The sequence below is a fragment of the Lynx rufus genome, unplaced genomic scaffold, assembly GCF_022079265.1.
Source record: "Lynx rufus isolate CCGP_SWC_20201006 ecotype Redwood Valley unplaced genomic scaffold, mLynRuf1.p SCAF_1, whole genome shotgun sequence".
Taxonomy (NCBI): Eukaryota; Metazoa; Chordata; class Mammalia; order Carnivora; family Felidae; genus Lynx; species Lynx rufus.
Window position 1 is genome coordinate 82119709 of NW_025814823.1, and position 259155 is coordinate 82378863.

The 259155-nt window shown below is 55.3% G+C and overlaps 5 protein-coding genes across 20 annotated transcripts; 4 read left to right on the top strand and 1 right to left on the bottom strand.

Moving 5' to 3' along the window:
- Window positions 1-15653: 15653 nt before the first annotated feature.
- On the top strand, window positions 15654-144191 carry MCF2L (MCF.2 cell line derived transforming sequence like). 10 transcript variants are annotated; one of them, XM_047081896.1, is made up of 32 exons: window positions 57648-58430; window positions 88394-88477; window positions 91054-91168; window positions 107551-107641; window positions 117522-117641; window positions 119228-119344; window positions 119853-120002; window positions 120709-120833; window positions 121783-121897; window positions 125275-125394; window positions 125643-125834; window positions 126254-126445; window positions 126972-127131; window positions 127816-127886; window positions 128092-128168; window positions 128622-128688; window positions 129333-129448; window positions 130570-130639; window positions 131963-132055; window positions 132157-132249; window positions 132880-133005; window positions 134045-134266; window positions 134486-134578; window positions 135543-135621; window positions 135758-135824; window positions 136538-136656; window positions 136804-136896; window positions 138155-138229; window positions 140632-140750; window positions 141997-142109; window positions 142197-142300; window positions 142411-144191. In XM_047081896.1, exons 1-32 carry the CDS (start codon window positions 58286-58288, stop codon window positions 142494-142496), a joined length of 3609 nt encoding a protein of 1202 aa, XP_046937852.1. In that variant the 5' UTR covers window positions 57648-58285; the 3' UTR covers window positions 142497-144191. The 10 variants fall into 10 exon arrangements, 8 of the variants coding, with proteins under 8 accessions (XP_046937796.1, XP_046937852.1, XP_046937805.1 ...); XM_047081840.1 differs by lacking the exons at window positions 57648-58430; window positions 136804-136896 and adding an exon at window positions 15654-15784; XM_047081849.1 differs by lacking the exon at window positions 136804-136896 and having other exon boundaries at window positions 57649-58430.
- A 2419-nt stretch (window positions 144192-146610) lies between these two features.
- F7 (coagulation factor VII) lies at window positions 146611-155320 on the top strand. The gene is made up of 8 exons (XM_047086569.1): window positions 146611-146680; window positions 147982-148142; window positions 149415-149439; window positions 149694-149807; window positions 151422-151562; window positions 152552-152661; window positions 154130-154253; window positions 154725-155320. Exons 1-8 carry the CDS (start codon window positions 146611-146613, stop codon window positions 155318-155320), a joined length of 1341 nt encoding a protein of 446 aa, XP_046942525.1.
- A 3618-nt stretch (window positions 155321-158938) lies between these two features.
- F10 (coagulation factor X) lies at window positions 158939-171320 on the top strand. The gene is made up of 8 exons (XM_047086687.1): window positions 158939-159008; window positions 160564-160724; window positions 163853-163877; window positions 164771-164884; window positions 166462-166593; window positions 167317-167570; window positions 169389-169506; window positions 170388-171320. The coding sequence occupies exons 1-8, from the start codon at window positions 158939-158941 to the stop codon at window positions 170945-170947; spliced, it is 1434 nt and encodes a 477-aa protein (XP_046942643.1). The 3' UTR covers window positions 170948-171320.
- A 6392-nt stretch (window positions 171321-177712) lies between these two features.
- On the bottom strand, window positions 177713-203326 carry PCID2 (PCI domain containing 2). Of its 7 annotated transcripts, none has more exons than XM_047081933.1 (14): window positions 203078-203318; window positions 196179-196268; window positions 192824-192897; window positions 191346-191411; window positions 190435-190476; window positions 189427-189481; window positions 185668-185771; window positions 182680-182755; window positions 181895-182012; window positions 180787-180887; window positions 179556-179629; window positions 179278-179403; window positions 178633-178756; window positions 177713-178315 (listed from the first exon to the last, which is right to left on the bottom strand). In XM_047081933.1, exons 1-14 carry the CDS (start codon window positions 203111-203113, stop codon window positions 178226-178228), a joined length of 1176 nt encoding a protein of 391 aa, XP_046937889.1. In that variant the 5' UTR covers window positions 203114-203318; the 3' UTR covers window positions 177713-178225. The 7 variants fall into 7 exon arrangements, with proteins under 7 accessions (XP_046937889.1, XP_046937879.1, XP_046937914.1 ...); XM_047081923.1 differs by having other exon boundaries at window positions 181895-182036; window positions 203078-203317; XM_047081958.1 differs by lacking the exon at window positions 203078-203318 and adding an exon at window positions 202899-202964 and having other exon boundaries at window positions 181895-182036.
- A 238-nt stretch (window positions 203327-203564) lies between these two features.
- Window positions 203565-249846, top strand: CUL4A (cullin 4A). Its single transcript, XM_047081908.1, has 20 exons — window positions 203565-203781; window positions 204116-204231; window positions 212616-212719; window positions 218569-218638; window positions 219791-219864; window positions 222365-222527; window positions 223262-223351; window positions 224681-224763; window positions 227755-227822; window positions 229317-229435; window positions 231805-231997; window positions 233254-233358; window positions 233668-233778; window positions 233862-233947; window positions 234368-234475; window positions 240915-241028; window positions 242055-242160; window positions 242320-242492; window positions 246549-246701; window positions 248240-249846. Exons 1-20 carry the CDS (start codon window positions 203628-203630, stop codon window positions 248333-248335), a joined length of 2286 nt encoding a protein of 761 aa, XP_046937864.1. The 5' UTR covers window positions 203565-203627; the 3' UTR covers window positions 248336-249846.
- Window positions 249847-259155: the final 9309 nt, after the last annotated feature.

Below are 259155 nucleotides of genomic sequence, written 5' to 3' on the forward strand. Positions count from 1 at the left end.
ACCTCCGGAGAAGGACACCTGTGTGGACGTGCACCGTGGACGTGGAGCGCAAGTGGCCACCCCACTGGCCGTGCTGAGCACGGGGGGCCTGTCCTCACCATGGGACAGGCTGGCCTTGCCTCTGTGCCTCCTTGTCCACAACCCTCTGGTCCTCATGCTTCTAGAACTGGCTGGACCAGCCCCTCGAGCCACATGTTCCCACGGCCTGTCAGCGTCATGGCCTGTGCCCTGCTTCTGTCCAAACCCACCACAGGGTGGGGCTGGCCTTCAGGGTCCTGTCTGGTGTGGAGTTTGTTTCTTCGAGGGGGTGCTAGCGTCCCCCGTGTGTTGCAGGGTGTCTTTGAGTCTTTCCTGTCTGCTTGCTGCCCCATGGAGAAAACAGAGTATCGCGTGTGAAGAATGAGTAATACCGTCCGTGTGAGCCTTCCCAGTACAAGCTCTGAGATAGTTATCCTCACGCCCCCAAGAATAGAGCCTCCCCATGTTCTCTTGTTGGGAGAAGTCTCCCCCACTTGTTCTAGGGGCAGACCACAGGCTGTGATGGTCAGACCCCTCCATATCCTCACTCAGAGGTGCCCTCCGGGGGCCGCATCCATCTTCCAAGATCCATTTCTGGCCCACACTGGTCTGATGGTGAGTCAGCCTCTGAACCCCGAAAAGCAATATTGCCATCCCAGACTGCTGCCCACACTCAAGACCTTGACCAAACATTGTGTTTTCTGTTAGATGCCCGCTTTGTTGTCGTCTGTGCTGCCCAGGGCATTAGTTGGGGTGGCAGAGCCATCAGAAGGCTGGTGTGCTGACAGTCCCTGGCACTTCTCTGCACCAGTAATTGTTTCTAGAAATAACCTCTTTGACATAGCCTTAATGGTCCGGAAGGAAACTGAGATTTCAGTCTGAGATTCAAGTTCACATGTTGAAACTGATGCCTTTTAAGAAAAGCATCACCCAGAAGCTAAAGTACAAGCAGGCACCTTGCCCACTGCGGATCCCGTGCTGTGGAACCGGGGACGTCGGTGTGAGCCCGGCGTCTACTTCGGAGATGCGGGATTTCAGGTGTTTTTGGAAGTTCAGGTTTCATAATTTGATTGTATAATGTTTCGCCTATAAAATATTTATTTGAACTAGGGGGTTAATTCAATGCGTACACACAGTGGTTGGGATAAGTTCAAGTGAAGTGGAAACACCATACCAAAGACCAGGAGACAGAACAAAGAGTAAGAGAGGGTCTCCGCCATGAGAGTCCTCGCCACGCCCTCCGCTCCGCCCTCCCCACGCCCTCTCCGCTCTGACCTCTCACGCCCTCCCTGCACCGCTGTCCCTGGTCACGCCCTCTGCCCTCGTCACGCCCTCCCCCCCTCCCTCCCTCCCTGGCTACGCCTTCCGGTAATGCCTCGGTCACGCCCTCTGGCCCCGGCCGTCAGGTCCGCGCCGGACCTTGCGAACGGTGGTGTGTGCATTTTTACAGCCGTTTTTAAGAACCTACTATGGGTATAAATGTCCCCCCCCACCTGTAGGGGGACAGATTCTCTGTATGTTTAGTTAACAAATTCTTTGTAACGTATTTTTTTAGAAATCTTAAAATTGCCTTTGCACTGAAGTATTTTCATAGCTGTTTCTATCTCTTTTATTCATTTATTTGTTAACATACCGCACCTAATTTTTAAAGTATGTTTTTAAAGCTTTTATTTTTTAAGTTGGTGAACTTTTGGCCACTTTACATTTAAATTCTGGTGAGAGTTTTGGCTGAATGTCTCAATACCCGATGAATGTGAATTTTCAGATTTGATTTTATTCTCTACACCTGTTTGTTTTTGGTGTTTCCGGTGGCAGTGATTAGTTGAAGGCATATTTAGAGCACAATGTTTTGCTTGCTTTTTCTTCACAGTTGTTGTGATTGTCATCTGCTCTTTGTTTTGTTTTCGATTTCCATCCTTCGGCCTTAAGATAGAAGTTTCTCGAGGGATGGTTCAGTGTCCTCTTTCCACCTGTATTGAGACGGTCACCGTTTACCTCTGATGATGCAAGTCTCCTTATGAAAGTCCCTAACCCCTTACATGCTCCAAAATGTCTTTTACAAAATTGGGAAATATTAAGTGACTGTGCCTGATCATTGGAAACAGGGGCGGGAGACAGAGCCTCAGAGGTAAGGAAGAACCCGCTGAAAGGCCGCACGTGGGACTCCGTGCGATCTTTCACCAACAGTAGTTAATAATTACTGGCCTTAAACTGACCTTAAAGCAAGACATGTCAACTTTTAGCATTTTTCTTAGTTTTGAAAACCTTGTTCAGGACTGCACATGTTAATGAATGAATTCATAATTTCCCACACTGGTCCCAGCATCTGGTTCTGGACCCGCACACCATCCCCTAAGAACAGGCCACCAATAAAGCACGGGTGGTCCTGACCCAGTCACCGTCTCTCTCCTGCTTTCAACTCCGAATCTACTCAGGGCCACAGGCGTGCACGTGTCTCAGCATGCACGCACACACACAGTGCACACACGTACGCACTCCCTGGGCCCTGTGCATCCTGCCTCCCTCCTAAGGGGACCCTGCCAGGAGCTCCGGCAAGGCCAGGCTCCTTAGACCTCAAACCTTGTGCCCTGGCTGGACGCCGGAGGCAAGCGTGGACGGACAACGCTGCGGTGCTCTGGCCTGATAAGTGTCTCCTGTTCGGGGGTTCCCCCCCCCCCCCGCCACTGACACCTGCCTGCAGCTCTCCCCTCAGGACGGTGGCAGAGAGGCTCCTCTGTGACCCGGGCATCCCTGGGCTCTGGCTGGCACCCTGCCTTGGGCAGCTGGGGAAACACACCCTCTTCTCCCAGACCAGCCTGTGCATTTGACTCCATAGGGTGAACGCAGAGCACAGAAGCCTGGGGGGGGGGGGGGGGGGAGGGGCGGTTCCTGAGCCTGGGAAGGAGGCCGGAAATGCTTCTGCAGGTACAGGTTGATAGAATTGTCCTTTGGCCTGGTGAGATTTTGCAGCTTTAACTACAAAAATGTCTCCCACATGCTGTTCTCATTAGTCTCGAATAGTTGCACATCAACCAAGTGTTGAGTGCAGCCTAAGGGAGTTCTCCGCCTTTTTTTTTTAAAACCACTAAGTGCATCTGTTTTGCACTGACTGGTGAAACCTAATGCAACAGCTTTACTTCACCTTGAAAATCACATTATTTATTTAACAGCTGCGTGTCACGTTTCGTTGTTCAGTGTCTTGCCTTCTCCATTTCTTTTGGAAGTTTCCCATTTAAAAACAGGAAAAATGTCAGTTGGCAAATGCAATTTTTTTTTAAGTTAGCGGGTGGGTGAGCGGGAATGAGAATCATTCTGATATTGTCTAGAAACAAAGCTTTAATGGAGATGTGTTGGAAGTATTATTAAAGGGTGATTCTACTTTTGCAGAAAAAATCTAAAGATCAGTTTATATAGCTTTATTTTTTACCTTATGAAAATATACAGAATTTTAATATGCATATATTGTCTCTGACTTAAAATTATGACGTGTCTGCATTGCCATTGAAAATGTCCATTCATTATGTAACGTAGTAAAAGAGAACCTTCAAAATGCATTTAACATGAACGGTATCTATAGTTGTCATCATCATAAATACTGGAATTTATTTTTAAATTATTGAATATAGTAGGTGCATTTAAGATGGCCGATCAGCCTCCAGATAGTAATGTTAACCTGCTTTGAAAAATTAAATTGTGATTAAACCAAATCTTACATTTCTGTAAACTTTATTTTGTATGCTACTGTTTTTAACTTTTATTTCTGTAGATAAAGTATGACTTGATAATATTAATTATATTGGACTTTTCTGCAGATTATCTAAGCAGGAGACTTGAATCTGCTTGCAATAAAGAAGAAAAAAATGTCTGGTTTGGTTTCTTTATTAATAAAAAAAGCAGCAGTTGGGCTTAAATCTCTGGGGACAGAAGCTGCAGGGTGAACCTCTCAACCTGAGTGTGTGTCTGGGCTGAAGGTGGGGTGTCCTCCCAGAAATGGGGGGCAGCGCCTGCATTCACCGATCGCGGGATCGCTGGCTGCCCTCGCACCATCCTGCCTGCGCCTGTACTCATCCCGCGCCCTCAGGCCCCTGCGCCCTCCGCTCACACCCAGCTAGGCCAGGATGGGCTGCGGGCTGATTTTGCGCATCCGGCTCCCCACCCACTCGGGTCCCAGCGCTGCCCCTTCCTCCTCTGGGGCCGTTTGCCCCCACACTGCCCAATGGCCACTCCAGTTCCTTGTCTGAGGACTGGCCTCGGACCCACAAAACCTGACTCCAGGCCCCAGATCCTGGGATTCTGTCCCAATTAGGGCGGCAAGGATAGAGCCCTAAGGTTGGGGATGCTCGGTTCTGGGGTTGCCACCTCACGGGCCTCCCCAAGCCCCTGGGAGGAACCAGGTCAGGCCTAGGGTTCCATCGTGTGCAATTCTAAATTTGGGGCTTTTCCCGGCCTTGTGCACCACAAGCACCACACAGCAAGTGTATCACACGCTGAGCGGGTGTTGGTCACAATCACCAACCAAACGCTAGTGGCCAACACCAGACTCTAGGAAACACAACAGGAAGTAAATGCCTCCAGTGATTCTGGGGCCCCGGGGCCTCCGGTGCCTGTTGTTGGTTGTCCGGTTTTCACACCTGTCTCAGGTGGCCCGAACCTGGGGCCACGCTACCCCTGGCGGCTGATGAGTACACTTGCCTGGCTTGAAGCTCGAAGATGTAACGGCAAACCCACTCACCTGTGCCCACGTGAACACAACCGTGCACATCACCTGGTCCTATCCTAGCTTAACAACACCCTCTTTCATGGGAAAGTCTTGAGAACATATACTTTCTCAATTTCTTTCCTGCGTTAAGGGGATACCACTAGCATTTTTTTTTAATGTTTATTTTCGAGAGAGAGAGAGAGAACGTGTGGGGGGGCGGGGCAGAGAAAGAAGGAGACAGAGGATCCGAAGCAGGCTCCAGGCCCTGAGCTGTCAGCACAGAGCCCGACGCAGGGCTCAAACTCATGAACCCAAGATCATGACTTGAGCCAAAGTCGGACGCTTAACCTACTGAGCCACCCAGGCACCCCTAAAACTTAATATATTAATTCCCCTAGGAAAAATACTCACCTTTGTACATTTTGTACATTTTTATGATTTCAGGACTCATTGGAATAATTCAGGAACATTGAAATAGCAAATGTCTAACTTATCACCGAGATGCATTCACTTGTCCTAATCCGAGAACCTGTCAACTATTAACCAGATGAAGAATTTCTCAGATACTGAAGACACCAACCCCATAGTTAGTGGACGGGTGTCATGGCTAAAACCAGCCAATCTGGAGTAAATACTTGCTGCTCAACGTCCAGAGAAATTTACACTTAAGGCCCCACAGCACATTACTGGAGGCGACCTATCGTGTCTCCTTACAGCATTTTCTTTGCAGACCCATCAGCAAGACACTAGAAATCACAACATCCGGAAACCACAGTGCTGCTGTGCCTGGCACCCTCGGGGCCCACTGACAGGCGCTGTCCTAATTTATTGCTTTTTAATGTTTATTTATTTTTTTTTTTAGAAAGAGAAATCCAGGGAGGGACAGAGAGAGGTGGGAGAGAAATCTCAAGCAGATTCTATGCTTCCAGCACAGAACCTGATGTGGGGCTCGAACTCACAAACTGAGATCATGAGCTGAGCCAAAACCGAGACTCAGACGCTTAACCTACCGAACCACCCAGGTGCCCCCTAATTTATTTGTTTAAACTTTAATAAGAAATACGGATTCCTTGGTGCATTGCTTATGAAGAGTATATTAGCCTTTAAAACTCCTTGCACAAAATCATAATTTGAAAAAAATCCACATCAATGTTCTTACTCACTTGGTTTTTACAAGATTCAAAGAGAGAGAAAGGGTTTTGAGATCATGAAGGATGAACAGATCCTCTTGAGAATCTCAGATAGTTTTAGTATCTTTAGAATTTTATCTTTTAATTTTTTAACGTTTATTATTGAGAAACAGAGAGAGACAGAGCATGAGCAGGGGAGGGGCAGAGAGAGGAGGAGACAGAATCCCAAGCAGGCTCCAGGCTCCGAGCTGTCGGCACACAGCCTGACGTGGGGCTCAAATCCACAGACCGTGAGATCATGACCTGAGCCAAAGTCGAATGCTTAACTGACTGAGCCACCCAGGCACCCCAGTGTCTTTAGAATTTTTGAAGACCTACTAGAAAGTCTCAAAATATGACTTAAATATCAAAATAAATGTTTTTAAAAAATATTTATTTTGAGTGAGAGAGAGGGAGCACAAGGGGGGAGGGGCAGAGAGAGAGGGAGAGAGAGAATACCAAGCAGGCTCCAAGCTGTCAGCACAAAGCCCAACGTGGGGCTTGATCTCATGAACTGTGAGATCATGACCTGAACTGAGATAAAAAATCAGACACTAAACTGACTGAGCCACCCAGGTGCCCCTCAAAATAAATGTTTTAATTAGCTTAGACTTTGTTTTGTTTGTAAATGATTACACTTCCTCAATCTTTATAAGCCAGTGGAGTAAGAAGTGTCTATGTCCTGGGAGGGCAAACAGACGCTAAAATACTGACCGGTGACGTCCCGCATGTCACACTGAGACCCTGCTACCGCTGTCAGCGTTTGTGGGCCATCCCACGATGGTAAGTACTACCTGGGCCGGACAGCAGAAAGGATGATCAGGCAGGGGCACAGAGACTTTTTTCCAAGAGCAGTACATTTACGTAAAGGATTTAATCTCAAATGGTAGTTTCAAACACAAGGAGAAACGGGGACCATCTGGAAGGCAGAGGGGCCTCCCTAGGCTGGCCACCGGGCACAGTGACCGACGGGGACAGCTCTGTAGGACTCCAAGGGGAGGGCACAGATGCCACCATCACAGCCTCGCGGGTGCGGGCAGAAATCTCAACAACTGATTTGGAACCCGCAGGCAGACTTCAACTCACACCTGTCGGGACCAACCTCAGAACTCACTGCAGCTGAGGCCTGGGGCATGTGCTGGGAGTGTGCACTGGGGTTGTGTGCTGGGAGCATGTGCTCACATGCTGGAGGCCTGTGCTCGTGTGCTGGGGGCCTGTGCTTGTGCGCTCGGAGTGTGTGCTGGGGTTGTGTGCTAGGGGTGTGCGCTCCCATGTTGGAGGCCTGTGCTCGTGTGCTGGGAGCGTGTCTCGTGCACCGGGAGTGTGTCTTGTGCACTGGGAGTGTGTGCTGGGGGAATGTGCTCGTGCCCTGGGGACCGAGGGCCGGCTGGCAGGGAGAAGCCCAGCCTCTCCCCTGCAGTCTCCCCTCTCATACTGATTCCTTCACGGTAAGCAGATGATGCTACCTGCGAATTCTCCCTCGTATTTCTGCTCGGCCGTGCACCCCTAGAGCCCCATTTGTGGTGGTAACTTCCTCGTGCCTCACCACGGGCCTCACCATGGGCCTGGGGGGCTGTGAGAGCCACAAAGTCTCACAAAGGGCTCGTGGCGCCATAATGAGCAGGACGCCAGCAGGGTGCTGCTCGGGCCAGCTTTGCACTTGGGGGAATTCATTTCCTCTCGAATTACCTCAGCTTTGGAATCAGCCCTCACGTTTTCCAAGCAGCACAGACGTCTCATTTTGTCCTCTGTACATCCACCGCGTCGGTGACCCTGCACCAAAGCAGAAAGCTTTCGTGGAGAAGGAACAATGTTCTGGGCTGCAGGTTCCGTGGCCGCGCAGGTGTGGGTGACTGAGCTGCGGGTCCCGGATCCTGGGCGGGAATCCTGCCTGTGGCAGCCGCACTCGGGTTTGGAGCCCTGGCCTGGCTGGCCCCTGGGATTGGAGCCTGCAGCCCGCACATTCTCACCGGGGTCACAGCACGGGTCCCAGCCATCTCCCCTGGTCTTCTCCACCAGCGGCGCTGTTTGCACATCCTGCGGAGCCGCCCTCCTGCGCCACCTCGCTTTGGCCGTGGTATTTCCTGCAGCCTCCTGAGAGCATCTCTTACCCGAGGGCCTTTGATGCTGTCCTGGGGACCAGGGCACTGATCTCAAAGACACAGGCAAAGCGCACCACACTGGAGCCCCCCGGCCTCACTGGGGCCCCTCCGAGAAGAGGAACCTGTCTGGGTCTTGGGGCCGCTGCCGGCCACCAACCCTCTGCCAGGCAGAAGGGTTTCTCCTTCCTCTGATTTCCTGTTCCCCTCAAGCCACCTGCTCCTTCCTGAGCCAGCCTGCCCCCTTCCTGGCGAAGCCTGCCTGCTCTGTCCACGCACTCAGGGACCCATCCCGCGCTGTGCCCACCGCCTGCCCCAGGACCTCCCAGGAGAGCGTGGCACCCGCGGGTCCCGCGTTCCAGGCCGCCAGAGCCTGGACCCTCCGCAGAGCCGCCCCAGCCCGTGCCCTGGCCACCAGGGTGCCCACTGGGTGCATACAGATCTCCCACAGGTGATGTACAGAGCCACACCCGGGGGAGGAAAGTCCTCCTGCAGGGTCAGTGCCAGGCACCCTCCTCCAGGTCAGGGTCACCGTCCCCTGCGTGGGGCTTAGGTGTCCTGGGCTTAGAGCTGCCTTGGGTTTACATTTATTTTCCTATTGGCAGAAGCCCGTTGTTTGATTTCAACAAGCCACCCACCTTTACCCACTCCATGTGGGCGCTTTAAAGGCTCAACCAAGATGAAGCTTCTGTGCGGGTCAACACTTACGATGTTCTGGATGCTGCACCACGTTCACATTCCAGCTCTACTCCAGAGGCTCCCCTCCCTGAACCTGGGAAATCACAAGAATAAAAGGTTTAGTTCCCCTCCCTGGAAACAGGGGTTGCAAGGCTGGGTACTCAAGCCAGCCTGAGGGACACGGGGGCCCTGCCACCTTGGCTCTCTGGGCTGCCCTCCCGGGGCATAAATACGGAGGGGTGCAGGGAGCCCCTGCCCACTGGTGACCTGGGTCGTGAGAACAGGCAGCTGCAGTGTTTCCAACAGTGCGGTCTGGTTCTGACCCCCGTCCTGGCCCGGGGAACCGCTTCCCCCAGGAGCCTCCCCCCCACACACACAGCTGGCCTGGTGCACCACAGCAGGCTTTGTGGCGACCCAGCACCCGGCCGGCCACCCCCCCTTCTCCTGACAAGGTCGTGGGGAGCTGGGGGATCCGAGCCCGGTCCAGGGCTTCCGAGCAGACGCACAGCTCCTTCCGGGTGGCTCTGCGCAGGTCCCCCGAGGCAGGGTGAGACCCCGGGGAACTGGGGTCAGGCCGGGGTCAGCCCCAGGGCAGAACTCCAAGCCCAGCCCGTGTCCCCTTTGGGTGTGCGATGTGAACCCGGTCCGGGGCGACCCTGGGCGGAGGGGCACGACCCCGGCCCCCTGACACTCGAGGGAGGGAAGGGCGGGCTGGGGCATCTCCTTCCCCTCCTGCCGCCCCCCTCCGCCTCCGCGGCCGCCCCTGCCCCAGACCTTTACCCCTCTCTCTCCTCCCCCGCCCCCTGCCTGGAGCCCCTCCTCTCCCTCAGCTCTTCCCGCGGCCTTCACCCTCCCCTCCGCCCTCCACCACGGCCCCGCCCCCACCTTTCTCCGCCTCCCTCGTGCGCCCTCCTCCCCAGCACCCCTCCCCCTCCGCCGCCTTTCCCCCCGCGGTCGGGCCTAGAGCCGCACCTGTGGCGGAGTCCGAGGACGCGTGAGGACGGTCCAGGCCGGGCAGGTGCGCGGGGGCAGGGGCGGCGGAAGGGGCGGGGGGGGGGGGGACGCGGAGGGGCCGTCCCACGTGGGGGACCCGACCGGAGTCCCAGCTGTCACAGGTTGGAGGGCAGCGGGCTCCAAGGACACAGACGCCCCTCCCCATCGTGATGGGGTCCTCTCGGACGCGACAGGTGTCACCCATGCCCCCACCTTGAAGAGCCACATCCTGGGCTCTTCCGAAACACGTCCGCTGATTGGTCGGGTGTCAGGACAGGTGTGGGGACAGGTGAGGGGCAGGTGGGCATGGGGGCACAGGAGGGGTCCACCCACGTGCATCTTTCGGAACCTGGTCGCCTGAAGCCGGCAACGGGAAAGGCGGTGGCCCAGCGGCCCCCCTCTAGTCGCTGAGCTTTTCAAAAGAGAAGACTCTCAGACTCAAAATAACAAGGCTTTTGTCCTCCGACTTCAAAGGCCGTTCTACCACTTTTTAAAGGAAGTCTGGCTTCTCTGGGCAGCACCGACACTTGAATAAGAGTGAGCTGGGGGAGGAGCAGACTTCTGTCCCCAGCAAGCACAGCTCCTATCCTTGCTGGAAACATCCCATCCAGGGGTAGCCCCTGGACCAGGAAGGGGTCAAGGCACCTGGAGCAGGCCCAGGAGGATGTGCAGGGGATGCTGTGAGATGCCCCAGGATGTGTGTCCACGGGGAGCTGCAGGGGCGCCACCAAAATAGAAGTGCATCCCCAGGGGCCACTGGTGCCCGAGTCCTGGAGTCCTGGGCAGGCGGAGGACCCCACCTGGCAGGTAGGCGGGCGGGGTGGGTTGGAGGGGGCCTAGGGAAGGAGCCTGTGCATTGGAGGGCCTTGTGCCCTGCAAATCGGTGGGGTGACTGGCCCAAAGCTGGTTCTGAGAGCTGCGTTCTGCCCCAGCCTCCTCAGGTCAGCTGTAGCAGGTGGGAAAAACACCCTGTGAGGTGGGGACAGGGGACACTCCTGCCATGGACCTGGGTGGGTGGGAAGGACGGTGCTCTCTGGGGTGAGTCGGCTCTATCTCAGGACTCCCATAGAGTTTCCGGACCTGCCTGCCTCGTCCCACCCCGTGGGCTGGCTGCGCCCTCCCGGGCCCTGACGCCACAGTCTGGGCCTGGCTGCCACTCCCGGGTTGTGGTGCCTCTGCGTGCCTGTGTCTGCATCAGTTTTGCCTTCTGTGAAATGGGAGTGTCGCCTCGCTGCCTCACACAATTATGCGAAGAAGTGGTTTGTGCACAGAGCTGCTGGAAAGCACGGGCCCACAGCCCACGGGGTGGGCTTGTGCCCCGGAGGCTTCGGGCTTGGGGCTCCGAGTTGCATGTCCCCAATTTCCAGGGTGAGTCTTTTTTAGAGCATGGTAGAGGCAAGGCTTTCTTAAGGAAAAACTTGCAGGAACGGTTAGAAGGAGGCCATAATTCAGGGGCAGGAGCGATGGAGCCGCAGAACGGCCAAGAACATCTAACAGGCGGAAGGACTGCATGTAGCCAGAAACCCACCTCGGCCTCCAGCAGAGTCCCTCCCCTGCACCTGCTTCTCCCCCCTCCCATCCTCACTGCTGCAGCTTGCTGGTGATTCTCTCTCTTTCTGAGTGTCCGGCTCCGTGGTGCGGTCTTTAGCTAAAACCTCAACTTTTCTCTGGGAAAGTGGCATCTTGGCGAGTGGAATGAGGACACGGTCACGGCAGAAGGAGAGGTCTCTGACTTCTGTGACGTGGGGGGATCCCTGTGGTTGAGCCAGGGCCCCTGCAGTGTCTGTGTGACACACAGGTGGCCTGGAATGTTACCGACAGACACACGGCACGTGGCCCCAGACTCAGTTGATGCAGAAGTTGTTACAAGCGTTCAGTGCATTTCTCCTCTCGTATTTGCTTGTGAGAACATCGGTGAAGCTGTTTCCTGGCAGGTGGGGACTCTGGGCTGCAGACACGCGGGCACAGGTGACACTGGGCCCGGAGCCACCTCTGAAGCAGCCCCCATGATGCTCAGAGGCCCCCGTCCTTGACAGAGGGCAGAAGATGAGGGTCGGTCTTCACCAAAACACCTGCAGAAGCGGCTTTGGGCTGGGCGCCCGCACAGGAAGGCAGAGTCTGGCAGTGCAGTCGGCTCGGGGTGGCCGCTGATAGAGGCTGGGGAGGGGGCACCCAGTTGCCCGTAGAGTCTCAGTGGGCTCCGGGTGGGCATAGCTTGCCTATGGTATTTTCCTCTTTGAGATGGGACATAACCCTCCTGGCCTCCTGGCTTCCTCGAGTGAAACTTCCAGAACTTTGAGTCCACAGTAGGATGTCTGACACTCCAGGGTTACCAGGAAACTAGGACATGTCAACTTTGGGGTCGGGCAGGGGAGGAGGTGAGAGGTGACGACCCCCCCACCCCCACCCTCACCTTCTCTCTCCTAGAACCGTCTTCTTTGTTCATGAATGATAACACCACTTTTTGAGTATGACGATTTGTAACCGATAACGCGATTGTCGCGAAGGGCAGTGACAAAGCCAGTGGTGACTCTCCTCTCCAAACGCGCTTCTCTAGTGTTCCAGCTCTGGTGAGAAGCGGCGGGGACGCAGAGTCTGATTTCCCATCCTGGTGCAGCTGTCTGTTCAGTGAGAGTGTGTGGTGGCCTGGGCGCCTCCCTCGTGCCACCCCACCCGGTGACGTCACAGAGCATGAGCGCCACTGAGCCAGGGTGGTGGCACGTCTGATGCCTGGAACCCGTGTACACAGGCCGGCTCCCCCGGGAACTCCGTGAGGGCAGGGGCTGCCTGATGCAGGAGCGAGTGCGCAGGGAGGCGGCCAAGCCAAGGGAAAAGCCGGCGAAGCTGGTTGGCTTGGGTCTTATGCTGTGCTTGGCCACGTCCCCATCACCCAGCCCCCGGCTCCCTTGGGTGCTGTGTGGGGGACACCTGGACTCCAAAGAGGGACAGAACCAGACACGGGTGCCATTGTCTCTCCGGGTTCGAGCTGCTTATAGGGGCTTTTTCAGGGGCAGATAGGACAGCCAAAGGGCCCCGACACGGTTTGGTGCTCAGTGGGGACGCCAGCCTGGAGGTTGTTACAGTGAACAGGCCTGACATCGGGGTTTCTCTGTGCCCTTGGGGCTACACTAGCTGTGGGAAACTCTGCGATGGAGAAGGCTCTCTCTCTCCTGCCTGTGCCTCTCTGCCTGGGGACACTGGGGGCACTGTCCTGAGCTTCTGGAGAGGTGCAGTCCTGGGGGAAGGAGGGAGGCCACCTCCCAGGCCCCTGATGCCAGCTGTCCTTGGGCCGGAGGCTGACCCACCAGGGGGAGAGGGAGGCTGGGACCTTGCAGAGGAAGCAGGGGTCGGGGGAGCCTCAACGGTCCTTCGCCCAAGTTGGGTGGGCGGCACGCTTTTGAGAACGAACTAATTAAAGCAGCTCTTGGGTCATCTTGCTTATGTCTTGAGACCAAGTGACTGATGACACGTGTGCACTGCGGCAGGGAGGGCTGGACAGAGGGGCTGGGTGGAGGGGCTGGATGGTGGGGAGAGCTGGGTGGAGGGAAGGGCTGGACGGAGGGGCTGGATGGTGGGCCTGGGCAGGGAGGGCTGGACAGAGGGGCTGGGTGGAGGGGCTGGATGGTGGGGAGGGCTGGGTGGAGGGGAGGGCTGGACGGAGGGGCTGGGTGGAGGGGCTGGATGGTGGGCCTGGGCAGGGAGGGCTGGACGGAGGGGCTGGGTGGAGGGGCTGGATGGTGGGGAGGGCTGGGTGGAGGGGAGGGCTGGACGGAGGGGCTGGATGGTGGGCCTGGGCAGGGAGGGCTAGACGGAGGGGCTGGGTGGAGGGGCTGGATGGTGGGGAGAGCTGGGTGGAGGGAAGGGCTGGACGGAGGGGCTGGATGGTGGGCCTGGGCAGGGAGGGCTGGACAGAGGGGCTGGGTGGAGGGGCTGGATGGTGGGGAGGGCTGGGTGGAGGGGAGGGCTGGACGGAGGGGCTGGATGGTGGGCCTGGGCAGGGAGGGCTGGACGGAGGGGCTGGGTGGAGGGGCTGGATGGTGGGGAGGGCTGGGTGGAGGGGAGGGCTGGACGGAGGGGCTGGATGGTGGGCCTGGGCAGGGAGGGCTGGACGGAGGGGCTGGATGGAGGGTAGGGCTGTGTGGAGGGGCTGGGCGACAGGAGCTCTCCTGGTCCTGGCAGTACTGAAACAAAGGTGGACTCACACACTCGGCCTTTTCTTTCTAGTCCGGAAGTTTAAGATTACAATCAGCCTGCTGGTTTGAAATTCTCTGAGCAGAATTTGGAAGAAAAGAGGAAAAAACGGGTTGTTTAGTTTTAACCCAGAAAATCATTCCTCCTAGTTTTTAGTATCAACACCAGACTCAGGCAGTCAGAAATCCTTAGCCTCTGTGTGACTGTGGCCGCCGTGTGTGCCCTTCCTGGAGCACTGCACACGGTGTGATCGTCTTGGAAACGTGGGTGTGGGATCCGGAAGGCCCCAGCTGCTGCCCAGGGAGAGGGGCTCGCCGTCCCTGGCGTTCGGTGTGAAAGCTCCTCACCCTGGCCTTGTGTGAGGAGGTTAAGAAAACGTCATAGGGACCCAAGCACATGTCCAGAGAAGTTACGTGCAGGACGCGTACGGGTAACCAGCAGCAGTGTTTGTAAAAATGAGGAACGGGTGCGTTTTGTGGGACAGGCAGGGAAGCCGGCTGGAGCTGTGTGTTTGGGCAGGGAGAGAGGGAGGAAACGGGGTGCCTTCCCGGGCAGGGGTGCGGAGTTGTTGGTGCCCGATGCACTTGGGAACTGGCTTTGTCTGCCAGCTAGCGCCACCCCCCAGTCCAGTGGCAGCTCCTTCCTCCCTGCGAAGACCCGCAAGGCTCTGTGCCAAGGGTCCTATGTAGGCAGCAAGTGGGAACCCCTCCCCAGGGCCGGCCGGCAGTGGTGGGCTTTCAAAGCTGCCTGGGGGTCTAAGAGGTGGTCAGGCCTGGGAGCGGCTCCAAGGGCAGACTGGCCATCGGGTAGCTGGGCCATCGGGGAGGGCCTGGAGGACAGGATCGGCGGGGCCGGCCCCCAGCAACCAGGGGCTTCCGGGGAAGGACTGACAGCTGGTGACCTGGTGGCCGGAGCGAGGGCACGGTGCCTGCGCCCTGCAGCAGCCGCCTCCGGGGCGTGGCTTCAGTCAGAGACAGAAGCAGAGGTGATGTTCGTGGAGCCACAAGTAAGGGTTGTTAAGTTATGTCATTTACATTTGTACTCTTGAAGATGGGGCCCTGCGGGTGTGAAGTCGACAGAGGGAAATAAGAACGAACCGGAAACAGGCTCAAAGACCAGGCACAGAAAAGCACGGTCGGTAGTGACCTGCTGAGGTGACCCTTGCACCCCATGCATGATTCCGGTGCTGTTTGAGATGCAGCTACCAGCTGTCTCTTTAAATTCAACCCTGCTTCCAAAAACTTGACTGAAGTTTCTTTGCCAAATTTTCACTGGAGGGATAATACCTTGATGTTTGTTCTGGAACTCAAGAGGACATTCTTTGCTCAGAGGATTTAACGTGTTTTTAAGTAATCTGAATAAGCAACCAGCAAGGGTTCTGAAGTTTGCCAGTTTGGTGAATGAGACTGTGACCTTGAAACCGGGGACCCAGGGATTTTTGTATCCTTGAAACAAGAGCCTAAATGTCAAGGGGGAAAGATCTAGGCCTTTGTTTTTCTTAAGCAGCAGAAGTAAATGATATTTTTGTTTATGCAACCTTTACTCCACTTGAGTACTGGGACAGCAGGCTGGTTGCTAACTGAGCCTTGACACGATGGAAGGCAGTTGGAGAACGAGTGTCCTCATGGGCGCACTCTGGCCATTTCTGAATAAGCGCCGCGGAAGGCTGCGTCTGGTTATTTGGGCTTTATTCGCAGACACAACGCCAATGTCTTTGGGCAGGGTGACCTCATTTTTGTGTTAAAATCTGTTTCCGCACTGCAGACTTATGTTTGACTGCTGGAGATGTGTCCCATGCCAGAGGGCTGCACGTGACCATCGCTCCTCCCTGAGACGATCCGATGAGGCTGAGGAGGAAGAAGGTGACCATCAGATCGATGTCCCTGACGTCATCGGGCTTGTTCAAGACCAACCCGGGGGGTCAGACACACCCACAGGTGGGGATCGCGCCTTATTTCTGTCCAGAAGCTCGGGCTGGTGATCGGACTCGCACGTCCTCCTCGTAGCTACTGTGGTCCTGGGAGCAGGTTGATTTCTTTTGGATCACTGTCGCCTGCTGTCGCCTATTGTCACCTGCCCACGGCTGGCAGGCAGTCTCCCAGGATGGTCCTCACCGGGCCACCTGGCGGTTCTTCAGATGAGCGGTTTAAGACAAGGTCGGCTCCGGTGAGAGGGGAATAGTTCATTCGGGTCTGCAGTGAAACACCTGCGCCTGAAGGAGACCGTCACCAGGCTTTGCTTCAGTTCTCAAAAACACGTGATCCGTGGTTTGAATCAGTGGGTCGAGCTCCTGCCGGTCAGCAATCCGTGGCCAGTACCCGGAGGACAGCTGAGCAGGACCCAAGGGGTGAGACCCCACTGTCCTCAGCGCCCAGCCTGACCCCCATCCAGGCCCGGGGCCCTCCCTCGCTCCCCTGGCCAGGGTCTTAACGGGAGGGAGAGGCTGTCCCCACTCTGAGTTTCACCTGCACGGAGTCATTGCCGATCCTTCCTGTCCCGCTCCGAAGTAGTTTTCACCGGACAGGGTGAGCCCTGCACCCACCACCAAGGGACAACATGACAGGGATGGCGAGTGTCCACCTGGGGCTGGACCAGAGCCAGGCAGGCCTCTAGGAATGCGGGGAACACTCCTCCTTGCTCTTCATCTGGAGCTTTCTCGGCCTTGCCCTAGCTGGGCTCCGCCACAAATGGCCCTCTGAGTGGAGGCATCCCTGGCCTCCCCCTGGAGCTGTGTCACGGGCGTCCCTAGGCGAGCAGCTCGTGAGCATTTCCCTTCAGACGGGGTGGGGGTGGAGGGTCTCATAAACACCCCAGACCCGGTGGGCCTGAACCACGGCCCCAGTGACGGACACTTGCGTGTGTGAACACCGTTGGCCATTTGAACCTGGCTGGTGGGTAGTTGCATCCTCGGGTGGTGGCCTTGCCAGCATCTCTGTTTAGTAGGTTTCGAAACTTGATTTTTGTCACTTGCCTTGTTGGTGACTGTTGGCAAGTGACAGGCCGCAGCCAGAACCCCCAGGGCGGTCTCCCCGAGATGGCATGGCCCCGGGCTCTGGGAACTTGGGATGGTGCTGGCTATCAGCAGGTGTGTCCACCCCTGGAAGGGCACTTGGGGTGGAAGTGGCTCCCTCCTGGAGCAAGAGCACAGTTACGGGCGCAGACATGAACACTGACTTTCGCGGCTGGAAGGTTATCTAGCTCTCCGTGCTCAGTGGGGCTGCAGTGAGCCTCCGTGACGGCTCAGACTCCTGTGGTGGTTGTGCCCCCAGCTCTGGGGACCCTGCTGGGGACCGAGACTAAGGGCGGGGAGGAAGCGGGGCGTATGGGTGACAGGCTGACCGCTTCCTAATGTAACCACATGTCCTGGGCTGAGGCTCCAGAGTGGACTTGGAGGCTGGACCGTGGCTGTCGCGCACTGGCCCGGACTGTTCACGGCCGCACCAAGCAAGCAGTGTGTCAGGCAGGGAAACACGTGGCTGTGAAGGGTTCGTGAGTTTGTGTGTTGGTTTGAATGCCCTTGTCTGAAGCGCAGGAGCACGCACTTGTCACGGCCAGTGGTTCCGTGTCGCCGCCGCGGTGCCGCGTCGGGGAGACCGGTCCACTGGCAGGGGCGAGCTGTCCCGGTTTGGGAATGTTGTTGCCACGGCGTTTACTTTTCAAAAAGTTCTGTCTCTCCTGATCGGTTAGTAGCGTCTTTAATGATACCACACCTGAACAGGTACCGGGCAGAGACAACTAAGTGCAGTCGCTGACGTGGGCGTGAAGTGGACTGTTACCGCCTGCAACATGAGGTTGAATCGTGGCGTTGCTGATGTGTTGCAAAACCCTTCGGATATCGATGCTTTCACGCGGCTCACCTGATGCCTTAGTGCATTTAGGACGCCGGCTTGTGCGGGTGGCACGGGCGGCCCGTGGGAGGCGGGGGCCCAGCTGCGGGGAAAATGTACTGGGAAGGAAGGAAGCTCCAGGATTTCTGGTGTGGCCACTGGGCCTCAGCTCTGCAGAGAGCAGAATGGCCACTAGTGACCGCGGGTGGCGTTGTGTGCGGTCTCACAGGCGCTGTCCTGTGGTTTGTCTCCCGGAGCTCACACCGTGTTCCCGCAGAGGCCCCCTCCCCACGCACACTGCCCACCCCCAGCAGCCGCTCTCCTGCTGTCCGTCAGCACAGGAGTGATTTTGTTGTGTTTCCGCAGACAGTTGGTGGCTTTCCTATTTCCCTCTGTGCTTGATGGAGTGTGCTGTACGATTACGGTGATCCAGGGGCCAAAGTGCTCTGGAGGAAGTGTGTCTGTGGGCCGTAACCAGCGCAGACGAGGGCCGTCAGGGAGGAGGTCTTTCTCCCTGTTGCCTTGCCCATGTCCGGACTAAAGTCCTGCCCATCTGTCCGTCCTGCCCACCTGTCCAGACCCACAAAAGTTCTACCTGTTCCACAAAGCGCTGCTCTGTGACACGGCCGCTCAGTGTCGGGGGTGTGGGGCCTCCCCGACCGAGCACGACTGTGTTGTCCCCGGCAGGGCAGGTTCCCCTGCCTCCGAGACACGGCAGCGTGAGGACAGGGACTATTTCCTTCCCCATGTCCCGTGCCACTGTTTTCATCTTCAGTGTGCGAGGCCTGGCGGTATTTGGGAATTACCGCACCGGCCCGCAGGGTGGGCGGTCCGCGGACGGGCCAGGTCAAGCGGCCAGTAGTGCTAGGCCGCGTGGAGGCCGCGAGAATGTGTCCTGAAGCGCCTGACCCACGTGGACAAGAGGCCCGGAAGAAGTGGCTGCAGGATGTTGTGTGTATGGGCAGCAGGCAGCCCGCGGGGGGCGGGGGGGGGGGGGACGGACAGAGCCCCTTGGGGCAGGCAGAGAAGGCCCTGAGCAGCCGTCCCAGGATAGGTGGGAAGGAACCTTCAGTCTGTGTCCTCGCGGACAAAATCGGAGAAGCTGGCCGGCGCCACCCCTGGAGGCTATACTGAAAACAAATCGAGGCGTGGATAAAAGTCTTCACATGGTTTGGTTTCAATCAGCAGGTTCCACCTGCAGGGGTTTAACCTAAGGAATCAATCAAAAACTGTAACCAAGGTTCATGAACAAAGCTGTTCCCGACAGTCATTATTTATGCCAGTGAGTGTTTGGGGAAAAGCGAGGTCACGTGTTAGGAGTTTGGTGATGCTGTCTGGTCGCTCAGACGACACAGTCACCATGTCTTGTGCCCTACGTGAAGCCCGGCTACAAAACATCGCACCACAAGGACGACTTTGTAAACAGAGCATGTGCACTTTTGATCAGAGATTTGCAGCTGTGTTTTTTTATCACCCGTTGGTAATCTGTTTTCCTCTGTCTTTCTGTGTCAAGAGGCTGTGTTATCTCTGTGAGAAGAGGGTTTCCTGAGTCAGGACGTGAGGTTGGACGCAGGCAGGCATCAGGACCCAGCCCTGTCCTGCGCTGACCCCTGTTCCTGGACGTGTCCCCCACACAGGCTGCTTCTGCAGGAACCATCCTGCCTGGTCTCCCTGGGTCTGTGGCCCTTCTGCCAGGCCGAGCTCACCCTGCGGTTTGGAAGGGAAATGTCTCCTGGGAGAACGTTCCTGGCACTTTGCCGGTGGCCCTCGGAGAAAGGCCCGAGTGTGCACAAAGCCATGGGAAGTGGGGACAGGGGTCCTGGCGCGGCCAGACTGGCGTCCCCTGGAGCTGAGGGTCAGGCCTGGTGGCTCTGCCCGGTGTTGGCCCTGGAGGCCGTGGCCCTCCCACACCCCAGCCTACCCCCATACCCTTGCACCACACTGTGGCACCTCAGAGCAGCACTGACATGTCTGTCCCAGATTTTTCTTCGAAACTGTAGCTCCTGAGAACCTGAACCACCTCCTGGAGGGCACTTTCATTAAAGACGAGTCGCAGTGGCCCTTCCTAGAGGTATGTGATGTCTGCTCATCCGTCCTGGGGTTGGAGGCGGTCGCCGTGAGCGTTGCTTGGATTCACTGATTCTTCAGACTTCCTGTGTCCTGGTCTGCTTGCTCCTTTCGCCCTTGTTAGCTGGCACCCCCTGCACACACACGGTCCTTTCCCTCGTGTTTACCGGTTTGTAGGATGGTACATTTCTTGCTGGCATCTCCCCGGGGGAAGTGGGGAGGGTGTAAAAATACCGCCTTAAACCCTTAAAAAGTAAAATTGAACCAAGTATGGTTAAAAGACCTCGTCAGCTTTGCTGGCTGGCTGCGTGCCCGGGCAGCGGCCCATCCACAGAGGAAAGGGGCTCCAGGTGTAGAAGGCGAGGACCTCGCTTATGAGCAGGAGGACGAGGAACTTTACTCTGGAAGAAAAGCGGGGGGCCCTTGCGGGGTCATCACTTAGGGGTCCGGCCGACAGGCCACCGACTGGCTGGTGCTGCTCAGGACACTCCGTGGCTGGGGAGTCAGAGCTGTGATTAAGTCTGTTTGGTGACGGGCCAGCGCCTGCTCCGTTTGGGGCCTGTGTCGTGTTTTTAACAGAACTAAGAAACTTTGATATTCTATGTACGTTCAGCCGTTCGTATTGGTCAAATCGTCCCTGTTGGGGCCTTGGGAGCCCCCCGGGTCCGCCGGGCCTGCTGCCGCATCCTGGGCGTGTCCTCGCAGAGAGGAGTGGTGTCAAGCGCCTGGCACAGGGCTGCCCACCGCCGCTTGGCCATGCCACTCCTTTGCACTTCAAGTGTGCCACACGCACATGCTCGTGCGCCCGAGTTCTTAGCCGCAGAAGCTAATGAGCTGCGTGGACAACACACACATACTGCCTGCCGCGTGGCCTCAGGGGAGGAGGGTCTAGAAAGGGCAGGGCTGGCCTCTCAGCCACAGGAGGCAGTGCGGAGGGTGGGATCCCCGTGCACACATGTGCCACAGCACATCCACGGCTGGCATGGACCAGAGCCTCTCCCCTCTCATAGCTGGAACACACTGATTCCTTCTGATGCTCTCAGTTCAACTTCGGGACCACGTGGGGCCCAGATCTCTGTCTTCCTGACCCCATGCCCCAGTCCCACTTTCCAGTGACAGCAGCAGCCGGTGTGAACGGCAGAAGCCACTCCGTCCCGGACTCGGATCACAATGGCTGAGGGGGGAGGGGGGCTTGATTTTCGGCTGTGGGCTGGGGTGTGCCCCACGAGGGACGTATAGTCGAATCACCAGGTCCTGAAGTCCCTGGGAGTCATTTCCGCGGGGTGGTGCCAGTAAGCAGGTAAGTAAATCCCCTCTTTCATTTGTAGTGATCGCCGCTCACACTTCCACTCTGCTTTGTAACCGTGTAAGGTAACCGTGCATTTCCGAGCCCAGTGACGTACATCCAGAGCCGTCTAGGGTCTGTCCCTACCTGCTCCTCCTGTCCCACCTTCCCCCAGAATCGCCTTTCTCCTCTTCAGTTTTTGGCTTATGCCTGTGTGTGTGTGTGTGTGTGTGTGTGTGTGTGTGTGTGTAAGCACGTGTGTACACGTACTCATATCTCCTCTTGTTTGTGTACACACACTTCCCTTCACTGTGCTTCCTTCTAACCTGGTACATTTTGGACAGGCTCCCCCACAGGGTGGTGGCCATGCCGCCCGCCCCCCCGGGGTCTGTCTCCTGGGCCATCCTGCCTCCTCTGACCTGCATTCCGGGTTACCAGATGCTTGGCCTCCAACACTGACACTGTCCCCAGGGTCCCGGCCAGTGTGAGAAAGTGAATCCTGATTTGTCCTTGAGGGAGAGGCGGCCATCGGTCCCACTGGCCACTCACTGCCTGTCAGGGCCCTTAAGGCTGTGGTCGTTGGGGTCCCTGCTTCCTGGGAGAGTGAAACATGTCTGCATGTGTCTGTGTGAGTGCGTCTGTGTGTGTGTGTGTGTGTGTGTGTGTGTGTGTGTCTGGGGTGTGTGTGAGTGCGTCTGTGTGTGTGTGTGTGTGTGTGTGTGTGTATGTCTGTGTGAGTGCATCTGTGTGTGTGTCTGTGAGTGTGTGTGTATACGAGTGTGTGTGGGGGTGTGTGTGAATACGTCTGTGTGTAAGTGTGCATGTCTGTGTGTGTGTCTGTATGTGTCTGTGTGTGTGTCTGTGTGTGGGGGAGGTATGTGTGAGTGCATCTGTGTGTGAGTACGTCTGTGTATGTGTGAGTGTGTCTGTATGTGTCTGTGTGTGTGTGTATATGAGTGTGTGTTAGTGTGTCTGGGGTGTGTGTGAATACGTCTGTGTGTGAGTATGCATGTCTGTGTGTGTGTCTGTATGTGTCTGTGTGTGTGTCTGGGTGTGTGTGGGGGGGTATGTGTGAGTGCATCTGTGTGTGAGTGCGTCTGTGTATGTGTGAGTGTGTCTGTATATGTCTGTGTGTGTGTGTCTGGGGTGTGTCTGTATGTGTCTGTGGTGAATGTGTGAGTGCATCTGTGTGTGTGTCTGTGTGTGTGTCTGGGGTGTGTGTGAGTGCATCTGTGTGTGTGAGTGTATCTGTATGTGTCTGTGTGTGTGTGTCTGGGGTGTGTCTCCGTGGCTTTGATGACCTTACTTTCCTGCTGCTCACAGACCTCCAGGACTCCCTGTTCAGTGCTCACACCAGGTGCAAGCTTTCCTGAAGCCCCCGCTTGTCTCGTCTTTTCTCCGAGGAACAGCCTGGGCCCTCTCCTTTTCCCACCCTCCTTGCTTTCCTTTTTTCTTTCTTTCTTTTTTGGGTTTGTGAATAATAGTATCTGTCTTCGTGGCTCAAAATCAAAATGAGGTAAAAGCTATCCCCTGAGAGTTCGCTCTCGGACCCGGTGCACCTGCAAGGCCACACCCATGGGTGCTCTCCCCTACGGGGCCCCGCGCCTGCTGGTCTCAGCAAACACAGCTCCTGCTGGCCAGGATAAGACGCAGCGGGCCACACGTGCCACTGTGCATGCTTTTCCCGCTCACCGTGTTCTGGAAGTTGCGCATCAATGAGGAGTGAGCCCTCAGTCTCTGTTGGCGGATGCTGGGGCTCGTCCCTCTTTGTCACGGTTGCAAACTCTGCTGCAGTTAGTGCCACTTTGTACGTGTGCTGGCGCGTTCCAGATCCCCGGAGGCTGAGCAAGCAGCAGACGCTTCTGACGGCTTTGCTAGAATCGCGGCTGCCTGTGGGCTCCTCGTGCCCAGTGCTGTCATGACAGCGCTGTCTGCAGAGGCTCCGGGGAGCGGCTGTGGTCCCATCTCAGCATCTGTCCCCGCTCAGCGTGTGGTGTGACCCGTACGTGGCTTACAAGAGACCTTTAACCCCCCTCGTTTGTTTCAGGGTTGTTTCCTCTTCCCTTTGCCCATTTTCTTATTGGGCTGCTAATCTTTTAATGGTTTCTAGGAGCTCTTTACAAGTGAGAGAGATTGGCCCTTGTGATTGGAATTGGAAGAACTTTTTTCTCAGGTTACCGTTGGCCTGACTTCCTTTTTTACCAGTTTTAAAATGTAGTCGGGGGGCCCCTGGGGGGCTCAGTCGGTTCAGCGTCGGACTTCGGCTCAGGTCATGATCTCACAGTTCCTGGGTTTGAGCCCCACTTCGGGATCTGTGCTGACAGCTCGGAGCCTGGATCCTGCTTCAGATTCTGTGTCTCCCTCTCTCTCTGCCCCTCCCCCGCTCATGCTCTGTCTCTCTCTCTCTCTCTCTCTCTCTAAAATTAATAGTAAACATTTAAAATAATAATAATAGGGGCGCCTGGGTGGCTCAGTCGGTTAAGCGTCCAACTTCAGCTCAGGTCACGATCTCATGGTCCGTGAGTTCGAGCCCGGCGTCGGGCTCTGGGCTGATGGCTCAGAGCCTGGAGCCTGCTTCCAATTCTGTGTCTCCCTCTCTCTCTGCCCCTCCCCCATTCATGCTCTGTCTCTCTCTGTCTCAAAAATAAAAAAAAAGAAATAAAATAAAATAATAATAAAAATAAAATGTAGTTGAGTTTCAGTATCTTACGGATTTTGGATGTTGAGTTACTGTTCAAAAGGCCTTGTTATTCTAAGGTTTTAAAGGAATTCACCCAATTTTTACCCCTGGTACTTTTACTCACGCTTAAACCTTTAACCCATTTGGGTTTATTTTGTTGCATGGTTTCAAGTATGGGTCCACCTTCGTTTTTCTGTGGTCCTGACGCCTTTTATTGGTTTTCTATCTTCACGGCATGTACTGGAGACACCACCATGAAAATCTGTCAAATTTTATTCCGTGTTTGAGTCAGTGTCTGAGATTTCTGTTCTGCATCATCAGTCTGTTTGTCTTTCAGTTTCTGGCACCACTCACTTTAATTACTGGGGCTCTGGGGCATGTTTTAACATTTTATACGGTCCTGTCATTTCACTGCTGCGTTCAGGGTTTACCTGGCCATTCTTGATAGCTTTATTTTTCCATATGAAATCCAAAATTCATTCTAATTACATAGTTACATAAACAAGTCAGCAAGTAATTATGGCTCTATTTCTTCTTTGAGTTTTTCATTCTTCTGATTTCTTCCTTGTCGAGTGGCATCGTCCAGCGTTTCTAGGACATTGTTATACAGCAGGTGTCCTGTCAGGAACACGTACTGCCCGGCATGCGTGTGGAGACGTGTGTCCGGGTTTCGTGGTAGATCCACTGTGGGGGCGGCAGTTGAACCCAGTCCGGGCGTGTGTGGCCGTGTGTGTGTGAGGCTGCAGCCTCCCATGTGCTCGTGTCTGTGTCTTCAGTGTTAGCCGGAGAAGCTCTGTGCGTTCTGGGTACGGGTCCGTGGCCCCCTCCGCACCCCTTAGCTTCTAGCCCCGGGTCCCTCACCTCCAAGTGTGACGGGCAGGCATCCGGTGGAATCGGGGAGTGGGTTGGAGCCGAGTGCCCTCACCAACCCAGCCTGCAGGGTAGGTCCCGGAAGGGCCACAGGGCTAGGCCGAGAGAGCCTGAGTGCACCTTCTGGAAGTTTCCACAGCCTCTGAGAGACGCACTGGTGGGACGCCATGGGGGGTGAGGAACCGAGCGGGGCCCGCCTTCCAGAGCAGGGTCTAGGAGACCCTGGGGCTATGCCAGCCACTAAGGGCCAGGCTCTGGGAGCAGATCCCTCCGGAGGTGGGAGGCAGTGGCACAGAAAGCCCTCCTCCCTCCCCCGGACTCCACCTGGTGAGGAGCAGGGAGGGGAGAGGGAGAGGGCGGATGGAGTCACCCCAGAGTGCTGCTGACGCTGCGGCCCACCTGGGCAGGTCTCGGGGGGCATGTTCCGTCCACATCCACGGCCCACGTCGGCCTTGGGTGTCAGGGGCAGTTTGGTCAGTGAGTGCCCCACACACGCATTCAAGATGTGGGGCTGCTCGGACACTTAAAGGTTAGAGCAGGAATATCACGACCGGATAGAGGAAGCTTCCTGCTTCATACTCTTTCTTCTGTGGAAACAGTGTCCCTTCTGAGTGATGAGGCATTAGCACACGGCCAGCGCGGCCTGGACCCCACGATCGGCCCCCCTCAGAAGGCTCTAGGGAGGCCTCGCCCGCCTCAGTGCCTCCGTGTGCCCCCCACCCCCGTCCCCGAGCACAGGTGTGAGACTCGGAGACCCGTCTGCTGTGCTGGCCCCAGGACACGTCAGTGCAGCCAGCCCCCCCCACCCGCCCCCGCTGGATGGAGCCCCAGACCCCCACGTGGGACTGAACGGGCATGGATCTGGCCCCTGAGGACGCAGCCACGGGTGAACTGCTCTGCATGGAGCCGGGGTCAGCGTTGCGGCGTCCTCGGGGGTACCTGGAGGTCACTCGATGAGAAGTGGCCCCGGGAAGGTGGGTTGGATGCTGCTTAGCTCACACTCACAATCAGTTCCTGTGCAGGGTCTGGAGGGCGCCTGGTGCCCTGCCCGGCACGGGCTGTGGCAGTGCTGAGGCCCCGGGGGGAGACCCTCGACCTGGGAGGGAGGCGGGGGAGGGGTGAGGGCCCGTGGCTGCGGGCTCGTGACCACGAGGCTGAGCTGTGCACAGAAGCAGGACCTGGGGGTGCCAGCTGGGGTAGAGCAAGGCGGACGCCCAGCTGGCACCGACACCGACAGCGAAGCAAACAGCTGATGCAAGAGCCCCCTCCCCGGGCCCCGGCGTGCCTGCTGCCCTGGCAGCTGCTGGGCCTGCAGGTGAAGGGAGGGCGTGCGCCGGTGGGCTGCGCTTCCTGTGCCCGGGCCAGCGTGCACCTGCACCCACGGGGTGTGACGGGTGACAGTGAGAACATCATCGGAGGTCAGAGACACCACAGCTGTTTCCTAAGCTGAGCGCCACTGCACAAAGAGGTGGCGAGCGTCCGGAGCACAGCCCACACGTGGCCTGCGACCCCACAGAGGCCGAGGGCTTGCTCAGCGCTTACTGCCATCGCTTCCCTCCGAATGGCCCGTCCCTGGACGCGTTCCACTAACTCTTCAAGTCAGCGGTCCTATGTCAGGCATGCCGATTATTTCAACTTTTTTTTTTTAAACCTTAGTGAATAGTCTTCATTCAAATCTTTGCACGTTGGTCTGTTGGAGTTATTTTCAAGGCTCTGTTTCCTGTAGCAGCTACCATCCAAAAGACAGTGGTATCGTTGTTTGCAGATCGCCATCTGAGAGGCCAGATGAGGCCTCCTGAAAACGTGGGCTCCACAGCAGGTAGAGGTGAAGGGTGAAGGGACGCTGGTGACAGCCAATATTTAGGAAGCACCAGCTATGTGCCAGGAGCCGCCAAGTGCAGGGATGCACAGGGGGCCCTTTACAAACTAGTGCGGAGGGGGCGTGGCCATCGTGGGGGAGCAAGATCGGAGCCCGAGAGCTGGGGGCACATCCCGGGGTCTCCGGGACCATCCCTGGAGTGGCTGCCTGGACACGGAGGAGCTCCCACTGGGGGTGCTGACGAGGGCACCCCGCGAACAGAGTCCACCGCCACAGCTCAGACAACGTTCACGAAGGAGACACATGAGCTAGCATGGCTGGCCACCTGCACTGCCCCCGAGGGTGCTGTGAGCACAGGAGCGATCCCTGCCTGAGGTGTCTGGTCAGACTTCGCTTCTCTGCACCAGAGACCGTGAGGTGCACTCAGGATGCCCACTTGTCATATAGCGACTGGCTTCATCACTCCCTGTTTGCAGGTCGACACCTGTCTTTAAAATTCTCAGGCGTCAGGATTTATCTTACACTCAGTCCTGCTTCTCCTGAGAGGGGTGCAACCCATTGCTTGCTGTTTGCTTTTTAATGAACAAATTTGATCTTTAGAGCAGTTTCAGGTTCACAGAAAAATTGTGCAGAAAGTACCGAGTTCTTCTTTGCCTCTGCCCCCCCCCCAGCCTCCCCCGTCATCACGTCCCCCAGCAGGTGGGACGTTTGTCATAATCTGTGAGCCTACACGTCCCTGTTACTCGACATCCACGGCTTATGTCACGGCCCTTCCTGGTGCCGTGCATTCCATGGGTGCGAACGAATGTATGGTGATGGGTCCCCCAGTAGCATCAAGGAGAACACCCATGGCTATTTTGCTTCTAAAACGCGCTTGCCACGTTTTAGTGAGATTTACAGCAGTGACTTCTGTGGGATACTGTCAGGGTGGATGTGCGACACCACATATTTGTCAGAACTCGGTAGCATGACCTCGAATGTAAACCAGGGCCTTTAGCTGACTATGTCACGGTGGCATTCGGGGACGGTCACGCATGCGCCACATCAGGCACGGGACTGGAGCAGCACGTGTGTGAACCCTGCACTTTGTATTCTGCTTTCCTGTAAACCACTTCTCTGTAGAGGGCTTATCACAGAAGGAAGTGAGGCTGCTTCACCATCTTTGGGACCTTTTCCGTGAGATCTGTTCAAAGCCGTGGTGACGGGTTGGCCACGACGGACCACGGGGCTGCCGTGGGCACCATGTCCCAACCCGGGGCACAGTTGTCACCTTGTGAGCAGGAAGAGTGGGTGATCGTGGAGACGGCCGGAGAGCAGCTGACGGAAGGAGCAATACTGGCTGTAAGAGTCTGGTGTCACCAAGTGGTGGACGCTCGTGGGGCATGCCCAAACTGCGCGGCTGGGTTGGCACTGACAGCCACTTAGCTTTCAAGGCCGTGCTGCAGTGGGGAGCATCCACGCAGCGTGGCTCTCGGGCACCACAGTGGCTTCCCTGTGGCCACACGTGGGAAAGTTTGGGCTGTTTCCCAGGAAACCCTGAGCCCGTCGATGGGTGAGCCCCGTGTCTTCTGGGGTCTCCTGTCTCAAGGGGATTTCTCCTTGAAACTTTAAACCCTTTTCTGTGTGTACTTGTTGAAATTCTAGAGCTTTTGACAACTCACGCTAGAATTCAGTCACCTTTTTATTGTCAGTTTTTCACTTGAAATGTCAAAAATTTTAAGACATCATTCTGTTACATAGCCTAATTGTTCTAACTAAAACTCGCCAAGACCTTCCAATAGGTACCCCCAAAGGTCAGTTTTCTTCCCTTCTGGGTAAAAACTACAGTAACCAAAATTTCAAAGTACAAAAAGATGCAGCCATGGCCCCGTGAGTGTCATTGCCAGCGAGGTGTCTTGTGACCCGAGTGCTGCCTGACTCAGAGGCCTGTGGCCACGTGCTGCGCAAATTGAGTTCGGCGAGAACGGGCCACACGGGGGAGGCCAGAGCTCCGTGTCCCCAGTGCTGCTGACGTTTGCTGGCTGTCCTCTCAGGTGCACGTCCCACCCTGGGCTGCCTCGGGGACTCTTTCTGAATGGATTCGGCCACAGCAAGGTGTGTGGGCAGCAGCTCCGACCGGCAGAGCCACAGAGGAGATGCCGGTGCCCTGACCTGACTTGAGCCTAGGAAAGACCAGTTCTGGGAAGATTTTCCCCGATCTTCCCTCTAAGTAAAGCGGGGAACCCTGGGCCCAATGTGTGAGAAAACCCTGCAAGATGAAGAGAAGGAGGTGGTGACCAGGATGTTGGGGTCTGGGGCACAGGGCTGGGTGCCTGGGCTTCCTTTAGCCTGGAATATTCCAGACCAGGCGCTGGAGAAACCAGCAGCCTAGAAACACCAAAGGGCATAAACAAACAAAAAAGAGCTGAAACCACAGCCTGTTCTCAGAGACTTGGGGAGCCCGGCCTCCCACCCCACGGCTGCCCGAGGCCCCCACACCCACAAGAAAGCCATGCTGGGAGCTCATCCCCACTCCCTGCTGGGGTGACGTCGGAGGAGGCCTCTCAGAGTCTGGGCATCACTGCCACCAAAGGGCAATGCAGTCACCCCACCACGGTGACGGTGGAGATACGTGGGGAGCAGAACACGGCACCCCACAGCCTCCCAGCCAGGGGGCCTAGCGGGGGGGGGGGTTGGCTAGCAGGAGGCCTAGCGGGGGGCCTAGCAGGGGTCGGGGCAGGGGTCCACCCCTCCCAGGACTGACAAGGACCGTTGTCCCCCTCAGATGTCAGCAGAGTCCTCGAGTGTCACGTGCAGGGTCTGGACTTGGACACACGCCTACAGTGAAGAAGTGGTGTCCTTCCCTCGCTGTCTGTGCGCCCGAGGAAGCCAGCTGACGCAGAAGGTTTCTGTGAGATCCGGAACCTCCTAATGTAATACAGAAATGTCCATGTTTCCATAAAAAAGGAATCGTCCTGTCAGGACCCAGGAGAATCTCGACCTGACTAAGAAAGGACAGTAGGTGCCAGCACTGAGTGACAGAAGTGAGCGAGGCTGTCACAACGATGCTGCATGGAGTTATCACAGGTGCGATTTCCAAAAGCAAACACAGAGGTTCTCAGCAACGATGAAGAAAATGGGAATTGGAAATGAAAGAATATGGTAACTGGGGGCACCTGGGGTCTCAGTCGGTTAAGCATCCGGCTTTGGCTCAGCTCACGATCTCACGGTCCTGAGATTGAGCCCCACGTCGGGCTCTGTGCTGACAGCTTGGAGCCTGGAGCCTGTTTCAGATCCTGTGTCTCCCTCTCTCTTTGCCCCTCCCCGCTTGCACTCTCTCTCTCTCTTTCTCTCTCTCAAAAATAAATAAAACATTAAAAAAAGAAAAATACGATAACTGAAGTCAAACCCTGAATCAGTGGGCCCAACACCCCAAGAACCTGCAAACTTGAGGATAAAGCAGTGGAATTTGGCCCATCTGAACAGGGAGACAATAGACTGGAAGAAAAATGAGCCTCAGGGGCACGTGGACTCTCACAGCTGACCTGACCCCGCTGGGGCTGCACAAGGAGACAAGACTCAGAACTACCCAAATTTGGCAAAAAACACAAACCCAAATATTTGAGAAGTTGATAGAACCCCAGTTAGAAAAATCCTGCTGAACCATACCAGGACATCTTGTGGTCAAACTTCTGAAAATTGAAGACAAAGAAAAACAGACCACGTGAAGCACCCAACGGCGATTCGGGACATTGAGTTAGTAGTTTTAGGGGCGCCTGGGTGGCTCAGTCGGTTGAGTGTCCGACTTCAGCTCAGGTCATGATCTCACGGTTCATGGGCTCGGGCCCCACGTCGGGCTCTGTGCTGACAGCTCGGAGCCTGGAGCCTGCTTTGGATTCTGTGTCTCCCTCTCTCTCTGCCCCTCCCCCATTCATGCTCCGTCTCTCTGTCAAAAATAAATAAACATTAAAAAAAAATTTTTTTAAGCTCTCCACAGACCTCCAGACCTGAGTGGTTTCACTCAAGAATTCTAACACACATTTAAAGAACCAACATCAATTCTACGCTGTCTCTTCCAGAAGATAAAATGGAGGCACTTCCTGGTTTGTCTTATGAGGCTAGGATTACATTGATGCCAAACCCGACAAAGACAGAAAAGGAATCTGCAGACCAGTATTGCTGGTGAATGTGGACACAAAAGTCCGTAACAAAATATTCGCAAGTAGAGGTCAGCAATGATATAAAGAATTGTTCAGTATGACCGGGGTGAGTTTGTTGCAGGTGCGAAGGGCTGGTTCAGTATTTCAAGATTTATCAGTAGAATCCACCATAATGGGCCAAAGAAGAAAGCTCAGACCATCATTTCAATCAATATGGAAGTATTTGACAAAATTCAACACCCGTTCAGAAAAACAGGAATACAGGGGAACTTCCTTAACTTGTTAATAAATATCTACAGAGACGCCGACAGCCAGCGTCACGTTAAAAGGCAAGAACCGCAGTGGCCATGTGGTCCGGACACAGTGTCGTGTCTGCTCATGGCTCTTAACCTGTGGTGCAGGTCAGGAAAAGGAAGTACGCAGCGTGGAGATTGGGGAGGAACCAACAGTCCCTGTTTACAGTGATTACCTAATTATAAAATCCCGAGGACTCTACAGAAATTCTCCTAGAATTAGATGAGTGAGTGTAGCAAGGCTGCAGGATAGAAGATGAACATTCACAGTCAACGGACATATGGACACCAAAAGGAAAAAAAATGCGACACCACTTGTAATTACTCAAAAGGGACACTAGGGGGCACCTGGGTGACTAAGTTGGTTAAGTGACTGGAATTTGGCTCAGGTCACGTGATCCCATGGTCATGAGGCTCTGCTTGGGATTCTGTCTCTCCCTCTGCCACTCTCCCCTGCGCATGCACTTTCTCTCCCTCTCTCTCTCAAAGTGAAAAAACAAAACCCTTCTGGGCAGGTAACAAAATCTGCGCAGGGCTGTGTGCCAGCCCCTGAAGATGCGGATGTGGGGACTCAGAGACCTCGGTGAAGGGAGAGCCGTGCTGTGTTCACAAGTCCGAGGCTGAGCCTAGCACGTCTGTTCTCGCTACAGTGATTAATGCATTCCTAGCAAAATCCCAGAAAGGTTGTTTTGTGGACGTAGGCGACGTGATCCTAAAATTTGTATGGAAAGTCGGAGGAGCTAAAATTCTTACAACAATCTCGAGGAGGAAAGAAAAGGAGGAACCAGTGCACTTGCTGTCAAGACATGATTTGCTTCGTGTGCTGGGACAGTGTGGTGCTGGTGCAGGAGCAGGTGCCAGAGCAGGAGGAACTCGGACCTGCACAAATGAGACCAGCGCGCTTTTGGCAAAGATGGGAAATCAATCAATGGAGGCAAGATTGCCTTTGTAACACATTTGGCTATCAGAGCAATTGGGGACCCGGGGCAAAAACAAAGACTGATCTGAATTTCATACCTCTTACGTAAAGTTAACTCAAAATGTGTTACGGATTTAAAAAATTTTTTTGGATGTTTATTTATTTTTGAGAGAGAGAGAGAGAGAGAGAGAGAGAGAGAGAGGGAAACAGACAGAGCATGAATGGGGAAGGGCCAGAGAGAGGGAGACACAGAATCTGAAGCAGGCTCCAGGCTCCGGGCTGTCAGCACAGAGCCCAACGCGGGGCTCGAACTCATGAATTGTGAGATCATGATCTGAGCCGAAGCTGGACGCTCAACCGACTGAGCCACCCAGGCGTCCCAAAATGGGTTATAGTTTTAAACAAAGTGTGCAACTATAATACTGTTAGAAGAAACGTAGTAGACAATATTTGGGGTCTAGGAGTACACAAAGAGTTCTCAGACTTGACGCCAAAAACATGATCCATAAAAAGAGAAATTGGTAAATTAGACTTTGTCAAAATTAGAAACTTATGCTCTGCAAAGGACGCTGTTCAGAGGGCGGACAGACTAACTGCAGGCTGTGAGAAAGTCTTTGCAGATCACAGAGCTGGTAAAGGACTAGCGGGTCTCCAAGCTTGCCACACACAGCTATGAATGCAGCTAGGACAGGGGCAGCAGGCCTGAGCAGATACTGGGGTGGGGGAGACAGGCGTCAGGCCCCAAGCGGAAGGATGCTCAACGCCATCAGCCTGTACAGAAGTGTGAATAGAACCACGAGACACCAGTAGCACCTTCCAGAATGGCTGAAATCATAAGTGACAACCTCACACGCGGGGGAGGATACGGCGAGGCAGAGTCGCCCCTTCACAGCTGGTGGGGCCACAGCAAGGAACAGCCCCTCTGGAAAGCCTTGCCGGTGTCTGTTAAACCACGCAGCTGTGCGCTCCTGGGACTTTATCCCCAGAGAGGAAAACATTTACACAGATTCATGCACGTGAATGTTGATGTTAGTTTTATTTGTAATAGCCCCAAACTGGAAAGAACCCTGATGTCCTTCGATGGGTGAACAGTTAGGAAAAACTGTGGTCTGTCCGCACAGACGTGGTCTGTGAGCATTAGCTGCGGCAACACAAAGGATCTCCAGAGAATCAGGCTGAGTGAGGAGAGCCCGTCCCCAGCATCACGGACAGACTTGCCTCAGACACACGGTTCCGGCTCACGCCGTCCCGGTGAGGCGGATGCCACAGCAAAGTGACTCAAGTGAACTTCGCCAGTGGATATAAACGTGCTATTTACACTACCTGTTAAGCGTGCAGGAGTGTTACATCTAAAAAACGTATCTTAATTAAATACTTAACTGCTAAAAGATGCTAACCGTCATCTGAGCTGTGATCCCTAATCACACATCACCATAACCAACAGGATGAAAAAGCTCAAAATGTGGAGAGAATGACCAAATGCGACACAGGTACAAAGGGAGCCCATTCTGGTTGGAAAAGTGGCTCAGACCTTCCACCTGTAAACAGGCAGCATCTGCGACCACGCCTGTCTGCGCGACTGCGTTTCTAGAACACAGTTATGGAAGTGGGGAACAAAGCAGTGGCTGCCAGGGGTTCAGAGCGGAGTGGGAAGGAGGCGGGTGTGTGTGTCAAGGGACTCCGAGTCCGCGCGGGGATGGGACGTTGTCTGTTGACCGTATCTGTGTTGGCATCTGCGCTGTGACTTCTACCTGGTTTTGCACGTTGTAACCATCAGGAGCGAAGAGCATGTGGGATCTCTCTGGATTATTTCTTACAACTGCACGGGAAGCTACGATCACCTAAAAATAATAATAATAACCCTCAGCCCTACTCATGCACCGCCGACTAGCGCACGCGCAGATGCCACATTGGGAGGCTCTCGACAGTTCGTAGAATCAGGTCTGAAGTGGGAGGACTGTAGCTGGCTCTGACCTTGACTGGCTAAAAATAAATTATTTGCCACAGATTTGCAGGTCCAGATGGAAACGCGTAAAGAGCTGTCCAGGTGGTTAACTCAATTTGACCTTGCCGTTGAGCCCTGGAAAATACTGACTCTAAGTTAAGGCTTGAGTAAATGGCATTTCTACAGTTAAATCATGCATGTTTAAACGTTCAGCACCAAGGGAAGGAAGGCAGAAGGTGACTGACCGACCCCGCGGTGAGAGCTGGGCTGCCGTTGCCTTCCTGTCCTCCCTGTGGAGCGTCAGCTGGAGGGGTGGAGTAAGCCCACACCAGGCCCGCCTCTCCCCTGCCCTGGCGGCCCGCGCCCCTGCCTGTGGTGGCAGCTGCTGCATACACATGCCCAGCCCCCTGGTTGTCTTCTGGGGACGTCCACAATGACGCAGGAACCCTGCTGACCATGTCCCTGTAAGGGAACAAGGAGGGGGTCCCCACTTTGTCTAAAATGCTCAAGTGCCCAGCATGCCGGCTCCAGGTCCTTGGGGCGCAGGACAGCCCCCCACTCTGCAGGGCCTGAACCACTGTGACTCCCTCTGACCGTTTTAGGTATTTTGTAGATTGTGTGGGGCACATCTGAGGGCAAGAATCTAAAAAGGTAAGATTAAATCAAATTTAAGTTCATTACTATTAATTTTCTAAACTAAGTAATAAACCAACTTCCTAATTATAAATTGGCGTGTTCTAGTGTTTACTGTTTTGGGCGGAAGTCACACAAAGTGAGAACATAAACAGTTGCCTGCGTCAGAGCTGGGGCGGCGCGGTGCTACGGCTCCCCAGAGGCCGCGTTATCGTCCCATCAGCAGCTCTATTGTTAGCAGTTTCCCTTCCGATAAATGTCAGATCCACCGGCCAGAGACCAGAACGGGCACTGGGTGTGGGACGACAGCTACGTGCCTGTTTGGGGAATAGACGCTGTTTTCACCAAGACCAGCTGGTACTTCGGGGGTCCGGGTGACCTGGGCTACCCTGGGCTGACGCCCCATGCACACGTCTTGGCGAGAGCGGACAGCACCCGGGCTTCGCTGCAAGCCCCTTTTGGAACATTTCTGGTGAGCCGGAAGGTACATTTCAGCTCTGATTTCCTGTAGGAACATGGTGGACGGTTGCCTTCGGACCCTGGAAGTTACAGGCGTTCTGGCCACGGGTCTGTCTCCTTCAGAGAATATGACCACCGTGTGCAGGGGGCGGGGAGCTCTGACCACAGGGTTCTGCCTCTGCAGAGCCATGAACAAAGTTCAAAATCAGGTCTCACCTGCCGTGGCCCCTGGATGCCCTGCCCTGGTCCAGCCACGGGGGACTGATGTGATCCCTGCCCCCGTGTCAGCCCCATGCATCCGACCCGGTGTCCCCAGGGCCCAGCAGGGCTGGGTGAGCTGGGCCAGAGGCTTCAGGTGCTCTCCCCTGACACTCTCCAGCTCTGAACGGTGCCCTGTTTGGCATAAGCAAGGGCCCCACTTAAGTTTGCGTCCATCCTGAACTTTCCCGCATTTGTCTCCCCGCCCAGGGGGAAGGTGAGGGCCCCGAAGGAGGGGCCACCCCCCCACCATCCTGCACACATTTCCCAGGCCTCAAACCTCAAAGTGCACAGCTGGCCAGGCCTTGTTGCCAGATCTCGGGGGGCCGCCCCACGCAGCCCCCGCTAACACCTCCCAGAGGTGGGAAGGTGGCCAGGCCACTGCTCCATGAAGAGGCGGCCCTTCCCCCATCCCGCAGACGTCCAGGCACCCACACCAGTCGCGTTCTCACGAGGGTGCTTGGCGCTCCATGCCTCACCAAGGTGTCCAGCCCCAGAACAGAAGGAAGTCCTGCCACTCAAGGCCACCCTGATGAACCTGGAGGACCTCTTGCTGGGACAAGACAGAGAAGGACCAGTGGCCACCCAGCCCGGCTGGGAGCTGCACCCAACAGTCACCGTCGGGGAAGCGGGTGGTGACAGGGGCTGCCGGGAGGGGAGGGCACGATCAACAGGCGTATGGAATGTTCTAGAGGTCCACTCTACAGCACTGCCTGACTCAAGCACGTCGTTCTGTGTGCCTGGAGGCCTCTGTCCCTGGGAACTTTTCCCGGCACACACAAGGCCCAGGAGGCTCCCGGAGGCAAGTGTGCATCTGTGACCTTGGTAGAGGGGCGCCTCACGGTGTTTGCCAAGTCCAGACTCACCGCAGTGAATGGGTGCGGATCTCTGTGTATCGATTATACCTCAATAAAGTACTTAAACCTTGAAACCAAAGGAAAAACGTGGGCCCGCCCTTACTGTGTATCCTCTGTGTTCTGCCTCATTTTCCTGCTGTCTCGGGCGTCCTCGGGGCCAAACGGAGGGTAATTCCCCCAAATGACTGCTCTCCGTGGGCTGAGCCTGGGAGTGCCCCTCGGGGTGACTGGCCCAGAGTCTCATTCTTGGAGGGTGGGCTGCGCTTTGGGAGAAGGGGCTGGCGGCCTCTCCTGTGCTCTGTGTGGTCCTTGAAGGGTGGGCATGCTGTTCACGCTATCTGCAGACAGCAGGGGCTTGTATTTGCTGGTTTGCTGTGTGGGGAGGAAAGCGGTCCTGTGCTGTCACAGCTTCCCGCTGTCACCTGCGTGGGGACCCAGGCCAGCGCCTGGCTCAGGGCCTCAGAATGGGGATGTGGCCAGGACCTGGGCCTCTCAGGACAGATGCTGGGGGCCCCACATTAAAGCTGCCCGAGGTGGAAGGAGAGGTGGGGACGGGGAACCCTGTTGGGAGCACATAGGCAGTCTGGCCTTCCTTGGAAGCAAAGCGCCACAGAGATGAGGGTCTTGTGTGTTGTCAGTGTTGTGTCCCCGGCACGTGGCCTGTGACACGTGGTAAGGGCTCCCTTACGAATCGGATAAGGGGATAAATATGTGAGAACAGCAAACCTCGAGTCTGTCGCGGTCCCACTGGCCAGGGTGGGGGGAGTCACAAACAGGGGCTGAGACACGGGGACACAGAGTTAGTGGGATGGGCTCTTTCTGGGGTCCTTCCTGGATTTTACAGTCTGACTCTCCGAGTGTACTGGCTAATAATCGTCGAGCGTTTGCTGCTTGTCAGGCACCATTCTAACCATTGATGCGCTACCAGTGACGTAGGCAGTGTGTGACCCCTGTTTTATGGATGGGGAAACTGAGTCACTTCTCAAGGTCACCACCTAGTCAGGGGCAGGCTGAACCCACCAACTGACCCCGGAACTCAAGCCCTGTGCTGCACTGCTGGACAGAGTCTCCGGGAGGCGTCACCATCACCAAAACCAGTGCTCACCGAATGTGACTGTCACCCTGCAGGCCCAGAGTCCTCCCTGCTGGCGTGTGGCTATGCACACACATCCCGACTCGGTGGGCCTCTTACATCTATATATCCAGGACGTCCCCAGACACTTTGGAGAATAAAACCAGCGCAGTTGCCAGAATTGAGTCCATATGTTGCGTCGTGACCCAGAGGGAGTGAAGCCAGGTCCCCTTAAGGCCAACGGTATTTTTTCTCTGGTTTCATTTGGTTTCTTAGAAAGTATTTGTAGGAGCAGAGTCCAGATGCCAGAGTATATTGATTTATTTTTCCTACTTCCCGGGAGGCATGATTACCAAGGAACCCAAATTGGCAAATCCAAGCAGTGAGTGGCGCTGGTGCTGTGAGGCCTGGGCCCAGGTGGGTCCCGGGAGGCCCCCGGGTGAGGCCCGGCACAGCCCCTGCTTTAGAGGCACACGCTGGGCTGATTGTCTCCAGGCCACTGCTGCCGTTTTACTTCCTACCCATGAGGCAGAAATGGCTCATGCCTGTGCTGTCCCTTCTCGTGCCCTCGAGGTGCAGAAGCAGCCAGCACTGGTGGCCGGGTCTCCCGCTCAGGGAGGGGGGCGGCTCTGCGCCCTATCCTGTGCCTGCGTTCCTGCTTGGCTCTGCCTTGCCCGGGGCCTCGTCCCAGGGGCTGGTCCTCCCTGAGGACAGCCGGTGGCTCCCACGGGGTGGGTATGCGGCCCGGCAGCCAGAGGCTGCCAGAACTCCCGGGGCGGCTCACGGAACAACGGAAGGAGACAGAAGAAGGAAACCGGCCGCTGCTTCCTCAACTCACAGCTGTTAAACACATTCTCCTCATTTCGGTCGGTTCACCCCCTTGGTTCTGTTTCCTCACGGTGAGAGCGGAAACGTTCTCCAGGCGCGGACGCGGGCAGGTGGGGCGTCAGCAGCCAACAAGTGAACATGCAGTGTCGGCACACACCTCGCCGTGCAGGACGACGTCACACTGCGGCCACCTGGTTATTCACGACACTCCCCGTCAAGGCTGTAAAATCAAACTTCAGATGTCAGGAACAGACAGGCAGACTACGGGGTTTTCTGAATAATCACGAGGGTCTCCACGCTGCCAGGTGAAGGTTGAATGTTCAGCCCGTGGGGCAATCGGGGCAGCAGACGCATTTGTGGGCACGAGGAAGGGGCTTCCCCCTGACCCTCGGGGTTTGTAGGAGGCCTGTGCGTGCTCGCCAGTCTGGGGCCCCACGTCTGCTGTCGGCCTTTTGTGGGGGCCCCAAGACCTCACACTGGGTGGCTTCCTCTCTGCAGCAAGGGCTTCTGGGCTGGCGCACGTGGCCCCATTACTTTCCTCTTGCCGCCGTAACAGATGACCACAGAGCCTTAGAGGGCACACACGTATCATTCTCCAGCTCCGGAGACCAGGAGTCCCAGACCAAGGTGGGGGCAGGGCTGGTTCCTCCTGAGGCCCCGTGAGAGGCCACTTTTGGGCCTTGTCTGCGTTCCTTGGAGGTGGCGCCACATCGCCCCACCCTCTGGGGCTGTGGCATGTCCCTTCCCTGCCGTGGGGACCCTGGGATACGTCCAGCCCCCCCCCCCAGTGACCCAGGACAGTCTCCCGGTCTAAAATCCTCAGCCGGTCTCACCTCCAAAGTCCCCTTGTCCACTCAGGGTAACTCATCCGTGGGTTCTGAGGACGAGGACAAGGATGTCCCTCATCCTGCTCTCTGTGGTGCTTTCTCGGTCACCTCGGGCTTGAGTTTGCTGGCTCTTCTGTGCACACTGTGGTGACAGCTGGGGTGGGGACCCCATTTACATGTGGACCCCACATTTACAGAGGAGCCCACTGCTGTTTGGGGTAACGTGGCGAGGGCCCGTGGGCTGCTTCTGCAGAGCCCCAGCGATGGTCCAGTTCTCTCTGCTCCCCTTCTTCTCCTCACGGGGAGCCTGAGTCTCCCAGCCTCCCTGCCCTCCACATGTGCCCCGGTGACACATGTGACAGTACTTCTGAAGGAGTTTCAGGTAGTTTCATTGTCATCGGAACAAAATGTCTGTAGGCGCTGATGTGTTCTCAACGTCGTGTTCCCCAAGTCCACATGCGGAAATCCAAACCCCCAAGGAGATGGTGTCTGGAGATGTGTAGGGCGAGGGTAGAGCCCCCCAGTGACCCCAGTGTCCACGTGATGGAGACCCCGGAGCACTCCCTTGTCTGCCCCCATGTGAGCACACAGCGGGATGGCCCCAGAAAGCGGACCTCACCGGAACCGTGTAGGCACCTTGATCCTGGATTTGCAGGCTCCGGGGCCGTGAGACATCAGCGTCTGCGGTGCTCGCTCCCAGCAGCCTCAGTGGAGAAAGGCAGCAAGTGACAGTATAAAGTTGTTCCTTGACACTGTTCACTGCTTTCCACCTGAATGCCTGTTTCCCACGTGAATCTTTCTGACTTAGAGGCTGGCTTGGCCCTTGAGATGATGCACAGGCTGATGCCCCCAAGAGATTTGTCCAGAGCTCAGCTGGGGGGGGGGGGGCGGGGAGCAGGGCTGGACCCAAGTCTGTTGACATAGACAGGACATGAGGAAGCCAGCGCCCGGGGTCCCCCGAGTGGCTCTGCCCTGTGTGTCTGCAGTGGGACCGTGGCCCCTCCTGTTCTCAGAACCGGCTGAATAGGGGTTTCGAGGGCTCACCCCTTCCTCAGGAAGGCTCCCACGGTGACCCCCCTCCCGGCCACTCAGACTCCAGAAGTTTTATTTTCCAGGTAGGATCCTTCCAGAAGGTCACTCCTTCTGGTCACAGGGTCCTGGTCCAGTGGGTTAGTGGTCCTTTATGGCCTGCTGCGTGATTGCAGTGAATTTCCCCCGGAAGTTACAACACGCGTGTCCCATCCTGCCTCCGGCATGAACTGGTGCCCTGACTGGCGCACACACTGAGTTTTGTGTTTCCTCTCAGGATTCACAACAGTTTTACAAGGTGACCATTGCCAAGTCCGCCGCTCACGCCCAGGGAGCTGGGCTTTCCTCCTGAGCCCCCCTGCCCCCTCCTGCTCCCGCTCCCTGGACCCTTGCTGGACGGAGCGGAGGATGCCTTGGTGACACTTTATTCTGACCCCGAAATTGTCGTGTTTGGTCATTTTGTTTCCTGGGCCCAGTCCTGTCCGCGCACACACTCAGCCTCCCTCTCCTCCTGCCCCACCCAGGGCCACAGGGAAGGGGGCCCGGTCCCGGCTCATTGCCCTCCCTCCCGCTTCTTCCCTGTGGGAGCAGGGCGGGGAGGCCCGTAGGCACACACACCTGCACACATGCGTGCACTCACCTGCTGGGCCACATCCCGGGTCTTATCGGTGCTGCCTTGTGGGGCCCCCACGTACTGGTGGTCCGGCCCTGACCCTCTGGTGCCAGCTCGCTGGTGTAGACCTGTCTTCTCCAGACCTTGGCAATAGGGGCTCCTAGCTCCTTTCAGAGGTTTGCCTTTGTCACCATCTCCCATGGCTGCCCTCTCCCCCATGCTGTACTGAGACACAGTGGACACACGGCCACTGAATGAGGGGAAAGTGCACGTGGTGATGGTTCGACAGAGGCATGTGCCGGGAGTGGTCACAGTGAGGTTAGTTACCACACATCATGTCACGTAGTTACCAGTTCTGTCTCGTGGTGAGAACCAGTCTTCCAATGTGTAACGCAGGGTCGTGTCTGTGGCTGTCTCTCTGCACCTTAGGGCCCCAGAACTTCGCTTTCTCACTGGAAGTTCGTACCCTTGAACAACAGCCCCCACCCCACCCCCCGGAAGCCGCCATTCTGCTCCGTCTCTGAGCTCAGCGCTTTTAGATTCCACATACAAGTGACCAAATGCAGTACTTGTCTTCCTCCGACATATTTCACTGAGCCTGGTGCCCCTCGGGCTCCACCCCCTGGTTGCAGGTGGCGGGGTTCCTCCATTTTCATGAGCGACAGCCCGCCGTGTGTCCACCCACCTTTACCCACTCCCCCATCTCCTCCGTCAGTGGACACTTGGGCTGTTCCAGGTCTTGGCTGTTGTGAACGACGCCCCTGTGAGCGTGGGGCACACAGATCTCTTTGAGTTGCTGTTCTTTCTTTAGGTCCATTCACAGGAGTAGCATAGCTGGATTCTAGGCTAGTTTCCTTTTTGGTTCTTTGAGGACGCTCCACACTGATGTCCACAGTGGCTGCACCGGTGGGCATTCCCACCGTGCACAGAGGTCCCCCTTCTCCACGGCCAGCCAACACCTGTTATCTCTTGTCTCCTTGGTAAAAGCCATTCTGACAGGTGTGAGGTGGCTTCCCCAATGGTCCGACCAGTGGTGTTGGGCACACGGTCGGTCACAGCTGTCCCCTCTCACGGTGCCCCCCGGGGAATCCTGCCTGGCATATTATGCCTGTTCTGTACTGTGTTTGGTCCAGGGTTGGAAGAAAGGTAGCTGGTGTGGGTATCATCCTGAGCGCTGGTGGGGATGTTGCTGGGCTCAGAGGGCTGGAGACCCAGGTCATGGGTCTGCAACCCATGGTCGTGAGGTGCTTGGGCCAGACTGAGAACCCTGAGGACCTCAGGCCCCTCCCCTCCCTCCAGGCCCCACCCGTCCTCTGGTCACAGGACCCTACAGGGCCCTTCAGCTCCTCCTTCAGGGAAGCCTGTTGCCACCCCGCTGACACTGGGCTCGAGCTGTGTGTCTCTGCTGCTAGAAGCTTAGTTTCACCTGTCTCTGAATTTGGTGTAAATGGAGTCCCATTTTGTGTATTTGCAACTTGCTGTTGTAGTTAGGTTACTGAGTGGTTTCCCGTTGTGACCGGGGAAGCCCTCGGTTCTCCATTTGCTGTAGTGGTGTGCTGCTCTCAGACTCCCACCCCTTCCTGGCGCCCCCCCTCCTCTCCCCCCGCCAATACCCCTCCCCCTGCACTCCCTCCCTTCTCCTCCCCCTTTCTTTATCCCTCCCCTCTCCCCCTCCCCCTACACGCCCTCCCTCCCCTCCTCCCTTCTTTATCCCCTCCCCTCCCTTCCTCTCCCCCATGCTCCCTCTCCCTTCACTTCTCCCCCCACCCCTGTCTCTGCCCCCTCCCTCCCCTCCCCTCCCCTCTGCGCTGCTGTAAGCTGCCTACCACAGACATGGGTGTGCATGTACCAGAGCACACAGCTGGAACAGGGCTTACCCGTATCCTGGACACTGTCCTGTGGCCTCACAGCAGTTCCCCAGGGGATCCGTTGTTCCCCAGCCGCCATAAGGATGTGTGTCCTTGTTAGTGGCTGGCCCTACACAGAGTGTAAGCCCCTCAGGGGCAGGGAGCCCCCCTGCCTAGCTCAGCCCCACCCTGCCCAGGGAGTAGTTGTTCAGAAGCAGCTGGTGGCCCTGCTCCAGGAGGCTGCACCTGCCCCACACCCCAGCTCCAGAGCCAGGCTGTGCTGTTAGCGATTGTGGATTTCTTCAGAACCTTCTTTCCAAGTCCCCCCTCTCCCCATGCTGCCCCCTTGACGTGGGGCAAGGCAGCACGGGACGTATGTGCGTCCTCAGTCTCCAGGGCTGTGCTCACTTCCAGCCATGCTCCCCCCTCCCCCCAGAGCTCCCCCCTCCTCAGGAGGGCGGGCTCCCCAGGGCTCCTGTTTCGGGCTAACTTTCCGGAACGGTTGCTAAGCGGATGTGTTCTGTATCCAGGTGTAACATTACCTCTGCCTTCCCACCTGGGCACCGTGTGGCCTCATGGGGCTGGGAACAGCCCTGTCCTGTTTCTCCTTTCTGGGAGGGGGCAAGACAGTGATAGAAAGCAGGCCCGTGCCCTTGGGACACAGGGGCGAAGGATCTTCTGCAGTGTTGGGCTTGGGACCCTCCCTCCCTAATTGTCCCTTATTTACTCTAAGGGACTTTGGGGATGGCATTCTAGTTGGGATGTGACAGGGTTTCCATAAAGCAAACACTCATTTGTGCATCTGCCACTTCACAGCTGTGTGACCCTAGCCAGGTTACTGAGCCTTTCTGTGCCTCGTCCTATAAAACAGGGTGAAGACAGTGCCACCTGTCTGTGATGCCTAAAGGGGTTCACGTCCTTAAAGAGATTGGAGAGTCCCTGGAGCTGGGTTTGGGGACAGTGTCACTATTGTTATTCTTCAATCAGATATGAAGTGATTTTTATAGAAAGCACCATTTATGCTATAGTTTAAGGAGAGAGTAAAGGTTTGGTGGAAATTGAGAGAGAGGAGGGAGGAGAGATCTATAAATGACTGGCTCAGCTGGCTGTGGGGCTGGAAAATCTGAAATCTGCAGGTGCAGGTGTGGGCTGGCCACCAGGGAAGAGCTGGCATTGTGGGTCGTGTCCCAAGTCTTCCCTCTTCCTCAGGGCAACCCGTCCTTGTCCGTAAAGCCTTCACCTGATTTAATGAGGCCCACCCACAGCAGGGAGACCGATCTGCCTTACTCGGTCTGCTGACTTAACATGTTAATCACATCTGTGAAATACCCTCAAAAAGAGATCCAGCCTGGTGTTTGAACCAACATCGGGGCACCAAGGCCTGGCCAACTGACACATAAAAAGCACCCGTCACAGAGGTCAGCGGACTCCACCTAAGCAGCACCCGGTCTGGGGATGGGCACCAGCCAGAGGCGTTTCAGGGGACAGGGTGGAGGCCTCAGGGCTCAGGAAAGAAACTGTGTGTGAGTGGAGATGTCCCGCCCTGATGGGCAGGGAGTCAGCGAGAGCAGGGGGCAGGCATCTGCCTTGTCCTCTTTCGCAGCGGCTCTCAGCTTGTGGACCAGCAGCCTCAGCGTCACCTGGGGTCCTGTTGGAAATGCCCATCGCCCCCGCTCCTGACCTACCGGGTGTGGTGGGGTCAACCAGCCCTCCAGGCTTCCACGGGACCTCAAGTTTGAGCACTGCAGTGCCCAAAAGGGGTTAAACCCTGTGAGGGAGGAGGTGGAGACGCCTCTGAGGAGGGATGTGACCCCCAAATGTGCAATGCAGGTGTGAGAGAGTGTGGCCAGGGAGAAACGTGTGTGGGTCAAGGACAAGTGTGGGGGTTGTTGCCTTTGGGGCAGTGGGATGGGCGCCGCCCTCTGCACTGGGCAGGGCAGGGCAGGGCAGGGCCTGCCTTGGACATTTCAGGATCTGCCCTGAAGTCAGGCAGGTGTGTGATGGGGGTCAAAGGGGTGTGTGATGGGGGGCGAAGGGGAGTGGGAGGTGGGGCAGGTGTGTGATGGGGGGCGAAGGGGTGTGTGATGGGCGGTGAAGGGGAGTGTGTCTGGCACAGCTTCGGGCAGGACAGCCCAGGACCAGGGCCCACAAGGGAAAGAAAGGCTCGCTGCCTGCTCTTCGGGACACCTTGCTGCCTCCGCCCTCACTGGTGGCAGGTGGCTCCGATGTAAACAAGAAAAGCAAAGCACAAGGGCAGCATTCTTCATCCCGCTCGGCAGCACTTTCCAGATGTCTCTTGCCCCCCAGGCCCACAACCTCTCCCAGAGCAAGTGCTGGGTCACCTCCAACCATTTGCCCCTGGGACCCAGCTTGGAGCCTGACCGTGTGACCGAGTGTTGACAGGAGCCACGGCCGGAGCCTCAGCGGCTCCTCGCTGGAACATACCAAACCAGTCACGCAAACGGGCGCTTCTTCCTGAAACCCCGCTTCTGTAGGGAGGGGCGAGCCACCTGGCATGCCAACCACAGAGGGCTGGCAGACCCCGGGCGAGGAGAGGGTTAGCGTACACCCCTGTTCCCTCGCAGCCGCAGCCGCCCACACGGCGACTCCGATATGCAGGGCGCTGAGGTGTAAAATGCACGCAGTGGCTTGGTGCCAAGCATGGCGAGGTCGGAAGGCCTGTGCGAGCTGCCGAGCGCTTCCCTCCCCGCGCCCTGCGTCCTCAGACCGGCGGCGCGACTTGGGGGGTGGCTGTTCCACCCTGGCCACCCGCGGACACATCGTGGACCCAGGGACCCGGGGTGGCTGGGAGGCATGCGGCGGCGCGGGGAGCGCAGGGAGCACGCGCTGGGCTGCTGCGGCCTCTGCACCTGCCCCAGGGCAGCCGGAGGTAAAGTGGGGGAAGCAGGTTCCCGGTGACGCCCTGGAGGCCACTTCACCTTCTGCTCGCCTGGCAGCTCCTCCTTCCTCTCCGGGGAAGGAGCAGAGACCCAGGGCTGCGAGGGATGGGGGCGGGCTGCGCCTTTGCGCGGGGAGCACACGCGGTACTGTGGGGGGTGCCGCCAGGTATCCGTAGGGGGTCCACACATGGGTTCCAGGTGGCCGCGGGGGTGCACACGCAGGGCTGCCAGGTGGCCGCGGGGGCGCACACGCAGGGCTCCCAGGTGGCCGCGGAGGCGCACACGCAAGGCTCCCAGGTGACCGCGGGGCGCACACGCAGGGCTCCCAGGTGGCCGCGGGGGCGCACACGCGGGGCTCCCAGGTGAAGGCGGGGGCGCACACGCAGGGCTCCCTGGTGGCCGTGGGGACACGCGAGTCAAGCGCGCCGCTTCCGCTTCCGCCCCGCAGCCCCCCTGCCGCAGGGCGCGCCCCCTTGGCGGGGCTCGGGGACCAATCCCGGGAAGGGAGGCGCGGCCGTGCCCCCTCCCCATCGCACGACCCCACCCATAAGGCGCCTTCTGCAGCAGAGGGTCACTGGTGTTGGAGGATGAGGTTTTGGCTGAGAAATGAAGAGATGGCTCTGGAAGAAATGGTGCGGAGGCTCGATGCGGTTTCCAAGCACACTGGTAGGAGGAGCTGCTGAATCCTGTGTTCTTAAGCCTGACATCATGCGCCTGAGTTTTGCATGACAGCCTTCGTTTTCTTCCCCAGCAGCGAGAACAGGAAGGAGCAGAGGTGCTGGGCATCTTGCTGGCGGCTGCTAGGTTTCCGTGGACAGGCAGCGTGATTTGGTTCCGCCCGGGAGAGTGAGCATATAGCTGCAGGTTGCAGACCCGGGTTCGTACCCTCGTCTGAGATCTGCTTCTTCAGTCCGGGTGGCAGCTGCCTTTCGAGAAAGCATACGTATCTGTGGGTTGAAAATAATCTGAGCCAAGGGCTTCCAGAGCGGGGCGTAGGCATGGTGAGGCTATCAGAAGCTTGTTTTTAGGAGGAAAAATCTGGATTAACGGGATGCTTCTTTTCCTCACCAAATATAATTTACAGCTGAGACAAGCGCTTGGGAATGGTGTAGGTAAGGGTAGAGGACGGCATGTGTGGGCTTCCATTGCCTGTATTGATTAGGAGGTTATTTAAGACGAGCTTTGAGGAGCCGTTCGAATGGATCTCTTTAGGGTTAGAAAACGCTGAGCTGGCAGTGTCTCAGTCAGTCACCTCCGAGTTTCGATGCCGCACTGTGCAGGAAGAGAGCGGTCTGCATTAACTAGTTTCCTTGAATGAAGAGGAAATAATCGTGTGTCGTTAAAAGTAAGTTGCCACATTTTTGCCTGATATTGCCCAAACGTTACGTTGTGTATCATTCCTTCATTGTCTAAATGGTGCCTTTCTGGGAGATTAGATTTTGTCACTTAAGTGGTTTAGGGGTGGTATCCTTCCTCTCTGTCACAAGTGGGAGACCTCACTGGGTTTGGAGGGCAAAGCAGTGATTGAATCAGCATACATGTCATTGTGTGCGGTGGTCTAGCCTCGATTTTTGGAGACATTCAGTTTTTAATGGTGATTTTGTGATTAAAGCTACTAGACTTACCGGATATGGGTCAAAAGAAAAGGAAGCCGTTGTGTGCCATCTGGCCCCTCGTTCCTAGGGAGATGGCTCCCCTTTTCTGGAACTCGGTTGCGTTTTGCTTGGGTGCGGGGTCTGGTCTGTGTCCTGAGGTGAAGGGCGCTGGGTCAGAGACTCACGGAACGCCCCACCCACCCTGCGGGGGAGGGGGGGGACAGCTCCTCAGGCCCTCCCCTCCCCTCTGCTCAGGCCCTGCAGTGAGGACAGGAGCGGTGGGAAGACTTCCCAGAGTGACGTCATGCCCTGGGTTCTCGGGGACGGAGGTTTCATCTCCAGCTCGGAAGACGCGTGTGCGTTTTGAATTGTGAAAAGCCTTCTCTGAGGAGCAGGCAGGACCCCAGCCACTTCCCGAATTGTGCTGCAAGCCAGGCTGTATTTGACCCCCTCAGCAGCAAGTCACAGATGTGTGTCCTTTGTCACATCCGTGCTGCCAACAGCCACAGATTTCAGATCTCTTTTCAATCCAGGTCAACAGTCAGCTTCACGAGGATGTAGTGTTTTCAGCAGGGGGAGAGGACGGCGTCCCTGCCTGTGTCCCGTTAATGCTGTCGGCTCCCTCTGCACAAACTCATTTTCCATCAGGCTGCGAGCGAGGCTCCGCTGAACACAGTCTGTGTGATGCGGTGCGGGTGTGTGTCCCGAGGCATTGACGCAGCGCTGTCGACCCACCTTGGGGCACACGCACAGCTCCACTCACGGGGATGGGAATATAGGTCGATGTCGACCTGCTCGCCAGCCCAGGTCCTCAGAGGAGCTCCCCATCTGTGACAGAACAGGGTCAGGTGATCTTAGTGGCAGACGTGGGCAGGATGTCGGTCTGTGCACTGACCCGGTGCCTTGGGGCTGGGGGCCTGAGCCCTGGGGAGCAGGTCAGAGCTGAGTGCACTCAGCGACCTTTCAAAGGCTCCGTGTCTGTTTCCCTCTGCGGCTCCGCCCTGAACTGACAAGCATGTTCCTTTGTCCTTCCCCTGACTTCCCATGGTGCTGGCATCATCTAGGTTAGCCTGCGTGGGAGGGAGGGTGCGCGTGCTGGCATGTGGGCTGTGAACCTGTGTCTGTTGTCCGTGGACTCTTGAACCCAATATCCCATCACAAGGCCAGGAGCGGCTTCCAGCGGCAGGAGCGCCCTGCTCTGTGAGGCCCCCTCGCCAGCATGTTCATCTCGCTTAGAGTCTCAGTAACTGTGACAAAGCCAGAAGCAGGAGGGAGAGACACTGACGGACCTGTAGTCGGCCCGCGCGTGTGCAGAAAGCGGAAGAACAGAGGTCCTCTGGCCGGGCCCCCGAGGCCGCCCGAGCTAATGCTCACAGCCTCTGGCCCCCACCCCACACCCCTGATTCGGGAAGTCTGTGGCAGACCCTGAGAATCTGTGCTTTTCATTCTCGGGTGATGCCAGTGGTGTTGGGCCAGGAGCAGCTGCAGAGAGGAATCGGGGTCGAGTGCCCCCTTCTCCACTCCCTGACCTTGAGCAAAATACTAGCTCTTGTCATGGGTGCACGATGACAACGGTGGGTGGGTAGGTGGATGAGGATGGGTGGAGGGATAAATGGACAAGGTTGCACAGCAGACAGTGAAGGTAAAGATACAAGTGCTGTCATATTTCAAAGTTGAATGGCCCCCGGTGAGCACCAGAAAGTCCTGGTTGAGCACTGCACCTGCCCCTCTCCCCTGGGCCCTCTGTCTCTGGCCCCCGCGTCTCCCTCCCCACCACTGTCCTGTCCCTTGTCCTGCACTGAGCTCACCACTGGCCAAGGAGCCAAATGTCAACTCATATCTCAGCTAGGAACTCAGCCGTGCTGGGGGCGGAGGGGGTGTATCACCCAGCAGCACACATTCATCGGGGTTCATCCTTCTGAGACCCTGGCCCACAGCGGCGTCCCCCACGTGCTCGGTCAGTTCAAGCAGAGGGCCTCTGGAGAGCTCTCAAGTAGGAATGAACATAGTTTTGTGACACACCTGATCTGGCAAACGTAGAAGCTTCTGGAAAGTAAGAGAACAAAGAGCGGCAAGTCCAAATATATGGAAAGTGCCCCGTGCCCCCATCAGTCCTGGAGGAGGACCCCACCCCCGTCCCCGTGATCAGTCCTCGGGGGAAGGCCCCACCCCCATCCCCCAGTCAGTCCAGGAGGAGGACCCCACCCCCATCCCCCAGTCAGTCCAGGAGGAGGACCCCACCCCCGTCCCCCAGTCAGTCCAGGAGGAGGACCCCACCCCCGTCCCCCCGTCAGTCCAGGGGGGAGGACCCCACCACCGTCTCCCTGTCAGTTCTGGGGGGAGGACCCCACCCCCATCCCCCAGTCAGTCCAGGGGGAGGACCCCACCCCCATACCCCCGGTCAGTCCTGGAGGAGGACCCCACCCCCGTCCCCCAGTCAGCCCTGGATGAGGACCCCACACCCCCATCAGCCTTGTAGTAGTTGGTGACTGTCACAGGCCCAGTAACCATAAAAGGATGCCTCACCAGGGTCTCATCCTGGGGAAGTTGCAATTTTTCTTGATTACTTTGGAGAAAAATTTTAGAGACAAAGAGGTGTGAGGGAAGGGGTGGGTTCCAGGTGATGACACCTGCTTCTCTCTGCTTCAGGGGGTGGGGTGGGAAACTCTTAAAATTCACTTCCCTCTTTCTTGTTAGGTGTACTTTTCTAGTTTTGATGTTTGCTTGGTATGAATATGTAAATAGACCAAATATGGGCAGTTAATGAGTCACAGAAATCACGTACTCTTCTACAGAACGTAACATTTGAAAAAATTATTTTTAAAATATTGTTTTTAACGAAAAGGAGAATTGTGTCTTACCACATAAAATCAACACATAGTTGTGAGGGTTTTTTTTGTTTTGTTTTGTTTTGTTTTTTTATCTCTTTAGTTTTTGTCCTCTGCCTAATACAGAGCTAGTGCTTGTAGCATGTTTCAATCCGGACAGCCAGTCTGAGGTTTGGCCGTTAGGCCCATTCTATAGGTATGGAAACTGAGGTCCAGCTAGATTGCAGGACTGGTCAGTGGCAGATCTGGTAGTTGACATTCTCTGTTCTGCCCAAACCCCGAAATACCCATCATGCCACAAAGCCACAGAGTCTCCAAGTTGTGTCAAGCTTGTGAAAAGCTGCCCTGGAGGCCACACCGAGGTGAGTGGTTTACCCAGCAGATCCCGGCTGGCCTGTCCCATCTGCGAGCCTGCGGGCGCTCCTCTACCCCGCCGCTGTCGCTCCCGGGCTGTCCTGGAGGGCCCTCTGTTTGCTGCCCCCCTCTCCGTGGGTCACGCCCGGATCCGAGGCTGGGAATGAGCCCTGCCTTGCCTCTCCTCTGTAGGGGCTACTTGGTGGGCAGCAGTTCCCCGGCTGGGCATCACCCCGGGGCTGTGTCACCAGAATGCTTTTGGAAGCCAGACCCAGGTGCTGCAGTCCTCGAGAATCCTCCAGGCGGAAGGCTGAGGGTTTGGTCCCCCGACGCTGCTGATGGCACATCTATGTCCCAAGGGACCTTGAGCCAATGTGAATTGTCTGAACAAAGCCAGCCTGTGACAAGACAGCAACACCCCCCAGATCTCAGAGAGAAGCTCTGTCCTGCAACTCCTTAGCCGGCTTCCCTCTGCACAAAATTATACGGATGTGGCGTCTGCTTGGGTCAATATGTAAAAGTAGGTAGTTAACCCAGAAATGCTGAAACATACCCTAAGAATTTGGTGTGTAATATGTAGTTTGGGAAGAGCCTTCTGTGCACAATGAGGCTATTTGTGTTTGCACCGTGGGGTCTGGAAGCCCTTGGTGTGTGGGGCTGGAATGGCCGGGGGGCGGGGGGAGCCAGTGGAGGCGGGGGGGGGCAGGGAGCGGGGGTCTGGGCCCCTGCATTAGGCAGCCCGGCCGCTGTAGGGAAACAGATGTGCATTTCTCAGTGTGGAGGCTGGAGGTCTGAGGCCAAGGTTCCGCAGGGCTAGTCTGTCCTCAGGCCTCTTTTCTTGGCGTGTGGATGGCAGTCTTCTCCCGGTGTCCTCACGTGGTCGTCTTTCTGCGTGACTGGGTCTGATCTCTTCTTACACGGACCCCGGTCATATGGAGTAGGGCCACCCGGCGACCTCATTTTATCTTAATTATATCTTTAAAGTCCCCGTGTCCAAGCAAAGTCACATTCTGAGGTCCTGGGGCGGAACTTCAACACACAGAATTGAGGGGCCCACTGTTCAGCCTCGTGTAAAGCCGGCCCACGGCTCCAACCCTGGCTCAGACTCTGGGAAATCAGAGCCTCTGAGACACACAAGCAGGGCTCATCCAGAGGCTTGTGGGGAACGTGGACTTACTGTGTGACTGGGGGCCACTGCTGGTCCAGGAGAGGGTGGATGGCCACTGGGGCCTGGGTGGCGCTCAGTGTGGGCAGTGGGGTCTTGCACATGTCTGAAAGTGGGGCTGACTGAGTCGGATGTGGCCATGAGAGGAAAGGACGAGCCAGTGTGGCCCACCTGCCATCATTTATGTCCTCCAGGCCACCGACCCTCCTTGGGAAGGTAGTGTGTGGCTGTTATGGGGCTTAGTGGGGCAGCGGGCCAGGAGAAGTTTCCCAGGATGTCCTCGGAGCAGAGTGGCCTGACGCCCCCCCATGCACCTGTCGGAGGAAAGACTCCTTCCAGGGAGACCCAGCTGGGTGCAGGGTGGGCGCATCCCTGCACAGAACGCTGTATGTAGGGGCTTTCGACACGGTGGCCAGAGCGTCCCTGCAGCACTGAGGTCTGTCCAGCATGGTTATGGCCCCCCCATGCCTGCAGGCGTCTGCCTCGGTCATGAAGCCTCAGGAGTTGTTTCTTCAGATCCACTTTTAAGGTGTGTTGAGGCATTTTGGGAAGAACACCATGGAGGCAGGTTAGATGGATATCGGAGGACGTGTGAAATGCGATGGAACGTAGTGCAGATTTGCGGTGGGTGGGTGTGGCTGTTGTCAACCGTTGACAAAGGGCATCCGCAGGAAGTTCCTGGGCTCCCGCAGCAGGGATTCAGGAGTGGGTCTTAGGGATTCGAAAGAGAAGCCCTGGAGATGAAACCAGAGGTCTTTTCTCTTGGAGTCGCATGCCTGAGGTGTTGCTGATTTCCTGCCAACAGGGTTCTCAGGCTGCAGTCTCCGAGCAGGCATTGCCCAGGTGTTAGAAATGCAGGTCCCCGGGCCCACCCCGGCCAAGTGAGTCTGTGCCCGATCAGATGCAGCTCAGTGGGGAGGTGGAAGCATCTGACCCCCTCAGTGGACTCCAGAGACGGAAGCGGATGGAAAACCAGGGGCTCCTTACACCTGTGCGGCCCGCTTGCCCGTCAGCTGATTCAGGGCCCCTCTGGGGCCACTTCTGTGAGCTGCGCCCACGTCCCCACTATGCCTCCTGCCCATGGCTCCTCTGTCGTGTCTGTGGCTCACTCAAGTCCTGTGTGACCTCTCGTCCACATGCCGCAGAAACAGGTGTTGTGTGGATGCAGGAACCGTGGCAGGTGGAGGAGACACCCAAGCATCGGATATCTGTGAATACCTCCCTGAGTTTCGAAAAGAGAATGTGTGATTGAGAAACTATAAATTGGTACCTGGACCTTCATGAACGAAGTGACTGAATGAATTGAGAGTTCACGGAGGAAAGCATCCTTGCCGGCCTCCCACACACATACACTAACTTCATCACAAACGATGTCCATGAAAGTCAGAGGGACTCAGACTTCGTGTCTGGGGCAACTGCTGCCCCTCCAGCCTGGGTCCAGAGGGAGGCCCGTGGAACAAAGCCAACCCCATAGAGCTGAGTGGGGTGGCACTGAATCAGGGGTGCATTGTTACCCAGCATTAGCGTGGCACTTGCTGACTAATACAGTGGGAGATTGCAGTGCTCTCTCTGGCCATCACTGGAAAGCAGAAGACCCAGCAGGAACACAGCCATGCCCTTCGAGCGTGCGCGCCCACCATGTGGCAGGACTGGAGCTGTTGTCTTGGCCTCTGGGCGGTGGGGCTGAGAGCCGGGGAATTGATGAGAAATTACAGAATGCAGATCTCAACTGAAAAGGAACGTTTATCCCAAGGACGCCTCATGGGCGCAGCCCCGGGCTGATTGGTGAGAGCCTGTGGACGGGGCAAGCTGGAGACCTGAGGTGGCCCCAGCAGCTCTCAGATCCAGGGGCTTTAAAGTTGCTTCCCCTGCTCGAAATACTTTGCAAACGTCTCGGAGGTGTCCACGTTCAGTGGACACAGTTACAAGAAAGGAAGGTCAGCTGTTTGGAGACACTGCAAGTGTGGCTGAAAGGGTGGGTGTCGAGTACCCTTTAAAGCATGAAGGGGACCCAGGAGGCAATTCTGAAGGATGCTCTGAGCATCGGAAGAGGACCAACCAGTCATATCCATGCTTCTGCACTTGTCCACTAGTTGTCCCTTTGTTCAAGCAAAGCAGATGACAGACAGGAAGCTGGTTCCACGTAAGTGTGTTTGTGGGGGCGGTTCCGGGTCCAGACACTCCACCTGCTTCCTGTCATTGGGCACCCTTCCTGGCCTGTGTCCAACGTCTCTAGGTGACGGTCACACTGCTGCCGTCCTCCGTCCTCTGGGAAGCAGTTCCTGGGAGCAGCCAGCTCTCCGGGCCATGCAGCCCCCTTGCAGCATTTCATTGTGTGCTGTTCATGTGGTTTGCCGACTGCTTCACAGGTCGGCTCCGATCCCGACTATGTCAGGGGCTCCCGCAGAGTAATGGCCATGCTCCAGACTCCTGTGAACCTCCCCGAGGGGCCCCCACAGTGCCCATCCTACAGAGGCCACTCAGGGTGGGGGTGGCTTCAGTCTGTGCTTGGGTCTCAGGTTTGCTGCGGCTTCTGTGGACAGCTGGCCTCCTGGGGGCGCAAGTGGGTGATCCTATATTCTCCACGGTGCACCAGGCACATACTCCTGGGGAGAGAACCTTCATGTGGGTGGTCCACACCAGCCAAGTAAGAGGGTTCCCTCCAGCGTCACTCTCAGGGGCTAGTAAATGTAACAAGACATGACCCGAGAGACCCTTCTGTTGTCACAACCAGTAACAATTCAGAAATCGCAGTGAAGGGTTTCTGACCTCAACTGCTTGTCGAGAGGGTACCGTGGCCGAAAAAAACCACATTTTCACTGGAGAAGAGTAGTTCAGACAGTTGTTTGGGGCCCACAGATTCACAGCTTAGCAGAAGGTAGAGTCCAGAGCGGGACATGCTTGCTCCGGTGGCCGGAGTTCATGAGTCCTCATGGTGGGAGGCCCTCCTCTCTGCCCAAACCCACTTCTTCGCCAGAATTATCATCTCCACATGAGTGCAAATCGTGAATCCTTGCCGCTGGGTTTGTGCGGTCATAAATAGAATTTCGAGCTTTATTTCTGGTCAGCTAAGAACTTATCTGATCCATTCATTTTATACCTGTGACTTTGGAAGAAGAAACCTTTGTTGTGTCTTTCAAAATGTAAACAAGCTCATTGCAGCTGTGTGATGTACACACAAACGTTCTAGAATCAGAGTCCTCGGTGCTCTTTGGATACAGTGTGGAAGAGGTTTCCTGCCTTGGGGATAACACTAGCACCACCTCAGAGAGGCGGGTGAGCGCTGGGGAGGAGGGGGTCCCTGACCGGAACCCAGCCTTGCCACCTGTGGCCGGGTGGCGCCTGGGTGTCCTCATAAAGTGGATCCGTGAGAACACCTGCCTCGCAGGGCTGCCGCGAACAGCAAGGGACGTAAGTCCGCGTGAAAAGCGCTCAGGCCGCCTGTGGGCAGGAGGCCCACAGGAGGGAGAAGAAGGGGGAGTGAGCGTCTGAGCGGCGGGTGTGGGCTCTCCAGGGTGTGGCTGGCTCGGGAGCTTTCTGAACTTGACAGATTAAGTGGCATTTGCGTGTCTAAATTGGGTTTCAAGCAAATTTTCTGGCTTTTTGTTATTCCCTTGTTGTAGCGTGCAAAAAGTGAGTCCAGGCCCCAAAGCGTGAAAACCGATTTCTTACCTCTACAGAAGGAGGAACTAGCGTTAAGTCGCATTGGTGATATTTTTAGCAAGACTTCAGGTGGACAAATGCCCCAGATGAGACTTCACTTTTGTCAGGTTACTTTATCTTCAAAGACAGTTTTCTGAGTGTTTTGATTTCTGAATCCTTGTGAAGGGAGGACATGTCCTTTGATGTTTAAATAGTAACAAAACGTGGAAAGTTGTTGAGTAGACGTGCACGTTTGGTTTGGGCTCCATGGTTTATCAGTTTTATAATTTTATCCATTTGAGAATTTATCAAGTCTCAAAGGGATTTTCAGCCCTTTTATACTGTTTTCTCTTCTGAAACCCAGTCCTTAGTGCTGGCAGCGTCCCTCGTCCGCACGGACACATTCACGTGCAGGGAGCGTCTGCTGTGAGCTGACCGAGACTGGGAGACGCCGCACGTCCGCCCTGGTGCCGCAAGACCCCAGATGCTTCGCTGCCGACAGTCTCCAGGCACAGACCCTCGGGCGACGCAGAAAGTGTCAGAATTTCACGTGGAAGGTTCAGGCAAATTTTCACATGCCACACAATATTCACAATCAATGCGAGGAGAACATTTATTTAAAATTGTTGCAAACACAGCATAGAAAAGACCTAAGTCACCATGTTGCCTGTTTTCTGTTAGTAGGTTTCTAATTTCGTATGACTAGGGCACCATCTCTTGATTTTGTCATGATTGGTCAGGTGTGATGTGTCCTTTATTTAAGACAATGAAGCGTGTTACTCAAAAAGCTCATTACGAGTGAGCAGCTCCAGGGTCTCTCCACCGAAGATTTCGCTGCTGGTGCTCAGAGACCGCAGCATGTCAGACCTGTGGCGTGTCTTACGGGCTATCTTGACGGAGGCTCCCAGAGCTTCCTGTCTTTGTTTGAGGGAAGACGTTGTCATTGAAAAGGGCCGAAAGGCCCTGTTACACGGTGAACAATTAGTCGTGACCAGCAGCGGGACTCCGCAGGGAATCATCGTCCAGTGGGGCGGCCCGGCTGTGGCCGAGGGCAGTGCCGGGCGGTGGGACTGGGACCCAGCGCTGCACAAGAGGCGAGCTTGTGGGGCGTGTGGTGCCTGTGGGCCCCAGTGCTGGCCCGACCCCGGGGAGTCGTCTGTGCACAGCAGGCAGGGGCGCCAGGCACCAGGAGAGAGGAGGAGAGGCAGGTGTGTCACCTGGCCCACAGGCCCTGCCAGCTTGCACCCGCGTGTGCTGGCCATGTGGAAATGCACTGACGCACACGTGCACACCCGTGTCATTCTTACGAAGAAAAAGAGTCCTCCCGCCTAGTGGCTGCACGTGATAATGAGCCGGCTGTCAGCCTGGAAGGACTTTCCAAGTACCTGGCATCTCGTTGAAGAGCTGTGCTAAGTGACTCCCTGCCCTCGCCCCCGCCATGATTAATTTAAGACTTTTTACTGCCAAAAGTCTTGGATGCCATTTATGGATACGAATTCCTCGACAGTAGCTTGAGCTCATGTTGAGTAAAATATACTCTTGGGGTCCCCGGAGACCCAGTTCTCCAAAGGCCCGCCGGTGCCTGCACTCAGCACACCGGGGTGGGCCTGGGGCCTGGGAGGAAGAACTTGGGTGTTCTGGGTTTTGTGACTGGGAGCTGAGGGAGGGACATGCCCGGGACGATGTGTGGTTTTGAGATGTCCGCCAAATCCAAAGACCGTGAGCCTTCAAGACAAAGAGACCAAGAGACTGTGAGCAGATTCGTGTCTCAGAACTGATTTTTGGAAAAGGTTTTAAATAGTAACGTCTTTAAGACATATTTCCATAAAGTTGGAGACCCTGGGTCAGCCACGCCCACTTGCTGGAACAGCGACGCCGCAGCTGTGTGCACGTGCACACGCGTGCGTCTGACTTACCAGCTGCTCCGTGAGCGGCCCCGGAGTTCCCTTTCTCGTGATTTTCTGTGCACACCTCCGCGTTTACACGGGGAGAAATTCGGCCCCGGCCTCAGAACAACACACGACGGGGCTCGTGGCGGTTACTAATCAGTAGTGGCGGGCAGCTCCCGTGGACACAGAGACATGTCCCGTAGCCACGTCTCCGCATGTCCTTCCTGCGGTGCCCTGTGCTGAACGGAGCTCAGGGCTCTGGTCCCTGGTCACAGGAAGAGGGCTCGCGTCCTGGACGCACCACATCAAACACGCCATCTGTTTCCTCCTGACTGTGCGCCAGGACGGCCTCTGCTCGGAGGCCCGCGTGGAAGCGCAGAGATGGGCGGCTCGGCGGCCAGTGCGTTGACATTCTCTCCGTGTTGCTTCTCACGGACACAGCGCCGGGAGCCGGCTTCACCTGCTGCGTGCCGGCAGATGCAGGCCAGCGCAGGGGGTGTGGGCGCAGAGGAGAGGCGAGTGAGGCCAGCACCTGCTTGCACTCCCAGTGCCTCCCCTGCTCAGATGTGTGAGCCTGCTCCTAGCCAAAGAGCCGGAAGTGGACCTCATCGGGGCTGAGCCAGCAGGCGTGCGGGACCCACACTGTCACCTCGGCCCCACAGCCCCCAGCTCTGGCAGGGAAGGCCTGGTGTTTGGCAGGGTCCCCCCAGCCTGTGAACGCCCCTGGGAGGAAGGTGGGTGCCGAGGGGCAGAAGGAAGCAGACGTTGTCTTGCTGCAAACCGGCTACACTGCTGAAGGGGTGCCCGTGGCTCGTGGGGTCAAGCGTGGCCAGACAGACCCACGTGCTGACGCCCCCGTGAGCGGGAGCATACAGGAAGCACACGGGAGCCCTGGGACCCTCCCCTGTGTCACACATAAACGGCAACTGAGTGAACTGCCCCGCGGGTTAGGTGTGAGGGTCGGAGGCGTGTCCAGCGTGATGCCCACATGGGCGCACGCTCTGGGACGGAGGTGGGGGCAGCAGGTAGCCAGGCAGTCTCTCCCCCTCAGAATCATCATGGGCACCAGGGGCCGGAGACTTGGGGTCCGGGGCACGATCGACATCGCTGGAAAGTGTCACTTGCCAAGCACAGTGGTGTTATCATTTCCTGCCTCCCGAGCTGGACGGCAGGCGGGGGTCATAGACGGCGGAATCTCCCAGTTTATTTCAAGAAGGCCCGGGACCGTTTCCCCTCCCTTCCTCCCGCCTTGTAGCTGTTTGTTTGAACTTGAGATTTCCTGAGCTTGGAAGGTGTTTCTGACTTGGGCAGCGAAGCAAACCCCTGACTCTGGGAGCCCCGGCCAGCACAAGCCCCTTTCCGAGGAAGGAAACGCCCAAGACCTGCAAATAGACCACTCTGCAGCCTGGCCCCCACTCTGCAGAGCTCTCCTCTGACACCGTAGGCCTTGTGTCCGAGCTGTGTCCCCCCAGGTGAGGGGACAGGCGGGGGCCGGCCCTCCGTGCACAGGAGGTTCTGGGCTGCCCGTGCCCAGAGTGATTGCAGAGCAAGGCCTGGAGGTGGAGGCTGGGGACTCTGAGAGCCGGTTGGACGCTCTGTTGTTCCTTAGGACTCGGCAAACCCAAGGTCACTGGAGGTCGCCTGCCCAGCTCAGCGTGCAGCGCGGGGTGGGGTGCCCTCCCCCACTGCCAGTGCCCGCCCACTGTGGACCGTCTGCAGAGGAGAACTGCAGGGCAAGGGAACTGTGCCCTGTGGAATCGAAGCCCCCGCTGCCGTGCGCGTCCCTGGAGAAAACGCGATGGCCGCGAAGGGAGCTTCTCGGGGGGCCCCTGGGGGGCCCCAGCGTCGGCTCTGGCTGCTGCCTCGGAGACGCCGGGGGACCTCGAGGCGCCCACAGCCTGTTGAGGCGGGACGGGGTGGCACCACCCGGGACGCAGGAGCAGGTACGGGGTCCCTTCTGCTGGTGGGCACCTCCCTGTACATGTCACTGGGATGCGTGCCCCTTGAAGTACTTGGGAGGTTGGAAATGATGCATCGGGCTGTCTCGCTGAAGCCAGACTGTGGGTCCGGCTTTACTTGGTTTACTCTCTTCTGCTTTTGAGGAGTGTGGGCTCCTGAGTCTCTGCTTCGGCCACAGTGGCAGGCGGGATGTGCGTGTGCCCTGCCCTTGTGTGCCCTTGTGTGCCCTGCCCTTGTGGTCTGAGGGGCATCCTGCCCTGGCATCCATCCCGGGCGGCCTCCAGTGCTCCCTCCCCCGCAGCCAGAGCCTAGGCTGTCCCCAAGGGGGCTTCTCTCGGAGGAAGGTGTGGGAATTCTCCTGGGTCTCAACATAACGTCCATGCAGGCTGACCTCCACCAGAGCCTGGCGTGCTGACAGCTGGGGCTGGAGGAGGGAACCTGTCCCTCATTTCTGTCCTTTCTCCCAGAGACCGGGAAGCCTGAGCTTTGCTGTTGACCTCGGGGCAGCAGCTGACTGCGGCATCGGGCACCTTGTCAGGCATCAGATGCCCTTGATGTCTAAGGTGAACGATGCCAGAAGTAACAAAGCTAGCCCAACATGTTCCCTGGTTTGGGGGCCCCACGGCTCCTCCCTGGTGGGGAGTAGGAGCCTCACTCTGGCCCATTAGTGTCCCAATAGGATGGGAGAAGCTGGTGCATAAAAATGCAGGGCTGAGGGCCTGGCCCTGGTGTGGCTGGTGGCCACAGGATGGTCTCAGCCCTGGTGTGGCTGGTGGCCGCAGGGCGGGCTGGGCTGTGACCAGACAGCCTCCCTCAGTTTCTCTTTGGGGAAGGACGGAGCCCACACACTGAAAGCCTGATGGCCTCTGCTTCTCAGCTGTCACTCCCAGCTCACCTGCACCCGTGCACATATTCAGGGTTAAAATAACAGGTCCTCGACTTTCTGGTGGATGCTGCCGACTCTGAGGAGTGAGTGGAGTCATCACGAGGGGCCGTGTGGACCCCTGCCCCAGCCTGGCACATGTTTGGGCCCCTCCTGACCCCCTCCGAAGCCCACTGTCTAGAGGTCATCGGATGTGGGCTCACAGGGGTCCCCGAGTTTTCTGACCAGACTGGCCTCGGAGGACCTGCTCTCTGAGAACCCCCAACTCTGAAGGACTAAATTAACATCCAACCCCTGGAGGCCCCATGGGGGAGGGTGATGTGGGGCCTGAGCCTGCCCCCCCCACATCAGCCAGGTCACCCAGATGGTGAGGTCAGTGCTGCAGCGATGTCTGCTCAGGGTGCCCGGTGGGGTGCTGACCCGAGAGGCTTCTCCACCAGCCCTAGTGCCCACGAGAGGCTGAGTGTGCCGGCTCATACTGGCACCAAGGTGGATGATGGGCAGTTAGGTGCTGAGTCCTGGGTCCTGGCGTTCAAAGAATAGTGGGGGGTGCTAAGGAAAAGCCCGAGTTCCCTGAAAGTAGCTCTAAGGGACGCCCAGCACTGGGGGACGTGTGCATTGGTACTTGGCTACGGTGTCTGCTGGGTCTTGCCCGTAACGGCTTTCAGAAGAGCCAGATCTGCAAACCCGGCTCTCAACTCTTCCAGAGCTCCGGGAAGCAGAGCGCCGTGCTCTCTGACTCCCCAGAGCACCCAGGTGAGATCAGCCAAGACCCGCGAAAATGAGGAGAGAGCGTGTGGTTTTGTTTAAAGTGTGTTTATCAGAGGAAATACTTGTACTGAGATGCTTCCTTACGGGCTGTGGTCAGACTGGCTGGTAAGGACAGGTTTCTTGCTCTGAAGAAATCTGGCGATTCGTATTATTTTCATCATTGTAAACTTCAGGCAACTTGGTTGAAGTCACTGCTTCCGGCGCCTCGCCCCAACTCCCCGTCTTCCACCAGCCTGCTTGGGGACAGCTTGGCTCAGGCCTGGGGACAGTTCTGGGACCTGATGTATCTGGGTCTTTGTGGCGTCTTGATCCTGGACACCCACAGCTGCTTACCCCCAGCCCCACTGTCTAGCTGGCTTGGACTGCCTCGCTGGCCCAGGTGTGTGGACTCTGTCCACTGCCGTGGTGTCTGAACAGAGTGAGGGGGAGGGGTGCCTTACCCCATCCCTGTGGAGCTCCGTGTGGTAGGCAGGGCTGTGACGGTGGCATGAGGCAGCCCATGCCCCCCTGGATTCTGAGAGAGCATCTCCAGGTGGGGACTCAGGCGTCACACCCCAGACCTGTTAGAGACCCACAGGCTGGGAACAGAAGGCTGGTCAGGGCGACCTTGTCTCTGTGGTCCTCACCTCCCTTTCAGCAAATACGGCCTCCGCCTCTGTTTGTTCCCAAACATCGTCACCCGTGTCAGGAGCATCGGACCTTATCAGGTAGAAGAAGGTGGTGGTGTGGGGCTGCTCTGGGCATCTTGTCCTGTGTGGTGCTCCCAGCATGCACACATCTCTCTGCCAGCAGGTGGGCCCTCCTTGCAGCTGACCTTCCTGTCGCCTCCACAAAAGCTCAGGGGAGTCATGCCGGCAGAGCTGTCCCTTGTCCCTGAACTGAGGCCAAGACAGGCCGGGACGTTCCTTCCTCCTTGGGCCGCCAGAGCCGGCCGGCCGGGGTCCATGTGTACTTACGCAGGGTGGGGTGAGCAGATGTGAGCCTGTGGGAAGGTAATCACCCTTCAGTGTTTTGTCTCTGTTCATGGGTGAAACGGAAGTAAAAAGTCAGCTGGTCCCTCACGCAGATTTTAGGGAGCAAAGTTCAGTGGGAGAGGCTGGCAGGTGAGCAGGGAAGGCGGCAGAACCGGGAACAGGGACAGCCATGGGGGACAGAAGCGCGGCCCGAATCTCCGTGGCGGAGATGAAAAGCTATTACGTCTATTCTGAGTGGTGCTCCTGGCTGCTGTCTGTCGCTGAGGGTGAGTCCCTGGATCCCATCAGCCACCGCCTGTTGGGGTCGCTCCCAGCGCTCCTGGCTTTGGTGGCCGTGGTGTGATGCAGTAGCCGTGCCTCCTGGAGACGGTTCCACACCTCCCGTGGTGAAGGGGGGATGTCCTGTGAGTCACAAGCAGGTACCCGTGGGGCTCAGAACAGCACAGGGAACGGGTGTTATGAGTAGGTGAGCCTTTCATCCAAAGTTATCATCAGACAGCTCTGAGTCATGCCCTCTGCTACCAAAAGCCAGGGACATCCCTGTGTCTAGAGGGTCAACTCCACGGCTGGCCCGAACTGGACAGCAGGGAGCGTGGCCAGCACCAGGCCCATCAGAGCCAAGCTGGGCCTCGTTTGGGGGGCGCTCCATGTGCAGGGGTCCACACGCTCCATGCAAACAGAACAAAAGCCACCAGCTACTTGGTGTTGATTATGCCCCGACAGAGTGACACCCAGGGTGACCTACGGGAAGGTCAACTGTGCTGTAGTTGAAATGCAGTTTGGTGACACTTAAGGTGCTTCCATGGTCGGCTCCGGGGAGCTGCAGAGCCCAGCGAATACCCCTGGAGCCCTGGCCGTGCACCGGGGCTGAGCAGGTGTCCCGTCCGGAGTGGGGCTCCTCCTCCACTTGCCCCTGAAGCTCACGAAACCGGCCGCATGTGAATCACATGGTTTCTTTACTGGCCCATCTTGTCTGTGAGGACAGATCTGTGGTGTCACTGTGACCAGGCTGGGAGGAGGGATCACAGCTCCATGAAGACAGGACGTTCAGATGTTTACCAGGCCCTTCGTGTGGCCCAGGGTTCGCGTTCTCATTCTCCGATGGAGAGCTTTGTGGTCAAGTCTGTGCCTTGGTGTCTCCTGTGAACAATACCTGCTTTACCACCGAGGATGGCCAGGCAGTAGTTGTCCGAAACAACATCGTGTTTCGGACTAGGGGCTGTCGGGAGCGTGGGCACCAGCGGGTGATATGTGTAGGTGCTTGGATTTGCTGCAGGACCCACAGTTGGTTCTGTTGGTCTTGTTTCTGTGACAGTGGGGATGGTGCCAAGCCAGACAGCCCGGTGGTGGCCCCCCTGAGGACCCCCAGGAAGGCCAGCATGGCTCAGCTCAGAGAGGGGCTTGGCCCCTGGGCTGATCTGTTTATACAATAATCACATGCTCCTCCCCACAGGGAAACTGACGCTGAGTGAGGGTTGAAGCTTCCAACAGGGGCTGCCCCTGGAGGGGGCAGGTGGGGGGCAGGTGGGGGCCATGGGGCAGTTGAGTGGCTGCCACTGGAGGGGGGCAGGTGGGAGGTGGGTGGGGGCCAGGTGGAGGGGGCAGGTAGGGGGCTGCCACTGGAGGGGGCCAGGTGGGAGCCAGGTGGGAAGGAAGCTTTGGAGGCGGGGTCTCCCCACCAGCCCCTGCAGACTTCCTAGAAGCTCCTTTGTGTGCACACTGGGCCGTCCCTCCTGCACCAGAGGCAGATGCCCCCAGCCCACCTGCGTGATGTCAGTCCCAGGGAAGAGTTTCTGCTTTGTTCTCAGCCCTTTTCCTCTCCATTTTCACTCCACATCCGGATTCCCCTCCCGGTCGCCCCCACACCACGGTTCCTGTGACCGAGAGCGGCGCCTTGACGAAGTGGTGGCCTGGACCCAGGGCCACGACCCTGCCCTTCCCACCTCTTGGCCCACAGCTCTGGCCTGGACTCGGAGTGGAGTCAGGGCTGCAGGACAGGAGTCACCCTCCTGGAGCCCTGGGGGCATGGCCGACAGGCACCTGTGCAGTATGTGGGAGCCCAGCCCGACAGAGAGTCCCCCAAAGGTGCTGTAAGGCGGGGCGGTGGGGGGGCTGTGCCTTTCCGGGGACACAGTTGCTCTGAGGACACAGACGTGCCAGCGTGTGTGACAGCGTGGTGTCTGCGCTTGGACGGGATTCCCCAGCAAACCTTGTCACCAGCGCCTGGGGAGGGGGGGACCTAGTGGGGTACAGTGGTGACCTTGTGCTCTTTGGGGAGGAAGATGGGGCTCTGAGCAGACCGTGTCTGGAAGAGGGTCTCAGGCGAGCATATACCGAGGGTGATGCTTCTGTTCGGGGGGGGGGGGGGCTCCACCCGGTCTGTCGCGATTCAGAGGAAACAAGCTGACGTCTGTCAGCACGTGCGTCGTTTGCTCTGTGGGTACGGCTGCCTCTGCCTGGGGTGTAGGGCACTTCGCATGCAGTGTCTACTTGATTCACTCTTCCCTCCCACCGTGTGGAGCAGAAGGGTCAAGTTAGCGCCTTCCACAGGTGGGCGTCAGCCCTTCCTGCGTGGCCCTGCATGTGTGTGCATGTGGTGGCACGCTGGCGGGCCCCAGAAGACCCCACAGACGACTTTCTGCAGCGGCAGGAGATCAAGGTCAGTGTCTGGATTCGTCATTCACTCATGGGCTCCGTGTGACATGCAAAGGGACTCGTAATTCAGGGACATTTTCTTGGGCCACATCAACCTGGGGCGTGGTCAGAGCTGTAGGAAGCCTGGTCCATACTGGCAGCAGCGTGGGTGACGGAGCCCCTCTTTGTCACCGTCCTATGTTGAGAAAGACCCAGAGGTTCCGTTACCGTGCTGGCAACACCCGTATGAATCCTGGCATGCGATGGTTGCTCTGAACCCTGCAAGGTGTGTGGGCCGGGGGCAGGTTCCTCAGGAACAACACGCTAAGAAAAAACGATAGACGCTCATCCTGCACGTGGACCCAGACCAGTTGGGGCGGGAAGCCACGGCCACGGCCGCCCGTTTGCACTTTCCTTCAAAATACTGTGAACTGTTTGTTCTTGTGAAGAAACCTTAATTTTCCAAGATTGCCTGAAAGAGGTGCCTGAGTACTTGCCTCGCCGTGACGCCTCCACAGGAGCGAGTTCTCAGAAAAATAAAAGATTTTCTGGGTGAAGCTAAGAACAAAAGAGTAAACAAAACGTTTCAAGGCCTGAGAAGTGCTCTCGTTCACGCCCGCGCAGCAGGTAGGGTCCCCCGCGCCAGGCCGAGGCTCCGTGCTGCAGTGAAAGCGTGTGCATCAGGCTGCACAGTCTCTGTGCGGGCCAGGGCTGGGAGAGCCCGCCTGGGGAACCGACCAGCTGCGGGCAGAGACGTCCATCCGGGGGAGGAGACTCCTGCACACCCACCCCATCCCCATGTGATGGTTGACAGGGTCGGGCCGGCGGCTGCGGGGAGGGGGCTGGAGGTGTGCTCACTCCAGGACACACAGTCTGAACAGCACCTGACAGCGAGCCGGGCGTTGGCACAGGACTGGGGTGAGTCCCCGAGACAGGCGGGCCAGCGGCCTTCCTCTCCACCTCCTCGTGCTCCACAGCGGGCTGTCCAATTCCCCAATCTCGGCACATTTTCCTGAATGACACCGGCACCTTTCAGACACGTTTTCAGTTGCAGTGTCCATCCCATGGTGAAATCAAAGCAGAGTTTTTTAGCATGATTTCATTAGAATGTTGGAAATTGGACCAGAAGCTGTTGAGCATTCCAGAAATCTGCCAGATAGTTGTGAACGGATTAGGTGAGAAAGGCATCCTACATGTGATGGCTGAAATGAAATTTGCATTTTTTTAAATGAAATTTATTGTCAAATTGGTTTCCATATAACACCCAGTGCTCATCCCAACAGGTGCCCTCCTCAATGCCCATCACCCACCCTCCCCTCCCTCCCACCCCCATCAACCCTCAGATTGTTCTCAGTTTTTAAGAGTCTCTTATGGTTTGCCTCCCTCCCTCTCTAACTTTTTTTTTCCTTCCCCTCCCCCATGGTCTTCTGTTAAGTTTCTCAGGATCCACATAAGAGTGAAAACATATGGAATCTGTCCTTCTCTGTATGACTTATTTCACTTAGCATAACACTCTCCAGTTCCATCCACGTTGCTACAAAAGGCCATATTTCATTCTTTCTCATTATTGCCACATAGTATTCCATTGTGTATATAAACCACAATTTCTTTATCCATTCATCAGTTGATGGACATTTAGGCTCTTTCCATAATTTGGCTATTGTTGAAAGTGCTGCTATAAACATTGGGTTACAAGTGCCCCTATGCATCAGTACTCCTGTATCCCTTGGGTAAATTCCTAGCAGTGCTATTGCTGGGTCATAGGGTAGATCTATTTTTAATTTTCTGAGGAACCTCCACACTGTTTTCCAGAGCGGCTGCACCAGTTTACATTCTCACCAACAGTGCAAGAGGGTTCCCGTTTCTCCACATCCTCACCAGCATCTATTGTCTCCTGATTTGTTCATTTTGGCCACTCTGACTGGCATGAGGTGGTATCTGAGTGTGGTTTTGATTTGTATTTCCCCATTGAGGAGCGACGTTGAGCATCTTTCCTGATGAATATGGTTGCAAAAATTCTAAACAAGATACTAGCAAATCGAATTCAACAGCATATAAAAAGGATTATTCACCATGATCAAGTGGGATTCATTCCCGGGCTGCAGGGCTGGTTCAATATTCACAAATCGATCAATCTGATCCATCACATTAATAAAAGAAAAGAACCATATGATCCTGTCAATCAATGCAGAAAAAGCATTTGACGAAATTCAGCATCCTTTCATAATAAAACCCTCGAGAAAGTCAGGATAGAAGGAACACACTTAAACATCATAAAAGCCATTTATGAAAAGCCCACAGCTAACATCATCCTCAATGGGGAAAAACTGAGAGCTTTTTCCCTGAGATCAGGAACACGACAGGGATGTCCACTCTCACCGCTGTTGTTTAACATAGTGTTGGAAGTTCTAGCATCAGCAATCAGAAAACAAAAGGAAATCAAATGCATCAAAATTGACAACGATGAAGTTAAGCTTTCGCTTTTTGCAGATGACATGATATTATACATGGAAAATCTGATAGACTCCACCAAAAGTTTGTAAGAACTGATACATGAATTTAGCAAAGTTGCAGGATAAAAAATCAATGTACAGAAATCAGTTGCATTCTTATACACTAACAATGAAGCAACAGAAAGACAAATAAAGAAACTGATCCCATTCACAATTGTACCAAAAATCATAAAATACCTAGGAATAAACCTAACCAAAGATGTAAAAGATCTGTATGCTGAAAACTATAGAAAGCTTATGAAGGAAATTGAAGAAGGTATAAAGAAATGGAAAAACATTCCATGCTCATGGATTGGAAGAAGAAATATTGTTAAAATGTCAATACTACCTAAACCTATCTACACATTCAATGCAATCCCAATCAAAATTGCACCGGCATTCTTCTAGAAGCTAGAACAATCCTAAAATTTGTATTGAACCACAAACGACCCCGAATAGCCAAAGTCAAGTTGAAGAAGAAAACCAAAGCAGGAAGGATCACAATGCCAGATTTTAGCCTCTACCACAAAGCTATAATCATCAAGACAGCATGGTATTGGCACAAAAACAGACACATAGACCAATGGAATCAAATAGAGACTCCAGAATTGGACCCACAAACATATGGGCAACTAATCTTTGACAAAGCAGGAAAGAGCATCCAATGGAAAAAAAGTCTCTTCAGCAAGTGGTGCTGGGAGAACTGGACAGCAACATGCAGAAGGATGAAACTAGACCACTTTCTTACACCATTTACAGAAATTTGCATTTTAAACGTTCATGAGGCTTTTGCTTTTCCTGCCCAGCCAGTGAGCTGGGCGATGGGCGGGAGCCCTGCAGGCCTTCAGTGACCAGAGTAACCTGTGTCCGGTTGGGGTCTGCTGTGTTGTGGCTGCGACCACAAGCCCCCACCTTGGCCAACATTTGGGACTTAAGGCCACGAGTGCTGTTTGTTACTTTTTATTTTGTACACACTGTACTAATCTCATGGTATTTAAAATAATTCCTTAACCAAGGACAGCATCACCTTTTATTACTAGAAACCAGTGTGCCCTTAAGAATAACCTGCATTGTTGCCACAAAGCCAGTGTGAGCACATCCAACCCGTCTGTCCCCCTGTTAGCATTCGGGCTTCGCTCCTCGTGGGCAGATGTGGGGAATAAGCGTGCCTCCTTACAGGAAGGCGTGGAGCTCACGTGGAGCCGCCGAACGTGGTAAAAGACGCCTTCTCAGCCGGGTCTCTTTTGTGGAACAGACATAGAACCTTCTAGTGTTGGATTTGGGGGGCACTTACTTCGTTCACCACTGCCCTTAACACTCCATTAATCAATCTACGTTGACCGTCCCACACGTTTATCGTAAATCAGCACAACATCAACAACACCAAAAAGTTCGTTTATGCTCTGACATCAAGAGCACGGATTTTCCATTATATTTGAGCAACCCCAGCAGCCACGCCATGACTCGGGACTCCCAGGACGTCACCACGCGCCGCGATGGAGTGCCCCGGGTCACCGCCAGGGCCCTCGAAAGCCGAGCTCCGAGAGATAAAAGGGGGCACTTTCCATCCACCACTGGCGTTAATCTCATGTCTGCAGAGCGCTTAGGCCCAGCACAAATCCTGAGACGCTCCCAACCTGGCCTTTTTTCGTCTGCACCAGTGCACCGAGCGTCAGGCTGAGCTCAGGTCCTGTAAAGACCAGGGGTCAGGGCGGCTCATGGTTGTGGGGAGGCCTATGGTCTCTGGTGGCTGCCCGGTGACACGGGGTAGGACGTCCAGGAAGAGGAGCATACGTGTTAATATGAACGCGGGAGCAGAGAGCAGACGGGTGGTTCACAGAACCCCGGGCAGTGGCCACAGAGGCAGATGGGGGTTCGGTCCAGGATCTCGACTCCAACCAGAGACACAGGACTTCAAGCGGCTGTGTGTGTGGCAGTGGGGTGGGGTGGGGTGGGAAGCAGAACCTGGGACAGTGCAGGCCACAGAAGCAAGGCTCTGAGCCACGGTGGTAGCATAGGTGCCACTGGGCAAAGTGCTGGGAGGAGGGACAGGGCTTGAGTGTTTTATGGGGGACAGAGGAGAAGCCATTGAAGGAGACAGACGTCAGAGGAGGTGAGATGAGGTGAGGGAGCCCTGCTGTAGCCCCCAAAATGCCCGTGACAGCAGGGACGTGGGTCTGAAGGGCAGCAGGCCATCCTCACTGGTGAGTCACAAACACCTCACGAATGGCTTCAAATCGGAAGGCGTGTTGGCTCTGCCAGAGATCTTTGCCTTAGCAGGAGCAGGGGCCAGGTGAGGACAGTGGGAAGCACGGGCCATCAGCCTGTGCGCAAGTCTCATGCCTCTGAATAAAAATAGACACGTGGGGCGCCTGGGTGGCTCAGTCAGTTGTGCGTCCGACTTCAGCTCAGGGCATGATCTCGCGGTCCGTGAGTTTGAGCCCCGCATCAGGCTCTGTGTTGATGGCTCGGAGCCTGGAGCCTGTTCGGATTCTGTGTCTCCCTCTCTCTCTGCCCCTCCCCCATTCATGCTCTCTTTCTGTCTCAAAAATAAATAAACGTTACAAAAAATTTAAAAATACACATGAAACACAGAACAGCAACAGAGACATGGCTTCACTGACATAGAAAAGGGAGTGTGATGTGGCCATGGGGAGGCCTGGCGTGGCCAGCAGGGGCACTAGGCCCACGGGTCTCTGCACTGCTTCCCACGACTGTGTGTGGGTCTACCATGATCTCCAAGTAAAAGCCTAATTTAACAGAGATAAGAGACCTTTGGGAGCTTCTGATCTGGGGCCGGCCTCCATCTGTCCATCCCTGCTATGGGAAGCCTCAGGAATTCCGCTTCCCCCAGTCCGCCACTTGCCCCTTCCCGGGCACCTGTCTGTTGGACCACAGCTATTTTGTGCCTCACGGTTGTCTGAAAGTAAAAGGGGACCTCAGATTTCTGTAATGAAACAAGGACCCTCCGGGATGATTAACCACTTCTAGAAGCCTTGGAGGGAGGTTCTGGATGCGATAGGTCCTTCAGTCCTGCCTGGGAATGCAGTCTCCCGAGAAGCTGCTGGGTGCCCACACTCGGGACCCCGCACAGGGTCAGGGGCCTCTGCTTAGCATCCCAGAAAGATAAACTGGCCGGGTTGAAACAGTGACAGCACAAGGACGAAGAAGTCTGGGGTCAAGACTGGGATGGTCTTTCAAGGGTTGAACCGAGTCTATGAAGAAAGTAGAGTTAATCATCAGTGGAGTGCAACCCAGAGAGAGAAAACGGGGATATGAGCGGGGGCTTGGGCTGAAAACAGGAGTCATGGCCCTGACTATAACCAGCTGCAGGACTCCAGGGTGTCCAGGGAACGCTGGGAAATGCGAGAGTCCCTGCAACCTGAGGTGGCTAGACCCCTCGGATGGGTCCTGGACCCCCCTGCCACCTCCCTTCCCGGCAGGTTCAGGGACGTGTCGGCGGGGACAACTGCGTCAGGTCTGGTGGGTGTGCCTGCAGCCAGAACCCTCCCTGCCATGGTTCCAGACATCCTTCCGTCCACCTGTCTGCCCGAGGAGTGGCTCGACTTGTCCCACTGCTTGGGGATGTGGGACCCTAGGCCAGAACCCCCACCACACCCTTTGTCTCAGGACGAGGTCAGGCCTCTGAACAGGTCTCTGTTCTCTGGGACGCCTCTGCCAGGGCCCGGGGGCAGCTGCTCCCCCCCACTGTGCGGACAGCCCGCTCCATCTGGGTCCAGCTGGCATGGGCCCCTGAGCCTTGGCGCCATCTGGAGCCTGCAGGCCTCGTTCCTCGCTGTGTGCTGAGGCAGAGGCTCAGTCTTCCCATCCACAAGGTGGGAGCGACGGTGCAGGGCCCCTGCAGTTTGCCCAAGGCCAGTCTCAGGGACGCCCAGCCCCCGTCTTCTGTCTTCATGCCACTCAGTGTCGGCTGCCCTGGGTGGGGGGGGGGCCTGCATGCTCCTGGGGTGAAGGGTGGGGTCCCCGCACCTGGCCCTTGGTGCTTCAGTCTCCCCGCTAACTGCTAACTGCAGCTGCTTGGAGACTATGTGCTCCATGGAGAGAAGACCGCTGGCAATCCAGGGGCAGAGCCCAGGGCCAGGCTCGGGGACCACCACACCCTGTCCTTGTCACTGTCCCCTTTCAGAGCGCAGGCCACCTGTTTTGTTTAAGACTCTGACCTTAATGACTCATCCCTCCAGGTCATTGCAGGGCTGCAGCCAGCTGCCAGCAGCCCCACCCTGGGCCCCACCTATGACCCCAGGAGGGAGAACAGGAGGTGGAGGGTGGGAGGAACTCTGAGCCCACAGCCCATCACAGGCATCTTGGCTCAGACCCTAGCGGCCTTCCCATGCCCTGGCGGTGGGGCTGCTGGGATGCAGGATGGGGTCCGGGGAGGCCGCACCCTGTCTGTCACCTGGGACAGGTGGGCAGCAGCAGAGGTGCTGGTGCTGGAACACGGGGCTGGTGACCCCCGAGGCGGCAGACGCGGCCCACGGCCCCTGCCATCCTGGGCACTCCCTGAGTGACTGAGGCAGCTCCAGGTCTCGGGTGTGCCCCCAGACCCAGCCACACGGTGCAGGCTCCTGTCCTGTCTGCACACCCAGACCCCTACGCTGGCCCTCTTCCCGCGGAACCTCTGAGCCCCGGGCCGTGCCTCCCTCCTCCCTCTCCGGGTGTCCCTCCTGAGGGGCCTTTGATGCCACATCCGTCCCCCCACGTGCTGTCTCATGTCTGGTCCGGACCCCTTCCTCAGATGCAGATGCCATACCTATGGGTGCAGGCCCCTTGGCGCCCACCCCGAGCCTCCAGTGGGCGCCAACACCTGGGTGCAGCAGCCCTAGGTCCTGGCTCCTGTGGGCAAGGCCTGGCCTGCCTCTCAGCTGCTCCTGCCTCTCCCACCGCCCCCACGAAACTCAGGCTCTGCCCGTCAGACACGCCTGGCCCCACTCCTGTGTACCACGGGGTCACCTACCAAGCCCCTCCACGGAGGAGCCTGACCCCGGCTCGGTGGCCGGGTTGGAAACCAGAACTCCCTTTGGGAGCCTCGGTGGGTCCCGAGCCCCCGGCCATCATGGTCCAGAGTGTGTCAGTCACCTCTGCGCACCCTCCGACCTCTGGCACACACCACACGCCACCTGTGTCCTCCTGACGGTGGGGGGACACGGCTGCCTTTCCTGTCTGGGGTGGGAAGCACTGAGTCAGGCGGGCGGTGCCCTGAGCCGCCATCTGAATGCCGCACGCCCTCCGCCCGACACCCCCAGCTCCCCGGGGCAAGGCCGACTTGTTCCCAGACCCACGGGCGTCTCGTGGAAGGACTCGCCCTGACGGTGTCCATGCCTACGGTGGCATTTTAATCAACCTGAGGCTCCAGCTGTGTGTGTACCCGTCCCCAGCGCCCGCCCGGATTTGTTAGGTGTGTGGAGAGAAGTTGTTGATCCAGGAGGAGGAGGAGGAGGCTCCCGCCAGCTCACCCCAGGTCACAGCCTGTGCCCTCGGGAGGGGAGCAATGGCACCTGGGTCCCAGGCCACGCCTGGACGAGGGGAAGCCCATGGCAGATGTGATGATGGCTGCGGCTCTGGGTTTGTTTTTCCAATGAGCCAAAGAGAGCCTTCCAGTTCAGCTTGAGGAGACCGGGCAGGGGGCCACTGGGCACCTGGTGTTGGCTCCAGGACCTTCAGGGGGTGGAGTCCCAGCCAGGGCACCTGGTGCTCACTGGCGACCCCCTCTGGGCCTGACAGAAGTGCAGTGAAGTGTGAGACTGGTGTGTAAGAGGTAGGGCAGCTAAGGGCCGCATCAGGGTGGGGTGCCTGCGTGCCTGATGGGGCTTCGCTGTCCTCAGCTGACGGGGTTACCAGAGCCGGTTTGAAGTCAGAAGGAAGGGCAGCCTGAGAAAAAGAGGGAGGAACAGTTGGGGGGTGCCCAGGACAGCACCATCGCAGGAGAAGCAGCAGGTTCGAGGGCAAGAAGGACAGGGATAGAAGGATCCAGCCGAGCCAAAGGAGGGCAGGGGTGCAGGGGGTTAGGAAGGCAGGAGGGGGGCTCCAGAAGGGGATGGGAGAAGGGCTGGGGGCTGGGGGCTGGGGGGAGGGGCCTCAGGAGGAAGACAGTAGCCTGAGTACACAGCAGCCATGGTGTCCAGCTTCCCCGGCTGCCCCAGTGGAGCAGACACCTGCCTGCCTGGGTTGCTGTGGTGACGAGACAAGGCAGGTAGTGAGGGAGGTGCTGTGCTCTGGATGCAGGAAGCAGCGCCGCCCCCCCCCCTCCCCCGCCGGCATCTGGCAGAAACTGGCGGGAGCCACTCTTTGGCCCTGTTCCCTGCACCGTTGCTGGAACGTGTATTAAGGTCATGCAGATGCACCTGTAAGGTTAAAGGGACAAGGGTTTGCCCACAAGGAGACTGCTCCATGCCAGGCTTAGCTTTTCCTGCACCCCTGGATGGGGAAGGAGTGATGCCTGCACGGACCAGTCAGGCGCAGCCGCGGAAGGACCGTGAGCGCTGGGCCCACTGGTCCTCCACAGATGTGTTTCAAGTGTGTGTCTCCTACTCTGGGTGCCAAACGTTACAGATTCTGACCGATCCCGTTGCATTTCCACACATAAACCAGCACGTCCTGTTCGTGGTGACGTACAGTGTCCATCACTCACCTGAGGCTGAGGAAGGAGAGACGGGGCCTCCCTGTCCCCAGGCTTCTCCCCGAGGAAGGGGCACAGAGGACCTGGCCCCAGGAGCCCTCCAGGGAAGACAACGTCGCAGTCAGGCATGTTGCACAGGAAACAGCACAACCTGCCCGGTGAGGCCACTCACACCCGCCCCATCCAGTTTGCCCCCACCCTCCTGGATTGGCCACAGTCTCTGCCACAGGGCTCCTCCCTCCTCCCCTGACCTGCGAGCACTGTGGGGTGGAACCACATAAGGTTGCCTTTGTTGTTGGTCAGAAAGAGGTGAATACTTGCAAAATCATCTGGACCTTGCGTCCTGAGGGGAAACCTGTGCCCGACAGCGGGCTCTGTGTGCACAGCTCTGTCCCCAGGCACCCACTGGCCTGCGGTGGCTTCACCACCTGTCACACAGAGGAAAACACGGAGCGGGCTCTGGGACTCTACCCGTTTTTGAGAAAAGTGACTAATACTTGTCATCACCCAATCAGGGTTGATGTCAACAAACCCCTGGCAATGCATCCCAGGGCCAGGCCCCTGCCCCAGGCCATCCTCGGAGGCTCTCAGGGCCACAGCCACTGAGCCAGTTCCCAGCTGGCCTCTGGCCCTGGAGACTGGGCAGAAATGCCTGCCTGGCCTCTGGTCCCTACGCCCCTGCCCTGGAAGGCTGGCTCCCCACAGGGTCCCCCAGAGAACACAGCTCTGGGTGCAGGTGAAGCCAGAGGCAGAACCACCAGATCCTGGCTGTTCCTGGTGAGCCTGGTGGGGCCACAGAGGGAGGGGCAGTGGTTCGAGGTGGAGACTGTGGCCAAGAGCCAGGGGCGGGAACTGCGGTGAGCGAGGGGGGCAGTGACCCCGCCACGGGGCGCACATGCCTCCTGGAAGCCGAAACTCCACCCTCGGCCTCCAGGGCGGCGGCAGGCTGGCACGGACAAGGTGACGCACAGAAACCGCCCACACGGCTGTCGCCTTCGCGCCCTCATCACCGGTCCACGCGCCCACCTGTGACCGCAGCCACTTAACACACATGTGTCGGGCCTCTGTGGGCACTGGACGAGCAGCGGGAGGTGAAGTAAGGGAGCTCACCTGGGGGCCGGGCCTCGGGTCAGAGCAGGTGTGAGCGCTTGGGATGCAGGCCATGAGGGCAGGACGGGGCGGGTGTGAGCACCCCGGGGACGTGGGGCCGCAGGGCAAGACGGCGGGTCACCATTCAGGGTGGGTGGGTGAGGGGTGCCCTCAGAGGAGGACGCGTTTGGGGAAAAACTCAAAGCCGGCAACGGACCAACTCTGTGGGTGTTTGGGGCAGAGAGTCCAGCCCAGCCCAGTACTGATTTGGGATTGGTCCTGGCCCTCACAGACAGTGGCCAGGGCTGGGGAAGTAGCTTGCACACCACGACCCACCTCCGAGCGCTGACACTTTCCATCCCCATGCCTGCCAGAGCAGCTGGCACACATTTCTGGGATGAACGAATCACAGGTCTGCAGAGGGAAGACGTTCCACCAGCAGCTGCCTCTGAGTGCTGTGTCCCGGTTCCAAAGGGACCCGTCTTAGAGCGTGTGCTCGTTTTACGTGAGCCCCAGGACCAGCATTCCGCACGCTTGGCAGAGGCACGGGGTGGGGGGTTGCTGGGACCCCGCCTGGAGAGTAAACCAAGAAAACAGGTGCCGTCACAGGTGTGGCCACACACGTGTCCTGAGAACAGTGGCAGGCCTGGAGGGCAGACTGTGGACTTGGTCGGTCGTGAGTCCAATGGTCAGGAGTTGGGGTGGACCTCGGCTGGCTCCGGGCAGCCGTTCTCTCCGACAGGGTGGGAGAAAGGAGGTGGGTGAGCCCAGGAACGGCTATGTGTCCCAGGGTGCAAGACCCCGCTCTTGCCAGGGCCTGGCCCAGCAGGGTGTGGGGAACACTAGGACGGATGCGGGCAAGCATCCTGGGTACAGACGGTCCCTAGCCGAGGTCACACCCCCGTGGCTGCTGCCCTCCTGAGAGCACAGCCAGCTGCTGGTGGCACTGAGTGCCCACCGTGGGCCCAGAGGCTGAGGCCTAGGCCACAAAAGCCTGCTGTGGCACCAAAGTGGAGGCATGGGGAGGGAGAAGCGTCCCTGGAGCCCCTCGCCCCTCCACGTGGCCCTGTCCTCCTCCTGCATAAGTGCCATGTCCCTCCTGGTGGCTGAGCGTCGGGTCTGACACCTTCTTTCTCAGCCCTCCTGTTTGGTTGCCGGTTATGTGCTGGGCACAGCCTCCCTGCATGCTGGACTTCAGGGTGTCCCGCCCAGGCCTGCCCAGCACTGCGAGGAAGCCGCACCAGGGCCCCGGACAGAGCTAATCCGGCCATGCCGCTGGGGACCCCGGCTAGGGCGATGCTGGTGAGGGCGGCCGCAGAGGAGGCTGGATGGGCTCGGCTCGGAGGAGGCCGGCCCACCGTGCCAGGGGCTTGCACCCTGGTCTGCCTGAACGTCCCCCACCCTGTCTCTCGGCCAACGCATTAAGCATCAGCGGGGGAGGCTGGGGAGCAGGAAGGAGGGGATTGGAATTGTCCAGCAGAGACCAGGTCAGTCTGGTCACGTGACAGGAGGGAAGGGGGCGGGTGTGGAGCGGGTGCCGGCAGCTGCCAGTGCAGTGACGGTGCCCCAGTAGCGTGACCCTGCGGCCCCTGGGGCCCCGGCTGGTGGGAAAGCGAGTCTGTGACATTACATTCCAAGGGAGGTTGTGGGGGTACACCCTGCAAATGCCCTGAAGGCTTCTGCCAGAGCTGGTTCCTATCACAAGGCCCCAAACCAGCCCTGCTCCAGCCTGAAGACCCTGCTCCCCAGGGCTAGGGGGCTCCTTGGGCCCCTCCCCTCTTCCTGCCCACAGCCTGGTCCTCAGACATGGCCTCCTGTCACCTGGGAGCTCATTAGCACCAGGCTGGTTGCACCCCCAGCCAGAACCAAACCCACATTTTAACGAGCTCCCCAAGGGCCCCCCCTCCCCGTTATATTTTCCATGTTCTTAGCCCCTGGGGGCGTCTGAGATCTCACCTGCTCAGGACCTGTTCACACACATCCGTGCACACACACAGCTCTCCAAGGAGCGGGGGACCAACTGGACAGACAGACTTGGGCAGGCGAGGTGCCCCCCCACCAAGGCCTGGAGGTGCAGACCCTGCCCCGCCCACGGGCTGGGGGCCGACTTAGGCGGGTGTGGGGCCCCCGCAGGGAGGGTGCTGACGGGCGGCAGGGAGGGAGCCGGGGCCGCAGGAGGCTTGCGAGGGGGCTGGGCAGTTCCTGGCTGCGGGCACTTCTAGCAAGCTGCACGCTGCTGGGGAGCCGGCACCAAGGCCCTGGGGGGGCAGGCCGGCTGGTGGCCCCAAAATGGAGCCTTGCCGCCTTCCTTTGTGCGCCCAGGACGGGCGTTCCGGGAGGCAGGCCGCCGCCTCCTGACGCACGTTGGTGGCGACAGCATGACCTTAAGCCGTATCTCCCTGCTGTCGCAGGACATCTCCGGGCTGTGGCTCCTCCTGAAGACCAGCACAGGTGCGTCTGGGCCGTGAGCTGGCGCTAGCTGGGGGAGGTAGGGGGACAGGCCAGGCCTTCTGCAGAGCCAGCGGCTGGGGGTGGGGGCGTAAGTGGGGTCCAGGCTGGGGCGGAGCCAGTGCAGCTGGGACGGGAGCTCTGGGGGCGGGGCGGGGGGGGGGTTGTCAGGTGCCGCTGTGGGTTTGGAGCCTCAGCTACTGCTCTCCTGCCCTTCTCTCCCTGCCGGGTGTCCCTCTGGAGCCGCGAGGGCTCTGCCGGCTCACCCTGGAAGCTGGAGAGATGGTCCCGAGCCTCCTTTGTTCACGCTTTCCTGTGGACACGCCTGTGCACGCGCGGGAGCCCCAGGGCTTGGGGGGGGGGTGACAGGGCCGCTCCCCTGGAGGCTCTCCCGTGGTGGCCCCGGCCTGTGATGGTGCGCGGCCGCCCTGGCTCTGGGTGGCCCTTTCTCGTTGCACCTGCTCCCGTCAGGGTTACAGGGTTGGCACTTCTGAGACCTGCTGAGGTCCTGAGATCCCCGAGAACAAAGACCCTGGGGAAGGGCCCTGGGTGGCATGGCCATGTCTCCTTGTTGCTGTCCTGAGGACAGAAGAGTGCTCATCCTGAAGTAATTTGTCATGAGCACATTTTCAGGCAGGTTCTTCTGACAAAGAGGGACAAAGAATTCATCAGCTGTTTATGGAAATTTAATGAATCAGTCAAATGTTGGCTTGTCAGCGGCAACCGGTAAACATTTGAAGTTTCCAGCTTTATGACGAACACCCTGGGTGTGTGGTGAATGGCTGAGGCCAAGAACGTCCCTGACCCCCAGGACTCGGGGCTCCAACCGCCCAGGCGGCCGTGCGGGAAGGGTATGGCTCACGTGTACACGCGGCAGCAGGTGCTGAGCATGTGGGGAGTCGCCTTTGACTGGGGACCTCGGCGAGGAGGCCGCAGTCCTGGGGGGGACGCCGTGTGGGACGCAGCTTGGCCGTGAGCACTCTCGGGGTGCCTGACATGCGTTCTGTCCCCGGAGCCGCCCCAGCGTGGCCTCGCCGGCCACCCCAGACGTCCCCTCGTTTTCCTAACTAGGGTCTAGTTCTGATTCTTGGAACTTTCTCTCAGAATCCTCGGGGCTGCTCGGACGCGCTGCATTTGTGAGCACGCGGGTGGGGCAGGAGCGCCCCGGGCACCTGGCCTGTTGTGACTGAGGGCTGCCCCGTCCCTCCTGTCTCGGTTTCTATGGACCATTTGCTGTTTCCTCAAAACGAAGGTGCTTGTTGCCCGAGGGAGCAGCTGTTGGTGCGTGGCGGTCCATCCTTGTCCCATGGCGGCTGTGGGCACAGTTCCCGAGGCCACACTCCTCCAGCCCCAGGTCACTGCATGCTGGCTTGGATGGGCGCCTGCTGTTTACCATCTCCCCTCACGTCTGCTCGGGGGAGGCTGGTACTGTCCTGAGTCAACAGGAGACCACGGGGGAGGCCACGGCGTGTCCGGTGTCCCAAGGTGACACAGCTGTCACAGACCAGGTGCCTCCTGGCCTGCCCTCATGACAGTGGTTTCGTGACCCCTCCCTGCCAAAGCCTGACCCGCCCCCACCCCTCCGTCCCTCCGTCTCCACCCCTGCCTCCCAGATGCTGTCCCGTGTGTGTGTCCAGTGGGGAGGTGGGGAGGGGCTCCCAGTGGGCCAGCACCTGGAGCACCTGTGCCCTGCTCTGCTGGCCCGGCTGGAGAGAGGCAGCACCTGTCCCAAAGGCCATCCTGGCGGAGCCCCAGGGACACGAGACATGCGCCCTCCCATCCACGCCGCCCAGGCCCCCCTGCTCCTGTTTGTTGAGGACGTGTCTTCCGTGAAGCATAAAGCAACTTCCTATTTGCTTTTAGATTTACGGAATTCTTGGTACTTAGAAGGTGGGTGTGGGATTGGGGAGGGCCAGGCCAGGAGCCGCAGGAGGCTCAGCCCAAAGCCAGAGGGAGGGTGGCTGGTGGGCTGTCACACACACCGCTCTGGGACTGACCCTAAGTCAAGGCTTCTGAAGAGTGGGAGACGGTGGTCTGACTCCGTGGATGCGCACAGCTGGCTGTTGGACACATGTGAGGTGGCGCCTCTTCCTCCGCCTCCCCTCCCCCCGCCGTCCTCCCCAGCCCTGGATGCTCGCTCAGATCCTCAGGCATCAGCCCATTCGGCCCCTGAGGCCGGTCCACACAACACCCCTCTCCCAGGACACTGTTCCAGGAGCTCGCTGGGCTCAGGGTTCCTGGGGCCCCGGGCACTGGATCTGCCTCGATGGAATAATCCCAGCCAGAGATGGCCACTGCTCTGTCCTGGGGCCCCGTCCAGGCCACATGAGCAGATTCCTCTGAGGACTTAGTGTAGTCCTGGGACAGCGTGCAATGCTCACCCGCAGGAACATTGCTAATAACAACAGGTCCACAACATCTCATGTCGAGGCACCAGTGAGGGTCCACGGTGTCCCGTGCTGAGGCAACAGTGAGGGTCCTCCCCTTCGATGCAGGAGCTCACAGGGCGGCTGTCAGCGAGCTCCAGGAGGGGTTGGCTCTCTGTCCGTGGCACCTGTCCCCAGTCAGCCCTGCTTTGGGCTAGCTTGGCTGATGCCTGGCAGGTCTCGTAAGCTTCCCTCACCCATCAGCCTGTCCTTGCCCCGAAGACTGACCATGTGGTGTGTTACACTGAGACACCCACATGGCCACGAGGCCTCCTCCCTGGGCCTGCCACGGCTGCCCCACCTCTGGCCTGAGGGCGTGTCCGGTGATGCTTCCAGCTCGGCAAGGCCCTTGCCATCCCTGCTCTGCGGTCCCCTCGGCCTGGCCACACGCTGTGGGGGCGGGGACCAGCTCCCGACAGGCTCCCAGGTGCACCGAGTCCTGATTTTGTCTGGGGCTTCACTGTGGCACTTGTGTGGAGTCCAGTGGCTTCACAAGCAAACAACACTCTCAGTTCTATGGTTTTCTCCCTCTTCCTCGACATTTGCACCTTAAAATCTGGTGCCAATTACGTCCCCATTGGGTTTCTGATCTGCCCACAGAGCGTGACCAGGAGGCCCTGTAACACTCCTTTCAAGCCTCCCTTGGCCTGAGGCTTGTTTGCGGGGGCCGAGCAGGGGGGTAACGCTCAGCCTCCCAAGCCCCTTGACAGGCTTTGCCCTGGCCATGTGGCAGCAGCATGGGACCAGCGGTGAGCCCACTCTCCTGCCCCTGCCTACGGGTGAGGACAGCCTCCCACCTGGTTCCCAGCTCTGTGGGACATGAACTCCGTGAACATTCCGGGTCCCATCGCTGGTTTCCAAACCCTCACAAGTGCACGCTTTGCTGCAGAGCCAGGGGGCAGTGCAGCCTTCCCTGGAATTAAACACAAGTGTGACCCTTGGATTCACAGGGATTTCAAATTCAGGAAAGTTGAAAGGGAGTTCCTTTCTGATGGTTATCTGTGGTGGGTGGGCGCTGCGTGTGCGCAGGGGTGTGGAGGCCTCGGGCTGCAGGGGCTTCTGGGACAAGTGGCTTGAAAGTGTATTGGCAGCCAGGCCAGCATTCCAGGCAGGATGGGCACCAGATGGTGGCCTAGAGGGGACACCGTGCTGAGGGTGTGAAGGAGGCCCTCGTTTGTGGCAAAAGGACCCCTTCTCAGCTCCAGGTCCCTGGGTCAGAGCTGGCCCCCGGCTGTCAGGAGCCCCCGCCCCGAGCCCACGCCCTGGACCCCAGCTCCACGGCCTCTGGGGAGTGCCTCCCACTCTGCTGCTCTGTGGGGCCGGGACGGAGGGGGCTGTGGCCAGGGCGCGGCAGTGCCGGCTCCCAGACGTCCACCTGCCCAGGCTCTGTGTCTGGGCCCATCTCCCCCATCACCTTTGTGGACCTTACAACAAAACCAGAGACGGAGGGCACAGGCAGGAGTGGCCCAGCTGTGTTTGTGATGACCGTGGGCACAAGAGTTCAGTAAATGGGGCATATTGGTAGATGGGGTCCAGCCACACCACACACTCAAGGCAGCCCAGGAACCGTCGGAAGCTGCCTGGTGTGGCCTCCCTCCCTGCCTGTCCTGTCCTGGCGGCTGGTGAGGTGCCCACCGGCGTGGTTGTGGACCTCCAGCAGGCAGGCAAGGTGTGCTGTCCCGGGAGAGGCCTCTCTAGGGCCGGCACCGACCTCAACCTCCTGTGTCCCTCACACTCAGTCCTAGAAGGATGGAGTGAGCTCATTAGCGCTTCCAGCCCCACTGCCATTTCGCCAACGAGGACGCCCCCGTTTCCTGTTTTTCCCGCCTGCTGTAGGGGTCTGGGGCTGCGGGTTGGGGTCGTGCCTGGGAAGTGTGAACAGAGCTGCTGAGCAGGGCAGGGCAGAGCCCCGCGTGACCTGGGTGGCCACACTGGCCCTGAATGTAACCTCCGTCCTGTCCCCATACGTCACAGCTGTTCTCTGCCCTAATCCAGATGCACTCCAGGCTCTAGCACCTTCTATGTCAAGCGCCAGAACCAGACCTGCAGAGGCTGACTCTGTGGTGGGGGGGGGGGGGGGGGCTTTCTCCTCTGACCTCTTGCGGCCTCACCAGCGTGGGGCTGGCGCCCACCCAGAATGCAAGGAGGACCCACGTGCACCGAGCATGTGAAGACATTTCTTACCCACACAGGGACTTTCCGGGCCAGCAAGGCAGACCCAAGGAATGTTCTGGAATGGTCCAGAGAGGCCCGAGGCAGTGTGAATGCAGGGAGGGCATGTGGCCCTGGGTCTTGCTGTGTTCTGGGCGCCTGGACTCCCCGCAGGTGCCGCGGGAGGGCTTTCACGGGCTGGCCCAGGCAGGGGCGCAGGTGGGCCTGACAGCCGTCGCCCGAACACAGACTCTAGGGCTCGGCGAGGACTTGGGGAAGGTGCAGAGGCCGGTGTGCGGCCCGGATGCAGGGCTGCGCCACGTGGGGTGCTGGGGTCCTTGTCTTCCCGGATGTGGGGTCGGAGCCATGTTAGGCGTTTCCTCCTCTAACGGGGTTGCGGTTGTCAGATCTAGTTCTGAAACAGGGTCTGCAGGGGTGACTCGGGCGCTGCGCTGTGAGCATACTCCCCCGGTGCCGTTCCGGTGCGCCCGTGCCGCGTATGCGTGCGCGTGTGTACGTGTGCGTGAGAGGCTCGGCTACGCGGAGTCGCCCTTTTCCGTGTAGAGCGTCGGTGCTTTCGGGGCGCCAGCCACGGAGTCCTACGCGGGCAGCTGTGACAGCCGTCATCCTTGTCCTCTGCCGCGTGGAAATGAACAGCGTCTCCTGTCGTTGTGAGGTTCTTCTGGGTGACGGCAGCCAAATGGAAAACGCTCTGAGAGAATTGTGGGGTCCAGCGGCCAGTCCCCTCGCCGGCGAGGGGACCCAGGGCAAGCCGTGCATCCACGAGCGTTGGGAACCACCAAGTACCCCCCGCACGCCAGGCGCCGGGCACGCTAGGAGGGGCTGCCACCTTTGCCCCGGTTGTGCGGACCAACAGCAGCTCAGGAGAAGGAGCGCCTGGGGTCACCGTGCCTGCCTCTGCCCGGAAACCGGGGATCCCCGCGCAGGAAGGGTGATGCAGCCAGCAGTCTGCGGCCCCCCGGCCCCCATCACAGCGGCTGCCAGGAGGCCGTGCGGGGGCGTGAGCAGCTCCACACCCCGCGGTCCCCAGCGGGGACCGTGCACGGTCAGGTGCAGGTGTAGCAGCTGCTCCCAGCTTGGGGCATCGCCGCGCAGCGTGTGTGCGGGCTCACGGCACAGCGACCACGCGGTCTCCTCCACCGCTGGCGGCGACAGTGTTTACCACCTTGAGTCACAATTCCACTCGGGCTGTGAGAAAAATCGTCAAGAATTACGGGGTGATTTTAAACGCCTCTGGTAATGGCCGGAGGTTGTTTCTCCGACCACTGACACTAGGGTAAGGCACTCACAGAAGCACGTGCGGTGAGGACCCCGCGGCCTGCCGTCGCTGTGGCCCAGGCCCACCAAGAGGTCCGTCTCCTCCTGCTGCCGCTCCTGTGAGCCCGTCGCCCAGGCTCACCGCCAGGCGCCTCTAGTAGCACCTCCACTTACCCCGCCCCTGGAAGTCACCCCCACCCCACCCCAGGACAGGCCTCAGAGGGGCTGCACCCCTGCTGCTCCCTTTGAGCTACTGCCCCTGGAATCTGTGCAGTCCTGTTGTGCAGCCTCAGGCAACTCAGTCAGCCTCTCTGTTCATTAGTTTTCTCATCCAACAAATGGGATACTAATGCTCCCACCTCTTGGGGTGACAAACTCATTGATACATGAGGGGTATTTAGTTACCCAGTGACCGACCGCTGTTTCTACAATTAAAGGTGTCCTGTGGGATCCACCAGAAGGTCACGGAGCTGTGCTAGCCAGCCGCTACATTTAAGGAATTCTTCAACGTCTTGTCCTTTCTGCTGCGCTAACGGGCCATAGTGTAGACGTTCAAGAAATACTTGCTTCTTAACTGATTTAAGGCCTTGGGTCTGGGGGAGCTCTGCAGAGGCTCATGTCAGAATTTCACTGAGAACCGTGTCTTGGATTTAATGAGGCCCGGCTCGATCGGCTTCCCCGCATGTTATCTCTGCTCAGCTCTGCAGGAGCTGGACGTGTTCAGCACACCCGCCCACCAGCCCCCCAGAGTCCGTGGTCTGTTCAGTTTGGAGGGTGGCAGTGCTGTCCCTGACCACCGAGAGTGTGCAGAGATGACCTTCTGGGGCTCTGACCCCAGACACCCCACAGTGGGAGCAGGACTGCGAGCACTACTTAGGGATATGGGGCAGGGCAGGGCAGGGCACGGCGTTGGCCTGTGTGCTGTCTCTGCGAGCTTGGTCGAGCTGCCCGGAGCCTGTGTTAAGCAGGATCCTGAGGCTCATCGGGGCTTGGTTGCTGCCCTGGGCAAAGACACAGTGTGTGGCATCTCAGCCTGGCGTCTGCCATGGCCCTGTGGCATGCAGGATGCCCGGCAGAAGTGATGCAGTTAACCCCCTATGGGACAGAGTGCCCTGAGCACATGCGAGCCAGGGTGTAAGGTGTGAGCAGGGACCCTTTGTGGTGCCTGGCCTGTTGCAGGGGTGGAGAGTGTGTCCTGGGACCTACCTGGCTGACACCCCTCTTAGAATGGGTGTTGACGATGGCAGACAGAGACACCTTCCTGGTGTGCCTAAGCGTGTCGCCGACAGCACAGCCTCTGACCTGCTGTCTGTCAAACTGAAAATGGGTGTGACCTCAGCTAAGTGTCACCCATGGGGTGGCCTCGAGATCCCTGCCCCGGCTGTGAAACCCCCTTGGGGGCTGTGGCCGGCATAGGGCAGGATAGAAAATGTGGTGCATCCAGGAGAGGCCGCTGTCCATTCTGCGTGCCCCTTCCAGGGGCTTCTTGGTGGTTCCCATGAAGGCCTGACGTAGACCCATCAGGCAAAGGGTGTGGCCGTGGAAGATGCAGATCTGGAGCTCCGAGGAGGTGTGCTGGGCCTCGGGCCTGCACATCTTCCTCTGCACACGGTGTCCCCATGGCCCCAGAGGGCTCCAGGCTGTGCACTGGCCTCGGGCAGCACACGGGAGGGACAGACCCGCGGCCCAGCCTGACTTTGTTCGGCTTCCAGATCCCTGCCCCCCGCGTGCCAGTGAGCTTGCAGCTCCTTGTGCTGGAGGGTGCTTCTCCCTGATGGCGGTTTTGGTTGAGCAGCGTTTTATTTAAAAACCTGTAAGGGGACATCTGGGTGGCTTAGTGGGTTAAGCGCCCAACTTCAGCTCAGGTCATGATCTTGAGGTTGGTGAGTTTGAGTCCTGCATCAGGCTCTGTGCTGACAGCTTGGAGCCTGCAGCTATTTCAGATTCTGTGTCTCCCTCTCTCTGCCCCTCCCCCACTCACACTTTCTCTCTCTCTCTCTCTCTCTCTCTCTCTCAAAAATAAACATTAAAAAAATTAAAACAAAAAAAGCAAAAACACATAAGGATTTGCTTCCTGAGATAAGGAAATCATCTGAACTGAGTTCACGACGTGACATGATACAGTTGTGCCCTGATCCAGGAACAAATGACCATTGGAAACGTCCAGGATGATGTGCTGTGAGAGCCAGAGCCGGCCACACAACCAGTGTAGACCCCAAATCACAGAGCCTGCCCCCACGTGGGCCCTGCCCCGCCCCCCAGCCTCCCTGTCACCCTGACCTGTGAGCTCGCGTGGGCTCCTTTGTAGCCTCCGTGTCCTCCCCACTCAGTCTGGATTTCCCCGTTTGTGGCCTCCTTTCTCCTTGTTCCGTCTGCACACACTTTGCTCTTGGCTTGGATGGGCTCGGTGACTGGGAATCCCGCCCACCTGTGTTGCCGAAACAACCCCACGTGCCACTCTACTATGGACACAGAGAAGACCTCACGTTGTGTTTCGATGGAAAATAAACAGAAGCCTCCAGGTGTGGACTTTCAGGCAGATACAGATATGGCAGAGGGCCTCTGCTGCTAGCCCCCACTGACGTGCCTTTCTCAAGGTCCTATCTCCCTCTGAGCAAGGCCCCAGGTTCCCAGGAAGCAGCAGGGACAAGCCTCTGAACCCAAATTCGAGGCTTCTCCCAGTGCACCAGGGCTCCCTAACCGGGGACAGTCGCCACCACCCAACTCTGCACCCACCGCAGGCCCTTGTCACAGCCACAGGCAGCCACTGCTGTGAAAAGTCGAGGATCGACGCCCCTTCGAGTGGACAGGTGCGGCCAGGTACAGCCCAACCCCTGTTAGGAAATTGTCCTCAACCAAAGCAGGTTCTAAGTCACTTTGCCAGAGGGGACTTTGTAGGCCAGTCTCACCGTGTTGGGAAGAAAGATCTAAAGAGGAGACACTCGCACCACCCCTGCCCTCCGGCTGCAGCCCAGAGGGGCCAGGCCCGGTGGCTCCGGTACAAGCAGGTTGTGGCAGTTGGGGCCTCTCCCCTTGGTCATCATCTGGAGCTGAGCCGGGTCCTGGGGCGGCTAAACGTCATGAGCGAGGCTAAGTGGGCTGTGCGCCACCTGTCATGTGCTGGGTGCAACTGTCTTTCTAGATGGCTCCCAGAGCCGCGCTGAACCCTGGCCCTGGGGGCCTTCTCAGTGCCCGTGCCCCGCGTCAACCTCCGTCAGACGTGACCCTGTGACAGGCTCCTTGCCCGGGGCTCTCCCCTCACGTCTGGCCCAGACAGGAAGCGGGTAGCTATCTGTGAGACATTGTGTTCACACAGAGAGGTTCTGTGCAGGAGCGGGGCCTCGCCTGACCTTTTCAATGAGCCGGCGGGTGGGGCGACCCCCTTCCTGTCCGGACTGCTGACATCTGAGGCTTGCTCCTTCTCCCGTGGGCTCCCCCACTTCCTGCTGGACCAGCAGTGCCCTGTCCTCTGCCACAAACTGCAGACCCACCCTTCTGAACGAGGACGCAGGGTGGGCAGAAGCGGCACTTCGGGGTTGGGGGAGACATGCCCAGTGCACCCGGAGACCCAGAGCCCACGGGCTTGACGAAGCCACCAGGTGACCGTGACGAAAACTACTGCCGTGGTCCTTACTTATTTCCAGCTTTATGAGGGGTGGCCAGTGACCATGTAAGCCATAGTGACCTTTAGACGGAGTCTGTTTGTGCGGATTCTGCTGTTCCCAGTGCAGGCTGCAGAATAACACCATCGTTCAACCTGGAACGGCGCCTTAGACCTGCGGCATGCTGTCGGAGCAAGTTCTGTGCCCAAAACCTCACCCGCGTGGAATCCACAGTGAGGCTGCAGGCAGACGCGCTGCCATGGTCAGCTATCTGTGGGCTCCGGAAATTCTGCACTAGCCTGCGTGCCGACTTAGCTGGATTTCAGTGCTGCTCCGGGAAGTCGCCCTCTCGTGCGCCTCCTGCTTCCCCTGTCCCACACAAGTTCTTTGTGCCCCTGTCACAGGGGCCGCTGGGCCGGGTCCTGGGCTTGAGCAGTAGGCTGCAGGCTCTCCGGCCAGTGTGCAGGATGCCGTGAGGCCTGGCCCAGGCCAGGAGGTGGAGAAAGGCCTCCCTGAAGAAGTGACATCTTGGCCAGGAAGTAAGTAATACTGGACTGGCCAGCAGACAATGGGAGAAGCATTATGGGGAGCAGCTCATGCAAAGGCCCTGAGGCCTGAAGGACCTTGGTCCATCCATTGGAGGAGCTCTGGGAACATGAGAATGATCAGTGCCCACAGGAGGGTGGTGACAAGGCCCAGAGACATCTCTCCAAGGAACCAAGCTCATGTTGACATCGATCCAGCCAGCAGGACTGTCCCTCTGTCACTGAAAGTACAGGAATGGTCAGCAATAATGGCCCTGTCTCTAGCATGTGGGAAGGCCTTGTGCCATCAGGGTAGGCCAGGCTCAGAGCACAGACAGCCTGTGCTGTGCAGGACTGAGCTCAGAGGGTACTTGGAGAGGAAGTGGGCTTAAAGGCTCTGCCAGTCAGACCCAGTCAAGAATTAGCGTCCATCAGAGGCCCAGACACTCATGGTTTTCTTTCCTCGTGGGCTGCTGGAGTCCGGTGGGGATGCTGAGGTCCAGGGTGGTGGTGAGGTCTGGGGAACCGTCTAGGCAGTCCCTGTGCTCCTCACGGATGCTGGATCCCCGTTAAGGACTTGCCAGTTCAGTGTCTGTGCTGTTTCCACTGCCCCTGGGAGGTCTCCAGACTTCTGGAGACCTTGCCTCCCATGGTCTGTGCTCAACGATGTGCATCTCTGGGGTTGCAGAGGCTGAACCTGAGCACAGGTGGCACAGGTTTGATATTAACTGTGCAGAGACTCCTTCCTGCCATGAGAAGGGAAATGCGTTGTGAAATCTGAAGGTCCAGCCCCTCCCCCGTGCAGGGTGCACGCTGCACTCGGCACAAATCGCCCTGCCTGGGATTCAGGAAAACATCCTGAATTTCCTCCCACGGAGGAGAGCCGTGGCCGAGGCATCGTGCTGCCTGTGGGCGGTGGCCTCACCCTTGGGGACTCAGTGCAGGTCCCCACCTTCTGAGCACTAGCTGCTGTCACTTCCTGACGCCGGCTACTGCCACTGCCGCTCTGTGGGGCCAGCGGGCGCCCGGTCAATGGCAGGCAGGGTCGAAGGGCAGGGCACGCCAGGATGGTGGAACCTGCCTGTGTGCCTAGTCGTGTCACCTGTTTACACCTGCTTGTTTGCACGACCGGAAGAGCCGGCTTCGAGGCTGGTCTGTGCAGGTAGCGTTCGGCAGCTCTATTGGAATTTTCGAGCTGGAAGAGCTCCCGTGTCTCCAGGCTCTCTTGGCTGGTGTCTCAGATTGGGTCCTGAGTCTCTTCTGAGAAATCGTGTAAATGTCCCAGGATGCAAATTCCGCTGCTCGGCCAGGGTCTGGTTGTGAATCACGTGAGTGCTAGCAAGGCGCTGACTCAGAAACGCAGGAGCCCGCGGACACCAGGGCAGGGGCTGGTGCCCAGCTTCACGCTCTCCGCAGTGACACGCGCAGCCCCGACCCCAGGTGCCCAGAATCTCGCAAAACCTTCTTGCTTCCTGCCGATGCCTCCAGGGTGTGGCTGCTCCCAGTTCGCCCCAGACCCCGATCCAGGACTCGCAGCCTGTACACTAAGCCACCTTTCCCATCAGTATCTGGCTCAGGGACCCGGACGGGTGCCCTCCTGTGTCCATGTCGGGCAGGCGGGGTGGACCTCTGTGTGTCTGCTGCCCGGTGTCCTCGCTGACCTGGGCTGTGGTGGCCGCGGGATGCCTGGACCGCCTCCAGTCGGGGGTGCAGGCTGGCAGACCAAAGTGGGTGCTGGGTGGGTGGTGCTGCTTGCCCTCACATCTGCCTGCACATCCCTCCGTCCCTCCTCCCTCCCTCCCGCCGCCTCTCTGTTCCTTTCTCTGTGCCTCTGACACATGGCACATCTTAAATATTGATAAACCACCCAGCACACAGTTTTCTGTGCACCGAGAGACAAAGGTCTCTGCACGTTGGAAACTGAAATCCCTTTTTCCAAGCACGTGACCGCTGGTCCCTTTAGGTGTTGGCTGATGTGCATGGCTGCATGAGGCAGTTTGCACCGAATGACAGCCGCGTCCCTCTGCTCTGCCCGCAGATGAAATCATGCACCAGGACATCACCCCGCTCTGTGCCGCTGACATCCAAGACCAGCTGAAGAAGCGCTTTGCTTATCTGTCCGGTGAGTGCTGGGCCGGAGGGAGGGAGGGGCTGGGGCAGAGCCGGGCTGTGACCAAGGGGACCTAGTCCACATACTGCAAGTTGGGCACGGCCTGCTGTTGATTCCACCAAGGGCCAGGAGACGCTGTACGCTGCCCGGGAGGAGGGGGCTCAGGGCTCGTTGGCCAGGGGCTACGGGAAGAGACGGCCGGAAGTCAGTCCTGAGAGGGACACAGCCCGAGAGCTCCTGCCTGCAGTCTCCAGAATGTTCCCTCAGCAGGTGCAGTGGGAAAGGGCACAGCTGCCCTCATCCTTGCAGCGTCCTGGGCCAGGAACCTCCCTAGTCCAGCACACCCAGCTTCCGTGGGGGAGGCCCCAGAGCACAGCTGATAGGGGCGAGGGGCTGGCTCTGTCCCACCGGCCTGTTCTGGGGCCCCTGTGTCCCTCGGTCCGGGCTCTGTCTCCACCCTGTAGGATGACCTGCCATCCTGTCTGGCTGTGGTGCACGACCCCAGCCACTGGACAGTGCTGGCACATCCTGGGTGCTAAGGCTGCGATGGCACCTGTGGTGGCCGCCCTCACAGCTGTACAAGTACCCCCCGTTGGGACCAGACAACCTGCCCTTCCCAGGCGCTCGGCCCTACTCACAGGCCCTTTCCCCTCCTGAGCCCTGAGAGCCAGCCCTGTGCCCCTGGGGCCGCCCTGGCCCTTCTCCCAGGGGCCGGGAGCCACGCCTCAGGCCGCGCCCTAACACGTGACCCTGGAGCTCAGGCAACCCGGGGGAATCGAAGGTCGTCAGCAGGATGTGGGGCCTCTGGGGGGCTTGTCCACAGTGAGGCACATCGGTCACCACGAGGAGGGAGGGGTGTCCTTCAGAGAAACAGGAAGCCATCTACAGCACAGGGGTCGTGGCCCACGCCAACACGACGTTCAGTCAAGGGTCTGCGGGCTCCTTCCATTTCCCCAGCCCGTCCATGCCTTTCAAGACCCCAAGGTTCACAACTTTAGTGCACTTGTGACCCAGACTAATGACCCTGACCTTCCTCCAGGTTGTAAGCCCACCACCTCTTGGCTTGGAGGAGGCAGAGCCCCAGGACCCCTCTGGACACACCTTCCCTCTGTCATTCAAATGCCAGCCAGTGTTTCGGGAGGGGACTGTGCAGGTGTGAGGAGGGTCCTACTTCAGGGCTTCTGAGATCATCCTGGGTGGGCCTGTCTTAGCCGGCTGGGCCTCACAGGGACCGGTGGACCTGAAGGATTCCCAGGATGGGATTTGGCTGAGTTACACTGACGGGGGATCCATCCCAAGGCAGTTCTGCCCCCACCTCACGTCCTACCCACGATTCCTCCGAGGATATGGGTGCTGGCTCAGGGTGAGCCCACCCCCGCCCCATCCATGGTGCACAGCCCTGCTTGCCAATGGGGACCCTCCTCCGGCTCCTGCAGAGTCAGGTCTTTGGTGTAATTCCATCAACGTCCATCGATACTTCCTGTGCAGGACACACCTGAAACACGCTGGGGGAACTGCCACAGGGGCCGCCCGCGTGCGCGTCAGTGTGTGCACCGCTCACGCTGCCCCCACCTTAGCCCAAGACACCCCCTTCATTGATTTGCTGTTAATTCCGGCGGGCAGGGCTGGGGGGAAGGAGTTCAGAAAGTGTGGCCAGTGGTTCTTTCACCCCACGGAGCGCTGGCTAGACGGGGGCGTCACTCATACATGTGGCATCTCAGGGCCCCTGCGTGCCGCTGGCCACTCCTCCCGGCAGGGTGAGCCTCCTCCCTGCAGTGTGGGCCTCCTCCCCACGGTGTGGGCCTCCTCCCTGAGGGTGGCCAGGGTCCAGGAGGGAGCTGTGAGCAGGGAGGGTGAACCCCACCGTGTCTGGCAGCCCGGCCTTGGGAGCTACATGGCACCTGGCCTGCAGCCGATGGGCCAGGACAGGTGGCCAGGGCAGGAGAGATGGGTCCCACCCATCAAGTGGCTGTCCCCAGCCGCCCAGGGCGCCGACTAGCAGGCAGACATGGAACCTGGGCCCGGTTGATTCGGGCGTGTCGTCAGCCCCTGCCCTGTCCACTGCTTCTCCAGACTGCTTGTGGGACACGTCAAACCACATAGGCCCCAGACTGAATTCAGCCTTCTGCTTGAAGCTCCCATCCCCAGGTCCTGAGCCCCACACCCTTTTCCTCCTTGCTGTGTGTCTCCGCTCAGAAGTGTGCTCTCTGCTCCCTCCCCTGCCACACTGCCAAGGGGATGACCCCCTTAGACCCAAACTGTCTGAAGTGGTTCATCAGAGACGCACGCAGAGCCTTAGGGCCTCTGGGGTAAGAGACGGAGCATTGTGCGGGGTTTAAAGCGGCTCACGCATTTACAAGGCGCAGAAAACCGTACTTTACGGTGTTAGCCTACTCGGCGCAGTCTTGGTTCTGTACAACTATGCTCATTCGGGAAGCGACGAGCCGCGTGGGACTGGCTGCCCTGCGGTGGCAGAGTGACAGGTGCCTGTTTGTGCGCGCATCACTCTTCTACACACGCCAAGCGCTCGCACTCCTTCCCTGATGAAAACCACGCCTGGGCTCAGTGCTGCCTTGCTCTCTCCCCAGGTGGGCGCGGGCAGGACGGCAGCCCGGTCATCACCTTCCCAGACTACCCGGCCTTCAGCGAAGTCCCCGACAAGGAGTTCCAGAATGTCATGACCTACCTCACCAGCATCCCCAGGTGTGTGTCGCTGTCAGATGAGGAGGTCCTGCCAAGGGGGCCCAGGGTCCCGCCCAGGTCACACAGCCCACACGGAGCGGTCGGGGCCAGGGTCCCACTGGACCCTTTCCCCGCTCCCAGCGTCCCGCATCTGTTACACTGGCAGGGCTACACCGAGCAGGAGGGACACACAACAGGGAGGCCGCAGGGCAGAGGTGGTCATGAGACCCTCCGGGGCCCGGCCCATTAGTCCCCCTCGTGCTCCTTGCGGCGGGACAAGTGACCCCAGAGGCAACTCCCCTGGCTGTTGGTTCTGTTACCGCGAGCAGAGCTGGGTCCCACCTTCCGGAAAGGCAAGGAGACCTCGTTTGTACCTCAGTGGCCGCGCCGGGCATCCTCCACATCCAGGAGCCGAGAGGCAGACGCCCCACCGCTGGGGGGTCAGCTCTGGGGTGTCCACGGCAGCCCAGAGGTGGTGAGGACGTGGCCCTCACACCCTGACAAGGAGCCAGCACCACGTGGCGTTAGGTGGAGACAGCCTCGCGGGTGACCTGGTTCCTCAGGCAACATCAAGGGCGATGGGGGGGCTCGCCGTAGTGTGGGGGCCCAGGCTGCCACATCCCTGGGGGACATCGTGCTCATTCATTAGCGTTGCTAAGGACGGGTTTCTGAATTTGTGTGGTTTATTGCTCCGCGAATTGTCTAATCCAGAGAACAGACCAAGACAGCAAGTTCAGTTGGCTGGTTCCTCTTGCGTGAAAACTGCCAACGGCGATGACCAATCAGCGCTGGAGGGGATGAGAGGGAGGTCGTAGGTTCTTCTAGAACCCGGCAGAGGGGAAGGGAGCACTCTTCAGGGACGTGGGCGCTGGGTGATCATCTGGCAGGAGAAAGATGGGGTCACATCCTGGGTCGCACAGCATCTGCCGTCCTGTCCTTCCAGGCACCAGGTTCTGGGTGGCCGAGTCAGGTGTGGGGATGGCCAGGCCCTGGGAGCCCAGCAGCCTTCCTTACGGCCACTTGGCCAGCTGTGCACCCTTGAGGGGCTTCCTGGTGGCAGCTGCAACACGGCAAAGCATCTCTGTGTGTCTTCCCTCGGTCTCAGGATGAAAGACAGGATGGCCATAGTCAGCCCCATGCTGCCGTCAAGGTCATGGGGCACGAGTAAGGTCACCACACAAGGTGGTGGGAAGATGCTCCCTGTGGTGAGGCATTGAGGGGTGGCCCTTCAGGAGGGACGCCAGGACGCTGGGACTCAAGGACATGGGGACCCAGGACAGGACAGGTGTGGAAATGCTCAAGGCTCCAGGGGAGGGGTGCATGGGGACCGGCCAGCAGGATGGGGCAGCGACTGGAGTGTGAAGTGACTGAACCTGCCAGTGGTTTCAGGGAAGAACAAGTTCAAGGGATTTAAAAAGAAAAGGGGGGACGCCCCATGCAGTCTCTGGTCTCCCAGGTGGGGGCTGTCCTGAGTCCGGGATGAGCCTTGCTGCTGCAGTGACCGCTTAGCGCAGGGCCAGGACCCCAGGGGACTCTGTTTGTTTCAAAAGTCAACAATCAGTTTATGTCTGGAAATGTCAACACCCAACAGCCCAGGCCTGGTGCGGAGGTGAGCCATGTCCCCAGGCCACAAGCAGGCATGATGCTGGGGTGGGGGCAGCCCTCTCAGACCTTCCAGGCTTGCACGTCTTTTCCCCTGGAGGTCTCTACCCTCACTGAGCCTCAGACCTAATGGCCTCAGGGCCTTTGCACTTGCTGCCCCTTGGTGGACCACCTTTTCATATTCCAGGCCACCTCCTCAGGGAGGCCCTCCATCACCCACACCTAAAGAAAGAAGCGAAAGCCAGCTCTTCCCCCACTCAGGGCCACTTGCCCACCAGGCTTCCTGGAGCTTTCCGAAAAGTCGTAATTACAGCCTCGTTTTGGTCTGTGTCTGTGAGAGCAGGCAGGTCCGGGACAGCAGGCACGTGCTGCACAAATACACTTCATTTGCAGACAAACCCACCCTGCTTCGCAGACTCCCTCCTATGATCTCTGCAGCCCCATCTCTCCCCTTCGATGAGGACTGCCATCTTTCCATCCTTTGTCATCCCCAGCAGAATGAACTCCTTTCACAGGCCTGGGGCGTGGCTCATGTGGTTCACATGCGAGGGCCGAGGGAAGGGAGTGCTGTGGCTCTGTGGCTCCGAGGTGGTGTGGAGCTGGCCAGGAGGCCGGTTTGCACATCTCCGTTTCCGGAGATGAGGGTGCACAGTGGGCAAAGGCCAGCATGTGCTTTATTCACGGTTCTCCTCTTTCCGGATGAGGACCACGGAAAGCTCCGGGGCTGGAGTGGCGGATCTGGACCTACCACACCCCGCGTGCCCCTTCACCCACAAATAAACCCCCACGTAATGAAGCCCAGCGCGCCCTGGTCTCAAAGGACAGCTGAGAGACCCACGGACATGAGGGGCCCAGAGAAGAGCGGTCAGGTGTTCAGTGCATGGGACAGGATGCGTGGAAGTCAGAGTGTGAGGCGGACACCCGCGCCTGGGCCTGGAGTCCGGCTGCCTCCACGTGCTGTCAGTCCTGACCCCAGGGTGTCATCGGGGGTGCCAACTCTGAAGAGCAGCTGCGCCCCTGCAGAGAATGCAGCTCTAAAGGGAGGGAAAGTGTGGCCCTCCTTCGGACCACAGAGCAGCTGCTCAGTGCTCATTAAAAATGTAAGGCAGAAACATGCCCGTGGGGAACGCCAGGGCCCTGTGCCCACATCTTCAGGATGAGGGCCAGCTTGGCACCGGGGGAAGCCCGTGATGGCTGAGAGGCGGCCCTACTGTGTGAGCCCCGGGGGGGGGGGCAATTGCTGCATTCTCCCGTGGGCCCTCCCCTGCGTGCCGGGGGAAGGGGCACCACCCGCAGATCTCTGTTCTCACCCTTGGGGTCGGAGATGGGTGGCCCCTTCCAGAAACGAGGGAACAGCCCCCACACAGGTGACAGGATGGGATTACAGCCTGGTGTATGCCTTTCCATGTCTGTGCCTGCGGAACGGTCAGATCCCCCATGAGGCCTGCTTCTCGGAGATGTGAACTCAATCTCTAAACCAAGCTTTAACTCCGTCTTCTAGAGCAACATGTTCGGTGCTGACTTGACTTCCCCTGTCTTATGTGAGTGCAAATGGAGGGAGCCATGGCTTAAGCTGAGAGGTGGATCGTTACTGGCCCTGTAGAAGGCCAGTAGAAGGCCCTGTAGAAGGCCCTGTAGAAGGCATTGCGACAGGCAGGCTTTGTCCGTGTGTGTCAGATGTATGTGGTCTTTTGAAGAAAACAGTCACGTGGAAGGACGCTGTGGATCGTGGGAGTGGTCGGCCAGCGCCCAGAGGTGTGGTGGTGGCTCCATGGGCCACCCTGTGAGCTCTCGCCTAGGTTGAGGCCCTGCCCCCAGGGTGGCCCTGTGACCTCTGCACAAGAGAGAGGAAGCCAGGCAGAGGCGCCATGGGCAGGGCACCCCGTCGCTGTCTGTGAGAAATGTCTATGTTCCGGACACACTCAGACCCAACAGTGAACGAAAGGAGTGAAGTCGTGTCGCTTGCGTTCTCAGTAATGAAGTAGGTTGTGCACAGGGGTGTGGATTGTGGAAAGGGAAGAAGGGGGGGAGCGGCCCAGTTGTGGGCTGGGGCCCCCTCAAGAGGGGTCTGGTTGGTTCTCGGTGAAATGGGGCAGCAGGCCTGGGGGAGGGGCTGCAGTCCCCGCTGGAGACAGCAGTGCCGTGGGCCCCAGGTTCTCAGGGAGCAGTCACCTGAGAAGGGAAGGTTTGTGCGTCATGGGCATTGTCAGGTGTGGAGTCGGGGCGAGGAGGGGAGCCCCCCAGGTGTTCCAGCTGGAGTGGCCGCCTGCATCCTGTGGGCCATGTGGGGCCTGCAGCTGCTTAGGGACTGGGCCCAGGTGTCCTGGCTGCAACAGTGCACGGTGTGGTGTCCCGGCTTGTGTCCAGGCTGTGACAGTGCATGGTGTGGTGTCCCGGCTTGTGTCCTGGCTGTGACAGTGCATGGTGTGGCCACCTGACTGCTGGGAAGGATAGCTAGAGGACAGGTTGCTCAGAGGGAGTCTCCTGGCCGCGGGCGGTTGAGACTGTGGTAAGGACAGCTCCCGTGGAGGGTTCAGCGCAAAGAAATGACCATTGGAGCAAATTTAACAAAAACACGAGTGGACTCTGAGAAGAGGCAGCCACCTCCTCAGGGTGGCGCTACCCCGCGGAGCAAAGGGATGGGCCAGTGAGCTGGGGGGAGGGACGCAGTCCAGGCCCTCCCGAGACAAGAGAATAACCACACGGTTGTGCTGGAGAAACTACATCACAAAGGCGAAGAGGAGTGGTAATGATTTGATTTCTTTTACGTGTAACCCTGTCTTTGTGCACTGGCTCAAGTCCGTTACCACACACACCATGATCTGGGTTACAGGCCTGTCCAGGGGGCAGATGCCCCAGGCTCCGGCGCTGACCTCTGGGCCCCTCTCCTTCCCATGGTTCCTGACCTGGGACCCCCTTCCCCCTGCATGCTTCCAGACCCTGACCTCCTCCTCCTCCTGTTATTCTAGACCCTGACCCCCTCCCCCTGTGGTTCCAGACCTTGACTCCCCTCCCCCTGTGGTTCCAGACCCTGACCCCCTTCTCCCTATGGTTCTAGACCCTGACCCCCTCCCCCTGTGGTTCCAGACCTTGACTCCCCTCCCCCTGTGGTTCCAGACCCTGACCCCCTTCCCCCTGTGGTTCCAGACCCTGACCCCCTTCTCCCTATGGTTCTAGACCTTGACTCCCCTCCCCCTGTGGTTCCAGACCCTGACCCCCTCCCCCCTGTGGTTCCAGACCCTGACCCCCTTCTTCCTATGGTTCTAGACTCTGACCCCCTTCCCCCTGTGATTCCAGACCCTGACCCCCTCCCCCTGTGGTTCCAGACCTTGACTCCCCTCCCCCTGTGGTTCCAGACCCTGACCCCCTTCTCCCTATGGTTCTAGACCTTGACTCCCCTCCCCCTGTGGTTCCAGACCCTGACCCCCTCCCCCCTGTGGTTCCAGACCCTGACCCCCTTCTTCCTATGGTTCTAGACTCTGACCCCCTTCCCCCTGTGATTCCAGACCCTGACCCCCTCCCCCTGTGGTTCCAGACCTTGACTCCCCTCCCCCTGTGGTTCCAGACCCTGACCCCCTTCTCCCTATGGTTCTAGACCTTGACTCCCCTCCCCCTGTGGTTCCAGACCCTGACCCCCTTCTTCCTATGGTTCTAGACTCTGACCCCCTTCCCCCTGTGGTTCCAGACCCTGACCCCCTTCTCCCTATGGTTCTAGACCTTGACTCCCCTCCCCCTGTGGTTCCAGACCCTGACCCCCTTCTTCCTATGGTTCTAGACTCTGACCCCCTTCCCCCTGTGGTTCCAGACCCTGACCCCCTTCTCCCTATGGTTCTAGACCTTGACTCCCCTCCCCCTGTGGTTCCAGACCCTGACCCCCTTCTCCCTATGGTTCTAGACCCTGACCCCCTCCCCCTGTGGTTCCAGACCCTGGACCCCCCCGCCAAGCATGCCCCCGTCTACCTTCCCTCCCCCGCTGGTGGAGCTGGTTTTGCCCAACCACACCATGGCAGAAGTGGTTTCCACACCTAGTGTGATCCTACCCCTCTCCACAAATGGAGTGCACTTCACACAGACACATTCACATGTGTGTGTGCACTCACACATGCACACGTACACACGTGCACACTTGCACAGGGTCTCATAAGCAGAGTTGCCAACATCAAGATAGATTTCTGGCTTTTCTGTGAAAAAACCCGTTTAGCAGCCGTGAACTTTCATTTCCAGGTGGCAACCGTGCAGGAGCGCCTGTGCTGGGCCCTGGGGGCTCTATCCACCCCCCACCCCGCCTCAACCCCGGGGTTCAGAGGACCCCCTCCCTCCACAGCTGCCATCTCTCGTCAGCGCAGTTAAGTCATAATTCAGGAGCCCTTAGAGTTCATTTATGCGGACTTTCCCTGGACCCAGTTCCACTCACCGAGCTGCTGGGAGACAGAGCCTGTCCCCAGCTGGCTTCCACGAGGGGCACACGCAGCCTCTCCCACATGCACTCACACACACATAAGTGCACATGCACACATGCACGCACACGGCCCACAGACCTGAGGAGGTCTGGAACCACCTTACTTCCTGCTGCCATGTGATTTCCAAGTGGATTTCCTGTGACGTCTGCGTGGGAAGCGTGTGTGTGTGTGAAGATGTGCGGGACAATTCAAGATGCGCACGCGGAAGTGACAGCTTCCGCCTCCCGCCTGCCTCCTTCCCCACAGAGTTAGTTTGGGTGACATTGGGTCACTCTCCAGCCGCGCACCCCTGCCCCACACTGGGACATGGCACCGCACTCTTTCCCGCTGCGCACCCCGCTCCACGCTGGGAGCACAGACTCACCAGTCCACCAGCTCCCATCCAGCAGCCTGTCACCCACATCCTTCCGGGCGGCCCCTCTGAGCCTGCGCTGTCACAGTTGCATCACACCCTGTTGTGTAGATGGGTCAAGCCTACCGAGCCGAGCACAATGTCGTCGGCTCTCCATCCCCCTCGGGTTCCCCTATGATGAGTAGCCTTGCTCCTGGTGTAGCTGGGTTGGGTGTTCTGAGGGGGACCGCCTTGAGGGTGATGGATTTGTCACACTGCTCAGCCGCCGCCTTGTGGAGAGGTCCTCCCCCCAGGCCATGTGATTAGCAAGTAAAGGGCGTTTGCTGTCCATGACTTTGCTCAGCCATCGTCCTACATGGTCTGAAGCTCTGGAGCCCAGTGACCACTGTCCGCCATGCTGGCCTCCTCCGCACGGGCCCTGTTTCTTCGTGTTCCTGGCCACGCACTCCTGGCGGGAGCCAGAGGCTACCCGTCCCCTGGAGCCCTCTTCTTTGTTGTAATGACCTTTCTCTGTCACTGCCATCCGGTGTGATAGCTGCTAGCCACGTGTGGCCATTTAAACTGAAAAATTAAAAGGAAGTAAATGGGAAAGTTCAGTAGTTGGTTGGGCTCCCGCGCATATTTCAGTTCACGTGTGGCCATGTGGGCACTCAGGTGTGGACCGGTCCGCCTGTTGGAGCACACGGGCCATGGTGGTGGGGTCAGGACAGCAGCGGCTCTGTCCTTATTCACAGAGAAAAGGCCAAGAGATTATTATCCTGACACCATGCCCAAGAGGAGAGACCACAGCTCTGCCCTTACTTGGAAATAATGACATTTTGCTATGAGGGAAGCACACTGAGGTGTGGGTCTGGGGTTGGGAGGCCATTCCTTCACGGCTGTCACGGAGCCCAGGCTGCACCCTGCCAGCGTGTCTGCCCCTCACGGGGGGAGGTGGTGTAGGGGACACACAGTGCCCAGGAGCCTGTGAACTAGCATTTCAGCCCCCAGCTGGAGAGGAGATGCCTGAGGCTGACACGGGGAGGCTCTGGGCTGGGAGCAGAGAGTCAGGACACAAGAGTCAGGCCAAGTCCTGGACCCCAGTGATCGAGGTCTGCAGCATGAGCCCAAGGCAGGTCATGAGCTTCCGGAAGGTTCTCTGCATGGGTCCCAAGGTGGTGGCTTTACGCCCCTGGGGAGCAGTTCACTCCCTGGTTGCAAAGAACTGGCTGACAGTGTGCATCTTTTTTTTTTAAATGTGTTTAAAGGATTTATGTGGTTTATTGGGGGTTTAATAGCATTTGAGAAAAATTTGGTAAAATATTCATAACGTATAATGAACCATCTTTACCATCCCTAAGTGCACAGGCAAGTCAGTAGGACTAAATACGTACCTATTGTGCAACACGTCTCCAGAACCTTCTCATTCCCCGATGTCCAACACCAGGGGTCTGACACTCTAGGAGCCCCCTAGGAGCAGGATCACACAGTACGTATCCTGCGCCTGGCTCGTCTTCCCCAGCACGAGGTCCCCCAGGTTCACTGTGGTGCAGCCTGCGTCACAGTCTCCTCCCTTTCCGGGCAGATAACAGACAGCGCCCCTCTGTCTGGATGGACCACGCTGCATTGATCTGTTCGTCGGTGGGTGTAGAGAGCTGTTTCTGAACGAAGCTAGAAGTCAGGCTTCCTCGTGCGTGCCCCCTGTAGGCTCGTGGAAACCAGGCGGGTCGAGGCCTTGGTTATCCCTGCGTGTTCTTGGTCCTATAGCCACAAGCACAGATTCCAGGCACACTCACAGTGATTCCCCAAGATGTCACGACTTCGGTTTTCTGTGTTTGTTTTTGTCAAAAAAAAAAAAAAATTGCAAAGGGGAAAAGCTTGAATATAAGGAACACAAAAATGCAAGATTTCAGGCTCTTCAGAGAAATTCCTGTGTGTTTCTTTTTGTTTTTTTTTAATGGGCTGTTCCTTTGGTTGTGAAGGAGAGGCGATGTCACTGCTTCGTAGCAAAGGGCCCCTGGGCAATGCCTGCACTCCTGCAGCTCATGTCGTGCGCCCCTGCGCCTCAGCAGCCCTGACAGGATCCGGAGCGACTCTAAGAACAGATGGGTTACCGTGTGCGGGAGTTTTTAAGAAGCATTTGGAGGTTTTATTCAGTGGTTTGCTTTGTGGAATGACAAACTGACCAGTGCTAGAGAAACACATCACAGAAATGGTATTTGGACAGATGTTCGAATCGCGAGAAGAGAGAAGAAAGAGCGAGGAAAGAAAGGTTCGGATGGAGAGCTCAGGGGACAACCTGGGCAGCTGGGTCACAGGGGCAGGGAAGGCTTCCCATGACATTTCAACCTGTGTCCCTCACAAAGGAAGACAGGGCCTTATTCACATCTGCTAACTTGCGTAGACCAGTGTCAGATGCGGGGTGACAAGGCAACAGGGCAGTGCTGCAGGGTCCAGGGGGCCTGGGGAGGGGGTGGCTCCTGCTGGCCACTGGGTACCTGCTGCCCCACCCCCAGCCAGCCACCGGTCAGCCCCCTGGGCCAGCCCAGCCCTCAGGGACCCGGGGCCCCTGCCGCACAGGGACAGGCTCCGCCTGACAGGCCATCCCACCACAGACCAGGGAGGGCTGGGAAGGGTGCCAGCCTGTGGCTGCCTCCTACACGGGGCCCATCCACCCCAGCCCTGGCACTCCGCCCTGACACTGGCGAGGCATAGCCATGGGCCCTTTGCTCCGAGAAGGGGCCTCCTCACCGCCCTCCAGCTGCGGGCCGTGAGCCCCAGGCCACGCGGGAGCTGTAGGTGCACAGAAACGCCCTGTCCACCTGTTTTGGCTCCTAAATGCTGTACCTTCTGTCCTTCCGTGGACATTACACCACGTGAGGCTCCCTGGCCTGCTGTGACCTGCGATGGTTTGCACTCCAGAAAACCTCGCTCCCAGACATGGACCTGACTTAGCGGTTGGGACCCACAGGCCCCGGGGTCCTGCCCTACGGAACAGCTGGTGCACCCCCAGCAGACACACGGGTACAGGGCCGGGGCAATGCTCAGGGGGCTCAGGGGCTCTCCGCCCCAAGGTGGGGAGGCCACACCTGTACCAGGCATGGGGAGCTGCATGCCCGGTGCCCACCCCTAGGCACCCAAGCCTGGAGCCCCAGATGAAACAGCCCCCCCCCATATTGGAGGCATCATTTAGTACATACACATCCGTTTTTCTGGCGTAGAGGGGGGCACATAAGTGAGGCCACCACGTGAGAACAGCAGGGGCTGCTGACTCAGAGCTTGCTGTAGCAGGGCATCCACCAGGCCACTGCCACGTGAGTGTGGCAGAGACTCAGGTGGGTGGGGCAGGGAGAGCTCAGGGTAGAAAGGAAGTGGCTGGGGGCAGGGACGCTGGGGAAGGTGCTGGCCCAGGACAGCTGGAGGGGCGGGCCTGGGGGAGGTGCTGGCCCAGGACAGCTGGGGGGGGGGGGGTGCTGGGGGAGGTGCTGGCCCAGGACAGCTTGGGGGGTGGGGCCTGGGGGAGGTGCTGGCCCAGGACAGCTGGGGGGGGGCCTGGGGGAGGTGCTGGCCCAGGACAGCTGGGGGGTTGCTGGGGGAGGTGCTGGCCCAGGACAGCTGGGGGGGGGGGCCTGGGGGAGGTGCTGGCCCAGGACAGCTGGAGGGGGCCTGGGGGAGATGCTGGCCCAGGACAGCTGGGGGGGGGGGCTGGGGGAGGTGCTGGCCCAGGATAGCTCGGGGGGGGGGGGCTGGGGGAGGGCCTGGGGGAGGGACTGGCCCAGGACAGCTGGTGGGGGGGCCTGGGGGAGGTGATGGCCCAGGACAGCTGGGGGGGGGCCTGGGGGAGGTGCTGGCCCCGGACAGCTGGGGGGCAGGGCCTGGGGGAGGTGCTGACCCAGGACAGCTGGGGCGGGGGCTTGGGGGAGGTATTGGCCCAGGACAGCTGGGTGGGGGGGCGCACTGGGGAAGGTGCTGGCCCAGGACACCCAGGCAGCTAACCAGAAGCAGGTTCAGGGATGGGTTAGGGAAGCACACGGGGCTTTCTCTGGTTGGTCCCAGGTTAGAAGCAGGACAACAGTTGGGGAAGCTGTCCCGCCCTCAGGGGCAGATTGCCCGGGGGTGGGGGTGAGGCATTGGCGTCGTGGACTGTTGCTGGAGACAGGGCCCATCTTGCTCACCTTCCCGCAGGAACGGCCTCTTGAAGACGGCGCATCCGGCTGGGCTGCAGCTGACACTGTGGGCTGGTTTCCCAGGCTGCTTGCTGCGGGTCACGAGTCAGAATTAGACACCTGGCCAGTGACCATCTGTATATGCAATCTTTCAGTGGCAATAGTGACAAAGTTTAACTTCTTTAATTCTTTAAAAAAAATGTGTTTATTTAGAGAGAGAGAGAGAGAGAGAGAGAGAGAGAGAGAGGCTCATGTGTGAGCAGGGGAGGGGCAGAGAGAGAGGAAGAGAGAATCCCAAGCAGGCTCAGTGCCGTCAGCAAGGAGTCTGACTTGGGGCTCAGTCCCACGAACTGTGTGATTGTGACTTGAGCTGAAATCAAGAGTTGGGTGTTTAACCGACCGAGCCACCCAGGCGCCCCTCTTTAAAGGGGTTCATAATCACAACTGAGACAGTTTCGCTGCTGGTAGAGAGGACTGAAAGCTGGTAGGGCTGGTGGAGGGCGGTGGATGGTGCTTGAGAGTGGGCATGGGATCGGGGCAGTGACCCCGGGGAAGGCAAGGCACTGGCACATGTCAGCAGGGGAAATAGACACTCCGGTCCTCACTCAGCCCAGGACCACCGTCCCAGCCCTTCCAAACAGTGGGGTCACTAATTCCTGATTTAAAAGAAAGGCAGAGAGGTGAGCCCACAGCTTCTCTGTAGCTGATGGTTTAATACCGTCTCTTTCCCCGGAGAGCCCTCAGAGAGAGGAGTCTCGTCGGGTCACCCCCTGTCAGGCAACGCTCCTACTGGGGACAGAGGTGGGGGGTACTGTCCCAGAGGGGACACAGTGCCCAAAAGGACCAGGTCAGCCCCTCTCGGGGGATGCTCCTGCTGGGGGCAGCATGGGGGGGGGTCTCTCCCAGAAGGGGCAGAGTGCCCAGCAGGGCGGGGCATGGCCTCCCATGAACCCTCCGCTCCCTCCTGTGGTTGAAAAGCGGGACTGAGCTCCAGGGAAGACAGATAGGCGTTGGCCCGGAGCAGGGGCTTCCTCAAGACCCTCTCCCATCACCTGGGTTTGGAGAGAGAAGCCCCCCGCTTGGTTCCCATGCTCTGAGCCCCTCAGGCCTCCCAGTCCCTGTGCCGGCTGGGACCCCGTGACCGTGGCCGTGGCCATGGCTGCAGATGAGAGGGGGTGACGGGTCCCTGGAACCTGCGCGTGGCAGCCCCTGAACTTGGGAGTCCTGCCTGGGTCGCAGGCAGCATTCACCTCTGGCCACAAGAGGGCGCCAGTGGGCAGAGCGCGTTCTGATAAAGGCGCCCCATGCGCCCCAAACACACGTGTGGTCAGCGCGGGTCACAGGCTGCCCTGGGGACCTGCCCTCCCTGAGCTGTGTCCCAAGAGCCCTGCTGCCCTGTGGAAGCCACCCAGAAGAAGGGGATGGGGCTGGAGGGGGGGACCGGGGGCAGGAAGAGGGGTACCCAGTGGGGTAGGGAGGGTTGTGGGAGGTGGGGGGGATCAGGTAGGGGGTGGGTCCAGGGTCCTGGTGGGGGTCTGGAAAGGGGGGGACAGGGGGCAAGTTAGGGGGGAAGGAGCAGAGGAGATGGGGACGGGAGGGGTGGGAGGGGTGCCCCTCCAGCTGTCTCAGACATGAAGCGGCCCTATCCTACTAGTGCCCCGGGACCTCTTCCCAACGCCCTCTCCCACACATGGCACCAGTGCGCACCCCCTCCCGCCTGCATCACTCTCATCGCCCCCTCCCAGCTGCATCTAGGGGCTTCCTCCCGCTGACGTCACCTGTGAGCCTGGGGTCAGCTGATGCCCGGCTCCCCCTCCCTCCCTCATCCTCCCTTCCCTGCTGACCCCGACCAAGCCCGGGTCAGACCCTCCTCAGGGCTCTCCCAGGACAGAGACCCAGGCCCGAGGCGGCCTCCGCGGTCACAGAAAGTGCGCAGGGTGCGTCTGCAGGACCAGCCCACAGGTGTGGCCCTGGACCAGGGGCAGCTTTTGGGAGCTCATGAGAAAGGGGGCCTCACTGACGCCTCTGGAGCCCGAATCCACGTTTGAACCAGCTCGGGGGTCTCCTGTGCACAGGGCACTTTGAGAAATGGCAGGTTGTGTCCTAGGGAGGCGCCTGCCCCGCCCCTCCATTGTCCCCCACCTGTAATCCTGGTTTCTCTGTGTGTCTGCACCTGCCCCTGCTCTGTGACCAACTGCTGTAAACAGGCGAGTCCCTGCAGGGGCCGGGAACAAGATGGGGCTTGGCCGGGATCGGGACAATGACAGCGACCTCACCCTTGCCTCTAGACTGTTCTCGGGCTGCTCCCACTCCCGCCAGTGATGGAGAGCTTGCACCCGCATGGCAAAGCTGCCTGCAGGGGCCACCCAGGTGTTGGAGAGGGCACCAGTGAGTGGCTGAATCCCAGAAACAAGAGTTTACACGAGCTCTGTGACTGCGCCAAAAGTGAGATCATCTGCCTCACTCAGCTGCCAGGCAGCTGGCCAGGGCGGCCCCTGCGAGCCAGCTGTTCCGGGGTTGGAGACCAGTGCCTGCGCATCTGCCGGGCCGTGGGTGCCCTGTAATGGGGACACTTCTGTGTGGCTGCCAGCCTCAGACTATGCACTCTGCTTCTCCCACCGCCACCACCTTCAGTGCCACCAGCCCAAGGGTGGCTTCTCAGCGATCCAAGCATGACCCGCCCTGTCCCCCGGGCCTGTGAGGTCAGAGACCTGTGGGTGGGAGCCAGAAGCAGGGCTCCACTCAGTCCTTTCCTGGGTGGGCACAGCCAGACCCTCCTTCTCAAAGCGGGGGCGGAGCTACAGGACCCTGCTGGCCTCGGCCGCTAGGGCAGCCCCCAGGCAGCAGTTGTGTGGGCACGGTGGAGGCCAGAAAGGTCTCCACATCCTGAGGGTGCTTCTGCTCCCTAAGTCTGTGCACCCGTGGGCCAGTGTTCACTCATGTGGTAGTGGACAAAGACAGGTGTGCAAGAGGGGGGTCCTGGGCCCCCGGCCAGGTCCTGGCCTGTGGGTAGCCTCACTGTCTGCTTCTGGGGTCCAGTTTCCCTCAGCACGCCCCCCAACACCTGGGTGTGGTGCAGGGGCCCCATGTAGGAGGCAGCCTGGGAACGAGACGGGTGGGAGCGTCTGCTTCCTCCCACGGGGCAGACTTGGCCTGGGAGGCAGCCTGCAGGTGCCTGGGAGCACCCAGAGCCAGACCACGGGGCTCACCCAGTCCGCGTTGTGCTGTGTGAGGCTGGGCAAGCGACCCAGTCTCTCTGTGCCTGCTTTCCTCCTCTCTGGGCTGGAGAGATCGTCGTCCCTACCTCATGGGGCTGCCGTGAGGAGTAAAGGACAGGGATCTGCCCTTGGAAACCCCAAAGCACAAGAAATTCCCCTCCCAGAAAGCGGGTCCCAGCCTGGCCGGGGAGAAGGGGGCCAGTGGCTGAGCACATGGTGGCTGCAGCACGAGGAGCGCAGAGCAGTGTTCCAGTCGATGTACGGTTCCTTCTATGTTTCATGTCCAATCGTAATTTAATGTTTTTAACCTGAGCTGTTTTTTGTTGTAGTCTTATCAATGCCTGCTTGTGATGCTGGTCTCCCATCACAACCGTGACAGTGTGGAAGGGACACTGGGGAGGCATTGGGGCCACCCTGCCTTGCGTGGCCAGCACACTGGCCCTGCCTGTGCCTGTGTATTTGCATAATCGCGAACACACCGCTGAGGGCATTGGGGTCGCCGTGTGGCCAGCACAGTGGGCTCTGCATCAGGAATGGGGTATGTTTGGGCCACAGGAGAAAATGCTCCGGGTTCAGAAGCTCAAACCAGTGGCATCTGAGGGCTGATGTGGAATGGTGCAGGGAACCTACCCATCGTGGTTGACAGGATGACCCCACCGGGATCAAAGCCCCGTTTCAGGGAGAAAGGGAGACCCTGAGTTGGGCCCTGGTGCTCTCGGGAACAAGGCAGTGTGACGTCCATGTTTTCCAGGCACTGGGTGGGTTTACAGAAACACCCCCATTGAACCCTCCCAGCAGGGGACGCTGTTTTGGTGCCCATGTTGGGAGGGAGGGAAGGGAGATGATTCGTGGGGCCTTGAGGGGGCCTGGAGCCCTCTCCTGCCTCCAGCCCCTGCGCAGCGCCCTGCCCCTCCTGGCAAATAGCATGGATCTGCCAGTGGCTGGTGGCGTGCACAGTGCAGACAAGTGTCACTGGGCCCTCCGTTCTCCTCCATGTCAGAAAGAGCCCAGGCGGTAGTCTGAGCTCAGGGCTTCGGAGGATCACAGGTGGACCTCGTGGAGAGGCTGGTGTTGGAACGTTGAAGGAGGGTGTGTGGGTGGTCGGGTGGGGGAGTCTCAGCAGAGCATGTGGCGTGGATAGAGCTCCAGCATTCCCGAGACACCGTTTCCTCCCGTCCCGGCCATGGGCCCGGCTCCCCCGGGACAGAATTGGGACCGCCTCCCACTGACTAAGGGCTAGGCCAACACAGGCCAACACCTGCTTGGGGCCACGCAGAGAGAGCGCATGCCCAAGACGGTACAGAGCTCTGGGGCCCCGCAGCCGGCCCTGGACACAGCTTGGGACTCAGCCTGGGACCAGGGCTTCTGTCCCCACAGCTGCCTCACTGGGCTGCCCAGCCTACACCGGGCACGCTGGCTGCAGTGTGTGGGGAGCCCAGGCCCCTGGCACTGAGGCTCAAGTGACAAACCTTCCCAGCAAGAGAACTAAACCAGCTCAGAAACAGTGCCACTGGGGGCACCCCATGCCGCTCAGAAACACCGTCACGGGTCTCTCGCCGTGCGGGCACACAGGGGCTCTCGTCTCCATGGCACAAAGGCTGCTCTGAACGAAAGCTGGCATCTGTGCAGATTGCTATAAACGGGCGGGTGTGGGTGAAGACACAGAGCCAGCAGCACCCCTGCGCATGCATTCTGTGCGTCACCATAACCCCCTTTGGGTGTAAGAGGGACGCGTGGGCATCATGGCCCAGCCAGCAGAGCACTTCCAGATGGCACCGTCTGCGTGTGTTCCGTGTAATTCTGATTTCCTCCAAGACCCGAAAGTGGCCTCCTTGCCTCTGTTCACGGACTTGCGATTCAGCATCAAGTCAGCACCCTCTTCCCTCCGTGTGGATTGGCTGGCGGCCACAGCTGCACAAGCGGCTTGGGCATGAAGTTCCCCGGCGGAAGCGGGCCTCCCCATTGGACGCTGTGACTCAGGTTCCTGCGCTGAGCTCAGAGGGCAGGATGGGGCTGTCATTGCACAGTGTCTTGATGTCATCTTTATCACAGATGCTGCTGCTGCAAGGAGCCATTTCTTGTCTCCTGCTTCCAGCAGATGCTTGTGAGCCTGTGGATGCCTCGAGGGTCTTGTCCCAGAAGCACAGCAATGCCGTGCAGAAGGACTTTATAACGTAGACACACACGGTGGCCTCAGATGCCAGGACTAACCTGACGTATGGGTCACAGCACTTGTTTTGGAGGGCTTAGCCAGCTGGTCAACCAGGAAAGGAGAACCATTGGCTCTTATGCTGGAAGAGAAGTCTTCGGAAAGGGGGAGGGGAGGTGTCTGCCAGGGTCTCTGCCCTGTGCGGTGGCCTGGGCTGGGCTGGGAATGAGCGGCACACAGGAAGTACCTGCCCGTCTCCAGACAAGAGCAGGTTCTAGAAGCTGCCTGGACAGGGCTCCTGGAAATGCCACGTTCTATGGTGTGTGGATGCTGACTTGGCCCACAGCTTACCGTACAGCACAGAAACAGCACAGGAATTCTGGGAGGAGCCATCTGATTGTAAGGTTTGCCCAGAGAGTTCACAAAAGCCTGTGGCCTGTGCACACTAATTGTAGATCTCTCTCCTCCTCGTTTCAGCTTGCAAGATGCTGGCATTGGGTTCATCCTGGTCATAGACAGAAGGCAGGACAAATGGACGTCGGTGAAGGCGTCGGTCCTGCGAATAGCCGTAAGTGTCTGTGCCCGGGTTGTGACGCCCTCCTCTGCTCGTCCCCTGGGCCGGGTGACCGCCGGGTGACAGCACTGTCTCTCTTTCCTACCTGTCCATCTGCCTGGTGGTGGTTTGCGTGCTGCTGGCCCGTGCCGTGCGGTGCTCCAGCCCGGCTGCCGCGGCAGGGCCAGGGGGCACTAGGGACCCATGACCCCTTGGTCTGTTTGACTTGTTGGAGCAGGTGCACATGTGTGTGCATGGTGTGTGTGTGTGTGTGTGTGTGTGTGCGTGTGTGTTCTCAAATGACTTCACTCTTAGGGGGCCTGTGATCATTTAAAAACAGTTCCACCAGTCTGTTTCTGACTGTGAAGTATGTGGGATGCTGAGGATTTAAGGTGTCTTCATTCTTTTTTTTTTTTTTTTTTTTGGCAGAGAGAGAGAGAGATTGAGAGCACTAGAAGGGGAGGGGCAGAGAGAGGGGGAGGGAGGGGGAGGGAGGGGGAGGGAGAGAGAATCCCAAGCAGGCTCCACACTCAGCCTGGAGCCTGACTCAGGACTCAATCCCATGACCCTGGGATCATGACCTGAGCTGAAATCAAGAGCTAGACGCTCAACCCACTGAGCCCCCTCAGGCACCCCTAATGTGTCTTTATTCTTTTTAATACTTAATTGTTTTTGAGAGAGAGAGAGAGAGAGAGCGTGAGCAGGGGAGAGACAGAGAGAGAGGGAGACACAGAATCCAAAGCAGGCTCCAGGCTCTGAGCTGTCAGCACAGAGCCCAACGCGGGGCTCGGACCCACAGACCACGAGATCATGACCTGAGCCAAAGTTGGATGCTTAACCAACTGAGCCCCCCAGGTGCCCCAATGCATCTTCACTCTTACATGCAGCACAAGGCCCTGAGCTATGGGACGTCCAGGATAGAAGGGAATCTTCAGGCTACAGGTTTGAAATTGTATTGAACGCCCCTTTCAAATTGACTTTCTACTTTTCAAAAGGGCCATACTCACCCCTTAGATTTCCTGCTAAATGAGATGCCTGGGCCTTCCTGGAGCCCACCCCTGCATCTGGCCACTGCCACCTTACACGCGGAAGGACGGCGGCTCCGTGGTCGTGGCTGTGGTGGCTGTTTTCAGCCTGCAGTAATACAAGAGGGAAGGGGCCTACCCACAAGCTCCAAGTGGAGCGCTTGGCATGTCCTCACGCCCGGCAGCCCAGGGACTTACGGCAGCAGGGAGACCAGAGCACCCGCGGCCGGGTCGCCGGCTAGGACGACTCTTTTTTTTTTTTTTTTTAATTTTTTTTTTTCAACGTTTATTTATTTTTGGGACAGAGAGAGACAGAGCATGAACGGGGGAGGGGCAGAGAGAGAGGGAGATACAGAATCGGAAACAGGCTCCAGGCTCTGAGCCATCAGCCCAGAGCCCGACGCGGGGCTCGAACTCATGGACCACGACATCGTGACCTGGCTGAAGTCGGGCGCTTAGCCGACTGCGCCACCCAGGCGCCCCTAGGACGACTCTTAAGAGCCCAACCCCCAATGGAATGAAATTCTCCTAAACTCTCGCTCTGGGTCTTGTGTTCAAACCATCTTTGCCTCTGGGCCTCCGAGAGGCCACTGTGCCGTGGCTCTGGGTGGGGTGAAGAACCAGTCCCTCCCCCCAAGATGGCTCATCGTCCATGGAAACAGCACCTAAGGCTTGCACCTGCTCGATTGCTACACTTGCCATCATTCTGCAAACCTGTCCCTGGGCCGCGGGGGGCACCCCTTGTCTTTCTGAGAAAGTATCTCCCTACACTGCTTGGTACACCTGTCCACTTTGTTCCCTGTCCCTTGTTATAGAATCAGCTTTCCTTTAAGATCCCGTGAGGCCTATGAGTCCTTTTGATATGCCGTCAGCAGTAAATAGCTAGCATGTCCATTTCATTATTTTAAATTTTTTTTTTTAATTTTTTTTTCAACGTTTATTTATTTTTTTTGGGACAGAGAGACAGAGCATGAACGGGGGAGGGGCAGAGAGAGAGGGAGACACAGAATCGGAAACAGGCTCCAGGCTCTGAGCCATCAGCCCAGAGCCCGACGCGGGGCTCGAACTCACGGATCGTGACCTGGCTGATGTCGGACACTTAACCGACTGCGCCACCCAGGCGCCCCTCATTATTTTAAATTTAAAAATACATTTGCATGTGATGTCACGTGGCAGGCTAAATTAAGAATTAAATTGTAAGAACCAGTGGGACAGATGCACAGTAGACTTAAGACAAATTTCTTAAGGCAGTAAGTCCGTCCTGGGTCGAATGTCAAGATATAATAGTCAAGTATGTCATTGTTTATAAGACTGTTGGGGCGCCTTGGGGGGCTCAGTCGGTTGAGCATCTGACTTCAGCTCAGGTCATGCTCTGGAGGTTCATGAGTTTAAACCCCAAGCTGGGCTCTGTGCTGACAGCTTAGAGCCTGGAGCCTGCTTCAGATTCTGTGTCTCTCTCTCTCTCTCTCTCTCTCTCCCCCTCCCTCTCTGCCCCTCCCCTGCTCATGTGCTCTCTCTCTCTTTCAAAAATAAATAAACGTTTAAAAAAAGAAGGTAACACTGTTGCAATAACATTTTTCCAATCTAAATAATCTCTCCAGTTCTTTTACATTTGTCTACCATGAATCTGACTCCCGCTCAGGCACGTCACCATGTGGCAAGTGCACAAGTCAGCCTCTTTGCCGTGACGGTCACGGGCGTCTCCCCTGTGCTGGGAACTGCCCTTCTGCCCCTCTGCACACACGCTGCTCCCTGGAAGGCCTCGCCCCTGCAAGGCAGGCAGCCTCTGCTCATCTTTCTCCTCCCTGCGTCCCCGCCTCCCTGCGTCCCCGCAGTGCCGTGGTCCACACAGTCTCCCGCTCTGGAAGACACCACTACTCATCACAGCACATCACAGGTTCCTCAAAGTGCAGCCCATCTGCGTGTGGCAGGCACCCGGCCAGGCCCGGGCGAGACAGGTTGGCCATAAATATCCCTCACAGCCATCAGTCGCTCCTGGCTAGAAACAGGAGAGTCCCCAGACACAGGATAGTTTTGAAGAAATAGATAAATTATTGTTAAGAACTGAAGTACCTGCGAATGTGCCCTGCGGGCCATCCGTGTGGTCCGGGAGGACCTACCTGTGTTGGGGGGAGGTGGGGACAGAGCTCTCCACCTGCCAAGGGCAATCGCGGTTTCCTTTGTCATTGGCTTTGTGACCAGGTGGACTTCTAAAACATGCTGACTCATCTTTAAAACTTTGTTTTGTGAAATCATAACCGAAAAGTTGCTGTTTGAGTTTTAATGTTTGCACAGATACGTACGTAATAAAAATACAAGTTTTTGAAGTATCCTTCTTCCTAGAAGTCTTGGGGTTCCCCAGTGGTGGTTTAGAAATTGTCGAAGTTAACATTTTCCCAGCAGAATCGCCAAGCATTCTCGGTAGCTTCAATTCTTTCTGATGTAAGAATGCATTGATCATATAGGGCCAACCATGCTGTGCATGTACTCAGCACGTGTCCTGGGACTCTACCGTGCTCCCGCCGCTGTATGAGGCTTTGGGTGTTGGGGGTATCAGCAGGGAATGAGCTGGAAGTATCAGCCAAGTGGGGTGCTGACAGTTGACAGAATGCCGTGATGTGGGATATGACCAGAGGCGGCCAACACCCAGGGGGGGCCCGAGGCGGTGCCGACCCATCCTGCGGGGAGCTCAGGAGGCTGTGAGGCAGGCCCCATTGCCTTTCTTGTGCGTGTGCCATTTCCGAGCCAGGGTGTGGGGTGTGACCGCCGTGGCTCTGCCGTGGGGACAGGAGGCAGGAGACAGAGCAGGCACACCAGTGCCAACGCCCGGTGCTGTGAACCTGCACCACCGGCTGCGGCTGGCCTGTGCTCCACCCGGGGGCTTTGGGGAAGCCAGGCCAGCACCCTGAAGAGGGTGTGTTCCCCTGCCCTGCACTGTGGACGGTCCCCAGGGCACCTGGGCCACCAGCTGCCGCAGGTGCGATGAAAGCAAGCTGGTGGCACCGAGGCTCCATCTCCAAATGTGTCTGGCCACCCGAGTGAGACACGGCACTTACGTAACATGCTGTAATGCCCACCATGTGGGCAGCTCGTGAGCAGAGCCCCCCTGTTGTGAGGTGTTCTTTCTCCTTGTTGGATGCCTTCAGCTTGGCTTGAAATAGAACACAGGGAGGCAAAACCCAGAGTCCCCAAAATCAGACGTTCTGTGTCTGCGTCAGCTCTGAGGTGTTGGGGGCAATGGGCGCTTGCCTGTCACGTCGTGGTCACAGCCGGTGGCCTGTCATGTGGTCACAGCCAGTGGCCTGTCACAGTCGTGGTCACAGCCAGTGAGCTGTCATGTCGTGGTCACAGCTGGTGGACAAAGGTGGAAACAAGGAGACATAGAATAAGGATACATTGGTTCAAAGTTTGCACCGTCCTCGGATGAACAAACCTTTTGAGAACTACCTGAGCTAGGATTCCGTTTCACACATTAGCCCACCTGTCCTAGACCACGTGTGTGTGAGAGTGTGTGTGAGCATTTGGGTATTTATAACAGTGTACGGGTTTACGTTTTGAGCTAGCCCAGTTCAAGCTCCGTCTATACCATAGAGCATGCTGCTGAAGAAGGTTCCGGCTCTAGGCATTCTTAGTCTGCGCGGGGCAGGAATGTGGTTCTTGCCGGGAGGCCGTTGTCATCCGTGCATGCAGATAGGGTGCAAGGCGACATATCCGGCGATGCAGGGTCTTTAGGGCATCCAGTAAATATGCCACACATGGCAAAATAATACTGCATTAAACAAGGTAGTGAGTTCCTGCCTTGTGCCACTTCCTGGAGTCTAAGCACAAGGTGCTGAGCACTGATGGTGAAGACAAAGCAGTGTGAGCCCCAGGAGGGCTTCCCGGTGGAGGTGACACTGGACAAGAGTCAGAAGGGGAGGAGGAGCTGTTCAGCAGGGAGAGGACGATGAGCATGCCCCTTGGAGTGTAAGCAGAGGTGGGAGGTCAGCGGGTGCAGGGGTGAAGGCAGGTTAGCAGGCGGGGGCATGTCCAGGCTGCAACCTCACCCAGGGGTCAGGAACAGAGTGGGCCGTTGGGAGGTGCAGCACTAACCACGGCATGGCCAGCTGTCTCTGAACCAGCCTTCGTGTGTCCCACATACTTCCGCAGCCGAGAGGAGCTCACAGGGCACGGAGCCCGCGGAGGCTGGAGGGAACAGGGCTGGGCCCGTTCTCGCCGCACCGCAGGGGGAGAAAGCAGGTAGCCCAGGGCAGGGCAGCTGGGGGTCATCAGCCTGGCACACCAGTGGGTGGGTCCTGGGGGTGGGGACAAGTCCACGCAGAGTGTTCCGGAAGGGCGTGTGGACAAGTGTCCTTCCTTCAAGTTTGGCCCTTCCTACATATTTTTCATTGAAACGTCTGTTCTTGCATGATGTTCGCAAGTGTCCCCAACACCTACTGAAGGGTGGCCTTCGCTGCCCCTGTCTGGAGTCCCTGCGTCCAGACCTCATAGGAACAGCCTGGCAGCAAGAGGCCTGTGCTCGCTGCCAGCCTCCCCGAGTTGTGCCCTGGGGTTATCAGTACACGCACCTGTGCTTGGTTTCTGCCATTGCCAGGCAGACGGAGTCGGTCAGGCTGAGCTGCTCCATTTTATGGATTAACTGTGTAACGCGGGCCGGACAGCTGTGCTCTGAGCACACCTTCAGAGAGTTCCTTGAACTGGAGACAGGTTTCAAACAGTGTTCCCCAGAGCACCAGGATTCCGGACATTCCAGTGTATGGGTCGGCGTCAGCTGTGCGTGTAGATGCACACGCGTCTCTAGGAATGTTGATCCAGAAACCACTTAACTCTCTGTCTCCAGATGACATTTGTGTGGCCATCACACTGTGCATGTCCCTAAGTCAGCCAGGGTCAGCCCCAGAAAATAAACAATTTTGTTTCAGTGTCTTAGAAACCTACTACAACCCTTTTATGGTCACTGGATTACTAAGTTACAAAAAGATGTTATTTTGTAGCCCTCATCCCCAATCCTCTATCTAGTTACTTCTGTTTTGCTTTATGTATATTTTTGAGAGAGAGACAGAGCACAAGCGGGGGAGGGGCAGAGAGAGAGGGAGACACAGAATCTGAAGCAGGCTCCAGGCTCAGAGCTGTCAGCACAGAGCCCGACACAGGGCTCGAACTCACGAATCGCGTGATCATGACCTGAGCCGAAGCCGGACGCTCAACCGACTGAGCCACCCAGGTGCCCCCTGTTACCTCTGTTTTTAAAATATGACTTTAATGTTGGTATTTCCCCAGCTCTCAGTTCAGAGAGTTGGTTCCAACCCAGAGAAGGTTTAATTACTGCTCTTTGTGGTCAAAGTATGTGTTTGTGTAGGTCGTTTAACGCCTTCTCACGTGACCGCTTCCGTGTTGAAGAATCGGGGACCAAAGCAGAGAGGAGGCAGGAGAGGGAGTGTTTTCTACCTTCAGCAGCGGGATCTATGTGCCTGGAGGAGAAATGAGGATGATGAAAACCATCTTGAAATTTAGAAAAGATGGCTCACTGTCATCTCTGCAGGGAGACTTTTTTTTTTTTTAATTTTTTTTTTCAACGTTTATTTATTTTTGGGACAGAGAGAGACAGAGCATGAACGGGCGAGGGGCAGAGAGAGAGGGGGACACAGAATCGGAAACAGGCTCCAGGCTCTGAGCCATCAGCCCAGAGCCCGACGCGGGGCTTGAACTCACGGACCACAAGATCGTGACCTGGCTGAAGCCGGACGCTTAACCGACTGCGCCACCCAGGCGCCCCATCTGCAGGGAGACTTTTAAGGAGCTTTTTCCTTAAATAGTGGCAGCCAGTTTCCCAGAGGCCAGTGACAGGTTCGAGCAGCCCTCTCGTCACAGGTGACCCAGAACCTGCCCACGGGCTCCCACCTTCGGTGTCGTTCCTCTGAGTCATTTCTGTTCTGCTCAGAGGAGCCAACCCGCATGAGTGCCACCGAGACACTGGGGACCTGGCGCCCTGCTTGGGGGCTGCCTCCACCACTCCCCTCTGGGCCGCGCCGTGAGTGCCTGGCCCAGAGCGGGACAGCAGACGGGCGTGGGCCACACGAGGCTTCCCCCCCCCAACCCCCTGAATGAGGCTGAATGTGGAGGCTGTGGGCGGTGCCAGACATGGCTCTCAGCACCTCCCTGCCCACGCGCCACACTGCTTAGCAGGCACCTGTCCCCGGGGGCGGTGCAGAGGCCCACCCGGAGGCCACAGATGGCTGAGCGTGGGTGCCAGAGACAGCGGGGCCCTTGCAGAGGCTCAGGGGCCCCCCGCCAGAGACACAACCTGGGGTCCCCAGTGACAGGTGGTTCCCACATGCCGGCGGCCAAAGGTGGAAGAGGAGCTACGGGGGAAGGTGAGGCGCTCGCTGTGGCCCGTGGGCAGTGTCACGCAGTGGGACCGGCTCACACGGCTTCCAGGCAGCCAGGGGCAGGGCCACCCGAGGACGGTCACTGGTCATCGGTGGCCTTGGGCCGTGGGGATTTGTGGGGCGCAGAGACCAGAGCAGAAAGTGGAGTTGCCGGGATGTAAGCCGTGTGCTTGAGGGCACAAGCCTGAAGCGAGGCAGGGGGCAGGTGGCTTGCTTGTGGACTGAGGCCCTTGGGAACCAGGCGGGTGTCCCAGCAGGAAGCACAGACAGGTATACAGGCTAGGCCCTGAAGGGGGCCATGAGCAGGGTGGGGCTGAGGTCAGGGAGGCCACTGCGGCTGGCTCTGGACTCTGGTTTGTTTGCGGGGTGGAGGAAGTCTCTGGAAGGTTTGCACAGGATGTGTCATGACACAGTGGACCTCATAGAAGGGTCACGGTGGCACTTCCGGGGGGAATCGGCTCAGGGCAGCAGTGGGGGTTGAGGAGTAGGGAAGCCAGTGATAGAATCTGGGAGTGTCCCGGCTGAGGCACAAAAGGAAGGGGTGGCTAGGAGAGCCCTGGGCGTGTGCCAAGCGCTGACCAGTCATGGGTACTGACAGGCGCTGGCCTGGGCCGCCCAATGCCTGCGGGCCCAGACCTTGGTCCAAGCCCTTCTCTTGCTCTCACACAGAGATCAGGTCTGGCATCAGAGGCTCAGGGCTGTCAGTGCAGTTCCAGCCTCGGGGCCTTGGGGGTGAGGCCAGGGCCCCACATTCAGCTATTCGCACCTGGTGGCACTGAGGCCTATGGGTGGGGAGTAAAGCTATCCCAGGATCCCCGATCCCGTTCTCCCCAGCTTCTCCGGGGATGCTCCAGGCCCTGTGAGACCCCCTGGATCAGACACTCCACAGGGCCGTGGAGTCTGAGGGCTGCGTGGGGTGGGCCATCCAGGGCGGTGCATGTGAAAGGAGAGGGGCCACCCTCAGACAACCACAGCCCTGGTCCATGCATCTTCTCAAAGCCACCGGAACCACACAAGGACTAAACGTGTTTTATGGTCCCTAGTGAGGCCCTCAGGTACCATTTGTTCCTAGAGTTTTGTCAGACCCGGTGTTCCCAGCCTCCGGGACAGGCTTGGTCAGGAGGAGGAGGCCAGGCTCCCTCCCACCGGGACAGCTACACCATGGGCTCCTCGTCTCAGGCTCGATTCCGCTGGCCAGGCTGAGAGCGGTCTGGGCCCGAGAGCGTGGCCCAGGGTATGGCCGCAGCCTGAGCATCCATCAGCAGGTGGATAGGTGAACAGGCTGAGACACACAGGAAATATAGAGAGGGGCGCACCCACAGCCAGGACATCCGGGCCAGCCGTCTCTCCTGCCGTGCCCCTTCCTGCCCCTCCGATGTGGGGCCTTGGGCTGTGCTGCTCCTTACCATACATCATATTTTAGCTGCACTGGGCCTAGTTACCCAGAAATCAAACTCAGTTCCTTCAGAATGCCTTCTTGTAGTAATGGGAGCTCCCTGGGCATCAGCACCTGGAAGTATCGGCATGTGGAGTAGGCTTTCAGTGATATGTGTCACACCACGTTGTTGAGGCTTTGCGTGAGCACCACATTAGGTGCAGTAGGAGTGTGCACTGGGGGAGGCACTGTTTTGTCCCTGTTTCACAGACGGGGAAACAGAGGCACAGGGAGGTGAGCAGTGTACCCGAGGTCACACACCTTGTAGGCAGAGCTGGCAGCCAGAGACTCCTGTCTGCGGTGCGTGCGCTAGGGCGCGAGCTCCCGTGTATGTTTTGGAACACAGCTTGTGTCTATATGGCTTTGTTTTTCTTTGACAAGCATCTTGGTTCCCTGGGGCTCTCATAACAAGTGCCACAGACTGAGGGGCTGGAAACAACAGAGAGCCACTCGCGTCCCCACAGTCTGGAGCCCGAGGTCCGAGGTGAAGGGGCCTACAGGTTGGTTCCCTGGGGCCATGCGGGAGACCCTGTCCCTGTCCCCAGCTTCTGGCAGTGTCTGGTGATCTCTGGGGCCCCTGGGCTTATGGACACATCCCCCGTCTTTGCCTCCATGTTGGCACGGCATCTCCCTGTGTGTCTGTGCCCAAGTGTCTCCTTCCGATAAGGACTAGGCATATTGGGTTGGGAGCCACACTGATGACCTCACATAAACTTGCTCACTTCTGTAAAGGCCTTTTCTCCAAATACAGTCACATCCTGAGGCACTGGGGTTTGGGCTTTAACACGTGACTTTGGCAGGACACCTTTCAGCCTGTAACTAGTGTAATAAGCTTTTGACTTTATAGCTGATAACGAATGTGACGTAGCTGCAGAGGCGGTGTGACTTTCTCCTGGTAAGACGTGGGACGTGTCTAACAGCCCAGCGTCAGCAACCACGCGGCCTCAGTGAGCGCCCTTCCGCCTGGACCACACATCCACTGCAGCCATGCGAGGACCCCGCATCCAGCAGTGCGTCTGCCCACAGCCCTCTCTGTTCTCTTGCAGGCGTCCTTCCCGGCAAACCTCCAGCTCGTCCTTGTCCTGCGCCCAGCGGGGTTTTTCCAAAGGACCCTCTCTGACCTCGCTTTCAGATTCAACAGAGATGACTTTAAGATGAAGGTGCCGGTGAGTGGCCTGCCGCGGCTCTGTGGGCAGAACGGAGCATGACCACGTTCTTGGCCCACGCAGCTGGTCGAAACTCTTCAGGTGCTAAGCCCAGTGCCAGGGGCGTGCCCAAGCACACAGCAACCCCGCTGGGCATTGCCCCTTCATTCCCTAGCGCTCCCCAGGGCTGACATCCACCCTGTGCCTCGGGTGATCCCTGTGGAAGTGCAGGTGCTTGTCAGAGCCACAAGTCTAGAACATTCTTACTGAGGGTCAGGCCGAAGAACGAGAGCCCAACAGGCTGAGAGCCATCATCAGCCTCCTAGTGAGAAGCAGCCAGGAAGCCCAGGAAGCCTATTTCCCGTGAAGCCTGCTTGCACCCCACGTCACGACAGTCACCGTGGGAGCAGCGCGGGGCAGGCTGCCAGACAACGCCCAGGAAGCCTTTGTTTTCCATGAATTAGTTTGCACACAAGCCCCCAGCTTGTGACCTCGCCTTGAGACCACCTCGACAATGCCCACCAGGTTGCCTTCAAGGACCTGAGCGCCCATGACGGTGGTTGTCCGTGACACCTTTACCTGTTCCTCGGTGCACAGGGTGGGGTGCTCTGCCCAGTCAGGGGCCATGAGTGAGGCGCCCCTGGCCCTGTGGGTGAGTCGCATGTTGCAACCCTGACCCCCGGGCTTTGGGTCTTGGAGAAAACCCATGCACCTGCGGTGTTTGCAGCACCGAAATGCCTTCATTTCTGACAGCCCATTTCCTCGACGGTTAGGAACAAAACCACAGAGACACCGGCTAAAAGTTAGTGGCCTGGCACTGAAATCACCAGACGTGCTCTGTGCTCCCACCAGGACCCAGTCTCCTCTGATGGCCACCTCTCAGCCCCAGGGGAGCGTGACACCCACGTCCAGCCACTGGGCACGTGAACCTCGTTAACAACAGGTCTCTACACAGACCTGTGGCGTTCAGTAATCAACAACACACAAGGGGGCGCTGGGCTCCATCTGGCCAGAAGCTCTCGGGACCTGTTTTGTAGGACCTTAGCATCTGGCTGACAGCTTACAAAGTAAAGGCTGTATTTTTACCCAAAACTCACGGACAGAATGTCCTCAGAAAGGACAAGAGAAATGGACCAATGAAAGCAAGCCCTGTGCAAAGAGCTTCCTCGGTCCCTGAAGCCACGTGTCCCGTGGAAGGGCATGGCCCTGACTCTGGTGATGTCTGTAGTGACTTTGCTGGGCTTTGGTGGGAACAATGACAAAACCATCCTCTTTCAAGTCAGAGCACTGCTCAGTGACCACCACGAGCTCCCTGGCGGATGGCTGACGTGGGTGGTATGCCCAGCTCTGTCAGGGTTCCAACACCTTCCCTCCGTGCTGAGGCCCATCGTCACAGGCCCATTTCACAAAGGGGTAAACTGAGGCACAGAGAGAATAAGTGACTTGCCTGATGCCAACCAGCCTGGAAGTGGTAGAGCTGGGGTTTAAGCCCAGGTCCAAAGCCAGGCACCTCCTGTCCACACTGCCACCATTAGTGACCAGTGGGAGAGCTTTTCTCCCCCATCCGCTGGGTGGTCTCTTCACGGGCGGCTTTCTTCCTCCTCTAGGTCATAATGCTGAGCTCAGTGCCAGAGTTACACGGTTACATCGACAAGTCCCAGCTGACTGAGGACCTGGGGGGGACCCTGGACTACTGCCACACGAGGTGGCTGTGTCACCGCACGGTGAGTCGTCCCGGGCTGCCCGCACGCGGGTGCTGGCTGTGGGCGGTGGGTCTCCTTAACCCTGAGTTAATCGGCCAAATAGCTTTTGCACTACGACGCTGCCTTTTCCAAAGCCATGTTCTCAGTAACCTCACTTCTGTTCCCCAAGAATGAGGAGATGGTCTCAGTGGACCTCAGTCATCTAAAGAAATAACATGAGTAATAAGTTCGGGAGTGGCTTTCTCTGGGCTCAGAGACCAAGAAACAACAGCCCTGCGAGGGGTGGGGGCGGATGTGGCCCTCGGGCCTCTCTTAACTGGGCAAGGGGAGACTGGGCGCAGAACGACTCTGGCTGATGAAAGTGAACGCAGAGAGTGTCCAGTACGTTCCTGAAGCCACCAGGCCCGGGGTCTGGTCTAGGTGTGACTGCGGCTTGCTGTGGTCCTGCCCTCTCTGACGACGCCCGAGCCCCTGCACCAGACACCTGCCTCCCGGTGCAGCTTGGTGATGGTGGGTCCTTCTTCCCCAGGCGATTGAAAGCTTCGCCCTCATGGTCAAGCAGACTGCTCAGATGCTGCAGTCCTTCGGGACCGAGCTGGCCGAAACGGAGCTGCCCAACGATGTCCAGTCGACAAGCTCGGTGCTCTGCGCTCACACGGAGAAGAAGGACAAAGCGAAGGTACGTGTGGCTTCTGTGCGAGGCTGCCAAGGGGAAGCAGCTCCATGGGCATTGGGCAAGACAGGCCGAGGCCATTCCCAAGATGCCTGGGTCAGGGGACCTGGCGAGTGCTCCCAGGGGAACTGAACACACTCCTTTCTAAAAGCGGCTCGTGGTCAGACTGAGGGACGTGGAGCCTGAGGGCAGCCAGGAGCCACAGCCTCACTCTGATTGGGCGTCCGAGGTGCCGGGGCTGCAGGGCCGCTCGCCAGGCGTGTCTGCCGCTTATGAGCGTGAGCAAGGCAGGACTTCTGCCCCCAGTTCCCGGCGGCAGGCCGGGTCATGGGCCGCCTTGGGCGACCGCAGCCCGCAAAGCAGCGTCCGTGCTCCAGTACTGACCCCGTGCCCAGGGAGCCTGTGCCGGGTGGGGTGTGGCTCCAGGTCAGTGGTGGCCGTGACCCCCTCGCTGGTGGTCCTTGGGGGCGGCCCCCAGCCCGAGAAGCCTGCCCTCTCTTTCACTCCCGGCGGTGGGGACACTGTGGGATCAGGCCCACAGAGGTCTGGTTTCCTGCTATCTCTTACCTCATCCACCGACCCTGAGCAACCTGTAGCCTTAGCTGTGCCCCAGCCACAGTTGGGGGAGTCTTCCAACACCTGCCGTCCTTCAGTGGCTCTAGGGGAACGAGGGAGTGAGCGTGGGGTGCCAGGCCCTGTGCTGTCCCCGCAGGAGGACATGAGGGCGGCCCTGGACGAGGGACAGAGCCTCCTGCAAAGCGTCAGAGAGCCCCTGGCCAAGGGCGGGGGGCGGAGCCTGAGCCAGGACCAGCTGGACAATCAGACCACCGTGCAGAGGTGAGGGCCCGAGCCGGGGGCAGGGCATGGCCACGGACTGGGGACAGAGTGACAGGCGGCAGTGACCCCCATCCCCTCGTCCTCATGGGAAGAAAGGGGGCCGCAGGTCCTTACCACTGAAATGCTCTTCTTCCATATCCCGAAGAAAGTGGCTGTTCTGGGCAGGAAAATTTCTCAGAGCGAACAGCGCTTTTCTGCAGCCTGGGAGACATTCAAGGGAGTCCGTGGTGACAGGGTCTTACCAGCCTCATGGAGCCTCTCCCCTCCCCACCTGCCCAGCCCTGCCCACCCGCTGGTGTGCCCGTGAGGAAGGGACCCGCCAGCTCCCGCCCCCCACTTGAGCCTCGGGTCTTCTCGCCTTCCCTGTGAAGGGGACCGCAAGCACGTCCTCCCTGGGTCCCCGCTGTGCAGATACTTGCCGTCCCTAACACCGCATGGCGCCCCGGACCACCCGCAGCTCCATGCATAGGCCAGGTCCTCGTTTGGGGAGGAGGCGGGCACAGGAGCAGAGCCTCTGGACGGCTTGCTGGTGACACCCAGGCCACCACAGGCTGACCCAGGCCCAGGTTCACACGCCAGGCCAGTGCTCCATGCGGGGGACGTGGGAGGCCCCGGGGGACGTGGGGGAGGCTGGGGTGAACCCCAGTGCTGACAGGGTAACACGCACAGGGTGGCATGGCTCTGGCCTGGGAGCCATGACCGCGAATGGTGGCAGCTCACTGTGCCCTTCGTCCCGAACCCAAGTCAGATGTGAGAAGCGCAGAGCACTGTCACATCAACCTTGTAACACACTAGTCCCTTCCCCCGAAACGCGTCCCCTCTGGCACATTTGGCCTGCGAGTCCCATGTCCAGGGCCTGAGAGAGAAGGCGAGGGTCCGGGCAGCCCTGGAGATGGAACCCGCGCCCTGCACCTCGCACCCGCTCAGACGGAGCCTCACCCCTGCCCAGGCTCCTGGCACAGCTGAACGAGACCGAGGCCGCCTTCGATGAGTTCTGGGCAAAGCACCAGCAAAAGCTCCAGCAGTGTCTGCAGCTCCGGCACTTTGAGCAGGACTTCCGAGAGGTGAGTGGTCGTGGTGGTGGCGCCTGGCGCTCCGGCCACAGGAAGCCACTGCGCGCTGAGCTGCCCTGGTGACGGCGGCGCCACACGGAGCCGCGAGACTGGGTGGGACGAGACCTTGGAACGCGTGTCGAGTGAGCCGTTGCGCACAACAGGTTACCAGACCCCGTCGGCATGCACTTCCTTCCGTGTTCCCCAGGGACGCGTCCAGGAGCCATGCATATGCTCCTTTACCAGCGTGCATTTGTCTGCACCTTCTGTGTGCTGGCCTGGGGCCCCATCCTGCCCATACTGGGCGGCACGAGGGTCAGGACAGGGAGGCGTGGTCCTGGCATTAATCGTCAGCGTTGGGGCTCCACAGAAGCCCGCTGCTCAGTCATTTATGCAGGGTCAGGACACGGACACATCTGCGTGCCCTCACCTCACCATGGAACGACATTTTCCCTGGGCCTTCTGGTCAGGACTGGGGGTGGGTGGGGGGTGGGATCTCGAGGGCATGAGAAACGAGTAACAACACCAAGCCTGGCACTAAGGCTGTTGTAGGGCCGTGTGCAAGGGCAGGTTCCGACACCGCCCGCCCCACCCCCCCGCCCCGCCACCGACCAGTCCTGAAATGTCACGTTTCAGAAAATATGGGATTGGCTCAGTTAGCGCTCACTGCCAAGCTTGGGCAGGCACAGGGAGCCAGCCTCCATGACTTGGACCAGAGAGGTCTCCCGCCAGCCCCTGTGAACAGCACGCCGTTGGGGGCGCATGGAGAGCATGGTCGTCCGTGATGTACTTCTGCAGGGGCTGAGGAAGGCTGGCCAAACAAGCTTTCTATTCGGGGATGGTTGCAGGTTTGTGTGCATTGTGAAATAATCCAGCAAGACCTCACGTGCCCTCAATCCAGCTTCCCCCAGAGGACACATCTTGCAAAATCGTGCTCAGCATCACAGTGTGGACATTGACACTGACACACTCAGCACACAGAACATTCTGTCCCAACACAGACCTGTGTTTCCTTCTTACAGACACACTTCCCTCCCACCCCGCCCCAGCCTGCCCCGTTCTGAACTCCTATCCCTCCCCCTCCTGAGCCCCCAACCCCTCCTGAACCCCCACCCCCTCCTGAACCCCATTCCCTCCCACCCCTCCCCCTCCTGAGCCCCCAACCCCTCCTGAACCATACCCCTCACCCCTCCCTCCTGAACCCCCACCCCATCCTGCACCCCTGATAACCTCTGACCTCCCTGTTTCCATATGCTATCATGTCAAGAATGTTCTAGAAGTGGCGCCACGCATACTTGGCCTCCTGGCTCTTTTCAGGCAGCGCCGTCTGTTACATTCCCTGGAGATGGAGGCAGGTGTTGCGTCTTTGCTCTTGTCCCCGCTGAGTAGTTAGTGTCCTGGGCCGTGGACCAGCCACGGTTTAACCGTCCTCCTGTTGAAGGACACCTGGGCTGTTTCCAGGACTTTGCTACCATATAAAACGTGAACACAGCTATCATTTCCCTGAGGTAAATGCTCAGGGGTGCAGTTGGGGGTCGTGGTTGCTGATGTTCAGCTTTCTGAGAAGCTGCTGACGTGTCCCCAGAGCGCCTGCACCTGTGCGCCCAGTGGTGCGCATGAGGACGTGGCTCTCGCATGCCCGCACTGTGCCCGGTGGTGTGCATACCTTACACGCCTACTCTGGGGGTATGGGGGGCGCCTCACTGTGGCTCTGCTGTGCCTTTCTCGCGGCTGGCGACGCGCACCGGCCTGCCTGCACTCGTGGCCGTGTCTGTCCTCCTGGTGAAGTGCCTCTTCTTCCTGGTTGCCCGTTTGTGACCCTCGTCCTGGGTGGGGGTGGGGGTTTTACTCCTGTGACTTGGGAGTTCCCTATATGCGTAGGTCCTGGCCCCGGCCGGACCTGCCGTTTGAAAATCTGTTCTTTAGTTTGTCCCTGTGTCTCAGCCTCTGACAGCGCTTTTCACACGGTAAAGGTTTTAATTCTGATAAAGTCTCGTTTACCAATTTTTTTCTTTTAAGGATCACACTTTTGGTCCATCCCATATCCTAGGTCCCAACCATGTTCTCCTCAGCTTTTCTTCCTAAAAGGTTTATAGTTTTACGGTAAGTCCGTGATCCATTTTGAGTTAACTTTTGTGCAGGGTGAGAATCAGGTCCTGGTTCAGTTGTTGTTGTTTTTTTTTTAACATTTTTATTTATTTTTGAGAGACAGAGTGTGAGCAAGGGAGGGGCAGAGAGAGAGGGAATCACAGATTCTGAAGCAGGCTCCAGGCTCTGAGCTGTCAGCACAGAGCCTGACGTGGGGCTCAAACTCATGAACCGTGAGATCATGACCTGAGCCAAAGTTGGACACTTAACCAACTGAGCCGCACAGGCACCCCTATTGTTCAGTCTTTAATCTTGGGATGTCCAGGGGCTCTGGTGCCGTTGTCGAAGAGGCTGTCTCTTCTCCACGGGAGAAGAGAAATCATGTCAGAAAGCCATTGGGCAGGTCTGTTTGGGTGGGTTTCTGGGCATGCACCCCATCCATCTGTCAGCACCTCGCGGTCTCGGTGACCATGGCTGTGCGGTGAGTCTTGAAGTCAAGTGCACAGTCCTTCTGTTCTCTCCGAGAATTGGCCTAGCTCTGCTTCTGCTCTGCCGGCTGCATCTATGTTGTAAGATCTTGCCTATATCTGCGTGGCTCTGCTGGGGTCTTGATAGGAACTGTGGTAAACCTGTATTTTGGGGAGAGTCAGATCTTTCCTACAGCGAGTCTCCCCATCAGTGAATGCAGTGGGTCTGTCTTACCTTGCATTTAGATTTTCTTAGAGCTTTTTCATCAGTATTGCACAGTTTTCAGCAAACCATTTCAATACATGTTCTGTTTAATTTACACTTAAGTATTTCATTCTTAAGCAATTGTAAATGGTGTTTTAAATTTTGGTGTTCATGTGTTCATCACCATAGGTAGAAATACAACTGCTTTTTGCGTGTCTATCTTGTCTCCTGAAACCTCGCTGATCTCACTTTTTCCAGGAGTGGTTTCGTAAGAGTTCGGGGATTTTCTACATAACGGAGTAGGTCATGTGCAAACAGGGATGGCTTGGTTCTTTCCGTTTCCATCTGATGCTTTTTGGTTGTGTTTGTATTTGTTCAGTTGTGTGTTAGTTTTGCTGTCTTGCACCGGCTTTATGACTGGTGAGAGTGGACACTCTTGTTCTCACCGATGTCACAGCTGTCCTTAGGCTGCAGGACTTATGTGGAGGCTCCTTGTCATGCTGAGGGCATGTCCCTCTGCCTGGTTTCCCGGGAAGAACCTGGCTCTTCTGTCCTCCCTCCTCTCCTGCTTCAGGCAGGGCCTCCATACCTGACATGGGCCCGGGCCTCCTGCCCCTCCTGTGTTCCAGGTCAAAGCCTCCTTAGACGCGCTGGCCCAGAAGATAGCGACCTTCACGGATGTGGGCAACAGCCTGGCACACGCAGGGCATCTCCTGAAGGACCTCACCAGCTTCGAGGAGAAGTCCAGCGTAAGGACAGTGGTGTGGGCCATTGTGGGCAGGAGACAGCCTACGGGGAGTGCTCAGGGCACCACCAGGGTCACTTAGGAAGGGGGAGGAATGGGGCTGTCTCGCCATCCGGTGGGGGGCGTCCGCGGGTGGAGGGACGGAGCCCCTTCCGCTCTCACTCCCACCCTGACGGATCCCGCCCAGGAAATCGCACCTGTTGCTCTAACAAACCCAAGCTGAGCCGTGTGCCTGGGGTGGCTCCCACGCAGGTGTCTGTAGAGCGGGCCCTCGCACTGGCCCTGGAGGGTGAGAAGCTCATTGACAGCAGGCACTACGCTGTGGACTCCATCCGCCCCAAATGCCATGAGCTCCAGCACCTGTGCAACCAGTTCGCGGCAGAGGTCGAGAGGAGGAGGGGGCTGCTCAGCAAGTCCCTGGAGCTGCACAGCCTCCTGGAGGCGGTGAGACCCCTCCCCATGCCCTCCTGGTCCCGCGTGGTCCCCCTCCCCACACCTGCCCCTCCCACGTGGACCGCAGTCACTGGCTGGAAGCTGACCCCACGCCCTGCTGTCCATGGGCCTGTCTCGAGGCCCAGCCAGTCACAGATGCCCATTTCTAGAATTCACTTGCCACAGCTGATACATCTTGCCAAGGACCAGAAATTCTCTGCACTTGGCCCCTCTGTCCTCTGTGTGAACGAGTCCAGGCCGGATGACGCACGTAGCCTTGGGGTGCCGTGTAGCTGGGTTGCAGAGATCCCCAGAATCGTGGCGGCCGCCGGTGGGACGGGAGGGCCCCGGCCTAGCACGCGTAACACACACGCCAAGACCCAGCCTCTGACGGGCCCGCTCTCTCCCTCTGCCGTGCTTGGCGTGTCCAGTCCATGAAGTGGTGTGATGAGGGAATCTACCTGCTGGCCTCACAGCCTGTGGACAAGTGTCAGTCCCAGGAGGGTGCTGAGGCGGCCCTCCAGGAAATTGAGAAGTTTCTGGAGACTGGCGCAGAAAACAAGATCCAGGAGCTCGACAGAATCTACCAGGACTATGAACCCGTCCTCACCACAGACCTGATGGTAAGTGGAGCCCATGCTCGTGGTGGGGGCAGGGGCAGCCGCCATGAGCTCTTCCGGGACCCTGGGCGTCTTGAGGCTCAGCTTCCCCTCAGCACAGGATTCTGTGACCCGGCGGCCCTCCTGTGCCTGGGGTCTTTCCCTGCAAGACCACCACTGGGAGCGCCCCCACCCGGTTTCCCCAGCACCCCGCCTCCTGCGTGCCCCCCTGTACATCGCGCCGACCCCAGCCCCCACTGCCGCCCAGCCGGCTGCCCACGCCCCCGGGGCACCCACAGGGTCACACCCTTCCCGCAGGGAACGTGTGGGGGCCACGTGTCCCTCCCTTCCAGCTGACTCTCCTCAAAGCTCCAGGTCCTGCATTCCATGGGGTCCCACCCCTCCCTCCTGCGGCGGGGGTGGCGGTGGGGGGAGTGCAGGGTTGCGCCCTGGCGGCTGGCTGTGACACTACAGCCCAGCCTCTAAAGAGGCCAGGCCTCTCACTTTGCTGGCATCGCTGGCTCACGAGTCCACACACCTATCCCTTCAGGAGCACGTGCAGAAGGTCTACCAGAAGCAAGAGGGCACGGAGGAGATGTTCCACCGGAGACAGGCCAGCCTGAAGAAGCTGGCGGCCAAGCAGACACGGCCCGTGCAGCCAGTGGCCCCCCGGCCAGAGGCACTCACAAAGTCACCCTGCCCCTCCCCAGGTGTGCACAGCCACCACCCCTCCCGTCCACGGTGGGCCCTCACCCAGTTTGTAAATGAACTTTTATCGGCACAGGGCCAGTGTGTGCCGAGTGGTTGGGGCAGAGAGGGGGTGGCCCGTGGACTAGGACATCCACTGGCTGTCCAGGGACTTTTCCCCGGTTAGCATTCCGGTCTCTGCCCCAGCCCATCTGTCCTCAGTACTGTTGCCAAAATGGTTCTCCTTCAGCATCTCTGACCACAGCCCAAAGTCCCCGAGGCAGCAGCCCCTCATGGGCTCCTTGGAGCCCCTCCTGCAGCGGCACCTGCCTGCCGTCCTCTTCGGGGCTTTGGCAAGTGGGCTGCAGGTTGGTGAGACTGTGGAGAGCCGGCCCCCTCCCGCCACCTGCTGCAGCATGTGGCACCCATCAGAAGGGACCCTGGCCCCTGGCCCGGTGGTGTCCGGGTCCCTCGTGCTCACGGACTCCGTGCTAGCCTGTGTGGCCGGCCATCTTCCCGCTCACCTGTCTCCCACCTGCTCTCCTCTTTCTCCGTGTTTCTCTGCTTTCCTTGCCCGTCTCCAGGGGACTTGCTTCTTTTCTCTCTGAAAGTTCAAAGTAACCCCAGGTGCTCCCAGGTCCAGTCCTTCCTCTCCAGGCAGTAAGGTATGAAGCCGCGTCTTCCTTCTCCACTTCTTTCCAAACCAGGCAGCCGGAGAGGCTCTGAGAACAGTCCTGAGGGCAGCATGCTCCGGAGAGGGCCCTACAGGAGGGCCAAGGTGAGGCCACAGTCCATGCTGCCCCCACAACAGCTGCCCGCCATCGCGGTCCAGCACCACCAGGCTCCCCCTGCCCTGCCTGTGCCGTGGGACCTCAGATTCCTCCCCAGATGGGGAATGAGGTGGGGCTCCTTGAAGTCAGGACGCCAGGCTGCACCTTCTGGCATCTGAATGCTCAGTGCGCTGCGTGCTCGTCTTTCCCCAGAGCGAAGTGACCGAGAGCCGGCAGGGCCGCGGCAGCTCCACAGGCGATGAGGAGGAGAGCCTGGCCATCTTGCGGAGGTGAGCAGCTCTGGTCCAGACATGGCAGGTGCGACCCTGTCAGATCTCCGCCTTTGGCCACAGAGAATCCGAGTGCAAAGAAGCCAGAGCTGGTGGATAGTCAGCTTCTACCCCAAAGCTGGCGTCCTGGCGTGGACACACATGCGCCACGCTGTGGACAGATGTGCGGTCCACTTCTGGAACCAGGACTGATCCGGTTTCTCCCAGAAAAGCCTGTTGTCCCTGGACCCTCAGGCAGGACTCTGGTGACTTGAAATGGCTCGTGTCCCCCTTTCTCAAGCCGTAGGTGACAAGACTGATTCCACAGAGACAGGCGCGTAGCCACGGCTCCTCAGTGGGCTGCACCCGTGTGCTGGCGCCCTCTCTCTTCTCCCACCACACCTGATCCGAGCGTCTTCTCTCTGTGCCCTTCCTGCTCTAATGCTTTCTCCGCTGTCTGTGCCCCACTCACAGGCATGTGATGAATGAGCTCTTGGACACAGAACGGGTGTACGTGGAAGAGCTGCTCTGTGTCCTGGAGGTGAGTCTGCAGGGGTGGAGGGATGGCCAGGGAGCCCTGGGGCCCGTAGGCCCGCCCGCCCCACGCAGCAAGGGTGAGAGGATGGTGGCGGCTTTACTCGCACGGCCCCACCGGCGGGACCAGGGACAAGGAGATTGAGGTACGCGGCTCAGGGACCCGCTCCAGCAGCACATGGCTGACCCCAGGAGTGTGGCAGGAGCGGGAGGCTGCGTGTGACTCCCTTGCAGGAAGAGCTGAACTGTCTGGGTCTGGGTGGAGGCCCCGGGGGACTGTTGCCAGCAGGGCAGGGGGCTTCTGGGCACTGGAATGTTCTGGATTTTGGTCTGGATGGTGGTTATAGGGGTGTAGACATTGAAATGAGTCATCAAGGAGTACCCCCAAGATTTCTCTCCTTCATACAAGTTACATGAATCCTCAAAGTTAGAAAGCAGAAGGACAGATCCCCCCCCCAACCCAAAACAGATGGTGCTGTTTGTAGCTCACGCACGTTGGTCGGCACTTGCTGCCTCGTGGTCGTCCTAGAAACGGCCGGTGAATAAATATGGATGGATTCACTTTCTAAAACCTGAGAGGCATCCTCTCCCCACGGGCCTCCCTCCAAGCATGTGATGGAGGCCGCGTTCCAACCCCTCCCCTCCACGCAGGGCTATGCCGCCGAGCTGGACAACCCGCTGATGGCGCACCTCGTCTCACCCGGCCTCCAAAACAAGAAGGACATTTTGTTTGGAAACATGGAAGAGATTTACCACTTTCACAACAGGTCAGGCCCTCCCCTGCCCACCCCTGCTGGGCAGGGTCTGCCTCTAGAGCAGGCCCCTGCGGTGAGCAGGAACCAGTGGGCTCGGGTGCACGACGCCCCCAGGCTGGTTCCCGCGGCCCACCCGCCAGCCCGGAGATGTCGGATGCCCGGTGCTTGGAGGATGCAGGAGCTGCCGGCCCACTCCCGCCAGCCAGCAGGGGCCGGTCTGCTTGGCATGAGCGTTGGGCCCTTTGGGGCAACCCCGAGGCCACACTGCCCAGCCAGGTGCATTTCGTTCCCAAGCCTGTTCTTGAAAAGGAGGCAATGGCAGACATCCCCATCCTGCCCTTCTCCCCTCGTGAGCGCTGTCTGTGGCCACCGTGGCTCCGGGGGCAGAACAGTGGTCCTTCTGTGGCTGTTCATCCCTGGCTCCTCACTGCAGTTTGTGGGAGCTTGTGGGGCAGGATGCGAGGAGGTGGATGCAGGGTGCATGGGGAGGGGGCAGTCACACAGACGGCACGGGCCCTGCCCTCCTCTGGGCTTCTTGTGTCTGACCACGTGCTTTCGCCCCTCGGTCGCTAGTGTCTCTCACCCACTGGTTCACAGAGGAGGCACCGGTCTGCATCCGGGCCCTCTGGACCCCACCCCTTTCCACAACGGAGGCACACGTCAGGTGGCCTGGTCCCTCAGTGTCCTTGGCTCACCCCAGCCTCCGCCCTGGGTCCCTAGTGGCTCTAAGCCACGGTGCTAGTGTTGTGAACTGACCCCAGGGAGCTCTCCCTCCCAGCAGATTCACCCCAGGCTCCGGCTGGGCATCTGGGAGTGTCCCTGGGGCAGAGCTACCTGGGTGTGGGCAGGGCTTTCACAGCTGGGCCTCATGCCTTTCTGTCTGTTGAAAAGGAGCTGTCCCAAGTTCTGTGTGAACACCGATGTCAGAAACATGAAGGGACCCACGAAGGGGCCAGAGTGCTTAAACCTGAGAGTTTGCTTCAGCCAGGACCCAGGAGTGACCCGTGTGGTCTGCAAACTATCCAGACTTAGAAATAAAAGTCATCAGGAAAATAGTATCTGTTGATTTGTTATAGGAAGTGTCTCCTTTGGGTTGCTTATCGCATGACCTAATGCAAACTTTCTTTGTCTAGAATATTCCTGAGGGAGCTGGAAAACTACACTGACTGCCCAGAGCTGGTTGGAAGGTGTTTTCTGGAACGGGTATGTACTATTTCAACATGTGCTTGATGGTGCCTTACTTGTTAAAATAATAATGACTTTAACGTGTTTTTGTTTTGTTTTGAGAAAGAGTATGGGGGGGCGGAGAGGGGCAGAGAGGGAGGGAGACACAGAATCAGAAGCAGGCTCCAGGCTCCGAGTTATCAGCACAGAACCCAACGCAGGGCTTGAACTCACAAACCATGTGTCATGACCTGAGCTGAAGTCGGACGCTTAACCGACTGAGCCACCCAGGCTCCCCAATAATGAGTTTAAACCCTATCACAGTCTCCTTCTAACCAACTGAAATGACAAAGTTTCACTCTGTTCCTGGTTTGCCTGAGAGGATGTGATACTTTCTGGAAGGGCCAAAAGTATATTTTTTCTCAAATCCAAAAAGTTCAAAAAAGGAAAAAAGTATAAAACATCAGCATTTCGAAATGCCAGATTTATAAAGCGTCTGTCTTGCCGGCACACGTTAGACAGAGCTGAACTTTTCTTGAGGTGGTGTTAGTGTCATGTCTGGTCTTTCCCTGGTCACCCCTCTCTGCCCACCCCCATACTAGCAGGTGTGGGACGGGTCCCCTTATCTTTCTCCCTTTGAAACTGCAGACAGCCCCTCTTCCAGGCAGGGAGAAGCAGTGGGAGAGGACAGGGCGTCTCCTCAGGCCAGCTTCACACACTGCTCGCTGAGCAGTGTGGCAAATGTAGCGAAAGTGAAGCCATTTTCACAAAATGAGATGGAGGCTGAGACGCGTCACCATGAACTAGGGCCATCGGGCAGAAGGAAGGAGAAGGGGCCACATTTGTCCTCCGACCCTGCCTGCTCACTGGGGACGCTTCTGGGTGCTGTTTGAGAATTGGGGTGGAGGGTTCCTTCACACTGCAGGTCAGTGGTTCTCAAAAGAGGCCCCCTGGCCGACAGCACCAGCATCCCGGGATCTTACGGGGAATGCAGGTTCTCAGGTCCCGGCTGCAGCTGCTGAAGCAGAACCTGAAGTGCGGCTCTGTGTCGTAACAAACCCGCAGGCGGTCCTGGTGCACACGCAGGTCTGCGCACAAGCCCTGCGTGTTCTTTCCCTGGAAAGTTTGCATGCACTTTCAGTCTGTTATCCTCACAGCACAGAGCCAGCCGCGTGGTGCTAAGCTGTGTGAAAGGCGTCTCAAGACTAGCGCAGCCCTGAGCAGTGGTCCCTGGGGGAGCCATTTCACAGCTGCCCCACAATGAAGGACGCAGTGTCTGTGGTGGAGAAGGTTGCACGGGGTGCGGGGCTGTCAAATCGCACCCCGAGGCACTCTGTGACGTGTACTCTGTCCCCGGCTCAGATGGAAGAGTTCCAGATCTACGAGAAGTATTGCCAGAACAAGCCTCGCTCTGAGAGCCTGTGGAGACAGTGCTCCGACTGCCCGTTTTTCCAGGTGTGTCTGGGGACCCTCCTAGTGAGAGTGCTGTCTCCTCATTAGCTGCCTGTCACACAGGGAACAAGAGGACCCTGTAAAGAGGTTTCTGGGACTTGCAGGAATGCCAGAGGAAGCTGGACCACAAGCTGAGTCTCGACTCCTACCTGCTGAAGCCAGTGCAGAGAATCACCAAGTACCAGCTGCTGCTCAAGGTGACGTGCCCGCAGCCACCTGTCGCCCCTGCTGCACCCTCCCAGCCCCGCACCCCTGCCAGGGCCCCGTCTCTTCACAGACCTGTGTGGAGGGCTCACTGTCCGCTGGCCATCATTGGGGTGGGGGGGGAGCACAGAGGTGACCAGATGGGCAGACTCGTGGAGCACACACTTGCCACTCGCCCTGGGCCGTGCGCTCACACACAGTCCTCCCTGCAAGGCCGGCCCCCGTGCGCAACCCAGTGGACGTGAAGGGCATGCCTTCAGCTGTCCCATGTTTGGGGGTGCCAGGTTGGAGACAAAAGAGTACCCAGGTCTAGGAGTGGGAAGGCGGGAGCTGCACAAGGGGCCTCGCCCCATCCAGGCCTGGCCGCCTGGCTCGGGAGGCGTCCCTTTGTGCAGCGTCAGGCAGGACTGTGGGAGTGAGGCACGGGGCGACGGGCCTGGGGGTGGCTTCCTGAGCTGGTCTGAGGCCCGCGCCCCGGGCAGACCCACCACGAGCGGCCTTGTCCGCGGTGCCAGCTGTGCAGGGAGCCGTGCTGCATGTCCTGAGGGTCCAAGCATGGGCACGCAGCACGGAGCAGAGCGTCCAGTGCCCTGCGGGTGTGTGAACGCGGCCTCGTCCCCCAGGAGATGCTCAAATACAGCAAGAGCTGCGAGGGGGCTGAGGACCTGCAGGAGGCACTGAGCTCCATCCTGGGCATCCTCAAGGCCGTGAACGACTCCATGCACCTGATCGCCATCACCGGCTATGACGTAAGGGCCTCCCCGTCCGCTGAGGAGCCTGGTGACGGTCCACCCACCATCCTCAAAGAGCTGTGCCTGGGGACATCCGTGTGCGGATGTATCACCTGCATATGCTGAGGCGTGCCCTGGCACACGGGGACATGGGAGCCTTCACACCTCCTGCACCCACACGTCCCTGCACCCGCACCCACACCCCCCTGCACCAACACCCTCGTGCACCCACACCCACAACCCCCGCACCCGCACCCACACGCCCCTGCACCTGCACCCACATCCCCCTGCACCCACACCCACATGCCCATGCATGCACACACCCCTGCACCTACACCCACATGCCCCTGCACCCATACACATACCCCCCTGCACCTGCACCCACACTCCCCTGCACCCGCAACCCCCTGCACCCACACCTGCACCCCCCTGCACCCACATGCCCATGCACCCACATGTCCCTGCACTCGCACCCACACGCCCCTGCTCCCACACCTGCACCCCTCTGCACCCACACCCACACACCCCTGCACCCACACACCCCTGCACCAGCACCCCCCTGCACCCACACCCACACCCCCCTGTACCCGCACCCTCATGCACCCACACCCACACCCCCTGCACCCACACCCACACCCCCTTGCACCCGCACCCACACACCCCTACACCCACGTACCCCTGCACCCGCACCCACACATCCCTGCACCTGCATGCCCCCACACCCACACACACATCCTCCCACACCCAGCAGATGGGACCTTTGTCCTAGTGGATGGTCCTCTACTGGCACGTCCTCACCACCCAGAGTCTAGCGTGTGCATCCTGTGGGTTTGGACAGCGTGTGAGGCCGTCTCCCTGCTGGAAAGCCCCTGTGCTCCACCTGTTCATCCTCCCTGGCCCATGACCACCCCCGGCTCCTGTCTCCCCAGTTCTGCTTTTCCCCAAACATTACATAGCAGTGGTCTATGGGACACAGCCCTCCCCCCCCCCCCCGGCCCAGGCGGCCTGCTTCTGTTTGGCGACGTGCACGTAAGGCCCCACTTTGTCCTGGGCTTAGGGGAACCTGAGTGACCTGGGGAGGCTGCTGATGCAAGGCTCCTTCAGCGTGTGGACAGACCACAAGAAGGGCCACACGAAGGTGAAGGACCTGGCCAGGTTCAAGCCCATGCAGCGGCACCTCTTCCTGCATGAGAAGGCCGTGCTCTTCTGCAAGAAGAGGGAGGAAAACGGGGAGGGCTACGAGAAGGCCCCTTCCTACAGCTACAAGCAGTCCCTGAACGTGAGTGAGCCTTAGTCCCTGCAGCCTCAGCCACGCTGCCCACTTCAGGCACGGGCCACTCTTATCTCTGAGTGTGGGAGTCTGGGACCCCAGGCGTCCTCAGCCCCCACCCCAAAACCGCTTCCATTGCTTCGGGGACCCACCAACACCTTTCAGGGATGGGGGGCCGGCTCTCATCCCGCGCACTCATGAGCCCATCTCCCTGCTTGGCGCTGTCAGATGGCGGCAGTGGGCATAACCGAGAATGTGAAGGGCGACGTGAGAAAGTTCGAGATCTGGTACAACGCCCGGGAGGAGGTGTACATCATACAGGTAGGGCTGGTGTCCCCGGGCCGGGTGCTGGGCACGTGTCAGAGAGGCCTGTGGCAAGAGCTGGTGTGTGTAGACTCTTCCGTGTGACTTTATCACCCGGAAGCCATTTAGGGGCATTGCCCTGGGCTGTCGCTACCCTGAACTGGGCCCAGGAGGAAGTACAGGAAACCAAGGTTAGGGTGCTCTGAGGGCGTGGCCGGGAGCACGGGCTTGCATGTGCCTGGATGGCACACCTGGGCCATGCTTATACACGTGACCGGGCTGCCTCACTGGTGAGGGCCGGAGGTGGGAGGCCATGAGTGTCCCCTGAGTCCGGTGAGCCCAGCGCCCTGTGAAGGGGCGCCCTTCACACCCAGACATGCTGGCAGGACGTGGTGGTCACGGAGCGCCGTCACCACGCACACCAGCACCGCCAGCCAGGCCCACGGCGATGACGTGGGTCTGCTCGGCACGGGCTCAGGCGTCAGCCCCAGAAGCTGCCAGAACAGTGGCCGGCCTGCTTCTCCAGAGTCCAGCTGCCCGCCCGTCACTCCCACAGGCCTCACACACTGCACCGAGGCCAGACGGCGGCCTGCTCCCCTCTCTCGCCCTGAGAGTTAGAGTCTACTTCAGGGTCTCGGACTCCTGTCAGACATGTCACCTGAAACAACACCCTGGGCCACTTCCCAGAGGAAGGTGCTCTCAAAGGGTGGTCTGTGCCCCAGGATTTCCACTGAGTCACGCGCCAGCGAGGGCGCAAAGCTGGTGGCCAGGCGGTCACAGCCCGCCGCCTGTGTGGCCCACAGACCCTTCCTGTCACGCCCATGAGGTGGTCCCAAGGCAAAGGGACCATTTCTCCTTCCTCCTGGGCAGAGCTCTTGTTATCAGTCCCCACGGTCATCCTCAGAAGCTACCAGGGTAAAAGCAAAGCGGCATCTTCAGGGAACATGCGCCCTTACCTCCTGGCTTTCCCCCTGGGGCACAGGCACCGACGGTGGAGATTAAAGCAGCCTGGGTGAGTGAGATCCGCAAGGTGCTGACCAGCCAGCTGCAGGCTTGCAGAGGTAAGAGGTCTGGGCCGCCAGCGGCTCCGCTCTGCTCCGGGCGCATTCCCACACATGTCCAAAGCAACTCCCAGATTGTTGGCTGTTGTTGGAGGTGCGGTCGTGCAGCGCGGGGTCTGTGTGTCCCTTCCCGCAGAAGCCAGCCAGCACCGAGCACTGGAACAGTCCCAGAGCCTTCCTCTGCCCACGCCGCCCAGCACCAGGTGAGGGAGCCACCTCCACTCAGGACCATGGGAGCCTGTCCCAGAGCCTGCCTCTGCATGCGCCACTGGGTGCACACGGCCCCTTCCCTGAACCTCCTCACTGGGAATTTTCTCCAAGCCCCCGGGGACGGCTTGTCCTCTGGCATTACGTGCTCGGGGGTCCATCCCTGCGGGCCAGCTTCAGGGACGGTGTCTCCGGCCCCACCCCTGGATGCTGCTGGCACAGGTGACTGTTAGCTGCCAGGTTTCCATGACGGTCGTGCTTCAGACAGGGCCTGTCGGGTGCCGAGGCGCAGAGCCACGCCCGCGGCTCACAGTTGATAGACACACACGTTTCGGGTGCCAGCCCTGAGGCTGGCTTCACGGGACCTTTTCTGCCCTTAGCCTTACTTTGTTACTGTATTCATTCACAGCTTTATTTTTCTGTTTCTTATATAAGCACATCTGGTCACTCGTGGGACAGGATGGGGGCTAAGTAAATAATGCATAGAACAATAGTTTGAAAAGAAAAAGGCCACCCCCCATCCCTGCAAGTCAAAAAATCAGCAACCATCTCCTACGTAACAGGAAGCAGGTGGATTTGTTCTCATTCAGTTCTGCCCGGTTAACCCGGAAGTGTGTGGAGGGCAGGATGGGGCCCCGGGGTCTCTGCCTCAGATCCTCAGGGAGGCTGGAAAACTAACCAGGCCACGTCCTCCTCCTTTTTTCATTAGTCCCTCGAAAGGGAACACAAGAAACATCAAAAAGCTGGAGGAAAGAAAAACCGACCCCCTAAGCCTGGAAGGATACGTGAGCTCCACGCCGTTGCCGAAGCCCCCCGAGAAGGGCAGAGGTGGGTGTCTGTGCGGCGCAGTCCCGTCCCGGCTGTCCCCGAGTGAGCAGACGCGTCCAGGACACGCACACCTCTCAGAGGAGAGCCTGTGTGAGCTGGCGTGTGTCCCCGAGCACCCCCACTCCGTCCCTCTGTCTTCCTTCGGAGATGACACAGCCCCGAGCTCAACCTCAGAGAGCTCCGCACTTTCCAAAACGCGCTTTGCTCTGCCGGGCCTTGCTGCCCTCACAGGTCAGAAAGGTAAAAGGCGCCTGCCTCAGACCCATGCCCCGGACGTGCCGCTCACCCCGGTGGCACGCTTCTCGTTCGTGTGGTGATCATTTGTGTGGACGGCCCGACAGGGGCGGCTGCCGCCGTCGTCACCACGTGCAGCCGTTCAGAAGCTTTGCCCACTGACCCGCTCTCTTCCCTGGCGCTGGCGTGTCTGTCCCACACATGGCCAGGGGCCTCTCACTGGGGGCCTTTTATTTGCAAAGGAGGAGGCAGGCTTCTCTGGCAAACCTTGCTCACAAACTGCACTCGTCTTTTGCTTTTTTGGTGCACCTCCTCCTGAACCCCCACCCCATCCTGCTCTGTCCTGCCCGGGACTGGCAGTGGCAGGCCCTGGGGTGCTCGCTATCACACAGGCCACATAAGGAATCCGCTGGGTGGGAACCTCGGAAAGCTTGTCTGCCTTGCAAGGCTCCTCGGTGGTGAAGCGTGTGGAGGGAAGGACACAGATGAGCCCACGAAGCCTGGAGCTCCGGCCGGGTCGTTACAGGACCACCCGCCCGATGCTAAAAGCCAGTGTTTACGAGTCGAGGATTCTTTTCACTCATCCAGAAAATTGGAGGGTTTTTTGTTTGTTTGTTTGTTTCAACTTACAAAATACTTTTAAGTTGGCCTCAAACTTTTTATTTTTAAAATATTTTTTCACGTTTATTTATTAAGAGAGAGAAAGGGAGACAGAGACAAAGTGCCAGTGGGGAGGGGCAGGGAGAGAGGGAGACACAGAATCCAAAGCAGGCTCCAGGATCTGAGCTGTCAGCACAGAGCCCGACACAGGGCTCGAACTCACGAACCGCGAGATCATGACCTGAGCCGAAGTCGGACGCTTGGCCAACTGAGCCACCCAGGCGCTGCAATCAAACTTTTTTTAAAAAAGGAGAGACGCGCTCTGGTGCCGTGTACTTTGCCAAGCATGGAAAGTGCATACACTACACACTTTTATGCAGAGTTGAGAACCCGCGACCACCTGTAGCCTGCTGAAGTGAGGGTACGATTGCCACCGTTGGCCCGAGCTGGGTCTCCTCTCCCCCCGTTCCCGGGGCCGCTCCTGTCACCCGCGGGACCCCGTGGCCAGCTTAGTCTTGTGCACAGGAAGCCACTTGGCAGCAGTGGGAACCGGCCTGCTGGCGGTGGCGTCCTGTCCCGCGTGAACACTGCTCCGCACGCCCCCCACGCCCTGCTTGCAGCCCCTCACTCTCCTGTCTGTTTTTGCCTCTTCCTTCTTCCGCAGCTTCTCCTACCAGTCCTGGCAAAAAAGCTAAGCGACATGAAGTAAAGAGCGATCCAACGCCTTTTGGTTTACGAGGTAGAGTGGCTCAGCCTTGTGACGTAGCCTGCCGTCCACGTCCCCATGCGGCTGGGGACGCTGTCTGCCTGGCCGGGGCTCGCCCCCTAGGACACAGATCACGATAGGTCTCTACCAGCCAGACGCAAATTCCTTGTTTTCTTCAAAAGCATGACGCTCTGGTGACAGATCTGTGATGACATCACCCTTCTCAGCTGGACTCCTGCCGGGTCTGCCCAGAACCAACCCCCTTAGAGGCTGCCGACACCTGGCCGGCATTCGGGTTGGGCTGTTTCTTGGTTGGCTGTGCCGCCGTAGGCCTCCCCCGTCCAGGGCGCCCACCCATCCCCTGCTTCTTGGTGGGAGAAGCCGACAGGATCTTGTCAACTGACCATCTTGCAGGGAGATGACCAGTAGTACAGACAGAGGGGGCCAAGCTCCGTGTTGGAACTCAGGCCATTTCTTGCCCCCTCATATCACGAGGGTAAAGTGCAGCCCCCAAAACCTGAAGATCCCCTGGCCCAGGCTGAGGGGCTGAGGTTCTCAGGAAGGATTTCACTTTGTGAACCACCTTGAGTTTTCCAGCAACTGTGAAGGTTCCCAGGGGCACAGGCTGAGGCTCTCCAGCATCCCCGGGGCAAGAGCTCGGAGGCCAGGGGCCTCGGCCCACCCTCTCGGCCTTCACAGGGATGCACAGTGCCCCGGGGCCTGGGACAGGAGTCATTTCTGCCCTGACAGCCTCATTTCCTACCTCACACCTGGAGACACCTGAGCACTGCCCTGGCTGAGTTCCCTTGGGCAGGAAGCTGGGGGGCTTCAGCCTCGCCCACGGCCACCCGCCCATGGTTCCTACCGCCTTTCAGCCAAGTTGTGTCTCCTCCCGTGACAGGAAGATGAGGCAGCCTCGTGAGGTCACAGTGGACATGACCTGAGTGCAGCGCCTGGGGCCCAACTGCTAGCCCCCCTTCACACCCTCCCCCTGCTCCCTATTGCCCATCCCACGCCCCCCCCAACCCGAAGCAGGTGACAGCGCACACGGGTCTCCTGGGGAGGCAGGTGACAGCACGCACGGGTCTCCTGGGCATTCTTGCACATACTTAGCAGCTTGCCCCCCAAAAAGAGTCATCTTCCCAATGTTTTACTCAATGCCGCTGTCAGGAACTATTTTGCAGAGGAGGGAGGGGACCCCACTCACCATTACCTGGGCCTGATGTCCTACACACTCACCCACACGTGCGCAGATCAAGTGGGTTGGTGACACTTCGCTTCCCTCTTGGGCCTCGGTACTTTCCTGTCCACCCCCCTGTCACACAGTCTTGACCCGGGGAGCCTGGTAGAAAGGCTTCCAGAGAGGCTGCTTGTCCCCACAGAGGCGAGCGAGCCCTTTGCACGCACTTGCTGTGACTCCCTCACATGCCTCAGCCTGTCGTCCTCAGGGAGGGCACGCCTCCTGCCACCCCACGTGTAATCTGGAACTGGTGTGCCCCGCCCGCAGCCAGCAAGCAGCCTTCTCTCCCAGACCCGCTTGCCTCTTGCTACACAGCCATGGGACACATGGCCTGATGCTCCAGACTGTCACCTAGTGCCAGCATCCCTGTGTTTGTTCAGAACCCGGAATCCGACATCTCCTGTCTCCCCACAACTTACTTGCATTCTCCCCCAAATGTCCCCCAAATGGGAAATACAGGTGCTACTCTTTGGGCCTACAAGGCAGTGGAAATGCTGATGAAGGGATGTGTGGGCATTTTATAAAGTCCCCAGAAAGATCTCTCCCCGCGTTTGCTGGCCCAGCCGAGCTCCGCGGCTGGAGCTCACACAGGCAGGCGGCCTGGCCTGGAATCCCAGCCTCACCACGTGGCCACGGGGGCTCAGCGGCCCTGTTAGCTTCCGTGTGCGGCGTCTGCTGGCCTGCGTCACAGCGCCCCTACCTCGTGGGCTAAGGGCCAGGACGGGCTGGCACAGGGCACGCGCGGCGAGCCTCAGCCCTTGTGTGAGGGGCGGCCCCCCAGGCGGTCGGCCGGGTATTCACCCTCCAAGCGCTAACTGCTAACTCCTTCCCTTTGGTGGCATTCGCTCCAACACAGCGGGATGGCAACGTCCCAGGCTAGTGGTTACTCAGGATCTCTGTGCTCCCCTGGGGCCACATGCAGGGGCAAAGCGGCAGGGCCTAAGGGACCACCTCCCTGAGGGGCTGGGGTTCGCTGTGTCCCCCCGGCTGGCGATGGAAGCAGGTGCCTGGGTCCCGGCCCCCTGGACTGTGCATGGCTGAAGCACCCGTGTCAGCAGCGTGCCCCAGTCTGCACTGCATCCCGCCGGAAGGTCTTGGCTGGCTCCTGGGAAGAGGGCACGTGCGGGTGGTGGGAACTGCACAGACCCCCTTCACACAGTGAGGGTGGTCCTCACTGTGGCCCGCTCTCTCTCAGGTTGGAGCAAAACGTCTCACCCCTCAGAGGCCCCTGAGGACGACGGCTGGTCGAGTGCTGAGGAGCTGATCAATTCCTCGGATGCAGAGGAGGAGGGCAGAGTGGGCCCCAGGAAGCTGGTAACCTTGGGTCCCACTGGGCGTTCAGCCTGGCCCTGCTGGCCCCTGGGCGGGAGAGCTTCAGAGCATGACCTTACCAGTGCCCCGCACTCGTGGCTGCTGCGGGCACATGTTAGGTGCCAGGGCCCCCTGGGGTTGTGTGCCCGCCCGCCTCCATCGTCAGACCAGCCTGTTTCAGAGGGAACGGTGCATACACCTAACTTGCCCTCCAAATAAGTAGACTGTTCTGAGGAGCCGCTGTAAAGCGATGCCTTCAGCTCTTACTTTCTAGAGAACTGAACTGCTTTAAGTATGGATTTGCATTCTTTTTTTTTTTACTTTTTTTAATGTTTATTTTTGAGAGAGAGAGAGCTAGAATAAGCGGGGGAGGGTCAGAGAGAGAGAGAGACATGGAATCCGAAGCAGGCTCCAGGCTCTGAGCTCTCAGCACAAAGCCCCACACAGGGCTCGAACCCACAAACCATTAGACCATGACCTGAGCTGAAGTCAGACGCTCAACCCACTGAGCCACCCCAGATTTGCATTTGAAACAAGGTCCTTTAACACAGCGGCAAGGAGAAGCTATTCACATATTAAATCATTAGAGTCGGGTGACACTAACAGATGCTTGGGGCACTCCATGCTGCCCTGGTCCTAGCTTCAGAGCTTTGTCCATGTGTACGTGTCAAACATGGAGCACAGACTGGGTACCAGGCACTGTGGAGGTACAAAAGACAAAGCAGAGAACAAAATAGACAAGACTCTCCACTCTCACAGGCAAGCAAAATAAAAGGTAGTGAATACGGAGCATACTAGGCGAGGATGACTGCCGTTTCAGATGGGAGGCCCGGGGACAGGAGGGCGCTCCAGGAAGAAGGAGCAGCATGTGCAAAGGCCCTGGGGCAGAGGACTATGTTTGTAGTGTTTGAGGCCGGCTGCAGCAGAGGGGGCAGCCAGACCACCAAGAGTGGGCCAAGGGCACTTTGCACGTTAGTTAGGATTTTTAACATGGTCACGGTGAGAGACCTCTGGCATCCGCTTACGATTAGGAGCTCTTCCCAACTTAAGGTGACAGTCACATGAGAAGCCTGACAAACAGCAGGGCCCTGATGAAATACTCATTGTCTGTCTCCTGTTGGATGCTGGAAGCCCATCTGGGACCTTGCCTGCTCCTGCTACGGCCTCACTCTGCGCTTGGGGTGGGGGGGGGGAGGTGTGTGGATAGGGTGGACTGTGCCCTTTGATACACTGTGTCCTGTGCCACCAGGTTCCAGGGAAGTACACGGTTGTGCTGGGCGATGAGAAGGAAAGCCCTGAAGCGCTTGCCGTGAGAAGCGGAGACGTGGTGGAGGTGGTCCAGGAGGGTGACGAGGGCCTTTGGTAAGACGTCGCCGGTGGTGGGCTCAGGCCCAAGACCCTGGGGCAGGCCCGCGGCTGGAGCCCCTGACCCGCCCCTGCCCCTTCCAGGTATGTCAGGAACCTGACCTCCAGCAAGGAGAGCTGGGTGCCGGCCAGCAGCCTCTCCACGCTCCTCGGCACGTCGGGCTCGGCTCAGTGCCTGAGCAGCTCAGGTAAGACCCCCGTGCCATGCTGGCTGCGACTCGAGCCCGCGGGGTCCGCGGCCTCGAGCTCGGGCGTGCAGATGCGAAGCCGCAGCCGTTCTTGCCTGGTTTTCCCGCAGAGTCCAGTGCAGGCTCCGCCCTGCTGAGCGCCTCGTCCAGCTGCAGCGAGAGCTGCGGGGCCCCCCTCTCAGACCTGCAGGGGTAGCGCCGGGCCGCGCAGGATGGCAGCCTGCGGACCTCTAAGTGTTCCTTTGCTTGGGCTTGCTTAGTTTGGTGAGGGACGGTGCTCTAAGACCCTGGGAAAGGAGGACCCTGGCAAGACCCGGAAGAGGAGCCGCCCGCTGCCCACGAGACTTGGCGGTGCAGACACAGGGGCACGCAGAGGAAAGGTTCTGGAAGATTCTGTCCTCCGGCCTTCACGCCAGGACCCCCCTGACGAAGGCGCAGAAGTCAGCTCCACGGGATGGCGGCACACCGGGCTTCCCCGCAGAACCAGGATGGACGGAGGGCTGTGGGGCAGCGGAGCAAACATGTGGCAGGTGCCACGGGGCCATCGTCCGCCTCCACCGGGCCGCGGTGGGGAGCCCGTCCCGGCCACTCGGCTTCGGTTCCTGCTGCATCTGGGCTGGTGCTTCCTGCAGGGATCAGCACGTTGTGGGAGGGACCGCTTCCCAAAGAAGTGGCCAACCTACTGACCCAACAGCTTGGTGGAGGACTTTTTGATTTTTACAAGAAAGCAGGGATTAATTCCATGGCCATTTTTTGTGGTACTCTGGCCGCTAATCTTTACCAAGAATCACTGTGTTTACATGAAATGACAATTTAATACTGTATTTGATACAAAACTATTTTCTGTTACTGGGGTTTACACTGCAGCGTGTTGTTTATACTGCTGGAGATTTGAGGGCTCTCTCTTGGGGACCAAAGCCCTCTCCAAGGCCGGCCTGGTCACCGGCGGTTGAAAACGCATCCCTCGATAAAATCCAGCAATGTTTCTACAAACAGGAGTAGTAGAAACCAAGGAGAGTCCTTTATCTGTGTAGGTTAATTTTCAAAAGAAAATTTAAACTATAATTTAAAATATTTAGTTTCTTTTCTACAAAAATGGGGAACTTGATTTTTTTAACTAGCTTCACGAATTAGAATTTTTTATCGTTTTTAAAGAATACATAAAGATGCAGTTTCCGCGGGGTACCACCTGAACCGGTGCCCACACAGGGCTCAGTGAAAGCTCCAGCCCTGGCACCTGTGCCGGCCTCCGCTGCTGCCTCCCAGGCTCGGGCAAGTCCCCCTGAACTCAGAAACGTAAAGGTTGCAGAGCTCATCACTGAAATCGAGGCAGAACTGGAAAAACTCTTCTGGTTTACCTTTTTGTGTTTCTCAAACAAACTCTGTTCTCCGGAAACACTTTGTGTATCTGGTGGGGCCGGATCTGTTTCTACGTGTGCTTACGTGGATGTGTGTGCATTGGTGTCCCGCGTTAGGGACGCACGCGGCCTCCGCGATGCTGGAAACCGTCACTTTACTGCCCTCCCTGAGTCCCGCGCCCACCGCAGCCTGCTCCCGGCCACACGCGAGCCCCCACCCTGGCCGCCCCTGCGGTGCGTTAGAGAAAACAGCCGTGCAAGACTCAGCAGCTTTCCTCAGTGCCCCCCGATTTACTCAGTGCGCTGACTGTGCAGAGACCGCCCCAGCCGCCTCGCCCAACACCCCCCCCACCATTGTAATCTCTTCCTCATAAAGGCACTTTAAAACCTCGTGTTTCAGTCATTGCTTTTTGTTTGGTTTGGGGTCTTTTTTTTTTTTTATTGCTGATGTAAATGAAATTTAAAAAATCAGAGTTCTTTATTGTATGGATGGAGTTTGAATAAATATCAGCCCCTCTTGCTGTCTGCCTTCATCTGTAAAAAGCCCAGAATTCTGCTCATCGCGCTCAGCTACACACAGCACTGCAAGCGCCGTTACAGGGGAGGCAGGTGGCGAGCAGGACCCAGACTGTGTCCCCTATGCTTCCCTTTGTCAGAAAATGATGGAAATAAAGTAAGCGTATTGTGTCAACACTGTGAAGGTAACAAAAGAAATGCAGACTCCCAGTGCTGGGACATTGGGGTCCGGTGGCGGAAGGGATGTGGTGGGGAGGGAAGCGTGACGGGCGGAAGCAGGAATCCGGAAGAGCAGCCGGGAGCCACTCTCTCCCACGACGCTGGAATCGTGCTAGGCTGACCTGCCAGGAGGGGATCAAATCGGATGCATCACATAATTCCTGAAAGACACCATCAAACAAGATCACACAAGTGCTGGAAGAAAAGACAAGAACAGAGACTAACAAACCCTGACCTCCCGGGAGCCCCTCCCACAGACCTGAGGGCTGTGCCCCAGAGGCAGGTACACTGTTGGGGTTGTCCACTGGAGCGCCTGTCCCCCAGTCCAAGCAGAAGGCGTGGCCATGAGCAGAGGGTCGGGGAGGGGGCCGCTGTTCACACGGGGCTACGCAGGCTGGCCCTCTGCACTCAGCCACCCTGTCCTCCTCCCCTCGCCCCTCCTGGCCCGGGGTCTGGGGTAGGACTGCTCGGTACAGTGCTTGGTGGTCTTTCATGAAGAAAAAGCCACTTGGAAGCATCAGTGGGGAAGCGGTGCCTCAGCCACGACCCCGCTGGCCTGTGCTGTCCCCCACCTCCCCAGAGGACCCTGGGACTCGAAGGCTTCAGTCCAGCACATGTCCCAAATCCAGGCTGCCTGGCAGCTCACCCATGGGAATCCCATTTCCCCACAGCTTTGGGCAGTTGGAGGAGGAGCGTCCCTTCCCCACGCCTCCTGGCCAGTCACCCACTGAGTCCACGGCCAGACACTCCTCGTGCTGCTCTGAGAACAGCCCAGCCGCGGCCCCGCTCAAGGGGAAGCATAGGCACCTGCTGACGGTGTCCCCAGGATGCAGTCTTGCTCAGAAGCAGGACCCTTGCCGGTAGAATTGGTTATGATGAGTCACACTGGAGTGGGGGCCCTGACCCACGGGTAGTGTCTCTGTAAGGAGAGTTAGATCGGGACACACACCCAGGCCGACTGCAGGTGGGGCACAGAGGCCCCCAGAACTCCCCAGCGGGAAGGGGCAGGCAGGCCCTCCCCCGGAGCCTCCAGAGACAGCAGGGCCCTGCACAGACACCGTGCCCAAGGGCCTGTGGCCTCCAGAGCCGGCACAGGATAGATTTCCAGTACGGTAAGCCCCGCGAGTGCAGCCCTGTCATGGGGCCACCAGGAGTCAGGAAAGTGCTGAGCTCAAGGGCGGCTCCCCTGCAGCCTTTGAGAGCAGGGCTCAGGGGTGCTGCATGTGGACTGACATGGGACCGACAGCACCTCCACCTGCTCGGGCGAGACATTCGCCAGATTTAGGGGTAGAAGCTCAAGGCTGAAACGCTTCTCCCCAAGCTGGGAGGAAACGGAGCCAGGACTGCCAGGCCATCCAGAGAATCCCCAGAAGGTGCGGCAGAAAGCGGGGGGTTCCCCTCCACCAACAACAGACTCCCAAGCAGCCAGCAATCGTAACCATTAGTAACACCTGAGGTGATCAACAAAACATGTTCTCTGCAGAGACTGACTCTCCCACTTGGGGAGTGGAGCTGGGACCCTGCCTGCAACAGCTGGGCCGTGTGGCTCCCACGCACGGGAGAGGAACAGAGCGGGCGTCCCCAGTCTCCACCATTTGCAGAAAGGATATTTCAGAGGGTCGAGGCCAGACCCCACTGGAGGCTGGACGCCCACGTGAGCCTTGTTGGGGTGACTGACGATGTCCGAGGGCCCAGGATGGTCCAGGTCAGCACAGAAGCCGGGCAACCAAGACGGTTGGTCACCGCGGCTTGCGGCCTGGGCCCAAGAGGGCCCGGAGGGACACAGAGCAGGGGGTTCACTTCGGGGCAGGTGCCCCAGGGCAATAGGCCCTGTGTGGGTCTCCACCCACACCGAAGATCCACTCTCCTTGTCCCCAGAGTTACTCTGCAGGCACACCTACCCCCAGCTTGGATCTGTTTCCCAACTGCGGCCCTAAGTCCCCAGGGCTTCAGATTCTCAACCGCATTTGAGGAGCACGCACCAGGTACACATCCCGACACAGACACTTCTGAGAGGGAACCCCTACTTCGCGGTCACAGCTGTGCAGTGGGTACAGACAGCGTCTTCCTGTCCCCAGCGTCCCCCGCACGCCCCGCCCCTGGGTTTGGGAGGCCAGGCCTCCCTCCCCACCCTCCGTCCCAGCTTGGAGGCTGGGACTTTGCCCGCCTTCCCAGCACGCCTGGAATGTCAACAGACCGTGTGACACAGGCCTCGCCATGGTGTCTGGGTCCCGCGGGCCGGCCCTCCTCTGCTCTCTGCTCGGCCTGCAGGCATCTCTGGCCGCAGGTATGTCAAGGTATAGGGTCCCCTGTAAACGCTGTGTGAGGGGCTGCGGGAGGTTGGTGACCACCTTTCTGGTGGGCACTCCTGTCCCCCCGGGGTGCTTGCTGGCGGCTCCCATGTGATCTGCACGCAGAGTCAGGGCTCGAGTGCGAGGGGGTATGTCTGTCCCCTCCCGTTCTTGGTTGGCCAGCACCAGGAACAGGGTGGGGACCCTGGACTGCACATTTCTGTGACCGAAGCCACCCTCCCTGCCACTACTGCACCAACGGGCCTAGCTAGGAGGACAGCGGGACACTATAAGCTGTCCTCCTTGTGACTTGTCACTACCGCGGGGTGGCCGTGGTGGAGACAGCAGACACTGCCCCCCCCCCCCAAACAGCCAGCCTGCGATGGCATGGGCGCCGGCCAGATTCCTGCAGGAGTCCAGGGGACAGCGCGGGCTCCTGGGAAAGACAGCGGGGTGGGAGGGCGGGAAGACGCGGCGGTGGCCAGATTCCCCCTGTAACCACCAGAGGTAACTGGTTCCCCGAGAGCTTTGGTTCACATCTGCTGCCCCTTGAGGGTCACCCAGGCAGGTCTCCACCCGCCCCTCCATTTGAGGGTTCCCTCGACCTCTCCCTCCAGACCAGGGGCTCCGCAGGAATACAGAGGCGAGACACTGTCACTGTGAAGAACACATGGGGTCTCCCTCCGCCTGGGCGGCCCGGCAGCTGCTCCTCCCCCTCCTGCCGCCCCATCCTCCCCTGCTGCTCACCTCTCTGTCACCCGCCCCCCCTCCCCAGGCCCCTGCGGCACCTTTATCCTTGCACTTTCGGTGAACGTCCCCGTGCAGGGACGCAGCCCGTGGCCTTTTGATTATGGAAGTTGACTAGACGCTTTGCAACAGAGTAACTTTTAATCCCCGGAGTTCATTTTCTATGTAGACTCCTCCCACGAGTTACATAAGCATATGTATGTGCATATGTACATCTTATTTACAAAAGGGATTACACAGTACAGATTATCGTATCATCTTCTGGTTTCACTTAATATTGTATCTTCTTAAGCGTGTACTTCACGCGAACGAGGACACCTTCACGCAGTGGCTCTGCCTGCTGTCTCCAGGCTGTCCTTGTGGCCGGGTTCGAGTGGCCGCCTCTGAGGACGTCCTTGATATAAATCCTACAAGTGAGGCGGCCGGGCCCGGAGCGACCCCCCACAGCCGCCGTGTTTCCCGTTGCCTTACTCGGAGGGACGCGAAGGTTCCGTGCGTCGGCGCCGTCTGGGCGTGGCCAGCGGCCAAGGGCTCACGGACGGTTCCTCAGTCTTCCTCACCCAGGAGGAGGCCCACGGCGTCCTGCGCAGGCACCGGCGTGCCAACTCCTTCCTGGAGGAGCTGAGGTCCGGCTCCCTGGAGCGTGAGTGCGGGGAGGAGCGGTGCTCCTTTGAGGAGGCCCGGGAGATATTCCAGAACGCCGAGAGGACGGTGAGTCCGCCCCCAGGGGGCGCCCTCCGCGCTGCCCGGCGTCGGTCCGTCTCCCTACTCAGAGGTCGAGGGCCCCGCGCACCGTGTCGGGGTCACGTTCCCACAAGAACGGCTCTCGGGGCCCCTGCAGTGACCATGGACGGCGCCTCTCTGCGCGGGGCCCTCATTTCCAGCCGGAAAACGCGCTTTGAAAAGCAGGCCCCGGGGGTGCCCTGCCTTCCCATGGACGGTGCCCGCCCCCGACCCTCCGTCCCCAAAGCGGCCCGAGCTCCGTGCAGGGGCTGCCGATGGAGCAGACGGCGGGGACGCTGGCCTGGGCCTCTCCCAGCAGCCCCCGCAGGCGCGGGCGAACACCTCGACGGCGGCTTCAGAGAGCAAACGTGTCGGGGCCGCTGCAGAGAGCCGCCCCACGGCTGTTTGCACGCTGGGAAAGGCGAGTGTCCACGCTGTCCCGCTCCACTCGGGGTGTGGCTATGAGGGGACAAACCCACACTTCTCTTCAAGGATCGTCTCACGCTCACAGGACACTCACCTCACACAGAACACTCGCCTCACACAGGACACTCAGCTCACACTCACAGGACACACACTTTGTGTTCAAAGGACACCTGCCTCATTCTCGCAGGACACACGCCTCACACTCACAGGACACCTCACACCAAACAGGAAGTAGGACTGTTTGAGGTGGAGGCTCACATGACCTTTTCCAGGTATAGTAAGGATGGTCATTTCCTTCATTTGTGCCCCACTTGGGTTTTCAAGGCATTTCCCACAGTTGTCTTATTTTATTCTTAGAGTGATCCTGTGAGTTTCAGTTTGCTTGCCCAGAACATTCCTCAGGAATCCGTATTATTGGAGCCTTTGCATCCATTAGCACCTTTTCCTCCTGTCGCCCTGTGTGTGGATGGTCCCCCATCACCAGAGAAGGAAACGGAGGCTCAGAGAGCACGTGTCTTGTCCCAGGGTCACATCTTGGAGGTGGTGGAAGTGGGGCAGAAACTCTGGAATTCTGAATCGGGACAGGGAAATTTGTGACCTCTGGTGGCCTTGGCCATCTGGGGTGGAGGGGTGGGATTAGGAAACACCCCCTTGCCCTGGGTGAACTCACCTCTTCTCCAGAGGAAAAGTCTGGCTTCCAGAGCCCACCGCAAAGGGCACCAGGCCAGAAGCACCCGGACCACCTCACTTCACCCCAAGTCCCCCGTTCATTCTGTGGGGACCACAGATATTTGTCAATGTGTGTCTCACGCGGCTTCCTCTTTGTCCCCTCAGAAGCAGTTCTGGGTTTCTTACAACGGTGAGTAGGTGAACGGCCCATTTCGCCCCTGGCCAGCCTCCCCCTCAGCTCCCCGACCCTGGGTCGCCCCTGCCCGCCGGCCTCCCCCTCAGTGCTCTGAACCTGGGTCTCCCCTGCCTGCTGGCCTCCCCCACAGCGCCCCGACCCTGGGTCGCCCCTGCCCGCCGGCCTCCCCCTCAGCGCCCTGACCCTCGGTTGCCCCTGCCCGCCGGCCTCCCCCTCAGCGCTCTGACCCTGCCTGGGTCGCTTCACAGATGGGGACCAATGTGCCTCGAATCCGTGCCAGAACGGGGGTTCCTGTGAGGACCAGCTCCAGTCCTACATCTGCTTCTGCCTCGACAATTTCGAGGGCCGGAACTGTGAGACAAGTGAGGACCCCACAGTTTGCGGGCAGAGCCCCCACGAGGCTGATGGGCACGGCTGGGCCAGGCGGGGGCTGGGCCCCAGCCTCGGTGGGAAATGGGCTCGGTGACCGTGAGACGCTTGGATCTGAGACCCTCGGGTGCTAATTCTTGATCGCCCCTTGTCTGCTTCTGGAAAATACAAACCCCTTGGGCTCCCAGTGCTGGGGAATTCGGATACACCTGGACAGGGCCCCGGGGAGGGCACGTTATCACTGCCCAGCATCCCACTGAGACAGTGAGTAAACTTCATCTTCCCTACTTGCTATTACGAAAGTGTGAACTATTTTTTCACCATTCTAATGTTAAAATACTGCGAGGTTGAGGGGTTCCTTGGGCCGTCTCAGGGTCAGTAATTGGCTGGGAGGACTCATAGCACTCTCTGAAGGCCAACAGACTCAAAGTTACGGTGGAAGGCTACAGATTGAAGTCAGCACGGAGACCAGTGTGAGCTTCCAGGTGTTCTCAAGCAGTGGGGTCTTACAGACAGTCTTCCTTTCTCCAAGAACAAGGTGTGACGAGACTTAGGGAGTATCACACTGAGCCTCCACGTCCAGGGGTCTTCTTGGGACTCAGTCACGTACACATGACTGACCTCCCACATGGCTGGCCTTAGTCTCCAGCCCCTCCAGAGGTCGAGGTGATACCCCACCATGAATCACATTGTTACACCATCCAGTGTGGCCAAAGGCCCCCAAGGAAACATCATTCTTATCAGACAGATGGAATTAAATTAAAAGTGTCCAACTTAATCAGCAAGGGTGTGGCGGTCACCTCCCAGGAGCTGAGGGCAAAGGCAAATCTCTCTTTGGGTAACTTCAATCCTTTGCCACATGTGTACACTCTGATATTCAAGGAGCTCTTGTGGGCCACAGCCACCTTCTGCTCTAAGCAAACCAGGGAGAGTAAAGGAAAGACTAAGGAAGAGGCTTCTTGCCAGTTATCTGGGGCTACAAAGCCTCAGTGTCCTTGCCCAGCCCTTTATGCTCAGGAGCCCTGGTGTGAATCCCTCAGGAGCTTTGATGCTCAGGAGCCCTGGTGTGAATCCTCCAGGACCATGGTGCTCAGGAGCTCTGGTGTGACTTCACTTCCAGGCCAGGCCTTCCTGCTGGGGGCCCTCAACTGGCACAGAGAGCTAACCCCATCTCCCACATCCTAGCACTGCCCTTCAGAGAGGGTGAATGTTCCTTATCTCCATCTGTCCGAGCCAGTGGTCAGCCCCCGCCAGTTCACTGGGGCACCTGGGCCTGGCTATGGAACCATCTCATCTGCCTGGCCTCTTGCCAGCAGGTATCCAATTGCGGTGAACACTTTTACTGTCCCCAGGCCCTCCCCAGCTCCCACTGGCTGCTGGGAGGGGAGCACAGAGGCCCCATGTGTCAGCCCTATGTCCCAACTGGCTAAGCTGCTCAGACGTGAGACCGCACACAACCCCAGGTCACCCTTCCGGATCGATCCAGAGCAGGCTGGGATCTGGCTGTCTCTGCAGCCAACAGCTAAGCACCGTTTTCATGCAGAATGAGGGCTGGCTCTCCCTGACTAGCACAGGCCCCTCTCAGTCTGTCCCCTTCCTGTCCTCAGACAAGAATGACCAGCTGATCTGTATGAACGAGAACGGAGGCTGTGAGCAGTACTGCAGCGACCATGCAGAGACCAGGCGCTCTTGCCGGTGCCACGAGGGGTACGCGCTCCAAGACGACGGGGTGTCCTGCGCTCCCACAGGTAACGGTCCTCAGGGGCCAGCTCCGGGGGCTGTGCTCTGTTTTGTGCCCAACGAGCAGCCAACCATTCCTGTATGGCTGACAGATGACAAGGGTATCACTCACTGAACACCTACTACACGCTGACCACGCCTTGCCCACTCGAGAACAGGCCACAGCAGGAGCCGCTCCAGAGTGGCTGGTCAACCTGCCTGTCCAAGGCAGGTCCAGAGGAGCCAAGGGAGGCCCTTCCCGCCCCACCGCTGTCCTGTGGGGCACCCCATGGCCACACGTGGGGTCTGCACTGACTGTGGCACAGTCTGGATGCCACGTCTTTTTTTTTTTTTAACGTTTATTTATTTTGGAGACAGAGAGAGACAGAGCATGAATGGGGCAGGGTCAGAGAGAGGGAGACACAGAATCTGAAACAGGCTCCAGGCTCTGAGCAGTCAGCACAGAGCCCGACGCGGGGCTCGAAATCAAGGACCGCGAGATCATGACCTGAGCCGAAGTCGGACACTCAACCGACTGAGCCACCCAGGCACCCCAACCACATCTTTTTTTAAAAGGAGAGCACTTTGAGGAAAATGTAAATTTTCCCCAACCCGGTCTCGAACTAACACAGTCCCAGCAGCTCAGGTGCCCAGGCCTGTCTGTCCAGAGTGAAGTGGGCCCCACCCCCACTAGGGCCTGAAGCTCAACCCCCACCTCTAAGTGGTGTCTCCGGGCCCGGGGACTTTACTGCGGAAACCAGAGGAGCCGGGTGAAAGTGCTGTGGCCCAAGGTCTGGTCAGCCTTTAGACAAGCGTCCACCTCCTCAGGCAGCACGTCGCTCCCCTAGGGCGACTGGCAGAACCCAGTTTCAACAGGGAGGCCCTCTGTCCCTGCAGAAGCAGCTCCCACAGGGGTGGGCCTGCCCTGCCAAGGGCGTGCCTGCAGGCCGTGGAGCCTGTCCCTCAGCAGCTGTCCCTCCAGCACGGACCCCGTGGCCTGACGACCTGTTTCCCACAGTGGAGTATCCGTGTGGAAGAATACCTGTTCTGGAAAAGAGAAATGGCCGCGACCCCCAAGGCCGAATTGTGGGTGGCAAGGTGTGCCCCAAAGGAGAATGTCCCTGGCAGGTGAGGCTCCAGGGCCCCTGGAGGGAAAGCAGGAGGTCGGCCGCGGGACCCCGGCCCCTCGTCTCCTTCCACTTTGCTCCGAAGCCCACGCCTGCGCGCTCACCTCCGTCCGTCAGTCCTGGTGTCAGCACCCCCAGCAGCACCTGCCTTCTGGCTCTCCCCTCCCGTCTCTTCCCGTCTCCTCCTCGGGGCTGCTGCCTCTCTCCCCTCCACAGATGGGGGAGTCCAGGCCACTGGTGGCAGATGGCAAAGGGAGGATTTGAACCCGCCACTATCTGCCCCTGGAAACGGAGGCAGGGCAGGCTGTCCCTGCACGTGCTCAGGTGTGTGGGGCAGCCTGTGAGCCTGGTCCCTGTTGGAAATGCGGAGCCTCAGGCCCCCAGACCCACTGGGCCAAAATCCACCTCTCACAAGAGCAGCACGCATGCACTCGGGTTTCAGAGCCGGACCCAGTGGTCCTCCGGGCCCTGCACGTGGACACCCGAGTTGGACTGTTCAGAGTTGTTACCACACAAGAGCCTTGGAAGGGATGATGGTGGCTCACCAGTCCCCCTGGGCCTGACTCCAGGTCGGGGCAGCCCCAGTCCTCCAGCTTTGCTGCCATTTGGCCGCGTGCAGACCAGAAGCGGCATTTTTGGCTGAGCCGGTGGCCCCTCCCACCGGCCTGGCCCTGCCCCATCCCACCTGCCACAGGTGGGAGCAGGCGGTCGGGGCCTGCGTGGCACCTGTGCGGTCCCAGGCCCACTCCTCAGCTGGCAGGACCCGGGATTTTGGTGTTCCGAGGATAACGTAAGCTAGACGCGTCCTAGCGGAACTGGTGTGTTCACCAGACTGCCCAGAACTGGCAGTGTGTGCGGCGGAGGGACCGCACGGGTGGGTCTCTGTTGTTTACAGCAGACAGCACCTGGGAGGGCTCTGTGCAGGGGGAGGGGGCTGCAGCATGCACGCGCCCCCAGGTCCTCAACCCCAGGAGAGAGGTGGGGAAACTGAGGCCCACTGAGATTCAGGCTCCAATCCAGCCAAACCACTACCCCAGGCCTCCTCTCGTGACTGTGGCTGCAAAGCCAACATCAGCTCCTTCCGCCTGCCCGCGGTGGGAAAACCACTGCGGGGAAAAGGCCTGCACCCAAGCTGCACTCAGGACCCGCTCAGCACCCTCCTTGCTTTTAGGGAGAAGAAAAGGAAGCATTTATGGGGCCCACTGTGCACCAAGAATTGTGCCCGGTGCCGCGGCACGTGCCCTCTTCCCCCCTACGCTTGGCCCGTCTTTGTGGACCAGTCTTGCCAGCTCCTGCTGGTGGTGCCAGGGATGTGCAGGGGAACTGACACCCACGCCCCGTGGTCGGGCCAGTACCCGCAAGCCCCCTGTTGCCTTAGCTGGCTGGGGAGACGGGCCGCGAGGGCCCTGGGTGCACGGGAAAAGCGCTCCCCACGGAGGGGTGACGCGAACTCTGCTGTGCCCGGCCAGGCTGCACTGAAGCTGGACGGCGTGCTGGTGTGTGGGGGCGCCCTGCTCGATGCTGCCTGGGTGGTCTCTGCGGCCCACTGCTTCGACAGAATCAGGAACTGGGAGAACCTGACGGTGGTGCTAGGTGAGTTTTGTGGCTCCTCCACCTGCTGAGCATGGCTTGTGAGCGAGACCTGCCACAAGATGAGTGCCTCCAAACAGAGAAGTGGGCAATGTCCGGGCGGACCCCGGTGCCGCAGGGTCCCACTGTGGCCACGGTCCCCCGGCCTCTCCACCCACGGAAAGTCACAGAGGTGTTGCTCTGCTCTACTCCCTTCTCACTTGGGCCAAGAGCCCCAGGGTTGCCTGGTGGGTGATGGGACGCCAAGCACCCCCAGGGAGGGTCTGGGAAGAACTGGGGGGATCCACCACCCCTCCTCACGTGCCCTCAGCACCCCCAGATTCACCCAGATTCGCCCTGATTCACACTCCACGAGGAGCCCTGCGGTGGCTGCCTGGGGGTGCCGCTCCGGCCAGCCTGGGACGGAACACAGGGCCCCTTCTGCCCCAGAAGTAGGCTGAGGGGCGGGGTATGAGCGGTGCCGGTCCCCCGCAGGCGAGCACGATCTCCGCAAGGAGGAGGGCGAGGAGCAGGAGCGGCACGTCGCCCAGATCATCCTCCCCAACAAGTACATCCCCCGCAAGACGAACCATGACATCGCCCTGCTGCGCCTGCGGACGCCCGTGGCCTTCACCAACCACGTCGTGCCCCTGTGTCTGCCCGAGAAGGCCTTCTCCGAGAGGACGCTGGCCTTCATCCGCTTCTCCACCGTCAGCGGCTGGGGCCAGCTGCTGGACAGGGGCATCACGGCCCTTGAGCTCATGGCCATCGACGTGCCCCGGGTGATGACCCAGGACTGCCAGGAGCAGTCACACAGGAAGGCGGGCTCTCCAGCAATCACCGAGAACATGTTCTGCGCCGGCTACCTAGACGGGAGCAAGGATGCCTGCAAGGGGGACAGCGGGGGCCCGCACGCCACCAAGTTCCAGGGCACCTGGTACCTGACAGGGATCGTCAGCTGGGGGGAGGGCTGTGCAGCCGAAGGTCACTTCGGGGTGTACACCAGGGTCTCCCAGTACATCGAGTGGCTGCGCAGGCTCATGAGCCAGAGCCCAACCTCGGGAGGCCTCCTCCGGGCCCCGCTGCCCTAGCCTCAGTGCAGGGCCACCCTAATAAAGCTGCCACTCGTCCCTGCTCTGTTCCAGAAACACCCTGCACTTCTGGAGTGGGGGAAGGGGGTGCAAAGCTGGCTGAGCAGGATGTGCCCGGGAGCACCGATGTGCCTGCCAGGGAGGGGACGCACTGTTTCCCAGGGGACCGTGCTCCCCTGACTGCCGTTGTGGTGGTGCGTGTGCACGTCGGCATGCATACATTGGTGCCTACACATCAGCACACACACACCTGCATCCACACATCGGCGTGCTTACACTTGTGTGCTCACACTGGCACACACACCTGTGTCCACACACTGGCGTGCTCACACTTGCGCGCTCACATCTTTATGTTCCATTCCTGTCTCTTTGCACAAGCATGTCGCCCTCATTTCACGTACATGGGAAGCATCATCCATTCATCCTGGGGACTATCCTTCCAGATCTTTCTGTGTACGTAGCTTTGACCATAAAATGTGAGGCTGTCACCCTCCATATGGCGTTTGTCACTGGCCCACCCGTGAGCACACCTCTGGAGCGCCCTCCTGCCATCCTGGAGCGCCCGTCCTCACCCTGTTGAGGCCCTGCTTGTCCTGGAGCCACGCTTTCTCTCACGCTCACAGCACCCCGGAGATGGCCCTTCCTCCACCGAGGCTGTTTTCCAAAACCAAGAGCACATGGGCAGGTTTTGGAGGCTGTGGTTCCCCAAACCCTACAGAACCGGACGTCCTCTTCCCGCCAAGGTCCCAGTCAACAACGGTCCTCAATGAGGGTCCCAAGGAAGCCCTGCCTGAGAGCCACCAGCTTCCTCAGTCCTGCCGCATCAGTGGGACCGGGGAAGGACCCAGTGAGTGACATTTTTATCAGATCCCTCAGGTGATCGTGGGGCCTGCTCGGCCTAAAGCCACACAGGCCATGGAGGAGGGAGAAACAAGCTGTCTGGTGGGGGAGGGAGATGACACAGAAGTGGGCCCCCCTAAACACGGCAAGGCGGGTAAGGGCCCTGCCCCCTACCAGACACATCCGCGGGTGGAGGGGGCAGACTGGTTGCCCCAAGCCTGGAACGCCAACGGTGCTCCACATGGGTGCATTTGGCGCCGGACTTGCTGGGCTGAGGGATCAAGCCATATTTAGTGTAGAGTGAACCCAGGCCACCTGGTTTTGTCCAAGTGTCCTGGGACACGCCCGTTCCTTACACGGCATCCTCGGACAGAGATGGTCCGGCCAAAGAGACTATCTGCCCCTGGAGCCGGACATGCTCACCATCTGGGCCTTTGCACAAGAGGTTCGCTGGCAGCCCAGCCGGCCGCCAGCCGGGGTCTCAGCAAGCGGACGGCTGTGCACCTAAGGAGACCCACCAGTGGGCGAGTGCAGCCCGCCTCATACTCCTGGCCAAGCCACCTCCTGCCCTGTGCCATAGCTCCTTGTCTTCGAAACAGGGGCCTCGGTGCTGGTGACCAGGATGGTCTGGAGCACGTAAGATGAGGGCCCTGGGAGGGCCCGCTGTGTCATGGACAGTAAAGCCGGTGTGCAAGCCTCTGGCGTCCTCCCCACAGCTCGGGCTGCAGGTGCTGAGGGGAGTTTCCTGCGTGCAGAATCCAGGAGCTGCCAGGAGCCCCGCGCCCGGGGCACAGGAGCTGGCTGGCCCCATTTCCTGGAGAGGAAAGAAGAGGATGGGCTGGCACACTCGGGCTTCTCTGGCTGTCAGGGGGAGACACAGGCCCCTGCCCAGTAGAGCTGCCATGGCACGGGCGCCCGGTGACATCGGGACAGCCCCTAAAGGCTAACATGGCCGATGAGCCCACAGGCTCCCACGTTACCCCCAGCACCGGGTGCCAGAGATGGGAGGGGCTCACCCGGGACCTGGTCTCCCCCACATGCTGAACGCACCCAGAGACAACACCACACACAAAGAGACCGGCGAGACAGGCCCAGGGCACCCCCTGTCCCCAAGGGCCAGGCTCTGCATGTCACAGCGGCCACCCTGTGGACGACCAGCCAGAGCAGAAGACTTTTGGGACATCACTGCCGCATTCGGTCCGTGAGGGGTGGTTAAGCACCCACCGTGTGCCACACACCCCTGCAGCAAAAAGCAGACAGACTGAGGCTTCTGTCCCAGTGAGCAAGGGTGTCGGAGGTCACTCACCACGTGCAGAATGTCAGGTGTGGTGGGCGCTGTGGGATATGGGGCAGTGTCTCCATCCCTGTCTCTGTCTCCTGCTGTCTCTCTGTCCCTGTCTCTGTCCCTGTCTCTGTGACACCCCCCCCCCGCCCCCGAGGGCCCTGGCACGTGGCCCGCGCCCACCATGTGGCTGGACTGCCATGGGCTGAGCCTCCTTGGGCTGGGGGGATGCTGCAGGTGTATCTCCCATGTCTCACGTGCAGTGCACTGGCCAGGAGCCCCCATACTCCTCACCCCCTCTCCCGGGTGGCCGGACCGGCTTGAGAGAGAGAGAGACTCACCGTAAGGCCCCCGATCTGGGGGCTCACTTCCCTGCCCCCGCCCACCCCCAGTGGGGTGTGCGAGGCAAAGCCCCTTCTGGGAAACCCCCAGCCCGCGGGCATCTCCAGGACTGAGAGGGCCAGCCCGCTGCTCCCTGGGCATGGGCTCCCCGACCTCTAGCCAGATGTCCTGGGCTGGCACGGGCTGCACCGGGCAGGCCAGACCCCCCAGAAGTGTGGGCAGGAGCCCTCAGCCCAGAGGGGCCACAGGACACTCTGCCTCATGGGGCCCCTGGATTTCAGCGGGGTGGTGCCAGCCTTTCACGCTGGCGAAGCCAGTGCACCAGGACCCCCTATGATGGTGGCACTTGGTGGCACCTCCTGATGCCACCTGGAGACAGAGGCCATGGGCAGAAGGTCTGCTGCTATGGCCGATAGCGCTGGGTCCAAACCCCATGTGCGCCCCGGACAGCCCTGGGCTGACACCTGCTGTAGACCTAAGAGTCTGTCCTGGAGAAAAGATGGGACTGGACACTCAGCTCTTAGCGTGACTGGAAGGACAGAATGACCACAGACACAACGTGGCTGGAAGGACACAATGACCACAAACACAACGTGGCTGGAAAGACACAATGACCGCAGACACAACGTGGCTGGAAGGACAGAATGACTGCAGACACAATGTGGCTGGAAGGACACAATGACCACAAACACAACGTGGCTGGAAAGACACAATGACCGCAGACACAACGTGGCTGGAAGGACAGAATGACTGCAGACACAATGTGGCTGGAAGGACACAATGACCACAAACACAACGTGGCTGGAAAGACACAATGACCGCAGACACAACGTGGCTGGAAGGACAGAATGACTGCAGACGCAACATCTGCAAACTATAAAATGACACTTTTGTTCTAAGAACTCCCTGTGCTCATGGCTGGCCCCTCAGACCGAGTGCCCAATGATGCCAGGGCCACCCCAGCCGCCCCAGGGCTGCACCTGCAGGGTGGCCCTGCCCCCACGAGGTCACTGGCCCCCGGCCCCTCAGCGGCCCAGGCTCCAATCAGGAGGCGGTGATAAGAGAAGGTCGACCAGCCGCCCGGGGCCAGGGTGCGCGAACCTTGCCCTGGAGGCCTGTCACGGCGGGACAGACACGCCGTTCTTGGCTACACCATGGCGGGCCCACGGTGCCTTGTCCTGCTCAGCGCCTCGCTGACCTGCCTCCTGCTCCTGGGGGACAGTGGTAAGTGCCCTCACCCTACAGACTACAGAGGTGACCCCCAGGGAAGAGGGGGGACAGTGGGAACCAGGGTGCTGCCCTCACACCTCCACAGGGTGGAGAGTGGGTGCCCATCTCCTGACGTGACATGGCTGGGCCTGGTGGCCTCCTTCCCTGTGGATGGGGAGCCAGATGGCAGGCCGGGTCACACACAGAAGCCGTGAACAGGGAAAGAGGGAGAGACCGAGAGAGATGGAGAGAAGTGCCCCTCCACGGCCAGAGCGAGCCCAGTGGTGCGGGCGGGGGGGGGGGCGGTCACAGGCAGGGAGGAGCTTCCAGGGCCGAAAGAGAATGAGGTTCAAGCCGGCGCCTCCACCCTTAGGCCGGCTTGGCCAGGGGAAGGGGCTGCCTGATTCAAGGCTGGACAGAGGGGGGCTTCTGCACCTTCCAGAAAGGCCGGAGGAAGCCAGAGGAGCAGGGCCTGGGGGTGGGCAGGGGCCCGGCAGCTGTTTGCGTCCTGGATGGAGGGGGGTGGACAGGGCCCACGGGGCAGGCAGAGGGCACCTGGTGTGTGGGGGACGGGGAGGCTGTGAGAAGAGAGAAACCTAGTATATAGCAACACCTAGTGTGTACCAACCTGAACACTGAGACAACTGAGACACACGTGTCGTAATTCTCACCTGCCGACAGTGGGCAAGTGAACTGTATCTGAATCAAGACGACCTGGCTCCCAGGTCCCGAGTCTAGTCCATGTGGGGAGCTGAGGGCTCACCATCGAGGGCAGGGGCGGAGCTCAGAATGCAGGTCGCAACCGGGAAGAGCAACTCGGAGGGCAAGGCAAGAAGGAAGGCAGAGAGCGGGTGTGGGGCTGAGGAGGAGTCGGGGGTCCTGGTCCACGGTGGAGAGAGAGAAGGTGGTGAGAGACCGAGAGCGCAGCCGGAGACGTGGGCGCGGGTGGAGGAGGGTCCGGGGGGTCCCGGTGCACGGAGAGAGGGCAGGGCGGGCGCAGCCAGAGGAGGGGTTCCGAGATGCTCGGACCCAAGACCATTCAGCGGGCGGGTGGGGATTCATCTGAGAGCTACAAATCAATGCAGTGGGATTCTTAAGTGAAGCAGAACAGAAATCAAGTACAAAACTTTGTAATAAGAACTGTTTCTTCAAAGCCATGTTTTCGTGTGTGGTCCTGGGCCTTGATGAAAAGCCTATTTTGGTCGTAGAGCATGATCATAACAGCGCCACAGCTCACCCCTTTGGAGAGCTGAGAGCGGGAAGGGTGGGGGCCGGGCGGGGCACAGGAGGGTGGCCCCAGGACCTCTGGGAAGCGAGAGTCCAGGGAGGGCTTGGGGGGCCAGCGCGGAGCTGCCAGTGAGGCCCCGGGAGGCGGCAAGGGGAAGGAGCGAGCGGACTTGCACACGGAGAGGAGCCCGGGGCCTGGAACAGGCGGGGTCCCATCCTGGGCTGGCTCGGGGCGCGAGCAAGGGGCCTTTTGCAGCGTGGGGGTGAGCGGACGCCACAGGATGGGGAAGGGCGGGCGGGCGGCTGAGGCCCTCTCCGCTTGGTGTCCCTGCCTGTCTGCTAGTGTTCCTTCCCCCGGAGCACGCCAGCAGCGTCCTGGGGAGGGTCCGCAGGGCCAACTCGTTTTGGGAAGAGATGAAGAAAGGGAACCTGGAGAGAGAGTGTATGGAGGAGACGTGCTCGTTTGAGGAGGCCCGCGAGGTCTTCGAGGACACCGCCAAGACGGTAAGGGCTGGCGCGCAGGCGCCCTGTGATGGGTGCACCCCTCGGTGGAGGCTGACCTCGCCCCTGCCGGGAGCCCAGGGCATACCTGGGCACCCCGGGTGTGCGGGGCTGAGACAGGGAATACTTCTGGTGGGGAGACTGAGGGTGGGGCGGGGCCCAGTCCATTAGGAGGGTCATGAGAACTTCCAGAGGCTTTATTAAATCAACTCTAAAACATACGGTGTTCACTTTAAAAATTATTCACGACCTCACTGCACCTCCCCGGGCTGGGCGGCACATGGGGACACGGAGCCCACAGTCTTCACCCAAATCCACGGCCACTGCTGTACTTGACATCAGGCACCCAAGAGCTACACCCGGAGTCAGTGCGTCGCCAGCAAACATCCCATGAGCCAACTCCACAACTGGAAATATGGAAAAGCAAAGAAATGAGAGTAGCTGGAACCATTTCGAGAAAGAGGAATCACGCCGCCCGATTCAAGGACTCACTGCAAAGCTTCACTAACCACAGGGGCATTCGCGTGTGCTGCTGGTAAGGGGACAGGTGCTTAGATCCACGGGACACACCAGAAGGTCCATAAACAGGCCCACAGAAATATGGCCAATTGATACAAAGGTTCATAAGTGAGTCAGTGAAGGAAGAAGTGTCTTTTTCCACTGATGGTTTGGGGACATCGGCACATCTCCACACACACAAGGTCTGCTTTGACCTCAGTCTCACAACTGTACAAAAGTCAACTCAAAATGGATCGAGGATCTAAAGGTAAAACATAGAACTTTAAGGAGAGAATTGTCATGTCATGAAGTTGGGCAAAAATTCTTAGACACAACATTGAAACCGTAACCCGTGAAGGAGAAAGTGAGTAAATTGGACTTACTCCAGGGGCGCCTGGGGGGCTCAGCTGGTTAAGTGTCTGACTCTTGGTTTCAGCTCAGGTTCGAGCACAATGTTGGACTCTGTGTTGGCGGTGTGGAGCCTGCTTAGGATTCTCTCTCTCTCTCTCTCTCTCTCTCTCTCTCCCCCTCCCTCCCCTGCTCATGTTCTCTGTACCTCAAAATAAATACATAAACTTAAAAAGATTGGACCTATTCCAAATTGAAAACTTGCTCTGTGAAAGATACGGAAGACTAAAAATACAAGCTATTAACTAAAAAAATATTTACAAATCACGCATCTGACAAAGGGCCTGTACTCGGATGCGTAAAGAACTCTCACAACTCAGTAGAAGAAAATAAATAAGTGATAACTGTAACAGGCGGAAGCGAGAACAGACACTTCCCGAGAGACAGCACGTGAAGTGCAAATGTGCACAGGAGCCACCCGACATCCTCAGCTGGCACAGAAGTGCAGACTCCAGCCATGAGGAGACGCCACTGTATACGTGCAGAACTGGAACCAGGGACACGGCCAGCGCGGTGCAGGTGCGGGTAGCCCGGGCCCCACCCCTCAGTGCTTACCCTGGAGAAATTACCACTCCTTTCACACGAAAACCTGGATTGCCCCAAACTCTCGCCCTTGTCCCCGCTTGGTGCAGGGACCCACAAGCCACGGCATGGTGGAATTCTACTCCACAACATAAACAAATGACTGATGCACGTGGTGACTTCAACGAGGGTCAGAGGCATCATCTGGATGAAGCTAGTCTCACGAGGGCGTCGGTGCATCTGTATGACCCTCTCGGAGGTCACGGCTGTGGTGGCGCCAGGGGTGCGGCCATCGGGGGCTGTGAATGTGGGGGGCAGTGGAGGTGCATATCCAAATCTGTGTGTCGGATTTCACAGAACTGCACACCGAAGTAGTTTTGCTGTGTGATCATGTCTTCAGTGAAATGTAAAGAGACAGCATAGCCGTGTTCTGGGGCTTCTGTAACTAAGCACAAGCTGGGGGCCTGGCAACGACGGGACTCACTCTCCCACAGTCCTGGCGGCCGCAAGTCCCAGTCAAAGAAGGTGTCAACACAGATGTACAAAACTTCTAGAATACAGAGCCCAGGAGAGGGCCGCTGCTGGGATGCATGGTCTTCCAGAAGCAGAGAGCTCCAGGGAAGGAGCAGGAAACAGGGTCATAAGTGTTTCTTGCTACATCAAGAAGTACAAGCCATCATGATGAAGAGCATTCCAGAAAATTCCAAACCTTGTCTTACACTTTCAGTATGTGCCAGGTGGCAGTAGGGAGATTTTTACTCTCTAGTCTGAGAGTTAGTTGCTAATGAAGGGATGTACAGTGTGTGCTGGGGGTGGAAACAGCCCCTGCTCGGAGGTTCTGCCCAGTCATGCTGACCTTGGAACACGGTACAGTGCAGCTTCCCTGGGCACCCGGAAGCACGCCCGCCGACACGAAAGTGGAAAGCTTCCTTTATCAGAGGTCTCAGGGGGATGTGCTCCGTGCCCTCTCCTGGCTTCTGGGCATTGCCAGCCTTGCAGGCCCATCACTCAGGTCTCTGCTCTGCTTCCACGCGTGGCTCTTGAGCACTTTCCGTCTCTCCTGATGGCACTGCCACTGGTTCCAGGTCCACCCTAAGCCCGTGTGGTCTCTTCGTGATGCATACCTTGGTTACATCTGCAAAGACCCTATTTCCAGTTAAAGCCACGTTCTGAGGTTGCACCTGAATTGGCAGTGGGGGCGGGGGGCAGGGGGTACCCTGTTCAAACTACTGAACACAGCAAACAATTTCTAAGACTGAACATTTTCTAGTGTAATATAGGGTCTTGGTGTCCTATTTTAACTAATTACCAACTAACCATTTTTTCAGTTTAACATGGTTAGCCACCAAGCATCTGATCCCTTATTGAATCTTTGATATTTAACTCAAAACCATTCATTGATCAGCTTGGGGGTAGCAAAGAGAGCAAAGCATTCTTGGTCCAATCCATTTCTCGGTGGTTAGATGAAAAATAAATGCTCGATATTCAACAGAGATGGTGCATCTGAAACAATCGAAGCCCCATCTGTACAGACGCAGATCTGAACATTTCCCTGTCAGACTCCATAGTGTTAGAACAATTCGGACCAGGAAAGGCCCCGTTTGGAACAGCATCTACTGAGGTTGAGTGACGAGGTTATGGTTGTCCTCGGTGTGAAATGTCTGTTTTCCCTAATGTATTTTAAAATCTTTTTTCCCTTTTAGACTGAATTCTGGAATAAATACAAAGGTGAGATGGTTTCTATTTTAATACTGACTGGGGCTCATTCGGACACTGAAATGGGGGAGAGGGTATTTCAATTTTGACAATTCTTCCTGAATTTCCCTTCTGCTCCTGCTTATAGCTTCCTCACCTAAGACTCTCCCTCTCCGTGTGTTTCCCCAGTAGTTACTGTGGGATTATTTGGGGGGGTAAATGTCATGGTTCCGGTTTTGTTACTTGAACGTGGATTTCATCAGCTCGCCTTACTGGAGCATCAACCTGTCTCATCATTTTTTAAATCCAAGGTATTAGGTAGAAACAAAAGATCAGGTCTTCTAATAAGACAGAACGTCCACAGCTTGTGAAATGGTATCAATCATGACTCGTGTTTCATTCTGCTAACATTCTTTAAATTTCCCCAAATGGCAGTTGGGCCTGCCTCTAGATCAGATTGTCCAAACGCACCGAGGAGTGTGAGGCCCCTGTCAGTGCTGGCCAGCAGCCTCCACACTCCTGCTCTACGTCCAGACCATTTGGGAAGAGGTGCCCGGACACCTGTCTTGTCGCTGTCCAGCCTAGAAACAGGTGCCGGGCGGCCGCCCATCCTCCCTCCTTCCAGCTGGTCCCACCTGGCCACCAGCCCAGAGCTCCTCACTGTTGAAAACAGGCAGTCAAACATCTCAGCAGAAAGAGAAAAGCTTATCAATAACCCAGTTAGGTAAGAGCATCACGTACACAGAGCGCAAAGGCTAGGGGTAAAATGAAGTACAGCCGGGAGAAATGTTTACAGGGAGACAGGAAGAGCCTCAAGCTTGTTCAAGCGACCTGAACCATGTGTGCCAAGATCAACACAGCAAAGCCATTTCCTTGATGACGGCAGCTGCCTGCAAGCTTCAGGTCCCCAAACCCTGTCTTTGCAGATGGAGACCAGTGTGAAAACAACCCTTGCCAGAACCAGGGCAAATGCATGGACAGCCTTGGGGGATACACGTGCACCTGCTTGGAAGGATACGAAGGCAAAAACTGTGAATTGTGTGAGTTCCTTTTCTTGGTGTACCTTCGGGTCAGGGCCGCCGAAGGGTCAGGAACGAGGGAAGAAGCTGAAACCCCTAAGGAAAACATCTCAGGTTCCTTCCGAGGTAGAGTCTGTGTTCCCTTGTGCTGCGCCATTGTAGGAACAGCAAAAACAAAGTGAAAGTGTGTCCTACAATCCACTGGGTTTTAGATACAATGAGAGACACACAGCCTTCTGTGTTCCTCTGAGGGGGCTGCAGCACACTCACGGAGCGTGTGGCCAGGAACACGGAGACCTGGGGTGGTGCTACCCATCTTCTTAAATTCCTTGTGGCCCTGGCAGCGGCTCTGAATCAGCCACTTAGGTTTGTCAGTGCAGATGTCAATTCCGAATGTCCGCAATGGTCCAATTATACAAATCTGATACATTTAGTGAATTCTACAGGGAAAAGTCACTAAGAGTTTTCCTAACATGGTGAGTATGGCCATTAATTTTTTAAAATAAAAATTAGATTCAGATTAGGCCAGTTTTCATTAAGAAGAAAGATACACATTTCTTTCAGATTACTTAATTCGTAACCTTTAGGAAGTGCTCGGAGCTGGGATCACTGTGGGACTGTCCCCGACAGGGATCTCGGTCCCGCGTCATCCCTCCCGCAGCCCAGAGCGTCCTCTCCTGCTCCCCGTCTGGCTGAGCCAGAGCCGCTGGGTGTTTTCTAAAGTTTCACTAACGGTGATCCTCTCACTGTAATTATTTATTCACCAGAACCCCAGGGGCAGAACGTAACATAAATTGTCTTGGTGACGCCGCTGCTGTCAGTGTGCGGTCACATGTTGAGCATGTGCTGGTGACGGTGGGCAATTCTGGCAGAGTCGGAGCCCCTGAGCCGCGGGGGATGCGCTCAATCTGGCCTGGAAGGCCCAGGAAACCAGCCACAGGCTCACTGTGTCAGGAGCTGCACATGACCTGGGAGGCAGTGTGGCCTCCACCCCTTTACAAGTGAGGAAACGGAGGCCCATAGGGTTTAAAGCACTTGCCCAAATCACACGGCTGGCGACAGAAAGCACCCGGCCCGTCTCTGCTGCTACCTCGCCGGTGCCCGGACCCCAGTCTCCCAGACCAGTTCCAGACCCTTTATTCCGCAGGCGACCCTCCAGCCTCAGTGGACCGGCCCGTGGCCACGCTGCTGTGCTCCGCCTGGCCCGTGGCCCCAGAGCCCTTCCTCGTGCTGGCCGGCGCACACTGGTCGTGGGGCTATGGGGGGAGGCGCGTGCCCCTCTTAGGGCTGAACATGGGGCCCGTGGGGGGGGGGGCGGGTCTGGGCGCCCAGGGCCCGGCAGACAGCACGCTGGCCCCACGTGGTGAGGGAGCTGCAGGGCAGGGACGAGCCTGCACACAGAGCCCCTGGCCCCCAGCCTGCTCCAGGGGCCTGTCCCACTCGTGCGGTTCCGTGCGGTGACCGCCCCTCTGCTGCAGCGGGGAAGGGGGGCAGGCTGACAGTGGGTGGATCTGCCCTGGTGCTGCTGTCCCTCCTCCCGGCTGCCTGCGGCCTCGGTGTCCCCGGCCAGCCCTGAGGGCCCACACGCGTCCCCGCAGCCATGCGGAAAGCCTGCAGCCTGGACAACGGCGACTGTGACCAGTTCTGCAGTGAGGAGCAGGGCTCCGTGGTGTGCGCCTGCGCCAGCGGCTACGTCCTCGCCGACGACGGCAAATCCTGTGTCTCCACGGGTAGGAGGCACGTGGGCCGGAGCGGGACCGCAGGCCCTGTGAGCCGCCTGAGAAACGGGCCAGCGACACTGCCTGACTCCCCGGGGGAGGTGCAGACATCAAGTGACTTGGGGGTGGGGGGTGCTCTGCCCAACGCCGGGCTCGTGGCAGACCCTGAGGAGCCACGAAATGGTCGTGATCACGGCACGTCCTGTTGCCCCGGGAGTTGGAGCATGTCCGGGGCAGCGAGGCCTGTGTCTGGGCCGTGGACTTGTGGGGGGGGGGTGCAGGAGCCAAAGGGGGAGCCGAGGACCCCGAGAACAATTAGACCGCACGGGCCCCAAGTGACGGCCCTCAGGCTTCCTTTTCCGTGATGTTCTGTGACAAAAGCCGGGCCCTGAGTCTGGCCTAGAGGCTCACAGAGGGCGGGGCCCAGCAAGGGGACGGGGTCCTCACTGCTCCGGTCCAACCACACTTCTCTGCGGCAGGGCCTGACTGGGCTGGAGCATTGAGAGGCCACTGTGCTCTCTCTCTTAGCTTCCTCTGCTTCTCACGGTGGCCCCAAGCGCTCCTCAAAGCTGGCCCCTGCCCAACCAACAGCTGTGGCATCACCTGGGGCGGGACCGCTGTTACCAGCATGTTCCTCCCTATTCCCTCCTCCTGTGGGCCGAGCGGACAGTTCCGTTGGGGGGGGGGTGGGGCGAGGGGGGTCCTGCTCACTGAGGCCGGCCCGTGTTCTTTCAGGGCCTTTCCCCTGCGGGAAACGCACTCCGACGCGCAGGAAGAGGTCAGCAGAGACCGTCCATGGCGGTGAGGGTCCCTCTGAAGCCTCTGAAGCAGACGTGCAGGACCAGCACCCTGAAGACCTGCCTCCCACCGACAGCCCTCTGTACCTGCAGCCCTTCAACAAGACGGAGGCCAGCCCCGTGGAGGACTCAAGCAACCTGATCCGGATCGTGGGTGGGCAGAACTGCCCAGACGGCGAGTGTCCCTGGCAGGTGACTGCGGAGCGGGCCTGGTGGTGCCGGTGGGCGGTGGGGACTCCCTGCTGGCTCTGGGGCAGAGCGTGCCCGAGGTGAGAAGTGGGCCCTGTCCCTCCCCACCCGACATCCAATCCCATGTGTGTGTCCATTAAGGACAGACAGAAAGGAGAGGAGCCCTGGAACCCAGCGCGGGCTGCAGGCTCAGGCCGGCAGCCGGAGTGGCTGCCTGATGGGGGCCAGCCCTCTGCCCCTCCGACCGGCAGGCAGACACTCTGTCCCTCGGTCTCATCTCTGATTTGGTCAGTGCTAACGAGGCGGGTAGCAATCTGGGGAGAAGTACATCCACCTGTTTGCAATCCACGCTCTTTGGTTGTTGGTTTGGACGGAGGTTTCCAGATGAACAAGTAACACGGGACTCATGCTTAGAATTGAGTTTCAAACAATGAACAACTTTTAGTGTAATGTGTCCCAAAGACAACAGGGGACATGCTGGTGCTAGAAGCCATTGGATGCTTATCTGATTCGGCTTGACTGGGTGGTGCCTGCTGTCTCTGGCGAATCCGGGCGTGAAATGCTTGGTACCCAAAGCCAACAACAGACCCTCCAGAGCCACCACCACCCTTTACGCATTTCTTCACCTGCCCCACCTCCCAGCCCTACGTTATCAGGGGCCCAGAGGGGAGCATGCGCTCGTGTGGTCACCACGGGGTTGGTGTGTGCTGAGCGAGCGCCACCGACGTGGCTCCGGCGGGAGCTCAGTGGCCCCGGGCCGGCGTGGAGCTCGGGGGGCTTTGGAAGGCCCCCCACAGACAGGATGGGGGGGGTGCGGTGGGGACCTGGGCGGTGGGATCCTCTCCAGGGGACGCGAGAGCCCTGCTCTCCCAGTCCAGCGGCTCGCCATCACGTGTAGGAGAAGAGTCAGGGTCCAGGCCTGGAGAAGGCTGACGCCCCTTGGCCCTGCTACTTCATGCCAGTCACCAAGGTCTTCAGGAACGCTTTCAGACTTGGAACCTTGTTGTTCCCCAACCGGCATGAGCCAGCCACGTGCCGGAACTCTCTAGATAAAAAGGAAAAAGTGCGCCATTTCCAGATTTGCAGCCCGGTTCTCTGGGGAAGAAGGGACACGAGGGCTGCAGGGCCACCTGGGCCTGCCAGCGCTCACTCCCTGGGGCGATGCCCTCACTCTCAAATCCTGTCGGGGAGAAAGCCGCCCACAGGGGGAGCCCCGTGGATTCCAAGGGATTTGCCCTTGAGTGGTGGCATCTGTGGGCCGTCGGGGGAGGGCCGTCCCAGATACCAGAAGCTTCTCCCCAAACACTGGCGCCCGCCTGGTCTGTGCGCTAATCCGTAGCCATGTAGCCGGCAAAGGTTATCAACAACGAAGATCGTTTTTCTACGGGTGACACTGTAGAGTGCTGTGACAGCTCTGGAAGGGACAGGATGGCTCCCTGAAGAAGGAGTCTGGGGTCCAGGAGCAGAAAGTTGAAGCGAGGCAGAAGCCCCTCAGGCGCCACTAGCGGGGACCCTGCAGACGTCTGTTGGGTGGACCATTTGGCTGCTCTGTGGGAAGGAGCCGCCCAAAGCTGCGGTTTCCGCAGAGCAGCGGGGGGAGGACCTGGGGAGGGGCTGCGGCCCGGCCGTGAGCCCCACGGTGAGGTCTCCGAGCGCGCGCTGGCACCACGCCCCGCGGGACACGTAAGAAAAGGAGGGGCCGTGCTGCCGGCAGGTGTGCAGGCCAGGCCAGCGCTGCCCTGGGCCTTGCGTTCCCGATGGGGAGGGGAGCCTAGAGGTCAGTCCCAACCTCGGGGGGGGGCTCCTGCGTGCTCCCCACAGGCCCTGCTCATCAACGAAGAGAATGAGGGGTTTTGCGGCGGCACCATCCTGAGCGAGTACCACGTCCTCACTGCAGCGCACTGTCTGCACCAGGCCAAGAGATTCAAGGTGAGGGTAGGTAAGTGCGCCACACTCGGAGACACTAGTTAACACGCCGAACCCCGTGGGGGTGCGGGTGGGGGGGGGTCACAGGCGAGGGAGGGTGGAGAAGGGGAAAGCGGGGGGGCAGGGGTGGGGCCGGTCCTCCCCCTCGTTGTCTATGTCCAGGCCCAGCGCGGCGAGCCTCCCCTCAGGGCCCCTTCCTCTGGGAAGGTTTCCGGAGCCCTCCGAGCACAGAGCATCTGCTGCTCGTGTTTGCGTCTGCGGGGCTGTTTTGTGACGTCCGTCCTCCTCCAGACTCTAGACCGGTTCAGCAAAGATCCACCGCAAGCCACACATGCAGGCCATCCATGTGCCTTTTAATTTTCTAGTTCCATTTCCTATTAGGCATCTTCAAAGTTTATAGATGAAATTAATTTTAGCAATATGTCTTAGTCCAGTATATCCAAAATATTATTATCGTTTCAACGCGTAATCAGTTCTGAACTAGAACGAGATATTCTGAGTCTGTGTTCTCATGACAAATCTGATGCTGACACTCAGCACGTCCCAGTTCCGACCAGACGCCGTCCCGGTGCCAGGCAGCCATCTGGACAGCGTGGCCAGCCGGTCAGGCACAGAGCCTTCCGCCCCCAGGTGCCCCTGCCACACGGCACAGGCTCAGGAAGTATCCACCCGAAGTACTGGCCACACTTAAAAGTGCGGCTAGCGGTCGCCCCTGGGGAGTGAAACTGAAAGTCATCTTTATTTGCCTCGTTACGATTTTATCTTTCAGAGTCTCTAGTGACCATGTTCCATTTTTTTAATAAAAAAAAATAACCGCTACTCTCAAAAGCACCGTGCACGTAAGTGCATGGCCAACCCCGAGCTGAACGCCACCATGTCCTCGCCATCTCCCAGGTGAACGGGACACGGGCAAAGAGGAGGGCAACGAGGTGGCGCACGAGGTGGACGTGATCATCAAGCACAACAAGTTTGTCCGGGAGACCTATGACTTCGACATCGCTGTCATCAGGCTGAGGACGCCCATCACCTTCCGCAGGAATGTGGCCCCTGCCTGTCTGCCCCAGAAGGACTGGGCCGAGTCCACACTCATGGCGCAGAAGACGGGCATTGTGAGCGGGTTCGGGAAGACTCACGAGAAGGGCCGGCCATCTGCCATCCTCAAGATGCTGGAGGTGCCCTACGTGGACAGGAACACGTGCAAGCTGTCCAGCAGCTTCACCATCACCCAGAACATGTTCTGCGCCGGCTACGACACGAACCCCGAGGATGCCTGTCAGGGGGACAGCGGGGGCCCCCACGTCACCCGGTTCAAGGACACCTACTTCGTCACCGGCATCGTCAGCTGGGGAGAAGGATGTGCGCGGAAAGGGAAGTATGGCGTCTACACCAAGGTCACCAACTTCCTCAAGTGGATTGACAAGTCCATGAGGGCCAGGGCCGGGGCCCAAGGCTGAGCGGGGAGACTTGCGCCCCACCCCCAGCTGCTGGTGTCTCGTTTGTGCGGCCCAAGGCCGAGCGGGGGGCCCTGCGCCCCACCCCCATTAAAGTCATGCCAGCTGCTGGTGTCTCATTTGTGTTTGCACGGGCGGTCTCAGCGGCAGCGCCCGGACCAGGTCTCCTGTCTGCAGTGGCGCCACCTGTGTGGATTCCTTACCCTGGTGTTTTCCTCGCTCCGTGGAAGACACGTTCCTCTGGACACCAGAGCCAGCCTTTCCCTCTCCAGGTTGGGAAGTGCCGTCAAGAGACACTAGACGGTGGGACAGGAGTCCAGACACCCCAGGACAGGCCCCCCCCCCACCATTGACAGCAGGCTCTTCCGGTTGCGGTCAGGACACTGGGGAGGCAGTGGCAGGGGCTCTGGGAGCGGGGGCCGGGTGGGGGTCCCAGGAAGGCTGAGAGCCTCTCGCCGGCCCCGATGCTTCTGTGTGGACTGAGCGGCTGCTCCTCCCGCTGGTCCCGCGCTGGACGCGGCCGGGGGGCCATCTGCTGTCCCGCAAGCGGCTCGTGTGCTCCCAGGGGCAACGGTCCCCAGCCCCCAGATTAAACATCTGTGTGTACGTGACTCCTCAGCGGCCCCGAGCGCCCTGTGTGCTGTGGGGTCTGGGGGAGGGGCCCATCTGCTCTGCGCGCAGCCAGCCCTTCCCGTCAGGGTCCCCAGCCTGCGGTCATGAGGAGCAAAGTGCTTTAGCAAACCCTTTTCCAAACGCCCCCACAGTTTGCATTTTGCGTAACTGCGATGAGCAAAGTTTCAAAGTGCCAGTACCGAGATGCCCCAAATGTCACAGGCTGGCAGCGTGCTTTGTCAACAGCAGGCAACGCGAGGTTAGGGAAATTGATGTGAGCGGTCACGTGGTTTCCCAGAGGCCGTCAGAGGTGCACAGAGAAGGCCCAGGGCTGAGTGGGGGGGAGGCTGTCCTCTTGCGGGTTTTCCACGCACCTGAGTGCTCTGTGCGCCCTGAGCCCTGGACGGGTTCTGAAGTCAAAGGTGGTCTGGGGCCCAGACAGGATTGCAGCCGCCCCCATCTCTCACTGGTGGCCCGGGGCGGCGATGGGGCTCACGTGCGCATCAGAGGGGGAGACTGAGGCACACCAGAGAAGGGCGTGCCCCCGCTGCCTCCCTCTGGCGGCTCCTCCTCTCTTCCAGAAGGAGAATCCGTTCAGTGAGGCCCTGGAGGAGACGACGGGATGCTGTCGGGAGGGTGGTGAGGGCTGGGACTCATGACGGGGCACCTGCTGTCCCCTGTGCCCTGCCGCCACTCACCTCCCTCCATGATGCTATCTGCCTGGGGATGGAGCTAACGGAACTGCCCGGCACACGTCCCTCTCACCAGGCTGGTCGGCTGCGACCGAGCATCGAGTGCCCCTCAGGGACACGGGGACACGGCAGGGTGGCTGGGGTAGGGCCCAGGCCCTGTGGACGGCGGGCACAAGACCCAGGAGCCGCAGGGGAAAAGGCAGATGTGGTTCTTGTTCCCGAGGGAAAGGGCAGAGGTCTCAGGACAAATGCCATGAACCCCATCTGCTCCGTACCCCCACCTGTTCCTTGAAGGGTCAGTCGCCCCCAAACACCGAGTGGCTTCCACAGGCCCAGCCTGAGTTGGGGGGGGGGGTGTTTCGCTGGAGGGTGGGCGTGGCCAAGGCCGGGGGCCAGGCCTGTTCAAGGGAGGCCAAAGGAACTACCAGATCAGAGGGCAGGTGGGCCCAGGTTTCCGTTTAGGGGCAATTCCACCGCAGGAATCCCTGATTGAAGCAGGTCACCGAGGACACCAAACCCTGGAGTCTCCCGAAGTCTCAACTTTGCAGAGAAATGACTCTTTCATCGCAGACAGGACAGGTGGCTCCCCCAGCAAGACCGCCCACGGGAGTCAGTACATGAGGGGAGCAAGGGATGGGGAGCCCACGTGGCATGGGCTGTGAGGCCCCCGCAGCCAGGATGCTGACAGTGCACCATGTGTCCCCAGTCCTTCCCGTGTGCCTGAGATTGAAGCCAAACTTGCTACTCCCCCCATCACGTGGTGCTGAGTGCGTCTCGGGTTTGAGGACACACTCGGTTCTTACAGAACGCCTCCGTGGTCCGCTGGTTGCCTGGCTCGAAGCCCCAGGCTGTGGTCCACTCTGTGCCTTTACAGAAACGCTTGCCACGCTGCCTCGGGGACCCGTCCTGCCACACTGGCCTCCGTGCTGGGCCCCAGGCAGCGCGTGGCCCTGGGGTCGCTCCAAGCCCCCGGAGGCTGCTTACTGGGCTCAGGTTTCTCTCCCCATCACACACCCCCTTACGTGCTCTCCTCCAGGCTGTGACTCTTGACCAGCCCCCTGCCCTCCTGTGTGCCCCCCGTGCAGGGGACCTGAAAGGTGAGCTCCAGGTGACTGTCCCCTGCCCAGAGCTGCCCACGTGGGAGCCCCTGAGCCTTGTTACTCAGGGCCGCCCGCGGGATGCCGGCTGTCCCTGTTTCCTGGGACGGGACCTGCTCACCTCACTCCTGGGAAGCCCGCCCAGCTCCAGGGTCCTCGACACCTCACCTCAGCCCCCTGTGCCTTGGACACAGAAGAGAAGCAGTGCGGAGACACTGACACTGACTGTATGCGGTGAGGTGGTGTGTGTTGTAGGCCGGGGGCGTCCTCAGCAGCCCCTTGTCCTCAGGCCCGTGTCCACAGACCTGTCCCTGGTGGCCGTGGGCTGGTGGGCTGCATGGTGCTCAGGCCTCTGCTCCGCCCTGCTCGGCCCTTCCCCAGAGGCCCAGGGGCCAGGCGGGGCCAGGCGTGACCAGCCGTCCTGCTTCTCTCACTGGTGACACATGTGGGAAGTGGTGGCGTCCCTCCGGGCTCTCCTGGAGCCAGAGCCCGCCCTACAGTCGCCGCCACCCCACCAGCCCCACGCACCAGCCCCTCGCTGCCCTGCTCTCCCTCAGCACCCCCACCCTCTGCACACACAGGAGTAATGACATAAACCCAACTTTGTAACTTTTAAATGAAGATGGCACATTTAAACCATATTATTTTGGATCTATTGGGTTGGGTATGTGTATCATTAAAATTATTTTAAGGTCTCTCTTCTGATGTTTTATTTGTGCTGCCGGGACACTGTTCTGACCACTGGGGCTTCCGACGGTCCCGACGGCCCACCCCACCTCTGGTCAGAACCTCTGGAGCACACACCCCCACGTGCTGGGCTGATCAGCGTGTTGTCTGTAAGAGAGACCCACGCGGGACCTCAGGCAGTTTGCGGCACCGCGTCCGATCTTACACAACCCGAAACTATCACAGGACCTACAACAAAAGGGGATTTATGGAATTTCGTTCTGGAAGGGCTGTGGATAAGAGGAGTGGCCAGAAAACCCTCTAATAAAAGCCGAAAATGGACACTGTATATCCCTTTTAGTAAATGTGTCACGGGGCCAGCACAACGGCAAGAAATCAAGAGGTGCGAAGGAAGAAAACGAAAGAAAGGTGAGCATACCCCAGCCGTGACCACTCACCCTCAAGTGGCCCGCACCTCATGTCCCAGAATGGCACTCAGAGCTCCAGCCATCACACCTGTATCCCCAGCAGAAGGATGGAGGAAGGGACAAAGAAACAGCCACACCAGTTGTCTTTCAAGAAGTTTCCCGGGAGCTGCGGCCTGGCCATCCTGTCTGCATCCTGATGGCCAACACGTAGCCACACGGCCACGCTTGACACCAGCGACCCAGCTACAGGTCGGGGGCTCTCGTCCTGGAGCCTTGCTTCACCACTGTCGTCCCTCCAGGGCAGATCTAAGAACCCCAAGGCTGCTCCCTGCCGTCCTTTGCCTGTGTCTGAAATGCCCCCACTTCCCACGCCTCTAGCTCCTGAGAGGATTCCTACCCACCCTTCGCACCTCGGAGGGAGAGCCACTTCAGGGGGACACTCTCGCTGGCCCTGCAGCCGTGGCATTGGGTCCCCCCGGGTGTCTGACATAGTGTCTCTGCGGCCCCCTCGCTCTGCTTGGTTCATTGTGAGGGATGGCTCGGCAGGTCCCGGCCCCGCACCACCAGCCGCGGCCAGGACCCGTCTGTCTGGTTTCTTGCTTAGCTCCCAGCACCCAGCCAGACCCTGGCATGTGGAAGTGCTTAGCAAGTACGTGCTGGGTGGGCTGAGCTGACCTTTCTAGCTCCCTGTCCCATCCCGCCTCCCCAGTCCTTCCCAAGAGCCCGAGATTGGAGCCAAACTCACCACTTCCCCCAATGGCTCGGGGGCAGACCAAACCCAAGTTTATCCGCACGGGCAAGGACAGCTGGGAAGCCCCTGCTCAGGGAGGCTGCTTCTCCCAGTCCCCCGTGGCCATGCTATGGTCACCCAGGGCATGTGAGTGGGGGCCCCGCAGGCCAATGAACCCAAGGGGAACACCGTCCGGAGGCACTCAAAGAAAAATTTAGGAGCACCCGGCAGGAAGGAGACAGACACGGGCCTCGGCAAGGCTGCGCCCAGGGCGGGCCCCAGACGGTTCCAGGACCCGCTGGTTCAGGCCGCGCTCTCCGCTCTGCCCCTCAGTGGTCAGTCGCCACCCTGGCGCCTCCATCCTGAGTGAAGTAACAGCGGCGCCCCCCCAAGCAGGGGGGCTGGAGGGCAGACTCCCAGCGGCCATTGGACCACCGCCTTCCTGAAGACACAGCTCACATGAGCAGAGGCCCCAAACTGGTCTTCCCCATGGCGCGCACAGCACAGGCCCCAGGGAGCTCGAAGGGGCGGACAGGAAGTCCTTCCACAGGCTGATCTCTTCACCCTCTGCGCAGAAGCCACACAAGCCCTCAGCTGCGCAACCGGCCTGTCTCCGGTCTCCCCGGGGGAGCTGGAAGCCGCCGCAGGCCAACCGCCCCCGGAGCAGTGGCCGCAGCTCTAACCGCCCAGGCACCACTGCAAGGGTGGACGCGGTCCACCAGAGAAAGCGCTTTTTAAAGGGATTAGAAATGTTAAGTTGATTCAAATACTTTTGAGTGAAATACCGGGAGTTGAAACCTAGTTCAGATTTTTCAGCGTTAGGATTCTCAAACACATCGAGTATATCTTCACTCCTGACATTATACCTCAACCCCAAGAGTAGACGTCCTGGGGGCCAATCTTGCCCAGGAAGGGCCCTGGCAAAACTAAAGGTGATGTAGCAGCACACGCTGACCGGAGCGCAGAACCAGGGCAGGAGTGAGCCTTAGTCTTGGCCGAGGGCCTGTGTCATCTGCAAACCCCGTAAGGTCAGGAGGCTACAGATGTAAATGCCTGGATCTGCTAAGTGGAAACCTTACCTAGAAATTATCACCAACACAGCATCAGCAGGGTGAACGCTCACGACAGCGTCCGGGTGACAACGGGGCTCGTCAGAGAGGACACTGCTGGTAGACCTGCAGCGGAGACCCCGGGGGGCCAGAAAACGGAAAGGACTGCTCTTCCCCCACACAGCTCAGTGAAAGGGCTCTAGAGGCACCCAGCTGGCTCAGTCAGTGGAGCTCTTGATCTCAGGCTTGTGAGTTCAAGCCCCACGTTGGGGGTGGAGATTAAATAAAAACTTTTATTTATTTATTTATTTATTTATTTATTTATTTATTTATGGTTTTTGTTTTTTTTTTTTGGAGAGAGAGAGACACAGAGAGACAGAGCACAAGAGGGAGAGGGTCAGAGAGAGGGAGACACAGAATCTGAAGCAGGCTCCAGGCTCCAAGCTGTCAGCATAGAGCCCGACACGGGGCTTGAACCCAGGAACCGTGAAATCATGACCTGAGCCGAAGTCAGATGCTTAACCGACTGAGCCACCCAGGCACCCCATAAATAAATAAATAAATAAATTATGAAAATAAGTGTTCTAGAGGCCACTGGAGCACAAGAAGCAGGGACTTGGATTAGGGGACCCACCCCCACTTGGGCAGAAGTGAGGTCTGTTCCTCTGACACAATGCAGACCAGCCACAGGGACAAGATCTCTGTGTCCACAACCCTGAAGTGCCCCAATGTGCACACAAGCCAAGTCCAAAGAGAAGGCCACTGACACCCAAGGTGTGTCTCCTCCATGGCCAAGCAGGACCACATGCTACCGGTAACAGCTGATCCTGGATTTCCGCTGGTCGCTGTCCACTGCTGGAGGGAGGGCCTCACGGTGCTGACAAAACCCAGAGTGAGATCCAGGCCGTGAGCACACGGCTCTACACCCGGCTGCAGGGTGGCCCCACAGAGCAGCGGAAAGTGGCTGTTCCTCACGCACTGCCGTGAGAGAAAGGGACGGCGCGGCCCCAGCACAAGAGGATTATGGGCCTGCCAGTGACCACACTTTCCTGCTCAGGGGACTGGCTGGGGAAAGGGCAGCCTGGAGGTCAAGAACCTGCCAGCCATAAATCCACGGCACACGCTCCAACCCGCAGACACCATCCAGGGCACGTGGGTCCCTCAGCTGGGATCCGGATGTGCCTAGGGCACAGGTGACACTATGTGACTCGGGAGGCTGGAGCAGCCACCGGTGAGGCCCATGTGGACTCGAACTGGGAGCCAGAGCCCAGAGCCAAAGCACCCCTAGTGGTCACCCACCCCCATGGGGCCAGCTGGCGCCACAGGGAGCAGGCGCACACCTCCCACCGAGCCCAGGGGGCCCGCCAGGCGGCAGGAGACTGACGCAGGACCAATCCGTCAGTCTTGAGCTGCGGCCCGTGCCATAAGGGGAACCACGTTCTCTGAAGCAGCTTCTAAGCTTCTACCCTCAGTAACATCGCAAAGACAAGCTGAAACCACTTAGGACATTTTCTTTAGTAAATTTTGCATGAACAGAGGAAACGTGCACACTCTGAAAACATGGCAGGCTGTAAAATGTGGAACGTTATCAAAGTAAATTCACTTTGTATAAAGAAGCCTTAAATTAACCAAACACTTTGATCAGATACAAAGTTCAAATTTAACATATAAAAATAGATGTGCCCCCAGAAGACAGAATAAAGGACACGCCATTCGTATAAACTCAGGATGTTGTTTCAGAGGAAGGGTTATGTAAAAATTTACCAAGGTGCCTTTAGGAACAGCACCTCTGAGGTAACAGAGCTGTGCGGGGCACAGAGCCCCTTCGTCCGTCCACATTTTCTGAAGGAACTCCCGCTCTCCGCATGGTAGACCTCAGTTGTGAGCCCAGAGAAACGAGCCCAGAGATCCCGGCGGCGGAGGGTCCTGGCACAGGATGGATTTCATCTGCGCAAACGGTGACTGAAGGAACATGCCGCCCTCCCGTCCTCAGGACCGTGCACGCACTCAACACACTGTTGACAGTGGGGGGAACGGGTTCTGCTTGCTAACAACCAGCTTCTGATGCTGATGTGATATGTAGCCTTTAATGTGGCCCTGCAGGGAAGAGAGGGCTGGCTCGTGGTTCTGGGCCAAGGAGTGGGTGCATTCACCACTCAGCCCCGCGCGTAAGCGGCCGACTCCAATCGTAGCCGCTGGATCCCCCAGGGCACACAACAAATAAACACACATGGTATGGACAACAGAGAAATCCAGACTGTGTCCACCCACCCGCGTCCCCTCTGAATACCACAGTTATTCCCTAGGATGGAATCAGTTCTGTCAGAAAATGCCTTCACAAACTAAGTGGCTTTCCTGCAGCTCCACCCGAACACCAAGTTCGAGGCCCAGCCGCTGGGACGCGGCTCGCTCACCATGTAGATCAGGTTGGCCAGGATGCACTGGACCTCATCGATGTCCACGTCCTCCACTCGCATGAACTTCAAGGCAACCAGGAAAGCATCCAGAGACAACTGGTGTGTTCTGAGCAGCAGGTACCTGGGGGAGGGAGGTGGGGGTCCACGCGGGTTACCAATGGCTGGGGCACTGGTGGCAGCTGACGCTCCGAGTCGGGAGGGCAAATGTCTCCTGACAAACCACCTGGGAGACACGCGAGAATCACTTCTCACATGTATGGGACATCTCACTGAATGGAGGTGGTCTCTGAAACCAAGGCACCCCTGACAGTGAACAGTGTCCTCCGCAGTCGAGGACAGGTGGTCCCCACAGCTGTGAGCGGAAACAGATACAGAATTCAACTTCCTGACAAATGGGAGCGGGGCGGGGTTTGGGTCAGCTGGTCATGTGACAAAATGTGGGGCCCTCGACCCTGAGCACTGGTACACGTGCCCGCAGGTGGCCGTGCTCTCTGAGTGGCCGCAGAAGTCTGCTCTCATTCCACAAGAGCACAGGGCAGGGCTGGGGCCTCGTCCACACAGGCGGTCAGAAACCTCCACAGCCCAGCCAGGCGGGAGTCACACTAAAACCTAAACTTGTTAAAAAGAAAACACTTAGCTTACACTTTCTTGAAGAGATTCCTATAGGTGATGATCTTCAGCTTCTCAAGGATAAGGAAAATGCCACAGCGGATAAAGAAGGTCTCGTGCTTCGTCAGAGCCTCGTTCAACAGCAGAAGATTGCCTTCGCTGCGTGTGAGGGACAAATGCACAAACGTGGTCACAAAAACCGGAGCCAAGGACAAGAGCGCGTCAAGGAGCAACGAGCTCTCACAGGCCACGCGACAGATTTTTAGCTGATGTCATATTTTAAAAGGGCCCAAGTGGAAAAGGTTAGATACCTGACAGCTTTGGTCACTTCGGCAAACTGCATGAGGTGATACTTTCTCAACAGCTCGATGGTCGGCATATGACCCTAAGACAAAGCACCAGTTGTCCAGAATAAGACCATTTCGTTCTCAACAGAGTTGATCTTTGACAAAATTCATATGAAGGAATCACCACCTTTTGAAAACTTGCAACCTGTGTTTCTGAGTTTCTTTTTATTATGATGTTTATTTATCTTGAGAGAGAGAGAGAGACAGAGCACGAGCGGGGGAGGGGCAGAGAGAGAGGCAGACACAGAACTGGAGGCAGGCTCCAGGCTCCAGGCTGTCAGCAGAGCCCAACACAGGGCTTGAACCCACAAGCTGCGAGATCATGACCCGAGCCAGTTGGACCTTTAACCAACTGAGCCATCCAGGCGCCCCTCTTACAGTTTCTTCTGAAGTACTGGAACAAGGCCTATAAACACGATGGCAGATGAGCTAACAAGGGTCTGGCCATCAGAGCCCCTGGGAGCAGTAGTGCAGGCTTGCCTCTCAGTTGGCACCTGACCTTGACCTTCTCATGCCCTCACTGGTTATAACTTAGAGGGGAAGCAGCGGCTGAAGAAAACACTAAGAGCCAGGAACTCAGAAACGTCTTCCAGGAGAGGCAGCTGAACCGTTTACGACTGCAGGCTTCTGGGAAGCAGGGTCGGAAGCAGGCAGGGCACATAGGACACGGCACTTTTTGGCCATCAGCGACCCTGCTCTATTTACATTTTAACCACGTGGGTACTGCTTTGATCACTTTTTAAAATTTTTAAACGGGAGGAAAGGAAGCTTTATCACTTTGAGGAAGTTTTAGTCAATTAAACTTGCCGGTTACTTGCTGTTTCTTTTCAAGTCTCAAATTAACTTTGGGTGACCAAATGAGATACCTACAGACAGGCTGGAATGTCGTTTTTCTTTCTTAATCCGCTTCTATTAATTTAGACTTTTAGGGGAAACACATAAACATGCATTTATTACTGTGTCTTACAGATGTTCAACTTTTAAGTTAGATACTTTTAAGAGGAAGGAAGCACGAAACCTTTTTAGAAGGATCTACAATGTCAGCTGTGAGGATAAATGGTTCAGGCCACATACAAAGCTTATTGTCCCCTATTCTGGGGTGCGCTCACATGGGGCTCAGACAGTAGTACCTACGCGCCACCTGCAGGCAAGTTCCGAGAAACAGGGTCTACAAGAGCTGAGTGGCATCACTTACCAGCAGCATTTTCACTGGGAGCAAATAGATGAGAATCATCCGTTTGTTCTTCTGACTCGAGCGGTGGCAGTGCTCGAAGGCAAAGGACAGGTACTCCTCGGCTGCAGAGACACCGACAACGCGGGAGAGGTCGGAACCCCACCCCACCCCCAGCCCCAATAGAACCACAGTCTCAGCAACTGGAAGCACCTACGGCTGACAGTGAAGGCTGTTTGCTGTGCTTGGTACTCAAATTCGGGGGAAAACCAGAGTGGTACCTTAAGAACCCTCAAAAGAATACGACGTAAAAGCTTCTATTCTTATGCTCCGCATTTTAAGGGACTAACACGAGGCAGGGGAACAACCCAGGAGGGCCACGTTCCAAAGCCCTGGACAGCTGGTCTGCATTAGCCTACGGAACAAAACCAGAGCAGTCGCCAGGACAGCACAGTTGCTTTCGTTATCAGACTGCACAGCTCTAACGCAAGGAGAGAAAGCACTTTTAGTCACGTCGCTCCATATGCACACAGCCACTGAAGACGTGGGTTTAAAAGGTCTAGTCTGGGTACAACACAGGAGACCACGGGGAGCCGCCACACGCCAGCTAATCACAAAGTTTAAGAGAAAAACCTGGCTTCATGTTGTCGAGAAAACTCACGAGAAACGAACAGTGACATGGTTTCAAGAAAGCTCGGCTCTGACAAGCACTGAAGTGGCGACAGTACACCGGGGGGTGGGGGGGTGGGGGGTGGACACGTCCCCTGGGATTTCCACAGCTGACTCCCGGCCTCCGAGGCAACCACAAGGGCACAACAAAGGTGGGGGGGGGCGGCAATCCCTCACATCCAACAGGAAGGACTGTGGTGTTTCAATGACATCACATAAGAAAGACACCCACAGCGACTGAGACTCTGGCAGGGGCTCCACAGACCAGGACAGGCTTTCCTTTCAGTAACAACTTTGGTGCCCACAGCTGCGCGCGCGTGCACACACACACACACACACACACACACACAGCCTGGATGAGGTTTACAGCAGATTCCACCTTACATGCTAATAAGGTGCCAAAACTGTTGCCGCCGCCCACAGCCCCGCATCTTTAGAACCCTGGAAACGAAGAAGAACAAACCTTGCTTGAAGTCACTGTCGAACATGGCCTTGCGCCCGACATAGTACCTGAACGTCACCCTCTGGGCGGTGCTGTAGTCGTCCTTCAGGTTGGAGCTGTCGATGGCTCTGATGAGGGGCTTGCACAAGTGCAGCTTGTTTATCTGCGACAGCCCCACCCCTGGAGTTACAGCCCCTCCCCCGAGGTTACGGCCCTGCCCCCCGAGGTTAGTCTTGCCCTCAGGGTTACAGCCAGCCCCAGAGTTACTGAGGACGTGGCAGGACCAACACCAGCTTCCCCCCACCACATACACACCTCCTCGGAGCAGGAACTACATGGTTAAAACTGCCTATTTAGTAATAAGAACTGAAATGCCAGCTGCGTGGCAGATTACCCCAGGCTGGAGGGCCTGCCACGGAGGGGCCACAGAGGGGCCACTGGCCAAGCCCACGCGGCAGGAAGGGCCTCTTTACCCATCCAGGCACCCCCTGCTCCGCAGCTAATTACTGCAGCAGAGGAGAGAAGGCTGGGGTGAACCCCTCCCATGCAAGCCCAGTCTCCCCACTCCAGGCACGCCGCTTGGGGCATTGGTGCCCTGCTTTCCCTGGAGGTGCAGCCCTCGCCTCATGAGGCAGAGGCCGAAACAGTACGACACACACAAAACACTTGCTGCAGTCCCTGCCCCCAGCAGGTGCACCACGGACTCGACCGTGAGTCCGGTTAGGTGAGGGTCATCCCCCAGCGACACCAGGGACTCCGGTGCCCAGGGAGACGGGCAGAAAGCAAGCGCCCCCAGGGAAGCACACCTTAAAGTAGATCTTGAATAGCTGGTTCACCAAGAATAGCATCCCCCACTTCTTAGAGTCCTCGATGCCAGCCCGACTGTGGGAAGACAACTGTTGTTTAGTTGCATGGAAAACAAAGGTTTTATTTATTAGTCACAAAGACAATCTGCCTAAACAAAATTAGTACTTTGAGATAAAACACACTCCAGCCTCACCCATGAAATAAAACAACATAAAGCAGAGGTCTGACCTAACAGGCTACGGAGTACGCACCATGTGTGTTGGGTAACGCACTGTGGACAAGGGGATGTGTTCTTGCTTATCCTGACAACACGGTGAACTACAGAAATCCACAACGACGTGGACAAACCACAAACAGAGCAAGACGCAGCACACACTGTGTAGGCACCGTGGGGAGGGTTTGCCTGGGAAGGGGATGGGCGACGACAGTGTCCTGGACCTCCAGGGGGTTTGGGTCACACATGGGTGATGACTTATCCAAATACAGTCAAGATCCGTGGGAGTCACTGTGGGTAAATTTAACCTCAAAGCACAAGAGAAACCGCAGTATTTAAACAAGTCACTGAGGGACAGGCCACCTTTGGAATGCACCAGAAACAAAAAACAAAGGCAAAGTGCTAGATGCACAGAAGGGTAGATACCCATCTGCAGAGCAAGTGGCGGGTGTACAGGTATTTTCACTGTAAAGTTCCGTCAACACGGCCAAACGCCTCACGATTTCATGATACAGGGTTGGAACACAATCCAGAGTCCGCGTCTCCCACGATTCCGCAGGCCGCAATGGTTCTTCCAGGCGCAGCTGTGCACTTGCTCCATGGTGCCAGTGGCCAGCTGCCTGCAAACTCAGATGGAGACTGGCAGGCTGTTCACAAGCCAGAGAAATAGAAATCACTCCCTAAGACCAGGGCATGCCCATATCAGAATGCTCAACGTAAAAATACGGTCGGTGTTTAAGTATCAAAGTCCTGTTTTGTGACAACAGCCAGCTCCTTCATGACTGTCACCAGCCAGGTGCAGGGTCTCCCCCGTGACTCCCGTCACCAGCCAGGGACAGGACCTGAACAAAGAACCCTCTCTCCGTGGGTTTCACGTCGTCTGTGAAGTGGGGACAATGCAGCCCCGGCCACCTTGGAGCGCAAGGTGAACACCGCTCTGGAAGGAGGAGGAGGAGCAGGTGCTGGGCATCATGGCTGAGCACCCTTCTCAGCACCCCACCTGGGCCCGTCTGGACTAAAGGCGAGGACCTCTTCCAGAGACACGCGGGAAGCAGCCCGGGGGGGAAGGGTGGTCACGGGGTTTCTCTCAAGCAGCGGTGCCCACACCTTGCCCGCAGTGGTTTTCATTCACGTCTCCTTGGTGACCGAAGATGTTGAGCATCTTTGCGAGGGTTTCCTGGCCGTTTGGCTCCCTCCTTTGCAGAGTACCTATTCAGACCTTCGCCCAAGTAAGGCAGGTTTTTACCTTTTTCCTGTCGACCTGTGCAGTTTTCACACATCCTGGACACACGCTGTCAGTCACATCATTTGCAAATATGTTTTTTGTGTTCTACGGTTGTTGTGCACTTTTTTGATGGCGTCCTTTGAAGCGTAGAAGTTTCTAACTCTGATGAAGTCCAGTTTCTCTGTTTTTCCTCAGGTTACCGTGTTTCGGGTGACACACCAGGAAAGCCACTTATCCCACAACAAACCCAGACTGAACACTCCCTGGGCACGGGGGCCACGGCATGACAGCAGTGCAGTGGACTCCCTCAGCCTCGGCCACAAGCATCCCCGTCCATGTAAGGACCACTGGGGAGTGCAAGGACAAGAGTGCGGTCTGTCGCGAAAGCCACAGAAGCAGAGCCTCCTGTCTGAGGCCATGTCGGAGGCCACCACTGACAGAACAGCAGAGCGGGAGGACAGGCAGGCACCCGCGACCCCTTGGGGAGGACCCCGGCTCACGGAGTGGCCACTGACATCGAGCTCTGGCTGGAACATTGTCAGGTGGGACTGGTGGGGACAGAGGTAAGAGAAGAGAAGCTGGGACACTTTCCGTGAACAATAGTTTTGTATGTTTACGTATGGAAAACTTCTTCCTTTCCATTATAATTTCCAATCTTCCTTTCCATTACAACTTCCAATCAAGTTTTTTTTTTTTACAGAATCAAGTGATTTTATAATGGGGGAAGAGATGGGGTTTCAGGAGGAAAATGTAAACTCTAAAGCAGAATCGGATAGAAAGCCTAGGATTAAAAAATAAATAACGGCAGACGAGATCAGTCAACTCGAAAGAGGTCAATACAAATCACCTGCACCGAAGGCCAGAGAGGGAGGACAAGATGGAAAACCAGCAGCACCAGTGCCCGTGTCAGAACACGCCTCCCACAGGCATCCCAGAGGAGACACACAAAGGGGAAAAATCCCAGCTCTAAGAATCTAATAAAACACATTCGTTTCCAGACCCGAGAAGCTCAACGAACCCCAAATAAGAGAAATACGGCGACATACAGGGCAGCAGAGTTGAGTGGCGAGAGACATGGTGGAGAGACAATGCTGCCAGAGGCCGGAGGTGTGTGCTACGAACCAGGAACACAGGAAAACAGGAGGACGGACGTGCTAATGCCCGGCCAACAGAAAACATGGTCCATCTGGAATTCTCCACCCAGCAGAAAGGAAGATGAAGACAGTGCAGAAAAACAAGAGTTTAGAGAATTCGGTGCCAGCAGACCAGCACTCGGAGCAACGTGCTGGTGCGGGACCTCGTGTAGGAAATGGGCCGGGTGCAGTCAGACCCCGGGACAGAGGAAAGGGTTCTGGCAACACGGCACATGGCAGAGGTCAAAGGCTGTTTTCTTCTCCTCCCTCATTTCCTTTACACAACAGTGACCATCTAAAGCAAGAGACAGTAATGCTGCGGGGTGACCACAGACACACAGAAGACAAGTGTCGACGGCTGACCAAGGACAGGAAGGGGCGTCACGTGCTGCCGGGAGAGGGCGCGTGTACTCACGTGTCACTGGCGCAGACGCGGAAACAGCTCATCAACAACTCGGCCGCCTTTTCCAGCATGTCCCCGACCTTGCTCCTCCCTTTCTTCACCAGCTGCTGGTCCGCCTGGCAGACGGCAAACAGTCATCAGTCACGCTCTCATTTCCTCTAGCACTTCTGGCACGGCTAGGAGCAAAGATGGCTGCAACTCAGGGTCAAAGTCCCAGAAGGTTCTGGGCAAATCTTTTAGTTAATGTTATTTTTAAAAACTGAGAAAGTTCCACAGCGTCTTCCAACTCTTCCACAAATCAAATTTCTATTCAACCAACTGAAATGACTGAGGCCGTCATCTGTTTTTTAACCCTTTGTCACATGTGGCCCCGTGCTGCTAACGGAGCCTTTCCTTGAGTGCTCACAGACTGCTCCACCCCCCACATACAGCCGGTCAAAACCCTTGAAGTGTACCCTCTGACAGACACCAAAGTCATTCCCAGGTTTGACTCTCTCCTCGTTTTCCAGCCAGTCTTAGTTAGAGAAGAACCCGTTTCCTCCCACTCACGCCCCTATCACAGGTTCTCCACGAAAGGTCTACGGACCCCTGGGGGCCTTTGGAAGACTTGCAGGTGATCCCTGTGGTCAAAACTATTTTCAGGACAACACCAACAGCCACCACTTGTCTTTCCGCTATACTGATGTTCACACCGATGGTGCAAAAACTATGGCAGGACAAACCGCTGGGGCCTTTCCAGCAACACCAAACTAAAGCAGCAGTCAGCAATCCTTCAACCAACCAGGAACACTGATGTCACTTCAAAATGTCCTTGATGGGGTGCCTTGTGGCTCAGTCAGTTAAGCGTCCAACTCTTGGTTTCAGGTCAGGTCATGATCTGTTTTGTGAGTTCCAGCCCTGCACTGGACTCTGTGCTGACAGCTCAGAGCCTGCTGGGACTCTCTCTCTCCCTCTCTCCCTCTGCCCCCTCCCCTTCTTGCTCTCTCTCAAATACATAAACTTAAAAAGAGTTCTAAAATGTCCTTGATGACACACTAAATGTTAATTTTAAAATCTTGGTCCTTGAATACATTTATTTTCAATATTCTTTGTGATGAAATGGAAAATATGCCTAAAGCACTGATCTGTTGCACACCGAGGTATGACAGTTTTTTGTTGTTGTTTTTTTTTTTTTTAAGGAAAAGCACTTGGGCAGCTATTGGGAGTGGCCAGCTATCACGTGGAACCAACAACTGACCAAAGGGCATGGTGGTCCAGGCAGCAGGGTCTGAAGGACCAATGTGCTCCAAGGTGAATGAAACATGGCCATCAATTCCAGGCAAAACAATGACAGTATTTGTTGCCAAAGACATCTGTACTTTCAAATAAAAAAAAAAAATCAGAATTTTGAAAAAGTTGTATCAACCATGATGAACTTGGCAACATTCCATTACTTCAAAGCTCTTCTGATATGGTCACTGGAGACATTAACAAATGCAGTTTTTCTGGTTTGGGGTTTTTTACATAATGAAATACGTCAACATCTGGAACATCTCCTTAACTCAGTGAACCAAAATTTTCCAAATGACCGTTTGATCCTACAAAAATCACATGGGAATGAACGATCCATTCAGAGTTCAGGACACCCCAGCGAATTCCGATGTACCAGCAGAAAAGCTCACTGCCAAGCTTCAGAAGCCACGCTGTAACTAACCTCTACAAATTACCTCCTGGAGCTCTGGTGTGGCCCAAAAGAGCATCTACAATCATCTGAAAGACTATTAAAATATTCCTCTCCTGTCCGTCTACATCTGTGTGAGCCCAGACTGCCTTCCTACATTCCACCAAAGCAACATAGTGTGGCACCGTGCGCACAGAAGAGCATGGTCCATAGGGGCGCCTGGGTGGCGCAGTCGGTTGAGCGTCCGACTTCAGCCAGGTCACGATCTCGCGGTCCGGGAGTTCGAGCCCCGCGTCAGGCTCTGGGCTGATGGCTCAGAGCCTGGAGCCTGTTTCTGATTCTGTGTCTCCCTCTCTCTCTGCCCCTCCCCCGTTCATGCTCTGTCTCTCTCTGTCCCAAAAATAAATAAACGTTGAAAAAAAAAAATTTAAAAAAAAAAAAAAAAAAAAAAAAAAAGAAGAGCATGGTCCAGTCGCTTCTGTCAACACTAAGAGGTCAAAGAACGTGACTCTTCTAGGTACATTTTGTTCATTTGGAAGATATAGTCATTTTTTATTTAAAACATCAATTATGAGGCACCTGGGTGGCTCAGTCAGTTAAGCCTCCGACTTCGGCTCAGGTTATGATCTCATGGTTCGTGAGTTCGAGCCCCGCCTTGGGCTCTGTGCTGACAACTAAGAGCCTGGAGCCTGCTTCGGATTCTGGGTCTCCCTCTCTCTGTCCCTTCCCTGCTCACATTCTGTCTCTCTCTCTCTCTCAAAAAAAAAAAAAAATATTTTTAATTTAAAAATTAAAAATAAAACACCAGTTACATTACCACATAAAAGACTTATTTAGATAAATATGTGTTTAAATCCCAGTTAAAAAAATTTTATACAATAAATACAAATAGGTAGAACACATATAACCAAAAGCTCTCCGGAGCCTCAGATAACTCGCATTTAAGTTCTATTTTTCGGTTCTAGAAGTTTCCATGTAGCTCTTCATTACATCTTCTAGTTCTTTGCTGAGATACCCTTATGCTTGCATCTGCTCAAGCGCGTTCATGACCGCGCCCCAGGGCTTCTTTATGACGGCCGGGCTGCCAACTGGTCAGGGACTCCAACATCTGGCGTCTGTGGACGGTCTCCTCACAAAGCTCCTCCTGAGACTCTCCGAGAAGTGATAATCGGGGCACGAGGTTAAGAGACTGTGGACCCTGTGTGCCTCGTTCCAGCAGGGGATGCCCTGCTGGCGGGGAACTGTCCCGGGCTAGGTGGGTCTGGCTCCCCACAGGCCCCTGCAGGGCTGGGGACCCGCATGCGGTGGGTGGGTGCAGCAGGGACTGCTGAGGAGGTCCGTGCTTCTGGGCTGCCCTCCCCCACTGCTCTCCTCAGGGCCTCTTCGTCGCAGCCCATGGGCATTTCTGGGTTTTAGGCTCCTCTGGGCCCCCGGCCAATTCGGGGAACCCACCGCTCACTGCTCTGCAAGTCCCTGGCGTTTCCTGTCTGCCTGTGGGGCCGTGCTGGCCTCGGCATTCCCGGCAGGACAGAGAGGAAAGCTGCAGCTACCCCACCTTGTTCGGAGTCGGAAGGTATCAGTAATTTTTATCAATAATTTTTAAACCCGGAAAGGCGTGTTGGGACCAAGTTCACAACTGCTGCTCCCATCCCAAACTGCCGCGTGTGGACCCTCAAGGGCAAACCAGCCCCATCACACTCGCAGCCTGTGCCTCCTGGCACCACAGAGACCCCCAGCTGCCTCCTGGATCCGCATCAAGGAGGAATTCTTCAAGACAGCACAGCCACATCTTAACAGAAGACAGTGCAGAACCGTTCCCTGGGCCCACTTTGCCCCTATGAACACCTGCCGCACGCCACACCCGACGAACCACGCTCAGGAACAAGCCTCTCCACGTCCACAGTGTGAAAACCCAACGCATGTTTAAATCTTCACATCAACCCAGCGACGAGAGTGAGGTCCAGCCACCCCTGTCCTGTTGCTCTCTACACCAGACACCTCCCGCCTAACCCACTCCTTCCCCAAAACTTTGGGAAGAATGACGTGAAATTAAACAACAGGTAGAAATGGAGTTTGAGTTTTAAAACGATAGAGATAGAAACTGAACTTACATTATTGGCAAATATTCGAAGGTCAAGCGCTACAGCATACATGACAGGCAGAGCCCTACGGGGCAAAAAAGCAAGAACGTCTGAGGAGGCCACAAGGTCAGATTCCATTACCATAGCTGGGAATGACACGGACACCCAGGTCCACCATTCACACGCGGCCACCTCCCTCCAGGGATCTGACGGTTACCGCTGCCTCCCTCACCTCCCTTTGGGGCAGGCTCAGCCCCGGGCTCCCTGATCGACACGGATGCTGGGCACTGAAGCGCCACCCGCCCACCGCCCGGACCCTGAGGCGTGGACCCCAGTGCATCTAGGTCCTCAGCCCAAGACAGCACCTCCTCACGCCGTTCTAGGACCTCCTCCTTCCCCTCAACCATTATCCAAACAGCTCCACTAAAAAAAGATGTGGTTCAGTGAGACCTAACACGACCCAGAGACGTAACAGACAAAATGTCATAAAAGTTTTTGTTTTTGTTTTTTAATTTAACTGGCGGCATTGGTTTTGTGTGTAAGACAAGTCTTCAGTTAAAAAAGGTTTTTTGTTTTTTCAGTAAAAGATACCTGTAAGCCTTCAGTTAGCGCAGTATAAACACTTCAGTATTTACCTACAGTTAATAAATCAAAAATCATAAAATTAAGAATCAGTCTGTCAAGGAACTTGACCTGATATAACTGTACTTGACCTGCCTTTTTATCCAAGTTAAAGCCCAAAGTTCAAAGCTGACAACTGAAGGGAAAGACAGTATTTGATATATATTTTGGGTCTGGTAGGGCTGAAGTAGAAACAAGGCTTCATATTTATGTGAACACAGCAAACTCTCTACTCTGCCACATGATGTTTACGCTATGAGAACTCCGTTATCTGCGCTGGTATTATCCTGTGTCAACACAGGATATTAAATACCCACAGATAAAACACATTTATTTGGAATAAAGTTTTAAAAAGCTTCTGCTAAGAAAAAAAAAATTGCCATTTGCTAATTTCTGGCTGCTCCTGCCCATACTCACCAGTTGTCCTCTTTGTGGGCCTGAAATGCCCGCAGAAAAGATGTATTATGTTAAGGAAGGAATAACGTACAAAATCCAAGTAATGCCACAAACGGTAAGAACTATGAAGGACTCTAAATTTTAAGTTTAGAAAATCATATATCAGAGAGAGAGCTTCTTAAAGGAAAAATACACAGATTACAAATATCTGCAAGTCATTAGGTATGAGTATAGTAATTATATTTCTCCAAAGTAAGAGACTGAGATTTTTTTAATTGGCAACTTCAAACATTTGGTTTCTCTGAAGCCAGATGATTAGTTATATATAATATGCTTTAGAATCTGTAAAGTATATTTCCCTGATTACAGAATTCTTAAATTCAAAGGAGACTTCCCTAGTTAGTAACCGACTCTCCTTTGTATATTTAAACAAGGTTAAAAAAGAAGCAAACTAAAAATCTAGAGATACATATAAAAACCAGAACATTCACTGACTGAGGCCTTAGCTAGGAGATATCACTTAAATGACTTAAATCAGAAACTAGCTTGATAAAGGTCTTTAGTGACCACAGTCAAATGATGATGTTTATTGAGTTCACTCCTGTCCACCTACGCCTGGATTTCAGAACTCTTGTATTTCACCAAAAGGACTAAGTAGTTGCTATAATTAGACTTAATGTTTTAAAGGAGATATTCTTCCAACAGAATTAAGGAACCTTAATCACAACCTGTGTTCTTCCTCGATACCTAGGTAACATGACAGTCTCAAGGTCCATGCTAAATTTAAGCACCTGAGTGAAAAGGCGAAACCAGTTTCTCTTCTGAAAGGTTTTTCATTCCTTTCTAATTAAAGGTATGAATAAAACTGGCCCGATGGTTCAACATCTTAAACCCCAAATATAACTGAACAGTAACACCAAAGACAAAGATATTGGACGATGACAGTCTGGCATTTGTACGCCTCTATGAAGTCGTGGTTCCCCACTGCGTAAGTGCACCTGCAAAGGAAACATTGCGGACTGAGGATAGAGGAGCAGAACCTGGGAGTCCACAGACCCCACCCCTCACTGCCCGGTCCTTTGCTGATCCTGAAGTTGGAGCTACAGGAACCAGGAGGAGAAGAGACACACAGGTGGCTTCTGAACTAAAACGGGCTGATGTGAGATGAAACCCACACAAAGTCCTAAGACTATTCTCTCGGGTCCCAGGAGGAGACCGAGCTGCAGCAGGTGAGAGTGACAAATGCTGGTAAAACCAGAGCACGACACCTGCACTGCACCTGAGGGGGAGGGAGTACAGGGGCAGGGGGGTGTTCTCACTGGGTGTTCACTGGGCAGTCGGCGTCAGTGAGTTCACCCCCAAATCCGGAACTGTACAGAGCCAGGAAATAGCAGGGTGCCTCACACAGCCAGGAACCCAGTGGCACCCCCAACCTTTCCAGAGGGCCCCTCCCAGGGCTCACACGGGCTCTTCCTCCACCTTGCCTCCTGCACCCCAGCCTGCTCGGAAACACCGGAGGCACGCAGGCAGGAGGGCGACCAAACACCAGTGCTTTAGGACGTCAAGCTCTGCCCGCTCAACGCAAAAATGATGAAAACAGCAGATATGAGATGTAACTAAAAAGCAGTCTTTGGGGTGCCGGGGGGGCTTAGTTGGTTAAGTGTGCAACTCTTGCTTTCAGCTCGGGTCACGATCTCACAGTGGGTGAGTTCAAGCCCCATGTCAGGCTCTGTGCTGACAGTGTGGAGCCTGATTGGGATTCTCGGGCGCACACGCGCTCTCTCTGTCCTTCCCCCACTTGCAGTCTTTCATTTGCTTTGCTCAGCATTAGCTCTATTCTCGGCAGCACAAGTTAACGGCGAGCTGAATGCCCTCCTGAACAACGGAGCACCCTGCAGCCGATACAATAGTCAACGCTCCCAGCACCACACTCTAAACACGTGAATGTGCGGGGCGCCCAGGTGGACTCAGTCGGTAAAGCATCTGACTTCGGCTCAGGTCATGATCTCACGGTTCGTGAGTTCAAGCCCCACACTGGGTGAGCCCCCCTTCTCTCTCTCTGCCCATCACTCACTTGTGCCCTCTCTCTCTTTCAATAAATGAATGAATGAATGTGCAGGACCACAATATAGCTTCAACTTTTAAAAGCATCCATGATCTTTCAAATGAAAAAAAGTTTTAAGATTTTAAAGTGGTATAAATTTCAGAAAGTTCTCATAGGCTTTACCAAAGTAAAATTTTTACTTTACCAAAGTAAATTTCTTTTTTTTTTTACCAAAGTAAAATTAAAAATGAACTTTTCTTTTCAAATTATTCTTTGTTTCAAATTTCGGATGATGTTAAATAAAATCCCTAGTTGATTCAGCAATTCCCAGATTTGCTTTATTTTTCCTCCTCACCAACAGCTTACCTTAAATGAGCAGCAAACATTTCGTCATAAGGAGGTTCCAAAACCTGTTGACATTTCTCTTCCGGGGAGGCCAACTGAATGATAAAAAAACAAATGACAAAAATAAAATTTAAATTGAAAGGCATTAAAAGAATGCAATGTGTAGAAAGAGATTTAGACAAACCTGTTTCAAAGGAATTTACACTTTAGAGTTCACAGTAACACTTAACACTCTAGCCCTTCTGAATTAAAGAGTCGTTACTTCCACACACATTTATCACTCAGGGTCTGTGACAGGGACTACACAAACACACGTGTTTCATCTACCACAGTCCAAGAAAAACCCTGGACGCTTCTGTGCGTATCTTAATACAACAGCCAGTCAGTCAAGAAATAAGGATAAGGCCACATGACTCAGAGACGATGCCCTATTAAGAATCACTTCTCAGGGCGCCGGGGTGGCTCAGTCGGTTAAGCGTCCGACTTCAACTCAGGTCACGATCTCGAGGTCCGTGAGTTCGAGCCCCGCGTCGGGCTCTGGGCTGATGGCTCGGAGCCTGGAGCCTGCTTCCGATTCTGTGTGTCCCTCTCTCTCTCTGCCCCTCCCCCATTCATGCTCTGTCTCTGTCTCAAAAATAAATAAACGTTAAAAAAAATTTAAAAAAAAAAAAAAAGAATCACTTCTCCTTGGGGTGCCTGGGTGGCTTAGTCAGTTGGGCGTCTGACTTTGGCCCACATCATCCCACGGTTCATGGGTTCAAGTCCTGCGTCAGGCTCTGTGCTGATAGCTCAGAGCCTGGAGCCTGCTTTGAATTCTGTGTCTCCCTCTCTCTCTGCCCCTTCCGTACTCACACTCTATCTCTCAAAAATAAATAAACATTGAAAAAAAATTAAAACAAAAAAATCATTTCTTCTCACCTCCTGGTGACAGACCCACCCTCTCTGTGTCCTGGCTAGGCCAGCTGACATTTATTTCTAACATTTTCTTCCCTCTCCCTCTTGGCCAGATTTCAGATGACGTGAGGGCCATGACGGGTCATCCGGCACACAGAATTAAAGGAGCCCGTGGGTGTGGACTGGCATAGTGAGTAGGGCAGGGAGGAAGGGCAGGTGTGTGGCACCCACGGAGGCGCATCCGGCTGGCAAGCCTCTGGCACTAACTTCATTTAGAGCGACGGTTTTCAACTCCATCGCCCAGGAGAACCATCCAGGGAACTTACAAAGAGCCTCCTCTACTCCACAAACTGGTTCACTTGGTCTGAGGTACAGCCTGTACGCTACCAAATATAATCTCCAATACTCAGGGCTCCTTTTTCTTACAAAACAAAACCTGTGCTTCCAACAGGAACACATTAGAATATCATAATGGGAATCACGAGGAAACAAGACTTTATAAAACGACAAGAATATTCCCCACAGAAGGTAATGCTTGGGCATCACTTATCTGTTAAGTCAAGGATACTTTTTTTTTTAATTTATTTTTTATTTTACATACAAGTCAGTTAGCATGTAGTGCAACAATGATTTCAGGAGTAGATTCCCTAATGCCCCTTACCCATTTAGCCCATCCCCCCTCCTACAACCCGTCCAGCAACTCTGTTTGTTCTCGATATTTAAGAGTCTCTTATGTTTAATCTCCCTCCCTGTTATATTATTTTTGCTTCCCTTCCCTTATGTTCATCTGTTTTGTATCTTATAGTCCTCATATGAGTGAAGTCCTATGATACCTCTTTCTCTAATTTCACTTAGCATAATATCCTCCAGTTCTATCCACATAGTTGCAAATGGCAAGATATCATTCTTTTTGATTGCTGAGTAATACTCTATTGTATACATATACCACATCTCCTATATCCATTCATCCATCGATGGACATTTGGGCTCTTTCCATACTCTCTTGTTAATAGCACTGCTATAGACATTGGGGTGCATGTGCCCCTTCGAAACAGCACTCCTGTATCCCTTGGGTAAATTCCTAGTAGTGCAATTGCTGGGTCGTAGGGTAGTTCTATTTTTAGTTTTTTGAGGAACCTCCATCCTGTTTTCCAGAGTGGCTGCAGCAGCTTGCATTCCCACCAACAATGCAAAAGAGATCTTCTTTCTCTGCATCCTCACCAACATCTGTTGTTGCCTGAGTTGTTAGCCACTCTGACAGGTGTGAGGTGGTATCTCATGGTGGTTTTGATTTGTATTTCCCCGATGATGAATGATGTTGAGCATTTTTTCATTGTCGATTGGCCACCTGGATGTCTTCCTTAGAGAAGTGTCTATTCATGTCTTTTGCCCATTTCTTCACTGGATTATTTGTTTTTTGGGTGTTGAGTTTGATAAGTTCTTTATAGATTTTGGATATTAAGCCTTTATCCGATATGTCGTTTGGAAATATCTTCTCCCATTCCATCAGTTGCCTTTTAGTTTTGCTGATGGTTTCCTTCGTTGTGCAGAAGCTTTTTATTTTGATGAGGTCCCAGTAGTTCATTTTTGCTTTTGTTTCCCTTGCCTCCAGAGACGTGTTGAGTAAGAAGTTGCTGCGGGCAAGATCAGAGAGGTTTTGCCTACTTTCTCCTCAAGGATTTTGATGGCTTCCTGTCTTACATTTAGGCCTTTCATCCATTTTGAGTTTATTTTTGTGTCTGGTGTAAGAAAGTGGTCCAGGTTCATTCTTCTGCATGTCGCTGTCCACTTTTCCCAGCACCACTTGCTGAAGAGACAGTCTTTATTCCATTGGATATTCTTTCCTGCTTTGTCAAAGATTAGTTGGTCATACGTTTGTGGGTCCATTTCTGGGTTCTCTATTCTGTTCCATTGACCTGAGTGTCTGTTTTTGTGCCATAAATCAAAGATACTTCTATTTCAGTGTAGGATTTAGCAAATGCTATCCATAAAATGCCAGATGGTAAATATTGCTAGCTCTGCAGGCTGTAGGTCTCTATTGGCCTGCCGAGCTACACCGCTATGGCGGGAAAGCAGCCACAGACAGGACATGAACAAGTAGACAGGGGTATGCTCCATGAAGCTTAACTCATAGCAAGACACATCTGTGAGCTCTGGGGACAGACAGGCCAGGGCACAGCCTAAGCCCCACCGCCTGCCTGCTGGATGACCTTGGATGACCTTACTATACACTCTATTTCTCTGAACCTCAGAGGGTCATGTGGGAATTAACTACAGGAACCTGAGACGCATACCTCAGGACGGTATCTAACACAAAGTGTACAATAAATAACTGGAATTATATACATCATAGACAAGCTTTAAGTTTTTCAAAAGAATGGCAGTATTAGTCTCCTTCTGACTCAAACTCTACACTTTCCTTAGGAAGCCGGACACCCTAGAGCCCTCTCAGACACCTGCATACGTGGAATCTTGGGCCCACCTGGAGCCGTGGGTTGGCAACATGAGGGTGCTTGAAAGACACGAGCTCTGCACAGGATGCCCCATCTCTGGTGTCGATTGCTTCATAGACCTGAAACATTTGAACAGAGAAAAGCTAAGTAGAAAATAAAATACTCGTAGAACCTAAATAACAGGTTGTATGCCACTAAAATCCATTTTCCCTACTCTGAATCAGGGAGTCACAGTAATAGAAATGCAACAAGTCAGTACTCTCTTTAGCCAGCAAACAATAACTACATTTCAAAATGAGATCTTTTAGAGGCAAATAAACAGGTGACTTACTGTTAAAAACAATGAGAAAGCAGCATAAGCCAGTGGTTATTAATGAAGGTGAATTATTTTACTTTTACTCAGTCATACTGACACTTGAAAACTTACAAAGCTTATAGGGAGAAAAAAAAAAGCTTAAGAATCACATATACCCAAAAAAAGGCTTTTACTCAACCTACATATAAAAGCAAAAAGGGAATGGCAACACCTAAAAGAAATGATGTCATAGCCATACCACGGGAGACCTGGGCGCTGTGAGCAAGAACTAAATAGATCCATCAGTGATGACACTGGAAAGCATCCATAGTATGTTTACCGTTAAGCAAAAAAAAAAAAAAAAAAAAAAAAAAAAAAAGTCACAGGAAAAATGCCTACCTTAATCTGGGAGGAAAAAACAAAAACAAAAAAAACCCTACATATGTAAGCACAGGAAGAAACACGGAGCCCACACCATACAGCTGACCCCCTGGCCAGCAGGACCCAGGAGACTTTTCTGTCTGTCCACACTGGAGGCCTGGGTTGCAGCAGACATTTGTAATTAGAAAAGCAAACGAGGTCTTAAAATTATGTTTACCAAAAGATAACATAAAAATCCCAACCGTATGGGTAGAGAAAGCTGCATATACGGTACGATTTATCTACAGTGGGATCAGTTACGTAAACCTCATGTCCATGTAAGACTGCGATCAGGCGTGACATAAAGCAGACTTCAATGGTACACCCACAAGAATGCGCTCGCATTGCTGCACAGCAGTGACAGGCAGCAAGACACCTCCGTGCACCTACCAGGAGAGGTGAGCGTGAGAAGGGCGGCTAGACTAGCCGCTCCCAACAACAGACAGTGAAGGGTGCTGTCCCACACCGCTGGCGGGAAGCTGCTGGGAACGCCTGCTGCAGGGCACACACCTGCTCTCCCGCCCCACCCAGTAACCCCCACCTGGCATCTCAGCTAGAAGAAATGGACCCAACTCCCGGTCTGTTACACCACTTAGGGCATCACCTAAGACAATAGATGGACTAAAGAATCTGCCATCGACTCTCCAATGAAACCATGCAAGCACTTAGGTTTGGAGCCAGTAATTCCACTTCTAGGGATTTGCAAGAAACAAGAGATTTGTGCAGGGTTACATCAAATATTATTACAAGGAATCATAAAATACTGGTCCTCAAGGAGGCTGATAAAGGCTGCCAAAGTCCCTGTCACCGGAGGGGTGAAGGTGCAAAGGGACAGCAACAGACCACGGACAAATCCTAAAAGAACCAACACACTATTCAGGGAACACGAGGACCACAGCCAGCCAGTCACCTGTGTCAGCCACCGTGACATGTCATGTCTCAGAACTGTTGGTGTCTTGATTTAGTCAGCCCCCATTAGACCCCGAGGCTGGACTCCAGGACAGCCTGCTCAGCAACTTGCCCTGCAGTGTCCCTGGTGGCCCGTCTGGGCACTCCCCAGAGAAAGTTCTCTTTCCTGGCTACTGCTGGTCACCTGGTGACCTCCAGGCTCCAAGCTGGTCCATGGAGGCTGGAGGGGGGCAGGGGAAGAGTCATCTACTCTTGGAACTCGTAATTTCTTTAAGTAATCTCTATACCCAATATGGGGCTTGAACTCATGACCCCAAGATCAAGGGCTAGCCAGGTGCCCCTGGAACTCATAATTTCTTAAAAATACATTTACTAACTCCATCTGCTAACAAGGAAGGCCTAGAGGTAATGATATGCCCCCACCCCCAGTGGCAATGAGCACAGCCAGCACCCAGATTTGCTAAACTCCAGTACCTACTGAAAGGAACCAGAGCCGCTGGAAAAGGACTGGTCCAGTGCTGGGACAGGGACAGAACTACATGAGCTTGGAACGGATGTTATTGTATCAGAAAGCAAAGCAGAGCTCAAGGAAGGATGAACACAGGCCAGAAAGCCCCCAGAAACCAGTCTGAAGGAGTTCCTAGTAGCCAAATCTGGGACAAGCAGAGCTTCAAAAGAATTAAGAATATTCTTTATAACTTTTCAATGTTTATTTTTTGAGAGAGAGTGTGCACATGAGCAGGGGAGGGGGGCAGAGAGAATCCCAATAAGGCTCTGTGCTATCAGCGTAGAGCCTGATGCGGGCTCAATGTCACAACCATGAGATTGTGACCTGAGTTAAAATCAAGAGTCAGATGCTTAACTGAGCCACCCAGGCAAATAAGGATATTCGTACTATTGGTTCTGGATTATTACTCGGCATTAAAAATGATCTATAATAATACATCTTTAAAAAGGAGCATGGGGAAAAGCATTTTTAACAGATGAAATAGTAGCTAATAAATGTAGAAAGAGTGAGAGAATCACCCCTTGGTAAATATTAACGTAATAGCTCACTTGGGAAAAGACCACAAATGAAAGTGGAGACCATTCTGTGAAAGGGCATAGGGCAGGTGCTCCCAGGCCCCCACAGGACCCCCCCCAACACACACAGATTATGACTCGATTACAATGGGAAAAGTACCTTGACCCTGGAGCAACCTGATGGGCATCTCCTTCAGCAGGTGATCAGCAAGGACCCCTGAGGCAGCCTCCTGAGGTGAGGACACAGGAAACCCACGCCAGCCACGTTAACCCAAGCCTTAATCATTAAAAGTCAAATAAAGGCCGGTGGTGAGAAATCTAGGATCCCACTGCCCTGCACATGTTTTAAAAAGTTAATCGTCATAAAATAAATCCCTTCCCAGAAAAAGGCAAGAGTTCTCTTCTAGATTAAAGACCAAAGAGCCGGGTGCCTGGGTGGCTCAGTTGGTTGAGCATCTGACTTTGGCTCAGGTCATGATCTAGCTGTCCGTGAGTTCAAGCCCCGCGTCCGGCTCTGTGCTGACAGCTCGGAGCCTGGAGTCTGTTTCAGATTCTGTGTCTCCCTCTCTCTCTGCTCCTCCCCCACTCGTGCTCTGTCTCTCTGTCAAAAATAAATAAACATTAAAGACCAAAGAGCAAAACAACCAAATGCAGAGTTGATCTGACTGGATCCTGGAGTTAAAGAAGAGGTTCCAAAGAACACTCTGGGTAAACCATGAATTCTGCTTTAGAAAACACTGATGTAAAATGTCTTGGGTGCTCTATAGGCTGTGCATCGGGACAGCAGAATGGTCCTCAGTGAAGGGCCACAGTCAGTGACTTCCTTCAAGTAGCTCAGGAGAGAGAAGTGCAGGGCCCAGAGGGAAGGAGGAGGCTGACAGGGTGGCCAGGTGAGGAGTGGACATGTCTTCATTGTACTTCTTTCCACTTTTCTGTAGCTTTGAAAATTTGCAGAATAAAAAGCTAGGGAAAATAAAAACTGTAAATGTAGACAGTTTTTAAAAAGTAACCTGCTGGGGCGTCTGGGGGGCTCAGTCAGTGAAGCACCTGACTCTTGATTTTGGCTCCGGCCATGATCTCACGGTTCGTGAGTTCAAGCCCCGCTTTGGGCTCTGTGCGGACTGCACTGAGCCTGCTTGGGATTCTCTCTCTCTGTCCCTCTCCCCCAAATAAATAAATAAACATTAAAAAAAAAAAAAGTAACTTGCAGTTTGAAATAAGAGTTTGTAGGGGCGCCTGGGTGGCGCAGTCGGTTAAGCGTCCGACTTCAGCCAGGTCACGATCTCGTGGTCTGTGAGTTCGAGCCCCGCGTCGGGCTCTGGGCTGATGGCTCAGAGCCTGGAGCCTGTTTCCGATTCTGTGTCTCCCTCTCTCTCTGCCCCTCCCCCGTTCATGCTCTGTCTCTCTCTGTCCCAAAGGTGGATAAACATTGAAAAAAAAAAAATTTAAAAAAAAAAAAAAAGAAATAAGAGTTTGTAGAACAGACAAAAGAATACGTAAAGGACACCAAAAAAATAACACCAGCCCTCAAAGAGATGCTAGAGATAACGATGAGATCCGCCTTTGGGAGGAAGTACAGCTATCTGTGGATTTTCAACTGTGTGGGGTCAGCACCCCTAACCCCCACATTGCTCGAGAATCAACTGTATGTGCAAACTGATCTTTTTCTAAGTACGACAACAATTCTTAGAAGTAGCATATATGGGGAAATGTAAAGTAAATTAATTCAACCTGTCCTCTCGGAACAGAAATGAAACTATATGCCTGTCGAAACGAAGAGCACTAAATAAAAAGGGCCTCAACAGACAAGAGGACATCTTAGCTATGACTGACTGCTGGCAAAGACAGCCCTTTGCGGGCTCTCGAGCTGGGTTTGCTGGCCCCATGAGGCCCTGACCTCTAGCTCTTTCACTTGGGCCACTGCTCAGGGCTGTATATGTGGCTGTCACCTTGAGAAATGAAGCAATGTCTCCCCTCATCCCTAACCCTAAACAAAATGCAGGCTTAAATCACTGCTTTCTACAAAATGGGTGGATTCCCTTGGGGCGCCTGGGTGGCGCAGTCGGTTAAGCGTCCGACTTCAGCCAGGTCACGATCTCGCAGTCCGTGGGTTCGAGCCCCGCGTCAGGCTCTGGGCTGATGGCTCGGAGCCTGGAGCCTGTTTCCGATTCTGTGTCTCCCTCTCTCTCTGCCCCTCCCCCGTTCATGCTTTGTCTCTCTCTGTCCCAAAAATAAATAAAAAACGTTGAAAAAAAAAAAAAAAAAACAAAATGGGTGGATTCCCAACATTCAGCGTTTCTCTCTTGGATGCAGGTGCAGGCACCCTTCCAAGCCCACTGAGTCTCCAATGGGAACTGAATCCAAGGGAACCAACAGGCTGACCCCACACTGCCCACCGCACTGAGTTACAGGCCCTTGGTCTCTGACCCAGGAATGCATGTGTTCTGTAAGCATCCAAGAAACTAACAAGAGAACTCATAAACTTACGAGGAGTAAAACCAAACCCCAGACCCAAGTGCTATTATCAAGTTATCACAGAGAACACAGGAAATGACAGACACATGACTTGTCCGTGGGTAGTTGCTGGCTGAAGTTACTGTGAAGTACGAAACAAGGAATGGAGTTGTACCCAACTGACAGTCACTGAGATTCAAAAAACAGCATACTTTGGAGCCTGAGAAATAGGTAGGTTGACTAAAACAGGAAACGTTGGCTGAAACTCAGGCTAACAGAGGCAGTGAGCTTTGTGTTAAGGGTATGGACTCTAAGGCCAGAACACCCAGTCTGAATGGGCCACATAGTAGCCCTGTGACCCTGGAAAACCATTTAACTTCCTCTGTAAAATGAGGTTTGCAATGGACCCTCCTCCTAGAAAAAGCAGTAATGAGTTACTACAAACAACAGTGGTAGGTTCTTAGTAAGAGTTCAACAAGCACTAGTGGTTATTCTTCCCATCACCCAACTACTTCATCAAGTAAGATTCCCCTGGGAATACAGGAACAGGATCCAGAAAGACTTTGGTGAAACAGAGGACTATGAAACTTGGGCCAGCACCAACTCTAACTTCAGTACTCACTAGAATGAGGAGGTCTGAGCATTGGCAAATCACTGCACTTCACTCCCTTCCACCTACCCCCATTTATCCTGTCAACGAATTGTATTGAGCCTCCACGTGGGTCAGACTATGTTCAAGGCACGCAAAATGCCAAAAAGGATTTAGCTGTGAGCAAGAGAATTGTAAAATATCCAGAAAAACATGAAATTCTAGAGAGTCTCTACTCACGTTGGTTCTCAAATGTCTTTCCTTCCAGCTTTAAATAAGCTGGTACTAGAAAACCTTAACTCTGCAAAGATACAGCCACAGTAGACTTCTTAAAAGAAAGGTCTTAGATCTCAATCAAAAGATTGGCAAATGAATGCATACTTGCATGTTTTAAATTTTTTAAAAAGCATGTATCTGCTTTCTCAGGATTCCTGTTTTAACTAAATTACCAAATATCTATGCAATGAACGGTCCCAATCATGTCAGACTGTATTCAATTGTCATCTAGATATCTTTATCTGGTTGTCAACAGACACCCCCAACTCAACATGTCCAACACCAAGTTTAGTTTTCCCTCCAAATCTGTTCTGCTCATGTGTTGCCCACGCTGGAAATTTGGCACTTATTCTCCCAGTCCCTCAGCCATAGAATGTTAACGGAACGTTTCCTAAAGACATGTTTAAAATCCACTCCCTCTTTTCCTTATCACCACGGTTCCAGTTCTAGGAATGAGCACAGTTTAGTGGACACAATGCAAGTTTTGAATCCATAAACACTTATGCTTTCAGTGGGCTCTGCCGTTAATGGGCTGTGAGGACGAAACTCCCGTGAGATGCATTTCCATACAAAGTCCGCCGGTGCTAACCGTTTCCTCGATGGTTGCTCCACTAGCGCTCGTGGCCGGACCACCTGCCTACCCCATCCCACCAGTATCTGTCCGGGGTCTTGTCGTTGGGCCAGGCCTTCCACGGCTGAGGCCCCACTGCTCAGCGTGGCTAACAGGCCCTCCGGGTCGGCTAGGACCACGCCGCACGTCCCTAAATTGAGGTCAACGCTCACCGGTCCGCCCCTGGGCTCCCGGGAAACACCTTCAGTGTGCCCGTTCAGTCGCCCTCGCTTCCCGTCTGGCGGCTAAGAGCTCAGGCAGAGAGAGCGGGAGAGACGACTGGCCCCGGCCCACGCGTTCTCGCCAGCGCCGCGGGGCTCCCGCTGCAGACCCCTAGGACGGAGCGCGTTACCTGCTGCAGGTACTGGTTGATGGTGATGTGCGCCATGGCGGCTCCCCTCCACCGGATGTGGGCGCGGCCTGCGCGTCCGGCCACGGCCACTTCACTTCCGGCCCGCGGTCCGTCCGGGCCAGCGTCCCTCCGCCCCCGCCTTCCCCGCTCTCTGGTTCCGGAGGGACAGAATCCGCGGGAGCGCGTCCCGGGCCGGCATGGCGGCACGTCCGGGCTGAGGAAGGCCGGGGTCCGCTCTGCGATTCGCCGCCTCTCCTCGGCGAGGACGCCTCGTCCGCGGCCCCTAGGTGCCCGGGCCTGCCCCGGAGCTGACCGGGCCTGCGCCCCGCCGCCCCCTCGGCTGTCGCAGGTTCCGCACGGAGCGCGGCGGACGCGGCGCGGCCCGGCGCCGGGTCGGGGTCAGGCCGGGGTCGGGGTCGGGGTCGCGGTCGCGCCGGGCCGGCCGGGCGGCGGTTGGGCGGCCCGGGGCGGTGCTGACGACAGGCCCGCCCGCCCGCGCGGCCGGGGAGGCGGGACGGGGCGGGGCGCCCGCTGCTTCCCGGCCGCAGCCATGGCCGACGAGACCCCCAGGAAGGGCGCCCTATCGGCGCTCGTCGGGCACACCAACGGCCTCACCAAGCCCGCGGCCCTGGCCGCGGCCGCCGTGTCGCCCAAGCCCGCGGGCGGCGGCGGCTCCAGGAAACTAGTCATCAAGAATTTCCGAGGTGGGTGCGGGGCGGCCGGCCGGGAAGGAGCGGGGTGGGGGGGCGCGGGGGGCCCGGGGTCGCGGCTCCTCCCGCCCGCGGCACCGGCCAGAGGAACCGGGCCGCCCGGGCAGCGCACTTCTTCCGCCGCTAGCGGTCCCGGCAGCGTCCTGCTCTCGCGTGCCCGGGTCAGCCGGCGCCTGCGGACCTGCGTGCGCTTCCCGCTCGGGGCTCGGCGGCGGCGAAGGCGGAGCGGGGCTCGCGCTGCGGCCCGGCGGACCCGGGGGGGGGGTTGGGTAGCGGGGGATGGTTCTGCGAAGCGCGCCCGCCTCACTCGGGCTCTCCGGACCCACAGACAGACCCAAACTGCCGGACAACTACACGCAGGACACCTGGCAGAAGCTCCACGAGGCGGTGAGAGCCGTGCAGAGCAGCACCTCCATCAGGTACAACCTGGAAGAGCTGTACCAGGTGAGGCCCCGCCGGGGCGGGCGGCGCTGCCGGCCCGCCCCGCTCGCTTGGGTGCTGTCACGGTTGTGTAGGTAACACACCGGTCCAGGGCCAGGAAGTGTGGTGCGGACGCGGGTCGGGTGGTCCTCAGTGTTGTGTCAGAGTCGGAAATGAGGGAAGTAGCGGGAACGCAAGCATCAGCCTTCCGCAAGAACAGTAAGAGTCCTGGGGCGGCGTGTCCCCCGGGTCATTGCGTGATTCATTGGTGGTTGGTGGTTGTGGGATTTTTGTTTTCAGGCTTAAGCTGCCTGGAAAGATAAAGTTATGCCATTTCGGGAGAAAGATGTGTTTCTAAGAGCCACACGACTGTCATACTTTTTTAAATAGACATGATTTGTTATTGTAACTTCACGGTTACATAGGACACTCTCTCTGCGCTTCTGGTTCATAGATTTTCTCATTTTGTGATTGTTGCTATTAAGACATGCAGACAGATTTTGTTATGTTTCATGTAAAGATGTTCCATTTTTAACACAAAAATGGTCAAAAGTACATGTTACTATTTGCGTATTCCATTTATAAGCAGACTGGTTTCTCTGATCTTCCATTTGTAAAGAATGGCACTCATCAACTAGTCTGTTATCTACATTTTAGGTAACAATATGATACCACAATTTCTATTAAAGGACTTGAATTAAAATTTTTCTTCTGTTTGCATGAGTGATTACATCATAAAAACAATGGGGATTACAAAAAAGTACAAAGAAGAAAATTAAAACTATATATACTCCCATCATCCAAAGAAGACTACTATTGACAGTTTGATACACATACATCCCTTTTTGTCTTAAATCATCATAAGTTTATTCTATTTTTAGATCAACTTTATTAAGGTATAATTTGTACATAATGTGTACTTCAATACATTTTATACTGACGTGTAAATAACCACCACTACAGTCAAGATGTAGAATGTTTCTACGTGAAAAAGTTCGTCTCTCCCCTGATCCACTCCTTGCAGACCACTGATTTCTGTGGCTATATTCCACCAGTCTAGCATCTCCCTTAAGCAGAACCTTCATCTTCCACTTGGGATAGTGCTTGGGACTGTCATGCCTACTGTGTGACAGTAATTTGTTTCTTGGTTGCTGAGTAGTGGGTACCACCATTTCACCAGCTAACAGGTATTTGGGTTTCCAGTTTGGGGCTGTTATGCATAAAGCTGCTATGAACATTAACAAAGATGATTTGTGTGGACATATGTTTCATTTCTCTTGGGTGAATATCGAGAAGTAGGGGCTCAAAGTCCTAACTTTTTAAGGCATTTCATGTTTTCAGAGTGGCTATACAATTTTTTTTTTAAGTTTATTTATTTTGAGAGAGCATGCATGCATGCTTGCTTGCAGGGGAGGGGCAGAGAGAGGGAGAGAGAGAATCCCAAGCAGGCTCTGCACTAAGTGTGGAGCCCAACGTGGGGCTCGATCTCAGGAACCGTGAGATCGTGACCTGAACCCAAATCAAGAGTGGGCCACTTAACTGACTGAGCCCCCAGGCTCTGGTATCTGTACCAGCAGGTGTAGGGGAGCTCCAGGTGTTCTGCAGTCTTGCTAACATGCGCTATTATCAGTCTTTTTTATTTTAGCCACTTGAGTGCGTGTGTAGCGGTCTTTTGCAATTCCATATGAGTTTTAGAATGTTTGCCAATTTCTACAAAAAAAGCCGACTAGTGTTTTGATTAGGATCATGTTGAATTCCAGATCAGTGTGGGGAAAATTGATATCCTGATACCGTGTCTACTGATTGATCACAAGGGACGGCTCTCTGCTTCGTCTCCCTTCATTTCTCTCAGCAGTGCCTTCTAGTTCCAGTGTGTAGGTCTAATACAGCTTCTATGAGGTTTAGCCCTAAGCATTTCATATTTTTTTTGTTTATTTATTTTTGAGAGACAGAGTGCAAGCAGGGAGGGACAGAGAGCGAGGGAGACCCAGAATCTGAAGCGGGCAGCTCAGAGCCCAATGTGGGGCTCAAACCCACGAATTGTGAGGTCATGACCTGAGACGAGGTCAGACACCTCACTGACTGAGCCACCCAGGCACCCCAAGCATTTCATATTTTTAATTGTATTATAAATAATAGTTTTAATTATTGGTTTTCGCTAGTGTATAGAAATAGAAATTATTTTTATACATTGGTTTGGTATACTGCTCTCTTACCTCTCCTCCAGTGGCTTTTTTGTGGATTCCATCAGGTTTTCTACATAGACCATCATGTCGCCTATGAACAGAGATAAGAGATGGTTTTACTTCTTTCTAATCTGCATGCCTTTTAATTCCTTTTCTTACCTCAGTGCACTGTTCAGAACACCAGAATGACGATGAGTAGAAGTGATAAAAGCAGACAGTTTTTGTTTGGTTCCTGATCTCAGTGGGGAAAGCCTTCTTCAGGCTTTCAGCATCGAGTGTGATGCTGGCTTATCATAAGTGCCCATCATCGGGTTGAGGAAGCTCCTTTCCATTCCTAATTTGCTGAGAGATTTCCAGAAGTGCATGTTGGACTTTGATGAATTCTTCTGTAACCGCTGGGGTGGTCATATGACATTTGTTTTCTTAGTTTATCGCATGGATTGACTCTTCACGTGGCAAGCCCATCTGGCAGCTGCAGGACAGATCTGAGTTGGCAGTGGTGTGTTACCCTTTTTTGTACTGTGGGATTCAGGTTGCTGTCACTTCATTGGTTTTTGCGTCTGTGGTCATGGAGGATGTTGGTGTGTTGCTTTCTCATACTGTATTTGTCTGAGTTTGTCTCAGAAATGAAGGCCTCATAAAGTGAGTTGTGAATGTTGCCTCCTTTTCGTTTTCTAGAAGAGTTTGTATGGACTTGGTATTATTTTTTCCTTAAATGTTTGAGAGAGTTCCCGGTGAAACCACCTTGGCTTTGTGGAGAGTTCGTAAACCACGGACTTCTTTGGTGGGTTTGGAGCTCTTCGGGTAATTCGTGTCTTCAAGTCCGCTAATCTTCTGTGGCATCTAATCTGCCCATAGTGCCATCTGGTGAAAGTTTCATCCCATGCATTGTTTTTCTCTCTAGGGGCTCAATTTGAACCTTCTCAGTATCTTTCCCATCACTACGTAACTTCTGGACAGAGGGGATACAGTTATAATAGCTGTTTCCGTGTGTCTGTCTTCCAGTTCTTTCCTGTCGGCTTCTGGCTGCATTCGACTGCTTTTTCTCCCCTTTAGGTGTTGTGTTTTTCTACTTCATCGCACATCTGATAATCTTTGATTGACTGTCAGACATTGTGAATCTTGATTTGTGGGTAGATGTTTTTGTATTTCTATAAATATTCTTGAGTTTCATTCTGGACATATTAAATTATTTGAAAACCTTTTGACCTTTTAGAGTCCTAGTTTTAAGATTTGTTAGGCAAGACTAGAACAGTATTTTGTCCAGGGCTCATCGCCCCACAACTGAGTATTCAGGGCCCAGTGTCTTAACGGCTTTCCAGTCTGGCTTGTAGGAAGGTGCTATTCCAGGTCCCGTGTGGGCACCAGACCCTGTTGTCCCTTTCCCTGTCCTTAGCAGTTTGCTCACACACAGGTGGCGAGTCCTTGAGGGGGACCCTTGACCTCTCCTTGCTCATGTCCATGCCCTCTGTGGCCACACGTCTTCCCTGTAGGCCTTTGTCTCGGAGACTCAAGCCTCAGCTCCCGGCCCCCCTCTCCACGGCCTGGAAACAGGGATGTAGGAAGGGAGCGTCCGAGCTCGTTTCCCTCCCAGAGGTCGCTGTCATTCACAGCCCAATGTGCGATGCTTCTCAGACTGCTATTTCACACGTTTTGTGTGACGTTTGGTTAATTCAGGCAGAAAGGCTAGTCTAGTCCCCTTATTTCATCTTGGCCAGAAGCAGGAGTCCTGTCAGGTGTCTGAACTCTCATAGGTTTATTAGTTTAATAAACTGCTATATCTCGCAGCCAGGTTTCTTTATTCTTCTCTTCCTGGAGATTTGACCATCTGGGATCGATTGCCTGTCATCTTTCATAGAATGACTTTGCCATACCTTTTACCCAGCAGTGTAGTTCATAACAGTCACCGCATGTGTTACCATGAATGAACAGTGTGGTTTATAATAGTCACTGCACGTGTTATTATAAACACTAGTTCCAGGTGCCCTGGGTGTCTGTGTGCGTCTTGACACCCTGAGGGCTGGGGGTGCTTACCCCCAAAATGGAATCTCACATTCCATGGGGCATCCCAGGAGGCAGGGGCGGTGGGGAGGCAGGGGCGCAGGCCGGCTCCTGGCCACTCACAGAGAGGTACCCGGTTTCAGGTACCTCTCCGGGGAATGAGCTGCTCAGATCTTTTGGAAGCAAACGGGGTAGAAATAGTAAGTGACATCATTGTGTAGTTATTGAATGTTTGCCTTATCCTGATCTTGTGATAAAGCAGTCAGTGCATTTACCTGGTGTTTCAAAGTACAGTTGCAGTTTTTGCTGAGGTGGTGTGGTATATACTTCGCGAAGAATTTTGTGTGAAAGTGACAGTTCTCACCAAAGTATGAAAGTTTTTTTAGGTTTTTGTGTGGTTTTTTTGAGGAAGTTTTCAGGATGATTTGAGGGAGAAGCTTTTACGTTTTGATATTGATTAGTCTTCCCAAAGTGGGGTCTCTTCTCCCCCATCAAGGCATCCCTTACAACGTGGACACTTTAGGAGGCCTCCCTGGAGGAGAAATTAGCTCCCGTGTGTCTGCTACAGTCCACCTGTTGTTTCTCTGTAGGAGGGAGGTTCAAAGTGTGGTGAGAGGAGAGTCTGCACAAACGTATGCCCTGTCCACACTTTCCTCCGACAGAGCTAAGGCGAGGAGACTTTCAATGCCCAGATCTTTTTAGTCTGTTTTTAAAGATCTGAGTTTAGGTCTGGAATTAACACCTGCGGAAGAAAGTTTATCTTGTGTGTCTCCTGCCTATACGTTTTAGTCCTGTTTGCCAGCATAGTGGACAACAGATAACTGAAGCCTGCATTTTCGACAAGGGTTTCAGGGAAAGGGCTAAGTGCTGATTTCAGGCACTTTTGATGCCCAGAAACAAAGCCATCATGGGAGACTTACTGTTCTGAGGAAAGCCATGCTATCCTGAGTCACGGACTAAGGTCTCCGAAGTCCTCCTGCTTGGTGATGATTTAGTGAAGGGGAATGTGGGGTTAGGTGTTGAGTGTATTAATAAGATGGCTCAAACTGATCAGACTGATTGAAAAGGCCCGGAAAGTAGTAGACACATATAAACATGTTATTTGATGGACCGATTCGAGAAAGTAACAAATTAATCAACAGCGAGCTCCATACAGAAGTTGCTCAAAAACAGAGGTGAATATCCAAACTCAAATCTATTCAGCTTAATAGAAAGGATTTCATAAATCAGCAGTTCTGAGCACTCAGTGGGATTAGTCATCTGTGTTCAGGAGTTGACTGTGAACATCTGGGAACTGGGAGTCAGGGTCGGTACTGCAGCCCATGCTGCCCATGTTGGCCATAAAGCCCCCATCCAGGTGACTTCCGATCCCTCTCAAACATACTGTCTCACTCAGATCTGAGCTCTAATTTAATTTCCGCATCGTTCTGTACTCGTTTCCTACGGGCAAGAACCCCATTAGCGCTTTCTTCCGAGCGGTGAGTTCATCACCTTTCAGTGGGCCCACGATTGAGTAGGGTCCGCCTTCAAGGCCAAGATCACTTACAGAGGGGACATAGCTGCCCCCCACCCGGAACTGTGCATGTGTGTCAGGAGAGCACTGTGCCGGCCTCCGGCTGTCAAGTGTGAGCTCTGGCGTGGCCCCGGCCTGTGTGCCTCTCTCTGTAAGGTTGGCCCAGGTGTGATTTTCCCCAGGGCTGGGGGCTGGCTCTCATTTTCCCTTCATCTACATAAATATGTGCTCCTCGTATCTGCCTGCTTTTTTCTTTTACGATTTCTCACACTACGGTACCCTCCACTCCTTTTTCTGTCTGGTCTCAGCTTTGGCCTTCGAGGCTTTCATGAAACAGATCGTCTTCCAGGACCGTGTGCTCTCATTTCATTGCTCCCATGCGTTCCCCCCACCCCACGGCTCTCTTTAATGTCCTGTTGGATATTCCACACTCAGGGCCAAGTATGCTGGGGGCTGTGGCTCCACCCTGCACAGGGACCGGTGTCTGATCTGCCGTATGCCCATCTGTCTGGCTTCAGTGCACTTGTCTGTCCCAACACAGACGACAACCTGGAGAGGGCTTGGGTGTGGAGGCCTGGCAGGCTTAGATTACAGAGCTGTGCCTGGGCAGTTCGGACAGGCGGCTTCCGCCATGGCTGAGTGAAAGCGAGGAAGACACTAACACAGGGCTTCTCCCCCTCCTGTCATCCTTGGATTAGCTGAATTCCTTCTGTCTGCTGTGCCTCTTACACATGTGAGGGGTAACGTGAAACACACCGTACCGTTGGACTCCCAATTCACACCCCACAGTGGGCACTTCTGCACCCCAAAGCAGGACTCTGTCTCCAGCACTTCTTTTGGGAAGGGGGCTTGTATGTTGTGGTGCTCCTGTAACTGACAGAAGAGTCAGCCAGGGGCCCTGCTGGGCCGCACTCTCTCTTCCCAGTGAGGGTGCCTGTAACATGAAGACACCAGCAGTGACTCAGCAAAAGACACGGAGAAAGGACAGCACCCACAGCAAACCTGTCTACGCCAGGGTTTGGCTGGTGCTTGTAAGAGGCCCCCAGGTTCTGTTTTAAGAAAAAATCTTAAGTGTGCTTCATGTAAATAGTAAATATGTGCCAAAGAGGACATAGATGAGAAAAGGTGTTGTAAAATCAACAGTGACAGCATGTCACAACTGGGGTAAGATTGTTTTGAGGACACTGACTCCTCCTTCAGGAATGAGAGCAGGCAAAGTGGTTCCGTGAGTGAGATGTTCCGTGAGGGACACGTACTACCAAGCTCATCTTGATTTTTACCAAAGAAAATACGTTTTCTTCATGTATTGCATCAAAATCGTTTCATAATAATTATGCTTATGGATCTCCCAATAATTAAGTTACTGGAGCAAAAGCATTTGTCAGCAGGTTATTTGGGTTTTCAGAAACACAAGGATAGATCTTTGACTGAAGTATAAAGATAGGACTACAAAGGGAAGGAATTACAGGGTTTGAGAAAGAAATTCGGGGCTTTTAACAGTGTAGATGAGCCCTTATTTGTAGACCAAGGCAGCACGTAGGGGAATGCCGTATTGTGCTGTTGCACTGATAACAAACTTGCTAAAAAACAAGTTATAATTTTTAATATCTTCATTCCATGTTCCCTTTTGACCTTTGTGAATGTGCATGTGTTTTATACAGTAGTGATTACTGTATTTATTTAATTTATGTTAATAGGTAGCAATCTTATAATCCTAAACATGGGAACTATTAATATTTAGAAGTCTTGCTACAACAAATAGCTTTATAAAAACTTAAGTTACCTATTTCCTCAGGAATATAGTATTTGATTTAAATTCAGATTCTGAAGTGTTTCCCCCATATTTTTTTAGATGATTCAAAACTAGTCAGTAGAAAAAACTACACTTCTGTTTTTAGTATCTCACTTGGATTGAATGAGATGCTGGTTTTGTACATGAAATTGGAAAAGAAATGTTATTAGAACCAGTGAGAATATGCAAACATTATTTTTTGATGTGGATAAAGGTATTTTAAGAAAAATGTTTCTGCTTAAAAAACTTGTTTCTTCATTAACTTAAGACAAGCCTAAATAAATTACACATGCAGCCTGCAGAAAAATATGTAGGAAACAAGTACAGTGTAGCCGGTGTGGCCTGGGCGCTCAGGAGCATCCTCACTGTGCTATGGGCAGAAACTGCCCTGATGCTCACCCACCTGTGTGGAAGGTGGTCACTGAGGGTCCAGAGCAGTGATTTCCTGACCTGGTTGCATGTTATAATCATCAAGGTAAACTCATCCACCTTTCCAGTGTCTTCCACCTCAGATGAATGTATGGGAACATCCAGATCTGTTTTAAAGTCCCCGGGTAAGAGTGGTGAGTGGCCAGGTTTAGAGACTGCGGCACTAGAAAAAAAATAGGACATTGTAGATGCTCAGATGTGTGCAGGGACGCCGCGGGGTCCCAGGTGTCATGGGCTGATATAGGTGTGCCATCCAATCTGTGCTCGGTATTAGCTGTTGTTACCTTTTTTACCAGACCCTTCCTGGATTCCAGTATTCTGACAATAATCACCCTGAACTTAAACATAACAGTTTATTTGTAGTTTTTGTAAGTATGAAGGGGGTGCTTGTCTGTTATGATTGTGATTTTATTTACATACACAGGTCTTTTTAAAGAACGAATTTGTTATTCATGGTGAATAATTCACTTGTTCCTTTTGTTTTTAGGCTGTCGAAAATCTCTGTTCTCACAAAGTCTCCCCAACACTCTACAAACAGCTGCGCCAGGTCTGTGAAGATCATGTCCAAGCACAGATCCTTCAGTTTAGAGAATATCCTTTTTTTGGCTCATGAGTTTCTATGCATTACCTAAATCTCTTGAGGCTGAACATTAATAGGATAAAGATGTAGTGACTGTTGTTAGTATTAAAACAACAGCTTTCAAAATTCTCATTTATTTATAAAACAAAACCTAACATTTGTTTCACGTGACCTAATATAACAGATTTTTTTAAGTGGAATTTTTATTATTTACATTATTTATCTGATTAAAGCAAAAGAGTGTCCATTTATTGGGTGTGGTTGAAGTGTTTAGGAAGACTTCTGAGAAATGTCTTAATTCTATTCTGCTGTCCTTCATTCTTGTGAAAAACCATCTATATTAGTTATCTCTGATGCATAACAAATTTCCCGCAGACTTGGCGACATAAACAAGCACCCGTTTGTAGGCTCACGGTTGTGTGGGTAGGGAGTCCCAGCTCGGTTCAGTGGGTTCTCAGCTCAGGGTGTCACTGGCTGAAACCACAGGCTGGCCGGTCTAGGTTTTCCCACAGACCGCCTTCCAGGCAGAATTCCTGTCCTTCTGTTGCAGGACTGATGTCACTCTCAGCCCCTGGAGGCTGCCCTTGGTTTTTTGCTTCAAGGCCTCTTCTTTGACAGCATGGTTAGTTGCTGCTTCTGAGCCAACAGAAGAATGCCCCTCTCTGGTCTGCTGAGACAGAGTCTTCTGAGATATAACCCACCGTATTCCCAGCCCGCCCACCAGTCAAGGGAGGGCAGTCTAGGCAAGTAGGTGGCCGGGCATCTTCGAGTTTTGCCAGCACACCACGCAGGACCAGTGTCTGCCAGGGAGACGGGGCTCCTTACATCCTATCGACAGTCTGGCATCGGCCCAGTGCTCCAGCCCACCCCCACCCCTTTATTAGTCTCCTTGGAAGGGAACTAGGAAGTGGGTTTAATATTACAGACACCTGCTTGTGACTGCACTTTTCCAGGTCTCTTTCTTAATTTGCAAAAGTAGGTAGTTGGAGCCTGCTCATTTCTAACTCTTGTTCTAGCTGAAGGAGTCCTTTCTGTCCCATCACCCTTCCCTTGAGAAACTAAAGCATTCAGAGTTTGCTAAAATCTCTCAGGGCAGCTGCCACAGCTCTGTCACCTGCTGTTGAAGCTCTGGATTATCCATGGCAATGAAGCCCACATGGCCTAGAGCAAGGGGGTCTTCCCGTAAATGGGTGAGCAGAGTCCATTCTGGTTCTATTGTATTGGCATCTGTAACTGCACCTGTGCAGTGTATTCTGGCAGAGCTCTTTCCTACCAGAAATCATGAGTCCATTCGAGACAAAGATGACCATACCATTGGACCTTTGGAAGATGTCCAGTATGCACCACGTCTCTGAGGCATCCTCTGAGGACACACAGAGGCTCCTCTCCTACCTCAGTGCCACAGCACAGGATTCTCAGAGGCTGGGTGATGGATCCAGGAGCCCATCTGAGATGCTGACTTCTGAAAAGGAGCCTGACTCCCAGGCTTCCCGGAAGTCAGCAGATCCCCAGGTGTCCTCTCCTGGGCCCACACATGTTAGGCTGAACTTCCCAGAAGTCAGCAGCAGATTTCCAGGTGTCCTCTCTGGGACAGGCACATGTTAGGGTGAACTGCTGTGATTGTTCCTAACCCAGCTGTCCCAGCTTACTCAAGACTACTTCATGATTACCTGATCAAACTATCCTCCTGCCAGTTAATCCTACCTTGTGGGTTACAAGAATGTGTTCATTAATTCAGTCATTCAGCAGGGACCTCCTTCCTGTCCAGACCTCTATCCGACAGTAGGAAATGATGGCATCGCCTCCTTTCTGCCCTCCCAGTAGTCCTGGTGATGAGATAGAGGCGGGGGGCAGGGTCGTTGCATTTCCTTGATGCGACAAAACCATGTTTCTAGAAACTACGATGTATTTCATTAAAGAAGAAAGATGAAAAGATACTCTGCCATATGAATTGTCATTGGTGTGAGGCATCTTGAGTTCCAAGAAATTAAGTTATTAGAATCAGGGACAGGAACTGCAGTGCAGGAAGCAGCTGGGGCAGAGCTTTCCAGAGGAGGGGACACTGGAGTCCCATCATGGAGGACCAGTGGGGTGTGGCCAGCCAGAGGGAATGAGCCATCGGAGAGGGGCGCTTGTGGGGCGCTTGTGGGACAAGGCCAGAACCTGGGCACACTGGTGGAATTTGAGGCCATAATTCTGAGTTGCAGCTTGGGTTTGAATCTTTGTGCATACTCTGAAAGGTCTGGACTTAAGTGCACATCTGAGGGCCCCTGCAGGTATTTGAAGCAAGAATCCAGTGCAGTTGTATCATGTTTGGCAGTGATACAGGCAGGATGAGACTGGTGACGAGGTGGGCCAGAGGTAGCACTTCCTTATTTCAGAGAAGGGGGCGGGGCGGGGCTGGAAACAGGAGTGAAGTAGGTTCTGGCCCTTTAGAGCTTAAACCCCAGGGAGACTGACGAGGGCATAAAGGTAGGCATTTATGTCAGGGTGGTGGGAGTTTTTAAAGGCTCGGATAAGCCCCTGGGGTGTAAGGAAAGGGCAGTCAGGCACGTGCCCACCCCCAGGAGGGGCTGTGTGCAGGGGGAGGGGTGGCTGATGGGGGACACAGTCCTGCCCTCGGAGCTCATTTTGCTGAAAGGGTGGGTAGCCTCGCCAGACTTCAAGGGGCCGAGCAGCAGAGCTGTTGCAGATGCCCAGGCCCTCAAGGCAGGAGTACTCCAGGGAGAGCATGCTGGGGTGTCTCTGGTCTCTGGGATGTTCCTGTAATTTGTATGTGGCTGCTTTCTAGGGTCCAAGGACTGCTCCCTCCGCTGTACTGGCCGCATGCTGCTGGTGAGGACAATGGAAGGAGTGCTCAGGGAGGCCAGGAGGCCCCTGGTAGACAGGTGGTAAAGGACTCCTATGGAATTGAGTCAGCTATTGTGATTTTCTTACACTACTGACTCTGTTCTCTCATTCATGTGTTTGGATTCTGCACTTACCTGCTCCTTTCGAAATAAGTTCCCTGCTATTGGTGATAGGCCTTTCCCCACGACCACGGCTTCCTGCACATGCACGCCTCAACCAAAAGCAGCGCATGCCGAACCCGGCATCACTCGGTGCAGAAAGGAGGCTGCGCCACGCACCCAGGCTCAGTTCAAAAGCTCCTCTTCTATGACAGCAACCGGCTCTCAGTGGAATCTGAGCCGGCCAGCACCTGTGCACAGAACTCACTCTTCCCACCCCCAACTCAGCTCTAGGGCATCGCCACTGTGGTGAACCGCAGAAGGGCCAGCCTGCCAGCCTGCGGCATCTGTGTGGAGTCCCACATAGCAGCAGCGTGGTCCACGCGGCAGAAGGACAGAGGTGACCGGCGTGTTCACGATTTCCTGTGTCTTCCTACTCCGTAGATGACGGCAGGCTTTGGGCTTCTTTACGAAGACCCTCCGTGAGCAGCGTGTAGCCCGCGTGCACGTGTGGAGCGCCGGCAGCAGGCTGGGTTTGTGTGTCTACACGGCGCGGCCCTTGGTTAGTGCTGCGGCTCAGAGGTGAACGTGACAGGCTTCCTGCCTCTGTGGACTTTGTAGGCTAATGAGGGAGGCAATAATTCAATCGTCCAAACCGTGAACTGTGACAAATGTTGTGGCAGAAAATGTCCTCTGCGGTCATAGCAGGCAGACCTGATTGAGGTGAGGGGTGTCAGGTGGTGGGCCGGGGTGAGGGCGGCTTGTCCTTCTGCACACTCTGCTGGGGTAGGAGAGTGGGGTAACCCGGCTTAGACAGCGTGGGCGAAAAGAGAACCAGTCACTCTTCTGCTTGGCGTGGGCGTTGTCTTTTGGGTTTCTTCCTTCTTGTTGAATCCTTGTAGTCACGGGCACATGTATTCGCACTTTGCCACGGGGTATTCCGTGTTTGCTGTTTGACACCTGACCGACCCCTCTCAGTACACTGCTTAAAACCTTAGCTAGGCCTGGCCCTTCTCCAGACAGAAGGGGACAGTGTTGGGAGCCTATGATGACAGGCGGTATGTCTTAACGCCCCGAGGGTGCTCATGTGAGGCTCTGGGCTTTGGTATGTAGAGGGCTGGAGCTCGGTGCATGCCGGCCTTAACGTTTCGTACTGTTTTCCATGGGAAACAACCGCAAGTGACGGCTTCACCTGGCTAATTGAGGAGAAGCATCTCGTGTAGTAAGCCCTACACACAGGGCCGCTCCCTCCCAAGGAAGCCCTGTGCCGGGCCGAGTGCTGCTTGCTCGCTTTTGGCGCCTGCACCATCCAGCGGTGTGGGACTGGCTAGTGGGAGTCTCACCCCAGGCAGCCCCACCTTCCGACAGAGCCTGGCCCCCCAGCTGATGCAGACTGCCCTGGAGACCTGCCAGGGTGTCAGCAATTGGCTTGTGTCCAGCACCGGGTGCCAGAGCTGCTGGGTCCCTGCTACATGTGCTTGTGACTTACTCTTCACTTTTTTAGACTGTCTGTGTCAGGTTCCCATATTGTAGGCCACTGTAAATTTGAGTAGTCTAAAAGATTTCTTCCAGAATAACATGTTAACCATTGAACGACTAGGTTTTTGTTAGGATTTACTATTTGATTTATTAGCAAAGCCCCAGGAGAAAATAAGATGTGTGGCCAGGACCACTGTGGCTGAGGTCAGCTCTCCTTACTTGGATGACAAGGATGCACGTGTGCCCGTCAGTTCCTTACAGCTTCCCGATCTTCTGTCCTCTTTCCAAAGTCCTGGTTGTGTCCTCCCCTCCACTGGCTCCCCTCGCTCCATCAGACCACCTTGCCGACTGAAGACTCTGACACCTGTCTGATTTCACAGCTCACACCCTGGCCCATGCGCTGCTTCTGTACGTGCTATGGATTTTACATGTAACCTCACACCAGTTCTGAAGAAACCGAGGTCAAGGGAAGTTCATCGCTGGCCCAGGGTCCTGGAGCTGGGACTGTACAGAGGGTGCAGCATGTGTATCGTGCGGTTGGGGAAACTGGAGGCGCACAAACGTGGGGAGTTTTGTAAGCCATAGGCAGCGTGTAGACGTTTATGACAATGACTTTGCCCAAACCTGTGAAGGCCGTGCTGGATGCATTTGGCTGTAGTTTGCTCTAGGAGTCCGTGTTGGAGTTTTCTTTTTTCTATAAGCAGTATGTTGAGCCTTCTTAAAAAACACATTCTAATTATCGAGGTGAGAGTGTTCTAATTTGGTGCATGAATGAGACTTCATATCGGTTCTCATTGAGAATGTAGGTTAAAGTTAAACCTCAGCCACCTCCCTCCAACTGCCTGTTCCCTGGTGCTATTAATAGTCGACCTGCTTTGTCACCACTGGAACAGTGCAGGTTGGGGTCTGTCCCCACCACCCCTTGCAGGATAGGCCCTTAGGTCCAGCCACCCAGATTCATGAAGCCTGTGACCTGGTGGTTAATTCAGCCAGCAGGGCTCTACAAGGAACCTGGCCATAACAGCAACGAGGGGAACGGGAAAGTTGGGGTTGTGGCTGGAGGCTCATCACAAATTGGGAACACAGTTCAGCAATGCAGAAAACCTGCACCTGTGGTCCCTCTGGTCCTTCAGTATTCTTTTTTTTTTTTTTTAAGTTTGTTTATTTTTGGAGAGGGAGAGAGAGAATCCCAAGCAGGCTCTGCACAGTCAGCACAAAGCCCCATGCAGGGCTCGATCTTACAAACCATGAGATCATGACCTGAGCCGAAGTCGAGTCGGACACTCAACCAACTAAGTCACACAGACGCCCCTGGTCCTTCTGTATTCTGACAACAAAATGATGTGTAGATTCTGTGTCAAGAGCTGCAGTTATGGGGTTAAAGCTGTAATAATTGGCCAGCATTTCTAAAGTTTTCCTTAGCAGGTCTGCACAGACTCACTAGATAGTGTTTTATTTTTAAAGAAGATTAACACATGCTGGCAAGATCATTGCAGACAAATGGTAAGCGTATTGACTTTTCTGTTAACCCTGGTTTTAGGGACAGTGTGCTGTCCCATAATCTCCATAATCTTCATCAGTAGAGCCCAGTGTCTGGTCTCACCGACGCACTTCCTCTTGGTCCTGTTCACCCTCTGCTGTAGCTAAGCAGGAAGGGGATTGGGTAGCTGGGAGGGTGTGCCCCTTTCAGTCCAGCTGTCTTTTTTTTCCCCCCCCTTTCTAACCAAAGATGGCCTCGTCCATCTTCCCTCACCCATCTGAGGACAGTGTGGGCCAGACTGTGGGCCGAGATAGGGAAGTGCTGTTTGGGATTCTGTTTTGGGTCAGATGCTGCCATCCAGCTCAACATAGTAGGACAACAGGGCAGGGAAAAGCTGCCTGTGTGAATGGCTGCATTTCTGGATTGGGGCCAGCTGCTAATTTGACCTTCAAACCCACCTGACAGCCCACGGTACCTGAGCTGATTCCTGAATGGGTCTCTAAAGTTTTTCTTAACCCCATTTTATGCCTGATAATCAAGCCTGACTTCCAGGTTTTTACTGTAACTGGACAGCCAAAGTCTTAGACTTTGCAGATGTATTGATTCTGATCTGTTTTTGTGCATGTGAGTTTTTAGCATGACCTGGCTGTGGGGGAAAACATGGTAGTAGTACCTTTCCTAATAAGGAGGTGAGTAGGGGACAATGAATGAACCTCTTTTCCAGGCCAGGCACCTGGTACATGGTCAGAATAGATAAACGTCTGTTAGGAAGGCTATGTTAGGAGAATCACAAGGTTCCTGGTGGTCCTGTGTCGTCTTCGCTCGGCTTGCCAAAGGGAGTCAAACATGTGGCCAAGAGCCTCATGCCGATGTGACAAGGACTAATTATTTAAAAAGCTTAGAGCACATCTTCAGGTTTGTGAGGTTTACCACATCAGGCAGGAAGTGACCAGATTTCCCTTATAGTCAGATTTTCTGGACAAAAGAGATGAAAATCAAACACCAAAGGAGCAATTAAATTTGGGGAAAAAATCAATCATGAAGGTCTTGGTGGGGAGAATCCTCAAGAAACAATTACTGTAAGATTTGAGACAGCTACCAGTTACAGTTCAGAAGGCCTACTCTTGGATATTTAGTTAGTAAGTTACATAAATAAATGCTTTTCTAATTGCCAGATCATGATCAGAAGTATTTTCCTGTTTTTGGACCGCACTTACGTACTGCAGAATTCCATGCTTCCTTCTATCTGGTGAGTGTCCTGGTCACTAGGGCCGTGTCTGTGCTCCTTCATGTCAGCCAGAATCACTAGCGCACCTGTCCAGGCCCAGGCGTACCTTGGCCCGGGAGTGAGGGGGCCAAGCCGGGCCGGCCACGCCCAGGAGGAGCCCCTTGGGGCACCCTGACCAGCTTGCAGTGAGTGTCACAGTACAGGTGGCGGGCAAACACAGCAGGACTGTGGGAAGCCACATTTCTGTCCCTGGGCGCTGCACGCCAGGGCCATCTGGAACCAAGGGCACACGGTTCACCTCGGCTGGGACGGAGAGGCCCAGGCGCTCACTGACTCCAGCAGCTGCCCTGCTCTGAGAAGACCGAGGGTGGTGAGGTCATGGCCCGGGGCCCTGAAGTCCCCCACAGCTCCCCATCCGGCTGACCGACCACAGATACGGAGACCTCGTTTCAGTCTGCTCGTCAATCACACAGCATCTTTCAGGGACTCCCCGCCCTGTGGCTCTGGGTGCTTGTCACTGACTTCCACACCCTGTTGCTGATGCCATTCGCCACTCCACCTGCCCCTGAGGCTCCCGCTCCTGCCTCCCGATCAGACTTGTCCCTGATGTCGCCCTCGGCCTCTTCCCGGTCTCTGTTGGCATAGAAGCCCATTCTCCCATTCCCTTTAAACCGAAGTTCTTTAACAAGGTGCTTTCTTTTCAGTTTCCTCTGCGTCTGTTTCCTCTGACCTGAGGCACGGACACCGCCCTTCCTGAGGTGTCCGTGACCCCTGCTTACCAGACCCACGGACACTTTTTGTCTTTATTTCATGTTCCCGCCCATCTGTGCAGCTTTGGACACTCCTGGTTGGATGTCTGTCCATCCTCAGCACCACTTTGCTCCTCGTTCTCTTACTGGCGTCTGCACCTGCACTGTGCTAGGCTTCCGCACGCGGCTGCAGAAAGGGTAGCCTGTGTTCATAGAAACAGCAAGCATGTAACTGAAGATAACGGAAGGTCACATGGTTGCTACTCTACAAAGCACTGTTCTAAGAGGTTTGGCACCTGCTCCTTTAGTCTGTGGTACAGCTCTGCAGGGGATGACCATTATCGCCTCCACTCTACAGACAGAGAAACTGAGGCAGAGTGCTCCCAGCTTGTGGGGCTGCCGGGTCAGAACTTCATTTGTGAACATAGTTTATAACATAACGTGTCGTATAAACTGTAAGCCCTGCTCACAGCCTAGCAATAGCAGCCTCGGGCCACTGTCAGAGACAGAAAACCTGAGCGGGACAGTGCAGTATGAGACGCCCCAGGCAGGATGCGGAAGGAGGCTGAGCCCTGGTCTGGGCCTGAGCTTCGCAGAGCCAGCAGGACTGGTGAGGGGCTGAGGTAGGAGAGGTGGTAGTGGAGGGGAGGGGGCAGCGAGTTTGAAGTGTGGTCTGTGTGGAAACAGGAGCCGCCCAGGACGCACAGTTTGTGGGGGAGGCAGAGACGTGGATCGAGAAGACTGCTCGATGGCTTGTGGGGAGCAGCTGAAGCCGGAAGTGGAGATCGAGATTTTAGGAAGAAGCGGAGCAACAGTGAACACTTCTTCTGTACCGCACCTGCTACCTGCCTCGCCCAGTGTGGAAAGGGTTTACGGGCGTAAAGCAGTGTGTGTGATGCCATTTGCGGTTAGGGAAGGACAGGCAGAGACCCAGAGGCACCGTGAGCAGGGGCTGGGGTCAGGAGTCAAACCCAGGCGGCCGGCTCGAGCCCCCACGACTGACTGCTGTGCTTGACTGCTGTGTCCTCCAAGTGCACACGAGACCCAGGCCTGCACCTCCTGCAGGGAACCAGAAAGGCCTTTTGTGGTGTGCATTGGAGGGAAGGCTTCACCACAGGTGGGGCTCCCCAGAATCCGCACTCACCTGTCTACTGCTCACCGCCCCCCACTGCCCGTTGAGAAGACCCTGCTGGGTCCAGGCACTGAGTTGTGTCTGTCTGCTCGGTATCTGGCTCCTGGGGGACCTGTGGAGGTGTCTGAACAGAGCACAGGACCTTTTATCCCATGGTGTCTGCACAACTGCTGAGAGCTGGTTTCCTCCTGAATTCCTCAGCAACAAGCGGAGGGTGTGTGGTGGCCTCTTCGCAGTGCGTTTCACACTCCAGCCGCCAGCGGAGGGGATCGAGTGCCATCAGAGGAAGAGGTGTATGGCAAGCTCTGGAGAGGGACCAGAGACGGAAAAGGGAAGGATAGGGCCAGCCGGGTGGCCAGTGTGTGATCCCGCCCCAGGAAGAAGGATGTGAGCTGTTCCCAGATTGAAGTACTTCTCAGTGATGCCTGACCCACCCCAGGACACAGCCTTGATAAGAAAGCAAATATAAGGCACAGTAGGCTGGCCACAAATAAAAACACAACAAAGGAGTACTTGAGAGGTGGATTGAGAGAATTAGCAAATCAACAGTTTGGGCTAACAGGCACAGCGTAGCTTGGAGCTTCACCTGGAACTTCTAAAATGAAACTAAAATCTAGTCTTGTTTTTACTGTTTGTACAGGGATATGGGATTGGAGCTTTTTAGAAACCATATCATTAGTGATAAAATGGTTCAGAGTAAAAGTATTGACGGGATTCTGCTATTAATTGAACGAGAAAGAAGTGGTGAAGCCGTGGATCGGAGTTTGTTAAGAAGTCTGCTGAGTATGCTCTCTGACCTTCAGGTAATCTGTCCTGTCCTAAACGTTTACCAATAACTCCTACTAGTCTGTATCTATATCTGCTGAGTTTGCTGTCTGACCTCGGGTACTCTGCCCTGTCCTAAACGCCCCAGTACTTCCTGATAGTCTGTACTACTTATACCAAAATAAACTGGTGTATGAAAGATTTAAATGCAAAAAACTAAAATAATAAAAGTGGCTGTTAAAAATGAGCAAGAGGGGGCGCCTGGGTGGCACAGTCGGTTAAGCGTCCGACTTCAGCCAGGTCATGATCTCACGGTCCGGGAGTTCGAGCCCCACGTCAGGCTCTGGGCTGATGGCTCAGAGCCTGGAGCCTGTTTCCGATTCTGTGTCTCCCTCTCTCTCTGCCCCTCCCCCGTTCATGCTCTGTCTCTCTCTGTCCCAAAAATAAATAAACGTTGAAAAAAAATTAAAAAAAAAAATAAAAAAATGAGCAAGAGGAGTGACTGTCAGGCTAATGCCAGATCAGGAACTACAGAGGAAAGTGCCCTTAGGACACAGACCCAATGCTCCAAGGCCAGGGCGGTGCCTCCTGCCCAGGCCCTTAAGGAGCCCATGCGCTGGGCCGATCTGCCCAGGCCTCTGGAGGAGAGGCACACAGGCAACTCCTTAGGGCAAGTCACCGCAGCCATGCTCCCTCAAAAGCTTGGATTATCAGCACTTCCAAAGGTAGGTTTCTTTTCTATAATTGGCCAGTAACTTTGCTCTTTTCTTAGGTATATAAAGATTCATTTGAAGTGAAATTTTTGGAAGAAACTAATTGTTTATATGCTGCAGAAGGCCAGAGATTAATGCAAGAAAGAGAGGTAAGACAAGGAGGTACTTCTGAGTCACCTTTTTTTTTTTTTAAAGAAGTGCGTTTAAGTTAATTTTTAAAAGTTTGTCTTTCCACATACACAAATGTTTTATAAGAAATCTTCTGAAAGCCACAATCTAGCTGAAATTCTCAGTCACAGGCTTCATTGTTCTTACAGTAAAGACTTAATTTCTTATAACTTAGAAACTTTTTTTAAATGTTTATTTTCAAGAGCAAGCATGAGTTGGGGAAGGGCAGAGAGAGAGGAGGACAGAGGATCCAAAATGGGCTCCAAGCTGTCAGCACAAAGCCCGACACGGGGCTTGAACTCACGAACTGTGAGATCATGACCTGAGCCAAAGTTGGGCACTCGACCGACTGAGCTGCCCAGGCGCCCTTGACTTAGAAACTTTTTTATTGCCCTTCCCCTGCCAAGTGAAAAAGCCAGTAAGGTAGCTTCTACATGTAAAGTAACTCAAGTTAAAACAAGAGGATAAAAGGAAATCTTAACTGTAAAGATGACCCAAGCACACCCCAAATCTTCCATTTGTATGAGGCTTTGGAAAAAATTACCCAAAAGACCACAGGAAAAAACATATAACAGTAGCCATATGAACCCAAAATCTTGGCAAGCAGTTAGAGCAGAGACTGAAGGAGGCCCCTGGGGACCCTCCCCCAAATGTTGATCGTTGTCGTGCAGGATGAACTGACCGTTGGTTCTCCATCCCGGTTTTGGAGAGGACACATTATGTGCGGTACCCAGCCTTGCTGCCACCACTGGGTCAGAGCGCTAGAGACTGTATTAGGGGGCCCCCTAGGCCGTCAGGTGACAAGAGGAATGCCCTTTGCCTCTGGAGATCTTCTGCATCCGTGCTGTTTGGCCTCCCCAAGTGAACACCCAGTCTGTCGATTAGCTTTTGCTGACCCCACTCGTTTGGGGCCAGGGGATGCCATTAGGCCTGCACCCTCTTGACCTGAGTGCTGCTGCTCGCCTGCCCATAGGGCCTCAGTGATGGCAGGGACCCACGGCCTCGTCCCAGGAGCTTGACGGTGAGCGGGACACAGCAAAGAAGGGCTGCCCTGCCCTCACTCTAGAGGTCACTTTTACTGTCCAGAACTGAGTTTCAGGAAACTCTATACTATGTATCCTGCCCACTTTCACGCCCCCCGCTCATCTGTTCTCATACTTGCCTTGAATATATAAGGTGGTTTTTTTTGTTTTTTTAATTTTTCTGTGGACAACAGTGTTTCAGCTTCTTGGGTAACATCAAGAATCTTTGTTACTTAAAAAAAAAATAAAATCTTTGTTACTGACATGTTTAAATGTTGTGTTTGGAAGGTTCCAGAATATCTTAACCACGTAAGTAAGCGTTTAGAGGAGGAAGGAGACCGAGTAATCACGTACCTAGACCACAGCACACAGTGAGTACCATTCATTTACTCAGTTCTCATGGCGTGGCCGTAGCCCACCCTGTTCCTGGCTGTTTATTGAAATAAACGCTGTCTTCGTGGACTCAGCCAGTACTATCAGAGTATCTTTGTTGTTAGCACGTTTCGCTTATGTTATTTGTGATTATCCAGCACCTGTGAGTCACAACAAGTGCCCTGTTGTGAGTTCTCAATGAGTTCTCATCCAAAAGAAGTACTTGAGGCTGAGGAACTTGGCATCTTGGGGTTTAGTGACAAGGGATTCTATTTATGTTGATGGAGTATAATTGAGTGTCGGGCACTTTGGGTTGTAAACTTTTTGTTAGACGTGGAATGTAGCTGTAATTTTTATTTATGGTATTAAGTCACATTATTTTTTCTTCTCATCTAATTTTTGTTTTCTCTAAACCTGAAGTTGGTAAGCAGCTAGGGAAAAGTAAAAGAGAAAACTTGTGTGGATGTCTGTTTCTCACCCTGCACGTAACATTTATTCAAGTGAGGAGAGTTAAGAGAAACCAGAGATAGAAGAGACTGAAGGGTAGAAAGTGCAGTGGGGCAGGCAGGATGAGAGGGGCACCGATGTGGCACCTTGAGAATACAGAGAACAGAGGGTCAGGAGAGGAAAGGTGAGCTTGCTTTAGACATTTGAGGGGCCCATGGGGAGCCCCAGGTCTACATAGAAGGATGGTCATGCTGAAGCCAGGACAGCTGTGTTCCAGGTCCCCTGGGGACCAGGTAGTCACAGGGGCTGGAGGTCGGCAGCAGGGATGCACAGGGAGTAGGAGGGAAAATGATGTGCCAGTAGGTCACATCAAGGTTAGATAAGAGTCTTCGCTAAGTATCTGGAACATTTTTTTCTGTTGATGTTTTCCATATACTGTGAAGTTCAAGAACTTCAGGGAGAGAGATACATGGTAAATCATGGCGAACAGCAAGCAAATCACCCGCCCAGTTCAGGATGGAGGGAGCGGGGCACTGGGGCCGCTGGGGCCTTTTACCTTATGACCTGTAGGCATTGGGCACAGCAGTCCTTTTCCTTTTCACACGTGCTCATCCACCCCTGTGCATATGCTAGATTTGAAATTTCTAGATTTGAAATTTCTCCCCCCAATTTTAAAAAGTATATTGCTTACAAGTATATGTAAGTTATTTAAGCAAACGAATAACAGATAAAGGTGGTTCGCCTCTGGGCTCGAGCACAGGTGGATGGAGGGCGCACTGACTGAGGCAGCTCCTGCCGCGCTGGGTGATTCAGATGTCACAAAATAAACAGTTGCCGTCAAGGACAGAAGAGGGAAGCCACGGCTGAGCAAGCCACACCTGCCTTCACGCTGGGCTCCACATGCCCCTTCCTGCCCCCACGCCCTCAGAGCACAGTAGACGGCATCCCGGACGCGGAGCATGCTTGAGGGCAGCGGGGCACTGCTTTGAACTGCACCTTGTGACCCGCCTCATGCTGGACACCACAGCCAGGTCACCTGGCAGGCCCTACCCCAGGGACTCTCATCCCTCAGTGTGGGAAGGACCCGCTCTCCTGCTGCTTGGCACAGTCAGTAGATTGTCACTTTGTCACTAGATTATAAGGTCGATTCTTGGGCACCTGGGTGCTGAGGCAGCACGTTCCCCAGGACTGCACCTCTGGGCTCGAGGGGCCTGCAGTTTCTGCCCTGGGCTCTGCTGGGACCTGTCAACGGCACCCGGGCTCATGTGGGTGCTTCATGGGCTGTTGGAATGGAAACGGTGATGGAGTCTAGATTGCACGCCTCCTGGAGGCAGTGGTTCCGTGAGCACAGGACAAGTCGCTCGGCGAAGCCAGTCATCGGGAAACTGCACATCAAAACCAGTGTGGTTCCACCTCACGCCTGCCACTGTGGCTTTTGAGTAAAAAAGGCACACAGCACGAAGCCCTGGCAAGGACCAACAGAAGTCAGAACCGCCGTGCATGGTCAGTAGGAACATGGGCAGCTGCCCAAAAGATGGATCGTTAGCTCCTCAGCTCCCCAGAGTGGTAGACAGAGCTAGGTGTTTTTTCAACACACCAGTTCTACTCCCAAATAGATAAGTAAAAACATCCGCGAGACTTGCTTGCAAATATTCAGGCAGCGTTACTCAGTAGTCAACAAGGAGAAACCACCCGCTGCCCCCTGGGGACGTGCCGCTGAAGCTGTTTGGAGGAGGATTGGTGCACTACTGGCCCTCCCTGCTGTCAGCCCCTGACCTCTGACCTCCGCCCCCACCTCCCGTCATCGTGCTGCCCCCTCCCGGAGGCAGACCCTCACCTCTCAGTGGGCACAGTCCCCGACCTCTGCTCTCTCGCAAGGGGGGTATGTGCTTTCTCTGGGGTCGCTGTTAGGTTTAAGGTGGGCCATTGTAAAGTTCTTTATGAAGCAAAGACTTGAGAAGATACCCGAAATTAATAATCTTGGGACTAAAGCACATGTCTGATTAAGAAAAACTAAAACGACATGAACCATGGAATATGTACTCAGGAAGGACAGTTGTGCATGTCCCCATGACTGTGGCAGTCACACTTGGCGATGTTTCAGAGTTTCAAATATTCTGTTCGATGTGACACTTCTGTAGTGTGGGCCTCACAGAGGAGCTTCCTTGATAAGTGGTGATGGGAGGGGGCAGGCCTGTCCATGTAGAGGTTGTGGGGCCTGGAGCAGGGGCGGCCGCGGAGTGGGGGACGGGGCCAGTGTGCCTTGAATCCAAAAGGCAAAGCTTTGTTTTGACAATTGCCAGCCAGGCATGGGGGTGCAGGGCACTTGACTGTCTGCTGGTGTCTCCTTTTCCCTGGACCCCTGATCTCTGTTGTCCAGTAAGATTGTCTTTAGAAAGATTTCAGAGTCCTCATGGACAGCAGGGAGATGGCTGTTCTGATTAACTCCATGTCAGGTGTGTAGACAGTAAATGCCCCATCTTTACAGGTGATCAAAGTCTCTCCATCAATTGCTTACACCTTGTCTTTTTGCCTCATAATAGGAAACCACTGATTGCTTGTGTGGAGAAACAGCTGTTAGGAGAACATTTGACAGCAATTCTGCAGAAAGGTAGATTTTCCTAACTTTTGTGTCAAGTTACCCTGCATGGTCGCCCTTGGCATTTTAAGGAAGTGAGTGAAACGGCGTAAATACCAGCTTAAGGACATCCATTACAATGAGACAGTCACTAAAAATCGTTGGCAATAACGAGCATGTTAGCCCTGGAAACACCGGGAAAGGCGTCTGGTAGAAATCAAGAAATCACAGGACATGCTGTTCTCAGCTGAAGCCGCTGAGAAACCCCCTGGGCCACAGACAGCTTGCAGCTGGGTCCTTGTGCGATGCCTACGGGCGCTGGCAGGCACAGAGCTCCCAAGGGTGCAGGCTGGTCACACGGGCTGTGCGGCTGTGGTGGGGCTTCCTCCCCACACCCCCCAAGAGGCTGAACACCACGTGAACTGCCAGGTGGCTGGGGACTTCAGCCAGAGTCCCGAGTATGCCGGACAAACCCTCTGCTGGCAGAGGGAGGGCGCAGCACTGCTGACTGGGCAGCGTGCCCTCTTGCGCCACATCCCTGGTGCTGCTCGTCAGGCCCTGGTAAGGGTGGTTCCAGCAGCTACTGTGTGTCCCAGAGGAGCGTCCCGCCTGCCCTCTGTGTCTGTGCCCTTCACAGTGTGCTTAGTTTTCTGGGGTTCAGAGGGCATGGTCTCCCCCTTTTCAGTCCTTCACGGTACTTTGTATAACTATTAGGTGTGTAATGTTACCATTTGAAAGTCATGATGGAGCTACAGGATTTATTTCAAGATGTTGGAGACCTTAAAGCTTAATTATGGGGAGGCCCAGAATTATGGACGTAAATTATAAATTATAAGAAAAATTTTTTATTTGCATCACTAGGTCAGAATGTAATTCGGAGAAATAAACATACGGAGCCCTTGCTAAAGATGTGTGATTCTGGCCCCAGGACGCACCTGTGTGCACCTGTTTATCTCCTTTGATGTGTGGACACTGTGCCCACGTGACAGAAGAACCTGAGACTTGAGTCACATGGCTCACACCTCCCCACGCCTGGCCTCGTAGCCTCTGCGGGGCTGTCACAAAGCAGACATCTTAGACAGTTTTCTCTTCCTGATTTCCATACTGTTTTAGAAAGGCTTCGTAAAAATCTAAATACCTAAAACAGGAAAACCCCCAAAAGTGCTATGTTAAATACTTCAGAATCCCCAACGGACAGCAGACGCTTCTCTCCCACGGCTTATCGCATAAGCGGATAGAGTGGATGACCTGACAGGTTAGACTCGGGCCCCCAGATCTGCTCTCTGAGCGATGATAGTGAGAGGTGCCCAGGGGCGCTGCCCTGGCCGCTGTGTTAGTCGGACTGGGGCTCTGGCGACCTGAATTGAGCAGCACGGCCGCTAGCGTCCTCTGGCGGTGGGGCCTGGCCAACGGGGCCGCGTAGGACTGTTTCTCACCCACGGAGGACAGGGGTCGGCCCCACACGTGTGAGGCGCCCGTTCACACATGGACCCCCGAGCCGCCCTAACGCTCGCTGTGCCGTCGCAGGGCTCGACCAGCTGCTGGACGAGAACCGAGTGCCCGACCTCACCCAGATGTACCAGCTGTTCAGCCGCGTGAAGGGTGGGCAGCAGGTCCTGCTGCAGCACTGGAGCGAGTACATCAAGGTGCGTGGGGCTGTCATGATGCGCGGTGACCGTGCCTGTGGAGGGCAGCGTCCTGTCTCCTGGCCATGTGGCTCCCGACATGGGGAGGGGCTCTTCTCGAGGCGGGGGCTCGGGTGGACAGCAGTCTTGCGTTTCCTCCCCGATGACTGAGGCAAACCTTTTCTGAAAGATGGCCCCGCCTGTGAGCACCCCACAGCCAGACGTCATTAAAGGCTGCCATCGGTCACCTGCCTGGGCTCCAGTGCCACGTACAGCCACAACTTTCAAAAAGTCGCATTTCTGTGCATCTGATTTTTAAACACCTCATGCCTTTGCTCATCGACCATGAGAATGGTTACACGTTTTGGTGTATCCATTTGGTGGCATGTGTGCTGCCACGTCTCCCACCATCCAGATCCGTTACTGTCACAGTGCTGTGATGTTTCTGTGACGCGTCTATATACGGTCATGGGAAGGCAGCAGCAGGGCCCTCATGCTGACGGAGGGGGTGGGGGCGCACAAGGCTGTGCTGGTGACAAGTCGGGGGAACAGCATACTCTGGGGCGGGGGGGGGCAGCCTGGAGAAGCTGGACACAGTGTGCCAGTGCCAGGATCCTGGTGGTGATACCATTCTGCAGCTTTGCCGGATATTGCCATCAGAGGGAGCTGAGCCAAGTGTAGGAGGGATCTCTGTTCTTTCCGCTGCACGTGAATCTGTAGTGGTCACAGAAAGTTCAGTTATATAGAAAGGATGATGGAAAGCTTGCACGCATGCTGCTTTATGGAATAATCAGTCCTAAGATTGCTTATCTGCCTCCACATGGGAAGCTCATGCCCACAGGCACAACCCCCTGATACTTTGTACACAACAACATGGAGCTGGACGTGGTTACCAACTCACGCCAGCAACAGAGCTGTATGTTCCAGAAAGATTGGAGAACGAGGACTTTGCTGACGAGTAGCCCTAGGAGCAGGAACGTGTGCTGAATGCGAGAGCTCCCCTGTACACATGCAGTCCAGGTCTTAGAGATCAGTGGTGTGACCGCTGTTCCTGAGTGTCCGTCAGCGACATGCAGTCACACTGACAGGAGTGGAGATTATGTTCTACACTGTGTCGTTATCACAGTGAAGCTGATCCCTGGCAGTGTGTGTGTGTTATTTTTAAATGCACTCAGTACAAAAGTGTACGGAGGAAAATCCCTCCCACCCCGGCTGGGCATACCGTGTCCCTCTTCAGAAGGGTTCGCTGCCAGTTTCATTTGTACCATTTTGCCAGTAATCTGCCTTCACTTATGTATAGGATACGTAAATATGTGTATGTATGCTATTAAGACCAGTTTTCCCAAAGTACATATCTGAAAAGACAAAATTGGACTGAGGGAATTTTGAAGATCTTACTGGCTTTATTTGGTACCATCCAGCCGATAGAAAGGAGCCTCGGGGAGCTGTGTGATAGGGAAGCCTTTTATAGACAGGACAGGGCAGGACTAGGAAGTTATCCTGGCAAAAACTGATTGCTTGTGGCAAGGTCACCTTCCTGAGGGGATGACAGGGAACCGTCTGGCAGATGACGTCACTAGTGCTGACAAGCCCAGTGATTGAGTGCTTGAAGACTCTGTTCCTCGGAGGGGCCAAAACCTCAGTTAGGTCAGGTGTTAAGCCCTGGTTTGCTGACGTGAGGCTTAGCACAGTGACTCCATTTGGGGCCTGCTGTCTCTGTCCCTTCTCTAAACACATCAAATAGTATAATTGTATCTACCAAAGTTTATATCATCAAACAGCTAACTATTATTGTCACATAATAGACTTCTAGTGATGTTTAATATAGCATTTTTCAATTAAAAATGCAGCCTAAAACTGGGCTTTGGTTAGCAGTGGAAGAAAAAGGAAACTCTAGTCAAGAAGTCCAAGTAGGTGTGTTGGGTTAATGAGAACGTCTGAGAAATTTGTAAGTGAAAGTTTTCAGGTTTTTTTTTAAATGTTAATTTATTTTGGGCAGGGGGTGGGGGTTGGTTGGGGAGGGCAGAGGGAGAGAGAGAATCTCCACGGAGCCCAGTATGGGGCTTGAACTCATGAACTGTGAGATCATGACCTGAGATCAAGAGTTGGACGCTCAACCAACTGAGCCACCCAGGTGCCCCAGTAAAAGTTTATTTTTGTTTTTGTTTTTAAGCAGTGGACATTTTCCCACTAATTCACAAATTCTTTCAAAAGCAGGATTCAAACACTGAAGCATTAATTGTATATTCACTTAACTTCTTGAACGTACACTGAATTTGTGGAACTTTTGAAACGATTTAGTATTTAACACGAACGGTGATTATTAAAGTCTCAGGAGAACATGTGTGGTGCCGTTACCTGCCACTGATGCGGTGTGTGTGTTCTTGTAGACTTTCGGGACAACAATTGTCATCAATCCTGAGAAAGACAAAGATATGGTACAGGACCTGCTGGATTTTAAGGACCGAGTGGACCACGTGATAGAAGCATGCTTCCAGAGGAACGAGAAGTTCATCAACTTGATGAAGGAGTCCTTTGAGACGTTTATCAATAAGAGGCCGAATAAGCCCGCAGAACTGATAGGTAGAAAACGTATTTCCAGACGTTGTTTTAATATGGGAAAAGAAAGCAGAACTTAAGCAAAACCTTTCCCCAGAATCTTTAAGCTCCCCTTGGGGAGGGTGGAGAAGGGTTGTGTGTATACTTATCATGTGTGTGTAGAAGCACACACGGCATTTATAAGGGAGAACGGAGCAGTGATTTTGTCAAGTGGCAGCTTGATGTCGGAGAAGAAGGAAGAGAGAGTACAGAGGTGCTTCTGGTTCTGTCTGGAGCACGGCCGCTGATCTGCGCTCTGGGATCGGAAGAAGAGGGTTTGCTATATACGAGTGCCTCGGCGTTACGAGGGTGACGTGACCAATTAGCATGGAGACGTTAGTGTGTCCCTGTCTTCGCATTATCTCACCAGCATTAAAATAGGGTAAAATTGGATGTGGTCTTAAAAGATCACGTTTTAAGATGAAGCAGTTTTTAAACTATCACTTTATACAATTATGTCGTGATAATAGCAAAGCATATTTTGGGATTCATAGACTCTCACTAGTCAGTGGAAGTTTTTAGGCAAAGGGCAAAGAAAGATGTAGTAAGTACAGTGATTCAGCGTTGAACTTCCTACTGTTGAGGGTATGTGATGGGGACATGGGGTTCGTTGTGCAGTTTCTACCTCTGTGTATGTTCAGAGGATTTCATAATGAAAAAATTGTGAAGGGAAAAAACTAATAAAAGCAGCAACGAAAGGGGCACCTGGCTGGCTCAGCCAGTGGAGCGTGCGACTCTTAATCTTGGTGTTGTGGGTTCAAGGCCCACATTGAGTGTAGAGATTACTTAAAAAAAATTAAATCTTTAAAAAAGAAAAAGTCAGCAACCAAACAAAAAATTCACAAGGCAGTTTAGCTTGGCCTTCATACCACTTTCTGGATTGTGGTTTCTCCAGAGGTGGGTATTGAACTCCTGGAGTGTGGGCTTCTGGAAGGCATGGCCAATCTGTGGTCTCAGGTACGAGAGGCCTGTGTTCAGGGATGCTACATCTGGAAGGTGGGGCCCTCCCGTTGCTGGAGCAGCGGTATAATTATTTATCTCCCATGACTTGAAAATACTTCTCATAGAAAATTCACATGATCTGCCTTTTGTCATAAAATAGTATCTTTTTGGAAAGGTTCTAGAGTGTTGCTGTCTACTTTTTGCTTGTAGAAATTAAAGATGCTCTTTTTTCCTATTTAGAAAATGTATTATATAAGAAATACTTGTTTTTTAAATACTGTAAACTTTTACTCTCACAGCAAAACATGTTGATTCAAAATTGAGAGCGGGTAATAAAGAAGCAACAGACGAGGAGCTGGAGAGGATTCTCGACAAGGTCATGATAATATTCAGGTTCATTCACGGTGAGACACACTCTGCGCTGTTCCTATTAACATTGAGCAGGGAGAGACGAGACGGTCAACACATCTGTACATGGGCCCCCTCTTTTCCTTGAGACAGATGGACAGAAACACTCCCGCTTCTGTGTCAGCACGGGGAATGGAGGGGTGGGCGCCCACCGATGGCAGCGCGGGTGTCCTCCTATGGGGGCATCCCGCGCAGGCCCCTGCCGAGCTCCCTGCGGCACAGCCGCCACTGGAGTCTCAGCAGGAGTGAGCAAGTGCGCGTTAATAGTCCAGCGTCTCACGCCATTTTCATTTGCTTATAAACAGGGAAAGATGTCTTCGAAGCATTTTATAAAAAAGATTTGGCAAAAAGACTCCTTGTTGGAAAAAGCGCCTCAGTAGATGCTGAAAAATCTATGTTGTCCAAACTAAAGCACGGTAAGCGTGTGGGCCCCGGGGTGTACCCATCCCTGCGCTGGGCCTCGTCCCCGGGGGTGCTCACGCCTCCGCTTCTGTCCCAGAGTGCGGCGCGGCATTCACCAGCAAGCTGGAAGGCATGTTCAAGGACATGGAGCTGTCCAAGGACATCATGGTGCAGTTCAAGCAGGCAAGCTCTGTTTGTTTCACATGGGACAGCCGAACAGGAGCCACCCCGCTTTAAGTTATGTTGGGGGGGGTGTCAGCCAAGGGAAAACCCTCCGCCTTGAGAATCATACTGCTCATGTCCACATGTCCAAATAACTGAAATTCAAAATGAAAAAGAAAAGTAATCCCTAAAAATGCATAAAAATTTTTGATTTAAAGAAGTGTCCTAGTGTCCTGTATTGGTAACATAACCAAGAAAGAAAAAATATCCCAAATGACTTTGGAACATGTTGCATGGCTTCAGTGGGATGTGTTCTTGGGACTAGGTGCAAACACATGTTGAACTGTGGTTTGAAAATTACACTGTTTACTCTTTTACGAACTAGTTATTTTTGATGACATTCTACAGTAACTGTTTCCTCTTGGTTTTCTTTGTCTTTAGTATATGCAGAATCAGAGTGACCCAGGCTCTATAGATCTAACCGTGAACATACTTACGATGGGGTACTGGCCAACATACACACCTATGGAAGTGCATTTGACTCCAGAAGTAAGTGTTTCAAAGAGTGTTTGCCCTTTATTTTTCATATATCAGTGTTGCCAAAGTACCATGGACTGCTTTGGGGTTTTTTTGTTTTTAATGTTTATTTTTGAGAGAGAGAGAGAGCGCAAGCAAGGGAGGGGCAGAGAGAAAGGAAGACACAGAATCTGAAGCAGGCTCCAGACTCTGAGCTGTCAGCACAGGGCTCAAACTCACAAACTGTGAGATCGTGACCCGAGCCAAAGCCAAGAGGTGGATGCTTAACCAACTGAGCCACCCAGTCACCATGCAGTAAATTTTAAAAAGTATTTGGGGAAAGGGCACCTGGGTGGCTCAGTCAGTTAAGTGTCCAACTTTCAGCTCAGGTCATGATCTCATGGTTCGTGGCCTCTGTGCTGACAGCTCAGAGCCTGGAGCCTGTTTCCGATTCTGTGTCTCCCCCACTGTCTTCTCTGCCCTTCCCCTACTCATGCTCTATGTCTCTCTCCCAAAAATAAACATCAAAAAAATAAAAATAAAAAAGATAAAAGTGTCTGGGGAATAGTTATGGAAACCAAATACATTAAGTGTTTTATTTATTTTTGAGAGAGTGTGTGCGCGCGTGTGCATAAGAGGGTAAGGGGCAGAGAGAGGGGGACAGAGGATCTAAAGTGGGCTCCCCGCCGACAGCAGAGAGCCCAGTGTCAGGTTCGAACTCAGACCTCGAGATCATGACCTGAGCCAAAGTTGATGCTTAACTGACTGAGCCTCCCAGGCACTTGCCCTGTGGACTTCTTACACACATACCATGCACAGAGATGCTGCCTGTCACGGAGTATTTAATGAGAGGTTTTTTTAAATCACAGAAGTGAAACTGCAGGGTTCTTATAGCCTCTGGAAAACAGCATTTCACCATGACGGCCTGTGTCCCCTGGCTGGTTTGGGGTGGAGCCGGGAAGAAAACAGCAGGGACAAGGGCCTTCTAGAAAGGACCAAGAAAGGCACCTGGGAGCCCAGGCTGGAGACAGCCTGTCGTGAGGCTGTTTGTTCCGTTTCCAAGACTCTCTGTTTCAGGGTTTTCTTCTGTTTCTGACTCTGCTGGTTGGTCTTTGTGGTTGTTTCCTTTTTGTGTTTGTTTTAACTGGTTATTGAAGTACAGTTGATGCACCGTGTTACTTGTCTTCTCCTGTGGGCCCTCCACCTCTACTCTAGACGCTAACGTTCCCAGAGCCTATCAGCTCCCTTCTCAGCCCACACAGGCCCTCAGCCTCCAGCCTGTGAGTCCGTGGTCCTGAGCACATACGCACCAACGTCCCCAGGCTCAGACGCCCCAGATTGCTGCGGTCCCTTCCTCCCTCCCCAAGCGACTGCTGTCTGCAGGTGCCACAGCTGTGTCCTGAGCTGCCTGCGGGCTCTATGCCCCTCAGCTCCCACGTTCTCCAGGGCTTCTGTGCCCCCCTCCAGAAAACCTCACACCAGAAAACCACCTCCAGAAAGTGAGCCACCTCCAGAAAACCTCACTCCACCCCCATCCGTCCTCAGCATTTGACTGCTGGTTAAGACTTCCCTCCCCAGACGCTTTCTCCAGAAAACCCTCTGTCACCTCCTCACCCCGCTCACTGGGCCAAGCAGGTCCATCCTGGGTGTGTCTCTTGTGGCACTTTGAGTTTGTTTGCTTCTTATTTTGAGGTGATTCAGACTTACAGAGACTTTGCGAGAATAGTTCAAAGCATTCCCAGAACGTGCTGCCTGTGTTTTCAGCACTGACACTTGAGAGGCTACATCATACCTCCTGCACCTAGTACTTTAGTGGGTACTTCCCAGAGACACTCTCGAGTCAATTACTGCCATAACAGTTTTATCCCGGGGGAGGGAGCTCTCTCTGCTTTTGTCCAGACACCGTCCAGGCCCCACACCACAGTTACCCCGGTCCCCTTCCCCGTATCAGCTACACCAGCCTCTTCTTTCTTAACGCTCACACATCCCAAAACCGCACACCAGTTTTCATGAATTATGTCCACTGGGCTCATCCAGCAAGGGTCCCACACAATTTGCTCAGCCAACGGCTCATCAGGAGGTACCTGCTGTCCGTTTGCCCCCGTCTGTTGGTGTCCCATGTTGTCGTTGGTTAAGGCTTTAGCTGGCTTCTCTGTGTGGTTAGTGTTTCTCCTGTTGTACTTTTTTTTTTTTTTTCAACGTTTATTTATTTTTGGGACAGAGAGAGACAGAGCATGAACGGGGGAGGGGCAGAGAGAGAGGGAGACACAGAATCGGAAACAGGCTCCAGGCTCCGAGCCATCAGCCCAGAGCCTGACGCGGGGCTCGAACTCCCGGACCGCGAGATCGTGACCTGGCTGAAGTCGGACGCTTAACCGACTGCGCCACCCAGGCGCCCCTCTCCTGTTGTACTTTTGAAGTAATCTGTGGGAAGGTATGTGGACGTGGTGTGGACCTCCTCTGCCCCACCAGATTCTCCTGCTGGGCGATCCCTGCTCAGATCCACTTCGCCTTGGTCAGCAGTGACCGTCTCTGTCCTCCTCTGGACAGACTCGCGGACTCCTGGTTGCTTGCTCCGATGCCCCTGTTGTCTGCTATCCAGCTGCTGGAGCCCCTGTCAGCTCCTCTGTCCTTGTACTGGCCCTCGTGGTTTCCTGGTACTTTTTTGTTGTCTAGCAAGAGATGCTGAAGGCTTACTGTACTGGCCTTTGTAAAAATACGCCCACAGTGTAAACACAGGGGAGGAAGCCATGGGGGAAACGGACTGCAGCTCACATTTCAAGCCGTACAGCTGAGCGGCACCTGCGTCCAGTGCAGAACTTCGTCATTGTGGCAAACAGAACCCTGCCCCCGTGGGGTTGAGCGTTCACTCCTGCTCCAGTGCCCAAGCCTGGGCACCTGCTGGCCCGCTCTGGGTTTTAACATAACTGCAGTCACACTTGGTGGCCTTCCGTGTCTGACCTCTTCCACTCACCGTGCGGGTTCCACGACATGTAGCCCACATCGTGCTTCCTTTGTGAAGGCTGAATGATGTTCCACTGTGTGTGTGGACCAAGTTCTGTCCCTCCGGCCAGCTGGCTGGCCACGGACACTTAAAAGGTGCGTTTACCTTTCGGCCACTGTGAATAACGCTGCCGTGAGCACAAGTGTGCAGAAATCTGTGTCCTAGTTTTCAGAGCCTCTGGTACACACCCAGGAGTGGAGATGCGGGTGAGAAGCTGGTTTTCCACTGCAGCTGCAGCCTGTTACGTTTCCAGCAGCAACACGGCTTCCACTTTCCCCATATCCTCCTCAGTATTTGTTATTCTGGTTTTTGATCAGAGCCATCTTCGTGGGTATGAATTGGTATCTCGTTTTGGTCAGATTTGCTTTTCCCCAATGAATGATCATTTTGTCGAGCATCTTTTCGTGTGCCTATTGGCCACCGTAGCTCTTCTGTGAAGAACTTTCTATGCAAGTCCTTTGCCCATTTTTTACTTGTGTTATCTGTTGCTAAATTTTAAGAGTTCTGTGTATATTCTGGGCACTAGATCCTTATCAGATATGTGATTGGCAAATATCTTCTCCCATTCTGTGAGATATCTTTTTACTTTTTTGATAGTGTTCTTTGCACAAAATTTTAGAGTTTTTGTAAAGTCCAGTATGTTTTCTGTTGTTACTTTTGTTGTCATATCTAAGAACTGTTGCCACATCCAAGGTCTTGAAAATTTACCTCTGTTTTCTGCTAAGAGTTTTATCAATACTCACTCTTACATGTGGGTGGGTCTCTGTTCCATTTTGAGCCTGGGATTGTAATTGGCACATAATAAGCACCCAGTGTTAGCTGCTGTCCTCTTACCATGATGATTATGGCCACTCCTAGGAATTAATCGCAAGGAAAAAGTTTTTAGGAAGTTCATCACCTTATTAGCTTTTATTGGTTGAATGTCATATGGCACCAACTATGTTTTCTTTTTTTGCAAATTACTTGTTAAGTTGACTTCACACCCCCGGTGCAGAGCCCAACATGGGGCTTGAACTCATGACCCTGAGATCAAGAATTGGATGCTTAACCCACTGAGCCACCCAGGCACCTCTAGATATGTTTTCTGAAAGAGTCGTTGTCTTTTGGATATATACTACAATACTTAGAAACGAAATGATAATTGTGCCTGGGATCTGATGTGGTTGAATGTGGGTGTGGGTGATAGTTCTGAAGTGTGAGGATGGGGTTGCTGGGCAGATGCAAGACCAACGGGCATCCTGACCAAAGGCACCGCTTGGACAGAGCGCAGAGGAGCTGACAGATGCCCCAGGCAAGGAGAGCGGGCCTTCGCTCCCTCGCTGATGCCCTGAGCTCTCTGTCCAGAGGGGGACAGTCACAAGTTGCTATGAATGCCCTCAGAGCCAAGAGCAGTTGGAGAAGGCCTCTGTGAGGAAGGGGCTCTAAAGATGACCAGGGGGTTACAGAGGGGTGTCCCTAGGCGGAAGCCTGAGGGAAGACAGCACAGCGTACTCGTCCAGTGGGGGAAGCACAGGGCAGGCCAGTGCAATCAGTGGTTCTGGAGGACAGGACCTTGGCAAGCCTTGGAAGGGTTTTACTCTTTATTTTTATTTCTTTTTAATGTTTGTTCACTTTAGAGAAAGAGCATGTGAGCTGGGGAGGTGGAGAGAGAGGGGGACAGAAGATCTGAAGTGGGTTTTGTGCTGACAGCAGAGAGCCAACGTGGGGCTTAAACTCATGAGCCGTGAGATCATGACCTGAACCGAAGTCAGACGTTTAACTGAGTCACCTAGGCGCCTCAGAATCTTTTTTTGTTTGTTTATTTTTGAGGGCGGGGGGAACATGCACACATGGTTGAGCGTAAGCAGAGAAGGGGCAGAGGAAGAGAGAGAGAGAGAGAGAGAGAGAGAGAGAATTCTAAGCGGGCTGTACCCTATCAGCATGTGGGCTTGAACTCACAAACCGTGAGATCATGACCTAAGCCAAAATCAGGAGTCAGGCACTTAACCGATTGAGCCAACCAGGCGCCCCAAGAGTTTGACTCTTTATCCTAAGAACTTGGAAGCAGCCAAGGATGCTGACAGGGCAGTGAGCACAGTGCAGACTATCTGACACACAGGACCCTGAGGGCGCCCATGTGTCCAGGGTGGAAGGTAGACACACCAAGGAGACCTTGGAAGGAAGGGACATGAGACAAAGACATGGAGGTCTAAGCCATGAGTCACTGAAGGCAGGGAAGCCGCCTCTCACAAAGCTATTTCTGATCGAAGCCTGATAAGAAGAACCCATTGGATTTGGCAGCACAGACTATTGGCTATCCTGGCTGCAGAGCAGTGAGAATGTCGAGGGAACCGAGCAAACAAAGTGAGAGGGAGTGTGCGGGACACTAGAAAATGCACCCTGAAACACTGTCAGACAGCAGAACCCATCTGTAACTAAGCAGGAGGCCAGGGGTGGGGAGGGCTGGACACCGGGAGAAGGAGGAGGGGCTTTAAAGGAGTGAGACCACAGCAGTAAAGAACTGTGAGAGGGACGCCTGGGGGGGGCTCAGTCAGTTGAGTGTCCAACTCTTGACTTCAGCTCAGGTCATCATCTCAGGGTTCATGAGTTCGAGCCCCGCGTTGGGCTCTATGCTGACAGCTCGGAGCCTGCTTGGGATTCTCTTGCTCTCTCTCTGCCCCTCCCCTGCTTGCTAGAGCACTCTCTCTCTTCTCTCTCTCAAAAATAAATAAACTTGAAAAAAAAGAACCACGAGGGGCGCCTGGGTGGCTCAGTCGATTGGGTGCCTGACTTCAGCTCAGGTCATGATCTCATGGTTCATGGGTTTGAGCCCTGCATTGGGCTCTGTGCTGACAGCTTGGAGCCTGGAGCCTGCTTCAGATTCTGTGTCTCCCTCTCTCTGCCCTCCCCCCACTTGTGCTCTTTCTGTCTCTAAAATAAATAAACATCAAAAAAATTAAAAAAAAAAAAAAAAGAAGAAGAACCACAAGAAAGTTTAGAAGGTAGGAGAAATCCTCCCAGAAAGTAATGATAGAAACAGTGGCACGTCATGCCTCCTAGACAAGACTGTCTCCGGTGCTTTCCAGTGCCCTCCCAGCCTCACCACAGCCTGCTTCCCAGCACCCTCCCAGCCTCACCACAACTTGGCAGGACACAGCTGGGCCTGCAGACGGTCTCTGTGGTCTTGACTGCATGTGCCACTGGCCAGGGGAGCCACAGCGTGGGCTGTGGAGACTGAGGAACACAACCTGTCTGTGCATTAAGTACCACTTGAAGCAGCACCCATGTAGGAGGCAGACCCCAGTGTGCCAGAGTGGCAGACATTTGCACAGGTAACAGAATAATCCAAAGAAACACTGTCAAAATAACAACTGATCTTTTCATTCAGCTGTTAAAAATTTTGAAAGCTTTGTAAATTAAGCAGTATGTGGTTCTTTGGATGTGTGGTGTTTAGCATAATTAAACTTATTGTTTTCCTGTGCTTGGCAGATGGTTAAACTTCAGGAAATATTTAAGACATTCTATCTTGGAAAGCACAGTGGTCGAAAACTTCAGTGGCAAACCACGTTGGGCCATGCTGTTTTAAAAGCAGAGTTTAAAGAAGTAAGTTCTTTGTCTGTTTCATAGACAAATAACATATAAATATGTTAATAGAATATTTTTAATTGTGGTTGATCTTTGGTAACAAACAAAGGAAAAGGTCATTCGGCATAACTCCGTACTGCCTTTTCTTGATCAATGATAATAAACAGCTGAAGGATTAATATTCCAATCAATAAAGTCAATAAAAAGTCAATAAAGATAGAAAGCATTTACCTAGCTGAAAAAAGAGCAAAGGAGTGCTCGCTTCAACAGCACATGTGCTAGAATAGGAATGATACAGAAATCAGTGCAGCGACCCGGAATGTGTGAAGCTTCCAGGTTTAAAAAAAGAAGAAAGCAAAGGATGTGAAGAGGCAACTCATAAAAGCAAGACTAAGAAATCAAATTCATTGAAAACCTGTTCTGTTTTTCTGCCAAACATTTGCAAATTACAGTCCAGTGAAATGCCACATTTCGAGTACTGATTGGTCAAGGCTAAAACCTCGAGGAACAGCGCCATATAGAGCGTGCTTTGGTCTCACATATCCCGCCTCCAAAGTCACAGGCTTTGTTACAGTGGTGCCAGTTCCAGAAATTCATCATAATAAGACGTTTTCACAGAGCAGTGAATAAGCCCGTTTGTCGCGGTGCTATTGCTAAAAGGGACGTTATACAAGAGGAAAGTGCAGACGGTGTTTTGATACCAGAAAGAAGCAGGTCACAAAACAATGCCTGCATGTTCCTGTTTAACTGCAGCTTTGTAAATAAGATTCAGTTGTATACACCAAGCAAAAAATTTACAGAATGACTACTTTGCTAGCTGTTACCATGCACTAGGCACCGTATCCTATAAATCCTATGTGCATGGATACTACGTATGTAAATTGCATGTATCCTCTCCTGCCTCTGCAGACCAGGTGGGGCAGCCATGCTTCCCCACCTCCACCCAGAGAGGCCGGTCCTGGGGGTGAAGCCCTCTAGACCCCAGCCGCTTTCCTGCACACAGAACTCACAGGTTTACACAGGGTGCGTCCCATGCTCTTTCAGGGGAAGAAGGAGTTCCAGGTGTCCCTGTTCCAGACACTGGTGCTTCTCATGTTCAACGAAGGGGACGGATTCAGCTTTGAAGAAATAAAAATGGCCACAGGGATAGGTAAGAGTCCTCGCTCCGTGACTGTGTGGCCTCTGCGTGTCCTTGTTGTTAGAGATCAGCCCAGTCTCTGCCCATCACACGTGAGTGTGGGGTGTCTTTCACCATTGTCACGTGTCCTCACTTCGGTGCTAGTCTGTGCCCGATTCTCTCCCCACCCAGAGGACGGTGAGCTGCGAAGAACGTTGCAGTCCCTGGCCTGCGGCAAAGCACGAGTTCTGGTTAAGAGTCCCAAAGGGAAGGAGGTGGAAGACGGGGACACATTCATGTTCAACGGGGAGTTCAAGCACAAACTGTTTCGAATAAAGATCAACCAGATCCAGATGAAGGAAACCGTACGTATAAGCTTTCTTGTGTCACTCACTGGGTACTTACCAAGGACTCATTCGTTTGTACGGTCAATTCCTAAGTCTTGTAAGAGCACTTTAACGTGGGAGGGGTGGTGAGGTGGTGGCTGTCACAGGCCCACTGGAGTGTTTGTAGCATCGAAGACATTCTCAAGTGTCTCATGTCCAGGGCAGGTCCTGGACCACCGCCCTCAGGTCCTTCCAAACAAGGGAGCCCTTGCAGCCTGAAGTGCTGCCACGCAGGGGAGGGGGGAGGCAGTGGGCCCTGGCATGTAAATGAGGAGAGGCCTTGTGAAGGCACCAACCCATTCAGACAAGACCAGGGCAGCGTCACAGCTTCTTCACCCCCCTCAGTCGAGCGTGGTCGCTCCCTTACCTGGAAGTGTTCAGGTGGAGCCCGGTGGGAAAAGAAGTTCAGATTACACAAAAAGAAATGCAAAAGATCAGTAAGTATATGAAAGATGTTCATTCTCATCAGTAATTTTTTTTAATTCAAGTTAAAATAATACCCCAGGGCTGCCTGGGGGGCTCTGTCGTCGAGCAGCAGACTCGTGATTTCATGGGTCCAAGCCCCACAGAGCCTCCTTGGGATTCCCTCTCTCTCACTCTCTGCCCTTTCCCCACTTGCGTGCGCTTTTTTTTTTTTTTTTTAATTTTTATGTTTATTTTTGAGAGAGAGAGAGCATAAGCAGAGGCAGAGAGAGAGGGAGGCACAGAATCTGAAGCAGCTCCAGGCTCCAAGCTGTCAGCACAGAGCCCAACGCGGGGCTTGAACCCACAACCCGCGAGATCATGACCTGAGTCGAAGTCAGTGCTTAACTGACTGAGCCACCCAGCCACCCCCGCTCTTTCAAATAAGTAAAAACTTTGATAAAATAATACTCCACTTTTCATCTGTCAACATGGGAAATGTTTAAAAGTTTGATGATATCCAGAGTCGGCAAGTATATGGGAAAACAGGCATTCTTTTTGTGCTTTTACTTTATTTTTAATGTTATTTTTGAGAGAGAACAAGGAGGGGAGGGACAGAGAGGGGGGACAAAATCCCAAGCAGGCTCTGAGCTGTCCAGCATGGAGCCCAACACAGGACTCGAACTCATGAACTGTGAGATCATGACCTGAGCCGAAGTCGGCACTTAACCGACTGAGCCACCCAGGTGTGCTTATTTCAAAGTGGGACTGTCACCTCTGTCCCCTGGAGATGACCTCTACTGCCACTTCGACGTGCAGGTTTTTCCTGTGGTGTAAATGTCTAATCTTGTTTTTTCTGTAACGGGATCACTCTGCAGATGGCATTTATATGTGCCGTTGTGCAGTCTGGTCTTGTTACTGTGGGTCTGCTTCCATGTCAGGACTTGGTTTCTCACGGGTGTAGAGTAGTTGGTCCTGTGTCCCTCAGGAGCTCGGCAGCGCCCTTGGGGAAAGGCATTCAGGTGGTTTCGATCTCTACTGGAAATAAGATTACATTAAACATCCTGTGTACCTATTAGCTTGTTTCTTCAGTATAAAATCTTTGCCCTGGAATTACAGGGTCAAAGAATGTGGACTTTTGTTAGTCTGGCCACTCTTTTCCAAATGGAAGCCTGACAGATCTTCCCAGATTTCAGTGTCTGGTTTCACAAGAGGGCCAGCCCTCCCTCTGCCCGCCCTGCTCTTACAGGCACAGATAGTTCATTGCCATTTTAGATTGAATTTCTTTGAGCATCTTTATGCCATTGAGTAGCTTATGCACATCATGTCTTTCTGATCTTTAATTCTTCATGTTTTGTTTTTTAATATTTATTTTTGAGAGAGAGAGAGAGCGTGGGGGAGGGGCAGAGGGAGACACAGAATCCGAAGCAGGCTCCAGGCTCCGAGCTGTTAGCACAGAGCCCAACGCGGGGCTTGAACTCACGAACCCAAGATCATGAGCTGAGCCGAAGTCGGATGCTTAACTGACTGAACCACCCGGGTGCCCCTAACCCAATGTTTTTTTTTTTTAAATTACTTGTACTTTTCTATTAGTTTTTACATTTAAGTTTTTCTTTGAGCAACATAGAAATTAATATCAAAAAGCAATCTAACTACTCTTCCTATTCTAAAACTGAATTGAAAATACCGTTCTCTGACAACTTATTTGAATTGTCACTTTTGTTATATATTAAATTCACATATTACGAGTCAGTTTTTAAATTCTCTTCTACAAATTCTATTGATCTCTTTCATATCCAGGACCCAAATTCTTTTAGTTAATGTACCCATTCCTATAAATTTATTCTCCCAGTAAGTTTGAGAATAATTTTATTGTGTCTTTGCCCTCCAAATAAGAACATTAACATTTTTTATTCAAAGTGCATTACATAGTTTTCAGTTTTCATTTTGGCTGTACTAAATCTGATTCTTATCTGTGTATATATATAAGTCTCTTCTCTTCATGGGAGTTTTCTACTAAAAGTCTTGGCATATTTCTTATTAGATGATTCAACAAATACTCATTAAGCACCTACTAAGGCGTAGGTCCTCTGTGAAGCACTGAGAATTCATCTGTGAATAATAACTTATTCTTATAAATCTTGGTTTCAAGGAACTTTCAGCAGACAGGTACCAGATGATTACACATTGTTTAACTTACTACACTTGAGGTAGGAGACAAAAGCACAGTCCGACACCGTGGGTCAGGGAAGGCTTTCCCACCGAAGGCCACGCTGAGCCAGGTGAGGCCTGAGGAGGCAGGCCACAGACAGGTTATATACAGACTGGTCAGAGCTATGAAGAATTTGGGGAAGCCACTGAAGGTTTTAAGCAAGAAGGGCGAATAAAATGCTGGCACCTATTAAGGGGATCTTTTCTGTTTACATGTGTAACCAGTTATTGCCAGTATGTATATATATCAACACCATTTACCCTTGTGTACTCTTCCTGCGTCCAGCCACTTCATGAAATTCTCGTTGGCTTTGATGGTTTTTCAGTTGATTTTCTCGGATTTTTGGATTCGTAGCTTATCTACAAATAATTACCACATGTCTGCTCCAATTTGCTATAGTTCTTTTGTTCTCTTACTGCGCAGCTAGAACTTTCAAAATCACATTTGTATGAAATAATGGTGCTACCAGGCTTTTTCTTCACTTCCTGATTTTTTTTCTCAAGTGGCTGGAACATTAACCTGTTTGGGGTGGTGTATCCCTTTGGAAGTGCGATGGAAGCGTGGCTTCTCCCTTTCTGAAACTCACTTACCTTACATGCGGGCACAGACCTGTCTCCTGTAGATCAAACAGGCCTCCAGTAGGTTGCTGTTAACTAACATGAAGTTGTTATCAGGAGCTGTGCTTTGCTTCTGGTAACAGCTTTTTATCATGTTCAGGTGGGGTTTTTTTCATTGCTATTTGTACGTTAATTTGTTTTAGATCAAGGATAGGTTTTCAGTTTGCAGCGTCTGTCAAGAGATCACATAATCGCTGTGACCTCAACACAACTGTGATGAAATTCATTCCATTCCTAGGTTTCCTGATGCTGAGCAAAGCTTGCATTTCTGGAATAAACTCTGGTAGCTATTGTGTTTTATTCTGCTTTCTCTTCTGTGCTACTGGATCTAATCCAGGATTATATACAGTTGATAGTGTTTTGTAGCTTTTTTATGAGGGGAATGTAACTTTACATTCTTTTTCAAGCTTTGGTACTGAAGTTGGGCTATTCTTGGGAAGCTAGGTTTTGCTAGAACAAATAAAAATGCATAACAGAATAGGATTTACCCAATGTTTGGCCTTTCTTTGCATCAAATTTTCTTATCAGGGGTGCCTGGGTGGCTCAGTTGGTTGAGCATCCAACTTGATTTCGGCTCAGGTCATGATCTCACAGTCGGTCCTGAGATCAAGCCCTGCATCAGGTTCCGTGCTGAGTGTGGAACCTGCTTCAGGTTCTCTCCCTCCCCTGCCTGTGCTCGAGTGTTCTGTCTCTCTCCCTCTGTCTCTCTCTCAAATAAGAAAAAAGTGTCCCATTAAACTCAACAATATGAAATAACACCCAACTGTATCTTTACACTTCACTTGTGTGTGTGTCTGTGTGCAGATTGAGGAACAAGCCAGCACCACTGAGAGAGTGTTTCAGGACAGACAATATCAGATTGACGCTGCTATCGTCAGAATAATGAAGATGAGAAAGACTCTTGGTCATAACCTTCTAGTTTCTGAATTGTATAATCAGCTGAAATTTCCAGTAAAGGTAAATGCACATTAGCTTAATTAAACTTAAAGTACTGCGCCGAACATTGAAAAAGCATGTTCAGTTCCTAACACATTAGAATCATTTGTCCTGCATTACAGGTGATCATTTACTGCAGAAATCTGCCTGTGTGTGCACACCAAATGTCAAAAAACCGGCAAGTGGGACAGTAGGGTTTTTATCCCAAATGTTCTTTGTAACCGCCCCAGGAACTAGAGGCCCCAAATCTGCCACCGGCACAGACGTTGACACCTTGTTAGGAGGGGGAGGGGGCCGAGGCAGGTGCTGTAGCTCCAGGCGGGTTTCTCAGTGGGGTGGCTATTCAGGTCATGCCCTGTGATTGCGGGGAAGTCCTACTAGCTGCTCATTTATTCAGCACTGACAAGCTCCAGAGCATTTTCTGTTTTGGTGATACCTCCTCATTTCTGTGCATGAGAAAGTCAACCCTGAATCCTGTCTGTGCCTGCGTGTTTCTAGGCCGGAGGGTTTCTGCCCTGGCTGTACTTGGAGCACTGACCAGGTAGGGAAGTGTTAGGAAGAGCTCTTGAAAACAGGCGCTTCCACCTGGGAAGTATGGGACTCGTGAGGCCTGGCCCTGCAGAGACTGAGCCTGTGGGGTGAAGCTCCCTGGTTCTGCGGGGTCCCGTTGGGCAGAGGAGCAGCCGGCCCTCCATCCTCACTGAGGGAGTCAGGGTGAGCAGACACCGTGTTCCCCTGGGCGAGCACGCGGCTGCCGTGTCCTCTGCCACGCAGGTGTGGGCGCCCAGCCCTGCCGTGTACAGCCTTCTTTCCCCCTCGGGCCAGAGCCAGCGCCAGCGCCCACTTTCCCTCTTACAGACAAGAGGCCCAGCGGTTACAGCACTGACCGGTGGGAGGCATATGCGGTGGCTGTAGCAGCCGGCTCTGCCCTGGCAGGACCTCGCGTGGGTCTCACTGCATTTCACGAATGCTCCATCCGTCACTTGATAGAAAGCTAGGCCTTTTGATGGAATGTGCCCTTGAAGGGAGAGGCTTGCTCATAAATGTCAACATAAGTGTGCTTTCTACCACGGCGGAGCCAGAGACGTCCTCGCGGGGCTCGTTTGTTAAGGCGTCAGTCATCTGTGGACCTGTGGTTACACGACATCAGCAGCACATGCAGGAAATACAGGACTTGGGGACAGATGTCCTTGCAAAGGATGAAGCTGCCCTGAGACGTTACCAGATTCCCCTTTCAGACCAATGAAAATGTGCCACCCAGTAGGATGTGCCCTGTTTATGCGTTCGTTCGTGCTGGTAAAGAAGGGTTTTCATCTCCTCCCTCTCAGCCTGCTCAGACAGTAAATTCACATGAGAGCGCTTGAATCAAGAGGCCATGTTAGCATTGTCTCTGAAGGAGGGACTTGGATTGTCTTCGTTTTATAATTTGGTTATAATTATAAATAGTTTACCTGTAGATACGTATATTTTATATAATTATAATTACTTCGCGCATATGTTTCCCCGTGTTTGTAAATTTACCGCCACTATAATTGAGGGGTTTCGTTTCTCTTTTTTAGCCTGGAGATTTGAAAAAGAGAATTGAATCTCTTATAGACAGAGACTATATGGAGAGAGACAAAGACAATCCGAATCAGTACCACTACGTGGCCTGATGTGTCGGCCAGCCGTGTTCTCTCAGCGAGACCCTAGAATGTATCTTCAGAGCGGTGAAGCATTTCTGTGCCGTTCCCAGGACTTCTGAGATTGAGCCAGCGTGGAGACTTTTGGATTAGAAGGAAAGGATGATTCTCAGATCACCCTTCACAAAGCTTAGGGGTTTGCCAGCGGCATGTGTGTCTTTCCTCCAGTTCTTCCTCTTCCTCTTTTCAGTGTTTAAACTGTCGCAGCTGCTCAGGCAGAATGACTTTGAGATTGGACGAGAAGATATTGGGTAAAAGAGGTTCCTTTGTAAGGTGTTGCTTTTGTAGCAGAAAGCTGACAGCTTGGTGTGGGGTGTGTGTGTGCGTGTGATCACAGATGCACAGTTAGACCCTCCGTGCTGTGTCCGTGGGCTGCAGAGTGGGCTGATGTGCTCCTGAAGGCGGGGGCTCCTGGTGGATGGGCATGTAGGTTGGAAACCAGAGCCCTTCGTTGGGGAGCATTAGGAAGAAACAGTCAGTGTCAAGAACTGACTCCTCAGTTCTGCAACGTCGATACCGACATCTGTCCGTTTCCTTTATCTTCCATGTTTTTACACTCTGATGACGGACTTCCCAGAGCGAGGTTTCTCGGCGAGACCCCGCCTTGCCGAGACAGCACTGGGGGCATGCTCACTGCGGTGAACTCACGAGCGTCTGAGTTGCTTGTGAATTTTCTGTTTAGGGGTCCAGGGGGCAGTGTGATTGCACCCACTCTTCTAAGATTGTGTCTCGCAGCCCCTGCTCTTCGCACCGAGGTGACCGCTGTCTGGTTTCCTGACTGCAGTATTTGTACGATGGCGTACAGTCGCTCTAACAGAGTTTGGTTTGCTTTACAGCCTTACGCAGGGAAGCTTGTTGTCCACGCTGTGACCACTGTAAGGTGTGGCAGGAGACACTCGAGTCCTGATGTTGGGAAGGTGGTTTTGTCAAAAGATTAAAGGATTTTGTTGGCACCTGGTTTCATGTTGTGTGTGTACAGGTGAGGTTGTGTGGGGGCCGACGATGTCAGTACCGTGAACTGTAACAAAGATCCTTTTCTGATAACATTTCAGAGTACTTTATATTTTACATAATAGCATGTTTCACTTTGATTAAAAGCTACCAAAGGAATTTTGATCATGGTATAAGTGTTTAAAGCAATATTTTCTGGGATATACCAAGTTTATATAATTTGATTTTGTGCTAAATTATTAAAAACTTCTCCCTTTTTGAAACATGCGTGTTTAAAATATGACATCTTATGGGTTTCCATGTGAAAATCTCGCCCTTCAAGTATCCTCATTATTTCTATATTTGTAAATTTTCATTTGTGAGTTCTATGATTTGTGGTCTATAAAGACCAAATAGATTTCTACTTCTTAAATTTTATGTTCATTATTTCTAGAGATTGTTAATATTGTAATTTAATGTAGACTTACTCTGAATAAAATTAGTTTAATTGGCCTTAAAATTACATTAATAAAACTTGTGCTGTGTGAACTACACATTCCTCCTAACTCTTTAGCGACTTAAACTTTGTGACCAGTACAGCGAACAGAGGAACCCAGCAGCAGGCCAGGCACGTTCACAGTCATCTCCCGGGAGATGGGCCATCGCGCCGTCCTCCACCGCAGACTGCACCCGGTGGGGCCGGCAGGCCGAGCAGACCGAGCAGATCACGCTCTCACAAATCAGGTGGCGTCTGTGTTGTTGCAGTGAGAGGCCAGCGTGGCGGAGCAAATGGGACAGGGGAGACGAGGGCAGGGAAGGACACTTAGACGAGAGAGAAGCCGTGAAATGGGAAAGGAGGTGAGAGGATTTATGGATAAATGATTGCGTGCCCAGGAAATCTAAGAGAAACAACTAAAAAGCTGTGACCACAAAAAGGACAAAGCTTTTAACAGAACACAAAATTAGCAGGAAAGTCATGATATCACAGAAGGTCATGTTTTCAGCAACAACAAAAAGTGACAACATGCCTCATAGCAAACAGAATATCCACATGAAAAGCATTTTCACGTAACTGAGGAGCACAGAGAAAACCTGAGTGAGGAAGAGGAGTGGCTGTTCTCACATTTATCTGTGCAGCATCTGAACGTGCCACACTCCCCTCTACTTCAGAACACAAACGGGCGCCTGGGGGGCTCAGTCGGTTGAGCATCTCCGACTTCGGTTCGGGTCATGATCTCGCGGTCCGTGAGTTCGAGCCCCGCGTCAGGCTCTGTGCCGACAGTTCGGGGCCTGGAGCCTGCTTCTGATTCTGTGTCTCCGTCTCTCTCTGCCCCTCCCCCACTCATGCTCTGTCTCTGTCTCAGAAATAAATAAACATTTAAAAAAACACAAACAGGGTGATTCTAAAGCTAAAATTGAGGGGCATCTGGGTGGTTCAGTGGGTTAAGCGTTGGACTTCGGCTCAGGTCATGATCTCACGGTTTGTGGGTTCGAGGCCCGCGTTGGGCTCTGTGCTAACAGCTCGGAGCCTGGAGCCTGTTTGGATTCTCTCTCTCTCTGCCCCTCCCCAGCTCTTGCTCTGTCTCTCTCTCAAAATAAATATTAAAAAATGGTTTTTTTTTTTAATTTTTTTTTTAGTGTTTCTTTTCGAGAGAGAGTTTATGTGGGGGGAGGGTGGACGTGCTCTGGGTGAGCTTCACTACGATGTGGCAGCAGAGATGTGTGTGGGCAGCACATGCCCACTGCCATTTCCAGAAAGGAGAAAAGCCACAGCTGGAGGCAGGGTGGTCTCCGAGGGATCATTTTGAGAAAGTCGGTTCAGCAGCTTTGCAGGTGTCTGGGCATCATCCTGGGGAGGCCGGCCCCCTGAGCCAGGCGGGGGTGCCCCCAGGGTGGGCAGGAGAGGGCACAAGCCTGGGGTCGGCTCCAGAAGGGTGAAAAGTGTAAGTGTCTGGAGGCGGCTGGGCAAAGAGGGAGATGGGAGAGCCAGGACAGGGACCTGGAGAGAAGGTCCACCCCCTTGGCGTGTGCTCCAGAGAAGCTGGGATGCAAGGAGCAGGGCAGCTGGCCTGCAGGTGGCAGGGAATGGGAGGGGGGCCCATGGTGAGGGGACCCAGGTGACAAGACGTCCAGCAGGTGCGGGGCTGCAGGAAAGCAGGGCCTGGGGTAGCGTTAAGGACAGTGGAGGTGCAGGAAGAGCCTCCAGGACAGGGAGGCCAAGTCCAGGTGCCTCCCAGCATCCTGCAAGGGAGAGGAGCGAAGGGAGGAACCAAGAGGCCTGACAGGGGAAGAGCAGTGACCGGTGCTAGGGTCCGGGAGGCTTGGCTTGCCAGGAGGTGAGCAGAAGGGGGCGGTTCAGGCGTCCCGGAGGTGGCCCCGGAGCCTCAGTTACGATGTGGGGTGACAGTCGCAGCGAACTAACTTACGAGCACATTTCTGACTTTGAGACACCTATACTGTCGACCCGACAGAGTCCACTGCCTGGTGATTATGCTGCTCACTGCATTGGCCTTGATAGAATTCCCAAGTGGCTTGTGTGTCAGTGGAGGTGTGAGTGGGTCAGCGTGACGGGGAGTGAGCGTGCAGGAGCGGGAGAGCAAGTGTGAGCTCAAGTGGGTGTGTGAGAGTGAGCTTGAGCAAGTTGCAGGGAAGCAAGCGTGAACTCAAGCGAGTGTGTGGGAGAGCAAGTGTGAACTCAAGCGGATGTGCAAGAGGGTGAGCTCCAGTGAGTGTGCGGGAGAGCAAGTGTGAGTTCAAGTGGGTTGTGAGAGAGCAAGTGTGAGTTCAAGTGAGTGTGCGGGAGAGCAAGCATGAGCTCAAGCGGGCATGCAGATGTGCAGGGGAGCGGGTGCGCATGGGAGCAAGTGTGAGCTTGAGTGAGTGTACAGGGGAGCAAGTGTGAGTTCAAGCGAGTGTGCAGGGTAGTGGGTATACAGGAGAACAACTGTGTGGGAGTTCAAGTGGGCGTGCGGGGGAGCAAGTGTGCCAAGGAACCAAGGAGGAAAGTTTGAGGAAAGAAATGGCCAGTCTTTGTGTTAGTAACCAGGGGCCATTACAGGTGGTGCAGGGCGGTGGCGGTGGCGGTGGCGGGGGGGGGGGGGGGGGATCAAGGCAGGGGCAAGGCAGGGGCGAGGCAAGGTTTCATCTGGATGAGGAAACGAGCAGAGGAAAGGGCTCAAGAGGGGAGAGAGGGGTCAAGCCTAGGGGCACATGCATGTGTGTGTATGTGTATTTGTATGTTTGTGTGCATGTTTGTGTGTGTATACACGTTTGTATATATGTATGTGTTTGTATATTTGTGTGTGTGCATGTGTGTTTGTGTGTATACACACGTGTGTTTATGTACGTGTATTTGTGTGTGCATGGGTGTGTTCTTGCTAGAACAGGCCATAATGTAAAAGTAGGTACAGGTGGGGATAAAGGCAAAGCAACAGGCTGCAAAGCTGGGGAGACTTTTAAGGGTTTCTGTTACCAGTGATGCAGGAATCAAGGTCAGTTCCTTAGAAAGCAGAGATGTTGCATTTGACAGTGGACATGGTGTGCTGGGTCTGCTTCTCAGTGATGGAATGTTCTCAAGGCACCAGAGTCAATGGAGAGATATCGTTAAAGGCTGCAGGGTTTTTTTAATTTTTTTTTTTACATTCGTTTATTTTTGAGAGACAGAGACAGAGTGTGAGCAGGGGAGGGGCAGAGAGAGAGGGAGACACAGAGTCTGAAGCAGGCTCCAGACTCTGAGCTGTCAGCGCAGGGCCTGACACGGGGTTCGAACCCACGAACTGTGAGATCATGAGCTGAAGTCAGACACGTAACCGACTGAGCCACCCAGGTGCCCTGGCTGCAGTTCTGAAGTCAGATGCGCCAGGGGCTAAAGCCTGGCTCTGTCACGATCTGGGTGCCCCTACGAAAATTACTTAAATTCTCTAAACTTGGTTTTCTTATATTTTATAAGGAGTTAAGGTGTTTATTATTAGCTCATGGGGTTGTTGTGAGTTGAAGCATACAAACGTATTCCTAACTTGTACCCCTCCCACAAAAGGGCACGTCGGTGCACATCACAGATTTGCAGTGCAGTTCTCGGTTAGGAGAGACCTCCAGCATAAATCTGAAATCTGCCCACAGGAGGGCAGGAAAGTAAGGGGAGGGAATAAAGAGCAGAAATAAGAAAGACGAGACAGACACCCCCAGATAGAGAATTAAGACCAAGGTCCACATCATCCACTAGACACACACTTTAAATAGAAAAACATGAAAACCAATCAGGAAAGCACTCCTCAGTGGTCACACGAACACCAAGTAGACCTTGGGACAAGGAGTATTCCCAGAGAGGAAGAGGCTGTTTCATAGAGAAAGGAGGCACTCATCAGATTTAACCCTGAATGTACCGGGCTCTTGTGACGGCATCAGAACACATGGAGCAGAACCTGACGGAGCTGGAAAGAGCAAGCAGAGACACAGACAAATCCGTGAGTTCAGTCGGAGGCTTCAGAATTCTCTCGTACCTGACGAACAGGAAAAACACAGACCCACCTTATGGATAATTACACAATACTACACCCAACAGCAGCACATCCTTTCCAGTGCTTGGGGACATGCGTCAAGGTAGGCATACAGGGGGACATCAAACAAGTCTCATGCTTAAAAGGCCTGAAATTCTACAGAATATGTCTTCTTTTTTTTTAAATTTTTTTTCAACGTTTATTTATTTTTGGGACAGAGAGAGACAGAGCATGAACGGGGGAGGGGCAGAGAGAGAGGGAGACACAGAATCAGAAACAGGCTCCAGGCTCTGAGCCATCAGCCCAGAGCCCGACGCAGGGCTCGAACTCACGGACCGCGAGATCGTGACCTGGCTGAAGTCGGACGCTTAACCGACTGCGCCACCCAGGCGCCCCCAGAATATGTCTTCTGACCACAATGGAATTAAATTAGAAATCTTAAGAAATAATACTAAATAAAAATTCAAAATCTAACAGGAAGAGCACTGTTAATAACTAAATGCTTGGAAATTAAGCAACACACTCTTTCTTTGAAGATATTAAGTAATCTCTGGACCTAACATGGGGCCCAAACTTAACAAGCCTGTGGGGAAAACAAAACAACTTACAACACTGAGATCAAGAGTCACACATTCCTCCGACTGAGCCAGCCCCAGCTGGCTTCTAAATAAATACGCCAGTAATTCTAAAACAGATAAAGTAAGTAAATGATACACTTTTAAATAAATAAGCCATGAGTCAAAACCCACAAGGAAAATTAGAAGATATCTTGAATGAATAGGAAAACACAACATATAAAAGTGTACAAAATACTGCTAAAGAGATGCCTACGGGGAAATTGACGGCTTCAAATGCTTCCATTAGAAAGAGGAAAGGTTTAAATACAGTGATGTAAGCATCTACCTTCAAAAGCCAGAAACAGAAGAGCAACTTAAAACCAAAGTAAATAGATGGAAGGAAATAGTACAAGTAGACATCAAAGAAATGGAAAATGGATAGAGGAATCAATAAAATCCAAAGCGGTTTGTTCATTTGAGAAGGCCAACAGAATGGAGGAGCCTTTAGCTGGACCAGTTAAAGACAGAGGTTAACAAACGTTATTATCAACACCAGCAATGAAAGGGCATGGTGACAGATCCTAGGGAGAACGTCGCAGGTCGGTTTATGCCAGTGAATTCTACAACTTAGACGGCACAGCCAAATGTCATGAAATTCACAAATTATCCAAGTGGACACAGGAAGAAACAGAATAATGGAATTTATAGTTTAAACTCTTTCCACAAAGAAAACCCCAGGAACAGAGAGTGTACTGGTGAATTCTATTAAACCTTCAAGGAAGAAGTAACACCAATCTTACACAGCCTTTCAAAAACCAGGAGAGAATACCTCACACCTATTTTTGAGTCCAACATCACCCCAATACAAAAACGAGACAAGAAACTTTTAGACCAAATATTAGCAATTTGAGTCCAGCAATATATAAAATCAATACACCAAAACCTAGTGTAATTTTCCTCAGAAGTAGAAGGTTGATTGAACATTTGAAAATCTAAGAAGAAATAAAAACATATAATCATCTCAATAGAAGAAGCATTTGATGAAGTTTAACACTGTTGATTTAAAAAACAACACCTAGCAAACTAGGAATAGAAACGAACTTCCTCACATTTACTAGAGATTTAAGTTAACATTACGCTACATGGCAACAGACTGCAAGCTTTGGCCTGGAGGCTGGGACGAGGCTGGGGTGGAGGTCTTAGCCACTGCACCAAGACAGGAAAAAGAAAGAAAACTCATAGAGATGGGAGGGAGTTAGTAGTCTTTATTCACACGACATGATCATGGGGGTAGAATGAATCAAGTCTACAAAACTGCTACCAGAGCTAATGAGCCAATTTAGCAAAGTCACAAGAGGTCGCTAAACAAAGGTCAACCGTATTTCTTTCCACATTCTAGCAACAACCAGAGAATGAAATTTAAAAGTACGGCCCCATTCACAGTAGCACCCAGAAATGTGTGGGATACAGAGACAGAGATTACAGACTATGCACAAAGACACGTCCCCTGAAAATGAAAATAATTTAAAGGAGAGTAAAACAAACGAAGAGCCGCATCCAGTTGTTAACGCGTCCACTTTCTCCAAGGTGATAAGTACATTCGATGCCCGCCAAAATCCTTTATAGAAAATGGCAAACTCCTTTTAGAATGCCTACGAAATTCAAAGAGTCAACGCAACTTGTAAAAGAACAGCTGGAGAGCTTACTCTCCTGAACTCTGCCAGATCTTTTGTGAAGCTAGAGACGGAGGCACCGTGGCGTCCGTGCAGATGAACCGAACGCATCAGGAAATGCCACGGCATGCCCACCTGTATGCAACCACGTCACTTTCAACAAAGATGCCAACGTAACTTAATGGCTCAGAAAAGTCGTTTTGTCAAATAGCTGTCATATATGGGGGGGGGGGAGAGGAATGAACACCGATTTTTATCTCACACCTTGATCGTAGGCCCAATTGTAAAAGTTAAAACCATGAAACATCTAAAAGAAAACACAGGAGAAAATCATTAAGATGTTGGGAAATACAGAGATTTCTTAGAACACAAAAAACATGAAGCCTGAAGGAAATACTGACCATTTAGATTTTAATTAAATTTAAAGCTTACTTTTTGAAAGATACTATTAAGAAATATAATAGCAAGCCACATAATGGGAGAAAATATTTACAACACGTCAAAGTATTTCTATCCAGACTATATTAAAAAACAAACAAACACTTAGAACTCAAAAGCAATAAATCATTTTAACAAATTAGGACAAAGTTTGAACAGACACTAACCAAAGAAGATGGGTGAGTGGTTATAAGGCACATGGAAGGAATTTTCATGGCAATAGTCCCCAGGAAAATGCAAACTAGTCACAATTAGTGACAATGATGCAGCTATCCTGATTGCTTTTAATTGGGAAGGCTGGTAATATCAAGCGTTGATAAGGATGTTACTGCTGATGTGAATATAGAATAGTGCCACTGCTTTGGAAAAGTATTCAACCGTTTCTTTTTAAACACAGACTCCCTTATGACGCAGCTTTTCCATTCTGAGGGATTTCCCAGGAGAAAGGAAAGTATCATCTGCCCAATGACACGGTTTTGAACAGTCATCACACTTTATTCGTAACAACACTGTCTTTCAGCAGGTGAACGGGTAAACAGGTGTCGTGCAGGGGAATCCACCCCATCCCCTCTGAGCAGGTCATGGGGTAACATGTGTTGAAGTATCTTTGTGTTGCTTTCAGTTCCCGTTCTGTCTCCCACCATTAGTAAAAGGCTCTGGTTAGCCACATCTCATTTCTCAAACTAGCACAGGCCCTAGTTAGCACCACCCCAGACCCCAGCGTCCACAGACAGCAACAGGTGAGTATGTCACTGGGAACATGAGCATACCTGAACTTTCACAATTACTCCTGCTCCAAATGACTTGGAACTGTTTTGAGTTAATCTGCTTTCCAAGGAAGTAAACGTTTTGGTTCTTTTTTATGAGAGTTCCTTTTTCATAGCTCTCTAAAAGGAAGACTGCCTTGGTTTAAGTACTTCAAGGAATCTGTGGAAAGGAAGTTGTCAGAGATGTACACAAGACACGTATAGATGTTCTCAATGGCATGATTTATTTTGAGAGAGAAAATGAACAGGTGGGGAGGGGCAGAGAGAGAGGGAAAGAGAGAGTCCCAAGCAGGCTCTGTGCTGTCAGCATGGAGCCCGATTCGGGGCTCGAACTCATGAACTGTGAGATCATGACCTGAGCCAAAATCAAGAGTCGGACACTTAATTGACTGAGCCACCTAATGCACCTCAATGGCATTATTTTTCTAAATAACTTATTTTATTTTAGAGAGCACATGCACACGTGCGACCGGGGAAGAGGAGCAAAGGACGAGAATCTTGATATCAGCACCCTGGGATCATGACCTGAGCTGAAATCAAGAGTTGGACACTCAGCCAACTGAGCCACCCAGGCACTACTCGTGGCATTATTTTAAACACCAAGAAAGTAAAGGCAGTCTAAGTGCCTTAAAGGAGAGGACTGATTTTCACAAGTGCTGGGTGAGAGGGGGTCTCAATTCTCTCTCCACGCAATAGCACACATTTCACTTGAAAGCTTATGGTTTTCTATTTTTCTGACATGTTATTCATTCACTTATTCTGTAAACTTACAGTCTTACACTTTTCAGCCACAATTTACTTGGCTTTTGTATAATTAATAAACCAAAAGTAAAAGTTCTTGCTGTAAACGGGCAAGAGAAGTGGGAAAGAGAAGTGAAAAATCTTGTCCCCAGGTAGTAAAGCACAGGAGGTGGCACAGACCCAGCTCTCACTGTGAGCGGCCCCACAGAGAGCGCCTCCTCCTTGCAGGCCCAGTGCTGGGAAACCTTACTATTCTGCAAGTGACTGCCAGCCAGTTCGTGGGCAAAGAAAAAATGATGGAGAACTTGAGTGAAACAGAAATACAAGCAAATGCTCCAGCTGATGTGACCAGGCAATAGAAAATGTTATGCCCTTTAACGGTCGCTGGCGGGGTATAAACTGCCAATATGTACTACACACCATTGCTTTTTACCTAGTAAATTTGTTGTGTTTATTTCAGTGACTATCCATCTCATGTGTCTTTTTTTTTAATGTTTATTTATTTTTGAGAGACAGAGACAGCGTGAGCAGGGGAGGGGCAGAGGGAGAGAGGGAGACAGAGAATCGGAAGCAGGCTCCAGGCTTCGAGCTGTCAGCACAGAGCCCAACGCGGGGCTTGAACTCACAGACCGTGAGATCACGACCTGAGGGGAAGGCAGACACTTAGGCAGCTGAGCCACCCAGACACCCCTCGTGTCTTTCAACACATGGCAGCTCCAGCCTCACTGGGTTCATCCTCACGTTCCCCTTATTTGTAAGTTCTTCCACAGTGCGAAACCTGCAAAGCATCTACTTAATGTGTTTAACACCCTAAAACAGAGTATTTTAAGAACTGCTAACTCCTACCCCTGCGAACATTAATAAAGGGAAACCTTGTTTAGAATGGAGGCCGGGTCGGGAGGGGACTGCCTGGGGGGAACGCGCATGCCCAGCCACTGTCCTCAAGTGCAGATCTAATAGGAAGTCTGATTATATGTTAGAAGCTGAGAGGAAGGGAAGCTGGACAGAAATGACAACAAGGAAGAACACAAAATTTACGAAAAGCAAACAAACATTAAGAACTAAGGGGGGAAAGCCACCAGAATCAAGGACTGTTCGGTAGAGTGACCGGCAGTAATCAACACACCTGCACCGAAGAGGCTCCAGGAACATTCCAGAGGTGGTGAGCTGGGGAGATCTCAGTGAAGCCAC

What these genes read in the sequence shown, in the direction of transcription:
- PCID2 (XM_047081923.1), bottom strand. Translation starts at nt 203,113, where the DNA reads ATGGCGCACATCACCATCAACCAGTACCTGCAGCAG. An exon ending in TTGCCAACCCACGGCTCCAG is followed by an intron (nt 192,898 to 196,178) that starts GTGGGCCCAAGA and finishes TTTATCATTCAG; the next exon opens with TTGGCCTCCCCGGAAGAGAA. An exon ending in ATGTTTGCTGCTCATTTAAG is followed by an intron (nt 191,412 to 192,823) that starts GTAAGCTGTTGG and finishes TTTCCTTTGCAG; the next exon opens with GTGCACTTACGCAGTGGGGA.
- F7 (XM_047086569.1), top strand. Translation starts at nt 146,611, where the DNA reads ATGGTGTCTGGGTCCCGCGGGCCGGCCCTCCTCTGCTCTCTGCTCGGC. An exon ending in AAGGAGAATGTCCCTGGCAG is followed by an intron (nt 152,662 to 154,129) that starts GTGAGGCTCCAG and finishes GTGCCCGGCCAG; the next exon opens with GCTGCACTGAAGCTGGACGG. An exon ending in GAACCTGACGGTGGTGCTAG is followed by an intron (nt 154,254 to 154,724) that starts GTGAGTTTTGTG and finishes GGTCCCCCGCAG; the next exon opens with GCGAGCACGATCTCCGCAAG.
- CUL4A (XM_047081908.1), top strand. Translation starts at nt 203,628, where the DNA reads ATGGCCGACGAGACCCCCAGGAAGGGCGCCCTATCGGCGCTCGTCGGG. An exon ending in ACCTGGAAGAGCTGTACCAG is followed by an intron (nt 204,232 to 212,615) that starts GTGAGGCCCCGC and finishes TTTTGTTTTTAG; the next exon opens with GCTGTCGAAAATCTCTGTTC. An exon ending in TAAGCCCGCAGAACTGATAG is followed by an intron (nt 231,998 to 233,253) that starts GTAGAAAACGTA and finishes TTACTCTCACAG; the next exon opens with CAAAACATGTTGATTCAAAA.
- F10 (XM_047086687.1), top strand. Translation starts at nt 158,939, where the DNA reads ATGGCGGGCCCACGGTGCCTTGTCCTGCTCAGCGCCTCGCTGACCTGC. An exon ending in ATTCTGGAATAAATACAAAG is followed by an intron (nt 163,878 to 164,770) that starts GTGAGATGGTTT and finishes CTGTCTTTGCAG; the next exon opens with ATGGAGACCAGTGTGAAAAC. An exon ending in CAAATCCTGTGTCTCCACGG is followed by an intron (nt 166,594 to 167,316) that starts GTAGGAGGCACG and finishes GTGTTCTTTCAG; the next exon opens with GGCCTTTCCCCTGCGGGAAA.
- MCF2L (XM_047081896.1), top strand. Translation starts at nt 58,286, where the DNA reads ATGGCCGCGAAGGGAGCTTCTCGGGGGGCCCCTGGGGGGCCCCAGCGT. An exon ending in GCGCTTTGCTTATCTGTCCG is followed by an intron (nt 88,478 to 91,053) that starts GTGAGTGCTGGG and finishes CTCTCTCCCCAG; the next exon opens with GTGGGCGCGGGCAGGACGGC. An exon ending in CCAGCTGCAGGCTTGCAGAG is followed by an intron (nt 135,622 to 135,757) that starts GTAAGAGGTCTG and finishes CCCTTCCCGCAG; the next exon opens with AAGCCAGCCAGCACCGAGCA.